Raw genomic sequence first — 288,358 nt, forward strand, 5'->3', positions numbered from 1 at the left:
GCACATACCCAGTCATTTGCTGACAAATTATACATTGAATAAACTTGTATGGGCTTGCCTGAAATCCTAATAACCACTTATAACACTGTGTATATACATATATATACTCATACATACCTCTATCTATTTACCTACATGTGTACACACACACACATATTCTTTTTGCAGGGGAATTTTGGACAACACTTTTATGTAATAAATCCAGTTTATTTTATAAATTTACTTTATTCTACTCATTTTTTATTTCCAAAGGTTGGCTGATAGAGCATTGTCAAGATTCAATATGGCCTTGAACAGCATGCTGAGGATTTTGCATTATATTCCCTGTATGATAAGGAGCTACCCATGGCTTCTGAGGAAGAGAATGCTCAGTCTAACCTGTGTTTTAGGGAGCTCAGCTTTGTAGCAGTGCAAAGCCTAGCCTGATGAAGAGATCTTAGTGTCAGGGAGAGATTGGTTAACAGGCTGTTAGAATAACTCAGACTGAAAGCCTCAATTAAGATGCTGGACAAGAGAGGATACATGTGAGAATAATTTGGGTGTAGAATTAAGAGGACTCAAGAATTGAGTGGTGAGAGAAATGGAAGAGATAACTCTAAAGCTTTTATTTTGGTTGGATGAGAAGACGGTGAAACCATTAAGAAAGACAGCTTTCTCTATTGTTTTTTAAGGACAGAAGAGATTCAAAATTTTCAAGGAGCAATAGAGATAGAGAGACTGTGAAAAGTCAGAATACAAAGCAAGCCTCTTCCTCAACTCAAAAAAGATCTATGTGCACCCACTACATTTGACATCTGAACCTAAAACTAAATAAAAATTGATTTTTTTTTTTAAAAAAAAGAACATCCAGGGTTGATAATGATTTTCACTGATGATCCATTTGACAGTGATAATCAAGCACATTAAATCTTATATTTCAGGCAGTGTTGGGCAGATACTAAATTTGTGAAGCAGCATGTTTTTTCATGCCTGCAAATGTGGAAGATTACCTCTTCCAATAGAGCAGCCAGAGCTCTGGAAAGAACCAAACAAGGCCAAAGCGCCCCAACTACATCTTTTCCAAGATGCTAATGATTTCCACTTTTATCCGGGACTCTCAAAGCCTGTATGTTCAGTGGGCAGAGAACAAGACGGAGAAGCTGCCCTGAGCTGGGCAGCCAACCATGCAGCAGCGGGTGGCTGAGGCCTCCAGCCCAGAAATGGTCTGCTCTCACTAAACCACACTTCTTTCCCATCTTGCTCCCAAACACTCCAGCTGGCATAGGAAGAGGTTTTGAAAGAGGCTTTTCTATGTTGTGTGTGGGTTCTAATACCATATTTTCTAAGTCAGAAATCCAGATGCATGACAAATACAGTTGCACGAATGGCAACTAAGGGACAGACTATTTTAAAGACACTGTAAAAAACTTAGAGTGTGTAGTTGCCATGGTAAAAATACATCTTTTAAAAGACTAGTTCCACAAATATGTATTCAGCACCTACTAGGTGTCAGGCATTGTTCTAGGCACTGCTAATAGAGTGGTAAAGAAAACAGACAACATGTATGTAATGGGAATGGGCACCCTGCTGGGCAGAGTGTTGGGATCTAGGATCAGATCTACAAGTTAAAGAGGACATGTCTGAGCAGGTAATTATATGTCAGATCTCAAACTTCTAATAGAATTTCAACAGTGAAAAAGGACCAATTCAAACCCTGCTTCACTTACCAGTGATATGATCCCTAAACCCCAATGAGACATCTCTCTCCCTTCTCTGAGCTCCCCTGCACTTCCTTTGATTCTCTGAAAAGCACTGGATCATTCCATCACGTGTTATAGTTATTTCTGTGTATGTCTTATCAGCCTTTGTAGACTCCTTCACATCAGGCTGCTTTTGCTTCTCTTTCCAGATCCTTCTCCTGACCTTGCCCTCTCTCCCCTTTCTTCCCCTCCCCCATTCACCACACACCTGAAGCTGCTTCCACACAGAACTCTTTGCTAGTCCCTATATATGCCAGGCTCTCTCCGAGCCCTGTGCCTTTGTATACACAATTCCCTGTGATGAACACCCTTTCTCTTCTTCATTGCCTGGGAGAACTATGACTCTTCTTGGAAGAATCAGCTCAGAAGATACTTCCTCAGCTAAGCCTTCTGACTTCTCTGGGCAATGAGTGGTCATGCCCTCTTGCCCTTGCAGGGCTCTAAGCATACCTCTGTTAGTTCACTTATCATACTATGTTTATTCATTGTTTATTGGTCTATGAGCCCTGGGGCAGAGCACTCATTGTATCCATTTCAGGGGTCTTGTATCTCTTCCTTGAAGAGGCCTTCAGTGAAAGTGGGTTGAGTAACTGACTTGCCTTCTGCATTAGCAGCAAGACAGCCACCTGACTCTACAGTCCTCTTGTCTACAAAAACAAAACAACAACCACAAAAACCCTCATTTGTCCTTGCTGGAAATGTCCCCCACTACTCACTCCCTGGTCTGAAGGCTCTGAGACTTCTGTTAGAATTCAAATGTTGAGAAGTGGTTAGAGCACTCGATGAAGAGCTTGGAGACCCATATTCTATTTCCAACTCACCCTGCAGTTAGTTCTGTGACCTTGGCCAAATCATATTCTCTCTCTAGGTCTGGGCTGCTTCATTTGTAAAGTGCATGTTACACACCATATAGAACAGTACTTAGCTTTTGTTCTCCAGTGATAACTTCAGTCCAATGGTAGTGGCCTTCTAGAGAACTCTGTTGAAGACTGTGAAGCTCAGATTAGGAAAGAAACTCAGCTGGAAGAATACAGTGACTAGCCATTTCCGTTCATTTAGCACAGAAGTGGAGAGTAGGCCGCATCTGCCTCATGTTTGACAACTCTGAACTGGATAGGTCTTTTAGTTTCAGCTCAAAGACTCCACATTTCATTATCCATGCAAGATTATATTTAAAATCAGTTCAATTTCACTTGGGAGGCATGCATCAAGCATTTGCTGCATGCTATGTACAGAGCAGTGCAAGATTTAAAAAAATAAATAAAGCATGGTCTTTGCTGGTAAGAGACTCAGAGGTGATTAGTAGAGGCAGGTGATAAGTATTACCTCCATTTAGCAGGTAATAGAAACAGGCTCCACTGGTGAGCAGAGGAGCTGGGTCTCTAACTTAATTCTAAGTGCTTTACCCTTTTCCATTACCCCTCACTACACCTTATTTGAAGAGGGAACGGAAGGGAGATACCAAACTAAAAGACTGGGTATTTCCCACACTGGGTGCGTCATAGCAGAGGCCCGGGATAATCAGTGGACAGCGTTAGAAACTCTGGGGGAAGTGGTAGAAAAATTAACAGAAGGGTCCAGAAAATAAATTTCACCTGTTACATGAGGGCTGATCTTGGCTTCAGCACTGGAAGACTTCACGGGGCCATATACACAGGCAAGCTCATTTCTTTATGTCACATATGCCTCAGTTCTAAGATTCTGTTCAGGTCTTAACAATGATGGGGTTGGAGAGGGGCAATTACACTTCTGGGAGTAAACAGTGCAAGGTAATGACTTAAATCACATCACCCTGATATCATGTCAGGCCCTGACGTTGCACGATAAAGGTGTCCATCAAACACCACCTGAGGGCATGGCCCTGTTCACTTGTGAAATTGGACAATGACTTATTTCTATTTGGTTTGAAAATGCCATCATTTTCCAACTAGTAAATTTTCTAAGTAGTGAGGTTTTCTACGTAAGGGCAAATGGCTGTTTTCAGGGGCTATACGTAGATGCGTGAAGGTGAGGTAGAGGCGATAAATCCAGAGTGGTCTCTGGACTTCACCTGTTCAGATTCTTAATAGTGACCAGGCTCTGAGAAAATGGTTCATGTCACTAGACCCATACAAGATAGGCAGACATGAAGAAACAAAGTTATTGATTTATAATGACTCTGCATACTACTGCAATGCACACACCACACACACTAACGTCATATGCCCCAGTGAAGTTAACTAGTTAGGGCATCCCCTTCATGATACTGAAAGACCTGGAAAACCAACCAATATTCAGAAGGCCACTAAGGGAGAACCCAAAGCTGGAGTTCAATGAAACAAACATAATATTTATTTTTAGCTACAGTAACCTTAATATAAAATATAGAATGTTGGAGCTAGACAGCACCAAGTTTACCTTAGCCAGCTCTCTCATTTCACAAAAGAGAAAACTGAGGCCCAGAAAGGGGAATTGACTTTTCCAAGCCCACACCATTCATTTACTTTCTCTCTCATTCCAGAAACATTTAATGAGGAGTTCCAACCAGGAGTAAAGCCTCATTCTAAGCAAAGTGGAGCCTTCCATAAGCTCAAAAGTCTAGCTGCGGAGATGGATATAGATAGAATCAATTCTCATACAGTATGATTAGTGCTCTAAGATGGGTGTTGGCAAAGATTTTCTGTAAAGGGCTGGATAGTAAATCTTTTTAGGCTCTGGGGGCCATACAGTCTGTTGCAACTACTTAACTGCATTGTTGTAGCACAAAAGCATAAACAAGATGTAAATAAGAATGGCTGCATTCCAATAAAGCTTTATTTATTATCATTAAAATTCTAATTTAATGTTATACTCATGTCATAAAATGTTATTCTTTTTTTATTACTATTATTTTCGACGATTTAAAAATATAAAAGCTATTCTTACTTCATGAGCCTAAAAAACAGGCAGCAGGTCAGATTTGGCTCCCAGGCAGTGGTTTGCTGACCCTTTTCTTAGATGAACAAAAGTTTCACATGATTTTTTACCATCCATGAAGGTATGATGTAGTTATTAATCAGATCCTTTTACCAAGAATAAAAGTTTTTAAAAAAAAGAGTAAATGCTTGTCAGTGTCATTCTGAAAAAATAGGGCCACAGAGGTGGGTACTGTTCACAAAGACGAATAAAAGACAGGACAAGAAGAGGTCTGAAAGCCCCTAGTTTATCTCCACCCCACCTCCCTTTTGAATTAAACCCCAAATGCCTCTATAATCTGGAGCCAACTTTAATTTATTCACTTTTCACATTACAGAGACTCTCAACTTGGTGCAGTTTAAAATGTGGCTTCCTCTGCAGAAGAGCTTGCCCTTTCCATGGTTTCCACATAGCCATGTTCAGAGGGAGTCAAATGGCTACAAGGAACTCAGTCCCTCTAGAGCTCAGGTAATTTTTTGGCAGCAATAGGGTGCTCTGTGTGGTCCTGGAGAAGACTGATAAGTTCCTAATAGGTATGAGCACACGAGCAGTGTCTTATTAATCTTTGTATACCTATCCCTTCACAACAAGGTTTGACACTTGAGAGTTACAAGGATTTGCCCTGGGTAGTATCCTCTGGTAGAAGAATTCTCTAGGTGTCAGTTTCCTCACCTATAAAATGGACATGATCATATCACCTATATCACAGGCTTTTATGAGATCATATGAGATCACAAATGTGATAGCATTCTGTAAACCATAAAACACTACATAAATGATCTGATAACCTCCCACTACTCACTTCCATCCCTACCACCCCTACAGGCAGCAAGACTATTCTATCTCTCTGGGGCTCATTTTCCTTATCTCAAAGGTCAGAAGGATGAATTCAATGACCTCTAAGTTCCCTTCTGGTTCTACCACTCTGACCCAGTTTTTCACTAAGTGGAGAGCAGTTTTGCATTATGGTTGAAAGTGAAGGGCAGGAACAAAGAAGCCAGATATGGAAAAACAGCAACGAGACAAAACTTGAAGGGAACCTAGGCTCTGGACAGGGAGAAACACCAAATGATTCCTCATTAGGCATCCTGGATGAAATGTCTGCTGCTTTAGAAAGCAAAAATTCCATGTTCCTTGGCATAGTCAAAATTTGCTTTAATGTTGGTTCCTGTCTTCCATAAAATAAAATAAAATAAAATAAAATAAAATAAAATAAAATAAAATAAAATAAAATAAAATAAAAATTTGCTCTACATGTAGAAAGTCAAGTTTGAGGATCTCATCAACTTTCTCTCTTTATCAAAATCAATGTTTAGAAATGTTCCGGAGAATATCTATCCAGCAATTTTTAACATGGGTCTCACTGCCCAGATACTTCAATGTGGAATGCACATTGCTGTGTTTTGTCTTTTTTCCTCTGCTGGGAGCATTGGCTTCAGTAAAACAGACACAGCCATGTCCCATAGCACCAGAGTCCTGCACAGATTGTCCCTCCTTTCTCTCATTTTCCGCTTTCATAAAGAGGGAGTGTGTAGGTCCATTGACCATCAGGCGAAATGCTGTCTTCCCTTCTGAGGAAAGTGACCTTGTTTTTAAGGAGTCAGTGTGGGATGGGAATGGGCTCAAGGCTGAATGGGCAGATGAGGGGCAGATGAGGCAAGTGGAGAGGAGATTAGAGAAACCTGTTCGTCTCCCTCCTCCACACTTCTGGCTTGAGATGTTTAAGGAGAAGCAATGGGTTTCCAAATCTAGGGCCTATTCCCATGGCTATAAAGGTTTTCTAGAAAAGAGAATGGATCTTGGTAGGGCTGTCTGGTAGTAGTCATCTCTGATGTATAGTAGATAGGGCTAGGTCTCTAACCACAGGCAAATTGGAAGCCCTATGATTTCCCTTGAGACCTATGTTATTATCAGCCCACAGAGAGAAACTAATTTACAGAAGAATGCACAGCAGATCAAAGTTTCCTCTAATTACAGAGGCCTATGAAATACTCTTCAAGACATCTGGATATTCAGTACATATTATCAAAAACTAGGAATGTGCTAAATAAATACAAGAAAACTTCAAAAAGTTCATGGAAAAATGGAATTAAAAGATAATATGAATCTTTCCATGAACTTTTTGAACACTCCTCGTATCATATGTTAGCCTTCATTATCTCTGAAATGAATAATTTATAGTGCCTTGGATATACCTCAAGCATTCCCATCCCTATGCATTTATTTAAAGTATTCCCTCTGCTTTAAAGATCCTTCCACATCAAACATTCCTCCCACCGCCGAGAACAGCTGGTCCAAATCCTACAGTGGTTCAAGTCGCATTTCAAGTACCGACTTCTTTATAACGTCTTCTCTCACTTTTTTTTTTTTTTTTGGCTCTTACTTTTAAAAGTTTTTATGTTTTACAAGTTTATGTTTTGCCGCACCAATGAGAGTATATGGTCCTTAAGGCCTCGAACTAATCTCTGTATTTCCTCACATCCAAAATGGTGCCTGGTTCAGGACCTTCAACAAAGTAGGCATATAAAAAAAAAAAAAAGTCGTTGATCATTTGCTTAACCAGAATACAAAATCCAAGATCCTCAGCTACAGTGGAATGTTTGTGCTACTTAGAAGTCTGAACCACAAAGAAATTGTTAACCAGAATTTCAATTCAAAACAAACAACAAACTGCTCAAAGATTTCCTGAGTTCAACACATTCCAACTAAGTTTTGTACCTTCTACATGTTTTTCCAAGCAGTTGAATAATTTGAATTCAAGTTCAGAATAATAAGCCTGAGGCATGGCAAGGTCTTCAGTCATCAAGAAAGATTCAATTACATTCAGAGTGTGTGCTTTCCAAAGGAAAGCATGGATGAATATTTTGAAAAGGTTTTCAACAAGAAAGAGTGGACTAAAATGTTTTCCTGAATAAATATGACTTACAGGGAAAATGAAGCCATCACACACCTCACCATCCTTGTTCATGAATGATTTGCTGTAATTCCTTATCTCCCCAAATAATTCAGAGGCAGGGAGGTGTGAAATGTGAGATGGAATGTTTGTACCTACTATGTCCATGATGCTTTATCGACACAATCTCACTCTGATCGGCAACCTACAAGGCAGGTATTATATTCACTTCTCGTACAGATGACAAAACTGCGACTGAGAAGGGGTTAAGTAACTGCTGCAAGATGACAGAACCGAAAGTAGACCTAGCTCCAAACCCGGGTCTCTCTGGTTTCAAAGCCTGTACTTTTTTCACTGCACCATGCTGTCTTATTGCAGTGTTTTCACAGCAATCCAAATAGGTGAAAAGAAATGGGTGGGATTAAAAAAACATTTTAAACCAGAAATGCAGCATGGTGTAATAACACAAAACAAAACACCGGACCAGGTGAGAGAAGAAGTGATTCCCACTCTACCATGATCCACCCAGCTGTATGACCACAGCCAAGTCATACCATGAGATGCATCTTGAAGATCACCTACCCTGTCCAATCTCTTCCCTTTGCAGAAGAGGAATTTGAGGCCAGGTGAGGCCACCTGCATACCGTCACACAAGAGCAGAATTCTGCTTTACCAAACCCATCTAGGATTCCTTTCACTGGGTCATGTCTGTCCTCCCTGGGTCTTGGTCTCCTTGTTTATAAAGCAAACCTCCAAGACTTACTGTATGGTCCACTTAGATTGTGGTATGCAAATACAGAGGATTTTATTATGATTTCTTAGTGCATAACTGTAAAATGTGAAAGGTCTTAGAGATACTATGAGAAAAAGACCATACAGCCTCTGAGTCTGTGTGTGTGTGAGAGAGAGAGAGAGAGAAAGAGAGGGAGGAAGGAAAAAGTGTTTTAGAGAGAAACCTATCTCTAGGGCTTCCTCAGATCCTGATAACTGCCTAGCACCAAATGAGTGCTCTTTCAGTAATTCTCGCATACATTTTTATTTATTTTTTTATTTATTTAGGCAGCTAGCCAGTACAAGGGTCTCATACATGTTTTTACTTACGGACCTCTGAAAGAGTTTCTGTTCCTTATAACCAAAACTAAAACCAAACCAAACAAAACAAGACAAAAGAACTATTGACTAGAAAATAGAGAAAAATACCTTTATCTAAATGAACTCTTTCTAGACTATCAATGGCACTCTGGTGTAGTGCAGAAACACCCAAATGCGAATATCCTGAACAAAGTTACATACTTCACCAAAAAAAGAGAGAAAAAGAAAAAAAAAAAAAAAGCGTTTACTTCCCGGGCCTCTCTCCAGACTTTCAGTCTTACTCCTGCACCAAAGTAACTATTATGAATGTAAAAAAAAAAAAAAAAAAAAAAGGCTAAGACCTGCAAACCCGCGGCATTTGAGGTTGGGCTCTACGTGGCTCATTTTCCTCATTTTCACTGCATTTGGCATCTGTGCCCTTCCTGCAGGTATTTTTTTGGCCTAGATCATTAGGGCAGTGTTTTGTTTAGCAATGGATGGGCTTTGATTGAAATCTCTCTCTGCCTAGAGAGAAAAGACTTGCCTATGTCACCTTAGAAGTTAATATATCATGCCACCAGTTGAGTATAGCTAGACAGGTATGAGCACTATTTCCCAAAAACATTTTCCTTGGAATCCTAGCCATGTGAGATGCTATGTGACAAAAGGTTCCAAGGTCAAATAAGTTTGGAAAATGCTGCCTTGTGTATCAGCCTCTTATAGAGTCACAATGCCAATGAACATGTTAGAAGTTTCCTCTGCTGGCTCCTCATCTGTACCAGATTTCTAAATTTGAAGTGCCTCAGGGCTTGGTTTGGGGCCTTAGCTCCTTTCTATATTCTCCCTAGGTAATCTCATGCAGTTCCATGACTTTACGTGCCATCTGTATGCTAATGACTTTCCAGTTTATATCTCAATCCATCCTCCTAGGCTCCAGACTCAAATACATATAGGTAAGATCTGTTTACTTGATAACGCCTCTTACATGTGTAGGTATCTTTGCTTCCCTAGTCTGTTGCAGCTTAGTCAATACTATCACCATGTATTTAATTGCTCAAGCCCCAAAGCTAGACATCATCACTGTCTTCTCTCCAGTCTGTTTCCCACATTAACCCATCAGGAAGTCCTGTAGTCCCTACTCCTCAAAACCGTTCTGAAGCCATCCATGTCTCTACCTGTAGTGGCACTCCCATCACCTCTCAGAGGAACTACTGCAAGAGCCTCCTAACAGATTTCCACTTGCAGTCTTGGCCCCTAAATTTCATTCTCCACACAACAGCCAAAGAGATTTTTCCTTTTCACATGGTAAATCAGTTCACGCCAAGGCTTAAAACCCTTCACATCACTTTCCATTGGACCAACAATAACATCCTACTTCTTCCCGTGGCTTATAAGATCATACCTCATCAAATACAATTTCCCCCTAAGTTACTCAGCTCCAGCCACAGAGGCTCCTTTCTCTTCCTGCAACATCCTAAGCTTTTTCCTGCCAGGTCTTTGGACTCACTATTCATTCTGCCTGCTGGGCTTGCCCACTTCCAGTTACTTCCTATAACATCATCCTTTAAATTCTTCACAGTCCATACCATTATTTGAAATGATCTTGTTTGTTCTTTTTTGGTGAACTCCACCTAGAAAGTGAGTTCCATGAGTGCAGGGCAAGGATCTTCACTGTCCTGTTCACTCTTCAGCAAGGTTTCCTTAGTACCTAGAGCAGTGGCTGACATGTTATAAGTGCTCAATAAATATCTGTTGACTTGCATGAAAAGGTTTGAGAAATTAGGCAGTGGAGGAAATTATGAAACTTAGTTTAATCCAACATTTCTCAAATTTATTTAAGAACAGAATCCTATTGCCATTGGAAAGAATATTTGTTATCCCAGGAATCATTTCCTAGAATATACTTTGGATTATGCCAGTTTAATAGCAGTATTGAGAAGGGCTAATGTTGGAAACCCAATGAATCCTAAACATCAAAACTTGAAGATCTCATATAAGCCAGAATATTGGCAGCTCTTCCAGGATATTTTTATTAGGAGAATGCTAGTTTTGAAAGTAAGTGCTGGGATGTTTTTTTTTCTTTGAGATATGGGTTTAAAAAATCAAGAAAGTGGCTCAAAATTGTAGGGCTCAGGGATGGTTGAGGTGTTCATGGTAGGGGAGAAGGAGTCCAGACAGGATATAGCAAAATTAAGGGATGTGGTTGACTAAAGGTAAATGAGATTGAGGCCCAGTAAAGCTTTCCTGCTTCAAATGGAATTTTTAGAAACAGAAACCTGCAGTTGGAAACTTGGCTATTTTTATACTGTGTATGTTTTCTGTAATTATTTCTTTTCTGTTTTCCCTCATGTTTAGTAAAGCTGTTCTTGAAAATACCAGCCTGACTCAGTTATGCCAAGGGAAAACATTTTCATCCACAGTGAAATATTTAAAGGAGAACCACACAGTCTCGAGGGAGGGGCAAATAGGTGACGTGGTGACATAGAGAATCTGGAAAACAGAAACCCAAAGTAGAGATGAAAGTCAGGTCATGGAGTCGGGGGAGTGGTTTAGTCTCTTCTAACCTGGAGACACTCTTTCAAGATGGATTTGGTTCAGTTTTGATCTGTTAAAACATTGGAGGGTTTTGTGTTGAGTTTTAATTAGACAAGGTTAACTCTTCACAAAATTACAAATATACAATATTACGCTATACAAATAGTTAGTAAAGGGATTGTCTAGTCACATGAAAAGTCCTAAATGAAGTTAGATGAGGAGAATTTGAGAAAGTCCTCAATGACTTGAAATATAGGCAAAGAATACGTGAGACATTTTGTGCATGTAGCAGAGGGTGCTGAGTCTGGACCTCAGTGTTTTTCAATCATGATTGCATTAAGATTGGCAGCTGGAATTGACTTTGGGGAAGACTCTTGCTTTATTCTTAGAGAGATCAGGGTGGGGTTGGGGGGAACATTTTTAGTCATAAAAATGACTAAAACCCAGATGTAGGGGCTTCAGGTTCGGGTAGCTGAATATTATGTTTAGTAAGATAAAGGGCTGACTCTGAGGCTGATAGATTGCAATCCTGAAAGGATATTTATGTCACTGGTAATTTTCCTCATCAGGTGGGACCTTTTCTTAGGAAGTGTATTAGTCATGGTTCTCCAGAAAAGCAGAGAGAAAGAGATTTATTATAAGGATTTGTCTCAGGTGATTATGAAAGCTGGCAAGTCCAAAATCTGCAGAGCTGATAGACCAGTTGGAGTCCTTAACCTGGAAGCTGCTGTAGAACCAGGAAGAACTGTTATCCCAGTTCAAACAAAAGCAGAAGAATTCTCTCTTACTGAAGGGAGAGTCACCCTTTTGTTCTATTCGGGCCTTCAATTGATTGGGGGAGGCCAACCTACATAATAAAAGACAATCTGCTTTACTCAGTCTACTGATTTAAATATTAATCTCATCCAAAAACACCCTCACAGAAACACTCAGAATAATGTTTGACCAAATATCTGGGCACCCCATGGACCAGTCAAGTTAACAGATAAAATTAATCATCACAGGGAGAAAGGGATGTGCATTATCAGATTGCCATCCAGGGAGATGAGCTGGCCCGGGAAACACGGTAGCAGGTTGAACAGGGAGATAATCAGGAGGGAGACAATCAGGCCCTGTACCAAGCAAAGCCAATGGATTCCATGACAATGACATTTGAGGTTCTATTTAAATTCTTCTTTTCTATCTTGTGTTTTCTGTCTGTTATCTTTAAGCCGTAGTGTTTGGGGTTGAATTGTATCCCTCTAAAAAAGATATGTTGTAGTCCTAACCCTTAGTACCTCAGAATGGGACCTTATTTGGAGATAAGGTGTATTAGTCCATTTTCTGTTGCTTATAACAGAATACCTGAAACTGGGTAATTTATAAAGAAATAGAATTTATTTCTTAGAGTTTTAGAAGCTGGGAAGTCCATGGTTCAGGGATACATTTGGTGAAGGCCTTTCTCTGGGTGGGAACTCTCTACAGAGTCCCATGGTGACTCAGGGTGTCACATGGTGAGAATGGCCTCAGCAAGAGATAATTAATACCCATTACTCCATGAATGGATCAATCCATTTATGAGGGCATGGTCCTCATGGTCTAATCACCTCTTAAAGGCCCCACCTTTCAAACCATAATCAGATTTCCCACCCTCCTAGCACTGTTACAATGGGGGTCAAGCTTCAATGAGTCTGGGGAGACATTCAGTCCACAGCATAGTGTCTTTACAGAGGTAATCAAGTTAAAATGAGATCATTCGGGTGGGCCCTAATCTAAACTCATAGACTCCAGAACTTAGGGACTCCAGAACTTCTTGTTGTTGTTTAAGCTAGTCAGTTTATGGTACTTTATGACAGCCCTAGGAAACTAATACACTTAGTAAAGTCTCCCTATATAATAGCCTGTGTTATCTATACTTGGAAGAATGAAGGAAGGAGTTGATGCACAGCTAGGGAATAAAACCCTGGGGAGAGGGAGCAGCAGTACAGAGGAGAGGTCATGACATGACAGAGGCAATCGGGAAAGAAGTCTGGAGTGGTGAGTGGCAAAGAGAGTTTTAAATGAGGTATCGAGGGTGATGTTACTTTGTATATTAAAAAAATGCTATAGCTAAGAGTAGTTATCACTATGACTGCTGACAATGTCATACAGAAAAATGTACTGGTTACCAACTACAAATACTACTGATACAACTAGTTCATAGTGATCATTCCTGTGTTTGATCAGCTGAGAAGCATTAATAGGGTTTATATTAACTTTTAAAATGTCAAAAATTAAAAGGATTATATTAACATAGACAATGTTGGAAAGCAAAGAGTATGTATTAACTTAGATATTGTTAATAATTGAAAGGCATAAGCTAAGACTACATCTGCATCAACAGTTGAGGCACAAACATGTTGATAGAGAATGTGTGGGAGCGGAAGAAACTACAGCATTTTGCTTTGCAAATACGTCTGTCTGTCTGAATGCCAGCACACAAGCATGTCAGCACATTGTTTTCTGAGTACCTTCACTGAAATATTGCCCTAATACAAATAAGGAGCCCCAAAAGTCCATAAGAGTAGAAAGGAAAAATGAGTAGCAGGAAGGAAAGAAGAAAGAGAGGGAGGGAAGGACTTTTTCTTACCTCTGATCAGAGTTCTAATCCATTTGAAAGAACTATAATATTTGGTTTCAGATAATACTAGATATTTCTAAAGTAGCCAGATCTTTAGAATATTTAACAAATGTTATGGTTAAATTATTAATTTGAGATAAAGTTGTTATTTAATAGTAATCTTCAAAAATTAATGCTTCTTTGGTGTCTTCATTTTATGGTTTACTTTAAAAATTTTTGAAGCGGCATTCTATTTCACAAAATAGAATAAAGATTCCCTGGAACTGTATGAACTAAGTAGAAGGGAAAGAAATCCAATGACACTATCCTGACATCTTTAATACTGAGTAATACTAATATAATAATAACAGCTGTTCCTTTATTTTAAGGATTTCCATTTTAAAGGTTTGCTGTTATTCATTTTCTTTGCCTAGCACCTTTTAATTATCATTTTCTAAGGCTATGTGCATGACTTGAATTCTATTAAAAACCGAAAGATTTCCCACATATCTAAGTTTGGAATCTATCTCTTTCAGTTGACAGAAATTACTCTCCCCCAGAAGAGTGCTACAGTAACAATGTCCAGAATGAACAAAATGTCAAAATGGAAGTCATTGTCCTTCTTTCTTATTGATAAATAACTGCTGATGCTTCTAGTCCTAGGTAAAGCTACCTAGGAAAGAAAATGATAATGCATAACTGGCAATAGCTTTCTTGGGGCAGGAGGTGGGGAATAGATTGAATGTGCTTCTACATTAGGGATTTGTTAGTATATGTACAAGTAAAGTATTTGGTGTTGTTTCCAAGGAAATGTTTGATGGTTTATATGTGATATGTACTCATACTGTCTTTATGTACCCAAACATTCTGCAAAACAGACTGAGATCCACTATACTCTGTGAAGTCATTTTCTGTAAAGAAGTTCCTAAGTGAATGAATGGCTGGGACAAAGATTTTAGGAATGTTTGAACCAGTTCTGATGTAATGCCTCTTTCAGGAAAATCCCAGGACTTTGGGGGTTGCTTGTTTCTGGTTCCACTGCAAAACATGACAGTCTTGGGTAGACTTAATACAAGTCGACATAATTATGCAGCCCTGTTCCACATCATTAGTGAGAGTAAATGCCTCTGCCAGGATTCTGCCAACACTATTTCTAGCCAGACATTCATTAGTAAACACTGCAGTCTTAAAATACTGGTTGGCTTCTGTGACTGGACTGTCTGCATAATGGAAACTAGGTCCAGATTTTTTAAAGTATCAACATGGGTAAGCATAGAAATGCTGTTCTCCAAGGGATATAGCTAGAAATTTGGGGTACCCAGAGTAAAATTTTGGTAAAGACATTTTTAATTTCTTATTTTTTTAATTTAAAATCAAAAATGTAAATTTAAGTTCCTAATTAAAAATATAAAAGTATTTCTTCTTTCATGGTAATGCCAAGTAAGGAGTTAACTGGCTCCTAAGTTCTAACTCTGCCTTGATCATATTGCCATTTTACTTTCTTTTTCTTTCTTTTTTTTTTTTTTTGTCTTTTTCATGTCCGGTACTCAGCCAGTGAGCGCACCAGCCATTCCTATATAGGATCCGAACCCGCGGCGGGAGCGTCGCTGCACTCCCAGCGCCGCACTCTCCCGAGTGCGCCATGGGGTCGGCCCTGCCATTTTACTTTCTTCATAGAAACCAGCATAAATTCAAACATTCTCTCTTCACCCTGAGTATTTGATCTTCCCAAGTGGGTATTTCTAACAAATTGAAAGGATTCAGACAAAAATGCACATTGTAAATAATTGTAGCATTTTATACATTCTTAAAAATAACGAACCCTTTAGTAGTAGACACTTCACAATTTTAAAAACACGTCACCCTGCGTTCTCTCTTTTGATCTTTGACAGCCCTATACGGTGGGAAGGGAAGGCAATACAAGTGAGATCACTGAAGCTGAGAGAGATTAAGAACTTGGCCAATGTCACAAGCAAATTAGGCTGCTTGCAAGATCAGCCAGAAGGTCTGTGATAATATTTTCTTAAAATCTCTTGTTGAAGGAAGTGAAAATGCCAGTTAGGTGGGAGAGTTCCAAACTCTGTAACCAGCACACAAGTTCTGTGATCTCATCTGGCTGTGAGTCCCCCAGGCTTGCTAGAACACTCTGAGTGATAGCTCCTTCTATATCTTGTCTAGAATGAAACATGTTTAACCTAAAAAAGATTTACTTTCCACATGTAAGTAGTAAGAAATCATAAAGTCTTATCAGAAAGCCAATGTGATAAGAAGTTTTTGAGACTATTTCATAAACCAGTAGTACTTGACATGATTGCAGACCTCATGCCCTCCCAAAAGAGGACTGACAATGAATGAGGATGGTAAATTACATAGATTAGCTTGGGAGCAGAGACATTCTTGGTAGGCATTGGTAAGTAATAAGATATTGAACTTGCTGAGTCTCCCTTCTGGGAAGAACCCCGTGAACCTCCACATGTTCTTTTCTTTTACATTCAACACAACGGTCCCACTGAGAGTTGCCTAGACAGGAATTACCATCTCCATTTTACCTATGGAAAAGCTGAGGGTTCAGAGATTGATTGACTGATCCAAAGTCATGTAGTGAACCATCAGGACAGACTAATACCAGAGCTTATTTCTCCTTGATGATTTGATTGTCATAAGTGACTCGCTTGAAGTAATCAAAGGAAAATATGTGAAGAAGGAGGACATTTACAACATGCTTATCAAATATGCAGGTGACTGAGGACTGAGTGCTAGTCTTAGCTTTGCCTCTAACTAGTAATGAGATTTGGACAAGTTACTTAACCTCTCTGGGCCTCAATATCCTTCTTGCAGAAGTGAAACAGTTAAGCTACATCAGGCTTTTCAAACTTCTTTTTAGTTTTTAAGAAAAGTCTTTTTGTTTTAAACATTTATTCAAAGGACATTTTAACGTTATAAATGTAATTGATGAAAGCTGAGCTGCATGCCATCCCACCTCCTGCTCAGCCCCCTCCATCTGCTACTGGACTTCCTAGACACAGTCTAAAAACCACAGTATTAGGTAATATGGAAGTTCCTTCTTCTTCCGAAATTCACTGTCTTAATGATTGGAAGCAACTAGCTCTCTAATCTACTATTTGTTTATGTCCCTTACCACATCTTGTGGTACAAAAGAGCCCCAGGCTTGGAGTCAGAGGAGCTGGGGGTGAATCCCTGCTCCACCAACCAATTATCTATGTCAACTTAATCGAGTTGCTTCACCTCTCTAAGCCTCTGTTTCCTCACCTTTAAAATGAAGATAGTGACCCTTCTCAGGTAAGAGTGCTTTGTAAACTGTAAAAGACTAAACAAATGTACAGTGTTAATAGTATTGTCTCCTGCACTCAACACCCTTCTTCATGGGGAGACAGCTCTATCTTCAGAATGATTCAAAGTACCAATGTGGGTTGAGCTGCTCTTTGACAGTCTTGCCTAAGAGTAGAGGTGATCTCTATCATATTAGGGCTTCATCTTCCCTGGGAGCTGAAAGCCAAGTCAATAGAGAGGGTGTGAGCTAACAACACACATAATTAAACCAAGGCAACACCGTCATTAAGTTTAAAGAATTGGCCCCCAATATGACCTTGATAATAATGACCCAGCTATATTTCCTCCTCCAAACAAAGCCATGCCCCAGTAATAATCACTGTCATTTATTGAGTGTTTACTACATACTAGACACTTTTTACATGAGTTATCTCACTTAATCTTCACAAGAACTGTTTGCAATGATGTTGTCCCTATTTTATGGTGAGAAAGCTATAAAACAGTATTAGTCCTGTTTTGTAGCTTAGAAAGGCTAAGCAATTTGCTCAGGTTCATACAGTTGGTAAGTGGCCAAGCCTGAACTCTAAACTCAAAACTCTGAATTGATGAGCTCTGCATCTCCCAGTTGGAAGAAATTATTTTCCTCACTAAATATGATATTATTTAGTGAGGAAAAGCCTCGTTCCTCCCTATCTTTGGAGGGCCTTAACTAGCGCCATCTCTCCATTTTTATCATTGTTTTTATTGCTGCCTCCATTCAAAAATGCTTCATTCATCTTCATAACTCTCAGAGGTGAAGAACACCTATTAGTCATTGATGTCCTAGAAAGCAGAACTCAGGTATTAGCTTTCAAATCGAAATCAACATTAGTTTTGCTTCTCAGTTTTCACTTTGATATGAACTTCAACCCTGACATGCTGAAACGGATATAGATACTGACCTATTTACCAATTTTTTAACAGGCTCTATATGAATGTCGACAATTTCTCATTTGTATCAAGGACCCATTCCATGTGCACGGGTATTGGCAATAGAATCTTAATGTGCAAACAAAACCCAACTTGGACAAAATATTTAATTAAAACACTCTTTTCAAGTAAATGTATGTGACTATTCTCAGCCAAAAGGACACTGCTTTTCTCTTAGAGGACTGAAATATATTAATTTAACAAATATTTATTGAGAGTTGACAATGTACAAAAGACCTCTGGTATTGGGATGTACTGGTTAGCATGAAACAAATTCTCTCTCTCACATTGCTTATATTGTAATGAAAAACATGTAATAAACAAGCAAACACATAAAGAAAGTAATTTGAGATAATAACTTCAATTAAGAAAACAAAAAGTGATATAATAGGGACTAGAGAGGCTATTTTATTTATTTACATATTTATTTTTACTTAATTTTTAAAATCAAAGTAATAGATACACAAAATTTTTAAAAATATACTTAATTTCAAAAAATGTCTAATGAATGAGAGAAGAGGCAGGAAGTCTCCTCTGAGGAGTTGATAACTGAGCTGAGACCTGAATTGTGAGGAGACAGCTATGAGAAGGCCTGAGGAAAGACATATCAGGTAGAGGGAACAGCAATCCAAAGGTTCTGAGTGTAAAGGAGCTTGGTGTGCAGGTTCATGGGACAGGAGAAAAGTACAGTGTAGTTGGGGTTCATTGAAAAAAGAAGAGAGAGGAAGTAAGATTGTAGAGGTAGGCAGAGGCCAGATCATACATGGTCTTATAGGGTGTGATAAAACTGTTGGTTATGTTCTAGTTATAGTGGGAGATCATGGACAGGGTTGGATTAAGCAAGGGAGAGATATGGACTGATTTATGTTTTTAGAGCATGGTGCTGATAACACCAGGGTCAAGGATTCAGATCTCTGTACTGGCCAGCTGCCAAAATAAATAAATAAATTTAACTTTTGAAAGATGACTATCTACTGGATAGAGGATGGAGTTTGGAGAGGCAACAGTGCAGACAGTTAGGGGTCTTTTTGCAGAAGTCCAGGTAAATAGTGATGGTGGCTTAGAGTACGATGACGACAGTGAAAATATGGAAATTTAGGATTTATTTTGAAGGAATAGTCTCTAGCATGTGTTGATGAATTGGATTTTGGGAGCAAGGTAAAGAGGAAACCAGAATGAGTCCTAGGTTTTGACTTGAACTCCTGGGGGTATGGTAGTACTATTTACTGATAAGAAAGACTGGGTGTAGAACGTGTTTTGGGATTGAGTTTTGATTTGGATATATTAAGTGTGATAGATCTATGAGACTCATGAGGATGTCTTTAAGGTCAACTTGCTCAGCTATTATAGGATACTTCTATTCTCCTCTCTCACATTATACATGCAACTGATTGGCTAGGTTAAGGACCTATAAGAAAAAGGAGCAGAAACTCATGCCAGTCCAGGTGACTTTGTAATTAATTCTCAATTTTTTCCTTAAGAGTTCATTCTTCAGCTCAGAGGGATATGGTAGGCATTCCCTGGACACCTATACTACATTCTAAAATGTGTCTATATACCTGTGGTTGATAAAGAAAGGTTTCCAAGGGCCGAGCCCGTGGCGCACTGGGTAGAGTGCTGCGCTGGGAGCGCGGCGACGCTCCCGCCGCGGGTTCGGATCCTATATAGGAATGACCGGTGCACTCACTGGCTGAGTGCCGGTCACGAAAAAATGACAAAAAAAATAAAATAAATAAACTTTAAAAAAAAAGAAAGGTTTCCAAGAATGGAGTTACATTTGACCAAAAAAATAATTCCAACTACATTTTCCACTTCTCATGCAGATAGAATATGGATGGCATGGTGTGAAGAGCTAATACAATCTAACAGGGAAGTGTTCCTTAGACTTAGACCCTTCCACTTCAGATTCTGGTTCATAGATTTATAGCTCTTAGAGGGGTAGTATCTTAAAGAATAATTGCTTTAGCCCCTGATCTCATGCAAGCAAGGTATTAAGGCAGCAAGACAGCAAATGCCTAGAAAAATCATACCACTTTTTGTAGTAAGGTTTTCCATCTTGGAGAATGGAGGCTTTTCTTCCATATTTTTATGTTAAGGCTTCGGGTTTCTCAAAACCTATTTTCAGCCAAAAAACTAAAAGTAAACAAAATAAATTCAATATAAATAAAACTCATTGAAACAATTTATGTTAATATAACCAGTATATTTATACAACAAAACATCACTAAATAGCAGGATTAAGAAAGTCTGTCTGTAAAGGAATTATTAAATATTTATTTTTAAATTAAGACTAAAAACCTTAAATTCATGGAGCATCAAATATCAATATATTGTTAGGGAACATTTTGTCTATTAAGGCCCACGGACTTACAGAAAAAAATATAAATCCTGTCAGAAGTAAAAGTAATTTAACTTGTTTGGTTGTGCAAACTTCCTTTTAAGAAAGATATATACAAACTTATATGCCTTTAAAATTAAGAACTGCAAATTATTTTCTATAAATAGAATATCTAAAATGCTTTATTTCAATTCCATAATATGGTTGATTTCAAGAACAGGGATGAGAGTGCAGGGGGGTAAAAAGGAGAAGAGACAAAAGAAAGTTGAAGAAAGAAACAAAGAAGGAGGGGAAAAGAAATATTGATAAAGGAGAGAGAGAGAGACAGGAGAAAAAGAGAAGAGACAGGCGTATGCATACAAAGAAACAGAAAAATAGGCAGTAAATGAGTGGAAGAAAAAGCAAAAGCAAAGAACAAGAGAGGGGGCTGGCCAGATAGTTTGGTTGTTTAGAGCACAGCCTTTTAACACCAAGGTCAAGGGTTTGGTTCCCTTACCTGCCAGCTGCCCCCAAAAAAGAACAGGAGAGAGATCTGGTGGGGATCAGGTGAATTATTTGACTTATACCTTGCAGATCACTGTGGGCTCGAAGTGCTGTTTCCTCTCACCATTATCCTTAGAAATATGAAGTAGTTGTTTAACCAATGCCCATAGCCCAAATTTCAGCCTTCTTTCCAAGGCACTGATAGTCAAATCAACCCACCAAAGGAAACAATTTCTTTGGGCTACTGTTGTGGTGACCAGAGCAATATTATCTTGGAGCCAAAAGAATCAAGCTGGTGGCCAGACTGTCCACAGACCAGAAATCATCCAGCACTGTCAAGGCTAACAAAACAGTGGAATATCTTAGTGCTTTAAGACCTAGACTGATTTATAATCATCAGGATGATTCTTCATATGCAAATTGTGCTTCAAAAGTGATTGAAAACCATTTTTCTTCAAGCATTTAAATATCTCTGGGATATTATTTAGCTTTTCTAACACAAAGTTCTTAGATTAATTTCATGTGTATCCCATCTACATAAGAAGGATTGGAATACCATTGTTTTTGATGTTGCTCTATAGCCAGGCTCTTTCAGCCTATTAGCCTCTTGTATAATGGCCTTCTCATTATACAGGCTCATTCCTGTAACAGTCCTCTTACTGGTTGATGGGTCATTTACCTTTCTGGAAGCTCCCCTGAGCTAAGTTCGTTACCAAATTGTGGTCTCCCCCAAGCTATAAATCCCACTCCACCCCACCCCATACACACTCTAGACTATTTCCAAGATAACCTCCCCTCATTGTTGTAAAGCAAAAATATTATGACGCATTGATACAAAAAAAAAAAGGAAAAAAACCCCTGAGGAAGTAGAATTTTTTGAAAGCCAAGGAAGTGGCCACATCCTGTAATAAAACTGAGAAATAATCACCATTGTTTACATTCAGACCAATACCACAAATTATAAGAGTGGAGGGTGTTAATTTCAATAGCAACTTGCTGACATCTTCCCCCCCTTTCTTGTCATGGACTGTCTGTCACATTTCCGCATCTTCGGGTTTTTGTTGGGTCTTTCAAGGTAACATTAGGTAAGCAGCTTCTGTTCTGCACAAAAACTAGCTCAGCTCAGCTTGCATTCTCTGAAATAGTTAGCTCAACTCAGGTGAATCATTTCTTACATTTGTATAAGACAACCTGATTATTACAACTAGGCTTGCTTATCAAGAGACTTTGAAGATTCTCCGTTCTCAACATTAAGGTAGAACAAGAGGTTGGATGTACATACTGTGTATAACTTTTGTCTTATATCCTTTGGTCAAGAGTGGACACCCACCAGGAAAAAAAAAATCACATTCTTATAGTTTGAATTGACAACATCAGAGAAACAATACACCAGATCCCCTCAAGTATCATGACCTATTTCCTCTTTCCTCTATTTCCTCAAACAAAAGGGGCTCTTTCTAATAAAATAATATCCACCTCAACACTAATATAGAAATTAACTATAATCTTCAATCTATTTTATGACCATGTACTCTCTTTGGTCTTCCCGCTAAGACTTTTACATGATTCTTCTTAACCATTTTACATCTCAACTGGAGAATTTTAAGGTGGATTTAACTTTTAACCTACTATTTATATTCAAAAATCTCTTGAAAAGCTGGAGTGCACTTACTGGAAGTCTGCTCCCTTCTTTCCTTTCTCTCTTTCTTTTCTGAGATGAAAGATTTGGCAAAGTGCAGAAGAAAATACAGGCAGTATACCGATTGGGCATTAGGAGCTGAGGAGACCTGGCTTTGTGATCTTGGTCTAGTTATTCGACTTTTCTATTGGTCTGCTTATTTAACCTTTCAGAGTTTGATTCCTGAAAATGATAACTGTGATTCTTATGGAATGTTATAAAGATCAAAAGAGCTGTGAAAACTCTTGAGCCCAGTAGTGACGGATTGGATTATACAAGTAAAATTTATGTATTCCAACTCCTATGGGGTCCGGGAGTTGGGTACTAGTTCACAAAAACTACTGTTTCCCAAACTTCTCTGTTAATAAGAATTTCTTATGGTATTGGTTAAAAATACAATTTCTCTGGTCTCATCCCAGACCTGATGAATCAGAAACTCCAAGGCTTGGGAGCTAAGGAATTATATTTTTAACAAACACTCCTGTGACTCATACCATCAGAAAAGTTGTGGAAACACTGAAATAGACTATCACTGTCTGTTATATTCTATAATTATAACCAAAATTCAAAATAAAATTAACATTATTTTAATAATTTAATTTTTTAATGTGTACAGCTTCATTTTTCTCCTAAATTATCCAGTTGAATATTTTCACTGAAAATTGACACCAAATATTTAAACTTTCAGTCCATCTGTCTTTTTCTCTGTATGTTCTACAAAATAGTCAAACTTCATTCTTATTAGCAAACAAAAATGAACTGCTTTGGCTTTAACTGATTCAGTATCAGCAGAATAAGAGCCAAGAATATTGTAAAGCACTTTGGTATATACAGTACTACATAAATGTTTATTATAATAATTATTAACTGTAATAATTATAATAATAATGATCTACGCCTACAAGACTTGACTTGTCAGTTAACTAGCTAGCTGCATTTTAATATGCTGTTACCAAATCTCTCCAAGCTTCATAGAGACAAAGCTTCAAGTATTATGCATAAAAACAGCACAAAAATTCCTTCTTGCTTGAACCCAAATTGGTCTTTATTCTTTCTTTTTTTTAAAATGGATTTCTAGCTACATGCACATTTTAGGTTATGTTTTGCAATGTGTTTAGATACTTTTGTATTTTTAAGTGTTTGGCATCCAGATGTACATTTTGTATTTTATTCAAAGATGACACTGTGGATGGTGATTATTCTCTTTGTGTGTTGTATGTGGCAGGGACCCAGAGGAGTGAGAAAATGAGGAGGAAATGGTATTAGAGTTGGATAGATCAGTATAACACCAGCAGCTGTTTCCAAATGAATGACTATTCAACAAGGAACATTTTTACTGAGCTCCTGCTAGGTTTCTAATAGCCTGAGCAGAGCCACTAACTGCTCTGTTGGTTCACTATTTTCAGTTTTACCTCTGAGCCCTGTGATCAGCTAGAGCTATGGCAATTATTGGTGACTGGTAGATACTTTTCTGTTAAAAACAGCCAGGCTTTTCTTGGTGGACCTACATTTTTAACAAGTTCTCCAGGTGATTCTGATGCAGGTGGGTCCTCACACTATATTTTTAGAAATCCTATTCTGTCTTTAGTACTCTACATAGCTCCTGGTATCTTGGTATTCATGTAGAAGGTGCTCAATCAACACTTACTAGATAAATGGATAAATGAATGCATAAATGATAGATTCCTTGTAAAGTAGACTCACCTCAGGTCTAGTAATGCTGGACTTTTGTCAAATAAATGTAGGGATGCTGATGTCATTCCCCAGAGTTTTCTTGTTAGGTATATGTGCTGGTTTTACTTCATAGTTGTTGGAAACCACAATGCAGTTTAGAAGGGACACAATAGGCAGGAATTAATAAGAAAGAATTCACGCTAATATCTTGCCAGTAATAAAGAAATGAGATTTTATAGGTGTGGCCATGGGTTTTTGCTTGGGCTTTGTGTTTATTTTCTCTTTCTACATGATGGTACAGATCTTTGAAATATTTGTATATTTCTTCAGTATTTTATATTCTAAAGAAAAATAAATCTATGTAGAAAGCTAATTAAAATCTCCTTTTCTTGCTTAAGTAGGTTGAAAAGTATGCCAGTAGGTAATGGAATTTTTCATGACTTTGGCTTTGGTGGTGACTTCTTCAAAAATTAGAGCAAAGGCCATCCTATGATTACTGTTCTTTGTAAGACTTTTCCATATGTGATTTCCTCAGTGTTCTCTAAGAAGTCTTTATAAGTATTGGTGAAAAATCTGCACAAATTTTCTTTCATATAAGAATAGAGTCCTCTTTATTATTCACAGGTCTAAAAAAATGTGGATAGGTACCTGTGCACCCCAAAGACCTAGGCTTAGTTAAAATCAATATATCTCTGGCTATGTTGACTATGGCTCCCCACTACTAATTTCTCAAGCTTTTTAATTTGAAAGGCAGTATGAAGTGGTGGGACAGATATTGGCTTAAGAATCTGGACACAGGGTTTGAGTCCAGGTTCACCAACAATCTAGACACAATTATTGACTTATTTGTCTGTCTTCTCCCACTACTTAGGCAGGGATCATGTTTTGTTTTCCTTCGTATGCCTACCATCTGGCACATAGTTAGCACTCAGCTAATGTTTATCTAATGAAGCTTGAATGAATCACTAACCTTGGGCAGTTTACAGTCTTTCTGGTCTTCCCATTTTTCATTTGTATAATAGACTGGTTATTCTCTAACATCATTTCCAGCTCTGACACTCTGTGATTATATGATCTATGTATCCTGAAGCCAGCTTCCCTAAGCAATCCCTCTTGCTTGGGCCATTGAGAAATGGCATTGCATTGCTTGCTTTGTTATAAGTGGCTTCTCCATCTCTGAGTCATTCTTACTGAAAACAGTTTCAAAGAGCCTGCAGTATTGCTGTATATTTAGTGGAGAACAACTTGGAGAATTGCCCATTCAGTGTTTACTTTTATAGTTTCATGGAGAGTTCTCTACTCCATGAGGACTGCTGAGATATTTCATGTAGCTTCTTAAAGACATCTTTCATCTCAAGGAATTTGATACCTATCTGGCTAGATTAACTTGGATCTATTTATATAAATTTGTTGGTAGGCTAACAAGAGTTTGGAATGACTCAGATGATGGAATGAGGAACTATCTGGTATTTAAAGTCATTGGGGATGCCAGGACATCTGTCCATCTGTGACATACTCCCTTTTGTCTTTACCCCTTTACAGGAGAGAGAGTTTGCTTGAAGAATGATAGAAACATAAGGGCTGGAATCATAACATCAACACTGTAGAAGTTTACACTGGAAAGGTCTGTTGTAGGTTTGTTTTGAGGGGCCTCAGAGGCTCCTTGAAAAGGGTGTAGTGAGGGAAGAAGTCTAATTAGGTAGGACTCTGAGTTCTCCTCTTCCCAGCTTTCAACCATCTCAACCAAAAGCAAACCTGTTTTTGTCCATTTATGTTGATCTTCTGAAAAGTTTATTAAAAAACCTTCTGCTTCTAAATAAAACTTTAGTCTGTCAATCTAGTCCAACTCATTTACAAATAAAGAGGATAAAGAGGTTAAATGATTTGCTCTTAAGAGAAGTCACTGAAAGATCTCCTAGACTAGTTCCTAATTTTCAAAAAAGATTTTCAGGAAAAAAAATGTCACAAGTAGAGCCAAAAGTATAGATGGAAAAACCTGCAGTAATAGAATGCTTAACTTTTTAAAATTTAATACATACATATTTGATCTTCACAACAGACTTGTGAAGAAAACAGTGCCAATATTGTTAACCCTAATTTACAGATGAGGAAACCGACACTGGGCAAGGTCAACTAGCACGTATGAGGCCAGGAGTGTGAGAGCATGGACTAGAGCTCAAGTCTTCTGTCCTGGAACACAGTGCTTTTTGTATTACACCACACCACAGACTAAAGACACATGACAAATAAAACGTGTCAACATGTCTTACGGACATGAGTCGGTAGTGGGTAGAAGATTCACTCACATTCTGGTGCCTGAGGATATGATTTGGCAATTGTGTGCATTTTCCCAGTCACCCTATGCTGTTATTGCTCACAGTCTGAATCATGCTCATTGTTCCCAGTGGGGGAACATTTGAGCATAGCCATCCATGTGCTATTTTAGCAACATCAATTTGCTAATTATGAAGACAAAGTTATCTTATTAGATCATAAGGAAACCTGCCTTTTGGTTTTGTAAGGCTATTGTTCCTGCTGGTTAAAAATCTTTCAGTATTCCTTATAAGAATTTACTTAGCCAAAATGTTTAATGTGTAAGAAAACTTAAAGATGAGTTTTCTTTTGTGTTAAAGCCTAATTTTTTTCTTTCATTTTCTTTTCTCCTCCTACCCTCTACTCTTATCTACCTCCCTAATAATTATTATTGAAAATGTAAGAAATCTTTTCGAGGGTAAAAATCAAACTTAAGAAGTATTAATTTATAACCTTACAACATAGGACTCAATATATAACAGATTGAAATATTTTAGAAATTAATTGTAAAAATGAGGGAACGTTTGAAAAGAAAAACTAGGCTTTCCATGGGAATGGCTATGTGGTACTTTTCAATGTAATATATAAAGTAGTTTGAAATTTGAGGTTAAAATTCACATTTAACTAGTTTGCCTTTCTCAGTACTCTAAGAAAAGGTTTTAGGGTCCTTAAAGGTATATAATTAATGAACTGTGTAAAGTAAAGAGAAATCATTGAAACTAATTTCATAGAACAAAACCCTAATATATAATTAGGCAATCCCGGGAGAATATAAGCATATTATTTAAAAAAGTGTTACTGTATTCATAAGCTAGGGTTAATTGACGTCTCCTCTCCTTGAAGAAGCCATCTGGGGGCTGGATAGTTAGCTCCGTTGGTTAGAGTGAGATGCTGATAACACCAATGTCAAGGTTTCAGATCCCCTCACTGGCCAGACTCAAAAAAAAAAAAAAGAAAAGAAAAAAGAAGAAACTGTCTAGGTATCCTTGGCTTTTATAAGCCAGATGAAAATAGGATAATATTTGGGGTGAAGAGTAGAAAAAGATGATCATGGATATAGGTCAAATCCTTCTCTTTACTTTGCCTGAGAACATTATGTGAAGATCCTAATGCACCCTCTGTCTCTTGGGTGCATTGGATGAGAAAGACAAAAAAAACCCCAAATAATAGTGCCTTAAACAAAATATAAATTCATTTCTCTCTGACATAAATACATTCTGGTAGTTAGCACCCCAGGGTTGGTATGATACTTCTACAATTATTAAGGACATAGACTCTTTCTACCCTGTCGCTCTGCCACCATCAGTACATGGCTTCTCCCTAATGGCCCAGAATCATTGCTCAAGCTTCACCCATTGTGTTTTATTTCCAAACAAAATGAAGGAGACAGAGATGAAGAAGACTGCATGATCTCCTTTTAAGGAGTCACCCTAGAAATCCCAAGTGACAATTTTGCTAACATCTCATTGATTAGAATTTGTCACATACCTACATACCCACAGACCTAACTGTAAGGGAAGCTTTTTTTTTTTTTCTTCTTTTTTGAGTGGCTATAAGCCCAGCTAAAGTCAAGATTCCATAACCAAGTGTAAAGGTTAACTCTAGGTGTCAACTTGGCTAGATGAAGGAATGCTGAGAAACCTGGTAAAGCTATCTTTTTAGGTGTGTCTGTGAGGGTGTTTCCAGCAGAGATTAGTATGAAAATCTGAGTGGCCTGGGTGGGAAAGACCCACCCTTAATGTGGGTGGGAAGCATCCAATCCACTGGGGTCCAGAGAGAACAAAAGACAGAGGAAAGAAGTGAAGCTCTGTCTTGGTCCGCTGGAGCTGGGATACACTCTTCTCTCCTGTCCATAGACATCAGAGCTCAAGACTCTTCAGCTTTTGGGTTCCAGAACTTATACCAAGGACACCATCAGCTTCCCTGGTTTTGAGGCCTTTGGACTTGGACTGAGCCACACTACCGGCATCCAGTTTACAGACAGCCTATGGTGGGACTTTTCTTCACAGTCATATGAGCTAATTCCCCTAATACATCCCTCTCATATAATTATAAAGTATCCTATTGATTCGGTCCCTCTGGAGAACCCTGACTAATACATTAAGGAAGGATGGGGGAGTGATATTTGAGATTGTGTCTGACCCAAACCTTTTCCATCACCATTTTGCTTTTTTTTTTTTTTTTTTTTTTGGTGGCTGGCTGGTATGGGGATCCGAACCATTGACCTTGGTGTTATCAGCACCATGCTCTAACCAAGTGAGATCAATGGCTTGCCCTATTTTGCTTTTTTGTATGTACGTATGTATGTATTTATTTGTTTTGGCAGCCAGCCTGTATGGGGATTTGAACCCTTGACCTTGGTGTTACAACACTGTCTACCACTGTTTTGGTTAGCAGTTGCCAACCCCTCAGGCTTAGGCTGCATGATTTCGCTTGAAATCCACACCTCCTTTTTTTGGTGCCAATATAGATCCAAGTTTAAATAAATAGCTGCTGCTTCTGGTCTAATGAAAGAGAGGTAAACATGAAGGGTTTAATTTTTTCCCCTACAACTTGCTGGGAAATGCATCTTAAGATACTGTTCAGTTCTACGCGCAGATTGCTCCTTGTGGAACTTCCTTAAAGAACTGAAACTCTCAGAATAAAACTTTATGGCATCACCACTATATCCCTAAATTTATAAATCTAAATTTAATGTTATTTAAAATGGCAGATGAGCCAAATAACCATATTCCAGTATGAATATGAACTGGTATGAACCCATGCATACTATGAGATTTTTCTGAGAAAAAAAATAGCCCAGGCAGTTTAAATCTAAATACGGAAACATCTCCAAACATCCTGTAATTTGTTTTCTAGCAAGGATCATGGGAATAACAGTCCAAACCAGAAGAAATTTGAATAAACCCAGTCTTCATTGCAAAAAGATTCATGTGAGTGTCAAGGTCTATATGCCATGGTTAAAAATGTCAAAGCAACAACAAAGGGTTCAGATATGACTGAACTTAAATAATTATTATTTATCATATAAAAATTTGTTAGATGAAGCAAAGGAAGTACTGCAGCTGTCTCAATGAACCTACTTTAGATCTTCAGTTCACAAAATACTATGTTTGTTCATTTCCCTAGCATGTTGTTTGCTCCAGATTAATCACCATTGGTTGGACAAATATTTATTGATTATCTACTGTGTTCCAGGCATTGTGCTAACAGCAGAATGAAACAATTTTTGCCCTCGGGAAATTCAGTTTGGTGATTACAAATTACTTATAATTTTTATCCTTACAAATAACAGAAACATTGTACTCTGTGATCTCAAAACTAGGAATCTGGAATAAAGAGACATAGTTGGTTCAACAAGAACAAAGTGAGAAGCACATAGGCTTAGGACTCAGAAAATATTCATTGAAAGCTCAGTGCCTTTGAGCAGAATACTTAAACTTTCTTAGTTTCAGTTTCTTCCTCTGAGAATTCAGAATAATGCCTACATCTCAGGGTTGTTCTGAGGATTAAATGAGATAATATAAATGCTGTGCTTGGCACATAGAAGGTATTTAAAAGATGGTTGTAATTATTATAATTATTATTAATTATTGTGCTATTTCCAAGACTGGATTAGGTTTTACACAATGCTTTGGAGAGTGCACGTAAAATAAGAGCAATACGTATATAGCGCTTGCTATGATCCATGCACTGTTCTCAGTAGTTTACTCAGTACAATGGTTTTTTTTTTTTAAGAATTATAACCATCCTTTAAGATAGTTATCATTATGGGATCCTAAGATGGCGGTGGTTGCGGCAGTTGGCGCGGAGTAGCTGAGGTGGAAAAGGCGGCCACTGGGCCTTAGGCAGCCGGGAAACTTGTGGACCTTCCTCTTGCCATCTCTTAAGGGAGGATCGCTGCTGGTGGCCAGTCGCGGGGGCTGACTGCCACTTTGCCCTTGGCAGGAGAGGCTACCTCATTTACAGGCAACAGCTTTGAAGTATGGAGCAGGAAAAGAACTGTTTCTTAGCTGCAAAAGCGAGTCTCTAAACAGGGAACATGGCACCAGGCCGCTGTTGACGCTGCCAGGATCCCGGAGGCCAGCTGCCCTATTCAGGATTTGAGGTTTCAGGCCAGCATAAAAGAAGATTCCTGGGAGCGCCCAAGCTGTGCCGTGGGACCAAGTGAACAGCTCGAGGCGGCCGAGAACGGGGACAGTGATGACGCAGAGGCAGAGAGGGAGCCGCCTGACTCGGCACAGCCCTGTGAGTGACCCCCGGCCCGGCCCGGCCCGGCCCTGCTCGGGGGGCAGACGCCCACCTGGCTTCCGCCTGCCCAACCGGGCCACTCACCGGCCCTGGGGCTGCCTCCATTTTCTCAGGTGGTGGCGGCTCCGACCCGGCTCGGCCAAGCCTGTCCTCCTCGCCCAGCTCAGCTCCTCACTGAGCCTTCCCACTTGCTTGCCCCGGCGCGGGGCTTCCCAGGGCCTGCGGGCCGGCCTCCCCTCCCAATTCCTCCACGGTTCTCTGGCGGGGCTGGTGGCATGGGGCGTCCCCAGCCAGCATTGGGAGGGCAAGGAGGTACGGGCTGGGCCGACTGTCACTCCACCGCACCCTGGGCTCTGGCCCCCAGTAAACTTCCTGTTACTGGGAGGCAGATACCATCTCTGCGGCCACCAGTTCGGAAAAACGCCTAACGGATTTCTGGTTAGGAATAGTGTGGTTGGACAGTTCCCAAGTTCGCTTGAACCTGCCGGAGAGCTGACTGCAGGCGGGCACCGGACTCGGTCCGCGCTGGGGGGATTCAAAGGTGAACCGTGTGCTGTGGGCTCCTCCCCCGAGGAGCTCACGCTCTGGTGTGGGAGATAAGACAAGTACACAAATAACCGCGATACCAGGAAGAAGGTGTTAAGTCCCAAAAAAGATCTACACAGTGCTACAAAGGCACCCAGAGCAACGGGTCGTCTGCGCCTAGCAGAAACCTGGTAGACTTCCTGGGCGAGGCAGTGCTGAGCAGGGTCTTGAAGGCCTAGCTGATAGAAGAGGGTTGCAGAAGACACGTCCCAGCCCAGCCCAGTGCGCACAGAGCAGGGAGACGTCCGGCTAGGGAGGCGGAGACTTGACAGAAACCACACACCCTGTGGGGTCACCACTGCACGATCCAAACAGCCCGGGCCAGAGCGCACAGAACAGGGAGAAATCCTGCACAGGAAGTGGAAGCTCAGCAGAGACCACACACCCTGCGTTACCACCCCGTGATCCAGCAGCCCAGCAGAGTCCAAGCTGACCAGAGAGGTGGCTCCCCGGAGAGGCCCAAGACCCGAGGCAACCACACACACAAGGCACTAGAGGCCAACTGAGCAGTCACGGAGGTAGCCATACCAAATTGGCAACCACAGCAACATCTTAGTCTATAGTCTCAAACCAGTGGACTGTGAAACCCCTGCCACAATGAAAAAACATCAAAAAAAAGATACCAGAAATACAAAAAATCAAGAAGGTACACCACCAAAAGTTAATAAATCTCAAACTCTAGATCCTACAGAACAAGAAGCCCTTGAAATGACTGACAAGGAATTTCAAGTGATAATTCTAAGGAAACTGAATGAGATACAAGAAAACTCAGCTAGACATCATGATGAAATGAGGAAAAGTATACAGGACCTGAAAGAGGAAATGTACAAGGAAATCAATGTCCTGAAAAAAAATGTAGCAGAACTTGCTGAACTGAAGAAGTTATTCAGCGAAATAAAAAACACAATGGAGAGTTTAACCAGCAGGCTTGTTGAAGTTGAAGAGAGAACCTGTGAATTTGAAGATGGGCTGTTTGAAATAACACAAGCAGACAAAAAAAAGAAAAAAGAATCAAAGGCATTGAAGAAAATCTGAGAGAGATATCAGACAACCTTAAGCACTCAAATATCCGAGTCATGGGTATCCCAGAAGGGGAGGAAAACGGAGATTCCATTGAAAACATATTCAACAAAATAGTGGCAGAAAACTTCCCAGGTATAGGAAAAATCACAGATCTTCAGATCCAGGAAGCTCAACAATCTCCAAACGTATTCAACCCAAAAAGGCCGTCTCCAAGACATGTTATAGTCAAATTGGCAAAACTCAGACACAAAGAGAGAATCTTAAAAGCTGCAAGAGAAAAGCGTCAAATCACCTATAAGGCAGCCCCAATCAGAATAACATCAGACTTTTCATCACACACCCTAAAAGCTAGAAAGGAATGGGATGATATATTCAAAATACTAAAAGACAAAGATTGCCAGCCAAGAATACTCTACCCTGCAAGGCTATCCTTCCAAAATGAAGGGCAAATAGTATATTTCTCAGACAAACAAAAACTGCAGGAGTTCACTACCACACAACCACACTTACAAGAAATCCTCAAGGGAGTACTGGGTTTGGTTCCTGAAAAATAGCTACCACTGCCATAAAAACCCAAGAAAAATCAAAACCCATAAGTATAATAAAAATGGCATTGATGAAGAGAAAACAAACAAACAAAAAAACGCTATCTACCATCTAAGGAACCAACAAACACAGAAACCAAACAGTAAATCAGAAAGCAAGGAACAAAAGACACCTAAGACAACCAAACAACCGATAAAATGCTAGGAATAAATCAACACCTTTCAATAACAACTCTTAATGTAAAAGGCTTAAATTCCCCAATCAAAAGACACAGACTGGCTGACTGGATCCAAAAGGAGAACCCAAATATATGCTGCCTACAAGAGACCCACCTCACCCATAAAGATTCACATAGACTAAGAGTGAAAGGATGGAAAAAGATTTACCATGCAAACAGAAAAGAAAAACGAGCTGGAGTAGCTATTCTTATATCTGACAAAATAGACTTTAAACTAAAAACCATAAGAAGAGACAATGAGGGACCCTACTTAATGATAAAAGGACTGATCCATCAAGAAGACATAACAATCATAAATATGTACGCACCGAATGTTGGAGCAGCCAGATTTATGAAACAAACTCTGTTAGACCTAAAGAAGGAAATAGACACTAATACCATAATAGCAGGGGACCTGAACACCCCACTGTCAATATTAGACAGATCATCTAGGCAAAGAATCAGTAGAGAAACACAAGATCTAAACAATACTCTAGACCAATTGGAATTGGCAGATATCTACCGAACATTCCATCCAACAACCTCAGAATATTCATTCTTCTCATCAGCACATGGATCATTCTCCAGGATAGATCACATATTAGGTCAGAAATCAAGTCTCAATAAATTTTAAAAAATTGGAATTATACCATGTATTTTCTCAGACCACAATGGATTAAAAGTAGAAATTAATAACAAACGAAACTCTGGAAACTATACAAACACATGGAAATTAAACAGCATTCTACTTAATGACATATGGGTCCACGAAGAAATCAAGCAGGAAATCAAAAATGTATTGAAACTAATGAAAATAATGATACATCATACCAAAACCTGTGGGATACGGCAAAAGCAGTATTAAGAGGGAAATTTATTGCATTAAATGTTCACCTCAGAAGAATGGAAAGATGGCAAGTGAACAATGTAACACTTCACCTTAAAGAACTAGGAAAACAAGAACAATCCAAACCTAAAGTTAGCAGACGGAAAGAAATCATTAAGATCAGAGCAGAACTTAATGAAATTGAAAACCAGAAAACAATTCAAAAGATCAACGAATCAAAAAGTTGGTTTTTTGAAAAGATAAATAAAATTGACAAACCATTAGCATGGCTAATTAAAAAAAAGAATAGAGAAGATTCAAATAACAAAAATTAGAAACGAAAAAGGAGATATTACAACTGATTCATCTGAAATACAAGGAATCATTCGAGACTACTATAAACAACTATACGCCAACAAATTTGAAAATCTGGAGGAAATGGATAAATTTCTGGACCCACACAAGCTCCCAAAACTAAACCATGAAGACGTAGAAAATTTGAACAGACCAGTAACAATAAAGGAGATTGAAGCTGTTATCAGAAGGCTCCCAACAAAGAAAAGCCCAGGACCAGATGGATTCACAGCATTATTTTACCAAACATTCGGAGAGGAATTGACACTGATTCTTTATAAACTATTCCAAAAGATTGAAACAGACGCAAATCTCCCAAACTCATTCTATGAAGCAAACATCATCCTGATACCAAAACCAGGTAAAGATAGAACCAAAAAAGAAAACTACAGGCCGATATCCTTGATGAATATAGATGCAAAAATCCTCACTAAAATACTAGCAAACAGAATACAGCAACACATACATAAAATTATTCACCACGATCAAGTGGGATTCATCCCAGGGATGCCAGGTTGGTTCAACATACGCAAATCAATAAATGTGATACACCATATTAATAAACTCAAACACAAGGACCATATGATCATCTCTATAGATGCTGAAAAAGCATTTGATAAAGTTCAGCACTCATTCATGACAAGACCCTCTATAAGTTAGGTATAGAGGGAAAGTATCTCAACATAATTAAAGGCATGTATAATAAAGCCACTGCCAATATCATCCTGAATGGGGAAAAGCTGAAAGCTTTTCCTTTAAGAACAGGAACTAGACAAGAATGCCCACTCTCACCACTCCTATTCAACATAGTGGTGGAAGTACTAGCCAGAGCAATCAGAGAAGAGAAGGAAATAAAGGGCATCCAGATTGGAAAAGATGAAGTCAAACTGTCCCTGTTTGCAGATGACATGATCCTATATATTGAACAGCCTAAAACCTCTACAAAAAAACTGCTGGAATTGATAAATGATTTCAGCACAGTAGCAGGATACAAAATCAACACAGAAAAATCAGTAGCATTTCTTTTCTCCAATAGTGAACATGCAGAATGAGAAATCAAGAACGCCGGCCCATTTACAATAGCCACCAAAAAAATAAAATACTTAGGAATTGAGTTAACCAAGGAGGTGAAAAATCTCTATAATGAGAACTACAAGCCACTGCTGAGAGAAATTAGAGAGGATACAAGAAGATGGAAAGATATCCCATGCTCTTGGATTGGAAGAATCAACATAGTGAAAATGTCCATAGTACCCAAAGTGACATACAAATTCAATGCAATCCCCATCAAAATTCCAAAGACATTTTTCTCAGAAATGGAAAAAACTATCCAGACATTTATATGGAATAATAAAAGACCATGCATAGCCAAAGCAATGCTGAGCAAAAAAAAAATAAAGCTGGAGGCATAACACTACCCGACATTAAGCTATACTACAAAGCTATAATAACCAAAACAGTATGGTACTGGCATAAAAACAGACACACTGATGAATGGAATAGAATAGAGAATACAGAAATCAACCCACACCCTTACTGCCATCTGATCTTTGACAAAGGCACCAAGCCTATACAGTGGGGAAGGGACTGCCTCTTCAGCAAATGGTGCTGGGATAACTGGATATCCATATGCAGGAGAATGAAACTAGACCCATACCTCTCACTGTATACTAAAATCACCTCAAAATGAATTAAGGATTTAAATATACACCCTGAAACAATAAAACAATAAAACATAGGAGAAACACTTCAGGAAATAAGACTGGACACAGACTTCATGAATACAACCCCAAAAGCACAGGCAACCAAAGGAAAAATAAACAAATGGGATTATATCAAACTAAAAAGCTTCTGCACAGCAAAAGAAACAATTAACAGAGTTAAAAGACAACCAACAGAGTGGGAGAAAATATTTGCAAAATATACATCTGACAAAGGATTACTATCCAGAATATATAAGGAACTCAAACAACTCTACAAGAAAAAAACAAGCAACCCAATTAAAAAATGGGCAAAAGAGCTAAGTAGGCATTTCTCTAAGGAAGATATACAAATGGCCAACAGACATATGAAAAAATGCTCAACATCACTCAGTATCCGGGAAATGCAAATCAAAACCACACTGAGATACCATCTAACCCCAGTTAGGATGGCTAAAATCCAAAAGACTCTGAACGATAAATGCTGGCGAGGTTGCGGAGAAAAAGGAACTCTCATACATTGTTGGTGGGACTGTAAAATGGTGCAGCATCTATGGAAAATGGTATGGAGGTTCCTCAAACAATTGCAGATAGATCTACCATATGACCCAGCTATCCCACTGCTGGGAATGGAAATCATCAAGTCGAAGGTGTACCTGTTCCCCAATGTTCATCGCAGCACTCTTCACAATAGCCAAGAGTTGGAACCAGCCCAAATGTCCATCATTGGATGAGTGGATACGGAAAACGTGGTACATCTACACAATAGAATACTACTCAGGTATAAAAACGAATGAAATACTGCCATTTGCAACAACATGGATGGACCTTAAGAGAATTATATTAAGTGAAACGAGTCAGGCACAGAAAGAGAAATACCACATGTTCTCACTTATTGGTGGGAGCTAAAAATTAATATATAAATTCACACACACACACATACACAGAAAAGACTGGGGGCGGGGGAGAAGAAGATATAACAACCACAATTACTTGAAGTTGATACGACAAGCAAACAGAAAGGACATTGTTGGAGGGGAGGGAGGAGAGGGAGGAGGGAGGGAGGTTTTGGTAAGGGGCAACAATAATCAACCACAATGTATATCAACAAAATAAAATTAAAAAAAATAAAAAGATAGTTATCATTATTATCATCCCCATTTTGCAGATGAGGAAACTGAGGCACACAAAGGTTGAGTAACACGCCCAAGATTACACAAGTAAGTGGCAAAGTTGAGATGTGAACCCAAGCACCATTTCTCCAGAGTCTGTGTACTCTTGCTGTTATACTATCTCACTACAAATAACTTAACTATTTAATCCACGAATCATACATGAGACTAGAAGGAACTTTCTTTCAGTGATTAACTTGATGCAGTAGTACAATGCTGCTACCTGGGCAAGATGGCCCTTGCCTTAGGCCCTCTGCTCTAGAAGGCCCCACATACCACAACACAAAAAATAAATGTATTAAATAACACGTGGGCACCTCTGGCACTTGAGATCTGGCTGGAGTATTGACCCAGTGTGTTCTTAAGCATCCACTCTCATGCTTAACAGCATTCAAGCCCCGGAGAAATACTTCATTACAGCTCTTGTTTTATGTCAGTAAATGAAAAGGGAATTGTGCCTAAATGCTGTGAAGTCTTGAGGATTGCACCACCTCCAAATCTGGAGATGAACAACAGTAATTTGGGAGGATCTGAATAACAGAAGCACCTAGGTAAGAGAAAAGACTAACTTTTCATATCCTTCCTCTCAGATAGCATGAGTGCAAGAAATTTTTGCATAATGTAGTATCATTTTCCAGTGCACAAAGCATCTATTCTCTTGCTTTTCTTAGTGTTTTAATTTGTGTTTCCAGAGAACTCATGAACTAGTATTTTATTTGCAGTAATTGAACATGGCTGAGGAACATATTGTAATATAATACAATTCATATTACTTTTTTTTTTTTTAAGTTAAGGATTTTTTTCTTCTCCTTTTTTTTTTGGTGCCTGGCCATTATGGGGATCCAAACCCTTTGACCGTGTTATAACACCACACTCTAACCAACTGAGCTAACCAGCTAGCTCTCATATTACTTTTTAAATGTGTGTATATACAACATGCACTAAGTATGTTATCAATTCTTCACTGAATAGACATTGAATGTGAGAACTGAAAAATTTTATTTTTATTAAAATATTTAAACAGATGCAAATAAATTTTTAAAAATTTATTTCAATAACTTTGATTTCAAATTTTGTAGTCAATAATTATAATGTTTTCCCTTTTTAATTTTAAGAGAGATATTTTGAATACTTTAGAAAAAAACATTTTCAAACAAAATAATTGTAATTTTTCCATTTTCTACATTTACTTTACATTTTTTAATGGAAAATATATTTGGATACTTTGAATAGAATTACATTTTGTTTTTTAATCTTTTAGGGCCTTGAGAATAAGGCCAAGATAGAAATAGGAAGTATGAAAGTGAAATTCAGAAAAGAAAAACCTAAAAAGAAAATTTGTCAAGGTAGAAGAATAGGACATACATTTTTTTTCTATAAGTTTGACAGCTTGATATATAAATTTTAACTATTTAAATGTATGATATGTGGGCCTCTGTGTATCATCTGGTCCCACCACCACAAATGTTAGGGGTGGGCCTTTCAGCCAGTCATACATACTTGGCAAAGCAAGCTCTGCTTGGCCTAACTTGTATTTTAGCATCCTAAAATAATATAATTAGATCAGCAGCCTCATGAATGGAGAAAAGCCACAAACTAACAGCAAAAAACTCAGCACATTTCTGAAATATAAATAACTTGAAGGGGTTTACATGATAGAATTAGGCGTTTTAAATACTGTACTGTTTTCTCGGGGAAAAGAGTTTATCTGGAAAATCTTTAAATTATTTTCTGAAATAAAGAATGATTTCCAAGACAAAATGATCTTCAAGAAGGAAAAGGTAAGACGGTTTCTGTTAATTCGGTCATCAATAAATGCGTAATGATACTTGTGTAATATAGCACACAATGTTGCAGGGAGGAGATCCAAAACAGGTAAAAGATGAAGTCCTACCAGCAGGGGTTTTATAATCTAACTGATCTAATTGAAGAGATAAGCAATGCACACTGGAAACAATTAGAGAATAGACTCCAAACAGGCATTATGGTGGATCAAAGTAGAGAAAGATCAGTGTGATCTTGAAACATCCCACAGGGAGGGCTTCATAGAGGGACACTGGAGCGAAAACCATAATAATCATCCCTCGAATGGAGTTAGGAAGGGCCTTATAGGTCCTGGGAAATCATATGACTTATAAATTATATTTTAAAACAAACAAAATATCATCCCTCTGTCTCCTTCCTTCCCCATAGTAGTGCTGTAAATGTTCTTATTATTAATTAGTCCTATTTATTTTTTATCAATGCAGAAACTGTGACTTGGGAGAGGGGGTGAATGTCATTAAATAGCATTAAATAGCACCCTTTTTCCTCTTCCTGACTTTGGAATCAGCTGAGAAACAGACATCAGAGTCAGATAAATAGAGATTAAAATAGCAGCTTTGGGCTGGCTGGTTAACTCAGATGGTTAGACCATGGTGTTGCAACACCAAGATCAAGGGTTCGGATTCCTATACTGGCCAGCCACCAAATAAATACACAAAAATAAAATAGCAGCTTTATTAGTGGTAAAAAGCTAAATTGGAATATACGGCTTTGATAGGTGTTCACATTTCACGCCAAAGTTGGATAGACTAACTCATCTAGCCATAGGTCACCTGGACACCACCAGGCCTCCCTTGGTAGGCACAGGCTCCTTATCACTCAGCAGAGAGCAGAATGGACACAAGGTCTCTGCAGGCAGATCCAACCAGGTGAAGGCGGTGCATGGGGCTGGAGCTAGAGTAAGGTACCCAGGGTGCAAAATTTAAGGAGATTGCTATTCTTAGGGCTGTGATCATGCCTACCTCATAACTCTGAGAGTCAGGGTTTCCTTAAATTTTGTGCCCCAGGAACCTCACTGGCCTCATGCTAGGACTGTCCCTGCCCAAGCATGTTCATTTCTTTTTCCTGAACCCACCAATCAGGTAAATCCCTCTTTCTCCCCTGGAGAGAGTATAGAGGCAAAGACAGGCCAAGGGTGTTATTGTAGTGGATGTCTCTGCATGTGGAAAGAGGCTACAGGAAAGGGCCTTTCCCCTAAAAGCAGTCATAGAAGTGAAGTTTCTTGCCAAGGCCATACAGCCAGTGGAGACAGGACTCCTGATTCCTATTCATAAAAAAGATATGGTGCAGCTTGTAGTAATTAAATTCGCTAGAGTACTCTTAACCAGATCTTTATTATTATTATTATTATTATTATTGTTATTTTGCTTTCATGATGCTTTTAGGTGACTTAGGTAAATATATACGTTCATGTAGGATGTAGTGGGTTGAATGGTGGCCCCAAAAGAGATATGTCCACATCCTAGAAGCTGTGAATGTGACCTTATTTAGAATAAAGGTCTTTGAAGATGTAATTAAATTAATGATCTGGATATGAGATCATTCTGGATTATCCAGGCTGAAAAGGCCATGTGAAAAAGGAGAAAAGAGAATGTTAAGCAGCCACAAGCCAAGGAATACCTGGAACCACCAGAGAAGGGAGTGCAGCCCTGGCAATAGTTTGATTTTGGACATTTGGACTCTAGAACTGTGATGGAATATATTTCTAATGTTTTAAACCACCAAATTTGCGGTAATTTGTTACAGAAGCCATAGGAAACTAACACATAGGGTGGTGATGTATATATATTTTTAAAGCTCTGTATTAGTTATCTGTTATCACAAAATTTAGTAGCTTAAAATAACAGTATATCACATAGTTTCTGTAGGACAAGAATTTGGGAACAGCTTAGCTGGGTGGTTCTGGCTCAGGGTCTCTCATGAGGTTGCAATCAAGATGATGGTTAGGGCTCCTGGAAGCTTAACTGTGGGGTTGGAGGATCTGCCTCCAAGATAGCTCATTCACGAGGCTGACAAGTTAGTACAGGCTGTTGGCAGGAAGCTGGAGTTCTTTGCCAGGTGGACCTTTCCACTGGACTCTTTGAATGTTCTCATAACATGGTGGCTGATTTCTGCTACAGTGAGGAAGCCAAGAAAGAACAAAGTGGAAGCTGCAATATCTTTTATGACCCTAGCCTTAGAAGTCACATACCACCAATTCGTCAATATTCTATTTGTTCCACAGGTCATTCATATTCATTGTGGGGAGGTGCTATACAAGGTCATGAATACCAGGAGGTTAAGATCCATCTTAGAGGCTAGCTAACACAAGTCCCAAAATTTTCAGGGTATTTCTGGAGCCAGAATATTTTCTACACAGTCACCTGAAATATCTGTATCTGGAGCCACAATGTGGGAGTGATGAACTTGAATTACAACAAGTTATTCAAGTATTCAGTTCTGTTTATTTTCATACTTTAGGTTGAACCATATAAAACTTGCTATTTTTGTAGGTAAAAAAATTATCTAATATCAGCAATTTCATGTTTTCAACCTACTACTTACAAAAGTGGGAGCTAAGACGACTTAGATGAATTTTTAAGAAGTTATAAATATAAAAATACTTTTCTTTCAAAATATTAGTGAATCAGAATTTTAATTGAACTAGAATAAACCACTCTTCAAGCACTCTGGTTATTTGAAATGTTACTATAGCTTTGATGTTCCCATAAAGTTTTTAGTCCATGTGTGGCAGAAGTTTTGAGAGGACAATGTATCAGTGCGACTTGATGAAAGTAAAATAACGTCCCTGGGACCAGTTTTCCACAGATGTAAATGAAGGAATTGGACTAGATGACATCTAAGTCGTCTTTCCATGCTAAAAATTTTTACCATGTTTTTATATCATGTGTATGAGACATTATCAGTTCCTTTCTTAAATTCATGGTAAGAACAATTGCATATTTAAACATGTTCTAGCAAAATTTGTTCAACTAAATATGTTTATTTATTAACATATAGTGTTAATAGTTCAACTCAGGGTCCCTAACGTTTATTAGTAGTCCAGAGAATCGTCCTTCCTGTTTTGTTCTCTCGAAAGTGTAAACTGCCCTTCAGTAAATTTATTTACTTCATTTGACTTGTTATATTTGACAACATTTTTTGGGTTCACATATTTTTTCTTGTGCCAAGTACTGCATTTTTCATTTCCCACAGAATCAGGACAAACTGTACATCTCCTGCTGTGTCCAGGGCAGATCTGGCTAAATGTCAACTATGTTAATTGGTATAGAGAAAACAGCAGCCCTATTTTTATCTGATTAAAAATCCCCACAAACATTCTCTTCTAAACTAAAGCTATGTCAGTACAAAGCGATTTAATTATAACATAAAGTTTGGCACATGTGTCCCTCCTGCCTTTATTTTACTCTAGCATGCAGAAACATTGCTTTTTCCTGGAATCCTCCAGCATCTAGTATTTTAATCCTACTTTTTGAGGTTTAGAATTTGGCACTCAAAACTTTCTCTGGACTGCCAACTGGAATAAATATTTTGCTTCGATATATTATTATTATTATATGTTTAAACAAAAGATTTACTGAACAATCTATAGAACCTTATTTAACATGTAGTTTGAAATATTTTATTCTACTGTTAAAAAGTCTACATCTTAAAAATTCCCTAGGATGAGCAGATTATGTAATATAATTGCTTTAGTTAATTAGGGTGTGGGAGGTGTGGGTGTAAAAGAGTAAAAGGTAATGAACTTTGATAAATTTATGTGAGCAGTAATAAGATACCAGGGAAAACTTAATTTTATTATGCCTATATCTTCAGTGCTTGTTCAAAATTGCATGCTGCCTCTTTAATGTTGGAATTCCCCAGGACTCTGTCTTTAGCTCACTTCCAGGTTAACTTCATACATTCCATGATTTCAACAGCCACTTATACACTCATATTGTTTGGGTCTGTATCTCCAGCTTACTGAAAGCCACATTAATATCCTTTGGTATACTGGACAGCTCCATTTGGGTGTCTCATGAACAACTTAAAATCAATATGTTCAGGACTTCCAGTTTCCATTCCAGCATGTAAGTAGCTTAAACGTCGCCACTCTATCCTAACTCTAGTAAAAAGCTAAACGAACAGAAAAACAACACTTCTTAGATCAGTCAAAAAAGTGAAGTCAGAGGGCAAACTGCTGCCCCCAAATTGAAGCGACAGGCATATAACGGAGAATCATAAGTTACAAGAGCAGAAACCGACAATCAGAAACCTCTGCAAGAATCAGTGCCAGGATAGGAAAACCTAAACGATAATTGACAAATTGCTGGATGTTCAATGTGGACAAGTTTAAGAGTTAAAAACTCCAGGGAACACAATCACAGTGGGGCCGCAACAATTTTGTGATTTTTACCTCCTGGAGCTCTACCAGGTTCTCACAGTGAATACTGTAGAAAAATCCTCTAGTGCTTCTTGCAGGGGTAGGGGGGAAAAAAACCATTTTTAAATATGCTAGAGTATTCTGTTCTTTTGAGTGTGTGTATGTGTGTGTGCATGTGGTGGCCGGCTGGTACAGGGATCGAATCCTAGACCTTGGTGTTATCAGCACCACACTCTAACCAACTGAGCTAACCAGTCAGTCCAGCGTGTGTGTGTGTGTGTGTGTGTGTGTGTGTGTCTACCCTCCAAATAAACCATTTTATCAGAGTGGGTGTTTTCCTAGACCAACAACCAATTCTCCAGTTCTCTAGAGAACAACTGCGTGTCCAAAAATTCAATTCAATTTTAACACTAACTAACTGGAATTAGTGCCAGACTCCACAGGTATAAGGGCTTAGTCCCACACTATTGCCTCTACTTAAGATGCCAATCTCATGTTCCAGGCCACCCATACTTCTCACTGAATGGCTGTAAATCTTGGGTTCCCATAATACCCTCCTCAGTTTTAATAATTTGCTAGAATTGCTCACAGAACTCAGGAAGTCACTTTACTTACATTTACTGGTTTATTATAAACTATACAAATGAAAATAAAATAAAATAAAGGATACAAAGGAAAAACCAGATGAAGAAATACATAGGGTGGGGTTTAGAAGGATCCTGAGCTCAGAAGCTTCCGTGCCTGTGGAGTTGGGGTGTACCACCCTCCCAATACATGAGTGTATTCTTCAGAAGCTCTCTGAATTTCATTGTTCAAGAATTTTTATAGAGCTAAATCTCCAGGACACCTATACCCTTCCCAGAGGTTGTTGGGTGGGGGTAAAATTTCCAGCTCTCTAATAATTTGGTCTTCCTGGTGACCAGCCCCCCATCCTGAGTCCATCTAGGCCCCATCCTAAGTCACTTCATTAGCATAAACTCAGGTGTGATTGAAAGGGACTCATGCATAACAAAAGATAATCCTATCACTCAGGAAATTTCAAAGGTTTTAAGACCTCTGTACCAGGAGACAAAAACAAAGACCAAATATATTTTTATATCATACAAGAGCCTAGCCTGCTAGGGTTTTATCAGAGCCTAACATATCTGGAGAAAGGGTAATATCTCATTTCAGCTGCCTCTAGCCATAGTGTCACACTTAAGGGGGTTGGACTGTGACACTTTGTGATCATAGTGTCACATCTAAGGTGGGGGGGACTGTGAAGCACTAGTGAAGTTCACAGTCTGGGGGCACAGGCCTACAAAAAACTGAGATCTAGTCATAGGAGTATAGAACACTTTACATCCTCCTAAACCTTACCACCATATCACTAAAGGCCAACTTACTGGAATTTCTTTCACTGAGTTCATCATGTCCAGATTTCAAGAAAATAGTAGTATATAAAGCATATTAAAAGGCAAAAAACAGAGTTTGAAGAAGCTGAACATGCATCAGAACCAGAGTCAGGTATGGCAGAGATTTTGAAATTGTCAGACTGGGAATTAAAACAACTATGATTAATATGCTAAGGCTCCAATGTAAAAAGTAGACAATATTCAAGAACAGATGAAAAATGTAAGCAGAGAGATGAAAATTCTAAGAAAGGATCAGGAAGAAATGCTAGAGATCGAGAACACTGTAACAGAAGTGAAGAATGCCTTTGAGGGGCTTGTTAATAGACTGGACTCTACTGAGGAAATAATCTCTGAGGATATGATAAGGAAACTTCCAAAAATAAAAGGCAAAGAGAAAAAATACGTTCTAAAAAAAAAAACCCACAAGATTTCTAAGAACTATGAGACCACTACAAAAGTGTAACATACATGTAATGGGAATATCAGAAGGAGAGGAAAGAGAGAAACAAAGTAAAGCAATATTTGAAGCAATAATGACTGAGAATTTCTTCTCCAAATTAATGTCAGACACCAAACCACAGAACCAGGAAGCTCAGAGAACACCAGGAGGATAAACGTCAAAAAAAAAAAAAAAAAAATACACCTAGACATATTATATTTAACTTCAGAAGACCAAAAATAAGAAAAAAATCTTGAAAACAGCCAGAGGAAAAAAACGCCTTACATACAGAGGAATAAAAATAAGAATTACATCTGACTTCAACTCAGACATCATGCAAGCAAGGAGTACAGTGAAACATTTAAACTGTTGAAAGAAAAAAACCACCAACCTACAATTCTGTACTCTCTGAAATTATCCTCCAAAAATGAAAGAAGTAAAGACTTTCTCAGTTAAGCAAAAATTGAGAGAATTTGTTGCCAGTAGACCTGACTTGCAAGAAATGCTAAAAGAAATTCTTCAGAAAGAAGAAAAATTATATAGGTCAGAAACTTGGATCTACATACAGAAAGGAAAAGCTTTGAGGAATAATTAAGTTAAGGTAAAATTTTTTAAATATTTATTTTTCTTATTCTTAATTTATCTAACATAGCATTTTGTTCAAAATAATAATAGCAACAGTATATTTCATTATGTTTGTATATGTGTATATATTTATGTTTATATAAGCTTATGTATAAATGAAATGAATGACAGCAATAATACAAGTGACAAGAGGGAAGAATTAGAAATATCTTGTTATCATAAGGTACGTGTACTACCTGTGAAGTGGTATAGTGTTATTTGAGAGTGTATTTGGATTAGTTGTAAATGTATATTGCAAACTCTAGAGCAACCACTAAAAAAATTAATAAACAAAACAAGTATAATTGGTATACTAAGAAAGGAGAGAAAATGGACTGAGAGAAAATGGACTCATAAAAAAGGCTCGATTAAAAGCACAAAGTATGAAAAAGTGTGGAAGACAAAAATAGAAACAAAGAATATGGGCAACAAATGGAACACAGAAACAAATATGGTAGTAATTAATCCATCTGTATCATTAATCACTTTAAACATCAATAGTCTAAATACACCAATTAAAAGACAGATGTCAGAGTGGATCAAAAAAACTGATCCAACTATATGTTGTCTATAAAAAACCCACTTTAAATATAAAGACAAATATATTAAAAATAAAGAGATGGAGAAAGATATACCATGCTAACACCAATCAAAAGAAAGCAGGCAGAGCAGAACCCAGAGCAAGGAAATTATCAGGAATAAAGAGAGGCATTACATAATGATAAAGGGGTCAATACTCCAAGAAATAAAAATGCTTAATGTGCATATGCCTAACAATAGAGCATCAAAGTATGTGAGGCAAAAACTTACAGAACTGCAAGAAGAAATAGATGAATCCACTATTATAGATGGAGACTGTAACACCCATCCATTCGGAATGGATTTATCAACAGGCGGAAATTTAGTAAGGATATAGTTGAACTTAGCAGCACCATCAATCAACCGGGACATAATTGACATCTACAGACTACTTTATCCAACAACAGCAGATTACATATCCTTCTCAATCTCATATAAAACATTCACAAAGATAGACCACATTCTAGGCCATAAAATACACCTTAACAGAACAGAAATCATACAATATCTGCCCTGAGACCACATGGAACTAAACTAGAAATCAATCACAGAAAGATAGCTCAAAAATCTCAAAATATTTGAGTATTGAACAACACACTTCTAAATAACCATGGGTCAGAGAAATTTTAAGAGAATTTAAAAATTTTGAACTACATGAAAATAAAAATGTATCACCAAAATTTGTGGGATGCAGCAAATGCAGTACTTCAAGGGAAATTTATAACACTGCATATATTTGCTAGAAAAGAAGGTTCCAGCCAAGAAATATTGAGGAAAAAAGATGTTTATAGCAGCTGTATTCATAATTGCCAAATCTTAGAGGTGACCAAGATGCTATTCAGTAGGCGAATGAATAAACAAACTGTGGTACATCTAGACGATGGAATATTCTTCAGTGCTGAAAAGAAACGAACCACCAAGCCATGAAAAGACATAGAGGAGTCTTAAATGCATATTACTAAGTGAAAGTAGCCAATCTGAAAAGACTATGTACTGTATGATTCCAACTATATGATATTCTGGAAAAGGGAAAACTATGGAAACCAGTAAAAAATCAGTGGTTGCCGGGGTGAGGGGAAGAAAGGGATTAATAAACAGAGAACAGAGGATTTTTAGGTCAGTGACACTATTCTGTATGATACTATAATGGTGGATACCTGTCATCATACATTTGTCAAAACCCATACAATGTGCAACACCAAGTGTGAACCTTAACATGAACTATGGACTTTGGGTGATAATGACATGTCAATATAGGTTCATTGATTGTAACAAATGTTTGTCATGGCACACAATGTCAAGAGTGGGGTAGATTATACACATGTGACAGGAGCTTTATGGAAACTGCCTGTATTTTCTACTCAATTTTGCTGTGAATCTAAAGCTGCTTTAAAAAAAATGAAGTTTATTAATTAAAAAATCAGTAGGTTCAAACTGAATAGATCATTCTCTCCCTGACACCTTCCCAACTTTCTCTCCCTCCAGGATTCTTCTCAGTGAATAGCATCATGATACATCAGGCAGGTCAGAAACCTAGGGATCGACCTAAACTTTGCAATCTCCCTTATCTGTTTCTTGCAGTCTCTTTATCAATTCCTATGCATTTTACCTCCTATCTCTAGAAGCTGTATCCCTCTTCACATTTCTACTAACACTGTCGTACCCTCTACCCACAAGCTAGTTTTCTTTGATCTTGCCCTCGGACTAAGGGTTATGAACAAGTACAATTATTTTCATGAGCTTTTTATTTTCTAATCTTCTATCAACCTTCTGTGAATCAGGACTAATGCAGACCATCAAATGTAAAACTTAGGTGTCCAGAAATTTCTTGATATCTTATTGCATAACAAGGATTTTATTAAACTCAAAACTAAAGCACACAGGTAGAGGAATGAGGAAAGAGATGAAATAAGGTTTTTGACTGAGGTCATCATTTAATAGATTAATTGAATTTCAAAAATGAAAGGTACCACAAAGATCAGTTAATCCTCCGTGCTATTTCTGTCCTTAGGATCATTCAGTGTTTTCTCATTGCCTTTGGGACAATATCCAGACTCCTTTACATGGCATATAAGGTCCTTCATGATCTGGCTGCTCTCTTCCTTCCAACTTCATCTGCCCCTATTCTCCGTTCACCCAGTTATTCAGTCCAAATTCCTAGGAGTCATCCTTGCATAGTCTCTTTACTTCAGCCACTGTCTTCAGATTCTACTCTCCATCATTCAATCCACCAGCAAATTCTGTCAACGCTATATTCAAAATACGTCCAAGTGTATCTACTGTACTTCTTTTTATTTCCATGCTTCCCACTCTAATTCAATTCACTGTCACTGATCTTTGGGTCTACAGCAATCCCTTCCTAACTGGTTTCTCTGCCTTTGCTCTTGCTTTAAACTTCTCTCTCTCTCTCTCTCTCTTTGGTGGTTGGCAGGTGCAGGGATCCAACCCTGTACCTTGGTGTTAGCAGCACCATGCTCTAACCAAATGAGCTAACTGGCCAGTCCTTACATTCCATTCTCCACACAGCAACAAGAATGTACTTAAAAATTTTTTTCAGATCATGTCATTCCCCTGTTCAGAGCATCCAGTGACTTCTCATTTCACTCAGAATAAAATCCAAATTCCTGCTAAACCTCCTTGTATTAGTTTCCTATTGCTGCTGTAACAAAATGACCACAAACTTAATGACAACACAGTGGAAATGTATTCTGTTGTCTGATTTTAGACTTCTAACCTCCAGAAGTTACCTTCTTTTAGGTTAGAAGTCTAATGGGGCTAAAAACAAAGTGTCAACAGGACTGATTCCTTCTAGGGACTCCAGGGGAATCGATTCCTTTATTTGTCCAGCTTCTAGATGTGGCTGGCATTCCTTGGCTTGTGGCCACATCACTCCTATCTCTGCTTGTTTTCACACAGCCTTCTCCCTCTGACCTCCTTTCTTCCTCTTATAAAGTCCCTGTTATTACATTGGTCCCATCCAGATAAACCAGGATAATCTTCCCATCCTTAATAATCTCTGCAACATCCTTTTATCAAGATAACAAATTCATAGATTCTGGAAATTAGGACAAGGACATCTTTAGAGGAGGGGGGCATGCTTTAGCCTGCCACACCCTATACAAAAATCATGAGAAAACCTGTTGATGGTAAAAATCTAGATTTGTTAAAGTTGCTGATAAGTGAAAACATCACCGTAACAGTTTTAAGAATGTCTCAAAAGGGAGGAGTTAAGGAAAAATGCTTAAAAGATTTGGGAGGGAGCTGGTGTTAGTCATAAGGTAGCTTTATGATGCAGGGTGTTAGTAGCCTAGGCAGGGATTGGTTAGAAATTGTAAACTAGGTAAATTGCTAGAACATATGAATCTGTGCAAAATTATAATTAAATCGGTTTATCTCTAGTTTATGTTGTAACCTATGGGTCTAAACAAGTTGGTTGTAAGACAATAAAAGCTTTGATAGTTTGTATTGCATATCATGAAAAGTTACAGCTGATCCATTTTGAAAATCAGTATGGTTCTTACTTAATTTCTCAGTCCCCTTCTTTTTGTCGATCTTCAGCCCAGTTTAGAAGAAATAACATTATTTTCTGGGGCATAATCAATCCAGACTGGCATCGCACCAATGCACTCAGTTTTTCATGGTAGTCATTTTGACCTTTGTAAATGTCAGGTTTTCTTGTTCTTTTTGTTGAATGATCTTTTGTAAGTCATCTAGTGTTAACAGTAGCTGTGCCACAGCATTTAAGACTCTGAAGATCATATATCTGGTAACTGCAATGCAGACAGATATTAAGACAAAAATTATTAGAGTTTGCTAGGCATTTCAAAGCCACATTCCTAGATTTTCAAAACTGGACAATGAAAGTATGTGCCATAATCTATTTGGATCTTCCTTATATAATCAAATGTCTTTTTCACTTTAGTTTGGGTAGTGTTTGTTCAATTTCACCAGTGTAGGAAGAATTAGTGCCATATTTTGCAATTGGTAAAGATACAGGTCTTGGGTATACCATGTGTAAAGGACAAGGGTATCCATTAACAATCAAAGGTCTTAATCCAGAGGAAGGGGGATAAAATAGCCAAGAAGATAAAGATGTAAAGCCACAGGATAAACATAAGAATGTGGTAATCAGTGGGGTCTTGTTCCAATGGTCTTGGGTAGAAACAGCCTACTTTATGCAGTCATTGGCTTGTTGCAAGGATCTAGGACTAGCTGTCTATTCTCATGGGACACCTATATCTGGATATTATCTAGACTCCTCAACATGCCTGATAAACCCTTCATTACCTGGCTATATCTTTGAGGTCATTTCCTAAGCCTCTTTCTCTTCACTCTTTTCTCTGGCCACATCAGCCTTCCTGCTGTTCTGCAAACAAGTTGATCTTGTTCCTGCCTAAGAGCCACTATACTCAATGTTCCCTTTATGTGAAATGATCTTCCCCCAATAGTTGCATTGCCGACTCCCACAATCCACTCAAGTCAAATGTCACCTCCTTAGAAAGACTTTCTCTTATCACTCAGTGTAAAGTTCTCTTCCCCTATTATTCTTGATTCTTTACCCTGCTTAATTTTTCTTCATAGCATTCGTCACTACCTGTATTTGTTTCGTATTTATTTCTTGTTATATGTCCCACTTGAAAATAAGCACCACAAAGGCAAGAAACTTCTGTTTTGTTCACTGATACGCCTTCAGAACCTAAAACACCAACCAGCATATATAGGTGCTGGTAACACTTGCTGATTGAATGAATAAATAACTATTCATGCCCCCCAACCCACCTCCGCCACACACACTATGCTCTAGCCATATACAACTATTTGCAGTTCTCACATGGCTTGTTCTTTTGCATATGTGGTTTACTCTGCTTAGAATAACTTCTTTCTGATTCCCTCATAACTCCTAATCATCCTTCAAGACTCAGCTTAAGCGTCTATGCCCCTGAGAAACCTTCATTGATCCCTCCCAGAAGAATTAGGCGTCCCTTTTTTTCTGTTCTTATAATACTCTACGCAATACCTCTATCATTGTACTTAACATATTATGTTAATATTTTGCCTAATTCACCTCTATATCCTGAGAATCAGCACAGTGCTTTGCCCATAGTAAATTCTGAGTAAATGTTTATTGACTGATCTTATTTATTGAGTGACAACCTCGTGCCAAGAACTATAGTAGTGTTTTATGTACATTAATTTAATTCTGATAGGACAACTGCAAGATATGTGCTATTTCCCCCTATTATATATGGGAACACTGAATAACTTGCCTAGAGTTTCGAACCAAAGTTCAGACCTAAATGTGTCTCACTTGAAGTGCTTCTTCCATTGCCTCAAATGGATTAATACATCTCCTTCATTTTACTGATATCTAATGGTCAAAATTCATTAATTTTAACATTAGCATTAAATCTCTGATCTTATTTTAATTCAATGTTACATGTTCTTATATATTTTTACTTGATTCAGCCTCTTAGGTTACAGAGAAAAATGGAGCCCAGATTTTTTAACATCACATGTATCCTATTTTTATTTTGCTTCATAATTAGAGATTTTTTGATGATGATTCAGGGTCAAGGTTTGATTAATCTTCCCTTCTAAGAGAAGGACTGTATTTAACAAGTCTATACCTCTGAACAGCTATAAAATGTCTAAATACATTGTAAGTCACATTGAAACTGTAAAATTAATATACCTGAAAGAAAGTGTGGCAGGAGTAAGTTAAAGATAGTAAGAGAGCCTCAGGTATATGAGAGAAGCTGGAGATAGCCCTGATTATTGTCTTTGCAGCCATGCTAGATGAAGCAGTGTGTATTAAAGGGCCATATGGGACTTTTTTTTTTTTTAAAGATGACCGGTAAGGGGATCTTAACCCTTGACTTGGTGTTGTTAGCACCACGCTCTCCCAAGTGAGCTAACTGGCCACCCCTATATAGGGATCTGAACCCATGTCCTTGGCGTTATCAGCACCACACTCTCCCAACTGAGCCAATGGCTGGCTCCCATATGGGACTTTTAGGAAAACTTCAGAAATACATGAAATAGTGTCATGAGGAACTCAAGCAGTGAGAGCCTAGGCTCTAAAGTAGGAGAGACCTGAGACCTAATTCTCCCCCTTTTGTTTTTGGTCTGTTTGTTATTAAAGCAAATAGCGCTTTAAGTTGATGATCAAAGTTGAGAACAGATTAGTTTCCAAAGGACCGACAGGTTCACTGTTAGAACAGTATTCAGCACCTAGAATGATGCCTGATACACAGTAGATGTTCAATACATAAATTATGAAAGAGCAAATTAATTAACAAAGTACTGAATAAAATGATGCTCCAGACAGATAATTATGGGATGGACATGCTATATGTGTGAAAAAGTGGGCAGATTTTATCAAAGGAGAGGCTTGGAGTGACGGTATGTCCAAATGGTGATTTCAAAGTGTTTTCATTCATTCACTCAACCAGCATTCTACTGTGTCTCCTATGCATCAGCCATGATAGTGTGGAGATATCTCTGACCCCCATGTTAGTGTAATAAAACAATGACAATAATAATTAGATAACAGAAGAACATACAAGATACTATATGAACAACAAAAGGAAAGTACTGACTGCCTGTTGGGGTATGAAACAGTATGGCACATCCAGTTATGGCAAGTAGTATATTGATAGGCGTGCACATTGTGGGGGTCAGATCGTGAAGATCCTTGTATACCAGGCTGAGAGTCCTGAATTTTATCCTCCAGGGTAGTGATGTGGGAGCTACTGGAAAATTTTAATACAAAGTAAAGATAATCACATTTTAGATTCAGAAAGATCTGGTTTGGAAGGTTGAAGTATGAGAGAAAGAGAAATCAGCTAAGAAGTTACTAGAATAGTCTAGGTAAGAAAGAGATCATAAAGGCTGGAACTAAGACCATAGAAGTGAAGTGGTGTTACAGAGAGGATGGCTTTGAGAGATCTAAGTAGATTAGGCCAGATACGGAAAATAAGAGAGAAGAACTCAGAATGAATCACAGGTTTCTGGCCTGGGTTTCTAAGCAGGTGGTGAGGCCATTAACAGAAACAGGGAGCAAAGTAGAGGATCAGTATGGATTAAGAATATGGAACAAGGGAAGATCCATTTGGCCATAGTGAGTTTGAGACATCTATGGGATGTCAGGTAAAGATATTTCTCGAATAGACCAAGGAAACTGGAACACAGAAAAAACTTAAGTATATTAAGATAAGGTAGGTCGGAATTCCTATCCTTAGAACAATTACCTATCTTCTAAATTTCTCTTTATCTTTCAGTTCACAACTGTACATAAACCTCTACAATGATCATTGATTGTTTATATATTTAGAAACTTCTAAAATGTATCTTTGAAAAAAATACAGGGATATTTCTAGCAGAAGCTAGTTTGTTAATAAGGTAAACATGTCCACAATTATTTGCATAAAGGTGCTTTGAAAGAACCTCTTTGGTAAAAGTAACAATGAAATAATTTCCTAGAATGTCATTCATAGTAGTGCATAAAAGTGTTTCCTCCTATGTGTTTAGGAATTTTACGTTTTTCATAAGGATAAAATATTTAGCTATAGATAGCTAGACCATGCTCCTCTTGACCTCAGATTGGGTGCTCTTTACCAGTGCAGAGGCTCAGGCCAGCCAGGGACCCATAAGAGAATAGCAATGATGGCTGACAACATATCTTGAGAATTGGGTAATTCCACTGCCCAATGGACATGGGGCAGCAAACTGGGTACCAAACCACAGATGGATTGCAGATGCACTGAAGGAAGTCATTACAATTTTGTGAAATTTGAGGCTGGCTTGACAAAAGTGAAGCCTGCTGGTTTAAGAACTGTATGTTCTTGGCAAAAGGATGGTGCTGCAGAATTTCACCAGCCATAGTGAAAAAAAGAAAGGAGTGAGGGGGTGTGGGGGAAAGGGAATTGGAGGAGACCACAAAATTCCTGATATGATACATAAAATGTTAAATATCTATTAGCTTTGCATCTTTTGAGAGTCACCAGATTGAAGCACAGTATTTTGGATTTGGCTGGCAGATGGCGTGCACAGACTTTCTGAGCATATTAGCATTTCATTTGAAACTAGCAAGATTACATATGACTATCATGGTAACAACGTTCATAGAGATTTTTAAACTTCCCCTAACCCTAGTTTAAATGTAGGGCCATAATAACATTTTAAAAGGCTTTGTTAATAGATCTTCGGATGGCAAAGAACAGATTCTCAGGATGTAACAGTTTCTTTAAACTGCCCACAAGGCAGCGTCAATGTCTTTCCATGGAAATCTGGCTCACCCAATAAGAGAAGAGGCCAAATGTAAGAAAGACTAAACCAAGAGAGATGGCAGGTAGTGATGTCTGACTCTTTGAATGGGACTTCTCCATTTACCACTCCTCTCACTTCCTTCTATGGTCTGGATCTTTAATTACCACAGCAAGTCAGCCTTGTAGGGTCAAGCTAATCGCTGTTGACATCATCCTACTACTTCCCTTTTCAAATTCCAGTGAAGCTATGTGTTTCCTGTCCTATTTGACACCCTCGATAATGAGTACTGGCCGGTTAGTGTCTAAATTTAGACGGGCAGCAACGTGTCAAGGTTCGGAGTAGAGATAAACAAAACCAGGTGACATTTCCAAGCCTCTCAAAGAAAGGGGGAGAAACCTTTCTGGGGTGAGCAAACAGAGACCTTCAGCAGATCCACACTACAGAGAAGTCGGCTGGCAGGTTCAGAAAATAAGCCGACTGGAGCCTTTTCCTTTAAGCCAGGAGGACAGCTTTGGGGGCGTTTCCAAACACATTCTTGACTCTGCTAGGAAAGCCCGGGGAGCCAGAGCTCTGACACCCCCTTCTTCAGCGGAAGCTGTGCAGGCGTCTGCACCTCCTCTTTGTCAAACTGTTGGTTTCAACCACAGACACGAGGACACCCCTGGGGTAGGTGGGGGTGGAAAGCCAGCCTCGCCGACCCCCGCGCGCCGGCCTCGCCGCCCCTCCCCCGCCCCCCTCTGTGACCCTCGCGGTCCCGGCCTCAAGCGACCTGTTGGCAGGGAGAGTCACGTGACGCGGCCGGCCGCACACTCCCCCGGGGCGGGCCTCCTGTTGCGCCCGCCGGGCGGGTCCCACCACGTAAAGCGCGGGCGCCGCCCCGCTCTTCCCTCGCGGAGCGAGGGAGGGCGGGCGTCGAAGAGGAAAAGGAAGGGAAAAGGGGCGGGAGAAGGGAGGAGGGGCGGCGCCCGAGCCACGTGACCGGGGGTAGCCCGGAAAGCTCCGAGGAGGAGCCTGGCGCCGCCATTTTCCTGCAGCTGCCTGTCCCTTTTACACTGCCCGGCTCCAGCTGACCAGGGAAGGGGTGGGCTGAACTTGAGGCGGGGGCAAGGGAGTGCCCGACATCGTGTCCGACCTCGCGGGTGACACGAGCCGGTTCTCTCCGGGCTGGGTGGCAGCGCGCGGCCCTGAGCCCCGCCCCAGGCCGGCAGGCGGGGAAGAAGCCGGTGGGGGTAGGGGGTGCGGTGGGGGGTGGGGACCCTCCGACGCTTGGGGGTCCCAGTCCCCGCCGGCTGCCGAGCGGGAGGGGTGGTGGAGGAGCCGCAGAGATGTCCGGCCAGAGCCTGACGGACCGGATCACCGCCGCCCAGCACAGTGTCACCGGCTCCGCCGTATCGAAGACAGTATGCAAGGCCACGACCCACGAGATCATGGGGCCCAAGAAAAAGCACCTGGACTGTGAGTGAAGCCGCCCGCGGCCCCCTCCCCGCGACCCGCCTGTTTCTCCCCATCTCTTCTCTTTCCCCCTTCAGCTGCCTCTTCCCTCCCTGCGTCTTATCTGGCACTGCGAGTCCTGTCCCTGTCGAGCTGTGTTCTTTTGCTTCCATCACTCCTGCCTTCACGGCCTCCATTCCCCCTGTTCCCTATCTAAAAATCTCTGACAAGCCACTCCTCTCCCGGTTCCTAGGGGACCCTCACCTACCTCTCTGCCCGGTGCGCCACCAGACCTCATCACACCCGGCCAACTTGCCTCCCCATCGAGCTTCTCACCCCCTACCTCTCTCTCCCGTCTACTGCAGCCTTCTGCTCTTCCATCCCACCCGTCCCGGGCCGCCTAGTCTCCCCGCTTGCTCCACATCTCACTGCCCCATTGTTTCCTTATTAGCCTTCTTCTGGTTTCCGTAAACGCCTGGTTCGGTGGACCCAGATCTCAGTTACTCCGCAGCCCTCAGGGCTGCCTCCTTTGAAGTGATTCCCACTTCCTTTGCTCCACTAGGCTTCTCCCTTCCCTTCCCGGCTCCCCCCATCCCCCACCCCATTTGGTTTACCTTTCTTTGCCTCTGTAGCTTAAGTTCCTTCGACTCATTTTAAATATCATACCCAGTACCCGACTTTTATCCCAGATTACCTTCTTAGCGGGAGTGAAAATAAAGGGATTCAGTTTGGTGTAGGGAAAGATTTGTGGAAAGTTGGGATTTTTTATTTGCCTCTGGTGGATGGAGTTCAATCATTGTATCGTCGATACTTTTAACTAGGGTGAGTTGTGAATGTCGGCCACCCCCTCCCCCCGCCCTTTTTTTTCCCCAAATGGGGATGTGTGAAAAGGCTTTGCTGATATTGGTATCAGTTCCTGGAACTCTTACCCTGGCGGTTTGAATTTAGAAGCTTGAGCGTGAAGCACAGACTGTTGGAATTCAAAATGAATTAATAAGTTTACTTACAAATAACATACATCTCTTTAAAAACATTGGTAAAGAGGTGTTTGATGATGCTTGAGTTTGGATGTTTTAATTGATGCTGATTATCGTTTGAGGAACTAATTTTATTATACGGCATAGTATTACTCCATTCACTACTTTCGATACAATTAATAGAGCTAACTCCTCCCAACTTTTTTCAAACCTGGAAGCCACCTGTAATGTCTTCCTTTTTCTTTGCGCCTCTTTACCTCAGGGTACAAAGCTCAAGCTTTGTAGGCACTCTCTCAAGCTTTGAGTCGGTGGAGCTTTGACCTGAAACTTTTCAGGAAAAAATAGGGAAATAGTCACAATAGTAAGTTCTCTTTTTATGATTTCTGGCCGTATTATCCTGACTCACTTTCATCATACGTGCAAGTTACTTTCCTTTACCGTTTGAAGCAAGAGTGAGCATGTTCTGAAAGGGAATTCACTGTCAGGAGTCCTGTTTTTGATTTCTCGTTTGGACTTTGGCTGTAAGATTTGCACTTTTAAAAACATGTATAAAACGTGAATTCTTCCAAGACACTTTGCTCGTGAAGTACTGTTAGAACAAGTTATTGCTACAGACAAACCCATTATTCATCGTGATTTGTTCATCCGCTTTGGAAGAGTTTTTAAAAAATCATTATTGCTTGATTTTCTGTGATACTCATGCAGGCTGCTTCTTAACTGTCAGCCCTTGCCTGCTTACATGGTGACACTGTTATAAACAAAAGTTTTTTAAATACACCATGAGGCCATAAGTGACTTTTCTGATTTATCTGATATTTGGAGTAGATATTTCTATTGTTTAATTCCTTTCAAATGACTACTTGGTTTGCCCTATTATATCTTACAGTTTGCCCTAACACTGTGTTAATTCTTTTGTTAGGTTTTCATGTTTTTTTGTGTTTGGTGTGTGTGGGGGTGGTGGTGAAGAAACTACGTGTGACCTTGTGAACTGTTGTCTTCCCTCACTCAAAATGATAAATTATAACAAAAATAGATGTAGCTCTTAAAAGTCTTTATAAAGGTTTGTTTATTTCAAATGTAGCAGTTGTTCTTTTAACACTTTTCTAAAGAGGGTAGAAAATAGAAGAGTGGTATTTGCTTGTGGTTTTATATATGTTAGCCTTTTCTCTTGTAATAACCCCTACTGCAGATGCTAACTGGGATTAGGTTTGGAATATAATCTCACATTTGTAATTCTTTTTCTCTACCACTGCTGTGTTTACAAGCTCCCACTTTTTAAGAGCTTGAATATACCTGGTAATGTTTGACTTTTTTTTTAAAGTATGAATAAGGTTGCCACTATTTCTTTTAGTGAGGTTTTAAAATACAGTCATGCTATTTTCCCTGTATTGTTTAAAATGCCTGTGTAACCAGTTCTCACTAATGAAATAAATTTAAGTAAAGTCTGACTAGTGAGTGGTTTACTAAACACCTTCCTCCCACACACTTCAACATGCTTTGAGAAAATTGAAAAGGCTTCTACAGACAGTTCTTAGTGTTGACATTCATGAACTTTCAGCCTTCAATATTGAGATCTATGATTTCAGGTATTATTTCCTCTTTTAGGAATTTTTCTTTATAGTGAAAGGTTAGTTCTCTTGCACCTTTTAATGCCTGCAACAACTAATGCCTACTTATTTGAACCTAATGAAAACAATTTCATTTTAAAAATGGCAGCACTTAACAAAAATATGCTTAGGACTGTTGTCTTATCTGTAGGCCCTTAGATTGTAGAGGTGGTTTCTGTGTACTTCCTCACCAAGATCTTTCCATATTAGGAAGTGATTATTACAATCCATGAAATATGGCTTAATCCATACTCTATTATGTACTTGTTGAAGAAAGATCTTTTTGCTTTGCTTATACTGTAGGTATTAGTGGATAATTAATTTTGTTAACTAGTGGCCCTAGTGAGAAAAGAGTTGTCATGCTTGAAGCATTTGTAAGAATAAACATGATTTCCATTTAATTTCAGGCCTTCAGTGGTCAAAAGGAAGGATAGTAGCCCTTATAAATTGGAAGGACTTCAATTTTCCAGGCATTTATTAACCATTATCTCATTTAATTCTCACAGCTGGTGATGGAGGGCAATCTATATGCATAGAAGGTGGAATTTGTATTTGGATTAGTGGTTATATATAGCAATCAAAAATGTATATAAAATACCAAAATGTACCTGAATTAATTCCCTTTTTAAGCAGATCTAACTCCATTTAAAGAGGGCATAGAATGCTTGAAACATCCATTGAAGCATAGACAAAACATTGTTTTTAGTTTATAACTTATTAATTAAATATTCTTATCTGATTTCACAACCTTTAGTCTTACCCTATTTTTTGATATGAATTCTTAATTTTCTTTTTTCTCTCATCCAAGTACTAACCAGACTCAACCCTGCTTAGCTTTCTAGATCAGACAAGGTGGGGTGCATTCAGTGTGGTATGGATAGACTTAATTTTCTTTTTTCTATACTTGTTTAATTTATTATACTTGGGCATTTACATTTTGACATTTTTCACTGAAATGTAGTATTTATGATAGTGGCTATAATGTCTTCATTTTTTTATCCATATTTTTCCCAGTTATTTTCCAGGGACACACTATTTCAACCACAGTCTGGTTTTCTTGTTGTAAAACAAAATCAAGATCCAGTTCTTGTTAAGTGTCCATTATAAACATCTCTCTGTGGTAGATACAACATGGGTATTTGTGTGTGGTGAACTGAATCTAGACCCTGCCTAATTTTAACTGGAAACAATTTTTTAAAAAGTAAGAATCTGTGAATGCTTTGAATATGTAGAAGGTGGAATTTGTATTTGTGTTAGTGGTTTGTATAAACATTGAAAATGTGTATAAAATATAAAATGAATTAATTCCCTTTTTAGACAGATGTATGTATTGGGTTTCAATGTCTTAATGACATCTTTATCGGTGCTTAGTTTGAGTATTGTCAAGAAGGTAACTGGGATCTGATTTCCAAGAAGTTCCATGTAAGGAAGGCATAAAGTGGAAGATGTGTCCCAAGATATCTCTCATTTAGAAATAAAGTAACTGGTGCTTTTCAAAAGAATCTTGTTTTAAAAAGGAAGTTATTTTGTTGTTAATGCATGGGGTTTACTGTTGTTCTTTTCCATAAGAATTAACCATATGATTTATATTTTCATTTTTATTATTTGGCTTGTTCTGTTCCTTAATACTTAGTCTTTAACAGTTCTGAAATACAGAAAATAATAACTGAGTGATCAAAGTGGTAATAACAGTAAGATTTGACTTCATATGTCAAACACCTGAGTTATATAGTAGAACTCCACAAGTGTACATTTTTCCTCCTAGATATATCTAGTTATGTTTCTAAATAATATGTATTTTAAAAGAGAAGGTCTAAAGAGAACTTGACATTCGCCTATTTTTGTAGCCACCTTATTTGTAATTAGCAAATAAATCCTAAAATATCTTTGTAAAGTAATTACACTTTACTGGTGGACTTATTTGTTAAAGAATACTTAATATTAGACTTTGGGCATTTATGCTTTTTATGTTTATTATGTATTTTATATATCTGGATAATTTTTAAAGGCATCTGAATTTAGAGTGTCAGGTCAGAAGTGAAACACTTCATATGAAGGGACTTGGCTTTTTTCTTACATATGATTTGTGAAGCATTTGTATAAATCAACTTTGATGTTTTAAAAATACACTGATGGTTAATCCATTTTAATCAATCATCAGAATAGCTTTAATTTAAATAAAATTGTTTATTTTGACCTTGATCATCATTTAGAATATTTAATGAGAAAGTTCACCATAATGTATATAAAGGTTTTTCTGTTCTGTTTTCTTCAGTTCCAAAGTGCTTAATTTTAAGATTTCTCTCTTAACAATCAAAGAAGTAAAAAAAATAAACTTAAAGGCTTCTTGGCAAGAGGTTAGAGCCCTACCAGGAAGAATAGTGTTAGACTTTCAAAGTAAAGGCTTAGTATTTGCTCTTCCTGTTCTTTTGGTGGCTAAAGTGGCATTTCTGTTACTTTGTGTTCTGTCTCAGTATGTTCCCAGTTAAACTGCTTTATATATTTCTCTAGAGAATTGAAATACTGGATTTGACCTTTTAGAATTTTGTATGTTCATTGGGTATGTAGTTCTTTTTGTGCAGAATCATTCTGGACAGATTTGACTAATGATATTCCTTTAAAAATAAATCTTTGAGTTAAAAGTTTGCATTATAATTTGCAGATTATCAGAATATTAAGGGTTTCTCAAATTACATTAGTATACAGGTAGCAAGAGACCTGTTCTTTTGTGCTTATGGCTAGATTGACTTTATATTGAACAAATATTTGTTTATGCTTATTTTGTGCTGGGTACCACACTGAACACTTCATATTTATTAACTTATTTATTTCCTTTAACAGCTTTATGAGAGAGGTTCTGTTATTGTCCCCATTTTACTGAAGTGGAAACTAAAGCAGTGTGAAGTTTAGTAATTTGCCCAAGGTAACAGGAAGAGAGGGGAACCGGAATTTGAATCCAAGCATGCAGTCTAACGTCAGAGTTTGTGCTGTCCTCTCAGCGTGACTTTTAACATAATGGTTTTCTATGTCAGAAAGTGAATAAACTATATTCATTTATTCATGGCAGTGTTTTTATTTTATTTTATTTTTAATAGACTTTATTTTTTAGAGCAGTTTTAGGTTGATAGCAAAATTAAGTGGAAAGTAGAGATTTCCCATGTACTCTCTACTCCCACACATGCATAGCCTCTCCCATTATCATCATCCCCCAATAAAGTGGTACATTTGTTGCAATTGATGAACCTACATTGACACAACATTAGCACCCAAAGTCTGTAGTTTACCTTAGGGATCACTCTGGGTGTTTTACATTCTGTGGGTTTGGACAAATGTATGACACATATCCACCATTGTTGTATTACGCAGTGTAGTTTAACTGCCCTAAAAAATCCTCTGTGCTCCACCTTCTCCTCTCCTGTCCCCAACCGCTGGCAACGACTAATCTTTTTACTGTCTATAGTTTTGCTTGTTCTAGAATGTCATATATGTGGAATCATATAGTATGTATCCTTTTCAGGTTGGCTTCTTTCACTTAGTGATATGCATTTCAGTTTCTTTTTTGTGTTTTCATGGCTTGATAGCTCATTTCCTTTTAGCTCTGAATAGTCCACTGTCAGGATGTACCACAGTTTTCCACTTACTGAATGAAAAACATCTTGGTTGTTCTCAAGTTTGGGCAATTATGAATAAAGATGCTGTAAACATCCATGTATGTGGTTTTTGTGTGGATGTAAGTTTTCAGTTCATTTGGGTAAATACCAAGGAGCACAATGCTGGATTGTATGCTAAGAGTATGTTTAGTTTTGTGAGAAACTGCCAAACTCTTCCAAAGTGACTGTACCATTTTACATTCCCACCAGTAAGGAATGAGAATTCCTTTTGTGAAAATCTTCACCAGCATTTGATGTCACTTTTCTCGATTTTGGCCTTTCTAATAGGTGTGTAGTAGTATCTCATTATTGTTTTAATTTGCATTTCCTTGATGATGTGTGGAACATCTTTTCATATGCTTACTTGCTCTCTGAGTATCTTTTTTGGTGAGGTGTCTGTTAAGATCTTTTGCTGGTTCTAAAAGTTTCTTTGTTTTCTTGTTGAGTTTTAAGAGTTCTTTGTGTATTTGAGACAACAGTCCTTTATCAGATAAATCTTTTGCAAATATTTTCTCCCAGTCTGTGGCTTGTCTTTTCATTTTCTTGACAGTGTCTTTTGCAGAGCAGAATTTTTATTTTTTAATGCTTTGATTTTTTTGGCAGCTGGCCAGTATGGGGATCAAACCCTGGACTGGTGGTGTCAGCACCAGCTCTACCCAACTGAGCTAACCAGTTAGCTTTCTTAATTTTAACAAATCCCAGTTTATCAATTCTTTCTTTCATGGATCATGCCTACAGTGTTGTATCTAAAATGTCATCACCAAACAGAAGGTCATCTAAATTTTCTCCTATGTTACCTTTTAGGAGCTTTGTAGTTTTGCATTTTACATTTAAGTCTGTGATCCATTTTGTTAATTTTTGTGAAGGGTATAAGATCTGTGTAGATTTATTTTTTTGCATGTGGCTAACCAGCTGTTCCAGTACCATTTACTAAGAAGATTATCTTTGCACCATTGTATATTGCCTTTGCTCTTTTGTTGGCAGTGGTTTGTTAAGTGTGGTCCAAAGACTCCTGGGTGTCCCTAAGACCGTTTCAGCAAGTTTGTGAGGTCAAAACTATATTCAGAGCTGTCTGGTTAGTTGGGTAGAGAGCGGTATTATATCAACAGTGTCAAGGGTTCAGATCTCCTCACCAGCCAGCTGCCAAAAAAAGCACAAACAAACAAAAAACTGTGTTCATATACTAAGACATTGCCTTTTCCATTTTCATTCTCTCACCAGTGTACAGCAGCGTTTTCCAGATGCTATGTGATATGTGATATTGCAACAGATCAAAATTAGTAGCACATAATGAGAATTCAACTGTATTTTACTAAGCTAGATAGTAAAGAGCTCTGCAAACTGTAAAACAATGTCAGTCTTTTAAATTTTTGTTTTGGGAAATAGTTGTTTTTCATGAAATATTATATAATGGGTTTATTATTTTAAAATGAATTAATATTTAAAAATTTCTCAGCTTTAAATTCTAACTCAGTAAATATCAATAGAGAAAATCTACATAAAAGCTCTTAGGGTTCCTTAATTTTTAAGAGTAAATAAAGGTTTCTGAGATTATAAAAATGCACCTTCTAGGGAAGAGTATATATTAGAGGGGAGAAGAGAGGGTGAGTACTTGCAGAGGAACCAGATTTAAGAGATCTTTGAACTCTTCGACTAATTTTGAATTTGATTTTGTAGGTAACAGTGACCCAACCATTGGAAGACTTTGAGCAAGAGATATGGCATAATTCTTTGATTATGTCATGTTGTTAAGTAGATTGGAAGGAATGCACAATGTGACTTGGAAAGGAATCCACTGGGGGCAAAAAATTTTGACAGTAATATCTAAAATTTTTTTCCCATAGGCTTTAGTAAATAATCTGCCATTAATTGGAACTCTTGATCTATTTGTCCTCCTTTTTTTTTTTAAACATTAAAGTCATCCGTTTTCATGAAAGCCAAGCAGATTGTGCCAAAATGAGTTCTTGACTACCAAACTGTTAACCTTTGCACATAGCATTCCTTGGGTACAAAATATCTTCCTTGTCCCTGTGTCAAAACAGATCCCTTCTTTCTTTTAAACCTTCTTTAAACTAACTTGCTTTCATTAATACTCAAATTTAAAGTGACCTGTTTCATAAAAACATTACTGAATAACTCCCCATGTCTTGTCAGTCCAACATTGTTATCACCATTTATAAAGTTTCTAATTTTGTTAAACTGTAGTTACTATCATGTTTTTATATGTAATTTGGGTTTATGTGTGTTTTCTCGGTAGAATATGAATTGTTCTGTTCTATACTGTTTTGTATCTTTTCTCAAAGTTCCTGTATCTCTTCTCCCAGTATCTAGTCAGTAACCCTGTGGTGCTCAGTAAATAACTGAATAGTTATACAGTCTCTCTTTATAACTCACACTATTCCATGAACAATTTATGGACACAACATAGAGATCTATTCCAATGGATGTTTAAAAAATATTTTTTATGGCAGCTATCGAAATTACCTGGTTAAGAATTTATTTATAAAGTCAGTCAGTAGCATTGATAAAAATAACAAATTGCTATGTGTTTTATGGAACTCTTGAGGCATTAAGAACTTTGTTTTATTTAGAAACTAGGTGGTATTTTCCAAAACATTGTTATAGCAAAATTTTTGATTGTAGCTGCTCAATTTGAACACTATATTAAAATGCACATTTTTTGAGGACATATTCTTGAAAGTAAAGATGTAATTTTAAGAATTAAACGGGACCAGAAATAGATCTGAAATGCTTATTAAAGCTGCTTCCTTGCACAACTCCAGGAGGTGCCAGTCACATTGGAGTCTGTGTGAAGAATGTCTCCTAGAGTATAACTGTAGGGCAGACTCATTTTTGATGTAAGATGAGATAAAGTGTACTTAATAGATAATGTAAAAAATGTGGGGAAAAAAACTATGACTGTTTTAGAAGGAAGCCTTATGAGGTATGAGGCAAGGGTTGGGGTGGTAATAGTAGTGATGGTGGTAAAAGTAGGATCTCTAAATCTAGACCATCAGTTGATTTGAGAGGCCAATGGAAATTTCTGAAAGTTTTCTCTGAACACTTGGAATTCCAGCAGTGATTTCTGGAATGGTGCTGGTTTTGATAGCCATAAACTTATTACTTGAAAGCATCCTAGGGGTCCAAATTTTATTCAAGGGGCATTTCTTCCATGATGTGGTCAAGGAAGCTAGGCATACTTTCCAAACTTTTCCCTCACTCAGGATTGCAGGGATATTCCATAGGTGACTTCACAGGATATAGTCAGTTGCTGTATTTCAGTGTACATGTTTCTGCTGATTATAGGTCTTATATGACTATAAACTCTGAGAACATGGGTCATGGGGTATGTGTGTGTGTGTGTGTATGTTTAAATTTTTATGTGCTGGTCATAGTGATCTTATGGATGCTTAAGAAACACAAATGTTCTATATTTTAAATGTATCTAATATGCACTAAAATATTATGTTAGTTTAATTAGTTAATTAAACATATAGAAACTTTAAGTATATACCAAAAGGTAAATAGCAGGTGGTATTCATTGGACAGGGTTGGTAAGCCTTTTTAATGTATTTCAACTCTGCAGAAATTTGATTCATGCATTGTATTGATTAATTTGAAATATTAGTAGTTAACTAATCCAAAAAAAGCTAATTAGATGAAAAGGGATTGTGAAGCAAGGTGTGATATATGTGTGTTTATATATATTTTTTGCAATATTTAAATTGAGATAATTTACATAACAAAATTAACTTTTATTTTTATATTAAAAAATATAACAAAATTAACTTTTATTTTTATATTAAAAAAATATTTTGGGGGGCTCGGTAAATAGCTTTAATGTGTAATAGTAGGCCAGCTGAGGAAGACAAGACCCCCAAGACCCCATCCCTTCTCCCATGATACCCTGGGACCTGCGTGCCTGAGCCGGTTCCATGCCTGCCTTAGCCCTGAGGCCCCCAAGTCCCAGGAAAGGGTGGGAAAGGAAGTTGTGTGGCTGGAGGCTCAGCTCCAAACGTTCAGGGAGGCAAACACAGGCTAGTTGAATTTGGCTTTGGACATATCCATCTCCAGGTGCTGATGTGTAAATTTCTAGTACATTTTCCATCACCCAAAAAAGAAATCCGTATCTGTTAGCAGTATGACTGCTAACAATCTGTCCCCAACCCCTACAGCCATTAATCTACTTTTTGTCTATGGTTTTTCCTATTGTGGACATTTCATGTGAATGGAATCATACAATATATGGCCTTTTCTGTCTGGCTTTTTTCACTTAGCATAATTTTTTCAATGTTCATCCTTGTAGCACCTAACAGTACTTTATTCCTTTTTTAAAGCTGAATAATATTCACTTGTATGGCTATACCACATTTTGTTTATACATTCATCAGTTGATGGACCGGTATAGTTCACCCTTGGCTATTAAGAATAATACTGTTACGAACATTCGAACATTCACATATAAGTTTTTGTGTGAATGTATGTTTTCAGTTCTCTTATGTATATAGCTAGAAGTAAAATTGGGTCATATGGTAGCTTTAACTTTTTAGAAACTACCAGACTGGTCTACAGCAGCTGTACCATTTTACCATTTCACCAATGTATGAAGTTTCCAATTTCTCCATATTCTTGCCAGCCCTTGTTATTTTCAGATTTTTTTTTTTTTTAATTTTTTTATTAAATAGCCATCCTATTAAGGGGACTTTAGAGGGTTTTTGGCAGTTGGTTGGTACAGGGATCAAACCCTGGAACCTTTGTGCTATCTGTACCACGCTCTAATCAAGTGAGCTTATCTGTCAGACCCCCCCCCCCCCCCCCCGCCCCCATGGGGTGTTACTGTGTTATCAAACAGTGTTTTAGGATTTTTTACATAAAAGAAGAGGAAGATTGCTGTAGGAGTAATAGTCTTTGCTATGGTTGGGTAGTGGTTTAAATTTTCTGTTTCCATGATCAAGTCAATTTTTTTTCTCTTTTGGTTGAAAATATGAGGCATTATGGAAGTTGATAAATGAACTTCCAGAGTTAGGTTATGGAATATTAGGGCAGTTTGACACACTAAAATTATTCCCAAGGCCTACCTATTGTTGGTATATTTGAATTCACAAATGAGTTTTTAGTCAAATCTTGGCTTTTTATTCTGCTTTTCTTCTCATTATTTTGGTTATGTGTGATTGTTAAAAGTGAATTCCTGATAGTCTCTGATTTTAGAGTTTGTGTAATTTGCAGTAGTCTACATCTATCATATAAAGATAGTGAGAAATAAAGTATATACCTTTAATGAGCTATATTGAATGAGGGGAAGGGGACTTCTTCCTGTTACCTATACAGCAGCTATGCATTTTTGTTTCCTGGTCTCTGCTGTTTTTAGGAGGTGTTGGGAAAATAGAATAATTTAATCAGGGCCCCTTGCCTTAGGTCCAGTTGGGCATGGTGCGGCTCGTTCTTTGTAAACAAATTGTGTGTGGGGGTGTGGAGTTAGTGCACATGCATCGCGCTGCTGACTTGGCTGGTGTTGACTGCCTCTGGTGTCCACCCTGCACAGCCATGCTTTCCAACCTATGGCTCCAAGGATCTTTTTGCTGGTTACCTAGCTCATAGACCTGCGTGTGAGAGGTCTGGTGACCCAGCCTAGGATATGAGGGGTCTGGGGACCCAGCCTAGCATGTGAGGGGTCTGGGGACCCAGCCTGGCGTGTGAAGGGTTTGTGACCCAGTCTGACAACGGGCTTGAGGGGTCTGTGAGCTCCAGACCCAGCCCTAGCTCGACAGTTGGTCCAGTTGGCAGGATTATGGGCAGGTAAAAAGAGCTTGACAGGAGACCTACAAAGACCGATGAGTTTATCATTTTGTGAGATGTTATTTTTCTTGGAAAAGACCTGAGTGGAAAAATGGGAATCTTTTTTTATTTCATGGTGTTATTTTAGAAGAATTCCTTGGAAAACTTTGTTAAAAATCTTTTGCTTGCTATGTGATTAAGGATGTAGGGCAAAAATTCTGAGATTGAGTTCTGTTTAATATTGAGTAGGCACGATGCAAACCCTGGTCAGAAGCAATAAAGGGTACTAAGGGAAAATGATCAAGGTCGAGAAAAGAATATAAAGATGAGTGACACTTGATCCTTATGTTAAAGGAGCATGAAGTTTAATATGTAAAATGTATAAACATACAAGTGTAATATGTTGAGATAAATGCCTAATACTGATAAATGCCTGATACTTTTTACATCAAGTATCAAAGTAGGAGAGGAAGTAATTAACTTTGAAGGAATTTCGTGAATGCTTCACAGAAATGGTAACAGGACATTTAAAGATGAATAGTGATTTGCACTTGGACAAAGAGGTTCCTTCTGAATTAGCATTTGCAAGTGCCCTGGAGGCAAGAAAGAGCTTTATGGGTATGTTTGTAGTTCTGTATGTAGGAATGCAAAGTAAGTGTTAATGGGATTTAAGGGGAGATGAGGCTGGAGAGGGAGCCCTTAAAAGTCTTATAGGAGCAGTAGTTAACTTGATAGACTCTGGTGTTTTCAACCCCCCTCCCCAAATCTTCATTTTAGAGTCCATTTTCTCCTGTTTATTAGCTGCTTTCTTAGCTTTAGATGCCATTGCCATGAAACTGGGGAAATAACTTTTTCCTTTTCCCAAGTAGTTTTGAGGTAGGGTTGTCGAGAGGAATAGGAATAGAAAGGAAGGAATGCATGATCCCATTGCTGGTACAGGGTGCTAAATGTGCTTTAGCTTTTAAGACCTGAAGTTGGACCTCCGAATATTGTTATACATAGTGGTTTGTGTCTCTAAATAACTAAAATCAGATATACAGTGATCTCATGGCTTTTGTGGGCTTCCGTGGAAATTTAGTTTTTTTTGAGTTCCATATTTATAACTGAACTTAGTATGACTGAAAAAGGTTTGATAAACCAATTTAAAGTCAACAAGATTTTTGAGGTCTGTTTGATTTATTTAAGTATTGACATGTATTTATTTGCATATGATATGTTAATTATCAGTCATTCTCACATTTTTTAAAGCTGAATCTCTACCAAACAATACTTTATTAGTCTTATGGAAATTAACATACTCATTAGCAATTACATATTGAGTGTTGTTAAAAGAAAAATTTTAGACAAATTAAATATAGCAGAGTTTAGTTGAGCAAAGAAGGGATTCATGAATTGGGCAGCACCCTAACCCAGTAAAAGTTCAGAGTTTCATCCAGCAACTTGGGCAAGCAGTGTTTATAGACAGAAGAAGGAAATGATTACAGAAATAGCCTGATTTATTACAGCTCCCATTTTCCTAACTTTGGCATGGCTGAACAGTTTGCAGCCTGTGATTGCCTGAAAGCTTGGCTGCTACAATTGGCCAAGAATTGCTTAGGCTACAAGAATAAACTCAAGTTAGGTTCCACTTGGATATACAGAGGCAGCTTAGGCCAAATTTAATTAATAGTATTTACTATATATTCAGGTTACTGTGTTGAGGTAACTGAGAAATCTAAAAGTGAAATTGCTGATCATGTCATCAGTCTAGTAGGGAAGATGACATATACAAGTAGCTGTTTTACCAGGCATTGTGAGATAAGTACAGATCAAATGACATTAAAAATCAGAGGAGAGAGATAATGCTCTTAGTGAGGGGGAGAATTGGACCTTAAATGATAAGCAGTTAAGAGTTGTAGGCATTTCAGGTGGAGGAGGAAAGAGCATGAGCAAACATATTTATAGGCAGGAAAGCTGGAATTGTGCTTGAGGAACAAAGGTACCTGTCTGTAAATGGGGTGCTTTGGGGGGCTATGAGAGGGACGGACAGTTTGGGGTAATGAGAAATACAGGTGGAGATACTGACTCTAGATTATGGAGGGAGTATGAATTTTAATCATATGGCCTGTAGATATAGCTTATGCCATGTACCTTTTTACCACTGTAGCTAAAGTTGGACCAAAGTGAGAGCCAGTTTTTCAAAAGTACACTATATATTTTCTGCTGCCAGTGTGAAAATAGGGAAGGTAAGGAGTTTTGCTGAGGATGAGATTTTGCAGCTTTAAACTTTTTATGTTAACTTGACTATTATAGACTGAATCAGTAGTGGCAATTTACTGAAGTTTGGGGGATTTCTGAATCTCTAGATTGCACAGGAATTCTTGAAAAAGTCTTCTAAACACAAATAATGTGTACCTTACTTTGATCTAACTTTTTAGTCTTTAGTGTTACACAAAATCTGATAAAATCAGTTGTTAGGATATAACATACAAAATGGGGAGAATAGCTAAGTTTTAAGGAATCTTTTCTATGTCTTGAGCAATTGATATTCATTAACGTAATTAATACTTATAAAAACCTATTCGGTACTTAAACTGAGACAACCAGTAAGAGAAAATAGAGAATAAATCTAACATTTACATGGCAGTGAAGAACCTTGACTGCTTGCTAGGCAATCTAGGGGGAGCCTCTTAGTTCACAGAGAACTTTTAAGGAATGGGATATAGTTAGGAGAGAGCTTTTTTTTGAGAAATATAATTTCTCCAAATATGTAAGATTACATTTGGAAATAGCAACTTTCTATATTTCTTAGGGTAAATTGATATGCTTCAAGAGGAACAAGCCCTGAACTGTGGAATATGGGTGTTGGCTCTAGCTCCATATGACCTTAGGAAAGTTTCTCACTTAAATTGCTTATTTTCTGGTTTACCTCCTCCTTTTGCTGTTCTGTGATGCTCCATTTGTGTCCCTTCAGCTTTTCTGTTCTTGGCGTGGTGCTTTGTAAAACTAAGATTAGGAATCATTTCTCTATGAGCTTTTGCTTCATCAGAGTGTTTTGTCCCACCTACTAGTATATAATCATTACTTGAAAAACAATTTCAGCTTGCATATCTTATTAGTGTTGGTGGAGATGTGTGGCACTGTTTTATGTGATTTTTGTTTTAGGTTGAAATGGCCAACAAAAATGTGGATTTTCTTTTACCACTATTAAAAATATGTGAATAATGTAAAATATGAAAAGATTTCCTACCAGCCTTTTCAACCATTTGTCATATGTTTGCTTTTAAAATTTTTTCACTTCTGTCATCCAGGTTGACTAAAGGATAGTCATCTTCCTTTCAAGTTTCCCCCATTTAGGCATGTATGTTTGGATTGGATGCCCTTACTTTGTGACGGAGGAAAGGACCCTTTCCTCCACTCAGGTGGCCAAATGAGCCATGCCTGAGAAGCCATTGGTAGCAATTTTAATCAAATTGCTTTCCCCCATCCCTCTGCAGAGGTGTTTTCTTTTCTCTTTTTTTACTCTCATAGTATCCTGTGCATGTTTATCTCTCCTGAAAACAGAGACTCTGTTTTATTATTCCTCTTGGTATTCCCAATACTCGGAATATAATGCCTGGAGTATAAAAGTATCTGTAATGGGTTGACTTATGTCCCCCCAAAACTCATTGAAGTTTGAATTGTGTCCCCCAAGTTTTATGTATTAGAAACTTAGCCCCCACTGTCACTGTTAAGAAGGTGGGAAATCCTATTATGGTGATTGAAAGGTGGAGCCTTGAAGAGGTGATTGGATTGTAGGACCGTGCAGTAGTGAATAGATTAAGAATGGTGGTCAGGGGTGTGGTTCTGAGGGCTTTAGAAGAAGAGGGGAGTCTGTCTCTCTGCTCTCTCTGCTTCCACTGTTTTGCAGTGTGAGACCCCTGGGTCACTGTTGCCACCACCAGATGGACTTTGGACTTGCCAGCCTCAGAAGCTGTAAGCAATAAATTTCATTTTCTTTATAAATTACACAGTTCCAAGTATTTTGTTATAAGCAATGGAAACGGACAAAGACAGTATCTTAGTAAATATTTAATAAGTTTTTGATGAAGATGAGAGATTTATTATATTGGGCTAGTAACTAGTCAATAATTTTTTGTTTTGTTTTTGAATCTAAGGTTGTTTTTGAATAGAATTATATTGAAAATACTCATGTATGATCATGGTCTTTAACAGTTGGCTCACTTCATCAGTTCAGAGTGTTCATGCCAGAATTATGAATTTGTTACCTGTAAAAGGGTGTTACTGGCAGTCCTTTTAACTATTGCCACAGACCAAGTGGTCTACACTGGCTAATTGTCATTTGTTTGTTGGCTGTTGGTCATAATGGGAGCATTAGTTGAGAGTATTTAAGGAGCATCACTAATCCATCACCATATTCTATACCATAGTAACATCGTCTTAATATTATTTGGTTAAGTGATGAATTTATAGATGATTGCCTCAAATCTTATTTTTATCCCTTATTTTAATTTCATAGAACCATAAGAATGTAAGCATTATTATAGTTTCAAGGATCCTTGATTTAGTTTGCTTGTTGGAAGGGCTTTATGTGTCTTGAATTTTATGTATACTGTGTCTGTGTACTGTGGGATGGGGAATTGCATATATCTATTTAGTTAATACTAGAACTCCGTAATAGGTTGCATCAGTTTTTCTTGCTGTAATTGCTTATACGTTGCTGGCATGCAACCTTTTGTGTACCTTTGACAACCATTAAGAGAAGAGATTTTTAAAAAGTTTGCTTTTGCTTGCAGAATATGTAGAACTAGTTTTGAATTGACAGTTGAATTGTCAAATAAAGTGTGAGCTGTCTTTTTCGCCTTTTTTTTTTTTTTTAACCATTTGTGCCTTTAAATAAGCAACTTACTGGTATAGTTTAGAATAATCTTTTGTATTCAGTATACAGTTATACCTAGGAAACTGGTTTTCATAGTTGTTGGTACCTTTTTAGCTTCTAAGTTTGTGTGTCTTCAGATTGCATCTTTGAAAAGAGATGGGCAGAAGTTTGGAAAGGTAGCATTTCTCTTAGGTGAGTAGAAAAGAAAACAGATTTCACAAATTGCAGTTACTAGCTTTATTTCAGGTGAGCTGTCTTGGGGAATTTGTCTAGTTTTGATTTATAAGGCCAGTGTAAAGATTTGTTGATAAATACAAAATGGAGTGGGTTGCTCTGAAATGAACTTGTTTTTTAAAACTGCGTATCCAGGAAGAAATAAGTTATAGGATAGTTACATTTTATTTTTTGGTACGGAACTGTAGAAAAGTTTTGGTTGGTTTGTTACATGATCACTTTGTCTTCTATTTTCAGAATTGGAGGACATAACTACATTATCCTTATTTCCATTTGTACATTTCCTTTTAGAAGTAAAAGAAGCTGTTTAATGACAGAAATTAAGGTTTAGCAGGTGGTACTTCCTTGTTTTTTTTTCTTCTCAATATTAGTTTTTGTAACTTTTCTTCACAGAACTATGTAATTGTGTATTATCAGGTTTGGAATTTGTGTTGGGTATTAATTTAATGTAAAGTTTTAGACTTTATAGAGTATAAACCCTCATTTATTTTTGTTCTTTATATTTTTGCAAAATATTGTTTGGACTTGGTGACCTAGAGTAGACCCAGGCATTATCTTCAGGTGGTTTCTGGAGCCCATCACAGGAACACTGCATAATGAACAACCATAGGACTAACTTAATTAGTTATAGAGTTACATCTGGCAGCTAAATTAGAAAAGTATTTATAGAGTAGCTCATGAGGCTGAGATTACTCTTTGATTGCCTAAAGGTCCTGTTCAGGGAGAGAACCATTTCTTCCTATCAGGAGATTGGAAACTTTCATAGAATTGCTTTTTCTTTGACTTCTTCATCAGAGTTATGTTTTCCTAACTTAGTGACTAACCAAGAATGTGTTACAACTTTCGAGATGCCTTTTAACGTAGTTTACCTCTTCTGCTATTACTTAGAATTGGGAATGATTAGATGTCTAGGACAAAAGATTACTGGAAAACTGCTCTATATGTTTCTCTGATGTGAAATCACTTAAGGCCTATTCACCTAAAAATCTGGTGAGTGGACTTAGTTTATTCTGTGACGTTCTTGGTTTCTTTAAACTTGCTTATAAATTAGGACTTGCAGTTTCTGAGTCATTTGGAGACAAGGAATGTCCAAAACTTTTAAAACCTGTTTGTGTGAACTTGGGTTGAATAGTATGCTGCCTTCCTTATATTCTGTCAACTTTAGTTCACTGTAGCCAGGATGAAGGTGATAATGCCAATGAGAAGGATATACTAAACCAGACAGGAGGTGGTTACTGTCTGTACTAGTAATTAGATTTATGAGAACTAAACAAAGAGAATGTGTGAATTTTAGAATAATGAGAGAAGGTGATAACAAGACTCTGACCACTTGGAACAGAGAGAGAGAGAGAGAGAGAGAGAGAGAGAGAGAGAGAGACTATGAATGAATGTACATGTATGTATCTCCATCCATCCCTCTAGTGAAAGATTACTGTTTGAAGACTCTAGTTCCAGCACGGCCACTAGTTTGTATTACTTTAGTTAGGTAAGTATTTAAATCTTTCCGATGGAGATAACAGAGCATTCCTTGCCTTGTCACAAGGCTGTTGTAATAATCAGAAGACTAAGGATATGAAGGAATTATGTAATGTATAAAGAAATGTATATGTATAAAGATTTTGCCACTCTTGAAATTGAGTGCAACTGTGGTTAACATTTCTGAGTTGATGAAGAATTTGGGCTTTAGAGAAAGTTTTGGAGAAGTCATTGAGTTTGAGGTGTTTTCATAATACTTTATTGGAAGACTGGTGGAGGAATGGTTTACTAAGATGAGGGAAAACTCATCTATAAAATATGATGCTAAGTGAAAATAAAAATGTATTTGTAATGGTGCTTTAAAGCTTAGAAAGTACCCTAAATATATCATACTCAAACGAGAGTGCTGTGAAAATTAAGTATTAATATTCCTATTTTTAAAATGTGGGAGTTGAAACTGAGTGGCTAATTAACATGCCTAAAGTCGTATTGATGAATAGTGAATCTGGAATTTGATCTAGATTCTTTGCTCATTCTGATATGTCACTTAGTGCTGGTATAGTACAGTCATAGCACATGGAAATGGATGAGACTGAATGGAAGCAGAAGGAGAGCCTAGAGTACTTCAGTGATGGTGCAATTAACATCCTTATCATTACTATTTGAAGCAGAGATTGGAAATGAATAGCACTTAGGACAGACTCTCAAATAAGTGTGAGCCTGAAGATTTCTAATAGCGAGAAATGAACTTTAAAGGAATATCTCATAGAAATTGCTAGAAATAGACACTCCTTGTCCCCACCTGCCAATCCCAGTCATTCTGGAAGGTATCCAATACTGCAGTGAAAGAAAGCTAGTTACTGTTCTTCAGTGTTTGTGAAGTTTAGAGAGGGATTAACTTGAAAGGTATTAGTATTCAGAGTAGTAGCATTTTAGTTGGGTAGAAGATTTATTTGGGGATCCTTTGGCACCATAGCAAAAAGGGAAGTTGGTGAAAGATTGGTATTATAGAATGATGGGAGAAAGGTGGTTAAATTTTCCTTGCTATTTGTCTATACCGCTTAAGATTTATTTTACATATAACAAGCCAAGAAAAAGATATGTTCTTTCAGAAATTTAAGGATTCTTCAGTTATCCATCCGTAGAATGTGGTTTTTGAAAATAAATACATATATAATATTATCTATCCAAATAAAGAGCGATACTTCTATGAAAGAATCTACTGCTTTTATTCTTAAGATCTTTTATTATTAGCATTACTGCAGTTGTTACTGTTGTTGGTACATAGAAGCAGAGGACTGAGTAAAAACCCACTGAAAGTATTATGTATGATATATGTTATGAGTTAAATTTATTATTTCTAAATTCTTTAGCAGCAGAGGTCTGTTTATCAAAATGCCATGTACTGAGAGATACTTAAGGCCTATATTTAGGGAAAGTAAGTCCATAGTTAACATGACAATATGCAAAATAAGTTGTGATCATGTCTTTTAATAGAAGAAGAAATCTACTGTTTTTAAAATATTTTCCAAAATACCAAGTTTTTTGTTGTAATATACTTATGTTGGTAGTTTTTACACTTAGAGTGAATAAAATAACACTTAATTTTCAATGTTGGAATTGAAATAAAACATACAGATTTTCCATATTTGTGTATAGTCTGGAAAAGTTTTTTTCAGATTAACAAATATCTTTGGTGGCCAAACCTTGGATTTTTAGATTCACATGGATGGAGTTTTTCCTTTAACATTATTGAGGTAAAATTACATAGAATTTTTAAGTTAAAATACCATGTTGACTTTAATTTTGGCACTTTTTAAGGAAGATTTTTATCTCAAAAGATATTTTATAATGCCTTTTGAAAAAGACATTTTTCAGTGAATGAAATTATCATTTTTTAAAATGTGGTAAAATAGGCAAATATATGTTAGATGGAATCTCATAAGAACAGTTTTATGAACTATGTGAGGATAGAGATATTTTTTCTCGTAGTGATTATTCCTTCTTGTGGCATAATTCCAGTCATTATTCCTTCTTGTGGAAACTTAAAGGCTTAAGTTTAAACTTATTAGGAAAAATACTTTGGCTTTATTTTACAGTGATTTATTAATAATGCAATAACACTGCTCATATTTTCCATTTATAGAGCATTATTTCAAAACTTAAAGCCATGTAGATAGGTTATTATTTGGTGCATACTGTTTCTAGCTGTTATCTGTCTTTACTTCCAGCAGTTTAAAAACAGATTTTTCAAGTGGCTTTTACTTCTTACTCAGTGGCTTCAAGGGATCTCTCTCTCTTTTTTTTTTAAGCTGAAAAAAGAATTTTGTTAGTGATTAAATATCTTTTTAAAAATTGGTTATGAATATTCATGACATACAAAGCTGACTGTCACCATTCGTGCCCAAGATGTGATGGCCAAATCCATACTGGCAGCATGCCCGTTACACAAATGGCAATTATATCCCATGTCCCCCACAGAATTATACCCAACTACCCTCCCTATCTCCCTTCCCCCACTCCTCTTTGTATCCCTAGGTATGCTTTCTCCCTCTAGAAGTCCAACACACCACTGTGATCTGTCTTTCCTTCCTTCTTTCAAGGTATCTCTTGATGCCTACTTGCCACAGTTATAGCATTTAATCAAGTGTAATAAATGGCTGCTATAATTTTGATTCACTTAAGATGAACAGATGGTTTTAGTTGTGAAATATGTGAATGAATAATAAGATTTCCAGTCTCTGACTTACAGTCTACTTAAAACTAGAGGTTTTGCAAAACCAGCAATCAAAGAAGATCCTGTTCATTGTGACTTTAGTTTCAAGGGTGAAGCGGACGTGTGAGATGTATAGAATGAATAGGGTGCTTCCAGCTTCCCCACTATCTGGAAGGTGGTGGTTGATGATAGTGGTCAGTTCCATGTGTCCCAAGGCCAATGGTGACTTACTATCACTGTTGTTACAATTCTCCTTCTCCAATTACCATAGCAACATCCTTCAAACAGATATCCACATCCCTTCTAAGTGCTAAGAAATCCTTAGCACTTACCACCATCTGACATATTTGTTTACTGATTGTCTCCCTCCAGTAGTATGTAAGTTCCATGACAGCAAGAGCTTTGTCCACTATTGTGTATTCCTAATTCCTAAGACACTATTCGGCATATTATGTATGCAATGAATAATTGTAGAATGAATGGGATTTCTGATTAGTCTTAGTGAGGCTTGCAAAGTTTCCGGAAGGTGGAATATGAAAATTATAATTGTTCTAATTGCATTGGGGACATGGAATGGAACTTGTGTTTTCTGGGTGAGGGTGACTCCGGCAGAGAGAGGCCAACGGCAATCCATTATTATTCCCTCTGATAGGTAGAATTTAAGAGAAGACATGAAAATTCTTTTAGATTCCTACTTTTTTAGACACAGGTTTGGCTGTTACAGAATAACATTAATCTAGCTACACTGAAGACTTTCTAATTTTTTTTTTAAAAGATGACCAGTAAGGGGATCTTAACCCTTGACTTGGTGTTGTCAGCACCATGCTCTGCGAAGTGAGTGAACCGGCCATCCCTATATAGAGATCCAAACCCCCTTGGCCTTGGTGTTATGAGCACCACAGTTTACCAAGTGAGCCACGGGCCGGCCTTTACTCTGAAGACTTTTTGCCTGTTATTCTCTCTTCTCTCCCCTGGATTTTAGGAGTGGAGAGATGGGCTTTTGTTTCACTTATAAATCCACAGACATCATATGAACACATGTACAAGGCACTCTGTCACCCATTGTGGAAAATATGAGACAGAAGATTCCTGAGAATTTATATTAAGAAAGTAAAGAATGAATCATTGATTAAAACAAAAACGGTACAGTCAGGTTACAGTTGAGACACTGTTCTTGTTTTTTAAGTGTCAGATATTTTTGGACATAGAAGTGAAAAATACCAATATCTCAAACTCCCCAGAAGACCTTTGGTTGGTTTTCTGAGGAGAAAAACTTAGAGGTTTTTTTTCTGTTTTTTTTTTTTTTTTTCTTTTTTGAAGTTAGGAGATTAGATGACTTTCCTAGGTTGAAAAAAAACAAGACCAGAGATTAATGTTAAAAAATGCTAAAGTTTGTGCTTTAGGAAGGCTGGGGAAGAACCAGAATATAGCACTTCATACAAAGAAAAATGCAAATACACCAGGAGTAGATGGTGGTACTGTATTAATTCCTTAGCTGCATGTAAACTTTTATTAGGTCACTTATAATTAGGGTTACATATATAATTGTCCCTTTTAAGAGTGAAAGGGTATGCTATCTGAATGGGACTCTGGGACAACAGGTGTGAACCAGGATTGTTCCAGGAAAACCAGGACACTTGGTCATTCCCAACTAATAACATACTGTTCTTCAGACTTAGTCCCAATTTCTTTAACCTCTCCAGACATTTTTTTTCCTTTGTAGTACTCTGATCAGCACTTCAGAGCCTCTCAAGCTTTCCTTTTTCCTGGTCTTGTTGGAATGAATGGAAAATTCTTTCAATTTTTTTCTGCCCCCTCCCTCACCGGACTGTTCTGGTTTATAGCACTGGTGGAGGTAAGTACAGTACTAACGATGTATTGTTAGTTGACCATTTATTTTGCTTAAGAAGTCAGATTTTGTGTATTTTTGGTCCAGTACTAGATTGTTTTTGAGAATCCTGCTTATATCTCTTTAACTGGTCTAATGAACTATTAGTGAGTTCTTAGAATGTAATACAAAAGAGTTTGTAATTTTGGCATTTGCTCTTAAATTACTTGATACTTAATATGTTCTCTTTCCCATAGGTGGGATTGTAATCCTAAAACTTCAGATTTTAGAAGAAGAGAACACCACCTTGTGTTTATACTATAGACGTGTTATTGTTTGATGTTGGAGCACTGTAATGCTTTCATTTTTTTTTTCCTATTCTGTTTAAATAAATATTTTTAAATTCTTGTATTAAGTGATGACTTTTTATTCATTAAGTAACTTTTTTTCTTTTTCTTTTCTTTTTTTTTTTGGCAGCTGGCTGATAAGGGGACCCAAACCCTTGACCTTGGTGTTATAATATCATGCTCTAACCAACTGAGCTAACTGGCCAACCTCCATTAAGTAACTTTTTATTGTGCATTTTTCTGGTAAATTAAAAATTAACGTAGACGTAATATGTCTTTGAGATAGTGTCTACCAAAATTTGGTTTTCCTCTTCCCTGAGATCCTTATTTGGAATCTGGGATGGGACTGGGGTGTTTTAAGTTTGGAACGCATCACTTTGGAGTACTAGAATGGAAACCTAAACAATCTCAAAATTAAGGAGTTTGTTTGTAGATGAACCTGAACCCATTTCTGTTCTTGCCAGGGTCCTATTCTTTCTCTGTACAGTCTGCCGTCTAGTGGTAGGAATGCAGAATACACCAGAACACCAAAGAAGCTGTACCGCCGTATGTCCCTCATAAAAATCTTTGACTCACACTCTGTTCATATGCATTTTGGATAATAGTGTTTTGGTCATCGAGTCCCTTTTTTAGTTATATAACATCTTTCCTTCCGTGTAAATTATTTCAGATGAAGTACATTCTAATTTATATCGGAAATTTTTTCCCAGGCCATAACCATCCATTCTTGTAACATTAAAACAGTTTGTTTCTTTCATTCCTCATGTTATGTTCCTGATTTCCGTAACATTACTTTTTATTTTGTTGCTTTTTAAAGTGTTCTGAAGATACTTGACACTGGCAATTGTGTGGTATATCCCTGATATATGTTAAATTTTCTATTCCTTTTTAAAAATTTTTCTTCAGGTGGCCTTCTAAGCACCTGAATCTAGCATTGGTGGAGGTCTTTTCAGGTTAATGTACTCCTTCAAAAAGAACTTTGTTTAAAATATAGAGAGAGATAATGAAAGAATTTGTGATGACTCACAGCAGTTTTTCTGTTGAATAGTTTTTAGGGGGAAAAGCCTCCTTTTACATGGTGATTAAAAAATTAATTAGTTGAAAGAAAAGCTTTTTAATTAATACCAGGTTAAATGTAAGATATCCAATTACCAAATTTTAGAATTATCTTTAGATTTCTTAATTTTTACATATGGAGTCTTAGTCCATTCATTTTGCAGAGAACACAGTGACAGAAATAGCATATCTAGTTGTGCTTAACAGACTGATTTTTTCCTACAGCTGCAACTTGGTTTTTTAGTAAGATGGGACTTTGCTTTACTTTCACTGTGAGGTCTGGAGATTCCTTAAGGCTCATCTACCATGGTGAGAGATTGAACTTATGTTCAAAATATTGACCTACTTCTGGAATAGAGGCCACCAAATTCTCAGCTGTTATACTGTGCAGCTCTTGTTCTTGTACCGCCTTCTTCCTCATGGCCTTGAGGAAGTAAAGGAATGTGTCATGGCTGTCCTTTTTGCTATTGATTGTGATATGCTCCAAAGGGTCTGGGATGAATTACAGTACAGGATTAGTGTGTACTGTGTGACTAGGGGTGCTTACTGAGATTCACAAGATTACAGAAATAACAGCAATTTAAAGTTCCTTTACAAATTAGTTCATATACAACTTAGTTGCTGAGTAATTTTGGAAGTGTTCAGTTCTTTTTATATCACCTTGTATTTGGGCAAATACAGTGTATATCAAAATACACATGTCCAATTTTATAAAAAGGAATCTTACTGTGTATATATATACTTTTTTCTTTTGCCATGCATTTCTTGGCCTCATAGTATTTTATTGTCAGACTCTACTGTCATTTAATTAACTAATTCTCCATTATTGGACATGTCCACTTATATTGTGAATTAGGTCCCTTGGCTTCATAGTACTTTTATCAAAGGTATCTTGGTATTTTTACTTGTCATTTCTTTTTAATACTCTGAAATCCCCCTTCTTTCCTCTTTTCAAATTAACTCAGTCCCTGTCACTTTACTGAGCGTTCCATATTCTGTCACTGAGTTTTTCTCCAGTTATTTCCTTAAAGTTCATTATTGTGTTGGTTAGATTATTAATAAGAAATAGAACATATTAATCATTTTATAAGTTGAAATAAGTTGAGGATTGACTGTTATCATATTTCATGATTTGATAAAAAATATGTTGGTTAGACTTATTAAGGTGTAAATCATCTGTGAAGAGCATATTTTTGAGTTAATTCTAATGGTAATCTTATAAATATATAACATGGTGTTTCTCAGAGGACCCACAAACTTTGTAAGATAGTATTTTAACATTTCCATCGTAATTTGGACCATACTTTGTGATCCCTTACACAGAAAACTTGGATGGAGTAAGAAATAAGAATGTTTATTATGTTTTCCAGACATTTGACATTTATGACTAGGGCAGATGTCCTGTGCATGTGTAATTTCTTTTGGATTAAGTCTGATTTCAGCATGCATATTTTCTAAATACACAGTTTCACATTTTTGCTAACTGACAAAAATGTTGCTGATACTTTATATCAAAAATTCAGAAACTATTTTCTTATCCTCTAGTTACTATTTCTCAGTGAATATTTGTTCTTTTTTTTTTGTACTCAGGAAAAATTTCAAAGATTTGATCAATGAAGCAACATTTGATTAACCACTTAATTTGCCTTCCAAATTGTATTTTCAATTTTCTAGATGATTAAAGAAATCAGTCTTAGTAAAATTGATTGTGAAGGCAGTTGCAAAAAGTATGTCTTTCAAAATGACCCTTTTGAAAGGAATAGTAACATTTGGCTAAATGATTATGATATATTGTGGGGGTTTTTTTTGTTTTTTCAACTGTTTTTTAGCCAAGCTAACTTATTAGCTTGAGTATCAGCATAGTTTTGATATAGGTAGCCCAGTGGGTGCCTGTTTAGATGTGAGTTTCAGACTTCTGCATTCTAATGGTCCATGCCACTGGCTAGATTGCCTGACTTGCCATAGAAGTCAATTCAAAGTGTCCTAACTTAAGTTTCTTAAGTTGGTGAACTCTGCCTCGGGAGGTCTATATAGACAATTCCCACTGGGAATATGTCTATAAGATTAATGAAATCATCTGGTAACTGGTTACTTCTAAGTTTTTTGTATCTTTCTAAAAAAATTTCCCCTGAGTACAGAAGTACTGTTTTGCACCTCACTGTTTTTCTTCTTCTTCTTCTTTTTTTTTTTTTTTTTTTTTGTTTTTAATTAGTTTAAAAGTTAGGACTTGCATTAAATTGGCTGTTTGGGCATTTCGTATATGTTTTAAAGTATCCTTATCCTTTATGAAAACTTAATTCTGGTCATAAATGTCATTTAGTAATGAGCTCCTGTGACCTAACCTAACAGGCAAGAACCTTACCTATTTAAATACAATAAATAAATACAATTAACATGTGCTTTATCTACCTCAAAAGTTTGTTGGAAGAGCACATTAAATAGGAAAAGTAAGGGCATTTTGTTTGTGTGGTAGGTATTGGTTCTTTCCACTTTCTCTGTCTGGAAAAGTGCTTTTCATTTCTGTGGTAGGCCTATTTTCTTCCTGCCCTTAAATACTAGAAATTCTTGTAAATTTTCAACCATACCTACAGCAAAGAATCTGCATGCCATTTGGTACTTATGTTTGGAGTGTGGGGGGTTAGGAATTGTTAATAATGAAATATTCAAGAAGGTACTTCGGTTTTAGTATTCTCAAGGTAAATAATTAAAAGAATGTGTAAGATTTGTGTTCATTTTGGAAACTTTTTGATTGGTACGGGAAATTTAGAGTTTTTGTTTTTTATGAAATGGTATCTCCCAGCTTGAGAGTGGGAAAAACAGTAGCTTTTGAGATTGCTCTGATATGTGTGACTTTTGTTTGGAGCAATCTGACTAATCCTAGCAGTTTAGTTATCTTTGTGATGAAGAACATGGAAATTGCTAACAAAAATGTCTATAGGTTCCTTTTAAGGTCTCCCTAGTGGAAGAGAATGATTTGCAAGTAAATAATTACAATGTAGAAGAATAATTTTATAGAATAGAATTATGTGGTAGTTTTAGTGACTATGGAGGGTGCCTCAGTCTGTGGAGGGGGAAGACTTCATTGAGGAAGTAACTTTTTGAAGAATGGGCAGGAATGGAAAGATTTCAGGTATGAAACAGCAAGATGTATCACAGAAACTAGAAAGTGATTCCTGTATTGGAGGCTAAGATGTAAGAAGAGGATATTAATGATGGTATGTATTGTTCCCATCCTCTAAGCAGTGGGGATATCATTGAGGTTAGGTAGTGACAGACAGTGTTGTGTTGTAGGTTATTCTATTTTAGAGAATAGTTGGCGGTATGGGGTAGGTGGGACCGCAGGCCAGTCAGATCAGTGTTTCTCATTAGGGGCAGTCTTAATTGTGGAGTACTGATTGTTCATTGCAGGACAGTGAATCTCCCACTTTTGATACCAAATGCCAGTAAAACCCTTTAGACAGCATAATAATCCCCCTTCCCAATTTCCGAAAGCCTCCAGGATAGGTGGTATTCCCCACTTAAATAAATAAGATCTGAACTTTGGCTTTGGCACTGGTAGTGGGATGGAGCGGTTAAGGTGGATTTGCTAGAGGTTTAGGAGGTAGAATCAAAAGGACTTGGGTACTGATGGGATCTAGTATATATATGTATTAACATACACAGAGGTAGGCATGTATTGGGCAGTATTGTGACATGTTTGTGACAGGTTCCATTTTGAAAAATAAAAAATAAGATTCTGGAGTAAAATTATTTTTGAAACTTGTATAATATTTTAAAACTGAGTAGTTAATCAAGATAGTTTCTGGAAGGATATAGAAAAAAATATAGGTATATGAAGATAATATAGGGGAAAAAGGATTCTAGGAATATAGCTTCTTAAAATTAAGTTCAAAACTTGATTGCTATGCTTGAAGTTTTAAAGGATTAAAAAAATGGGAGGACATAGATAAACCTTGCCCTCAGTAGATTATATTTGGAATAAGGCAAGTAAAATATGTACAGTACCATAGGACAGGTATAAAGTACTAGGAAGATTCAGACAAGGCAGAGATCAAATTCTTTTTTTTTTTTTTTTTTTCTTTACTGTCAGGAGCTGAACCATGTGTACCAAAGTTGAATTTACTATTTAATTTTTGTTGCAAGTAATCTGAATTGTGGAAGCCTTGTGTCATTCTGCTGTTCCATGGGCACTCTGTTTGACTGTTTTGTGCTTTGTTCTTTAAGCAGTATTGGCCAGGGTTGCTGCTTATCTAAAATGCATTTGTTTATCAGATGTTACTTTGTATAATAATTGGACTTACTAAAGCAAACATTTTGAATGATTATAAGCAGATAAATGTTCATAGTTGCATTGCCGTTTCTTATAAGCAGTCAAGGCCACGTTAGGTCATTTGAATTCGTATTTGATCATTATGTGCTGAAGATTAAAAGTGGACAAATTACTAATAAGTCGTGGATAACTTTAATTTTTTTCCCTTTATGGTAGTTACGGCTGGATATTTATACAAGTAAAACACCTCATTTCTTGATCTTCCCCTCTATTATTTCTCTAAAGTGGATTATATTTTGTGTTTTCTTCATTGAATTTGCCAGTGATATCTCTTAAGCAGATTGTAGGTAAAACTCTGAGGTCTATTAAGAACTTTTTTTTTTTTTAGTTTTGGTGCTGAAATAGTTGTATATTAGATTATTTTATAGTGATGGTTTTCAGTTTGGAATGTCATATGGGAACTTATATTGCTTAACTGTTCAGAGTAATACTGAATAATAGAGGTTCTGGGTCATTTCTGATTTGGAAATTAATGCACTAAGAAACTTCAGTCCATTTTCAGTTTTGTTCATCAGTATTAGCTAGCTGATGTCAACTGATATCTGGACTAACTTAGTAGAACTGAAGGGGAGAGAAGAATGAGAAATATTTTATGTAAATAAACTGTGATCCTACCTAATTACAGACCATATCTTTCTCTGTTATCTTCCTATTAGTGCAAACTCAGCACTCTAGGGTTGATATAAATAAAGGTAGTTTGACCTTCAGCTTGTTCATGCTTCCATATGGATGATTTCTTTAAAAAAATTTTTTTTAAAGAAAAATTTTATTTTTAATTTTAAAGGGATGAATAATACCAGTATTGTAATTCTGAAGGTTTTATGCATAGTAAGAGAACTGAAAGTTCCTCAAGGTCTTGAAACAATTTTTGTGTGTGTGATGAATTAAGCAGTTGAGGGTGAATTACACTCAAAGGGAGTCTGATGTACTTTCTGGTATTATTGATCATTTATGTGATACTAATCAGTACCCTACTTCTCAGGTATATGGTGGTCTCAGTTGCTCTCCTGAGAGATTTTTATCAACTTCTTCAAACTATCTATTGGTGCTCCACTTTGTTAGATCTTTTACTTGCTAGTATGCAAATCTGGCATTAACAATAAATTAAAACCAGAGAGTAAATTAATCTTTTAAAAAATTTCTATTGCAGACTTAATTCAATGCACAAACGAGATGAATGTGAACATCCCACAGTTGGCAGACAGTTTATTTGAAAGAACTACTAACAGTAGTTGGGTGGTAGTCTTCAAATCTCTCATTACAACTCATCATTTGATGGTGTATGGAAATGAGGTAAGCAGAATTTTTGGTTAACAAGTGTACTGGTGTGATGACTGATTCCAGCTTGCTTCTCTCACTGAAACCTCAGCAATAAACTTCAGCAGCTGAGTGATAAAGGTTAAGAGGGCAAGATGGCATAGCCAGAATTGTAAACCCTGCAATTTGAGGAAAGATAAGCCAGAAAGCAGAAAGTAGGTTAGAGCACAGAGGACTTCAATCATGGTATCAAGAGGCAAAGATTAATGCCTAGAGGTGGGTTCTATAAGTCTCACTGGTCTTTGCAGACCTCGTTTATAGACAGCATATTTTGTCTATATCCATTTGCTTTTTTATTATAACTCAATCACATTTCTTTCTGATATTATATAGTTGTCTGTGGAAGTATTTTGCCCAGTTCAAGACTGCTATATTGAGGACTAAGATGGCATTTTGCTGAGAGGGACTGATCGAGGAGTACCTTCTTTAGAGAGGAGTATGAAGCCTTTGTTGCCCCCAGTGGTAACAGATATATATAAGCTTTTGCAGTTTTCTATTTGGAGAGAATCATCTTGCTTTCCATGATAGCCTAGCAGCGAATTTATTGGTTCTTAACTTTGAATGGTTTTCTCAGCCCAGTATGCTTACTTGTAAAATTGTGTTGAAAGGAGCTATCCGAGAACATTTCAGTGGAACTAGATAAATCTACATTGGTATGTGCCATAGAAAAATACAGCACAGGAAGATTAACTCTCAGAGATGAGGAGGGACTGCAGTCGTTGGTATTGGACTTCTGAGCATAGACTTACTCATTATTTTGGGATTTTTACTCATGAGACTCTATTCTCTTATTTGAGAAGTACCAATACAGCATCGTTCAGAATTAAAGCAGGTATTTACCCACAACTTTATTGTTCCAATGAATCTCAATGTCACATTTTGGTATTCCCTTCTGGTCCTCCGAAAGCATTCGTATTTTTTTAATAGCCATAATCATAATTTAGATAGAATAGTACATTTAGCTTTTTATATAATATTATACCATAAGCATTTTATGTTCTGTATTCTTTATATTTATCATCTTTAATAGCTACGTAATTGATTATATATTCCGCAATTTATTCTCCTTGCTGGAAATTTAGTTTTCTGATTTTTCATTGTTACACCACCACACTGAGTGATTTTATTTGTAGTCTTAGTTTTTAAAAACGATTTCCAAAAGTCTTACCTGAAATGTGATTACTAAATCAAGAGACATGACCATTTTTAGGACTTATATGTTACTTAGTTGCTTTCTAATTCATTATAACCAGTTTACAGAGCCAACAGAAATGTTGGGATGTACTAGCTTAAACTTGAAATACTTCAATCTTAACTAAGATAATGGTTTCTATTTTTATCAAATATGTGTTTATTTAAGGTCATAGTCATTTATTCTGAAGAATTCCAGGCTTTTATGTATTTTTCAACTTTTTTTTTTTTTAATGTAGTTTATTCTTTAAAAAGAAAAAGGCATACATATAACCAACTATGATGCCAGATAAAGAGGCAAAGTATCAGTGATGGCTTTCAGAGGTTGTAAATAAGGTAATAGAGCTAGAGGCAAAATGTTTATAAAGGCAAAACAAAGTTGATGTCATTTCATAGAATTGAATAACAGGAGGAAAAAAGCATTTCAGTGTGGGTTTTAAAAAGAGAAACTCATGTTTAGTTTCTGTTAAGCAGCTAAGGCAAATTCATTCTCTGCTTCTTTTTTATGATAGTTTGTACAACTCTCAGGTTTTCCAGTTGGCAGGTGTGATTAGTCTTTGAAGAGAGTATGCATAGGATTTCACTATATTGTGGTTATGGGAATACCATAGAACAGTGGTTTTCAAACTGGGTGGGGAAGGGGTATTTTTTTTTGTCTCAGAGGATATTTGTCACAACTGGAGGGGGATACTATTAGTATCTAGTAGGTTGAGGTCGGGGTTGCTTCTGAACATCTTGCAATGCACAGGACAGTCCCCAGCAACAGAGAATTATCTGGTCTAAAGTGTCAGTAGTGCTAAGGTTGAGAAGCCTGGCCACAGAAGAAAATTGCAAAAGGTTAAGGCTGAATGGGCATTGTGTCATAGGGCCTTGATGTCAGGCGGCTATGTACTCCTGTCCCATTCCCCACTTATTGACTCACTGACTTGGGCAAGTCACTTCTGTGAGCTTTAGTTTTCTCATCAATACTGTGATGAAACTTTAATGAGTAAATAGGATTTCCCAAGGCACTTATTATAGCATGACAAGTTGTAGGTGATAAATAAATGAAAATGTAGAGTTAAAAATTTGTACATGAAATTCAAAAAAGAACCATGTATGGATTTAGTATGAAGTATTTGGAGAAAATAATCTAAACTATAATATTTAAACATTTTATTATGAAAATTTTTAAACATACACACAATAGTGGAGAGAATAATATAGTAAATGCAATCAACATTTATCAATATCTTGCCATTCTTTAAATGATAGTTTTAGGGTGATGCATTCCAAGTTACCTCTTATGACCCAAAATGGGAACCTGTGAAGCATTATTGCTTGCCAGATTTGGTGGCATGGCACTTAATACAATTTTGAATATCATTAGGGTGCTGTTGGAAACAAAATCAATCAAAACTTGATTAAAGCCATATGTCTTTGTAGCTAAATATTGTTATAAAGATAGAAAAGAATAATAAAATGAAAAGAAAAATTTAGATTTATTGTCTCTAAAGTAATGGATGAAATGGCCTTATAGACTAAAATATTTACATTTCTAGAATGCAGAGATTAAGAAGAATATTTTCAAACCCTACAAACATCATAGAGTCTAATATTGTCTTATGATATTTTAATACCTTTTTTGAGACAGATTGTTTTAGAATAAAGGCAAAACATGAATCTCCAATTTACAAATTGGTTTTCAAAATTCTGGTTTATTAATTTGGAGTGATTAACAAACCAGGTGAACAATGTGAACAAGATTAAGTGTTGGGGGTTGATGGCGTAAATTCTAGTTGAGATTAATCCTCTGCATGCATCTAAAAAATAATAAAGAAAGGGCATCCTAAGGAGAAATGAAGAAATAAAGAAAGGTGTTTCTTTAGCTGTTTTAGAGGTTTTTTGTAAAGGAAAGTTAAAGTAAATTATAAGCACTTTGGAAAGCATCTTGACATTATTTTGAGAAGGGGAACTTTTACGTACATTTGACCTAGTAATTCAACCATAAGTATATAATCCTAGGAAACTCTTATATACTTGCACATGGAGACCAATCCAAGGATGTCAATGCAGCATTGTTAATAATAGTGAAAATTGCAAGGAACTTTAATATCCATAAATAAATAATGGATACATAATGATATATTAGTTCATTAGAACTAGAACATCACTTAAAATGAACTAGATCTACATATATTGAACAGATAATTCTTGGGAAAAGTTGAGTTAAAAAGCACATTGTAAAACAATAAGTATAGTATGATATTTCTGTAAATTAAAATAGAAAAAAATATTTATGGTTTATAGCTTCTTATACATGTAGTAAAATTGTGAAAACGTGAGGAAGTGATATATACCAGCTTCACGGAAGTCATCACCTCTGAAGAGGGAGGGGGATGAGATTGAAGGTATGTGTGTGTCTTCATTGGCGTCTAATGTTTTGATTCTGTAACAAGATCTGAAGTGAATATGTTCATGTGTTCAGTGGGTAAGAGAATCTCTGTAATACTGTTCTTTTGTATGGTCGCAAGTATTTTGTTTTTTTTTTTTTTTAAAGTCATAAAAATTTGGGACACCAGGTAGCTGTTTAAAATACAGATGCCATCAGAACATGATTAGCCATAGTCCTAAAGTGCTACAACACACCAAAATTACTGGTTTCAGTTTTAAAGTGCCTGTTACCTTTTATTATTTTGACTTTAATACTTTTAACTGTGAGCATTAGGTTCTAATAAATTCCCATATACTAGTGAAAAATATGTATTATGTCTTTAGGTCTAGTAACTGGTTAATGGGAGGAGTGAGGAAGAGAAATTTAAACAAGATAAGTTTAATGGAATGTGTTAACCATAACTTTTCCTCCTAATTTTCAAATTAGGGTTTGTGATATGGAAGTACCAGGTTGATGTAATTATTTGTTTGTTTTTTTCAGCGTTTTATTCAGTATTTGGCTTCAAGAAACACGTTGTTTAACTTAAGCAATTTTTTGGATAAAAGTGGATTGCAAGGTAAAGACAACTTATTCATGATAGAAAATCAAGAGTGACCCAACGTGATGATTACTGTACAGTTGAACTTTGTCTTTTAGAACATGTACTGTTTTAAACCTCATATTTTAGTGAAGGTTGTAGTAAAGAAAAACTGTCTTTTAATATGAAGATTAAGACTGATTTCACTACCTGACACTCAAAGCTCTTTGAGAGGCACTGCAAAGCAGTACAGGGTGGTTGAGAACATGGAATCTGGAGCTGGACTGGCTGGGTTTGAATTTTATTTTTATCTCTTACCAGCTATGTGAACTCGAGCAAGTTACTTCTCTCTGCATCTGTAAAATTGGGAATAATAATAGTACGTATCCAATAGGGTTGTCGTGAGGCTTAACCTAGTTAGTAATTATAGAGTATTTAGAACAATGTCTGGCACACAGGAAACAATGTGTAAGTATCTGCTTTTGTTGTTATTGTTATATTATTATTTTATGCTTCATTTCAAGAAATGTAGTTGGAGTATTATACGTTTTAGTAGTTAAGATGAATATACTGCTAATCAGATGAATTACTCATTGATACCCACGCCTGTTTATTAAAAAAAATTTTTTTTTATTCAGTAACTTGAGATTGCCATAATCTGGTTGTAGCCGTCCATGCTAGAACTAGACTGTTGCATTATAGAATGTTAACTCTAGGAAGAAACTCATAAAGGATGTACCAGACAACTTGGTGATATTCAACATGATCAATCTGGGAAATGTCTTTAGAGAAGGTGAGATTTGTGCTGGGCTTTGAGAGGTGGATGAGTAGGCTTAAGCACAGGCACACATGTGCATGGATGTCAAAGTACATGGAGTATTTTAAGACTTACAGAGCAAATGAGTGTGAATAAAATGTATGGATGGTAAATTAGAGAACTTGTAGTGGCAGAGAGCCCTCAAGAAGCTGTTCAGAGCCAAAATCAGGCACAGAAGATATTCATATAATTGAGATTTTTTAATGCAAATTGAAGCTATTCAAATTTTTTAAGTAGAGTAGAGGAGAGAGGTAATATGGTAAAGAAAGTATCATAGTTCTGTCAAGTTTGATCAGAGGGACCAAGTCTTAAAGATATTGAGACTGTTCAGTCATTATTCTGGTCATCTCATAGAAAGTTAATGAGGGCCTGAGCTGTGGTTCTTGTGGAGATAAAATCAATGAAATTTAGTGACTGGCTATGTTTGGGTTAGGAGCTGTCCAGTTTTATAACTGTCTCTTTTTGGTAGATAGAAGTATTACTTAGAATGAATTGAATACTTTTATCTTCTGGAGATTCTGGAAGACTAGTAATCTGTACATAGGACCCAGTGTTACAAAATATATTTTATCTTAATGGGAGTTATAGTGCTCTAACTTAAAAAAAATTTAAGCAGTAGGCCCCCTTTTTGAAATAAAATCTGAAACAGAAGTCACATATATAAAATAGGTAAAAATGGGGCTTGAAATGGAAGAAATGGAAGGGAAATGGAAGAAATGCTGCCGCTCATCCTTTCATTTCTGCTTCCCCTGTTCTTATTTAATTCATTTGAACTTTAAAAGTCTGTGGAAAACAATATGCAAACCACTGCTCTAGACTCTAGAGCAGAGTTTACGCATATGTCCAAGTGGGAACTTGTGTCGTAGTAGCTACAATTTCCCATTTGTTTAAGTTTGAAATTAAGGAGCTCAAATTATAAGGTTTTAAGAATTTTACTCCTTTTATGAGGGCAGTTTTGGGGCTTATTTTCTTAAAGCTCATATTCTAAAAAGATTATAAAGATAAGACTGAACAATAGGTAAAAGCATGTAATTCAGTGATGTTTTTGAAAACTAATTTTGATTGCTGGTGTATTTTGTTGGGTGGAGTCTAGTATATTTTATTAAATAGGTACTGGATGTTATACTGGGTGTATACAAATATAAATACACTTCTGGTCTAGTAAGTGGGATAGACATTGTGTACAACTAATTAGTTATGAGTTGTACTTGGGGTAAGATTTATATCAGAGCACAAAGGATTCAGGTAATGTTTCAAAGAGGTTGAGCCTTGAAGGATGAGAGGTATTTTCTCTATCAGAGAGGTTGGGGTAGAGAATATTAGGGGGAGCAATATGAGCCAAAGAGCTGAGGAATGTGAGCATGTAACACCTTGTAAAGTACACTACACTAATATGTATGAGGCTGTATGTAGGCAATAATTTTTTTTTTCTATTTTGTTCACTCATTTTTTTCCAGTGGCACTAAGTAGGCATTCAATAAATATTTGTTGAATAAATGAATTGGTTGATGATGTTAAACCTAGTCTATGTGTTTTGGTTGTTTTGGTATTTTTAAAGTAGCAGAGATATAAAATTAAATTTGTTAGAGGAAGATGAGTTAAAATAAAATGGACCTACTTTTCAATGAGGAGTGAAAATTTATAGACTTCCTTGAACCAGACAATAACAAAAATACAAAGTTTTTGGTGTTCTTAAAAATCATAATATTAAGTTTTATGTTTCTGAAGTTTTCACATCTTATGACTGTGATGAAACAGTCTTAAGATGATTTATGTATTCACTGAGAAAGTTTTGAAAGTATTCATGTAGTTTTTTTTTTGTTATGCCTTAAACTTGCATATTGCCATTTTCTTCATTAAACTAGGCAATAATATTCTGTACTTTTTATAAGATTGGCACATATTAAGTTATAGTTATTCTAAATAATGTACAACTAAAGATTTCATGAGTATAAAAATTATAAAGTTATTTGATTTCAGGAATGGGATTGTAGTTCCATAGGATGTTAACTTTGAGTTGTGAGGTTATCAAGTTGTGTAAGAGAATATGTTTTTTCCAATTCCTGATAAAGAATGAAAGTGTTGATCAGAAGCAAAACAGACTTTTTATTTCAGTGAAATTCTCAGGGAAAGGTTTTTTAAAGCCATATGTGACATACCCGACTTTAAAAATGTGAAGTCATAGAGAGTTTAATGTGACACTATTCATTAGTTACTTAATTTACATCACTAAATTGAGTTGGGATATCCAGACATATAGCTATTGAATAAAATGAATTATTTTTCTAGACAAGTCTGGCTATTAATTATTTATGAAAACTTCTATTTGTTTTTTTTTTTGTTTTTTTTTACAGGATATGACATGTCTACATTTATTAGGCGGTATAGTAGGTATTTAAATGAAAAAGCAGTTTCATACAGACAAGTTGCATTTGATTTCACAAAAGTGAAGAGAGGGTGAGTTACACTTTCTTTTTTTTCCTGGCGTCTAATTGATTTGAATATTTAAAAATGTAAAACATAGGAATTATTAGATAATGAATTACAGAATTTCAGCCAGTTTTGAAAGATGAATCTCATTTTTCTTTGTAGAGGTATGTCAAATACTTTTTGTACTAGGATTTTTTTTAAGTTCTTTTTATTTTTATAACAGCTTTATTGAGATACAATTTACATAACATAAAGTTGATCCTTTTAAAGCGTACAATTCAATGGTTTTTAGTGTACTTACAAAGTTGTACAACATCACTACTATCTAATTCTAGAATATTTTCATCATGCCAAAAAGAAATTCCACACCTATTAGCATTTTCCATTCCTCACTTTCTCTAGACCCTGGCAACCACAAATCCACTTTCTACCTTTATGGGTTTGCCAGTTCTGGGCATTTCATAAAAATAAAATTATATAATACATAGCTTTTTGTGTCTGGCTTCTTTCACTTAACATAATGGATTCAAGTTATAGCATCTTTGTATTATATCAGTACTTCCTTCCTTTTCATGGCCAAATAATATGTTATTGTATAGATATATACCACACTTTATTCATCGGCTGATGGACATTCAACTGGTTTCTACTTTTTAGCTATTAGGAATAATACTGCTATGAATGTTAATGTACAAGATTTTGTGTGTATTATCTTTTCAGTTCTCTTGGTTATATGTACCTAAGAGTGGAATTTCTGGGTCATGTGGTAACTCATGTTTAGCATTTTGAGGAACTGCCAAACTGTTTTTTAATGCTGTTCAACCATTTTACATTCCCACTAGCAATGTATGAGGATTTTAATTTCTCCATATTTTTCTGTGGGTTTTTTGGGTTTCTTTTTTTTCTTTTTCCTTTTTTTTTTTTTTATTGTAGCCATCCTAGTGTGAAGTAGTATCAATACCCATGCTTTTTGGTTTGCATTTCCATGACGGCTAATGGTATTAAGCATCTTTTTCTGTGCTTATTGGTCATTTGTATGTATCGTTGAAAAAGTGTCTCTCCAGATCTTTTACCCATTTTTATTTATTTATTTTTTTGGTTTTGGTGGCTGGCCAGTAAGGGGATCCGAACCCTAGACCTTGTTGTTATCAGCACCGTGCTCTAACTAAGGAAGCTGTCCAGGCAACCCCTATTTACCCATTCTTAAATTGGATTGCCTTTTCATTGTTGAGTTGCAAGAGGTTTTTTTTAAATGTATATTCTGGACACCAATTTCTTGTCACATATGTGATTTGCAAATATTTTCTCTCCTCCTGTGGCTTATCTTTTCACTTTCTTGATGGTGTCCTTCGAAGAATGAAAGTTTTTACTTTTTATGTCCAGTGTATCTATTTTTTCTATTGGTTGCTTGTACTTTTGGCATTAAGTCTAGGAAATCATCATTTAATCCAGGCTCACAATTTACTCCTATGTTAGTCTAAGAATTTTCTGCTTTTAACCCTTATGCTTAGGTTTTTGATATATTTTAAATTAGTTTTTGTGTATGGTGTGAGTATTTGAGTCAGAATTCATTCTTTTTTATGTAGATATCCAGTTGTCTCAGCACCATTTTATAAAGACTCTTCTTTTTCCATTGTATGATCTTACCATCATTGTTGAAAACGAATTGACCATAAATAAGTATAAGGGTTAATTTCTGGACTCTCAGTTCTGTTCTGTTGATCTTTAGTTCTGTGAATCTGTATGTTTATCCTTATGCCAGTACCATACTGTCTTGATTAGTGTTGTTTTGTTGTAAGTTTTAAAATTGGGAATCTTATCTTCTTTTTGAAAAATTGTTTTGGCTATTATTGGCTCTTGCATTCCCATATAAATTTAGGATTAGCTTGTCAATTTCTGTAGAAAAGGCAGCTGGGATTTTGATAGGGATTGCATCGAATCTATAGATCTATTTGGGAAGTATTGCCATCTTAACTCGTTAAGTTTCTAATCCATAAACATGGGATGTCTTTCTGTTTATTTGGATCTTCTTTCATTTCTTCAAGTACTGTTTTGTATTTAAGGTTTCTTTTAATCTTGAACGCAGAAGATGAATTTAGTTTTTATGCGCCCTTAAATAATAGTCATTTTAGCATATGAACTAATCACACGAATGATAAAATCAATGCTTCTATACCTGATAATTCCTGATAGGCAGATTTTTTCCTGGGCTATCACCAAAGACATCCTTAAGGGACAGTAATGACCCTTGCAGCTATGAAAGCCTGCCCTGAGAAGAACCTGGTATCTGTAGAAATATTCTGGTGAATGCCATTCTGAGTGGCCCTGCTACTCAAAGAGCCCAGAGATCTAAGCAATTGATATGTTCTTTTAAATTGTTCTCTTGAAATTTTAAATTATTAGATGAAAGTCGAAAATTTAATAAAAATGTAGATGTAACCTCTTAGTTGTGCAAGAAATTTTAAAGCCAAACCTAAGTGTTCTATCAGGAGGTAATTATTTTGGAATTTACCAAAACTAAGTGCTACAGATTTTGTTTCATATATTTAGGCACTTTGTTGAAGATTATGATGGAGAGGTTCATACTAGAATTCTGATTCTTAACCCCCGTGTCCTGTCTAATAAAGTTTTCCAGTTGGCTTATGTTAATACTTCACCTGTAAATTGTTTTTAGTAAGTATGTGTAGATTTCAGAATAATAGATTTTTAAAATAGTAGGGTTCCCCCCACCCCCAATTTGAGGGGCCAGTCTTGAGATTGAGGATAGTTGATGAATTCTTATATCTAATTGAGCAAACTTTTTTTATTGGATGAGAATAACCCTTGATTATGCATAATAAAATTAGTATTGATTTGGGTAAATCAAGGAAGACTATAATTGCGTGAGAACCAAGAAAAAGCACAGAAGTACCATTATACTCACACATGTACCATACATAAATATATATGTATCTGATTGTAAAAAGGAAAAGGATATAGTGTACAAGTTGAGGGTGTGACAGCAATTAAAATTTATTATATCATGGTAAAAACCTCATAGACTGTAAGTTTTAGAGATGACTCATAAATCGTCAAGTTTTACTTATGAAGATAATTTTTTTTATATTTAGAAAACTAATAAACTTTCAAAAAATTCAGGCAGTGTAGCAGCCTAACTTGTAAAAAATGTTAATATTTTGGCATATCTAATCATTTCTGTGTATATAAGCAGAAATAAGTATGTGTATAAAGAAAATTACATAAAAATTGGACCACATTCTTCAAAGGCTGTTTTCTTCCCCCTTACTATATATTTTGGACGTTTTCAATGTCTGTACGTGTTGATCCATCTCATTCTTATGAATGGCTGTAGAATTATGTTATAGATGTACATTTGATTTATTCCCTTTTTTTAAATCTTACAGAAGCAGTGGATTGACCATTCCTTTTACATATGTTGTATTCTTAAGTGAATTTTCCTGTTGAATAAATTCTTAGAATTGGTGGGTCATAAGATATATATACATTTAGCATTTTAACAGAAAATGCTAACTTACCCATTATAAAAGTTGTACCTAATTATTAAGTTAAATAAGAGTGATAAATACCTCTTTCTCTGTATTCTTCCATTGTCATAAAAAATGTATCTCATTAGGTATTAATTTTATTTTGGTTGATTGAATAATTGAATAAGTGGTGATATTGAGCCCCTTTCTCTCCCTTTTTAAAAATACCATTCGTGCTTTGTTAATTGTCTTCTGATGGCCTTTACCCATTTCTCTATTGGGTTTTTAATTCTTTTTCATTGTGTTGAATAGTGGTAAGTACTCACAGGCATTTTTAGTTAGATGAATCTAGGTTTGAATTCTAGCTTTACTCCAGTGAAATGAAGAATTTTAGTAAGATACTTCAGCCAGAGTACTGACTTTAAAAAAAAATGTATTTTGAAATAATTTCACATCCAGCAATGTTGCAAGATTATTACAGAGAACTTTTATACACTTTACTCAGAATCACATTTTGCTACATTTGCTTAATCATATCCTCCCCCCTCCCCCCGTACACATTCACTCACACTTTTTTGTCTGAATCATTTGAGAGCAGGTTACATACTTCATGCCCTTTTATGGTTTATATCCCTTAATACTTTGGTGCATTTTCTAAAGAACAAGGATCTTTTATTACATATCCATCAGCTTCTTAACTTTTTTCATATTCTGGTACACAAACTGATACTTTTTATACAGAACACTGGGATAAATGAAGAAGACTGCTGAGGCTGAAGGGTTAAAGGATCAATATCTTGGCACACGTATAACCTTTTTCTATCATACTAGTATTGTGTGGCACAATAGGGAAGCCTTGACTTTAGCTCTGAGTTATTTCATCTGTAAAATAGTGATGAGGTTAATGGTACTTATCTATTAGGATTGTTATGAGAATTAAGATATTGTATGTAATGTTTAGCACATGACAATAAGCTTTTTGCATATTAGGAAAATGAAAATAAGTTGTCATGGGTTACAAATAGTTTCCCCCATTTTTTAACATTATTAAAACCTTTAAAATCTTAACATGATCAAAATTATAATTATTTTTATGGCTTTTATCTTTCAAACAAGCTGATAGTTAGCTTTTCTGTTCCCAAATGGTCAATTAACTATTCATGTATTCATTGGCTGTATTTATGGATTCAGTATTTTATACCTAAATGTTTGATTCATTTGGAATATATCTTTGTTTTTTAAAAAAAGTGAGGTGGAAGCCAATTATAATTTTTTAATAGAAATATAGGCTATTCAAAAATCAAAATGCATCACTACCCAGATAATGGTTAAACGGCTTTTTGCTCACATATACTTACTTCTTTCTGTAAAGCCCTTTTTTTGTTTTTCTGGTGAATTCTTAGTCATTCTTCAAGAATTCATTCAAACACTATTTCTTTGAGAAAGCCTTATTTCTGTTGTTAAATTGTATATGACATTGTTCCCTCCATGAGGACAGTATAGTCTTACTTGTGTTTTTACCTTCAGGACTTGCCAGTGTCTAAACATAGTAGATGTTTAATAGTTTTTGAAAAGGTGATTAGATGAATTTGTAAGCAGCACATTAAATGGTTCTTTGAAAAATGGATCCAATAAATTGCCTACAGGTTTATCTTTTCACTGTTAAACAATGGTCCCTTTATTTTCTTTTTGTTTAGCATTCCATTTTTTGGTAGCATTAACTCATCATGTTGAATTATCTTGTAATCTAAATTGGTACAGTCTGGAGTGACAAGACATTGTTGTTTAACAAGCGAAAAAGAACAATCCAGGTATTGTATGTGAATAAGGACATGGAATGCAAGCCTTTAATCCGTTTCTCTCTTATATTTGGGAAGCAAGTATCTGAATTTAATTATAATGCATTTAAGAAATCGTAAAATCTTGTGTTGTGCATGGAGTATGAATTGTGGTGTATTTGGTCTGAATCATATTCAAGCGTTTGGTTTTGTAAATTATTTGAGTTTCTTTGAATTCTGATATATAGTAACAACTTTAAATTGCTCAAAATTAATCCTTTTAGGGAAGAAATGATGCAGAGGCTAGTGAGAGAGGCAGGAATCAAAAATGTCCCCTAAATTTCTGGTGTAAGTCACTGGGAAGGTGGCTTCTACTGGGAAGATTTTGGAGGGAAGTGATAGAGAATTAAGGATTTAGTTTGGGAAGAGTAGTTTTGAGATGACTGTGATTCGTACAGGTTGAGATATCAAGTAGGTAATTGGACATACTAACTTGGAACTGGAAAGTTCTAGGCTAGTGATATAAATATGTCAGTGGCATTTTGGTAATTTTGGCCTTGGGAATGACAAATAACCTGGACAGTAAGTATAAAATGAGAAAAAAAGGCCCAGAAATACCTTGAGATACATCAACATCTATTTTAGAGGATAGGTAGAAGATGAGGAGCCAACAAAAACGACTGAACAAGTGATATGTGGGAAGAAAACAAGGAGAGAGAGGTGTAGTGAATGGTAAGAGAGTATTTCATAAATGAAGGAAACTTTTGAATGATGCTGAGAAGTCTAGTCAGATGAAAGTAGAAAAGTACCCATTGGAGAAGCAACATGGTATTTCTAGGTGACCTAGAGAAATTTAACTGGGGTGGTATGAGTGAGGCTCATATTAGAATGAACTGAAAAATGAAAGTGAGGAAGTGTCAGCTCTTTTAATAAGTATGCATGACTCTGCAGGGGAAGTGGTAGCTGGATGGGAGTAGGGGATTAATGGAGTGAGTGTGTATGTTTTTAAAGGATAATGATTCTAGAGCCTTTGCTTGCAATCATGGGAATGATTGAGTTTAAAAGAACAGATAAATGGACTACACTGGTCAATGTGGTAGCTACTTGCCTCGTATGGCTATTTAAATTTAAATTGATTAAAGTGAAGTAAAAAGTTTATTTCCTCAGTTGCATCAGTCACATTTCAGATGCTAAGTAGCCACATGTAGTCTGGCTATCAGTTATAATGGGCAGATAAAGAACATTTTCATCATTGCAGATAGTTCTTGGACAGTGCAGTGTTAGAGAAAGGGAGAACAACCATAGGACTGTGACAGAGTGGGATCCAGAATACCTGTGTGAGTAATATTTACATTTGATAGAAAGAGATAGGCTTACTCCATAGTAATAGGAGCAGACCAGAAAGATGTAGTTTGAGTGGCAAGAAGACCAGACGATCTGTTTTTGTTGTTTTCTATTTCTGAATGAAATATTTCGGAGCTGAGAGTTTTGTTTATTGGGTGTGGGGAAGCAAGGGAAGTAGAAAGAGGTCTGAAGATTCTTAGGAGAGGAGTTTACTGGAGAAGGCAAAGAGGACTGCTGGCAGTGTTGAATATGCATTTGAAATTGATGATCATTAATTTATAGTATTGCCAGTTTGTTCTGTTGCATGGTTTTCTTTACCAGCACTCAGCTGTGTGTGTACAGGCGTGGATGAGTTAAGTTTTTGCTCAGCTAGGGTTGTGAATTTGGACTACAAGGGAAGAAAAGAGGCACAAGAAAGTTAAGGGTTTTTGCAAGGGAATGATCATAATAATGATCTGTGGAATTTATTTATTTATTTTGGGGGCAGCTAGCTGTTACAGGGGTCTGAACCATTGACCTTTGTGTTGTCAGCACCATGCTCTCCCAAGTGAGCTAACTGGCCAGCCTCCATCTGTGGAATTACTAGCTAGATGAAGAAAGTGAAAATGAGAAGGGATAGTGGTGAAGTTGATACTTTAAAGTTTTTGATGAGGTCAAATAATTTTTACCTTGAGGATACTTGACCAAAGCAGCTGTAAGGTTAAAAGATTGTTGTCATAGAATAAGGGGTCTGAATTTAGTCTTTTTTTCAAAATCTTTGGGGGCATTAAGATTAAGATCTGACCATAGGAATAGGGGCTGCTGTAAAGGGACTGTAAAATCAAGATGTCGGTTTGGTTGTCCACATAGATGTTGAAGTTAACCGAGAAAGGCTGACCTAATGTTTAGGTCTTATGTTATGGAGAAGTGACCAGAAAGTCAAAAAGTGATTTGAGTAAGAAGAGAGGAAGAATTAAAAGGGAACTAATGGTGACTGATAAAATTAGTGTGTGACGTGCGTGAGAACAAAGAAAGGCTTGCAAAGAGGAGATGGTGTCTTCGTCCCATATTCCAGTATCTGGTACCAACCCATGTAATTTAGTACTTGAACAGGCATTTGTGGATTAACATAGGGAGAGTTAGGCTAAAACTAGTCAACAGTTGCCTACCTAAGGCAATCCATTGTTTTTTGTTCATTAAACTCTGTTGTGTCCTGCATAGCAGTACTGTTGCTTTACATAGCTTGTTTTCCTGGTTGATGGTGTATCTCAGGGTAGAGCAGCTATTTATAAGTATGGGTCATTTGTAAATTAGGGAAAGCCTACATATTTTTTTGGAAATGCCTTACTGTTCTGCCAAAAGGTTATGAAAAGCATTCACTATTTTGGAGTCTGATACACGTGGATTTATATAATGGTCCTACCACTGACTAGTTAGTTCTCTTACCTTGACAAATCATATAACCTCACTGAACCTAAAATTTTATCATCTGTAAAATGAGACAAGAATATCTGTAGGATTTTTGTGAAGATTTGAAAAGCAAGTATTAAGCCCTTAATACCAACCCTGATATATAATGAACACTTAGTGTTAGTTGTGTGTCTTAGCCCCAGTACCTTTAGTGGATTTTTTTTTTTTTTTTTTTTTTTTTTTTTACCAATTTTGTAAAATTCTAGCTTATTTGGTATTGATAATATATCTCTATCTTGAGAAATATCTAACCTGTTTGGAAATATTTAACATAATTTTTTTTTATTGAAACATAATTGATTATATGTATTTGTGGGGTTCGGAGTTGAATAACACTACCTTTTAATAGAATACTTTAATAAAACAAGCCTCTTAAATATCTCTTTAACAGCCAGATTAGAATGACCTGGTAAAATTATTCTTTATTTTGTAATAAAGTGGTTTAAGTTATAATTGTCTGTATTACAAGCCATTGCTGATCAAGTTATGAATTAAATTCTTCAACTACAGCGCTCTTAAGACTTGAGTTCAGTTCCTGACTTCATAATATTTAACTGTTTAGTGACTTGAGGCAAGTGATCTATTTCTATTTGAACCTTTTTAGGAAAAAAAATCTTTAAAACTACCCTTTATACACAAGTGGTTGTGAGGATCAGATGACTGACTCATGTGAAAAGTGCACTGTAGACCTGGCTATGTAATATAAACTTTTGTTTTTGTCTTCTGCTTTTTTAAAAAGAACCTTCTTGTTCTTTTTAGTTTTAAATGAGCACCTTAATATTGGATATATAGTGTTGCCTGGTTTTGTTTTTTCTATGCGTTCTTTGAGCTTTCAGGTTCAATAATGACCTAAAAATATGTGACGTTTCATAGCAACTTTGTTCTCTGTGTAAGTAGAGAACCAGATGGGATTTCTAAATGTAAATTTAATAACAAATTCAATTTTTTTTATATAACAGGGCTGATGGAGTTATGAGAACAATGAACACAGAAAAACTCCTAAAAACTGTACCAATTATTCAAAATCAAATGGATGCACTTCTTGATTTTAATGTAAGTTGATTATGCTTTTATAATTTACGATTTTAAAAAATTAGATAATTATGATCAGAGTTTTTATTCTTAAGTTTTCATAGACTATAGTTTTTCACACTAATATCGTGTTTGGCTAAGGATTTTCTGTAGATGTTATGCCACGTCAAATTATTTTTTATTTTTACAATTGTTTTAGATTTACTCTAATTACTTAGGTGCTTTCCTACTTCTAGAATTTTAGGATATACAAGCTAAAGAAAGTGATGGAGGGGTAAAAGGATAGATCTGAAAATCTACTTTCTTTTGATAATGGTTTTTAGATTTTAAAAATGTGTAAGGATTTTCTTTAAGAATAGCCAACTTAATTTTTCACTTTTGTCTGTTTTGTAAGACTTGAAGCATGACAGTTATTCAGAAATAAAGGGAAGTTCAAATAGCACTTATAGCCTGTTATGTAGCAGTTACCCAAAGGCATTGTATTCCCTGGAATTTTTGTTTTAATGACCATTTTTTGAACCATGTTGCCTGCTTTGTCATTTGTTTGTAATATATTAGAAGCTAGCATTTTCAACTCTGTTCTTTTTTTTTTTTTTTTTTTGGCATCTAAAGATACTTTATTGTAGAGATTGCAAGTGCAAGTTAGTGAACGAAACTGTGACAATTTCATGCTGAAATTGATTTTTCCTTTAACTTGTGCTGTTAATTGCTGGTCTTTAAGTGTCTTCAAGGCAGAAACCAGGTCTAGAATGTTTTGTTCCCTGCTGTATCCCTATTGCCTAGTAATGTGTGGCACATTCAACAGTAAGTGTTCCACATTCAATAGATGAATCATGTAGGTGTTTCATAGACTAGAACAGGGGTTATCAAACTACTGCCTGTTTTTGTATGGCTTGCGAGCTAAGAGTGGTTTTTACATTTTTAAATGGTTGAAAAGAATTGAGAAAGAATACTTTGTGACAGGTGAAAATTATATGAAATTCAAATTTCAATGTCTGCAATGGCATTATTGGAACACAGTCAGGCTTGTTGGTTTATATATTGTCTGTGGCTGCTTTTGTTGTTATAATAGCAGAGTTGAGTAGTTGGGACAGATACCATATGGCCCACAAAGTCTAAAATATTTACTATATGGCCCTTTACAAAAAAAAGTTTTGCTGGCATGTTGTAAAGATACAGGGAATTGGTGTAATTTGAGAGCATTAGTTTGTTTTGTTTCGAGGCTCCAAAGGATCCAACCATGAATTTTTTTCTCTTAACATATTGTGTGTACCTTTATAAAATTAGCTATTGTTTTCAATGTCTGTATTATACTTCAGTGTATGTAACAATTTACCTGATCATCACATTGATAGATATTTAGAGTTTTCCTGGTTTTTTGATCTAAACAGTGTGGAGGGGGTATGTGTATCTATTCAATTGTAAACCTATTTCTATAGGGTTAATGCCTAGAAAAAGAATTTGGTAGTCCAAAGAATGTAAATATTTAAATTTTTAATAAATATTGCCAACTTGCACTTTAAAAGAGTTGAGCCAGACACTGAAAACAGGCACCTGTTTTTCTTTATTCTAATCAGCACTGAGTAATATCTATTATTTTGATATCTACTAGTCAAGAAAGGATATTTCAGTAATTTAATTTGTTCATTATATTTTAATTTACCTGATAAGTGAAGTTGAACTTCTTTTCACAAGTTGTTAGCCATATGTATTTTTTATTTTGTAAGTTGTCTTTCATTTACTTTATTATTAGGATTCTCCCTGTATAGTGGAAATCAACCCTGTTACATGTTCTGCAGACATTTTTCACCAGCTTGTTGTTTACCGTTCAGTGTTGCACTTAACGTTTTTCTGTACCTAACGTCTGTTAATTTTCATGTACTAGATATTTGTATTATCTAAAAAAGGAACTTAGAGTTAATTTAATCTATCCTTTTGATTCATTTCTTGAGATAAAATGAAAGATATTTATTTCCAGTATTCTTGATAGACAAATGAGAGCTATTTTTTGTTACAGCAAAATTCAAGAATAATAATAGTAAATATTGATCATTTATGTGCTAGCTACTGCTCCTGGCTCTTTACAATCATTGTATCATTTAACTTTCCTAGTCACCATATAAGTAGAAGTGCTATTATCATTACCATTTTAAAGGTGAGTTCGTTTCTAATATTGGGAAAAGGTGTATTTTTTAAAAATACATACCTTCTACCTACCTTAGCTCAGTGCCTTAGTAATTGTAGTAGTCATTTAATAAATACTGATTTTAGAATATTTAGTAAACATTTCATGAATAAAAGTGAACCACCTAGAAATGGGCTTCATTTTGCAATTAGAAGTATTTAATGTTGAGATGAACTTATAATTAAAAGACTTTTGAGATATAGCCTAGGGATTTCAATAGTTAAATCCTAAATGACATCAGTTTGTCCTCAATGACATATTTCTGAACTAAATGGAATGTTATAGGATTTTTGTTTGCCTGTGGCTTTTACACAAACCTGAACTCTTTACTAAGGTTTCTGTACTATTTGGCTATAACTCTCATTGCAGGAAATCAGAGAAAATGTATGTATTTATGTATTAGAGAAAATGTCTTTTTTCTCTAATATGCCTAAATGTTATAATTTACTATATTTTAATTTGAAGGAAGTCTGTTTGTCAGTGTCATTTAAAACACAAAGTTAGCTAATCTCATTTTCCAATTTTTCCCCAGGTTAATAGCAATGAACTTACAAATGGGGTAATAAATGCTGCCTTCATGCTCCTGTTCAAAGATGCGATTAGACTGTTTGCAGCATACAATGAAGGAATTATTAACCTGTTGGGTAAATACTGCTGTATCCTAATAACATTTTATTTCTTATCTTGTGTCATATTAAATACTATTGATTGAGTTATTATTACTTAAAGCTGCCTAAAAATTCATTGAGGTATATTCATTCATTCATTGTAACAATTTATTTGGGAGAAAAGAATTTTACACCTGATATATGCAAGTGATTAAATACTTATTGTAAAAATCAGAATGTTCAGCTAGCTGAACTTTATATTTTTTATTTTATTTTATTTTTTTATTTTTTTGTCTTTTTCGTGACCAGCACTCAGCCAGTGAGTGCACTGGCCAGTCCTATATGGGATCCGAACCCGCGGCGGGAGCGTCGCTGCGCTCCCAAGCGCTGCACTCTCCTGAGTGCGCCACGGGGCCGGCCCATATATTTTTTAGATATGTATGTTTTTCCTATCCATTTTATTAGTTTTTAGAAATATAAAAATGCCTTAAAAATTAAATTGGATTAAGATAGTAAATTTTATGTTATGTGTATTTTACCACAACAAAAAAAAAAAGGAAAAAAATCAAAATTAGTTGTCCCAGAAAAATCTTATTTCCTCATAATTTACTTTGTAATGAACTTTGTAAAATTAAGAGCGCCTTTTACTTTTGAGGAATTTTAGGAATTTATGGTGGTTTATTGTGTATTCAGTATATGTGAGTACAGTTAATTTTGCTTAGAAATACTCATTTATTTGTGTGGGATTTGGATGAAGTAGACAAGGAAGTGTCTGTAAACAGTGCCAAAGTACCAAGTGTCAGATATTAAGTATGTTTACCTCTAGTGTGCTCATTCTCTCTCCATCATCACAACGCCCTTTTTAAAAAGTATTTATTTAAATCTGGCTTTCATATATTTAGGGATGCTTTAATTCATGTGGATAGGGAAATTGGGCTTATTTTTTTTACAATTGTAAAATGAAGGGTTTTCTTTTCTATAAAGCTTAGGAAGGCATTATCTTCGATCCAATGATTAGTATAAATAAGCTCTTTAATGTTGTTTATATATTAAATTTAAATGAGCTTTCCCAAGTGACATTTGGACATAGTGAAGTTGCCATCTTAATGTACTGTTAGTAAGAATATTCAGAAATAGATGCTAGTGCTGCTTTAAATGGAGTAAAGTGTGATGTATTTACATGCAAATATATATTTAGGGAATTATAGGGAAGAATAATTGTGGAACAAACTAATAATATGAATAAAGTCAAGTAATTTTTCTATTCTTGATGTAATAACACCTCTATTCTAATTTGCTTTAAACATCTACACTAATTTAACACTGATTTTTTTTGTAGGATTTCTGTGTTCTCTGAGAGACCTATATGATCTCTTTGTAGCTATTACTTAATCTTTTTCTTTTTTGAGTATTTTTATGTGAATAAAGGTATGTTTAAACTTACTTTTGGCAGAAAAATATTTCGACATGAAAAAGAACCAGTGCAAAGAAGGTCTTGACATTTATAAGAAGTTCCTGACTAGGATGACGAGAATCTCAGAGTTTCTCAAAGTTGCAGAGGTAAAGAGTCTTTTTTTTTTTTTTTTTTTTTTGTCTTTTTGTGACCGGTAAGGGGATCGCAACCCTTGGTTTGGTGTTGCCCGCACCATGCTCAGCCAGTGAGCGCACCGGCCATTCCTATATAGGATCGAACTATATAGGATCAAACCCGTGGCTGGGGCGCCGCTGCGCTCCCAAGCGCTGCACTCTCCCGAGTGCGCCACGGGGCCGGCCCATAAAGTGTCTTTAAGTGACTTTGCCTCCTAACTTGCTTTTTGGATTTTGAAGAAATCATCCATTATCCAAATGAAAGAAATGTCTTAAAGGTAGTGAGGTATATGCAAGGGTACTTCAGAAAGTTCATGGAAAGATTCATATTATCTTTTAATTCTGATTTACCACAAACTTTTTAAAAAAAATTTTATTTTGTCAATATACAATGTAGTTGATTATCGTGGTCCTCCCTCCTCCTGCTCCCCCCTCCTTCCCAACAACCTCATATCTGTTCACTTGTCATATCAACTTCAAGGAATTGTAATTGTTTCCACAAACTTTTTGAAGTACCATCATATTCAATCATATTAATATACTATACTGAATTCTGTGCTATGATATCAATATACTATTGAATAAAATTTATGTGCGTACATAATTCAGTATTGAATATTGAAAGGTAATCTAAGTTTTACATTATTTGCTTCCCTAGAAAATTAGGTAGGTGGCATACAGTGGTGGCAGTGATTTTATTTTATTTTTTTCTTTTTCTTGTTTTTTTTTTTGGTGGCTGGCCAGTATGGGGATCCGAACCCTTGACCTTGATGTTATCAATAACATGCTGTAACCAAGTGAGCTAAGCCAGCTCTGTGGCAGTGATTTTTATGTTTGGAATTAACCATTTATTTGAGTAGGCTTATTTTGTTAAATGTGGTAGAGAATATTCAGTGTCAGTGCAAGCCCCTTTTCTCCAGTGACATTTGCAAATGGAGACACATAGTTTAAAATGTTTTTGTTCCCCTATAGAAGTGAATTTTGTATATTTATTGTTTATTGTTGATTAAGAAAACCATGAATGTAGGTTTATAGGATAATCTAATATTGCAAATTTGTTTTAAAAATAACTTTCTGAAATCGTCACAGAAGGAAGTGGTGGTAATGCTTGCAGGCATTATCTTGTTAAGGTTTTTTGTTTGTTTGTTTTCCCTTTCTTCACTGTCTATGAGTGATGTCTTCCTAGGATAATTTGATTGATTACTCCAAAGTAGTTCCTCTGGAACTAGCAAGTTAGTAATTCTAGGCTCTATTACTGTAGTGATATTTTATTCTGCAACAGATGGAATAAGATAGAACACAATGGTGAGAACTTTGAAGAAAATAGCTTTTTTGTTAATCAGCTCTTTTATGAAATCTACTGAAGTTTATTATGTATTTAAAGATCTTTCAAGGAAAAATCAGTGGTTTTTTTCTATTTCTTTAAGGTCAGTCACATACTAACACCAGAAGAAGGTAGTGTTTATGCTGAAATTCCAGTAAATTCTTTAAATAAGTTTTAATCTGTTCACTTTCCTCTTTGGCCTCTTATGATCTTTACATTCAATAGTTATAGTTACTGATTAAGGCCTCCATTACCTCTAGATCTGCTTATCTTACTCTGAGGTGTGATAGACCATCTGCTCCGCATGATCTAAGAAATATGACGACTCTCCTGCCCCAAAATATTCTGTCACGAGACTGTCTTTGGGCTTACACCTTCATTAAGAGACTTTAGTTCTTGCAAGACTAACCTCTTCAGATGTGTTTGAAGGGGACAAATGTATCAGGCAGTGATTAGCTGTTAACATCTGATTATAAATTAATTTCTTTTTTTCTGGAGATTACCTAGTGCATTATGAGAGTGTATTGAGATTGCTTTGTGGAGACAGTTATATCCTGGTTAGATATCACTTGATGTTTGTATAAAACCCAGCCTACCTAACTGAACATAAGTTTTTAAAAGTTTTATCTATGGTAGTTGCCAGGGAAGGTATATTTTATGGAGAAAAACAAAGTTGATGTCATCAGGTTAATTTCTCAACTTCTTTTTATGCCCCCAAGGAACTTGTTCATGGTTAGCTATTCTTGTTCTTGCTCTGTAGTGTTTTTATCATATGACACATGGAAGAAACGGATTTTTCAGATTGTAAAAAGGTATTCTATTTAGGTGGTCAGAAGACTTGTGATGGTAACTAAATAGACTTGATGAATTTCTAATTCTAGTTCTCCTTATCTTAAAACTTTTAGAGCCATCAAGTAATATCTAAGCCATTAGAAATACAGAATGATGTCTTTGGAGATGAAATATTTTTCTGATTTTTAAGAAGTCTGTCTGAAATATTAACTGAACTAGCAATAAATGTTAATTCCCAATTTTTATTTATAAAACATCTTTATTATAGTTTTATCTGTTAAATACAATGCTGTTTCTTCTTACAGCAAGTTGGAATTGACAGAGGTGATATACCAGATCTTTCACAGGTAAGTGTATTGTTAAAATATCAATCTACTGTCTGTTGTATATTGCTGGGTGTGGAGTACTAAGGTGAGTAATATATAGCTCCTACTGTCAAGGAGATTAGTGTAATTTTTTCTGACAGATTTTAACATTTGGATATATTGCTGAAGATTGTTCTGACATTATTACCACATAAAATGATCTGCTCACCTCTTATATTTGTGGCCCTTCCCACTACAGTACCAGTTCTTTATTTATTCCCTTTAATCTCTTTTTCTTTCCCATCATCATCATAAAAAAAAGAAAAAAGAAACCTTTGGGAACTAAACTTAGAGAATGGTATTTAAGAAGAAATTTTCACTTATTTTTTGCAGGATTTATTTTTCCTGTTTTAAACTTTCAACTTTGACTGTTTGACTCAGGAAGGAGTATTAAATAGGGGTAAAACTCAAGACATAATATTGGGTAAAGAAAGCAGTCTTTGTGGTGAGACTGTTGAAATTTGAGTCATGGCTGTGCCATTAGCTGACTCTGTGACTGTGGGGAAGTTACTCTCTGCTTCAGTTTCATATTTGTAAAATGGAGATATTATAGTACCTATCTTATGCAGTATTTCGGGATATTAAATGAGTTAATACCTAATACCTTAAAAAATATTACGAGCACTTAGCTATTATTAAATTGATTTTATCATCTCCAGAAAATTTCTAGGAAAGAAACTATACCTACAGGTTTTTCTGGCTTATTCTCAGGGTTTTGTTTACTGAGTATTAAGAATGAAAGTACCTGGCATAAACTGTCCTTCTAATACTTGTATCAACTCTGTCCTTAATGGTTGACATCTTTTCTACCTTGTTCTGAATTGTTCTGGGACATCTTTTAAACACCTTTTTGTTAATGGGTCTTATTGTGTTTCTCTGTATTCAGTTGTTCTGATTCATGCCTCTGACCTCAAGGCTAAGACTATGCAATAAATCTAGTTACGGGTCATATGTAAATAAAGCACTGCTGCATAAATTAGCTTCATTACAATCGAGTACATTATTCTGGGCTAAATATGAGAAGAATCATTGCTTGAATAATTGTAGTATTTAAATGATTTGGCAACTTTAGATTCCCCCATTGACCACCCCATTTGTCATTCCAGTTTCTCCTATATTTTGTTTAAAAGTTATCAGCCTCAGGCCAGATGTAAAAGTTAAAGGCTGTCTTCATGTGTCTGTACTTTAATATTCATGGTATTGTAATTGATAGGGTTGGCCAGCCTCTGTCTTTCCCTCCCCTCTTTATTGGTTATCTCTGAGTAAAGGCGACTTGCCAGGCATTCTTTTGGTGATTCAGAAATTTTTCAAAAGTAAGCTAAAGCAAAGCTGTGGTGGTAATGCAGAAGAGTGGAAATTTGAGATTATTTATTATTTTTTTGTTATAAATTGCTCTTTTTAAGATGCAAAGCATCACATTTCCTTCACTCTTTGAAATGTGGGTTTGACTTCTAAAAAATAGGCAGATATATTTAGAAGCTACTTTAGAAATGTTTGTCATTACTTGGTAGTTCAGTATTTCTAAGCCAACAGCTTAGACCCTTCACAAAAAAGTAAACTACAATTTAAATGACCACAGTTTTAATCTAGGATTACATAGCATAGTAGTTAAATATCTAGTCTTTAAGGTCAGGTATATCTTAAGCCCTATTTTGTATGCTGCTGTGTATCAGATATGTGATCTCGGACAAATCACTTAATTTTCACTGTTTTAGGTTGTTTATCTGTAAAATGGATATACTAGTAGTGTCTGCCTCATAGATTCAGTGATTACATACAAGGTAGCTAGCTAGCAAAGTGCCAGTTGTATTAGAAGAGCTTTTTAAATGTTAATCACTGTCATCACCATCCTCATCATTATCTCCCCTAGAAGCTCTTGAGACTACTCTTTGCCTGCTAATTAGCAGATATTTTGCTGGAGCTCTGGGAAGGGCATATGTGTTCTCAGTTCAACCAAGAAGTTAAATCTTACAATCTACTATTTGGTCTTAAATTATTTTCCACTGTATTTCCCTTGTGCTAAGGTCTTGGTATATACAGGGTATATACAGAGAAAATACTGGATGATAGCAATTGTTAAGGTCATAATTGGTAAAGAAATTAAATAGGTATTGCTTCTTCTAACTTTTTAGATTCTGTAACCCAAAAACCGTATCTCAAATCCTAAAGAATGTATGTAAATAAATGCATTTGCTGATGCATTTATTCACTTAAAGACAGTGAGCAGTTCTTCCTTTGCTTGCTGAAAAGATTTCCTTTTGAAAATAATTAGCTCTTTCCTATATTAAGTTGAGATTTGACCTGTAGCCTGAGATATTTTTAAACCAGTCTTTCATTAAAAAAAATTGTAAATAACCATTTCAGTGAGGTTTGGTAAACATGAACATCTGTGCAACCAACACAGCATTTAAGATGTAGATCAATTCCATCAGCACAATCCTCATGCCCCCCTTCCAGTCACCCCTTACCCTCCTCCATACACAATCACTGTTTTGATTTCTTTCTTTTTTTTTTTTTTTTGCGGGGGGACCGGTAAGGGATCGCAACCCTTGGCTTGGTGTTGTCTGCACCGCGCTCAGCCAATGTGCATACTGGCCATCCCTATATAGGATCTGAACCCACGGTGGGAGCGCCACTGTGCTCCCAGTGCCATACTCCCCCGAGTGAGCCACAGGGTCGGCCCACTGTTTTTATTTCTAATAGCATAATTGTACTGGTTTTTGAACTTAATATGAATAGAGTGATGCAAGTACTGTTACAAGTACTGTATTTACTCTTTGTTTGGCTTCTTTTGCTCACCAGTGTTTTGAGATCTGTCAATGTAGTTGAATGTACCATTAATTCATTCTTCTTTATCGCTGAATAGTATTCCATTATGTGAATTTACCACAATTTGTCTATGTATTTTCCAAATGACTTTTGGATATATTTGCAGTTTTTGACCATTATAAATAAAGCTACCTAAAATATTCTTTTTTTTCCCTAAGTAATACACTTTATCTTTAGAACACTTTTAGGTTTATAGAGAAATTGAGCAGAAACTACAAGATGATTTCCATACCCTCTCCCACCACCAATATTGATATATTATTATTAGCTCGGTTTTACATTAGGGACCCTTCTTTGTGTTGTATTTTTATAGGTTTATGTATTCTCCATTACAGTATCATACAGAATAGTTTTGCTGCCCTAAAAATCCTGCATGCTCCACCTGTTCATTCCTCCCCCATCTCTCCTCCCCTGAAACCCTAGCATCCACTGATTTTTTTTTTTCCCCATTACCTCAAACATTTATCATTTCTTTGTGTTGGGAACATTCAGATCTTCTCTTCTAACTAATTGAAAGTATACAATAAATTGTTAATTATAGTCACCCTACAGTGCTATAGAACACTAGAAATTATTCCTCCTCTCTTGTTGTAATTTTGTGTCCCTTAATACATTAACCAATCTCTCACTATCCCCTCTCCCCCCTCCCCTTTTCAGGCTCTGGTAACTGTCATTCTCCTCTCTAGTTCTATGTGGTCAACTTTCTTGGCTTCCACATATGAGTGAGAACATGGGGTGTTTCTCCTGCTGTTCTGGCTTACTTTGCTTAACATAATGTTCTCCAAGCTCATCCAGGTTGTCGCGAATGACAGGATTTCATTCTTTGTTTATGGGTGAATAGTATTCTATTATGTATATATGTAAGTTTCTTTATTCATTCATCCATTGATGGACACTGGTGTTGATTCTGTATCTTGACTGTTGTGAATGGTGCTGCAGTAAACATGGGAGTGCAAATATCTCTTTGATATACTGATTTCCTTTTCTTTATGTATATATCCAGTAGTGGAATTGCCAGATCATCCGGTCATTTTATTTGTCATTTTTAAAGGAACCTCCCAACTATTTTCCATAATGGCTATACTAATTTACATTCCCCTCAACAGTTCCCGTTTCTCCACATCTCCATCAGCATTTGTTATTTTCTTTTTTTATAATAGCCATTCTAACTGGAGTGAGATGATACTGTGGTTTTGATTGAGTGATGTTGAGCACTTTTTAATATACTTCTTGGCCATGTGTATGTCTTCTTTTGAGAAATATCTATTCAGCTCATTTGCCCATTTTTTGATCAGTTTATTTGGGATTTTTTTGCTGTTGAGTTGTTTACGTTTCTTGTATATCCCTTGTTGGATGCACAGTTTGCTAACATTTTCTCCCCTTCTGCAGGTTGTCTCTTCACTCTTTTTTTCCTCTGCTGTACGTAAGTTTTTTAGTTTGACATAATCCCATTTGACTATTTCTGCTTTTCACCTTTTCTTTTGAGGTCCCCTTCATAAAGTCTTTGCCCAACCCAATGTCCTGAAGTATTGCTGTATGTTTTCTTTTAGTAGTTTTCATGATTTCAGGTCTTACATTTAAGTCTTTAATCCATTTTGAGTTGATTTTTGTATGTGGTAAGAGACAGGAGTCTAGTTTCATTCTTCTGTATGTAGATATTCATTCAGTTTTCCCAGCACCATTTATTGAAGAGACTATCCTTTCCCCAGTGTATGTATATTCTTGGCACCTTTGTCAAAAATCAGTTGACTGTAAATACACGACTTTATTTCTGGGTTCTCTAAATTTCTGTTTTATTGGTCTGCGTGTCTGTTTTTATGCCAGTACAATGCTCTTTGGGTTACTATACCTTTGTAGGGTATTTTGAAGTCAGGTAGTATGATGCCTCCAACCTTGTTCTTTCTGATCAGGATTGCTTTACCTATTCAGGGTCTTTTGTAGTTTCAGATGAATTTTAGAATTGCCTTTCTCTTTCTGTGAAGAATGTCATTGGTATTTTGATAGGGATTGCATTGAATCTACAGATTGCTTTTGGTAGTGGTATTATATTAGTCCATTTCTGTTGGTCATAACAAAATTCAAGAAACTGGGTAATTTATAAAGAAAATGAAACTTATTGCTTACAGTTTCAAAGGCTAGGATTTCTTCTGTATCTAAGTCCAAAGTTCAGGGAACATATCTGGTGAAGGCTTTCTTTAGTGGTGACTTCAGTGATAGCAAGGCATCACATTGTGAAAAAGGCAAAGCAGAAACAGAGAGAGCATGCTCCTCCTGCACTCTCTTTTTAAAGCCCTCAGAACCATTCCCATGACCACCATTTTTAATCCATTCACTAGGCGTGGTCCTCAGAATCTAATCACCTCTTCAAGGCCCCACCTTACGATTAGTGTAGTAGATTACCCACCCTCCTAACAGTTACAGTGGAGATTAAGTTTTGAGGGGACATTCAACCCAAGGCAATGGTCATTTTCACCATATTAATTTTCTTTCTTTTTTTTTTTTTTTAAAAGATGACCGGTAAGGGGATCTTAACCCTTGTCTTAGTGTTGTCAGCACCACAGTCAGCCAGTGAGTGAACCGGTCATCCCTATATAGGATCCGAACCTGTGGCCTTGGTGTTATCAGCACCACACTCTCCCGAGTGAGCCACAGGCCGGCCCCACCATATTAATTTTCTAATCCATGAACATGGGACATCTTTCCCTTTGTTTGTGTCCTCTTCAGTTTTTTCCATCAATGTTTTATAGTTTTCCTTGTAAAGGTCTTTATCCTCTTTGTTTAAATTAATTTCTAGTGTTTTTTTAGGGGTTTTTTGTAGCTATTATAAATGGGATTGCTTTCTTAAAGATTTCTTTCTCTTCTTGCTAGTTACTGGTATGTAGAAACACTGCTGATCTTTTTTCTTACACTACTGATTTTTGTATGCTGATTTTGTATTCTGCAACTTTACCAAATTTTTCAGTTGGAAGGTTTTTTTGGGGGTTTTTTTTTTGTGACCGGTAAGGGGATCGTAACCCTTGGCTTGGTGGCGCCCACACTGCGCTCAGCCAGTGAGCGCACCGGCCATCCCTATATAGGATCCGAACCCGCGGCAGGAGGGCCATACTCTCCCGAGTGAGCCACGGGGTCGGCCCAGTTGTAAGAGTTTTTTGGTGAGCTTGTAGGGTTTTCTGTATACGATAAGGTTTTCCGCAAACAGGGACAGTTTGACTTCCTCCTTTCCCATTTGCGTGCCCTTTATTTTTTCTCTTGCCTAATTACTCTGGCTAGGACTTCCAGTTGAATGAGTGGAGAGAGTGGGCATCCTTGGTTTGTTCCTGTTCACTGTGATACTAGCTGTGTGTTTGTCATATATAGTCTTTATTGTGTTGAGGTACGTTTCTTCTATACCTAATTTGTTGAAAGTTTTTATCCTGAAGAGATGTTGAATTTTATCAAATGTTTTTTATGCATCAATTGAGATTACCATATGGTTTTTACTCTTCATTCTGTTGATGTGATGTATCATGTTCATTGATTTGCATATGTTGAACCAACCTTGCATTCATGGGATAAATTTCACTTGATCAGAGTGTGTGATCTTTTTAATATACTGCTGGAATCAGTTTGCTACTATTTTGTTGGGGATTTTTGCATCTGTGTTCATCAGGGATATTGGCCTGTTGTTTTCTCTTTTTTGGTTGTGTCCTTGTCTGAATTTGGTACTGGGATAATGCTGGCCTTACAGAATGAGTTTGGAAGAATTTTCTCATCAGTTTTTTGGAAGACTTTGAGAAGAATTATTATTAATTCTTTAAATGTTTGGTAGAATTTAGCAGTGAAGCCATTTGTTCCTGGTCATTTAATGGGAGACTTCTTACTACTGATTTAATCTTGTTACTTAGAATTGGTCTCTTCAGGTTTTCTATTTCTTCTTGGTTCAGTCGTGGTCGAATGTATAAGTCCAGGAATTTATCCGTTTCCTCTAGGTTTTTCAATTTATTGGTGTGTAGTTGTACATAATAGTCTGTAATGATCTTTTGTATGTTGGAGGTATCAATTGTAATGTCTCCTTTTGCATTTCTGATTTTATTTATTTGGTCTTTTCTCTTTTTTTCTTGGTTAGTCTAGCTAATGGATTGTTGATTTTGTTTATCTTTTTCAAAAAACAAACTTTTCATTTGATCTTTTGTATTTTTAGTCTCAATTTTGTTTATTTTTGTTCTGATCTTTATTATTCTGTCCTTCTAATTTATATTTGGTTTGTTCTTGCTTTTCTAGTTCCTCGAGATGCATTGTTAGGTTGTTTTTTTGTTGGGTTTTTTTTTTTTTCTTCCAGTTTTTGACTTACAGTCTGTTTTATCTGATATAAATATAGCTGCTGCTGCTTGCTTTTGGTTTTTGTTTGTATAGAGTATTTTTTTCCATCCCTTCACTTTCAGTCTACATGTGTCTTTACAGGTGAAGTGAGTTTCTTGAAGGCAGAGTATTGTTGAACCTTGGTTTTCAATTTCTTCAGCCAGTCTGTGTCTTTTAGTTGGGGAATTTAGTCCATTTAAATTCACAGTTGTTATTGATAGGATTTAACTCCTGTGATTTTGTTGATTGTTTTCTGGTTGTTTTGTAAATATTTTGTTCCTTTTTTCCTGTCATTATTTATCATTGTAGTTTGGTAGTGTTCTGTAGTGACAGGTTCGATTCCTTTCTCTTTCCATTTGTGTGGCTGCTTGACCAGAGAGTTTTATCTTTTGCATATTTTCTTGATGGTAGTTATCATCCTTTTGCTTCCAGATGGTAGGACTCCTTTGAACATTTCTCCTCAGTTTCGATTCCTTTCTCTTTTCCATTTGTCTGACTACTTGACCAGTGAGTTTTATCTTTTGCATGATTTCTTGATGGTAGATATTGTCCTTTTGCTTCCAGATGTAGGACTCCCTTGAACATTTCTCATGAGACCAAAACATTCTTAAACCAGTCTTTTTTCATGGAGATAAATTTTCATTTCAGTTGGGTAAGTAATTAGAGTGGAATTAGGTCACTGAGGTAGATGTGTATTTAACTTAATAAAAAATAACACGATCCTTTTTCACAGTGATATACTACCACGGGCAGTGTATGAGAGTTTCAGTTGTTTCATATCCTCACCAACATTTGATGTTGCTAGTCTATTTAACTTTAGCCATTCTGGTGGGTGAAAAGGTGTGTCTTGTGATTTTAATTTGCGTTTCCTTGATGCTAGTCTTTGGTATCACTTATCAATAACTATTCAAAAGTAATATTTGGACACTTTGAATTATTCAGAAAGTACTTATTAAGTACCTGCTTGCATGTATGTGTTGTTTGGGGGAGTATATTTTTAATTAAAATTCAGATAAATTAAATGGAAAAAAATTTAAGTACTCCTAAGATCCTTTTAATGTTTCATGTTTACATTGTCTCCTGTTCATTTTTGATAACGTTTAATGCCTCCAATTAGGTCATGTTTATGTAATAAAAATAAGATTGTTATTAAGTAGCTAAAGCTCCATTGTTAATTAATGCATAAGGAATATACCTATTAATTTTTGTTGCTTGCATATATTAAATGATACTTGATTTATTTTGACCAGTGATTTGATTATCATAAAATTCTTATTATTTATACAATTTCAGGCCCCCAGCAGTCTTCTTGATGCTTTGGAACAACATTTAGCTTCTTTGGAAGGAAAGAAAATTAAAGATTCTACAGCTGCAAGCAGGTACATTATTCTTTGTAGGACAAAGAGTGGGAGTGATTTTTCTCACTTCAGTTCAAATTCCAAGTTATTTAATTTCTTTTTAACTTATGTTAATTATGTATAAAATGGGTTTAATTATAGTATCAACCTCATAGAATGGTATCAGGATTACATAGGTTAATACGTCTAAATTGTTGGAATAGGTTTCTGACCCTAAATAAATGTCAGTATCTGTTAAGATGATTGCAGTGACTGCTTGGTTTAAAATTGTGTTTGTAGAACCAGAATTTCTCTTAAAGATGATAGTGCATTGATTTGTATGGTGCTTTATAATTGTTAGATGTTTTTGTATTAATTTGCTCAGTTCTCACATTAGCCCTGTGAAATATGTAGTATTAATGTTAGGATTCAAACCTAGGATGTCTGACATCAAGTTTTATCTTCTTTCGCTAATGTCAGCTCAGGGGTTAATTATTGACGTTATATTTTAGTCAGTTTATTCAGTTTTTAGCAGTTAACTTAGCAAATTTAAAATAACACAAATCATCTCATATTGATCTTGTAATATGATTTTTGTGTTGGAATGAGTAATTACTTGAGTAATTCTTACGTTTTCTTATGAAGTGAAGAAAGAATTTGTATAAAGTATAATGAGAACCTTCTTTTGATTCTTTTTTAGACTTTGATTATTGTTTCAAAACTTTTTTTGAGTATTAAGAAAATTTTATAATTTCTGAAGGGAAATGCTGTTACTGGATTTTAATATTTATTTTTAATCCAGATTTATGCTTTGAATTTTTTAGTAGGTTTTTAGGAGTACTGGCCAAAATTGTAAGGCCCAGTTGTTTTGAGAAAGTAATGATAAATATAGCTATGTAGGTCACACGTACCAACTTACCTCAAATTTTATATAAAATTTCTTGGGTTCTTTTCATTTCTATCACAGCTGTTTTATTCTTCCTTTGTCTTCTGAGTTGTGTCTTTCATTGGCTCATTTATAGTATAGATTTTATATGAAATTTAAATAGCTTTTCTACTTTACGTGCTTAGAGCAGAAATTAATTATGTTTAGTATGTGGCAAAAGGAAAATTATTAAACATCAGGGTAGTTCTTTAGTTCAGAATTCTTTACCACATGTTTTTATTTAGCCTAGAATTTACATTTGGGAATTAAATGTTGGGGTTTGTGGTATGGATATAAGTCTCTGATAAAAGGGAAACGAGTTGCCTTGCTGTGAATCTGCCAGTGAGATGATGCATTGTGCATCTATAACACATTTGGAAAGGAAATTCTAGTTTGGCATAAGTGTAGCACATAGAAATGAGGTGCCAGAGGGACTGGTGACTGGATTGAAACTGATCTTCTTTCAAAGGAACCTGGAAGTCCCTTGGGGATGACATCTTTGCATATTGTTATAGGGGAAACATACCTAGACACACATAACTTATTGCTGTACTCGTGTTTTGTTCCTTTTGTAGCACTGCCAAACCCCAGGCTGTATGTTAGCAGAGGGTCTTTCCCATGAGAAACTCAATACTTTTTCCCGTCAGGGCTTTCTGGGAATATTTGGGCTCTTTTTCAGTTGCATTAGTTTCCTCTCATGGGGCTTGGAAAAGACGATGTTCCACACTCACTGTGAACCCTTCCCAAAATCTAGCACTTATTTCAAAAGCAGTGAATATATGTCAGCAATGTTCTAATCGCTATAATCCTCTAGGTCACTGGGTGGAATATTTCATCTCAAGTATTGGTTTTGAGTTTATAAATTAAGTTTATCAATACTTATTGCACCTTTCTATGGCAAAATTGCCAGACCATTTTAAGGCCTCAAGTATTGGTTTTGAGTTTATAAATTAAGTTTATCAATACTTATTGCACCTTTCTGTGGCAAAATTGCCAGACCATTTTAAGGCCTCGTTGTAATGTGAAGTGTTTGGCAAAAAGCCAAATTACCTTCGTCCATTATTCTAGGGCGACAACACTTTCCAATGCAGTCTCTTCCCTGGCAAGCACTGGCCTATCTCTGACCAAAGTGGATGAAAGGGAAAAACAGGCAGCATTAGAAGAAGAACAGGCTCGTTTAAAAGCTTTAAAGGTAAGTGTGTGTATTCCTTTTATTTGGAAAAACAAGTACAAGTGCTCTTAAAGTAAATGGGCCTCTACACAGACTTATAGTATTTAATGTATACATACCTAATGGGCTGAAGCTTAGACTAATTCTTCTTTTTAAAATATTTATTTATTTATTTATTTTTGGCAGCTGGCTGGTATGGGGATCTAAACCTTTGACCTTGGTGGTACAAGGCAGCAGTGTAACCAACTGAGCTTAACCAGCCAGCCCTAATTTTTCATCCTGACATAGAATGACTGGCTAAAACAGTCAGAGAATACCTTTCTGCTATCAAAACAAAATTAGAAAATGTTTCTTTTCAGAGGCTGCACAAACAAATCTGGTTTCTGGATTCTAATGGTAGTTCCCTTTCTCAACAGGAACAGCGCCTAAAAGAACTTGCAAAGAAACCTCATACCTCTTTAACAACTGCAGCCTCTCCTGTGTCCATCTCAGCAGGAGGGATAGTGACTGCACCAGCCATCGACATATTTTCTACCCCTAGTTCTTCTAACAGGTAGGTAGGGGTAGAGGTTAAGGCTACCTTTGAATCTTTAGATTTAAAGACTTTTAATAGAAAATTTGCAGACTTTTTCAGGTTTACTTTGATATATGATTTTGTAATCATAAATTCACATGAGAGGAGGTAATAAATGGTGGTATTGGTATAACACCTAAATATAAAGTGATAAGAGCTTATATTTTGCATATTTAGGAAATGGAAGATGGCTAATTTACTAATTTATACTAATTGTAATATTATGGTTATCTCTGGACAAACTTTTCATTGCATAAAAGTTATGATTAAACACATTTATGAAGTGTCTAATATTTCAAGACCTTTTGTAGCTCTTGGATATATAGGTATGATATATATGTCAAAATATCATTTCAATGGATATTAAATGTCTTTGAACAATAAAAGTAGGGAAAAAGTTTCCGTAACAAAATTAAAATTGCATTGATGTTTCATATTTAAAATTGTGTTTAGATTCATTTCAATAATGAAATCAGCGTTTTCCTGGGAAAATAATTGATCTTTTCTAGACGAGCTGTTGTTATTTGAATCCTATATAAACTTAAGATGTGGTATTTGAATATTTTTCTAGGCCTCCTTAAAAGTATGCTGTTATATGAGGGGCACGCAACTATTATCTTGCTGAAACTGTTGCACATTTTGAGGTTTACTTTATTGGGCATTTTTAAATTTTTTAATGTTTTTGTTTGCAATGAGGGTGGGGTGGCTACTGTAGCAAAATTTATCTAGTAAATAAAACATCTTTCCAAAATATCTTCCTAGTACATCAAAGCTGCCAAATGATCTGCTTGATTTGCAACAGCCAACTTTTCACCCATCTGTCCATCCTATGTCATCTGCTTCTCAGGTAGCAAGTACATGGGGAGGTAAGCATTAATGAATTCTATTTTAGATATCATATAGGCATCTCCCCCTTTCTGTAGTGTTTTACTTATTTGTATAGGTTTTGGTTACACTTCTTGATACATGAGAACTTGAGAGAGATTAAAATGTCAGTGAAGTAATATTATCCCTTGAAGACACTTTTATTTATTATAAATGTAATTTTAGAATTTGTGTTTAATTAAATTATGAAGTGAGGTTTAATGGAGATGAAATTAAATATAAAAGGAAGGACCAAATGTATGTTTAAATATGAAATCATTCTTTCAATGCTGAATTATGTTCCATAGTCAGAAAATACATAGTGGTTATTTTACTTTTGATATAGAAAAAAAATTTACTTGGGGGGGGGCTCATTTTTGTGTAAGTATATGGTATGATAGGGTTCTGGTAAAACTCAGGTGGTGTTATCAGTCGATGAACTATGTTGCGACCAGGAATCCCATGCAAGTATTATTTTACAAACACTCAGTTTGCTGGGAAGGGAAAGTAGATATTCTGAGAAAGAAATACAGTGTCTAAACAGGATGGTAAGATACCTTAAACTTTATATTGGTTCACATGTAAAATCTGAATTGATAGGCTTATCTTTCATAACAAAGATAAATTAATTTTTCTGTTAGTTTTTACAATATATGAACAAGGATTTTTTTTTTTCATTTTTATTTTAATGATTTGAACTTCAAGAACATTTTTAGTTTGTTTTACATACTTATTTCTTAAGGCACTATTTTGTATAGTAGGATGTAAGCTCTGTGAAGGCAGGAGTTTTAAAATATTTTGTTCATTCTTATATCTCTAATGCCTAGAACACTTCTTCGTATGCAATGGTACTTCAGAAAGTTCGTGGAAAAATAGAATTAAAAGGTAATACAAATCTTTCCATGAACCTTTTGAAGTACCCTCATATAATAGGTGCTTTGTTAATGTTTATTGAATTTTCTCTTCTTCTGGACAGATTATTTCTATTTCAAGGTGGGACAGGGAACAGAGATAGTGAAACACTTAAAGACTAGACTTTAGACTTTTTTTGTGTGCCTTAACTTGATTTAAAAAATGAATTGACTCTGAAGGCTAGTTTAATTTAGCTAAATCTTAAGATCTGGGAATAATTTCTAAAAATTATAAGATGGTTTAAAGTCAGTAAATATTTTAGGGTTATTTTAGAATGAAGTGTAGGCCGCAAATTAGGGTTAAGAAAGAAGTTTTTTAAATATCCTAATGATAAGTCCTGATTTTAGGATTTTTAATCTGCCAAACTTGTATGCTTATTTTCTTCCTTATTGTGAATTGCTTAAGAAAAGTGTAGTAGAATTAACATGACCATTTAAGCAGTTTTAGCTTATTTCCTGTGGTTTTTTTTTTTAAATGAGTCTGTCTAAAACTGAGGCTGAGAAGTTGTGTTTATAAATACACTAAAAATTTTACAGAAGGCTTAATGAAATTAATATATTTAACATTCCCAAAATGCAGAACTGTGAAATTCTTATTTGTTCTGGATACCATGTACAATTAATTCTAACACTGACAAGTTAAAGTTTCTGCTTGGCATTGTTGAATTCATGTATGAAAGCACTTAGACTATTAGTTTGGGAGAATAGTTGTAAGTAATTTCAGTCTGTAAGAATTGTTCATGTCTCATTAGAAGAAAATTATTCCATAGAAGTCTATATGTGATACAATATTTTGGAATACATTTAATCATGTTTTATTTTTCTAAGTTATTTAGCTTTGTGTGCTATTTCCATAAAGATTTCCCCCATATTTTAACCCTCAGCTTGCTGTATATGAGAAATTAAAAGTACAAATCAAGTGCAATGAGAAGAAAAGCAATAGAAATTGTGCTGTTATTTTTCCAAAAGCTTATTGTTTCATACGAGGAAAGGAATGTGATCTTTACTATGAGCCCTTAAGCAGAATGAAATCCTGTCTTGACTTTCATTAAAAAGATATTTGGCTTCCAAGTAGGTGATAATTTAAGGGTTGTGACTTCTGCATGATTGAATATAACTGAACAGTATTTTAAGCCAAAAACTCTCAATACTTCCTAATTCAGTCAGCATTCATATCTATGATGTTCAGATTAAGATTTAAAAATTTTTTTTAATTAAATTCAAACTAAGATAAAGAAATAAATATATATGAAAAGTTTTGATAACAGTAAGTTCTTAAGGTATTTAAAAATTAACCACTTACCTGAACACTTTAACTGTGTAACATTTTATATCATGCTGCTTTCTTTGTATAGCATGTGACAAAGCAAAGGTATTTTTTTATAATCCCCAAGTCTTGTTCTGTGCTTCACTTGCTTTCATTAGCTAAAAATGGATGCTAATTACAGACCTAGTATTTAATTGAGATATAAGCACCACAGAAATATGTATATTTCTAGTCACAGATAGGTTGATGACAAAGTAGAGTTAAGGAGAGGAAAGGTTTGTATGTTTCTGAGAGATGTTTAAAATTCCACCTAAAAAATGAGTATGAGAGAGAGAACACAAGCTCTCCATTTTATTCACTGTACTATGAATGAGCCTTTGATTTTTCAACAAATGGTCTGGAGTCTAAACAAGTACTTGGTGCTGAACTGTAATAACTGACAATACTTAGGTTTTCATCATCCTGAAAACTTTGAGTTCCAGCAGATCTGAAATTATACAATATTATCAGCTCAGTGCACTGTTGAGTACTTGAGGCAAGATTTCAAAATTTAATTTAGGTGTAAAAGAATTACCCATTCTGAAGTTTAATTTGCTTTACTCTTAGCTGGCATGAAAAACACAATACCTTATGAAAAAATTCAGTTTTCTGTATGTATATGTAGCTATCAATTGTTTAGGACCTCAAGACTGTGATGCTATTTTAGTCCTTGCTTAAACTTTTTTTGATTATTTTTTCATGACTCTAGTGTAGAATAAAATTAAACTTTCAAATGAGTGATGATAAAAATAATGGGTAAAACTGTTTTTAAAATGTTTAAGGAATATAAAATAGAGTTGCCAGTCTAGTAGGTAAAGCTTAAGTTGGAATAGCTGGAACATTATTATTATCGCATCTTAACAAATTTGTTTTTATTATTAATAGTATAATATCCATAAATAGATTAACTTCATCTAGATTACCAATAGCATTTTATCAAGCAGATTTGGAACTAGTTTTCCTTTTTGTCTGATTGATATAATTATAAATGCACTTGCACATGTTTCTGTATATTCTTCTCTAGAATATTTCACATAATAGGAAATGATTGAAATTAGGTACTTGAATAAAACACTACCATCAATAGAACAGCAGGTAACTAGTAATCTTTTCTGAACTTGTCTTTTCTCATAAGCCAATGGATCTATTACAGAAATGTATGTCCTCTTTTTTTAAATGACTTCTGTCATGGCTTTTTTTGCCTGAAGGACTAGAGAGATGTTTTTTGTTAGTTACTTGTCCAACCAAGTATAATGTACCTGTGCTTTAAAAACTCCATGCCACTATAAAATAATTAGAAACAGGACTTTCACCCTAACTGGTCTTAGTGCAACTCCTTTTCTATGCAAGAAGGAGAGTGGCCATCCGTACATTTGTCTTAAAGTACAAAAACCAACTTCTTATATCTGACTGTTTCCTACTTTTTAGTTCTGAATTATTTTTTCTTTTTCTTTTTTCCCTTTTGTTCCATTTATTGGGGATGTTAAAACATGGTCCATGAGTTTGAATAGTAAAATTGCATATTTTGTTATATTGTTTGACTTTTGGGTGTGAATTGATGTTTCATAGGAATGTTTGATTCCCAGAAAAGTTCTCATGTGATAGAAAAATTAATTATTAATTATTAAAAAGATGTTTAAACCAATGACGTCAGTATTTCCTTGGTGTAGTTTTCTTTTTCAAGCAGTTCTGTTTGCATTTGTGAAGTACTTGCCTTGAATTTATTGACATTAGGAGAAGTGTACCTATATCATAGTAAATGAACTGGTCCTTAGGTCATTGTTTCCTTCTTGTTGTTCCATCATATAGTCTTAAGAATAAAATACAGTACCTAATATTGTGAAGATACTACAGTATACTTCAGTGAATTTCAAAAACTAGACTAGAGTAGACGAGAAGAGGCTGCTGGTTGGAAGTACAGGAGTGCCTTTTCATTTTTAATTGTGTTACAAAGAAAAAGACACTGTATTTTTGCTGGTCTTAATTTTTTTCTCCCCATTTAGTTGACTCTAAATCTTAAGAAGGTAGGATAAATGACTTTCAGTCATTAGAATGATGATTGTCTTGAATGAGGTATAGGTACAGTAAATATCTCATTCTGGAATAACTTTTGATATAGGATTTGATGAGTGTGCATTTGGTATCCTTGTAGTAGGGAACAACAGTTTTGTTATTCCTTTAGCAAATCATGTAAAATTTCTAAAGCTCTTAGCTAGACCTTCAAAGCTGTTCCTAGTCTCCTAAGTGGGCAGTCTTTCATCTGTTCTTAATTGTCTAAAATCTCTTTTCCCATCCGTAGATCCTCGTCTTTATTTTTTTATTTCCTACTTTTGATCCTATATAGAAGTTATCTGCACATGGTAGGAACAGCTCCTAATTTGTCATTACACCCCACACATACTTTTTTGTGCAAGTTTATTTATATCATACACATTCTAATTTTTTATATCAATTTTTGAGTAAACACAGCTATGTCACCAAAGGCAATACACTCCCACCTAGGGTAGGGAAGGTGGGTTACAGGGTGAGTAGCTCTTTTATAGGAACATCTTGGTTATTCTCTTTAATTATGTATCAGCTTTCCGATGTTGGAGAGCAAATCTACCGTTAGTGTGTTACTGTTGTTAATGGACACATAAATGCTTTTTTCTGAGGATTTTTTTTTTTTTTTTTTGAGGATTTATTTTAAGATATGTTAAATGCATTTCTTTCATCTTGGTGATTAGATATTTTTGCACTTAAAATTAATAAAAATAATATATTTACTACTTTTCACTTTGCATCTTTTGACTAATTACAATACTAATTTATTTACTTCCTTTCTTCATTTTGCTCTAATACACTTGGACTGCACAGATCCTTTCTCTGCTACTGTAGATGCTGTTGACGATGCCATTCCAAGCTTAAATCCTTTCCTCACAAAAAGTAGTGGTGATGTTCACCTTCCCATTTCTTCAGATGTATCCACTTTTACTACTAGGACACCTACTCATGAAATGTTTGTTGGTAAAGTACCATTTAACCTTCTTTTCAATTAATGTTTATACTGCCTAAGTATATTTTACGTATTCATTAATTTCTTTTAAAGCACTGCAATAGTTAACCTTTGGATTTTAACAAATTTTAAAATAAACAGCAATAATGTGGTGAGGTTTTTTAAATGGACACTAATATCCCTCGTTTAATACAAATTTTCAAGAAAAAATTTCTTTTGATGTTGAACTTTTTTTAGTATTTTATTCTGTATTATATTATAGTGCAATACTGTAGATGTATAACATCACATGCAGCATCCTGTTTCTTAGTTTGGAGAGCTGATTGAAAAGTAAACATCTCTTAAACTTATGTATTTAAATGTACTTATATTTTTCCCTTGTGCTTTGGAGAGAGGGTGGTTCTCACTTTTTGTAGTGATCTTAATCTTTTTTTAATTTTTAACTGTTGCACATTACAATTTTATATAGTCTGAAATCCATACATACTTTTTATCTCATTATTAAGAATTTTACTTTATTGTTAGCTTGGGGATAAATGAAAAGTGGGAAGTATGTGTTCTGTTTGAACTAGTAAAGCAGAAAAGCATCTTGACTGGAATATCCGGTAATTACAGTATAAAAATCCATAAAAAGGCAAAAATTCACACCAAAGTTATACAGGAAAGAGTATGTGTTTTTTTAACTGTATACTAAAGCTGAAGTAAATGTTTTTGAATCCTGCTAAAAAAGATGTTAAGCACACCTTTATAAAGATGATGAAATTGCTTTTATTTAGTTCAGAGAAACAGCTTAAGGTGATGTAAATTTAAATATTTGATTCAAGCAGCATGTTGAAATTCATCTATTTACTACCCTAAACAGATCATGTGGCCACATTCTGAACATTGTTACATATATATATGAGAGAGAAGAAGGGAGGGAGGGAGGAAAGCACCTAGAAAGCAAGTTAATAGTGGGGATTAGAGAAAGTTTCAAGTTAGGTGTTCTAGTTGTGTATAACTAGACTAATAGCTCAAACCATGTATATATCCAAAGTGTAATAATAGATTACAATTCCTTTGTGTCATTGTAATACAAAATTGCCAACCCCTGCTCTGTAGGATTAAGAACAGACCCCCAAAATTAGAGCATTAGCTGTGTATCTAGCTTCCCTCCAACCCTGCCATAGGAAAGTATTTATCTTATGATACTCAGTGTAATAGCTAGCTTGTTGTCATTGAAGCTACAAAACATTGAATTGTGAGTCAAGAATAGTGGGTTGTGGTCCTCACTGTGGCGTATATGTGATTGTCTGTGAACTTGTCTAGGCCTGCTTTCACATCTGTAAAACCAGACATTAGAAAACAGGTTAGTATTGGTTAAAAAGCCAGCTGCCTCATATTTCTTTTTCTAGTGAGATACAGTGTTGTTTTTTTTTTTTTTTTAAATGTGTTGCAAACATAATAGGTTTTTTAAAAATGTTTTTATTGGTTATGAATATTCATGGAGTACAAAGCAGATTTTCACCACTCGTGCCTAAGATGTGATGGCCAGATTCATGCTGGCAGCATGTCCATTACCTCAGATTGAGATTATGCCCTGTGCCTCCCACCCAATTATCCCCAACTTCCCTTCCCATCCCCCTTTCCCAATTTTTTTTTTTTAATAGAATAGTCATAATGGAGCCTTAAGTTCTTTTTTTAGTAAATTGTAATTTGAAGGATGCCAGGTGCTTGGACTCCCCCTGATTTTTCTTTTGTTTTGTTTTTCTCAATCCATCCCACTCTTAACTGTTTTTCCTCTTCTTTGTCTTTTTTCTACTTTCTCTCCTTCCTCCCTTTTCTTCTTCTTGTTTTTCCTCCCTCCCCTTTCTCCCTTCCTTCCTGCCTTGCATGCCTTGTCAGAATTTTTTGTGGCACTCAAGTTTGTCCTAATACTGCCTTTAAATGCCATGAGTCTTCTACTGTGGCTGTCTTATTTGGAAGTAGATAACATTATCTCTAAAATTTGTCAACTTATTTATGCAAGAGGGATTTTTTTTTTCTCAAAATATCTTTTTTATGAACTTGGTAAGAAAAAATATGCTTATTTGCTTTTGAAGAACATACCATTTTTTGCCTAATTTTGTTTGCCTTAATTAAGCACATGGTAGTTTTGTGAATAGATGCCTATCTTTTTAAATACCTACTCAGGATTTGTGAATTTTTAGAAGAGTACATGACATTTTAATATTACAGACTTACGGAATTTAGAGCTCTTTGTATATTCATCTGTGTCTTTCCAAACGTGTTCTAGGCTAGTGCGGTAGCAACAAAACCTCAAAGTCCAGCTGATTTTGTTTGTGCACACGCACGCACGCGCACGTGTGTGTGTGTGTGTGTGTGTGTGTGGTGGTGGTGGTGGTGGTGGTGGTGGTGGTGGTGGTGGTGGTGGTGGTGGTGGTAGTAGTAGTAGATTACCATAGTTAAGTTGGCATTAGAAAACAGATTTTAGGAGCTGACCAGTTAGTTCACTTGGTTTAGAATGTGGTGCTGATAACACCAAGGTCAAGGATTTGGATCTGCTAGCCAGCCAGCTGCCAGAAACCAAAAAATACACACACACACACACACACACACGTTTGACACGACTAAGGAGTTGAGATTCTTGACTGGCAGTAAGAATTGGGCATGCTGAATGTATTTAAAAATGGAATTTGTGAGGGCAGTTGATGGAAAAAAGATGTTTGGAGTCTAGCGAACATGGCTTCGAATTCCAGTTCTACTGTATTAACTTTGTGACAAACGTGTCTTGCAGGATTTTCATGACGTTTACATATGTGACTATTTAACTTCTAGTACTATACCTGGCATGAAAATTACCATTAAAACTAACACTATTAAGAAACATCTTGTATCTGTGGACCACTTCATACTTTACATATACTTTTTATCTAAATTATTATTTAATCATCAGGTACAATCTCGAACATTGATTACTTTTACATTGCTTTTAAATTTTAAAATTGCCAAGGGGTATTCATTTTTTTTGGCCCAGGATTAGCAGTGCTCAAGAAGTTCATAAAACCTGAATCATTTTTAATTAATAATAATTAATCAGTTATAATAAAATTTATTTTTCTACATAGTAGTTTATGTATGGTGAAATACTTGGTATAAACTAAAACCCATAGTAGATGCTGGAATCAAATTGGGGTTCAGGTCTTGCTTCTGTCACTTACTAAATCTTTGACCTTGGTTAAATTGTTTAATCTGTTAGTTTTCTCATTTGTAAAATGGGGATAATAATTATTTCATAGGGTTGTTGGGAGGTTTAAATAATATCCTGTTTATAAAGCCCTTGTAAAGTGTTTAATAGGGTTTAATAAGTGGTATGAGGCCTGATTTATTATGGAACTACCACCAAAATCCTCTAACAACCCAATTTTTCTTTTGTTTGTTTGTTTGTTTTGTCATTTTTTCGTGACCGGCATTCAGCCAGTGAGTGCACAGGTCATTCCTATATAGGATCCGAACCCGCGGCGGGAGTGTCCCCGCGCTCCCAGCGCAGCACTCTACCAAGTGCGCCACGGGCTCGGCCCCCAATTTTTCTTAAAGGTGTTTGTAATGCCCTTCTGTTCCCAAAGCTTGTCGATCTTGTACCTTTCAGTTAATGTTTTTTTGTCCACATGAGATTGCCCCTGCATGGAGTTGGTTTCTAAAGTTTTTTTCACTGGGCCTTGGTGAAATGAAAGAGTAGGTGGGACAATGTAATGATCATTTTATAAAATTAACCTTAACTTAGTCTATTTTTTTTGTTTATTTTTCTCTAAAATCCCCCTTTTGAAATAGTTATAGTTTCATTTTAAGTAACTTTTAAAAATTAAAAGTTGGCAATCCTGACAGTTTCCCAAAAAGTGACTAGGGACAAAAGGCTATTAAGTTGATGATGTGCATTAGAATGATAATGCAAAACTCTTACCTTAAATGTGTGTGTATTACAGGTATTGGTTAATTACTTAAAGTATTGTTACTTTGGAAATACACTGCTTGTTTCTTTCCCTGTTAGCTAATCAGCTATTGCAATTTATTAAATATTGCCTTTTAACTTTTTTCCTCTCTCTACATACAAGCTTTTTAACCTTGAGATATGGGCTATATATTGCTTTATATCCTTTCTAACCTTTTGTTCTTTTAGGTAATAATATTGTAATTTCACAGATTGGCGACCCTAGGGACCTCAGGAGATAGCTCCTCTCTTTATAGAAAATAACGAAGTTGTTTTTATATCACTGTAAAGGATAGGCTTTTCTCTGTGACATCAACCAAATTCCAAAAAAGTGGGACAAAATAACAGGAGAAAATAGTGATTTGATTTATTGGCCTAGTTTAAAATTCTGTTCCATGTACTGTCTGCCCTCTATAACTGCAGGTTCCACATCAATGAATTCAACCAACTGTGGATCAAAAATGTTTCAGGGATCGGGGGAGACAAAAACAATACAGTGCAACAACTATTTACATAGCATTTACATTGCATTGAAGTATATGGGAGAATGTGTGTAGGTTATATGCAAATACTATGCCATTCTGTATAAGGGACTTGAGCATCTTTGGATTTTGATATCCTTGCAAGGGGCAGTTGGGGATGGTGACCCTGGAACCAATCCCCTGAGTATACTGAAAAAATGACTGTATGCTCTAAAGGTTAGTGATATAGCCAAAATTGCTACCATAATGATTTCAAAAACATGTATATTTCTCACACTGTGATGGCAGCATGGGCACATAATTAAGCATGATAGATTTTTATCTTTCTTGAGTTAGATATATTGGCTCATGTGAGGAGTTATGAGAACCAGTAAGCCCATGGTATAATTTTTAAACAGCTTGCACACTTTAAAATGTTATTGAATACGTAAGTCTAGAATTCTAGAAACCTTTTGATGAATGGTCAGGAGATTTGTATACTAATTATTTTGTATTCTGATAGCGTTTGTGCTTTTACTGTATGACCAGTATCTTTGTATTAAGGGTAGTTTAAGGGTTAAGTAACTATGGAACGTGATCAAACTTAAACATTCTCAAAAAATTTACACCCTACAGAATATTCATTACAGAATGTAAAATGTCACTTTTAATGTAGTATCATTGATGTGTACCAGCTTGTATGGGTCGTTGTTGGAATAAGCCGTTGTTTTCCAGCTTTTCCTGGCTTTGAGGACCTTGTTGGACTTATCACCAAATCTTGTCCTACATTTTAGTTTTCACTTTTTCTAGTACAACATAACATCATTATACTTTTTTATATACTAGTGATGTACATTAAAAGTTCAGGGTGAGGTTCTGACTGAATGTCCTTTAGCAGAAATTTAGGAGAGGAAGAAAGAGAGAAACTATTTTTAGGACTTCTTTACTTTTCCAATGGTTCAGTTGTTAACCTTCTAATATCAGGTGATTTTTTGTTTGTTTACCTTCTGACTTGATAGAATTTAGAGATGGAAGAGACCTGTGGAGTTATTCAGAGACCTTAGGAGCCTCCTACAAGATAAAGAATTCCTTCCTTGTGATTCTTTCTAGATAGCTCTTTACTTGGATATACTCAGTGATTAAGTTTCTTAAGTCATATGACAGCCCTTACATTTTTAGATTATTTTAATTCTTCTTTTTAGCCTCTAGAAATTCTGAACCTCACTTCACAAAAATACAACCTCATGCAGTTGAAAATCGTACATTTGTTACCTCAGCATAGGCTGATGTCAAAGACCTAAGTTTGGTGTCCACTCAATACCACTAGCATCAGTTGTAACACAGGCAGTAAAGAATAAATTTGATTTCCTGTTTACAGTTTGGTGTTTCAGGCTAGAATTAGGTTAATTAGCATGTTTGCCTGTACACTTGTTAGCCTCACTGTTGGAAGTAGTAAATTGAAGTTAGATGGGTTTGGAAGTTGACAGTGGTATATCTTTCTTCTTCGATGTTTTGAAAGCACTTGGACGTGGGTGGACGTAGGATTAGTGGGTTGCAACTTTCAGGATCCTGCCACTTCTCAGATGAACTTAAATCATGAAGCTTTTAATGAACTGTTTAAGGAAGGAAGAGAGAAAGGAAGAAGAGAGAATTATGGAAGATGGGTAGGTGGAGGGAGAAAGATTTTTATCTTAGGGATACTAAGAAGAAGATTCATGTATTTTTAAGTACCAGAGATTACTTGTTTTATTCCCGAATTATCCTTTATATTCTGTATGTTTTGCTTCAAGCAAAATCCTGGAATTTTAGATGTGTTTTGTTTTTTAAAGATTGTCAGCATACCAAATTAAGGTAAAAGATAAGCAAAGATTTTATTTCTGTAATGAAGCAAACTAGTAGTTCAACATCAGTTGCTCCTTTGTTAGTTTTGTCAGTGAGATGATTTTGTTGTGGAAAATGTAATCACTACAAAAAAATGTGGTGTAGAAAACACTTTGCTTAAAGGGTTGGCTTTATTTTTTGTTGGGGGAATTTATTGTTTTTTCCATTCTGTTGTCATTGTTATTGAAGAGCTATAAACGAAGAGTTATTAAAGAATTAAGCATTTTTCCATTTTGGTTTTTTCAGGATTTACTCCTTCTCCAGTTGCACAGCCACATCCTTCAGCTGGCCTTAATGTTGACTTTGAATCTGTATTTGGAAATAAATCTACAAACGTTATTGTAGATTCTGGGGGTAAGAAAAAATTTTTTTATTAAAAGAACTGTAATGTTCTAAATTAGATTCTGTGTAAGGAAAGATAATGCTGCTTTTAACATATATAAGTAGATTAAACTGGGGTAGCCAAAGAAATTGACCACCCTTCCCTTTCCATTCCCCCAACCACTAGATGAGAATGTTAAGGAACTATTAATCACTACCCTTTTCTTGGTGGCAGTTTAGACTCTGTGAAGATTGTTTGTCCCAGAGCAAAATAAGAGAGAGAAAAAGAGATTTAGCTTAGTAGAATGCTGAGTTGCTCGTAACTGTGTGTAGAATGTTTTGCCTTTTTAGTCATTATACTTTTTACTTTTACTGAAGTGATAATAACTTTATTATATTTTAATGTATGAAATTGGCTGTTTTTGAACACTAGGAAAATATACTTTTTGTCTTCTTTATGTAGTGTTTAAACAACTAGAATACTAAATTTATCAGGCCTGTGGGTGCAGGGGCTTTTTATTATTTTAAGGATGATTCTTATACTGTGCTTGTTCATTTGTCTTAAAAGAATTTTATAAATCTATAGAGTCAGGTTTCCATTCTTTGTTTCCATTAATACCTTGTTAATTTGAAGTTTATGAAGTTCTTATAAAACTTTGACACTCAGTAATTCTATTCTTGTCATGGCGTGGCCTTTGACTTTGATTACTAATTAAATTTAGTCATTTAAAGAGAATTTATTGAAGTGTTTTTCGTTTTATAATATATAATTAGTTACTATCCAGAAAGAAGCAATTATTTAAAAATTATTATAAGCAATTATTTTAAAAATAAAGCAATTATTGCATAAGAAGCAATCTTATAAAGAATATATATAGACTAAGAATTTGTTTTTTTTCTGTGTACTAATAGATTTATAATTACATTTTTTTTAATGCATTTGACTTTTTACTTTTGAGTTTGTCTTGCCTGAGAAAAAGGAAATATAGTCAGTTGTTCATACATTGTAAACCACCATCTTTGGTGACTTTCTTTTTCAAACTTTTTAATATTTCTAGATCATGCTATTGAGTTCCTTAAAGTTGGTTTGGTTGGATTTGCTTTTACCTTAAGTCCTTTGTTGGAGAACCTTAAGAGTTTTGTTTTGATTTTCCAGAAATATCCTAGTTTACTAGATGAGTTTATGCAATTAGAGTAGGTTAGCACTTTCTCAGATATAATTTAGGTTAGCTCTTATGTTCTGCACTTTGAAGAGTATAAAAAGGTCTATAAGATATTGTTTCTTAAAGTAAAAGGAACTTTTTTCAAAGTTGCAGAGATATATTTTCTGTCTATATTGCTTTAGGTATAAGTGAGTCAGAAAATCTTGCCAGGTGAGGGGGAGAATTGTATTCCATTTCCTTCCCTTTCACAATGCTGGTGTTTTCATCCCTTGTAACATTAATGTAATTTGTCATGAGGTAAGACATGATTTCTGTCAAGGCAGATATAGCCTTCTCAGTTCATTTTGAAATGATAAATGTCTTTTTCCATTTAAAGGCATTTACTAATGCCCATTTTTTTGGAGAACTTTTCCAGTGAGGTAAACAAAGAAAAGTCAAAGCTGTCCTTCAGAAAGCTGTAGCACTGTAAAGTTCCTTACAAATTCTGTTTCATCTGTTTGTAACTTTAAGGCTTTGATGAACTAGGTGGACTTCTCAAACCAACAGTGGCCTCTCAGAACCAGAGTCTTCCTGTTGCCAAACTTCCACCTAATAAATTAGTATCTGATGACTTGGATTCATCTTTAGCCAACCTTGTGGGCAGTAAGTAGTCTTTGGATTCTTCAGTCATTTTAAAAATAAGTTGTTTTATTTAAATGAGTCTAGTTTTAAAATGCTTTTTTTCTCCTGTTTTAGATCTTGGCATTGGAAATGGAACCACTAAGAAGTGAGTGTTTTATTTGTAGCCTTTCCCCATATGTCATTTAAAGTCTGATTTGGCTTCCATCTCGAAAGTATGTGTACAGATGTTAAGTCTGCATCTTAAATGCTCTGTTAAATCTGAGTATATAGTAAAGAAACTTTATAATTAGAGACTTTTAATATTCCCACTTATGTTTATTTAAAGTGATGTAAATTGGAGTCAGCCAGGTGAAAAGAAGTTAACTGGAGGATCTAACTGGCAACCAAAGGTTGCACCAACAACTGCTTGGAATGCTGCAACAATGGTGAGTTGGAAAAGCTCCTGATATGATAATACGTGAATAAATTTAGTTAAATGTAACATGAAAATGTTTTTAAAGTGATAGACATAAATTGAAAGATCGTTCCTGAGTTTTAGGAGTAATTTGTATTTCTTTTAAAGGAAGCTGGTTAACTATATTTGCCATTTTAATAACTAACATGTATTTAAGGGTTGCTTTGTATCAGGCATTATTCTAATAAATAATATGTGGTTTTATTTTATATAATTCTCATATTAACCCTATGTAGGAGTAACTATGATTATCCCCATTTCACAGATGAGGCACAGAGTTAGTTATTAAGTAATATACCCAGGGTCACAGAGTTCTTTAAGTAATGGGGTAGATTTTTAGAACCCAATTACTTAAGAATTTTAGAACTCCGCAGCCTAACTGCAGAGCATATGTTCTTAATCACTGCTCTATACTGCTGCTCTCAAATTTAGTGTTTGTCTAGAATATAAAATCTTTAATTTTCTTCTGATCTCACCATACTTGCTTGGCTTTTGTTAATATTTTCATTTAATATGTACAGTTAATTCTTGTTATTTTGGCAGTTAAGAACTTAAAAGTCACCCTGAACACTGAATTAGTGAACACAGAGCCATTGCTAGGGGAAATATGTACATATATATGCATATGTCACATAGATAATAATCTTAAATCCTAAAAACCCCCAAAAACCTCATTCTAGTAGATTCCATTTTATTTTACAAAAGCGAAAATGAAGTTCAGAAGTGTTAGGTGACTTGCCTGAGGCTGCCCCCCACTAAGTGCCAAAGTAGGAATTCTAGCAATACCAACTAGCTCCAGGGCCAGAGCTTTTTTAGTACACCGGACTGCCCCCTGCTTTCTCCATCCTCTGGTTGTCTTTATATGAGAGCTGAAACAAGGCAGAGCGTTGCCTTTTCACACGTCAGCTAGGAATGAGCTGTATCAGGCAACTCAAATTTTTTGCCATTCTGCACATGTCCATGAATGACCTTGAAAGCACCATGAGTATTGATTTGGGGGTTACAAATTTTAGTGTATAGGCAAATTTGCAAATACAGAATCCATGAATAAGAGGATAAACTATATTTGTGAGTTAGATAGCATCTAGTACTGAAGAGGTTCTAGTAATGTTTTTAGTTAATGTAAGGCACAGTTAAGCCCAAAGTAGCTTTGTGGATATTCACCTATCCTTGGCCAGCTGTTATTTTACCAATTCAAGAAGTCTCCCTTGGGCAGAAAAAACATACTCCTCCTTGTGGGAAAGTTTGAAACATGCATTGTTCTAATGATGTGTTTGCAGAAGCATTTCAATTACAAAGACTACACATTATAGTCTTCCAATTGTTATTAGAGAACACCAGTGTCCTTGTTATAGCCACTTTCCTGTTATTAAATCCTTTCCAGAGCATTACTGTGTTTTAGGAGTTTTATTAGCTTCCAACTTTGTAAATGGAAAATAATATTGAAATTTAGCTAAATTTTTCACAGACAGTGGTCACTACTATCATTAAGGGTAAAACCTTGTATTTAAATAATTTAGGCTTTACACAAATACACACAAATGTACACACACATTCATACTATCTTAAAGCTGTAAACAGTGCTCTCTTGGGAGTTTGAGCTTGTAGGAAGGTACTTCAAAAAGTTCATGAAAAGATTCATATTGTCTTTTAATTCTATTTTTCCGTAAACTTTTTGAAAGTAGTCTTGTATCATCCCAATTTTAAGGATTAAGCTATGTGATTTTTTCCCCAAGTGTGAAGCAGCTGGAAAGCAGATTTAAATTGAAATCCATCCTTTCCAACTCTGAATTCAGTGTTGTTTTTTTCACTATAACACACCTCACTGACTAGAGGATGGCAGGAGTTTAGGTTTGTGGGTTTTCTGGTCTCAGATGTGTATTATACATTGACAATCTATGTGGAATGATATACAAATGCTGACATTAAAATACAATGAATATTTTATTTTTTATTAAGTTAGTATTAATCTGTATGAAATATTAGAAGTTTGTAGATATGAGGGTACTTCAAAAAGTTCATGGAAAGATTCATATTATCTTCTTATTCTATTTTTCTACAAACGTTCTGATGTACTGTTGTAGCACTTAAGATTGACTACTAAAATGTAATAGTTCTATCTAACCATCTAGAATCTATATGTAAGTTGATAAGATAGCAGTGCTCGTAGTCCTGTGTAGTACATGTTAATGTGTATCATATCTTAAGGATTTTGTTAAAATATTTATATGCATTTTATAGAGTTTCTTTTTAATGGCTCACATTTGGGGCTGATGATGTAGTTCACTACTTAAGATAAACTGCTGCTTATGACATTTCTTTACATTCCTAACTATTTATTAATCCTTAAACACTGTCAAGGTTTTTAAATGTTTTTTTTACTTAAAACAAATTTATTAGAATTTTATTAAAATGTATGTTATACTACTAATTTTTTTAATTAGTGCTTGCTTTTTTCTTCTGTGGTAGATGTTACCTGATGTGACCCTGTTTGTGGGACACACTGGATTTTGCACTGTTGATATTACTGATTTTTATGTTTTAATGACATTTATAATCATTAAACAATTGTGTATGTGAAAGGAAGAGGCAAGACTAAATTTCTCTTGTCAACCTTGATAGTGTTTTAGTATAGATGTTCTTTCATTAGATACCGGAAATACAAGGGATTTTAGGTAGTCAGTGAATGTACATGTGAACTAAAATGCTCTCTGTGTATTTTCTGTTGTGTAAGTACTTGTTCTAATCCAGTGTTATTGCATTATGTAATTGTTCTCCCTGGGAAAAACAGAATGGCATGCATTTTCCACAATACGTAAGTGACCAAAAACTAGCCTTTTTGCAATAAATTGGCATGCTATTAACCACTGCTATAGCAGAATCTCATAACCTTCCAGCTATTACTTGTTTTCACATTCAGATTTTTCAATGTGCCAGAAATTCTTCCTAGCATCTACTGATTTCATGGGTGTGTTGCAGAATTGATTCTGATGGTGGCATGGGAAATACCCATTTTTTTTCTTGCTTAATATTCTGCCATTTGCTGCCAGATGGCTGGTTGTCTGTGTGTGTATCTGTGCTGCCACTATGCACTTGATGATTTCTGAATGAAGGGAAATGTTGATTGTGGTAATGTTTAAAATAACAATTGCATGAAATCTTACAGGCTTCTGCTATATTTGGCAGTTTGTCTACTGCTCTTGCAGACCTTGGTTTTAAGTAGGGAGAGACCAATAAGCCCTACATACTCACCCAAATACTAAACTTTTAGCTGTTCACTTTAGTATTATTTTTTTAAAGTTATGCTTCATTTAACTTTTCAATGCATATGTTCAAATTGCCATATAATTTCAGTATTTTTTAAATGTATCAGCAGTGTTATTGGTCTTTCACTTGTGTTCAGTTTCAGTTTTCATTATGAGAAGCACACAGGGAATGTTGTTAAGACAGCAACTATATCTAAAACGATTCTGTTCTCAGATTGTATATTTACAGATTATCAGTTAAAGTAGTAGGAGTCCCAGTTCTCTTTATGTGGTTTAAAAAAAAGAAAAGCAGGAGGAGGAGGGGAACTTAAACCGTAGTGCTAGATGGTTCAATTATGCATTAAAGCATAAACCGACTTATAAATTGATTGTTACTGTTAAATAACTTTTGGAATAAATTAGAGAGAAAGCTTAACATACGTACTCTTTAAATAAGAGCTGTAATTCATAGAAATAGTTCTACTCAATAGCAGTTTGAAACTTTTGGGCTTCTTTGAAAAGAATGAATGAGATCCTTAGAAACAATTTTTTGGAAGATTAGGTTATTACCTGATTTAGGATCTTTAAATTTTTTCTTTGAGTGCTAAAGAAATGAAGTACCTAGGAAAAGCATTCAATAATATTACTTAGGGGCTGGCCAGTTAGCTGAGTTGGTTAGAGTGCGGTGTTAACACCAAGGTCAAGGGTTTGGATCCCCATACTGGCCAGCTACCAAAAATAATAATAGTAATAATAATAATAATAATACTATTTTTCTGGATAAACGTTTTTTATGATAGTGATAGGCTTTATATTTTTGAACTTTAGAATATTTTTTTAAATGGAAATATTTTTAGAGCTATAAAAGCATGTTGAAATCTTAGATCACTTGTATCTAAGTTTAAGTGGTTGTTTTTCCTTCTGATAATTCTGCTTTTCCTCTAATTTCAAGACACTTTTTTTCATTGCACATTAATTGACACAGTTGTTAATGATCACAGTGTCACTTAATCATAGCTGTCTTAGCAATTCTTTTTAGTGGAACTACAGTTATTATTTCCTTAAACTCAGTTGGCACACATGAGTTATACTTCCTTGTTTATTTTTTCTTTCACCATGTCAGGCACCCCCTGTAATGGCCTATCCTGCTACTACACCAACAGGCATGATAGGATATGGAATTGTAAGTATTTTTTCCAGATACAACTTTTGGACATAAGATTGATTTATATTTAATGTGCTTTTATTACAAACTGAACGGAAAAAAGAATTTAGTGCTTCACATACCCCTAGCCTTAGTGTCTAACACAATGGAACCATCATAGCGATGGTTTCGTAAGTATTTCTAGAATAATCATTATACAACAGATATTATTTATTAAGTTTTACAGTATTACCTTGCTTATTTTTCCACTCATAACTTTGGTAGACATGTTATATTTTATGGCAAACTCATTTAAACATTAATGTTAACTTTCAAGCCTTTGTTGCTGTGACCTTACATTAAATAGCAGCGAGGCCTTCTGACCTAATACTGTAGGGGAAGGGAAAGATTAACATTTCTTGAATTGTATGGGTGTAAATTTAGTTTGGTAAAGGGCAGAGAAATTTTCCTATGACAATGATTGTTACAGTACAAAAATAGTCTTTTAATGTTTCAGCTGTCCACAATTCACATTCTAGACTGCTCTAACTCTCCCAATTCTCTCAAATATACCGACTCACTTAGATAAGAAATGGAGATAGTATATAACCACTGGTATATATTTGAGGAACTGTTGCTGATAGAAGGCAGCACTATATTCCTTTGTACTGCTACTGTGGCTGCTGTGCTATACTTCTTTATGCACATGATATGGAAGTAAATCTTTCATAACATATGGAAAAGTTTCACATGTGGAGAAGCTTTTAGATTGGTGGTCATTGCATTAAAAACTCTGCACAAAAACTCAGGGCGTGTAAACTTAAGTGAAGCTCAATATAAATAGTAGCCTACTCGAAAGTAAAAAGTAGAATTTCTTGAAAGATAAGATTTTAGAATGTTGCATTTTAACCAAAATAATACAGTGGTCTGTATCTGCATTATTTTCACACCGGTTATTATCACTTATTATGTTAATTTTATACCCTGGAGTGGTAATTTTTAAAGAAATAGATGGTTGGTTGAGATTCTATTTTTCATTACTCAAGGATGAATTAACTTCTTTATGTTTAATTTTAAGCCTCTTTTTGATTCTTACCCCAAATATCTGAAATTAAATGGAAGAACCATAGAGAGTAAACCTCTTCAAAGAATCAGGTGTCTTCACTTGTGATCACTTAAATAGTGGCACAAGAACTTGATTTGATATACAAAGGCAATTTACTTTGTTTTGTTTTTTATTTTAACTTCTCAGTATACATTGTAGTTGATTTTCTTATCCCTTTACCCATTCCTCTTTCCCTCTCTCCCCTCTCCCCCCACTACATCATATCTCTTCACTTGTCTTAACAAGTTCAAGGAATTGTGATTGTTTTGTCTTCTTCCCCACCCCACCCTTTATTTGTTTATATATTTATTTATTTTTAGCTCCCAAAGATAAGTGAGAACATGTGGTATTTCTCTTTCTGTGCCTGACTTATTTCACTTAATATAATTTTCTCTAAGTCCATCCATGTTGTTGCGAATAGTAGTATTTCATTCTTTTTTATAGAAGAGTAGTATTACATTGTGTAGATATACCACAGTTTCCTTATCCCTCATCTGATGATGGACATTTGGGCTGGTTCCAACTCTTGTATATTGTAAATAGTGCTATAATAAACATGGGAGTACAGGTATCCCTTCGGCATGATGATTTCCATTCCTCTGGGTATATTCCCAGCAGTGGAATAGCTGGGTCATATGGTAGGTCTATCTGTAATTGTTTGAGGAACCTCCAAACCATTTCCAAAATAAAGGCTGTACCATTTTGCAGTCCCACCGACAGTGTATGAGAGTTCCTTTTTCTCCATAACCTTGCCAGCATTTATCACTCAGTCTTTTGGATATTAGCCATCCTAACTGGAATGAGATGGTATCTCAGAGTGGTTTTGATTTGCATTTCCTGAATGCTGAGTGATGTTGAGCATTTTTTCATGTGTCTGTTGGCCTTTCGTATATCTTCCTTTCAGAAATGCCTATTCAGCTCCTTTACCCATTTTTAATTGGGTTATTAGTTTTTTGGCTGTAAAGTTGTTTAAGTTCCTTGTATATTCTGGATATTAATCCTTTGTCAGATGTATGTTTTGCAAATATTTTCTCTCACTCTGTTGGTTGTCTTTTCACTGTGATGATTGTTTCTTTTGCTGTGCAGTTTGATATAATCCCATTTTTTTATTTTTCCTTTGGTTGAAAGGCAACTTACTTTGAAATGTGTTAGTAGTTAAGACATAGTGTCTTAAGTTTTTTCTCTGTCTAAACCTGGCAGGTTTGGAAATTTTGGAAGTTTTTGGTCTAAATCGTTTTGTCTGTTATACTACAATAATGTTAGCAATTCACTGAAAAGAAAAAGTTAGGCTTTATTACCATTATTACCACTTTAAAAATGAGCATATTAAAGACTTTCCATACAAAAAAATACTCTTAAAAGTTTTTAGCTATTAATTTTATTTGCATTCAGAGGAGTTTTCCTTTTGAGTCAGAGTGAAGGTACTGGTGCCTTTCATCCCTGTTATTATTCTTTTTTACTTAGTCATAATAAGGAAGATGTGAGTCAACATCCTTTAACTTGATATTCTTCTATTTTTCAGCCACCTCAAATGGGAAGTGTACCTGTAATGACACAACCAACCTTAATATACAGCCAGCCTGTCATGAGACCACCAAACCCCTTTGGCCCTGTATCAGGAGCACAGGTATTACATGCTACATGTAACCGTTGTGCTTGATTTGGAAGGGATATAATACTAACAAATCCTTTTAATACAATTTGAGAAACAAGTTAATAGCATTTTCCCCCTTAATCTTGGACGTTACCTGCTTCACATCTTTCTCATAAAAGAACTTTTAGGAATATTGATTATTTTGAGGGAAAGGATTACTTACAAATATTAAAGATGGAAAAATTTTGATAACTTATAGTTGACGGATCCAGAGGATGGTTTCTCTGAGGTTAAGGAACATGGCATGCTGCCCTCAAAACCATTAACTCAGAGCTTCAGTTTCTTGACTAATAGCTTGAATAATACTACAACAAGGGTGTTTACCCTTGAGATATTTGTAAAACTCTTGACAAGTTTTCAAAAAGTTTTGGATGTTATTTTTTCATTAGATGATTTTCTGCCATTGAGGATTATATTCAAAACCAAAAAAAGGCAAAAAACCTTTAAATGCCATGCTGACCTAAATTCTTTAAAGGAGAGACGTTTCTATTCAGATGTTTCTAAGGCTCCCTCTTCCAGTTCCTGGAAATTCATCATAAATATTCACTCTTTGTTTTTCCATTACTGTTTTCATTAGAGGAATCTGGATTTTTTTTAAAAAGCTTTTACCCCCTTTAAAGTTAGGAGAAGAGATAGAAAATTCCTTTGTTTTAAATTTTCTGGTGGCATACCATGTGATGAGAACCTTGTGAAGTGATTGGATGGATTATACTTCTGTGTCTGTTACTCTGCTCACAGAATTTAACAGTTAGAAATAGTTAATTATATGCAATTGTTAAAGCATCCTTTCTTTTTAAAAATGGTTTCCAGTGCCAGCTGATTGGTATTGTATGTGTTTAGTGCTTACTTGAAAACATTTGAGGAGCCTTTGGTAATGGACTTTTTTATTCCTTTTCCACTCGAATGCATATATATTAACATTTGCCAAAGCATATAATGTTAAATTGCCAAAGTTAATTTATACCGATTCAATTTATGTCTAGTCTCTGTGTATTTCATAGACTAGTGAACACAGGAGATTCTTTAATTTTTCAGCCTTTTTGAGTATTGAAATTCTTCAATAAATTGACATCTCTGTTGGCTGGGAGCAGATAGTGAATTTAGTTCTGATTAAGAGGTAAAATCCATGTTGGTATCAATTCATACATTTGTCCACATGCCTCTTTTTTACCCTTCATCCGTGTTAAAGTAACTTTTCTTCCTGTTTCTTAATCTGTGAAGATAGTGTGGGGTCAGGGTAATCAACATAATCATTACTTTTATGTCAGTTACTATTATGATTTGTTTTTATAAAATGGATTATGGGTATTTACAGTTCTCTTCTCCGTCTTTTACCAGCAGTAGTCTGACTACTGGTGTAACTTGATAAGGAAACGTATTAGATTTTGATAAACTTTTAAGTATGTTAATGATTTCCCTGTTGATTATGTAGATGTTTTCTTGAGATTATAGTTATAAGTTTCCTCGTGTCCTTTAGTTTTTTTCTTTGTTATTCATACTTTAAACTTCAGATATATATATATATATATATATATATATATATATATTAAAGATGAATTTGGTTTTATGCTGTAAGGGACTAAGTGATAAGAATCTAAAAGTATTTAAAAAAAAAAAAAAAAAAAAAAAGCCATAGTCCAGAGCTATATAAACTTACTAGGAACCACTGACTACAGAAATTTTTTTCCTGATAATGTAGTTAAACCCTGCACCCAGTCTGCATCTTGTCTTGCAGGGTTCTGTCAGAATATATTGCTGCTTTAAGCTTGGATACTGCTGGACAGTTTCCAAGCACTTTTTGCATACATTATTTTACCTAATTCTCAAAATAATTTTTAAGATAGATAGGTCTATTATCACCATCACATTTTATAGGTGAAGAAGACTGAGACTTGGAAAGGTTCTTCAACTAAGTAAGTAGTGAAATGCAGCTTATCCCCAGGTGTCCTCAATGCATGGTCCAGAGCTCATTTGTACTACAGTCTTTCTGATGGTGGGATTGAGCCCTTAATGCAGTGAGCCATTCTGCTAATCTCTTAGGGGCTTTACTGTTGGATTGTAAACCACATTTACACATTCAGGCTGTAACTACTATACTTGTCAAGAACATCCTCTGCAGTTTTAGATAATACCTTCAACCTTGAAACATTGTATGAATTTTGTTTTTTTTAAAAAAATGGTTTTAAAAAATCTTAGTAAAATCTACCTTTAAAAAATTGTCCCCTCCCCCCGCAGCATCTTCCCTTAACCCAGGTTTTATAACCTTTTGCCTTCTAAAATCCACATAACCTTTTCATTGAAACACCAAAAATGTACTAGAATTTTCATGTGCATGAAAAGAAACTGACAGAAATGCCTTTTCCTAATAACTTCATGCCAGAAGAAAAGTGAATGAGATCATTAGGGTAATACGTTTCTAGTTGAGAGATCAAATTTGAAGTGAGTACTTAACTCTAAGTATTATTGATTGAAAAAGCAAATAAATGAAGGAAGCAAATTGATAACTAGAAAAAGAGAAAATCAGGCAGCAATGAAATGGCTCAAAGAAACTTTGGTCTCTTCACACAGTCATTTGAATCATTTGGAAGTCAGAATCTTAAGTCTTTTAATGTTACTTCTAATTCCTTTCCCCCCTTTGTTCTCCATGTATCTAATCATAAAGTCCCACTAATTGTTCCTCTGCTGTAATTAGATCCACCCTTCTTGCATTCTACAGCCTTCACCCACATTGGAACCTCTTTATTCACACTTGTCTTACAACAATTTCCCATGTTCTTTGCACCTCAGATTTAATTCTTTATGTAGATACTGGAACAATCTTCTATAGGCAGTGTTTGTAGCATCTTATCTCCATACTCAAAAATCTAAGGAGGCAAATTTAAAGCCTCTCCTCAGCTTTCCTTCTGTCTTAAACTACTTCACAAAGTCTCCTTATTTGTAAGAGTAATAATGAGTTAACAGAATATTTGGGTTCTTCAATCACCATGCCTTTTACAATTCTTAATAAGTATCCAGTGTTCTGCTCTGCTGCCATTTGTCTTTTCCAAAAGTTCTTCATCTGCCATAAAGTGGATTTATTTTTTACCCATTCTTCGGTCATCTCGTCTGTTTCCAGTCCTTGTGAGATCTAAAATTCTTTTCCTTATCCTGCATTATTTTCCTTTATAAACCTATGACTACCTGACATCCATCCATCCATCCATCCAGTCTAGTGAGAGACTTCTCTACTAGACTGTAAACTTCACTATTTGGCATGTTTACTTCTATGTCCCTGATTTGTAGAACAGTGTCTGAAATATAATGGTTTTTGAACATTATTTATCAAATGAGTGAATCTCATTGAAAACTTACCTTTTTTATTGTGTAACATACTCGGCTCCTTTTAAAATCTCTCGTTTCACTTATAACTATTGTAATAATTTATAGCAGTGTTCAAAATTGGTTTGGTTTGTTGGCCAATAGTTACTGTAAACTAAAATATTAGATGACTTACCTCAGGAATAAAGACACCTTTGATTTCATGATTTAATTTTTTAATAATTAAATGTTTATTTTTTAACTAGATGAGATTTTCTAATGCTTTGATCCTTTGGATTAATTTTCTGTATTCATGCAAAGTGTAACCAAAATAATTTTTCTTAATGAATTACCTTTTAATTGTTCTTTCATTGTTTTGTTCTCTTTCAATTGGATTCAAAACCCTTGAGGACAGAGACCATCTCTTTGTACATTGTAAAGCAAATGGTAGTTAAAATGAAAAATGATATCCCATCAAAATAGAATCTTTTAACCAAATGCCAGTTCTACAGCTATAGTCAAAAAACCTTCCTTGCTCCTTGAAATGTTTTGGGGGAAGCCATTATTCGCCTAGGGCATAACGTGTAGCTCCTGGTCTCTTGCCTGATTACTGTTAAATCAAGTTAATATTTTTGAGACTACCCCATCTCTCCCTTGTCGCTATTTAGTGAGATGTTCCAAACTGTATTGTGTGTTCTAAGATGTGTCTAGGTTATTACAAGTGCTGCAATAGTGCTTGCTAGTGAGAAAGCAGCTAATGCCTTCCAAATGGCTGTTAGCTCAAACTTTGTTCTGTTCTTTAGGAAATTATCTTCATTATAACTTAATTTAGTAGACTACACTGTAGCTTTGAAATTATGCCTTCCTGTACACATACCTTGTTCTTGCCCCATTTTTTGTGCTGACTTATTGTTACGTATTTTTCAGGTATTTTCGTTAATTATTAGTTGTTTAAAGGTGCGTTTGTGTTCTTCTGTTTCATGCCTAACATTGCATCTGTTTTTTAGTATGTTCTGCATTAGTGCATCTTCCTAGATGTTTGATTACATGGAAAATGCTTAGGTCTCTGTAGGTTTTTTTTTTTTTTTCCCCCCTCTTCTGCGCTTCCTCACAGTCACTATTTGATTGCTTGTTACAGGTTGCTAGTGTATCTGTTTCTTCTTAACTTTGGAAGAATGGGGACTCTTTTGCCTTCTCTTACTTGTGCTTCATATAAATTTTACTGATGATTTTTATAAATTGGAATGCCCTTTGCTGACCAGTAGTTTGTAAACTCATTACACATTTGCAATGTGTAGCTATTATGTTACTAAGCATGGAGACATCTTCTCGGGGGTGGGGAGTGTTGTTGTGCTTGTTATGTTCTTAAGACTTCCTTAAATGAGAAACTCACACTGATCCTATGTCAATCTGCCTATTTTTCCCAAAAGCAATAGGAAAACTACGGAGTGTTACATTTGGGCATCTAATTTGAAAATAAGCATGTTAATGTTTTGTTGGTTTCTTGATTGGTGGTAGGTGTTTTTCTATGGAGGATTGCGTTTTATTTATGGAGGATATGGCCAAAGGTGCAATATGGCTGCTAGTTTTTTTGTTTGTTTGTTTACAATGGCCAATTTTAAGTAAGTCTGACATCAGTTAAATGTCTGAAGAGAAACGGTGGCTTGTTGTGCATGTTTTTTACCCTTCTAAATGGGGGCACTGTAGGCTTTACATGTTGGAATAATTCAAATCTTATAAAAAATGGCCTTTTTAATGACTTTCCTCTATGTAAGAACTAATGGGTCTTTGCTTTTAGGCTTAGTTTGTGTTCATTTTTGTTTTTTGTTTTTTGTTTTTTCTTTTTTTTTTTTTTTTTTACTTTCTGGGTGTGTCAATTGTGGGTGTTGGCAGTTCCTGTTCTGCCAGCTGGTCTGCCCGGCTGGATTTTTGTGAAGTCCTTTTGCCTTGTCAGCAGTGTGTTTGTGCTCATTCATCCCTCCCTACTACAGGATATCCTGAGGGAATTTACTTTGAGAATTAGGATTTAGTATCATAGGTGAAAACTGGTTCTGTAGCCACCAGGTGCACACATGAATCAGTCACAACAAAATGGTTGGAGTCCATCTGCTGACCTCTTTTGTTAATATGACAACCTGTAGAATGAGACCTTGCTTATAAGGTCTTTGTTGAGGACATTTTTTTCTCAAAGGGTGGGAATCTAATTTCTTATCATAATAAACAAAACCAGAAAGTGTTCTTAAAGTTTTGGGTAACTGTGAAGTTCTGCAAAATCTTCCTGATAAGCATCAGTGACCATATACAGTGAAAGGGATGGCCCGGAGTCGCAAAGAATTACACCAAGAGACAGATACTCAGCCAGAATGTATATTGGAGGGCTTCAGGGGCAAGCGGGTGGGCTGCCCTCTCGAAGCGGGCGATGCTGAACTAGGGAGTGCCTTATATATCCGAATAGGTTGAGCTGTCTCATTGTCATTGGATGAGAGGACCAAGCAAGAGTTTAAGCTGAGCTGGGACTTTCCTACAGGTGGGGAAAATCGCACACACGGGAAGGTGATGGGGCCGTGAGGGAGAAGGGGGCAGGGGGGTCTTTTGTGGTTCTCAGAAAATGTGAAACTCTGCAGCCACTTTGGGTGTTCTTCCTGTCCACCTGCCGCCATTTTAGACAGACATTGGTCATAACATAATTGGCCGACATACAGCACTGAATATATAGGAAGCACAGAAATGTATTGACTGTCTAATGATTATTAGAATAAAGCTCCTTCTTAAAAATTATTATTCTGACATAAAATTCTCCAATTTCATAAAAATTTTGGGAAAAAAACTCAACTCTCACTTAACTTTTTCCTGTAAGTTAGATGTAGCCATACATTCTAGCTGAGTTGAAATTATTTGTGATAGCAGATTTTAGAGAGAAAAAACAAAAAACCCAATAGCCTTGGAGTCAGCAGATCTACATTCGACTCTATATTAGTTTTTCTAGGGCTGCCATAACAAAGTACTATAAACTTGATGGCTTAAAACAACAGAAATTTATTCTCTCAGTTCTGGAGCCTGGAAGTCCAAAATCAAGGTCTTGGCAGGGCTATGCTACCTCTGAATCCTCTAGAGGAGGATCCTTCCTTACCTCTTTCAGCTTTTGGTAGCTGCAGGCATTCCATGATTTGTAGCTGCAGCTCTTCAATCTCTGCCTCTAACACATGAGGTTTTCTCTGTGTGTCTCTGCCTTCACATAGCCTCTTATAAGGACACCAGTCATTGGATTAGGGCCGACACTAATGACCTCATTTTAACTTGATTACATCTACAAAGACCCTATTTTCAAGTGAGGTCACATTTATAGGTATGGGGTAGGGAGTGGGGCATAGGACTTTAACCTGTCTTTCTGGGGGACACAGTTCAACATGCTCTCAACTGGACTACTCACTAAACATGTGGTTTAGGGCAAATTGTAATATGTAACTTTGATGAGCCTCAGTTTCTTTATCTGTGAAATTGTGATATTGCTTTGTGTACTTTATAGTTTGCTGTAAGGATCAAGTGAAAATATTTGAAATAAGGAACATTTTTTATTTTTAAAAGAAAATTTAACAAGGTTGTCCTATTTATGGAAATTGTTCCTATTCCCTCAATTGTCCTCGTTCCCCAATTCTAATTTGTTATCATGCAGTATATATTTCTTTCCATCCATTACAGATTTTCTTGATTATAAATAATTCATAGTTTATTATTTTGAAACATTACTTATTTGACAGTGTCTTTTAAAATCATGGAATTCTTCCCTTAGAAATTTTTAGAGGAAGCCCAATGTATAAATCAGGCAAAAGCAGGTAGCCACAAGCTCCACACTTGGAACACAGTTTGGAATTTTTTTTTTTAAACCAAGCAAAAGTGTCATATTTCCAACAAATAGCAAATAAGTGGTACATTTGATTTCTGTTTTGTGTCTTTGTAGTACCAGTCGACATAAACCTTAGCTTTTCATTTTCTTTTGGTTTTGAGGAATCACAAATTAAAATTTAAATGAATTGGCAATGTACACTTTATTCAGACAAGTTAAGCCAGTTTTCATGATTCTCCTCCATCAAATGGAACTTTGAAAAGAGCTCTCTTTACCTTGGAAGCATTTCTGATATATGGAAGATGTTGTTTATTTTTAGCCCAGATCAGTTTATAATAGTCATATTTCCTCCCATGAGTTTAGGAAATCTTGTGATCTATTTTCCTCTCTCCAACTTTGATTCTCTTAAATGCTTTGTCAATTTAGGTTGCCATGATTCTAATAAGATGACTTAAGATGCCATCTTTGAGGAATGGATGTATTGCTTCTATGTTAACATTTTTCAGTTATTGTAGACTCTAGCAGTAGTCTTCAGTTTTAGAAAGGTTTAGATACAACATACCTTCAAGGAGGAATGCTCCAACGTCACTGTGTGGCATCCTCGAAAACAAGATAGGTAGTGCTTTGAAAGTGACAGTGTTAATGTTGCATAACTTTGTGATGTTAGTCCTGGGCAGAAGCCCAAGGTGGGGTTATGCTGAGCACAAACCCAAGAAGTAGGTATCAGTGACAGAAGACCCAACCTAAAGGGCAGACCATCTACATGTATACAATAGAGAAATCCTCTTTGCCACATCTCACAGAGACAGATGAGGAATAGCATTATCTTCAGTATAAAATAAATGGAATGCAGCACTATATATTTATAGCCCTATGCAACTGGATTCAGATATATCACTAGTGGACTAGCCATGTTCTAAACATTATCCAAAAACAACTTCTTTTTCTGTGACTCAGTTTTATGGTGATGCCTGTGGAATCCTATTAAGTAGCATGGTAGTCTCTAAATGCTTTGATTACATAGCAGTATTAGAATATGTCTTAAGCATTGTCTTTTTTCATTTGTACTGCTATAACAGAATACCACAGACTGGATAATTTATAATGAACAGAAATTTATTTGCTCACAGTTCTAGAGTCTGTGAAGTCCAATATCAAGGTGCTGGCATCTGGCAAGGTCCTTCTTGCTGCATTATAACGTGGCAGAAGGGCGAAGAGAAAGTGCAAGAGGGGGTGAACCCACTCCCTCAGTAAGGACCTAAACATTCTTAAAGGTCCGACCTCTTAGTACTGTTACAATGGGAACTAAATTTCAACATGAGTTTTGGAGGGGTAAACATTCAAACCATAGCAAGCGTTGACCCTCAGTGTATGTATATTTATAGATTATATTTGTATATTCCTATGATAATATATTAGGTACGTGAAAAAACATGTAAAAAAAAATAGAAAATTTTAAAGGGTTAAATATTAGAATCAAGAGAAAAGTTCTAATAATTTCTTCTTACATCCCACTTTGAAGACCATTTTTATTCAGAGCTTGTTTTATCAACACAAAGCATTTTAAAATAGAATGCTTACAATGTGTAAGTCACTGCCAATTGCTGAACAAGAGATAGGTGTAGTTTGTTTTCCACCTGAGGAACCTAAAAATGAGTGTGATATGGAAGCACAAGTGACTGGTTGATGGTAGAACGAGAGCCCTTAGAAGAGAGACATAGAGAGCAGATAGCACAGCAGAAGAGCAAGACCAGCACAGATTCAGTGACATTTGAGCTGGGTCTCTTAGAAGGATAAATGAACATTTGATTGTAGGTGTGGTAGGGAAGGTTGAATTAATATGTGAGCTACTGGGCCGAGCCCGTGGCGCACTTGGTAGAGTGCTGCGCTGGCAGCGCAGCGACGCTCCCGCCGCGGGTTCGGATCCTATATAGGACTGACGGGTGCACTCACTGGCTGAGTGCCGGTCACGAAAAAAAAAAAACGACCAAAAAAAAAAAAAAAAAAAAAATGTGAGCTACTAATACATGCCAGGCAGCATGCTGGGTGCTTATTTTCGTTTAATCCTCAAGACAGCCGTGAAAAGACATACAGATATTGGGCCTAGGTACTCTAAACCCCCTTTTATAAGAGAGCCAGGATTAGATTCAGTTCCATCTTTCTGCAGAAACCCTGCTCTGTCATTCCAGGCAAAGGACGTACACCCGTTTTTCTCTATTAGATGTTGACTTTGCTTCTCCAATGAAGACAAAAGTCTGTGCAGTATTGTTTGCTGTCCAGGATTTTAGGTAAAAGCGTGGCAAGGTTGCTTCTTTAAATTTTAAATACAGCCAGTGATATGTCAAAAATTTTTCCTTAAATACCCAATCCTTTATTCTCATAAGCTTTTAATTGCAGTAACCTCACTTTCTGAGATTGCTCTATCTTTCTTGTTCTAACCTGAAATTTTCTTTCTTTGGTGTTAAACAAATATCATGGAGGAGTAGTCATTTTTGTTTTATGATGTTTAATCTATCAATAGAATTCTTTTTTTTAAATTTCTATACCCTAGGTATGTTTGCCTTATATTAAAGTTAATTTATGATTCCTGTTCTCTGTTTTTACTATGTTAAACATATTCTACAACCAAAAATTCTTTGCTCTGGAGGTAAAAGCAAAGATTTTTGGTAATATTAGATTTTTTTTCATTTCAACGTACTTTTTAAAGGTTGATTAGAGTAGTGGAGGAAAGGTGGAGGAATATCAGCTAAAAGTTACCATCATCAATTACTTGTACATTTTAGTATTTTTATTTATATGCTGCTCTTGCTTCTCAGCATTTCATTTTTCTATGAATGAGAAAAAAAGACTAAGTATATCTATATTGGACTCTAAGACTGACCACATTGTTTAAAGACATCTTCAGTTGTGATATAAGTCACTTTGATTTGAACAAATGATAAATGTACTAATTTTTTTTTTTTTTTTTTTAGCTCTGTGGGAATTTGGGGATAGAGAATAGTATTTGAAATAAATGGGTAGGGCCGGCCTGTTCACTTGGGAGAGCGTGGTGCTGACAACACCAAGTCAAGGGTTAGGATCCCCTTACCAGTCATCTTTTTTAAAAAAAAGAAAGAAATGGGTAAAGGGTGTGTTTTGGTTTTGTTTTAATTTTACTTGTTACCATTTTCTGGTGATGGCATGTTTGTAGTAGGATTTGACTGGAGTAGTTAATTGTGATTTGTCTTATACTGGTTTGTAAAATTTGGTGATTTTGTGATGAATGTTGATAGTTTTTTGTTTTTGTTTTTTATTCCTTATCCTTGGGTATTTTAATCTTGCCTTTTTTATGTTTCTTAGCAATTCTAGACCATGTTCTTTAGTTTACTCCTAAGAATGATAAGTAAGGAGCTGGCCAGTTAGCTCAGTTGTTTAGAGTTCAGCATTATAACCCCAAGGTCACAGGTTCAGGTCCCTGTACCTGCCAGCTGCCCAAAAAAAAAAAAAAAAAAGTAAGGGAGGGTCAGATCTTGTAGTTTCAAGTGACTTTCTTAGACTTCTTAAATCCTGCTACTTCTCACGCACCAGGACCATATTGCCTCTTCATGCTCTTTTGGATTTTTGCAGCATATTTCCTTTCCTTCTCTTTGCTTATTTATTTACTCTCCGAGCTGACTACTTTCTCACCAATGCATGGAGCATCTATGCTTTGGTACAGGTGCTGGGAAGGTGTGCGACCAGGTGGTCAGGGGCTGGTGGGTATCCCAGTCCTTGAAGCTGTGCAGCCAGCCAAACCAGTCTGGTACACAGTTTCATCTACTTGAGATGGATATTGATGATAAGAAACTTATTACAGGGATATTAAGTCTTGTTTTCTCATTGGTGGTATCTATTATGTTTTGATTTGGCTACATATTCATAGATAAAAGACATACGTATGTATGTATTTTACCTATTTAAGAGACTAGTGGAAGTTTTAGTTAAAAACTAGCACTTTTTCCTCAAGGAAAATTGATCCTCTTCAACGTTGTTTGTAAGACCTCTCTCTAGCAGTATGCTCACTCATTGAGAAGAATAGAAGTATCTCCTTTGTCTGTATTCTTCAGGGTCTTTTTCCTTGGGCTGTCAGGTCTTCAGATTGCTGCCCTCATGAAAACATGTGATTTAAGGAAACATTTTAATGTAGCGCTGTCATAGGAGACTTGTGATTTTGGCTGTAGTCTATCTGTGTAATAAGCAGGGTTCGTTGTTTTAACTTCAAGTGAAAGAAAAATCTGCTTTGGAGAAAAACCCTGTTAATCTTGGAGATAAGTGTGGATGTTGGACTGCCTCCAGCTGAGCAACTGATGCTTACTTTACTTGAAATCATTCTTCTTCTAAGTGGTCATCCATGGTTGGGCTGAAGGGAGAGAAGGGGGCATCTTTCCAGTATAGTTACACCTTAATCTGATTCTGGATGTATGATATTTGAAACCTCAAGTCCAGACATGCTTCCCTCTCTTCCCTTCTGTATCTGCCTGTGTGATTTCATCATCCTTTCATTGTCTTTGAACATTTATCTCTGAGAACAAGATATGGATTAGGGAAATGATTCAACCACTGGTGAAACTGATGGTGACTTCTGAACCTGTGAATTGATCTTGGCATCCAGAACAACAGATTACATATACTGGTGATGTAATATTTGCTGAAGCTCATTGGCTACTCATTCTCTATAGCACATTTCTTAAAAAAATGAAAAAGTAGAAAGAAGTGAGATCACTTTGGACCAGCATATGTTTGCATGCCCTGCAATCATATGCAGAGGAGAAAAAAAGAATTGAGGCTCATGTTGGGTTTGAAATACTCCTAAGTTAGCTTGGTAAAGGAGATAACATACATGAAAATTGACATCACGGAACTGTCTTTCTTTGGGAGAATACTAAAGATATATTACTGCATTCAGTTGTCCACCTGCCTTACAGTATATTCAAATTAAGTGATAAGAGCAGATTCTAAGAATCACTGTATATTGAAACAGGGAACAGAATAAAGATCTTAAGTGTTCCACTTATTTGGAGCACTATGTGGACAAATGGTGACCCGAAAGGTCCCTGTCTCCTCCTGTAGTACAAGAGGTCTTTAAAAAGTTCACGGAGAGATTTGTATTATCTTTTAATTTCATTTTTCCATGAAGTTTTTGAAGTACCCTTATATATGCATCAGCTGTAGCGTGTCCGGATAGGCAGGAGACAACTCCATGTGAGAAAAGGTGTGAGAACTGAGGACAGGACTTTCCACCCCTTATGAAGAAGGAAGGAAAGAAAGAATATTGCAGCTAGATGTGTTGGGTCTGGACTGAGGTCAGAGTTTACACAGCTTTGGACAGATAGCCCGCACATAGGAAGTCATCTTCCCTCAACTAAAAAATCAGTTATGCATCCCTTGCCCCATGCTGCCACCTACCCACAAAGTCTTAACCATGGGTTAGCTTACACTGACCTTTTTGGGTAAAAGACTTTATTCCTTTGGAATTTCAGAAGCAAGAATTTGTTTTCTGAAAAACACATGCCATTGGATACCCTTTAACTTGACACGTGACTAAAACTTTTAACAATCCTATTTTCTACAAAAGCTGCCTTTATATTTATTGAAGATAACAAAACAAAAGCCACTTCTTCTTTCATTACATTTTCTGCTTTCATGTTCTGTCATTCTGAGATCTTTTTTTCTTTCCCTCTCTCTGTCTTCTTTTCCCCCAGCTGTCGGCAGCATCCAGCCCCTCCAGTCACAGTCCTCACAGAGCTTCAGGAAAGGACCCTTTTGCAGAGCTCTCTTTGGAGGATTTCTTATAAATCACTTTAGGTATTGCTACTTTTGGGGGACATGGGGACTTAAAGTACTTTAAAAAAATTACCAAACACTAAGCACAATTCACTCTTCTCCTTCTTTGTTTCTTTAAAGAACTCTAGGTTCCCTTTCCTCCTCCACCTCCTCCTCTTTTATTTAGATAAAGAGTAAAAATAGGTCAAGATAGGCCATAAGGAAAAACAACTATAGCTAATATGTTTAACATAAATTAGAAGGTATGAAATCAAAACCATCTTACCAGCATAAGCATCCACTGCTCACAGCAGATGGATAAGATCAAATACCACCCTTAAAAACTAGATGTTTTAGTCATTCTTCAAAGAATTGTGCAGAACAGCACAATTCTGTACATTGCATTAGAGCTTCATTAGGAGCATTTTTAGTTTTAGTGTAATGGCAAGGATTAGTTGTGAATAAGTCATTTCAACAATTTCTTTAAAGGGTTGTGTTTTCATGTACGACTTTTCATTTAAAAATTGCAGAATTTTTAAAAATTTTTTTATTTTTTATTTTTTATTAAGGGCAAATGAATACCTCGGCCCTTTCTGATTTAGAAGCATTCTGCATATGATCCACACTGCCTCTGTTTCCTGGAAGATAGTGTAATTTGTTCTTCTTGGTGCTCTAACACCAAGTTTAGCTATACCTTCTAGATCTTTGGGAGTTGGTATTCTTCTGATTTAGCAAGTTTATTAGCACATCTACTTCAGTAATATATCTTTGGATGGGCAGTTTAAGGGAAATCATGAGTGAAGTATCTTTGAGTGAACAGTGAAACCCTGTTGAAAAGTATTCTTTTAAGTATCTTTCAGGTTTTCATTTACATTAGTGAAGAAATGGCTTAATCAGCATATTACCATTCCGTTTATTATCTCTAACTTTATATCAATTGGAAATAATAGTTTAAATTTTGCTTTCTCAAATGAGATTTTATGTGGAATATTTGTGCTTATGGAAAGATTTTCTGAACTTGTCACAGAAAATAGCTCATTGGTCTTCATTCTTCCCCTCCCACACGTGCTACCCCTCGGTTTTTAGTAATTAGAAAGGTGTTTGGAAATCCCTGTAATTATGCTTCAAATATTGAGTTCTGGTACATGATAAGCTGATCATACTGACTTCATTTTGTAATCAGAGTTTGTGATAAGCATTTTGTGAACACTTCTAGACCAGTTGAATGGTAAAGTCCACAAAGCGTTTTTATTTGTGAGACATCCTACAGTGCAGAGAATTAACTTACACACTTATTTTTTTTTTCCAGATACAGTTTATGTAACTAGATGGAAGAGAATGGAATTACTCCAGAAAGACAAGTGCTCAAGCAGCAAATCCTTACTTCCAGCAAAATCCAAACTGCTGTCTCTTAAACTCTCCTCTTCCATTAGAATGCTACAGTAACCCAGTGAAGGCCCATGAAGGAAATTGGGACTAGTTTGTAGGAGAATGTATCAGTACAGTTTATAAAACCAAGAATTGCCATGATTTAAGACTTAAGGTCTGTCTTTTTGGTGACTAACCCTTCAGTTTTTTCAACTCCTGTTAATACCCATAATACCCAAGAAAAGCCCTTATTTGGAAAGTGTGAATTTGTATTTGGAAATGCTGCCTGGAGAGAAGAGCTGTGTCCTTTACTGTAATTCAACAGGACTCTTTTTGGGGGGATAAAGATCAAAATTCTTAATTATGTATTATCTTTCTTTTCTCCAGTCCTCACAGATACAGAAACAGTAACTGAAATTAACTTTTCTTTTTTAAAAAATATATTCAGTTTGCAGTAGACATTCCTTAAGTATTTGTATTTATTTATGATTATCAATTTTACGTAACATTAATATTGTATCAAACCTCCTTAAGAAAATGAGTATGGATGTACACAGTATGTTTGATTTTTATCCACAAGAATGAATCTGATTTAGAATGCTTTTCAGCTGACATACAGAGCACTAAATATTTTAAGGCAAGTCCATAGGTCTGAGTCTCTTAAGAATTCTCTGTCTCTATGGGATTTAGGGAAGCATTATAAATGCATTAATCCTTATAGTCAATTCCGTGCCTAGGATTTTGCAAGGGAACAGTTCACTGACTAGGAAAAGCACTACATTTTAAATTCAGCATTAGTGCATTGGGAAGGATCTTTACCGCTTTGTGCTTGGCATGTCATTATTTTCCATTTGACATTAGGGCCTTTCCAAAATGAATGTGAGGAATTGCTTTCACTTCAAGACTTTCCTTCTTTTCAGTAAAACTCTAGGAGGTGTTACCAGGGGAGGGAAGGGAGACAAAATCCTTGAACCTTTTATTTGGCTCATGCCATATTATGATCATGTACCTTTTAAATAAGGGGAAATAGTATCTTTAAAGTTAATGTCTAGCCAAGAGTTTAGTAACAAAGAATTAAATTGCACTGTTGATCGGTGCTTTGTGTAAATACATCTTAACATTTGGGTAGAGAGGGGCCTTAAGAAGGACAGTTTGTTGTAGGAAAGCAATTCTGTACATGAGTTTCAGCATACTTGTTGCATTGTCTCTGCAGATTCTATTTTTGTTTACAATATTAAAATGTATGTTAGCAAAATGGGTGGATTTTCAAATAAAATGCAGCTTCCACAAAACTTTTGTTATTGTATTCTGGTCTGAGGTACATTTTTTTTCTTTTTTATTATCATCACTATCATCATTTTTTGCTAACAAAAATATAACCAAGTGATTATATTTGCTGATTTAATAAAATGTAAAATTTATTTTAGTTTTATCTAAATTTCCAGAAAGATTTATCTTTGCACTTTTTGTTACCTTCTGGATTCTTATTGTTAAACTGAACTACTTACCAAAATTGTTCACTTTTGTCTTTTGGTCAGCTGCCTTCATTCAGGTAAGTTTAAGGGAGAAAATACTTTTGTGTTTGACACATTGGTGCATATGATTATGTCTGCCAAAGAAACCATTGATTGTATCTTGTTGCATATTGAATGGTAATTAGTATTCACAGTACATGATAGAGGGATTAAAAGCTTTGCATTGATAAATGTCTGCATAATATTTGCCATGATTGGAAAAAATATATAGTCTTTAGCCAATATGCTTTGTTAATTTTATCAGTTTTTAAGTTTCACTATTATTAAACATTTTTATATAAATTGGGACATCGTACTTTTATAAGTTAGCTTCTTTAACATGACAAAATTTTGACTTGTCTCTTCTGGTGTTTGAGTGGGTGTTACATTTAAGATCTGTGGCTTGTTTCTTTCCCATGTTTTTTTTAGTATTTTTCAGTGTGTGAAGTGCTTCATAACCATTTCCGTTTTATTATTTTAAAAACTTTTGGGCTATGTTGGACGGCCGTTATCCACATTTTATGCATTTACAGATAGGAATTAGGAATCAGAAAAGAAAGTTGCCCGGGTTAATATCTGCCAAGTGGAGGAGACAGGTCTTTGGTTGGTTTCATGGTCCATTGTTCTTTCCGTGATGTGCTGACATTATTTCAGATATATAAACTGAAATGAGGATTGTGTCCCTCTGCAGTCTAGATTCGTGGCCCCTTTTTATTCCCAGGTAGTCTTCACATATCCTGCCTCCTCCTTTTCTGATGCCCAGGCATCATTGACAAGGAAGAATGCCAATACGTGATAATAGTAACTTTAATCTTAAATGAGTGAAGTAAATCAGCTGTTGAATGCATATAACTACATTAGGTTATAAACCCATGCTTACCCAAACCATTTTACTGCCCAGTTAGTAAGTTGGTAGTGGCTCAAGAGAGAAGATTAGCAGAGTGCAGCCATATCTGTCTGAAATCATTTTCAGATTAATTTTTTGCTTTTGATTTAGCCTTTTTAAAATGACATCCCTTTCTTCACCAGTAACTTTGAGTTCATATTTAAGAAGAGGTCTTATGTTAGACTCAGAATCTTTTGCTTCTCCACAAGCCAACAAAATGTGATCCCTAGAAAATAGGACTTTATAGGATGATTTTCCTTGAACTAGAAATAATTTTAAGGCTCTTCTTTTCTTGGTCATCATGATCCACAAACACATTTCCAAACTCTGAGAATTCAGAGCACTGGTCCAAATGCTTATTCTTCAAAATTCCATGGAGAAAACCAAAAATCTATCTGTTTAGGGTGAGTGTGGCTCCTGCGTGCTAGGTGACTGGGTCAGAGTGTATGGAGAGACAACAGCACTCATCCAAATAAGCTTCTCTTGCCTTCTAGAAAAGACCCTCCAGAGCTTCCATCAGTGGCCTCTGCAACCAGCTTACTGTTGTTTTGCCACACTTGCTACCTTCCGTGGGTCTGACCTGGCCCTCTGGAGTTCTGCTGTCTGAATAGCATCTGAAAAAGGCTGCAGTATTGTCTTCCATGCAGTCTCAGAAAATCTCAGGCTGACTCCTTGCTATTACTAAGAAGTGATGTTCTATTTGGAGTATCACTAATTCGATATGTTTTCTAAGTCTCTGCTATTTCTAGACTAATTTTAGATAAGCACTTAGTAAATGTCCCATTTGTTGTTGGTGTAATGTGCAGGTGAAGTTTTTATGTTGTATGAAACTGCCCACATTGTTAAAAGTTTTGTAAAGTTTTTTCTGTGGTATTTCTTTTGGGGCAGATGTGACTATCTTGAGGCCAAAGGTTAAACTGATTACAGGCAGACAACTAAGGAAGGCAAGATTAGAATAAGATTTATGGAAACTTTGTTTTCTAATAAGCTTTCATTCAAAATAGCTATTTTATCTGCTACAAATGCTAATTTTAAAGTTAATTTTGAAATAAAAATTGATGGGTGAGATTTACTATGGGAGCCAACCCTTTCCCTTTTTGAGCCTTCCCGAGTCAGGCACCTGGCCTGTCTGTCTTGAACCTGGGGCGCTTAGCAGGTATCATGTGATGTGGATAAATAAGCACTGAGTTATCATGCCCTTGACTGGGACTATAGGAAAGGAAATTGCAGAAGTAATGAGACCCTCAACTCCCTACCACTCATCTGGACTCCAGGCTGTCCAAAAAGTTTGGTTTCTTTAACCTTCCAAGAACTCTTTACATGGAAGCATCAGCACATCACACTGGCACTGCCAGCTAGCTTAGTGGGTGTCTCAAAAGACACAAAATGAAATCTCCATCACTCTGGTCATTTTTGTCCACAAGTAGTGTAGGAATGGAAAAGCTCTTCACTTCTATTTAATTTCTTATTGAAGGGAGGCTTCAAAGGCCTAAAGGAGGCAGAGGCGGTGCAGTAGTAGGGAAAAGACTCAATGGGAGATGCTAAGCTTATCGCTGAGGTTGCAAGGATAGCTGCAAGGATAGGTGCAAGGATAGCTATACTTATTGCTTGGTGTTCATAACAATTATCGTCCGGAGTTCATCTTTTACTGCTGTACTTATGTGCAGAACTCACAGTTCATCATGGACAAAATTTACATTGTGGGTCAAAAATAGAAATGAATTCATCTTATAAAGGTATAATTAAGCTAGTGTGATAATGGCCTAAAAGCAACACAAGCAGAATAGGACAGAAAGGCTAATAAATGACAGGCATTTAAATATATGATAGAGTAGCATTTCAAAACAGTAAAGAAAAGCTATGTAATAAGCCAATTTTACCAGCACCAAATATCTATTTGGGGAAGGGGTGAAGAGAGGGGGGATTCCCTCCAACATGTACCAAAATAAATTCCAAATGGGTTAAAGAGTCAATGTAAGGAATTATAAGATTAAGAAAGTATAGATGACTAAATATATGACTGTAAGTATAATATAAATAGGAATAAATATAAATTAATAAATATAAGTAGGAAAAGGGAAAATATGGTAAAAACAGTTCAATGAAGAAATACTAATGACCAATGAGAAAAGTTTATCTTTCATAGTAACTAAAAAATTCAAATGAAAACAACAATGGTGCTCTCCAAGCTTAAGGCCATTTTGAGTGCTTTTATATGCATGTGTTAATTTAATCAAGTCTGTGAGGTCTGGCTGGTTAGCTCATTTGATTAGAGTATGCTGCCGTTAACACCAAGGTCTATGGTTTGAACCCTGTACTGGCCAGCTGCCAAAATACGAGGTTTCTGAAGGAGGTACCTTTTTATGCCTATGTTTTAGATGAGGAAACAGGCCCAGAGAGATTGTTACTGTGTGATCTTTATCAACTCACTGGTTGAGTTGCAATCCTGAATGCCTGTGGTCTGGCTCTGGGTCTACTCATAAACACTCTGCTGTATATACTGGCATATAGGACGCCATTTGCTTATTAAATAGCATCTCTGTGTGTATGAGTATGAGCAAGAGTGCAACAGACTTTGATTGCTTTTCTAAGGCTGAAGTGAGTTAAGCCAGTACAGACTTTTTTAATGGAAATTGACCATAGAAGCCTTGAGAGTTACATACCTTTAATCCAGTAATTTCACTTTTAGAAAATTAACTAGGGAAATAATCTGGGGATGGAAGTTTGGATAGGAAATTTGTCTTGAATTGTGTTGCATAGCACATAAGTAAAAACAAGAATCTGTATCAAGGTATCTAAGGTCAGATTAATGGAACATGTCTCTCCCTAAAGCCAACCCTTGAGACCATCCCTGCATCATAAAACAACCTTGGCCTCACAGGTCAGTTTGCATCAGTAGATAGTAGATAATTACAGAGATTCAGTGCAGATCTTTATTTCTATCATCCCATATTAGAGATGAGTCTACATTAACAGGCTCTGCTGATTCTCAGGCCATCCAAAAGGAAGAAGGTATGTTTTCCCCCTCAGGGAGGGCTGGTCTTCACTACAGACAGGAGGAATACTGTTCCAACATGATTGGGAGAACAAGATTCTTCATTAGTCACCCAGTAGAGAAGAGCGTCTTTCATCCATTAGCATTTATTTTGATGTCTTATAGGAGATTATGGAGATAAATTGGACTTCCCAGGTCCCTTGTCCTGTCTTATGGGAAACCACAGGACCTACAAGGCATTTCGTTTCACATTTCTCAGGCATAGTTTCTTGATTGCGAGATTTAGCATACATGTTGCACAAAGTTCCTGCATTTGATAATTTTGTGCCCAAACGTAGCTTCCTGAGAAGGGAAGGAGTGACCCTTCACATGGAGGGTTCATGTGTCTGGTTGGCTCCAGCCGCTCCCCTCCAGTCCTGCCCTGTATTAGTTCATTTATGTTGCTTTTAACAGAATACCTGAAACTGGGTAATTTATAAAGAAATGAAATTTATTTCTTAACAGTTTGGGAGGCTGAGAAGTTCAAAGTCCAGGAAACACATCTAGTGATGGCCACCTTCTATAGCGTCACAGGGTATCACATGGCAAATAGCCTGAGCAAGAGAGAGCTAATCTGTTCACTGGCCTCTCCTAAAGCCATCAGACCACGCCCATTACTCCCATGAATGAATCAGTCCATTCACAAGGGTACAGGTCCTCACAATCTAATGCGAATCATAATCTAAAGTCCCCGCCTTTCAATTACCATAATAGGATTTCCCACCCTCTTAACACTGTTATGGTGGGAATTGTTTCCAACACATGAACCTTTGGCCCATAGCTGGCTAGAATCCTCAGTGTGTCTGTGTGGCTGGCTGCTTATCGAATATTCAAGGCCTACAATAACTGCAACCTTGCTCGTACCTCTATTGAAGCTTCCGCTCAGGCCAACTTTTTCTTTTCCCTGCCTCTTAACAGAACTCTGGAATTCTCTGCCCCTTTGTAGCTGTATTTCTTTACTTATTTTGCTCATTCGAATCCTATCATTCCAGGGAGGTAAAACTGGCAACTGATCATTTTTAGGGACACTAAACTGGGTAGCCCTTTCAGAAAGTCATAAAAATGTTCATATCTTTTGCCCTGTCATCCCACTTCTGTAAGTCTAAAGAAGTCCCAAATACAGAATAGTCTGTGTAGAAGAATACCCATCACAGTGGTTGGCATTACTAACGAAACATCTCTACACCAGAGTAAGAAAAGGTCAACGATGAGACCCAGAGAACACACCCCGTTTTTGACAGGTGGAGACCAGGAAAGAACAAGAACTGGAAGAGGAGAACCAGGAAAGAGATATCAAGGACATAATTGAAGTAGGGAATGGTCAACACAAGTGAAAGACTGACACCTGCTCAAAACATCCAGCGATTAGTAACTTGAACCTTGTCCGTACCTATACCCAAGTATTGGCAGGAGCAGAAGCCAGATTACATGCAATTGATGAGATGGGAAGTGGAGAGTTATCAAGAAGCTTAGCTGTGAACTAAGAGAAAAAGTACAATAAGCGAAGGGCATACAGACTGGCCAAGGAAGAGTTTAAGATGAAAGCAGTTTCACTTTTTATCCATTCAAACATTGAGTGCCCTCAATGTGCCAGCAGTTATAGATGTGAGAATCAATAAACAGGACTTTGGTTCTGCTTTCAGGGAGCTTATTTTCTTGTGAGAGTAGATGAGTGCTATGAGAAAAACATGGTGAAGGGATAGAGGTGAGCAGAGTGTGGTGCTGTTTTGGATGGGGGTCAAGGGAGACCTCCTGATGAGGTGACAAAGAAGTGAGGAAGCAAAATGGTAAGATGTGGAGTGTCTCCCCTCCCCACGTGTACAGGCAGAGGGAAGAGCAAAGGTCCTCCTTGGCTCCTCTGAAGCAGCGAGGTAGCCAGCGAGACGAGCAAAGTGAGCTGGTGCAAGCTGAGCTCAGCCGTGGCAGTGGGCTAGGGCTGTCCAGGCCACACTGAGGCTTGGATTTCTTTCTGAGCTGGGAAGACACTGGAATTGTTTTGCAGAGAAGTTTTCAGAAATTGTTGTTAAAAGGATCACTGTGGCTCCTGTATTGAGACACAAACAGACGAATTAGTCAGGAGTCTATTGTAATAGTCCTCCAGTATGAGCAAAACTTAGGCCCTGTGAGCTGTAGCTAGAGGAACTGGCCAAAGGTAAGAGACAGTCAGATACTCTGCAAAACCCACGGGAGAAAGGGAGCTGCTGAGTGGTTAGGACTGGAGATTGCAGAAAGGCAGATGGAGAGCCTGGAATATGGACTTATGTAGAGGACAATTTCCGGAAAGTCTGAGAGCATCTTCATCACTGGGAAGCAACTGCTACTTGGGGACTCTGCAGCCAATTTGGGCAAGTTACCTACTCTCTGTGCCTCAGTTTCTTCCATGAAATGAGCATGATAATAGTGACTACTTTGCAGGACAGTTGTATTTAATGAATTAATAAAGGAAGCATTCAGAACAGCCTGGCATATAATAAAGTTTCAATATATAATTACCATTATACTTAATGGGATGCAGAATAGCTTGTGGTCAAGACTCTAGATTCTGGAGACAACCATCTGTGTTCAAATCCTGGCTCTCCCTTACTAGCTGGGGGACTTTGGGAGAGTTGCTAAATTTCCCTGTGCCTGTTTCTTCATACGTACGATGGGAATAATTATAGACCCTACTTCATAGGATTATAATAGGATCAATATATATAAAGTGCATATGATAAGCACATCTAAGTGTCTGCTATTGTAATACTAAAGGGTGTTTTTTGTTGTTTTTTTTTTTTTTTTTTTTTTTTGAGGTATCAGTCTTTGGAATTGTCCATTCTGCTCAGGTGCATAATTGACATCAGCCCAGTGCTGGTGGAGGTCACATGAGTTGCTTCCAAAGCAGAACCCTGAACCCTGAGTCCACATGTCTTGCATATGCAAGAGTCCTTGGTACTGAGGCAGCTGTGGTAATACTATGGTTTGGTGTGACATAGCATTTTTTTTGGAAACAGCCAGCCACACATGTATAAGTATACTTAGGGCAGCAGTTTTAGATGCCCACAGATACTCTCTAAAGCAGAATATTCTAATGTAGTTTGAGCCTTTTTTCCCCCCTCCTTTTTAAGAGAGAATAAGTTACTTACTCAGGCCTTATTTAATGTCTCACAGACTCCATTTTACTATTGAAAACATTATCTTCTCATAAGGTAAACACTCATTTTAATCTGTAATTAGGATTAGTTTTGGTGTGTATAACAGAAAACTTACACTAACAATGATTCAAACAAGATGGAAGTTTATTTTCTCTCACACATGAAAGTCTGAACTTGCACAGCAGCTTTGCCCCACATGATTGTTAAGTGTTAGGTGTCTTGGTGTTCCACAACCCTCAGGTTGTCTCCTCTGCACAATCCAATATGGCTGAACAGCATAACCACAGTCCAAGCGGCAGGATGGTGGAAGGAGGAGGGGGAAGGTGATCCAGAAATTGTGCATAACTTCTGTTCACATTCCACTGGACAGAACTTTGTCACATGGCTACAAAGAAGCCAGGAAATACTCAGAGTCTTTAATTTTGGTATCCATGTACTCAGCTGAAATAATGAATATGTTATTTTGGAAGGGGGAGAATAGATTTGAAAGTAAATTAGCAGCCATTGCCACAGTCATATATTTTTTATTAGAAGAATTGTTCATTTCATGAAGCTTTTCTGTTCAAGACTTCAAAGCCCTACCATGTCACAAAAGAGCAAGAGTTTTAGAATTAAAATATTTCAGTGAAAACAAATACAAAAAAATGTCAAAATCTTAAAATATGAAAAGTAAGCAAATTCAAACGGTTAGTGCTGAGTAAATGTTACAAGACAAGTTAAAAATACTGGTATGTACCTTCTCACCAGATTTTAGGTCCAGCTGTATCCCACATTGACATTTTTACATAAGTAATATAAAAGTCACAGAAGGCACTTTTTAAGTGGGTAGGAAAAATGACTGATGTACAAATGAAATGTAACAGTCAAAGAACATCAAAGCTAAGATTACTTACAAATTTGCGCTAGAACCTCAAGTGAGGCCAGATTATGCCATCCCTCTGACTAGGCAAAAAAAAATTTTAAGGTAAAAATTCCTCACTGATCTCATTTAGAGTAGTCACACAGAGGGGAACCCAACATAGTTAACTTCCATTCCTCTTAGGAGGGAAATGTTCCAAAGCCTAGCATATTTTTATAGCTGAGACTATACAAAAAGGCGGCACCAATCCAAGACGGCAAGAGGTCAGCAAGTTGACCACAGGACTAGAGGAAGAAAATGCTGACAAAACCTTATACTAAGAATCTGTGAGGATATCTGAATCTGCAGTTACTTAAAATTTTATTTGCTGTGCTGGAAATCTGCACACATTTCTATTTAAAGAATCTTTAGAAGTATCTTGAATGTTTTTAGCACTTACTCAGATCTTAAGGACAGAATGACCTAAAACATAACCAACCTAAAGAGTCAAGGTCAAAAAAAGTAGCCTTTCTGGGAACTTCAGCCTCACAAAGTCATAGGAATAGGAAATGGAAATTCTTAATCGAGTTAAAGTCACTAATATTTAGAAAGCTTCAGTTGCTTGAGGGCACATTTCCTTGCATCTACCACAAAAGCCCGTTTATTCCAAGAAAAATACAGAGAACTGTTGTGTTGAGGTCCAGTAAAACAAGCAAGGACCAAGCAGGCCTTTAACAAACAGCCCTTTATTGCCACAAAAATACCCTAGCCTCTGTTCCCTGAATTGCTCTACTGTCTGATTACAGGGCTCAAAAGGAAACAAAAGTGCCTCATGAGTCGCCCTCCCCCACACACATGAGAATTTTGGAACTGGGTTTACTGCTTGCCCTTACAGCCTGATGTAGATCAGCAGGTGCAGGGTGGAGCCTCTCGGATCCTGTTGGGGCCTGAGCACGCCCTCACACCAGACAGTGGCTCGTTCACTCTCACCAGAGGATGGAGCAAGCCCCTTGATAAATGTGTAGAGCCCAGCTGTCATCAGAGACTGGTTTGCACCTCACAGCATGCAATGGGTTGCACACAGGCACTGCTCTGTGTGCCGTCATATAAGTGCACTGTAAAGACAACCAGACATCTTTGGCTTTATGTCCTGACCCGCGGGATATTCAACGCAGACCCTGGAGGGAGGAGTGGGAATTGGATGGGACAAGAGACGCGAGAAATGGAGACAAGACAGTATTCTGATCAAGTCTCGTTTATTAGCCAGAAGGTCACAGCTTATATAGACAGCAGGAGGGAATCAGCAGATAAGGAAGTATGCAGATGTTTTCTGGGAAAAATCACAGGGCAAATCTTCCCAGGAAATGGAACATTTCTCAGCTATCTAAAGCAAAGCAGCGGTGATCTACGCCTAGGGCTGTGCAAGCAGTAAGAAGGAGAAAAGGGCGGAAAGGTCACAGCATTTATATCTTTAGTGTCAGAGGGCTATTGGCAGGGCTTCATGACCCTGGGCAGGCTATGACTGGGCTCTTTGGCCCCGGACAGCTTTATCCAAAGAGTCTTTAGAGATTACTGTTAAATGTCAATAATGTGAGAAATGCCCTCACCTGTCCAGTGCCAAAGGATGGACATGGAGACATGGTACAGCAAATCGAGACTTTAATTATAGCCTTGCAAGTTTCGGGGGTCTGAAGGGCAGGCACACACGAAACGGTTACATCGAGCAATTTATTCCCTAGTGCACAAGACCCTCCCTCCTCTTCCTCATTGGCTGAGTACTATGGGATGCACGAACTTCCCAAACGACGCCTAAAATTTATTATCACCTTGCAAGGAATTCCTTTGTCTGGGGGCTCAGGAAAAGCCTGCAAAAAAGGCCCACTAAAACCCTGTGAAGAGAGAAATACTGGGGAATGAAGAACACAAAAGGAGCTAGCAACTAATTACCATCACAAGGAGAGCCTTATCTGTTCAGCAACCCTCTGGGAAAAGAAAAGGGATTAGTAACTAATTACCATCTCAATAAAACACCCTCAGATAAGTCATTTCTGAAAATGAATCACTGAGATTATTTTCTTACAAGTATTTCAACTGCCATATATTGCATGTCTACTATGTGCAGTTTACATGCTCTCTTTGTAATCTGTAAAATAATTCTGCAATAGGGAAATTAGATCCAAGTATAGATGAGGAAACCAGGGCTTAAAGGGGTTGACTGCCCAAGATTCAAAGGCAGCTAGCTTCACCACAGAATGTGTTTTTCTTTTTATTTATTTATTTATTATTATTATTTTTTTTTTTTTTTTTTTTTTGCCTTTTTCATGACCGGCACTCAGCCAGTGAGTGCACCGGCCATTCCTATATAGGATCCGAACCCGCGCCGAGAGCATCGCTGCGCTCCCAGCGCCACACTCTCCCGAGTGCGCCACGGCGTCGGCCCCAGAATGTGTTTTTCAATACTCTCTCTTTACACTTCGATTTCTTAAGCCTATCTAATTTCTGGGGCCAAAATAAGCAATTTACCAGCCTGAGGCTAAAACTGCCACCATCCAGTTCCCATCCCCCCAAATCTTGATTAAAAACATGCAAAACTCACATGCTTATTCTGAGAATTAAAATCTACTTAAAATCCTCCTAAACTATTTTTGATTTAAATTTCTTTTTCCAAAAGTATTACTAAAGGTGCTAATAATAGAACAGTGAGAGTTAAACACATGGTACCCCCACCCACCCCACCCAGAATAAATAGCTAGTCCTGTCTTCTCCCATTTTCCTGCTTCCTTCTATGCTTGTTATTGCTGGAGACTGAAAGCAGCAATGATGTCTTAGGCTCTCTGACTGGACTGTGAGCTCCTTGAGGAATGGGGCTATCGGGCTCTTTTACCTGCCCATAATCCTGCAGACTTGGCCAATTGTTGAGCTAGGGCTGGGTCTGGAGCTCACAGGCCCCTCACACTTGTTGTCCAGACTGGGTCACAAACCCTTTACAAGCCAAGCTGGGTCACCAGACCCCTCACATGCAGATCTGTGAGCTAGGTAACCAGCAAACAGGTCCTTGGAAGCCGTAGGTTGGAGAGCATGGCCACGTGGGCAGATGCCTGAGGCAGACACCAGCCACAGTGGTGGTGCCATCCATATGCACTAACTCCACCCACACACAACTTGCTTACAAAGAATGTGCTGAGCCACCCCCAACCAGGCCTAAGGTGAGGGGCTTGATTAAATTATTCTATTTTCCCAACAGGAGCAATTTGGCTTTGCATCTCTAAAGCCTTACACACAGTGGCTAACTGGAAGGACTTGCTTCATAAATGCTTTGTTGAACACATAGGAAATGACACCTATAGGAAGTTCACAGTGGTTCCTCAATTTTGAGATCTGCTTTGTAATGTAGTCACCTAACAAAGCTACCACTATAAGCTGTTTAGAATTTGGGTTGTTAAGAAAACCCTGCAGATTTGTTTTAGAGATACTGCTATTCTGCAAATCCTAAACACAAGAATTGATATTAACAGAAAGAAAGGACATTCTTTCATCTTCCTTTTCCAAATGATGCTTTTTCAACTCTGACATTTTCTTGGCAGCAAACAAGGCTTTTAGTCATTTGATATTTTCTTCTGATTTGATTTAAATTCATATTGTTGTTGCTTTGCCCCCCATGGATTTGTCACCCCACATCCCCTGGGTGATGGAGCTGCAAAGAATTACTCAAAGCCCATCTCTTCTGAGCAGTGAGAACCCCCAAAGTGGTTAACTTCCCCAGAACCCTCAAGCGAGAGGCATCACTTCCTTGGGAAATTAACCTTGAATTGGGGTTCTCTTCCTGCATTTATTTTCCAGACCAGGAAGTTACAGGAAGAGAACATGGGTGGGGTTATAGTTTAGCAATATAGGCTGGTAACTTTGAATGAAACAAGCCAGATGACATTCCAGTAAGGCAATTAAGTGGTGCTATCAACAAAAGCTTGATCTTAGCAAACATTCCTTCTCCTTCCACAATTTTCCAGTATCTACACATATCAATCAGTAACCTGTCCTTGAGCCAGCAACCTTGCTGTGCCACAAATCTTTATCTTACACCAGAGACTTTATATCCTGAGGAAAATTTCCAGTCCTCTGCAAAGTCAATATTTGAAACTGCAAGGCTTTGGAAAACCAGGCCCTGTGAAGTACATTTGCTTTAAGAATCCTCTACATCTCCCCCCATTTTATTTATTTAAAAGAAAAAGAAAAAGCTATAGATCAGGTTGGCACAGTTAAGACAAAAAGCATTTTGTTAAAGCAAAGTTAGTATCATTTAGCATGGCAAATCCTTTTAATTTACTTCAGGTGAGGACTGATGATGTCATCATTGCAGGGCGGCTGCAAAAGCATCATTCCAGGTGCTGTGAATTGGGTGTAATTACCAATTGTTGAAACTCTGGAATGGGCTTCTGCTCCATAAAATAGTTGATTCTGAGTCCAGAGAGTTTGTTAATGTTAAAGCTGTCCAGGACATTACTGCTTTCAGAGCGTCTAGTCTTTTGTAAAATTTTTGATCAATTACAAGTATTTTGCTTAAGAATAGGAGGTCTCATCCAATTTGCAAACACCCTCTTGAAGGCCAGGAAATTTTAGAGAACTGCTTTTGTAGAGAAGACATTATTTCCCCCTTTATGATCAAGGCATTCCTCATGAAAGCATTGATGATGAATATCTTGATTGAAAAGGTCTTACTTTTCATTGCATAAATCTCTCAGTGTTGGGAAGGCTCTTTCCCAGGTGGTGATTGAAAGAAGCATCTTGGCTCACTTTCTTTCAGTGAACTGTCTCACATCGGGGGTGGGGGGGGAGATGAACAGCAGGATGAAGCAGCAGTTTAGGCCAAATTACAGCAAACGTGAAAGAGAGATCAGCAACTTGGAAGTGAGACATGCTATCTTATACCCAAAGTTCTAAATTATATCCTGTTGTAAAGAGAGAAAGAGTTAATTTTCACTGAACTTATAAAAATAGCCACATTGCCATAATGATCATAAGATACTTAAAGTTATTAAATTTGGGGGTATCAAATAGGGAGAAAACAAATGCTTTTATCTCTGTTTTAAATGACATTTTACCAAACTGTTGTTAGCTATAGATAGTTTAAGAGAGAGAGTTTTCTTACAACTGGAAAACATTAGGAGAATCAGCAGTGTTTTAAAAATAAGGAAATGGTCTAAACCCATAATTCTTTTAAATTAATTTACCAATTAACTTTTGTTGTTTTGACTTTTGTGAACAATTTCACAAACCCATCAGTTTCTTCATTAGAATTTTGGAACTTTAGTTTAAAACTATGAACTCAAAGTTTGCTGGAAAACTGTACCTATCAGAGTTTTTTCATGAAATATTTGAAGACATAACATTTTAAAATTATAATTAAACCAAGATTATGACCAAGACACAGATATCTAAGAACCTTCCAAGATTTTGGAACACATATCCATAACACCTTCAGTACTGACAATGCTTTCCCATATAGTCTAATTTATTAAATAAGCCAATTAGTTTTGATACATTTTTATATATCCTTTGAGAAATTCCAGGGTCCTTGGAATTCCTCAAAGTTAAAGTCAAAATGTTGAGCTTTCAGAATTTGGTTTTGGAAAGTTTTGTTAAATAACAAAAGGCTTAAAACATTTAGTTGAATAAGATCACAAATTACTACAAAAAATAAAACCAAAGTGACAAAGGGTTTTAAAGGCAGAGAGCACAAGAACTTATCATGATAAAACATTAAATAAGCTCCCTAGGCCAGTTATCTAAAAGACAAAGGAAACCTTTTACAATTTTTTAATAAGAGCAGTTAAGTGTTTTTTTAGAAAATCTGGTTGTTCCATCGCAGGAGAGCAAATTCTAACCCTGTATTAGAATACTTTTGACATTAATTTTTAGAAAAACTCACACATAATTTGTTTTTAAATCTAGTTATTTTTTTTTACTGTAAAACCCTTTTAACAAACTTATCTACATAAAACTTTATCAAGATTTACTCAGACATTCTGTTCTTGTCCTACTTTCTAAATAGCCAGTCATTTTACTCCAGGACAAAAATACACTGTACCAGATGCTTTCTTAAATAAAAATTATTTTTCTTTCTCTCTAGCCCCTCCAACCATAACCATATCCCCACATCCATAGTCTTCTTTAAATTACCTCCTTTTTACATACTTGTTTCTTTTTTATCAATGTTATATTGGCCTAATTTGTCTAAAAATTATATATAAAAAGCGGGGTTTTTTTTGTTGTTGTTGTTTTGTTTTGACAGGGTTTGCAACCTAAAAGCCTCTAGCAAAGACAAATGTAGTCCTGTTTGATTAGTAAACCCAGGCAACATGGTGTGTTGATAAGAACATTTTTATACATTCAGTTTAGTAAATAGGCGTCCATTTATCAGAGCAAATTATACAAAGCCCAGTTTGAGTTTTAGCTATATTTACCAAATACATATTTATGGTTTCCCAGCCAAAAACTTGGTGTATTAGATTTATACCCTTATTAGTTAATGCTATCTAGGGCCTATGCGATATTTGGCATAGGTTTCTTTTCAATAGCCATTTCAGGTCCTGGGTTTTCACGTGGCATTTGGAGCCATGTGGAGCTTAAGACAGAGGGTGGTATATACATAAAAGATATTGTTTCTCCCAGCATGGTCAGGAGGCAGAGCTGAGATAACAAGGAGACATATTGAACTAGAGACAAATTCAGGTAAAAGGTTTGAATCAAATTTTGAAAATATTTTTATCAAAACTTTACAAGATTTAAGTCATGTGAACTTGAAAAGTATACTTATTTATTTAATGAATGTGCATTAATTATAAGCCAATTTGGTACCTTGCACATAACAAAATTTACACAAATAAACATGAACATATAGACATACAGCTTACACACGCATATATGCAGACAACAACAAGAACAAATGAGGATTTTATAGGTTTTGTTTAAAATGTAACAGAAAAGCTCACTAGTGAAAAGGACAGTCAGGTTTAGATTGTGCTATTTTCAAAAGACTTATTGGTGAGGCCTCACCTTACCTAAAAGAAAGCAAGATAACAAATTACATTGTAAAGCAAAGTATGCAAAACTTTTCAAGAATGCAGAGAAGATTTTCTTCCTTTTAAGAAAATAGCATAGAATTCTACCATAGGATTTTGTGAAGAAATACATAGATGAGACTAGGAGAGAAATTAGAAGGCTGTTTAAGATGCCAGAAAATTTGAGACCATCTAGTTAAACAGGTAGATTTTACTTTAGTTTTTGTTTCTAAAATGAGTTACTGAGCTCAAGAGCTGAGCCACCAATCAGAGATGAAACCATTTGACTCTTGAGGTTTTTGGGAGAAGAGCAGTAGACGAAAAGGGGTCTGGTTGGTGCCGTGGCTGCTTTTCTTCATAAAACCTGAGTCTTCAGTGAAAAAGAGTAGCACATGCAGTTTAGAAAAGAACTACTGCTTTTAAGAGAGAAGAGAAGCATTGTGCAGATGAAAACATGCTCAAATAATACCAACTCTGTAAAGAAATAGTAACTTCTTTTACTTTAGGTTGTCCAATTTAAAGTTTTCTTAGTCACTGGCAAAGATTAAGTTTTATCTTTTTTTGATGACATAAACATGTCTTAGTTTTTTGTTAAGGTCTTGGATAGGTTTCAGAGAGATTTGACATAGATTCCTAGTTGTTAGGTGGGAAGCCTTAATGAGACCCATTGCATAATTAACTAGTGACCAGTTTGTTCCCTAATTTTTATGTTAAGTCTCCCTTCCTTGAGGTATGGTTGTTTAACATCCACTAACAGTTTTACAAGCTGCCATTCAGCTACCTACAGCCTGCTGATTTAAGGAGACGTTGGAGGTGTAATGTATGTTCAGTTTTCCCTTTTGTTAACGAATTATCCATATTTTAAAAGTAAAGAGAAGGAAAAAATACTTCCTGGGTTGAAAAGACCTAACTTTGACCTGCCACAGGCGTGCAATCGCTAATCGAAGCCACCTGTGATTCCCTTACCGGGATGCATCTCCCTTATTAGGGACTCCATTGCCAGGATGAATCGGACATCCTATTCCTCTCCAATGCTTGGCAGGTCAGTCTCCGATCCATGGAGAATGTCCTCACATGGGGCACCATTTTGTTGCTTTTCCCCCCATGGATTTGTCACCCCACTTCCCCTGGGTGATGGAGCTTCAAAGGATTACTCAAAACCCATCTCTTCTGAGCAGTGAGAACCCCCAAAGTGGTTAACTTCCCCAGAACCCTCAAGCGAGAGGCATCACTTCCTTGGGAAATTAACCTTGAATTGGGGTTCTCTTCCTGCATTTATTTTCCAGACCAGGAAGTTACAGGAAGAGAACATGGGTGGGGTTATAGTTTAACAATATAGGCTGGTAACTTTGAATGAAACAAGCCAGATGACATTCCAGTAAGGCAATTAAGTGGTCCTATCAACAAGAGCTCGATCTTAGCAAACATTCCCTTCTTACAGCAATTTCCCAGTATCTTTACATATCAATCAGTAACCTGTCTGTCTTTGAGCCAGCAACCTTGCTGTGCCACAAATCTTTATCTTACACCAGAGACTTTATAGCCTGAGGAAAATTTCCAGTCCTCTGCAAGGTCAATATTTGAAACAGCAAGGCTTTGGAAAACCAGGCCCTGTGAAGTACATTTGCTTTAAGAATCTGGTACACATTGTGAAGGAGAAACTGCCACAACTAACTAATTATGCTGGAATCCCACCATGTTATACCTGGCTTGTTTTAATAATCGCATGATCTGAACTTTCCAAGTGTGAAAGAAAAATAATGTCAATTTCTGCTGACCTACTAAAATCAGTAAGCTGTCACATAGGCTTTGTTCATTACTGGAAGCTCTTTGATTTGTCCCAGTGGAAAGTCAGTAAGTTTCTTCCTATCTGAGAAAAATAAAGATAAATCTTATCTATAAAAAGTTTTCCTTTCTTAAAAAGAAAATTGGCAAATCCACTCCATGTTGTATTACCTTTTCCAAAAATATTCCTGTGTCTGTTGACCTTCCAAAGACTGCCGTAACAAAGTGTTTGCTTTTCCGTCGGGAAACATTTTTGCTGCCCTTCACACTGCAGGACATAAGCATGGCCTGTACACACTGTCACTTTATAGAATGGATTAGAATATGGGTATTTTGGGGACAATTTTTTTGGAAGTCTTTCTGAAGTAGAAAATACATCAGTCAAGTACACACATCTTAAATGTTCTGCTTGATGAATGTTTACAAAGTAAGCACACCCATGTTAAATACTACTCACATCAACATCACCAGGAATCTCCGTCATGTCTTATCCTAGTCATTACTCACCACAAAGACAACCGCTATTCTGAGTTCTATCATCATAGATTAGTATACCTGTCCAGTTTTTGAGCTTTATGTAAATGGAATCATATTGTATGTATGCCCATTGGTGTCTGCCTTCTTTCACTCAACATTATGTCTATAAGATTCATCTTATATAACTACATGTGTCAATAGTTTATTCTTTTTCATTGCAGTGTAATATTCCATGGTGCGACTATAGCACTTTATTTACATATTCTGCTGACAATCATTTGGGTTTTTCCAGTTTTTAGCTATTATCCTTACAGCTGCTAGAAACATTCTTGCAAATGTCTTCTGGGAAACATAAGCACTCATTTCAGTTGGATGTAAAGCCAAAAGTGGAAATGCTGTACCATGGGGATATACATGTTCAGGTTAATAAATATGGTCAAAACATATTCCAAAGTGTTTGCTCCAATTTACAGTCCCACCAACAATTATATGAGAGTTTAAGGTGTTCTGTATCCTTGTCAATACTTAGTATCTTCAACTTTTTAGTTTTAGCCATTCTGGTGATTATCTTGTAGTTTTAATTTGCTTTTCCTTGACAAGTAATAATATTGACCTCCTTTTTGTACTTATTGGTCATTTGGAGACACTGTTTTGTGAAGTGCTTATTCAAGTCTTCTGCCCTTTTTTTTCTCTCTAAAATTGGTTGTCTTTTTTCCTACAGGTTTGTAGAAGTTCTGTATATATTTGGGGTATGATTTTTTTATTAGATACATATATAGGAAATATATTCACCCAGTATGTTGCTTGCCCTTTGACTCTTAATGGTACCTTTTAATAAAAAGAGATCTTAATTTGAATAAAGTCCAATTTAGGAATCCTTTTATGATTAATAATTTTTATGGCATGTTTAAGAAAGTTTTGCCTACCTCAAGGTCGTGAAGATATTCTCCTATATTTTCTGCTAGAAGCTTTATTGTTTTACTTTCCATATTTAGATCTCTGATCCATTTTGAATTGATATTTGTATATGGTATGAAACAGCAGTTAAGGTCTTTTGGTTTTTTTTTCATGCTTATATCCAGTTTTCTCCTCATCATTTATTATTAAAAAATATCACTTTTCCCCCACTGAATTATATGACATCGTTGTTACAAATCAAGTGATTGTATATGTTCAGACTGTATTTGTTTCTGGGTTCTCTATTCTGTTCCATTGGACTTTTTCTTTATCCTTGGGCCAATACTACATTGTCTTAATTACTGAAATCTTGTAGTCAGTTTTGAAATCTGGTAGCATTAAGTCCCCTAATTCTTTTGTTTTCCTTTAAGAGTGTCTTGGCTGTAGTAGACCTTTTGCCTACAATATAAATTTCCATATTCGTATTAGGAATAGATTGTCAATTTCTATGAAAAATGCTGCTGGAATTTTGATTAGGATTGCTTTAAGTATATAGATCAATTTGGAAAGAACTGACATCTTAACACTATTGAGTCTTCCAAATCATAATGATGGTATATTTCTCCATTTTTTCCATTTATTTAAATCTCTTTAATTTCTCTTTGCAATGTTTTGCAGTCATCAGCAAAGTCTTCCCTATATTCCATTAGATGCATTCCTTGATATTTGATATATAATATAAATTATCAAATATAAAGAAACACAATGGATCTTCATTTATTGACCTTGTATCCTGTGATACACTTAAATTCACTTTTAAGTTCTAGTAGTTTGTTGATCACTCTGGATTATCTACGTACAAATCCTTGGCTTCTGTAAGTAAGACAGTTTGCTTCTTCTTTTCTAATTTCTATGCTTTTAATTTCTTTTTCTTGCCTTTATTAAAATGGCTAGAACCTCCAGTTCTATTCAACAATGTTGAAGTATTATAGTAAATATATGGGTCTTGTTTCTGACCTCAAAGGGAAAATGTTTAATAGTTCACTATTAAGTACAATGTTGGCTATAGGGTTTGAATGTTTTGGGGGGGGGGGGGTTGGTAGATATTCCTTGTTTGCTAAGAGTTTTATTGTACTATTGTAAATTTTTATCATACTATTGGATTTTATCAAGTGCTGCATCTATTGAGATGATCATATGTGTTACCTCCTTTTATTAATTATACCCTTGAAGGCTGGCCAGTTAGCTCTGTTGGTTAGAGTGTGGTGCTGCTAACACCAGCATCAAGGGTTTGATTCCTGTATTGGCCAGCTGCAAAAAAAAATATATATATATATATATATATATATATATAGTATATATATTTATATATATACGTATATATATACACACCCTTGATTTTTTCAGTTAGAGGCAATTATTGAGTCACATAAAGTTGTACAAAATAATACAGAGAGATCCCTTGTACTCTTTACCAATTTCCTCCAATAATAGCATTTGGCAAAATTGTAGTACAATATCACAGCTAAGATATTGACATTGATACAATCCACTGAACTTGTTCAGGTTTCCACTCTGATCTTTGAATGTTAAACCAAACTTGCATTCTTTATTCATGAAATATTATATATAAGAGTACTTCAAAAAGTTTGTGGAAAAATAGAATTAAAAGATAATCAAATATTTTCATAAATTTTTTGGAGACTATTCATATGTATATTGCTAGATTATAAGCTACTATTTTGTGAAGGATTTTGCATCTCTGTTCATGAGAGATACTGGCCTGTAATTTTCTTTTCTTGTAATGACTTTGCCACATTTGGGGATTAGAATTATTGGCCTGGTAAAATGATTTGCAAGTGTTTATTTTTCCCTATTCTCTGAAAGAGTTTGCATATGTTTGGTATGCTTTCTTTTTGAAATGTGTAGAGATTTACTAGTGAAGACAACTGGTTTTGAAATTTTCTTTGTGTGAAAATTTTAAATTACGGATTTGATTTCTTTAAACAGATCTAAGACTATTTGGAATTTTTATTTTCTGCTGTTTCTCAGAAATGTTTTTCAAGAAATTTTTCCATTTCATTGAAGTTGTCAAAATTATTGGGAAAGTTTTTTTTTTTTTCTTAATTCCATAGTATTATCTTTTTAATATCTTAATAATATCTGTAAAATCTGCAGCAGTGCTTCATTTTTATGTTTTCTTTTCCTCTTTTTTGATTAGTCTTACTAGGGTTTACCAATTTTATTTTATTTATTTATTTTTTTAAAAAGAGGACTAGGAAGGGGATCTTAACCCTTGGCTTGGTGTTGTCAGCACCAAACTCAGCCAGTGAATGAACCGGCCACCCCTATACAGGATCCGAACCCATGGCCTTGGTGTTATCAGCACCACACTCTCCCGAGTGAGCCACGGCCCTGGGTTTACCAATTTTAATTAACCTTTCCAAGAACCAACTTTTTGGCTTTGTTGATTTTTCTCTTTTGTATGTCAGTTTCCTTTTATTTATTTATTTATTTGTTTGTTTGCAACTGGCTGATTCGGGTATCCAAACATTTGATCCCGGTGTTTGTCATCTTCCTATTTAATTGGTTTCTGCTCTTATCTTTATTTCCTTCTTTCTACTTTCTTTGGGTTTATTTTTGCTTTTTTTCCCTCTTAGATCCTTAAGGTAAAAGCTTAGATGAATGATTTTTCAAACTTTCTTCTTTTTTACTACATGAATTTAAAGTTATACATTTCTCTTTAAATACTACTTTAACTGGATCCCACGTTTTGATATGTTGCATTTTCATTATTGTTCAATTCAAAATGTCTTTCCATGGGTTTTTTAAAAAGTGTCTTGCTTACTTTCAAATTATATGGAGTTTTTTGTTTTTATTTAATTCCACTGTGGACAGAGAACATATTTTATGTGATTTCAATTTTTAAAATACTTGTTGTGACTTATTTTATGGCCTGCATATGGTCTATTTTAGTAAATGTTTCATGTGCACATGAAAAGAATGTATGTTCTGCAGTTTTTTAACGTTTTATATCCTAAATGATTTTTTTTGTTTGATTTGTCTATCATTTATTGAGAGAGGTGTGGTAAGATCCTCAAATCTCGTGTGTGTGTGCGTGTGCGTGTGCGTGTGCGTGTGTGTGTCTGTGTGTGCGTGTGCGTGTGCGTGTGCGTGTGCGTGTGCGTGTGTGTGTGTGTGGTAAAATATACATAATATAAAATTTACATCTTTTTTAGTTTGGTAAATTTTGCTTTCTATATTTTGAGATCATGTTTATTATGTGCATACAAACCTAGGATTGTTATATCATCCTAATTGACTGGCCCTTTTCTTATAATGACATATTTTTCTTCATTTTCTCTTCATTTCTCTTAATGCTTCTTACCTTGAAATCTATTTAGTCTGATGTTAGTTTAGTCACACCACCTTCCTTTTGGCTGAGGTTTGCCTGGTGTATCTTTTTGTAGCCTTTTACGTTCAATCTGTCTATGACCTTATATTTAAAGTATGTCTCTTGTAAAAGCTTTATAAGTAGATCTAGTTTTAAAAATGTACTCAGAAATCTTTGTCTTTTAATTGGATTGTTTATTCCATTTACACATATAATGTAATTACTGATATTACTGAGTTCAAATATATCATCTTGCTATTAGTTTTCTATATGTGCTCTCTTGTTCTTTGTCTCTTTACTTCAACTTTCTGGCCTTCTTTTTTTAAATAAACCAGTACTTTTATTATTATATTTAATCTCACCATCTTATATGTTCTATTGTTGTCATACGTTTTACTTCCTTGTATAGCAGTCCCCCCCTTTTTAAAAAAAAAAAAGATGACAAATAAGGGGATCTTGACCCTTAACTTAGTGTTGTCAACACCATGCTCTCCCAAGTGAGCCACGGGCCGGCCCTAGCAGTGCCCTTTTATTCACAATTTCACTTTCCATGGTTTCAGTTACCTGCTGTCAACCATGGTCTGAAATATTAAATGAAAAATTCCAGAAATAAATACTTAATAAGTTTTAAATTGTGCACTGTTCTGCGTAGAATGATGAACTCTCCCACCATCCTGCTCCATCCTGGCCAGGATGTGAATCGTCCCTTTGTCTAGCATATCCATGTGTACACAATACCAGCCCATTAGTCACTTAGCAGCCATCTTGGTTATCAGATCAACTGTCACATGTAGTGTATGTAGGGTTCGATACCATCCATGGTTTCAGGCATCAAATGGGGGTCTTGGAACATATTGCCTGCAGATAAGGGGGAACTACTGTATTAAACTCCACAGACATAGATATTGTTGTAGTTTTAAACATTCTATACTTTATTTTGTTACTATTATTACTTTGGGGGCTGGACAGTGTGGGGATCTGAACCCTTAACCTTGGTGTTATCAGCACCATGTTCTAACTGGCCAGCTCAATATTCTGTACTTTAAAAGATTTTTTTTTTTAAAAGATGACCGGTAAGGGGGTCTTAACCCTTGACTTGGTGTTGTCAGCACCACGCTCACCCGTGAGCAACCGGCCATCCCTATATGAGATCTAAACCCGTGGCCTTGGTGCTATCAGCACCACACTCTCCAGGGTGAGCCACGGGCCAGCCCTGTACTTTAAAAGATTTAATCAGATAATTACCCTTTCTGCTGCTCTTCATTCCTCCTGAACTTTCATGCCTCAATCTGGGATCCTTTCTCTTCAGCCTAAAGAACTTTCTTCAGTATTTTTTGCAGTGTGATGTGCCAATGACAAATTATTACAGCTATTGTTTGGCTAAAAATTTCCTTATTTCTTCTTCAGTTTTGAAGAAATTTTTAAGGGTATAGAATTCTAGGTTAATAAAGTTGTTATTGTTGTTGTTTTTAATCTTCTGTTTTCCACACTTTCAGCTGAATAGTCAGCTCTAAGTCTTACTGTTGCTCTTTTGAAAGTTATATATGTCTTTTCTGAGGCTACTTTAAAGATTTCCTTTTGACTTTAGGTTTCAACAGCCTAATTATGGTGTGCCTATGTGAGGTAGTGGCTGTTGTGACTGCTGTTGTTTTGTTTAGTTTGGGTTTTGATGTTCTGGTTGGGGTTTGTTGAGTATCTGGAATCTGTAGGTTAATGTTTTTCATCAGTTTTGGAAAACTCTCAGCCATTATTTCTTCAGTATTTCTTCTCCTTTATTCCCACTACCTCTTCCCTGGTATGCCAGATATATCTATGTTGTATTGCTTAATCCCAGATGTTCATTACTACTTTGTTCTGCTCTTTCTATTCTTTTTTCTGTCTGGAATTGTGTTGGACTATTTTGCAATATTGGATATTGACTTGTCCCAAAGTTCACCAATCTTGGCTTATATCCAGTCTGCCATTAAACCTATTCAATTTGTTATTAATTGCAGATTTTGTGTATTTCCATTCCTAGAATGTTCATTTGATTCTTTTTTATAATCTCATTCTGTGTTGAAATTCTCTATATTTTCATGTATTTTGTTCATCTTTTTCTTAATTTTCTTTAACATATTTATAACGATGTTCTTACAGTCCTAATCTACTGACTTGAATATCTGGATCATTTGTAGGTCTGCTTTGTTTGTTTTTCCTCCTGATTCTTAATTTTCCTGGTTCTTTGCATATTTATATATGCATATGTGTTTTGTATGCTGCACATCGTATATAAAAAGGAATATTGTGTCTGAAGTTGATGTTCTTTTTTCCAAAGAGAAAAAGAATCTGTATCCTCTGCTAGTTATATTGAGTGAGGATCAAGTCACCTGAAACCAATCAGGAACTGATCTGAGTCAGAGCTAGTTTGCACTTTTACTTAGATTCCATCCACCTCTGTTTTCCAGTCTCTTGAAGGAGATACCTTTTTGTTTCAGGCCCTACCTCTATAGGATCCAGATGTACCCAATGGCTCTTTATTGACACTCAGACCCTCAGTAATGTCATCCAGGCTTTCACGGCTTTAAGTTCAGTCCTTTGCTCTTGATTCCCAGATCTTTATCTCCAGTCTTGACCTTTCCTAGCAGGAAAAAAAAGCCATGTTCAAACAGGATACTTAAGAAAAAAGTTTAACAAAGGGAATCTATGCAAAGGTGTGAGCAGGATTAAGAAAAACTAAAAGGGATGGTGAAACTCCCTGGGGCTAGCAACAGATGGAACTGTTACCACTCCTGGGCCTGAAGGGGTAGAGGGAAGGAGTATTTACCAGACCTAGAGAGTAGCTGTATTTGGCGAGCCTTTGGTAAAGGAGCTGTGGCCTTAGGTAGAGGGACCCACCCTGCTAATCCACATTACCTGGTAGGTAAGGATCTGGGAGAATAAATCTCACCCTTCTCCCTTTCTTTGATCTCCTGCCAGAACCTTCCATTGAACAAACCCAACTGGCAATTAGAAGACAAGGGACATCACTGATACAATCCATAAAGGTCACCCTTTGAGACACAGAGAGAAAGGTAGTGAGTGCATCTGGAATGGTCAAATGGAAGCACTCATATATCCAACAAATTGCTATTCATGAATGACTATTAGGCATCTCAATAGATGGATATGGTAGGGCATGAAGTAGATTGGAAAGAAAACCTGTGAACCGGGTACAAAATTAAAGATCACGGAGAAGAGTGACAGGGAGGGTTAGCAAATTATAGCAAAGAATAGTGGTAGAGTGACATATATACCGAACCTCAAAAGAAGTGTTTTTAAGTGAGAATGGTGGAATAATGATCTGGAAGAGGCATTGGGTTGCTGAAAGCATGTGGGCCCTACAGAATGTGGGAGCATAAAAGAATAAGTACCATACACTTGAGATGGCTACAGGGAAAGTAGGGTCTTTGTGGGAAGAACCAGGTGCCGGTCAAGACCAGAGAGTAAAGGGAACTTTCAACAATGGCATTTGCTTACTGTTGTTTCAGAGGGCATGGTTGGAAGGCTTGGGCAGAGGAGGAAAGGGCTAGGAAGCACTGAACACATTGGGTTTTAAAGTATAGAAAAAACTTAAAGGTGTTCAACTGGTGGTGACACTATCCCCCAAAGGGTGTGGGGAAACATAACCAGTGTTTTTGACTTCTACAGTGACTGAAGAATGTTAGGTTAGCAGCATTTGAGATCGAGGGAACAGGAATGCCAACATGCTGCAGGGCTCAAGACAATGCAGCACAAATGTTCCTACCCAAAATGCGAATAATGTCCCCCATCAATGATGAAAGAAGCTTACATCTTACATCACCAGGAAATACAGAAACGTGACACATGGTGGTATTAACAGGACTCGAGGATCCAAATGGAATGCTGAGGTCACATTCAGGCAGTCACAGTGTCCTTGGCTTGTGGTATCCTTAAGAGGGAAGTGGTAATTGCTTTCAACAGGGACGTAGTAGTTTAGACCTGATATAGTTGGTGCAAGGGAGATCTGCCTATCAGTGGAATATTTTTATATAACAAATTAATACCCTCAAATTTATTTTTTAAATCTTTTGATATTCATTATAAATAATGTGATGTTACAGAAGAATAGGCTTGAATTGTAAACTGGCTGCCTATCATTCGGCACCCTCAGAGGGTAAGATGTGTAGCCAGTGGTATGCAAACCTCTAAATTTTTCTTAGAAACATTTCTAATTGAACTACTTCATTTGGGAAGAAACTGACAGGGACCAGCTTGAGCCCACTGTCATGATTCTGAATACTTCAATATAGAAATACAAAATGTACTTTCATTTCTGTCACTAATGCCACGCAAGTAAATGAATAGATTCTTGAAATTTTGATTTTAAATGTAATTGTGACCTTTAGAAATAACAACTGGTTTAAAAGTGGTTATAAAGTGTAAGTAAAATGGACAGCTGATATACTTCAGTTCCTAAAGAACATTTATAAGGAAAGTGGTTTTATTTTGCAGCTTTCAATCATAGTGAAAAGACTTCATCATCTTATATGTGATGAGGCTTTCTGGGCTCCTGACATCTTCATCAAATTTTACTGGCATTTCCTTCTCTTGAGAATGAATGGGCATTTTCTTGCTCTGCACACTCATTAGCTTCACTTCCAGGGGCCCCAATTTTACATAATCCTATGGTGAACAGACAGAGAAGAGAAAAGGAGAGGTTATTCAGCAAGTTACCAGCATTTATAGATGAGGTTTTCTTTATTGGTAGTTAACTTTTACCTGACAGGTATCATTACCTTCCTAATTGCCTGAATGCTGGATAACACATGAAATATTTGAGAGTGACCATAAATACAAAAACAACAATGCGGTAAACTTATATACCCAGTGGGAAGGCAAGATCTCCCAAAGAACAGGCAGCAAGACTGGCCAGCTTGTCTTACAAGGGTGATGAGGAGGGGCACTGGCTAGACTGGGGAGAGAGATTCTCTGCAAGCTCTTTAATTGGTGAAAGGGTATTGGTTATATATACATAGCCTTCTGGTGGCCAGGATATAACCACAGCAGAGTTTTCTATGTTATTCAAGAACAGAGGGGAATATTCTGCAGAAGCTGCTTGACTCTAAATATTCTAATATTGAGGGCCGAGCCCGTGGCGCACTCGGGAGAGTGTGGCACTGGGAGCGCGGTGACGCTCCAGCTGCGGGCTCGGATTCTATATAGGAATGGCCGGTGCACTCACTGGCTGAGCGCCGGTCACGAATAAGACAAAAAAATAAAAATAAAATAAATAAATAAATAAATATTCTAATATTGAGCAAATTCTCCAAGAATTTCACACTTTTCACAGGATCTTTGGTTATTATATAGTTTGGTACATTTTGCCAAACTAACTATAGTCTAAAATATCAACAAACAGAATTAGAAGTCAAATTTAAATGAAACCCCATGATCAACCTCAAACTGGATTGACATGGCTCAGGCCCTATCTGACATCCCTTCCTTTGGGAAACCTCCTGCTGTGAATGATTGAATCATGTTCCCAAAGTTCATATATTAGAAGCTTAATTCCCACTGTAACTGCTGAGGGTGGGAAATCCTACTATGGTAATTGAAAGGTAGAGCCTTGAAGAGGTGATTGGGTTGTAACTCTGTGCCACAGAGAATGGATTAATAACAGTGGTCAAGGGCATGGTTCTGAGGGCTTTAAAAGGAGAGCACATGAGAGTCTCTCTCTCTGTGCTCCACAATTTTCTGCCATGTGAAACCACTGCATTGCTGTAAAGCTGCCGCCAAAGAAGAACCTTGCCAGATGTGTTCCCTGGACTTTGGACTTCTCAGCCTCCAAAACTGTAAGCAATAAATTTTGTTTTCTGTGAAATCACCCAGTTCCAGGTATTTAGTTATAAGCAACAGAAATGGACTAATATAGTATGTGTAGCAGTTTGTACTTTCCAAAGATGGCCTAATATATGATGCCGACACTCCTCCCTCAAGATATAGCAGCTATGTTCCTTCCCCTTGGGTGAAACTTTGTAACGACATCAACCTTAGAATATGATGGAGGTGATGGTGTATGATTTTTAATGCTAAATCATACAAAGCAATGCAGCTTTCATCTTGGTCTTTGGGATTGCTTTCTCTGGAAGAAGCCAGACACCATAACACAGGGACACTTAGGTCACCCTGTGGAGAGGCCCATGTGAAGAAGAACTCAGGCCCTCAGCTTAGCCAGCACCAACTTGCAGCCATCTCAGTAAGCCCCCTTGGAAATGGATCCTCCTGCCCCAATTAAGCCTGCAGATGAGTGCAGCCCCAGCCAACACATGACTGCAATTGCCTGAGACCCAAGTAAGAACTGTTCAGTGGAGCCCTTCCTGAATTCCTAACCAACAGCAGCCCTGAAAGAGAATAAATGATTATTGTTGTGAGCCACTAGGTGTGGGGATGATTTGTATGCAGCATTAGATAACTTACACTGCATGCTAGTAATGGAGGTTTATAAATGAACATATGTAGCAAATTCGGCAAGGGCAGGAGTGAAAATAGTATCTACAGAGTGACGTAAATGGTGGGCCAACTTTACTAATAATTGCAAATAGAATTTTTCAGTATCCATATCTTAGGTTAATTTTCTCCATTAATTAATGAAACAGCATTCTCAGTAGTCAAGTTATGTTTTCATGAATACTACCTTGAAATCCTGCTCATCCTCATATAGTAAGTATTTCGTATCAGGGCCCCCGAACTCTGTGCTTGAGCTCTCTGCATCTATCTTCACATATCGAACATCTCTGACGCTATCTTCGGTACTAAGATGAAAGGCACTGCTAAGTGGTGAGCTTCCCATTTCTAGGGGTGGCAATTTTGACTTCTCTCCTGGGATGAATACAAAGAAATTAATTATGTATACATTTTGAACAGATAAAAATGCAGTACATACTTCGTCACGTTTTTAATTTGAAAGCATTTTGAGAATTAGAAACGTAGAATTTATGTATTAAAGAGGGAGTCTCACTTTTAGAAACTCTTAAGTTGTATTTCCTGCTGTGAGCTGATAAGTTACAGCAATTATACGAGAACCTACATGTGTGCTGGCATTTCGGATGGCTCAGGTGGGCCCCAAGCCCCAGTGAAGACAACACTCCATCCCTCTCCCCTCTCCACCAGTAACTATTTAATTCACTGTGAAACACAGTGACTTCAATTTGAAAATGGAACTAGAGAGAGAGATAGGTTAGGATAAGCACTGAAAGGAAAAAGAGAAATCTAGCAGAGCTGGCATGTAACTATTCCCTGAATAGCTCTTGTATGTGGGGTGCTTGCCCATAACAGATGCTCAATAAGTGTTTGTTAAATTGAAAAAAATAATCACCAATATTACAGTAAAATAATACCTAATACCTGTATATGTCTCTGACAACTCCAAAGGCATTTCTTTAGGTGGCTCTTCCAGTCCAGCAGCTTGGGTAAGATATAGTCGCCTAAAAGAACAAACATGAAAACCAGTCTGTCAGTCAATAAATATTGTATTACGTGTTCAGTAGTGTCTATCTCTCTGCTAGGTGCTGGAGACACATAGATGAAAAATGACACATAGTTTTCATGCTTGAGGGGCATAAGGCCCACTGGTGTGCAATACAGTCTTACAATGTTTTAAGGTGATGACTTGCACCATGCTGAGTAATGCTGGGGGCAGAAAGAAGCAGCACTTGTGTTTGCCTCAGGAGTAAGGGAGGGTTTCCTGGAGGAGATGAAACCTGAGCTGAGTCTTGAAGAACCAGGAGATGTTTGCCAGGGGAGAGCTGGTGGTGAGGGAAGGGCATTCCAAGATAAGAGAATAACACTTACAGTCCTAGAAATGAAAGTGAGCATGATACCAGACAGGTTGCTGTTGTAGTAATTCAGGTGACGAATGCTAGTGGCCTGAATGGGATGAATTTGAGAAGAAGAGAAAAAGAGAAAGAAAGTGGCAGTAGGAATACAAGATGCCATGTAGGTCCTGGCTTTCACTAACTGGCATGTTTTAGCTACTGGCCTGATGAATTGATATGTGTATGCTGTTGTAGCTCTCTGAGCATGTATTAAATTCCGTGCTCTCCATTTCAGAATGCCCACTGAATTTTCAATTAGAAAATATGATGCCTTGAACCCTCTGTATGGCATTTCCATGAGGTTTGCCTGAAAACAGCATGAAGCAATTGGACCCTCACAGATGTGCAAACAACCCTTCATGCTTAGTAGCTCAGCAACCAGAGTGAATCCCCTGAATTAGGGGCTGTTAGTTATTTAAGGAACATGAATAAAATGTTATCCACATGCTTATGGCTCCAGCAGATACTGTAACTACATACAACATTTACATCTGTAAAATCTTCTAAAGACTTAGCTTAATAAAGTTTCACATGTAGCTCTTGTCTGCAGGTAGACATGTCTGAGGCCATGGAATTCTTTTCTTTCCTGGTTTTACCATTTTGAATAATCAAGATCTTTCTAAATACCATAACCTTCATAAATCTAGCATTCTCTCTTAATCATTAGTTTATTGTCACTTGCGTACCACTGCAGGCCAGCAACACTTGATATTTAATGATATAGAAAATATTTTAAAAGATGTTATATCAAGTTAGTGTTAGATAGAGTTGTAGGGACTGGCCCACTTAGCCTCAGCCCTGTGGCACTGGAGTCCTGGGACAGTCATTTCTGGCCGACGGTAGCCTTTTCTGCTTACCCCAATGTGTCAAACAAATCCTTTGACATTCCATGTGAGTCATGATGGAAAAAAAAATTGGGGGAGCTCTGCATGGGAAATGTAGTAACTCTGTTAACCAGATTACCCCATTCCTTGTCCAAATAGGAAAGTAGGACTTTTTATATATCCACTGAGCACATTTCATGTCTGGTTCTTATCACCCCACTAGTATTATACAAGACTGAATTCTCAACAAAGAGGTGGAAATGGCAGTTACTCTAAAATATACAATGAATGTTTTATTTCTTTGACTTGGATATGGGTACAGTAAAAGTGCCTGAATACTTCAGGTTATTCTTCTGATAAGAAGTCTAATCCATAATTGAGGGTTTACACATTTCCCCATTTCTTTATGGAAATCTTTCTAAAATGTCCTAAACAGCTTCCTCGAGGAGTTAACAACCTGAGAAGGGAGCAGATGTTAAATAAGTAATCACAAGTATGACAAAGGTTGGTTACAAAGGAAAAGTTCAGGGTGCTATGGAAGTGTGTTCCAGGGGTATCTAACCCGTTCCGACAAATGCCACCCATGCTGTTTCATTTCCCTTAGAAAGATTTTGATTTCATCAACTCTGAAGCACTCCACACTTCTCACTAAAAAAAAAACCATTAAAGCATTGATGAACAACGTGGATTTTACTGAAGATTTCTGTGGGAAAGACAGAGGGTAGGGTTAAATTGCATACTATCCAACAAACGACTTAATGAATATCCCCATTAAAAGTTTCTCATCTCCCTTCCTGTCCTTACCAACTTCTCTCTGGCCAATGAAAGAATTCCTTTTGTTATAGTCATTAGCACTTCACATCCAAGTCAGCACCAAATCACATATGCCAGCCTGAGCAGACGGAAGCAGAGGAGCGGGGCTGGCAGTTTAGAGAGAAGCACTTCCCTAAGGTTTAGCTGGTTCAGAAAAGAGGACGGGGACAGTGGACAGCACAGGGATAGCAGCGCTTAGAAGCCACAACCAGCAACAGCTGGCAGAGATTAGACATGATCACAGAGAAGGCAGGCGGCAGCCACAGATGACAAGGGTTAGAGGCAGACAGGAATGTGGAGCTGGAGACCTGACCACAGAAAGGAGGGCTGGCAGGAGAGAGCACTGCCTACCCGGGCACAATGAGGCACCTACCCTTTGGGGACCCTCCAGGGCATCAGCTCAAGAAACTAGAAGTACGGGAGTCCAGTAATCAATCAGTTCATTCAGCTTCACTTCCTACATCATCTATACTGATATCTGCTTTCCCTGGGGCCCACCCAGCTTTTAGCCTGTAAAGGAATTACACTATGTCTCAGTTTCTCTACTCTTATATCCTGACAACCATCACTTAGCCTGGCAAACAAAGAACCCACAGCTTACAAAGAATCCACTCTTTTTTCCTAACTCATTAGGAAGTATGTAAACAACAAGTACTTTACCGTGTCTCAAATAGTATTTTTCCATGTTACACAAGCAACAGGAGCTACTTGGGTAGAAATTTTTTCTGGCTCTTCCACCATATTCAACTTTAACTCCTAGACCTAGATATTTCTCTCCCATACTTACACATATACACCCTACATCCGTGTAATTTCCCCTCTCTTCCCCAACATGCTACTATGTAGCTATCTTATTTTTGACTACTTGTCCAAATTATAAATGCCACTCCACATTTAATTCCATATTCCAGGGCCCTAGTTTTCCATTAAGATTGGTACATTAAGACTCTTTGTCAGGTAAAAAAAAAAAAATCTATCAAAAAATACAAAGCCATATATACATTTGGTTTCACTTGTGCAGAAACAAATGTGACTTGGAATGCCAGGCTATTTTCCCTGTCTACAAAGTAGTTTGACTCTTTCATTAAAGGAAATAATTCTATAATCCACAAGGTAACCAGAAGTCCAGTACTCCTCCAAGAAGCTTCCAGAAAGTTGATCTTCCCTCCCTTTGTGCTAACTCTGCACTTCATACATCTTCTGCTGCACTGTTAATATGTTTATTTCATGATCCTTTCCCCTACTGGCCTGGAGGCTTCTGAAGACTGGCGGTTGTGATGTTCAGGTTGTATTAGCTATTTTGACTATAGCATATTGCTAGAAAGAAACAAGTCAAAGTTTACACTGTATCATTGGTCAATAGTAATAATTTTATACCTTCATTGTGGCCATTTTGTGAATTTCTTTTTGACTATAGCAATCTGCCTGGAGCACTGAAGAATTAATCAATCTTTAAAAAAAAAAACACACAACTTTTTACAGATACAAATGTTTACAAAATACTTTCTAAATATGTTAATGATTTTCACCTGGGTATTTTGAGATCCACAAGTCTACAGCTGAATAGTTGATCAATAAGCACCAAATTTTCTTCTTCAAGTTCATGAATAGCATTTTCTAATTCTTCAACTTCCTTCCTGTGAATTGCAATCTGTTCTCAGAAGAAGAGAATGGATGTTGGTACTTACTGATTTAGTTTTATTAATAATAGTCTTCTATAACAAATTCAACTCCTAAAAGTGTGTTTGCCTGAGGGAATGATCTATCGGGTATTATTTATTACTGGGTTTGCTTTGTCCTTCCTCTCTAACAAGGAACGGTAGGAACTCTTTTCTAGGTCCTCAGTAGAACTTGTTTGCATGATTAGGCAGTTATTACAGAATGGCAGGTGTTGTCTTTTATTACCCTTCAAAAACACTGCTGACATATATGAGCTAGAGGCAGATATATATAAAAAAAAGGCTAATGAATTTAGCAGTATGGTTAACTTAGCTAAATGAGGATCTTTCTAAGGGTAATTATATATAATAAAATGAAAACTAATAACACTGGAAAAATGTTATAGAATCGTATTTTTAAAAAGAGAAGCACAGGCCTCGTAGCCTGTTCTGTCAGCCTCTATAATACTTTATGTTCTCTCTAAGTGCTGGGGTAGTTCTGAGAAATGTCAGGTAGGTGAACTATTGTTTGTTCATTCATTCGTTCAATTGTATTGTATGCCTACTATATGCCAGAAACTATATTATATTTTGGGAACAAATGATCAACAAGATACAAGGACCCTCTAGGATCTCTTAGCCTAGTGGGAAAGATGGTGATGAAAACAGAAAACAGTGTGATAAAAACCACAGTGGAAGCTGTGCAGGTGCTGTGGGAGGAGAGAGGGGTTTCCCCAATTTGTCAGGTGTCAGGGGATAAGGGAAAATTAATAGAAAAGGTGACATCTAATCTAGATCTTGAAAGCCAAGTAGGGATTCCCCAGGCAGACACGGGTGCATTCTAGGCAGAAGAAACCACATGTGCCAAGGCACAATTATTTTAATGTGGATAGATACAAAGTGGGAGTGAGAAGTAGGAGAGGAAATGCACATTTAGAGAAGAGCCAAAGAATGCTAGAGTCTGGATTTTATCTTGTAGGTGACGGAAGGTCTTTGCTAGACATAGCAGGCTTAGTTAATGTCTACTGAAGAGATATGGCTAAATCAAATATGAACAAAATTTGATGGTTCTGTTGAAAGAGTTCTCGTCAGTCTTTAAGAAGTGTATTCTTTAAGAAGTGAAGTCTTTTTGTCTAAAGAAGGCTTAAAAGAATATATAGAAGAATGTTGCTAGATAGAATCCTGGACTCACCTCTCTGCTACCCAAAGCAGCATGAGCTATACAGGTGCTGAATCAGGAGGTGCTCATGGGGAGAGATCAGGACAACAGAAGAATTAGAAGTAAGAATATAGGGCTGGCTGGTTAACTCAGTTGGTTAGAGCGTAGCCTTATAGCACCAAGGTCATGGGTTCAGATCCCTGTACAGGCCAGCCACAAAAAAAGAAAAAAAGTAGGAGTATAAAATAGAAAGTTGGTTGGTTGGTGAGAACAATAGAAAGATAAACTGGATGAAGTAATAAGAGTCTTGAGGGAACATGATGAAATAAAGAAGGTACAGGGATTTTTATATTCAGTATCTCTTGGCAACCTCTGACTGAGATGGGTACATAGAAGGAAATGACTAACACTTTCTGCTGTGTCACTGAGATTTAATTGTATTTTAGAATCTTGAAGCATTCAGTATGTTACCATGTGCATATCTCTGTCACATAAGTCATCCATTAAATGTGTGAATTCTTATTATGGGCAAGGTTCTGAGCTAGATGTAGAAGGACATTCAAAGGTGAATAAGGCATGGCTCCTTCCCTCAAGAAGCTTATGATCCAGTGAACAAAAGTACAAATAATTATAGCATAAAGCAATACCAGTATCATAAAAAAGGCTTAAATATTGCTGGTGGCAGTACTGGAGTTAGAAAGAAAAGCATGAATCATTTATCTGCCTCAAAAAATTTAGCAAAACCATTTAAGTCCATAATACTAAATTACAAAGTGAGTTGGTGTTTGAGGATCTCATATGCTGAGAGATAATTAACTTGATTACAAGCTTGAATGCCTTAAGGAAAAGTTTATGATTTTCAAATGTCAAAGGATGAGAAAGAAATTATAGTTAGAGGCTGTAAACAGAAGGAATTAATAGAACATTTGGAAATGTTTGACCTAAGGGCTTGGCATGCTTGGGAGGCAGCACACACAGTTCTTGGTCTCTTTCCAAAGCTGGGATTAAGGATCCTTTTGGGAAGTTAACATACAGTCTTTCAGGATGTCTAAGGATATCCTATGACATCACCTACTCCCTTAGGTACTAAGTAATATGCTCATCAATTGCTATCGCCCTCCCAGCCTTTTGAAATGATAGGGAAATGAAAACGAGTTTTGTAACCATAAATACCTTTGGATTTGCTACTCCCCTCAAACACACTAGAAATGTACACAGAAATTGGGAAAGATAATTTAGTTAAAATTATTATAAGTCAGAGACCTAGGATCCTGAATAAAATATATGTTCCTGAAATTTTCTCCTGAAAGATCCAAGTTAGCCTTATTCCTCCTAATTGACACTCTGACTGCTGACTTCTTTGAATCTCTGGTTGTCTAGTTTCTTTGGCTTTCCATTTGTGAAGTTGGTCTAAGTCATTTGGAAATTTCAATTTTCTTCATTTTCCTAGGGAGCATACTAAATAAAACTTGATAATGAAAATCATGCAATAGGACATTTCTGTATCCTTCCCAGAGATCTAAGTTTTTGGTATTGTTGAGAGATAGTTAAATGAAGAAATATTTTCAGGAGATCCATTATTAAATATCCTTTGTTACCCATTCTAAACCTTCCCAAAGAAGTTAACTGGCATACATTGTTCTGTTTCCAGGCAATTTTCATTTCTTGTGGTAGTCCTTATAAAAATAAATAGTTTTAATGATTTTTGTGAGTAAATTTAATACTGCTAAAATGAATATTTTGGGGGTTTGTTTTGTTTTATTTTATTTAAACAATATAGAAATGTATTATGATGAACTCTTGAAAACAAAAATGTTCTTAACTACCTGATTTAGAAAATTCAAAACTGTCAGAAGAAATGCAGAAAAGAAAGTAAGGAAAAAAAGCTTAGATCATAATGAGAAATGAGTTTTGAGCTTGATTTCAATCTCCATAACAAAGTCTGTCAAAGAAAATGAATTATAATTACATATTTAACAAGTTACACGATATATATAAAAAGATTATTATTCCCTAAAAGAATCAGGTAAAGTTAATGTTTGATTAAAATATTCACATCAATGGTGCTTTGCAGACTGTTTAATAGTCTTTTTTTTTTTTTTTTTGATTCTTTAAAAAGATCAGTAAAATTCGCAAACCTTTACCTAGACTGACCAGGAAAAAGAGAGATGACAGAAATTACTAAAATCAGAAAGCAGGGCATGGTAGAGCAGTTGCTTCTTCTGTTAGGCTGGAGTGGGCTTTGAAGAAAAAGATGTCCTCTTCTTTATCTAGTGTCCCCTGGTGACTCTCCTGTGTCACTGCAGTTGAGTGTCTGGTAGTCCACCTGAGCAGTAGCTGTGGCTACTGCTGTGGCATTGAGCAACTTTTGCAGCAGCCATGGCTATGGTGGCGGCTGTGGTAGGACACTCATGAGAAGGTGATGTTTTGGGTGTACTCCTTGTCTGTTTCCTGGTGGGGGATACCGCCCTTGGCTCCTACCTAGGACCCGGGGCATGCTCTGTTTCATGCCTGCTTCCAGGCAGAGGGGGTTGTCCTCGGCTCCTGCCTAAGGACCTAAATTGAAAATTTATGAACTAAGGAGAAATTAAGTTTCCATCAAATTATTTGTCCTTTATTACAAAGCTCTTTTTGCTCATGATTCAGTAAAACTTGACATTTTTCTGTCTTTTATTTCCACTGAATTATGAGAAGTAAAAAAATAAAACATAATTTGTGACTTTAGCAGGAAGAGTCAAGGCACCAAAACAGCCCTTCTTATCAAATATAAATTTTTGTAGTTGTTTTCCTTAAATCTAAGATCTATGACATAAAATTAAGAGTTGAATAGTTAAATTATTATGATTAGGATCACACTATTATACTAATAAAAGTATAAGAACTAAAATTCTCCTTAATATTCTTTAACTATTGAGCTCACCTTGAGTTTATTTGGTTTTTGGTTTGGGGCACCTGGCCAGTAAGGGGGTCGGAACCTTGACCTTGGTGTTGTTATACCACACTGTAACCAACTGAGCTAACCAGCCAACCCTTCACCTTGAGTTTTAAAATTGTTGATACCTTTTTTATTTTTTATTTTTACAATGCAAAAGAGCCATAACCTTTACTAAAGTCTCTCATCCTTCCTGTAGCAGCTGCAGGCAACCCCACACTTGGGCCACAGAAAGCCATGAAAAGTTGGTCTCCCTTCACATAGGATATGGTCTGAGTTGCCATTTTATAAAACTTGCCAGTTCCTTTTAGCTTTCTTTCATTATTATTATTTTAGTGAATCAAGCACTAAAGGGACATGAGCCATTTAGGACATGTTTCAGACTCTGAATGATTTTTTCTTTTTAGTTTATTTAATATTATTATTATTTTACATTCTATGATGTTGTTGTGGAGCAGTTGGGGGGGATGGGGAGAGGGGAAGGGGGAAGAAAATAGGGTGGGAGAAGGAGGAAGGAGGAGGGGCGGGTTGAGGCCTGTGGCACGCCCCTCATTCCTGCAGGGGAGACCAGGGGGCGTTCCAACAGTGGCTCTGTCATCGCTGGGCTGGGTTCAGGTGTCGGGGGCATAGCTGAGGCCCCCAGCCCTCTCCCCTCCTGACTTGGTAGCCCGGGGGGCTTCTGGTCCTTCTAGGTTTTATAGGACTAGTTAATATCAAACTTTGTCTCTGGTCTGTGGGTATTTTGTTTTTTCTTTCACTTCTGTGTTGGATTATTTGCTGTTCTTACCACTTAAACTCTGCACTAGAACTAATTTGTCATCCTTTGCTTACTTCTAAAATGGGGGGACTTCCTGTGGGGACCAGTACTTGAGCTCTGTGGTTGACTTAAATTGCTGCTTTGCTGCTAATTCCCTGGGGAAGACTTTTTGTGCAGCTCAGGTTTTAATGGTTGGCTTTGTAGGTACTTCTGGATCTCCTGAGATCTGGTACACCTGGATTGTGTAGAAACTCTGGTCTGGACCTGAGTCTTTTCAGCAAACTGCACCTCCTGCAGTTCTATATTCCTGACCAGTCTCCATTGAGTGGTCCTGCACTGATTGGGGGGCAGATCAGCTGTCCTTGCTGTGCCCCAGTGTTCTCCCAGTGGCCCATCTCCCCCACTGCACATGCTTCAAACACTTCCAATGGGGTAGGATACAGAGGCTGCAGTAGGCAAATGGCTGTAACCATGGGTCGGTGCTGGCTGCAACACAATGTCCAAAAGGCCAGAGCAGTCTGCTTCAGAAGTCACCATTGCAGGGAGCAGACCAGTACACTTCCTCCATAGCAGAAAGGCATAGGGAACAAGGGTCCAAAGGAAAACCCGTGGATCTGAGCCTTCTGACATCCACAAATGGTCATGTAAACCCTCTTCCTTATACATTGTGTCCCTCTTGGAAAAGAGCAGAGGGAGGAAAGGAAATCTAAAAGACTGATCACTTACCCAAAGGTGATCATGCCATCCAAAAGAGGTGATTTAAGCCAGCAGAGAATGATTTGAGAATGATACTTTAGCCTTGCCCCTATCACCCAGGAGGAAGTCGGCTCACGAGGAAGACCAGATCAGTTTTAGACATGAAGAAACTTTGCACATACTCAAAGAAAATTTGAATGTATTGTGTGAATTGTAAACCAAATTATTTCTGGTTATTACTGAGATTATTTATGGTATTTGTTGAGTAACAGCTTATAATAATATTAGGACTCCACTTCAATTTCATTTTATCTCAGTCAGTCACAGTTCCATGCTTTCCCATGTCTTCAGTTCATAAATAAGTCATTTTCAGTGCAAAAAAATGAGAAGAAATTGTTTTGATAAATTACGCTCACCTCTCTTTTCAGCCAGTCATTCTCCCAGATCTCTCGATAACTGCCCTTGTCAATGAACCTTACAGCATTCTAAAACAAAGTTTCTGTATTAAGGAAGAGTTGCCACATGGGGATTCACAGTTGAAGCAATGGTGATGTACAATTAATTTAACTGATAATTCATTTCAAATTATGTTTTGCAATCACTTTGGTAACATATGTAAGAACTTTTGGTCCAGTTCCTCTCTCTTTACTATCCTATTGTATTATTTTTGCTGATTTATACTGTATAATACGGGTGATTTGGAGAACTGAACAATGTATGGCTGTCCATTCATTTGGCCACCATTGTGACTGAATCTGACTGCCATGGTGAAGTCAGTCATTAAATGACCTGCTCCACAATTAAGATGGCTAAACTGCAGTGATCAAACATTCTTCAGTTTTATAGTTGCCGATGTAATCCAACATATAGCAGAAGCATGAGTAGATTACATTACTCTCTTTTTAACTGGAAAAATTTCTGCCTGTCAGTAATAACAGTACACATATTTGCAAACCTAATAGTGAGTAGTTTCAGGGAAGCAGGCTGTAGCTAGATAATCTCGTGGAGAAAGGCATTTTAGAAAAAGAAAACAGGAAAAGCCTTATTTTGTCAGTAAGTAAGGTCCACAGAGGCCCACTTAGGTGCACAAAATGTAAATTCATTTTCAATTATTTGGATATTTATAGTTTTGCCCAAAAGAATTTTATAGTGGATGACAGATTATATTTCCCTGTGAGATGCTTTTCTATAGATGCCATGTTACAAATTTAATATTCAGTAATTGAAAGGCACAACTAAAAGAAGAAAAATTGAGAAAATATTCTAGATCATAAAAATGGACAAAGATTTTTTTAAAAATGTTAAGGGTAAATGTGTCTCTTAAGTCTTTAGAGTTGGAAGATTTGCAATAAAAATTTTCTTTGAATCGTGTCTATTAAATTAAGAGCGGTCCTATATTTCCTAGGAACCAGGAACTTTTATGCTCCTGCTACAACTAATAATCCTAGATTCCTCCAACATAGAATTTCATTTGAACAAAAGAAGTATCTCCTAACTGTAGGTAGTTGGCAAATGGCTTAATTCACTAACAATGGAGCAGTGGTTTCAACCTTGACTACACATTAGAATCTCCTGGAAGCTTTGAAAAATCCAGAAGCCCATCCCCGGGCAACATCCCAGGGTAATTACATTAGCATCTCTATGGGTGGGACACAGGCACCACCTGGGTTAAAAAAATTTCTCAGGTTACTCCAATGTGCAGCTAAGGTTGCACTGCACTGGACTATAGGAAGTTGAACTACATGCTAAAGTAGCCAGGTAAAATGAGGAAAATTCATTTAAAGATGTGAGAGTTTGACACTATGTAGAAAAAAGAAAATGTATAGTGTAGTGATTATGAGCAATGATCTTAAGGAGACTTCCTGAATTGAATCTCGATTCTCCCACTTGCTGTGGGCAAGTCACAAAATTTCTCTGTGCCTCAATCTCCTCATTAGCAAGTCCCTACAGCTTATTGGATTGCTGAGAAATTTAAATGTAAAATGCTTGGAAGAGTATTTGGAAATCCTCATGATAGATGCTTGAGTACATACTTAATTGATCTATATGCATGTTTAATCATCTTAACTATGGTCAGTCAGATCACTTACTGGTTGATTTCACCATTTGTTTAGATTCAGACAAAAGTGGCCAAATTGCATGGCAGACAAACCATTCATCACTTCTCCATAATCCTCTGTATTTGTGTAAATTAGTAAAAATCATGCAATAAGAGAGTAACGCTGAAAGAGCAACTGAACCAACAGGGATGCAACAAACAATAGTAACTGAAATTCAGAAAAGAAATTTTAAAAAGACCAGATGTTTATGATTCTGAAGAAAGGATGTTCCAGATGAAGAGATAATCCCAGAGGAGACCTCACTGATTTAGGAGATTGAGTTAGAAGAACTGTGAAAAAAAAAAGTCAGGTATTTTGTGTAAAACCAAGGAATCACAGAACATAGAAGATTGGAAATTATACCTCAAAAAATGTTCTATATCCCAAATTTTTAAAGCACCAGCTACATAGAATGTACTCTCTTAGGTTTGGATATGTAAGAGAGTACTTTTTAGATAAATTATACTTCATTCTATAATTAATCCAAAACTTTAATTTTAATATTTTATTATAGCCATTATTATTTACTTTAAAAAAAAACCTGAATAATAGTTTACTGAGCTCTTGCTCCTTGTGAGACACTTTGCTTCTTAAATCATCCCATTCAATCCCCATACTGACTCTTTAAGGTAAATACTATTATTGTCCCCATTTTATAGACTAGGGAACAGAAAAGTTAAGTAAAAAACTCAGTTACACAGCCAGTAAGTGGTAGAACTGTGATTTAAACTCAAACTACTTAACTTCAGAACCCAAGTTAATGTAATATACCACAAGAAAAAATAGGGGGGAAAGTATTGTTTTGTTTTTAAGAAAATTGAATAATAACCTGTGTGGCCCATTCCTTCTTTTGGTCCAGTTGCAACAAAGTTTCTCTGGTTATTCTCTTTCTAGTATCTTCCAGAGTGATTTTGTACTGTTCTTTAAAAAAAATAAAATAAAATTTAAAAAAATTAGAAGGCTCAACAAGGCTCATCCTAGATATGAAACTATATTAATCTTCCATGCATCTCACCCCTCTTTTCTACACATTTTATTTTCTGAATTTTCAGGGTAGATTTTTATTGAAGCATCTAGTTCCTGCAATGAGAAGAAATACTCTAATAATTTACTAACACCTTACTGTGAATTAGTTTAAGATCCCGCTCTTTGTGAAAATACAAAGAACGTTTGTATTTTCAAAGGATCGTATCTCCGAAGGGAGAGTTTCAAACACTTCAGGATTTGTGCGACAGTCGATCCTTCATATCACACAACTTACGATTCCACAACAGAAATATAAAGATTTTATTATCTGCTTCAGTAGCATCCTGTACATCTGATTATCTAACTAGATTTCCATTATTTTTCTTATGCGTTTCCTGGGGCAGGAAAGACAATGGGAGGAGAGTGTTAGACCTGGCTCTAAGTTAGGCTCAGAGCAAGAATGAAGGCCAGAGATGAACTGCAGGATTCTCTATCCTCTCCAGATTTTCTTATGCTCATTGATGGAGTTTGGATATATTGTCCTCCCAGAACTCATGTGGAAATTTGATCTCCAACGTGGCAGTGTTGGAAACTGATTGATTCATGAGGGCGGATCCCTCACGAATGGATTAATGCGCTCCCTGAGGGAGGGGGGATTAATGAGTGAGTCCTCGCTCTATTAGTTCCCACGAGAGCTGTTGTTTAAAAGACTCTGGCATCTTCTCTCTCTCTCTCTTGCTTCCTCTCGCCATGTGATCTGCTTGTACCCGCTGGCTGCCTGCGACTTTCCACCATGAGTAAGCAGCCTGAGGCCCGTGCCATATGCAACTGTCCCAGAATTGTAAGCCAAATAAACCTCTTTCCTTTATAAATTACCCAGTCTCAGGTATTCTGTCATAGCAACACGAAACGGACTAATACACTCATAAATGTCATTATTGAGAGAGCAAAGAATCATAAAATTTTAGGCCTTGAAAGATGCTTAGAGATCATTTACTCAACACCCCTTTTTAAGGAAAATGAGGCACAATGACATTAAAGCTGCTTTAGAGAATAAAGAGAAATAAAGCTGGATAAATAAGATCTAGTTTGTCCATTTTTTTTTTTTTTTTTTACCAGTAAGGGGATTGCAACACTCGGCACGGTGTGGTCTGCACCACGCTCAGCCAGTGAGCGCACCGGCCACTCCTATATAGGATCTGAACCTGTGGTCTCGGACCTACCAGCGCTGCACTCTCCTGAGGGAGCCACAGGGCCGGCCCTGTCCATTCTTTTTTTCAACAAATAATTATTAAGCCATTTCTATATGCCAGACACTATTGAAGACAATGGGCATACTGTTGATAAGACAGGCAAAACCCCCTGTCCTTGTGACATGTATATTCTAATGGGGAGGCCGGACCATAATTAAAAAGTAAATAATATTTCCGGGGGAGATGTGTGTGATGAAGCAAAATGAAATTTCTCTATTTTAGATAGGGTGATCAGTGAAAGTTTTTTTGAGGAAGTAACATTCAAGCAGAGACTGAATAAAGGAAAGCAGTCAGCAATGTGAAACACGAGGGAACTGTACTACTACAAATGAGTCAATCTGAGAATACTCAAAGTTAGTTGTGTTTTATTATAACATCTATGTTATATACCCCCATTAATTGTGTTTTATTTATAACATGCAGAATAATTATTTGAAAATCAGAAGGTATTTTCTCATACAAATGATGTTGAAAATCATGGTTGCTGTATCTCTGGACAAGTCTACAGAGGCCCGTTTTACTTGCTCTGTAACAAACAATAGTATTGTACTAACAGTGTTCTAGAACCTAACTGCCATTTAGAACCTTTTTGCAAAGGGACAATTTTCTTCATAGACCAAGGTAGTCAAAGCAGAATTCTCAGGGATCTTGTGCTATACAGAAGGAGATCTGCAGTTCTAGTCTTTTGATGAACCAGGAGCCAAACTAAGGCATCTACTGCAGGAACTAGGGGGCCAGGGAGCTGGGCAAGAGTCAAGCCCTCATCTATACTTTGTACAGACTTAACTGTTTCCCCTATTAGTTGAGAACTCTGAGAGCAGAAAGTAAAAACTTCTCTTCCACATTTTCCTATTACTGTGTCCCTAGGACACAATAGATATTGAAAAATATTTTGAAGAAAATTAAATTTGGCAATCTGCAAGTCTTTGGTGGCCAGTGATCTGAGGCTTCAGCACCAGGATAGCAGCAGCAAATGATGGTTTGTCATTGGCGGCTTTGATGGAGAGGGGAAGGGGAAGTAAAAAGAGGAGGAGAGCTCTCCCAAGCTGCAGAGTAGTTAGAAAAGGGGTCGGGAAAGATCAGTTTCTGCCTCTAATTGACTTGACTGAGGCAGTGGCTCATAAAACAGAGTTCATTAGGTTTGGGGAACTAATCTAACTTGACAACTGGAGAATAAGATATGGAAGTCTTTAGTATTCCAACCTGCATATGCTTATCTATATAACCTGCACTTTTCTTACTCTCATTCGAAGTAATCACTTGAATATTTTAATCCTTCCAATGTCATTTCTGATGGAATTTCTTTTCCAATTCAGGACATAGCCCATCAGGTTAATGCTAGTTATTTACTTGCAACTTCTACCCAAACAAAACACAACAGTCAATCTAAAAGTTGCAATGAATCAGGAGTTTAACTATAATGGATTTTACATTCTTGACACCTGAAAGAAACCATTAAAGCTGGAGCTTGATAACACTAAACATTAATTCTTTGCTGTTTTTAAGTCATAAAAAAAGATTACCAAATATCTTCTGACTGAAGTTGTAGCTCTTTCTATTGCCATATTAATACCAAAAAGGCTTTATTAACATTTGGCTCTGTTCCAAATTTCATATAAAATTCTGTGGACTATTTTTCTTAAAAGCAGAGTAACCACCACAAGGGTGAATGTGAAAGTCTCATTGTTATCCTTTGTGAATCATATGATGCTTCGGGTAGCAATTATTAACCATTCATTTGTGAATGTAGCCCAAGAGAGTGGGGGTGTGTAAAAGTCTCCTTCTCATAAAAGTTCGAGACACTGCAAGTATGGGAGCTTGGGAAATTATGACTTTGTGCCATTAAGACTCCTCGCTGCTCAGGTGCCCGGTCTAATGTCAGTTCTCAGAAACTGACCCCAAACCACACTGGCTGAAGCTTGCTTTGCATTGTTCTGCCTTGTTGTGTCTGGCTCTGTTTTGGTTTACTCCTCCCCAGATTGCTGGGAGTCTTGTTGTGCAATCTTCTCTCACTTCTGGGTGTCACACAGCTTCATTGTGCTGGTCCTCTCTTGTGGTGGTGGCCTCCTTTCAGCCCCCTCTGCAGAAAATTGAGCAGAGGCAGGTGGAAATACTGGCCAGGTCGCAATTTCTTTAGGCACAGTCTGTGTTAAACAGCCATCCCTACCTCACTGAATCACAGAGCTGGGAGGTTTATTTGCAGCATATGAATTTAGGGGTCTGACACACCTGGTTCAAATCCTGTTAGTAACTTTGTGAGTTTGGTTAAGGCAATTAACTTCTCATCTCTAAACTGGGCATAATTATATCTAACCCAAAGGAACTTGAAAGGATTAGATAAGACTTGGAAAAGCAGATGCTGGAAATGTGAGTCCTCTTGGAGATCAACCAGGGACTCTCATTTTATAATGAGAAAATTAACATTCAAATTAACATTCAAATAAATAATGTCATTTTTTGTAAGTGGACTTTAACCCAAGTCTTTTAATTTGCTTTTGTGTACAGAGAAATTTTAAGGATCCCTGTCTTGTGCCCCTGATGAAGGACAAAAATAAAAATACTCTGTGACTGTAATTATCTAATGACTTGTAATAATCTTGTACTTTCTCTAATCCTGGACCTAACCTAAGGTTCCCTTTCCTTTTATTGAGAAGAAATAGCCTTGGCTTGGGCATATCAGTGTCTGTGTTTTCTATACCCAATATCCCAACATCTCCTTCTAGCTAAAGTTCAGGAAAGCAGCTCTAGGTGCTTTCTCCTCTTGCCCGCCAGGGATCAGGGGTGGCTAGTGAATAAAGCTGACCAATGAACAGTTTGTGCTGGGACTGAAGAGTGACCCATGAGGAGGCATGGACAAAGGTCTTTGGTTATCTCTGATTAGGTAGGTGATGATACTAGCTCTCTTCAGAATCTGGGCTGGAGAATACTACAAGAATTGGTCTGTGGGAAGCAAGAAGAGAATGGGGATGGGCACACAGAGCAAAGCAGAGATGCCATGAGAGGGACAGTCACAGACCATGAGAGGTAAATGTAAGGAGAAGCCTTACCCTTGAGCCATGATGGGTCCCATGGCCTTCTGATTCTGTCTTCAGTCCTCCCATTCCTCGCTATATTTTACAACCAACAAGCATGAGCCTTGGGAGGTCAAGCAACTCTATTTTTGTCTCTTCCATTTAAAATTCATACTGTGAGGCTAGTGACTTCCTCTCAATAAGATACGTGGCAGAGCCTATGACTTTTCTGGTTCTTTTGTGGCAATAAATGTCCTCCAATAAGTAGTTAGTATGTCTAGTCTGTTACAATAATTAAAACTTTAAACTTAATTCAAAGTTATGGCTATTCTCCTTTCCTAGCTTGGGCCTACTGCTATTTCCTCTGCAGTGATCTTCCATGCCTCCTCTCTCAGTGCTGAAGGGAAGAGGGGAGCACGGGAAAGGGCCAGAAACCTCCCACTTGACTGACACTGTCTCAAGCATGTCATGTCCACTCTCTGGTCTTAGCCTGTATTTAATTTAAGGCTGACTCCTTTTCTCATAGGAGTGTTTTTATAGGTCCTTCAGAGAACTACTTTCTCCTTTTCAAGTGATATTTTGCCTGCATTTGCTTGATGCAGGGGACATTCTGTCCTTGGAGGACAGTAACAACTTCTACTTTGGCCCCTGGCTCTCAGTATCCCCCATCCACACACACATATACAGGCTCCCTGTTTCTCTGTTGGGGCACTATCATCCTCCCTCCAGTCAGCCCTCTCAGGCAAGATTTAACACAACTGATCCCCAGTTCTCTCTCACAACAGGTCCACAGGAAACACTCTTCCACTCTTTGCCCTGACAACCTCTGGAGTGCAGGCCTAGCCCAGGGGAGCAGCCACCTTTTCTGTGTTCTGCTATCAAAATGGTTACTCATGATTGCTTAGATTACTCAGGGATGAGTCATGAAGTAGACTTCAATGTCCCCCAAACTGTAGGGGACACATATTGAACAATTTGAGGAGTTTTCTTTTTTCTTTTGCAATTTAAAGAAAATGTTTATTGAAAATCCGAAAAACAATCCAAAAAAATGGACTTTTCCAGAAAACTGCAGCTATACAATGCACTGCATCTCTCATGTTAAAATGTGCATTGGACACAAATACAAAAGCCATGAAACAAGCCACCATTCTTCAACAATTTGAGCAAAGATAAAATGCCTAAGGAACAACATGGATGGCTTACAAAGGATGGGCTCTTTACTTTGAGTACCATTTAAAAAAAGAAAAAGAAAAAGAAAAAAAGGAGCACAAATGGATGAGTATGTTCGGTTATATACATTAAATTGAACCTTCGGCGCTAGGAATCAGAGCATTTTGTCATACAGCATTAACACATTATTAAAGTACATAGTGTCAAAGGAACAGAACCACCAGCATTTAAAAGCAACATTGTCAGCTAGGCAATAAAACATTCTACAGTATGGCTTTCTGTTGTCCATCATTGAATATACTGGTAGCAACTTTGAAATGAAAAAAAAAAAAATTAGGAAAAGAAAAAAGGAGCTGTAATCCCTTTTATTTTCTCTGTTTAAAACTAAACAGAAAACCACAATTCTGCTATACAGTAACATCTTCAAAATACATCATTTGCATCAGAGAAGGACTAAGAACAAAAATGTGTTTACAGAGATCTAAACATAAGTGAGTGAGAGTGCTTCCCACACAGCTTACCAATGGTACTCAGGAGGGGCCACTTCACTGGCACTAAACATAGTTGCAGAATTCTTTGCCAGGTACTTTAGGAAATTGTGAAGATAATTCAGTAATAAAGCAAGGCTCTTCTCATCCATAGGTGTATAGGCCAACATCGCTCCAATTTGTACAAATCTCAGTAGATGTGGTGCTCCATACACCTGGAACATGGGTGCATCAGGGTGATCTGCAAGGATTTCAGCATACTGAAGTCTCTCAAACTTGCAGAGTAGCTGAGTGCCCAACATTACATTGAAGTATTCTTTCATCTCTGCCACAACTTCATTAAAAGCATACTCCTTATTATCTGTGTTTCCTTGAGATTTCTTGTAGTTTGCATAATCCTCTAGAATGTAGTCCACATTCTTCTTGGCAGGAAGATAAAAGAGCTGTTTTTGCTTGGTAAATAAGTCCCAGTTATCAACAATCCATGGTTTTAGCTCTTCAGGAATCTTTTCTTTAACTTCAACTCTGTTCATAAATGTTTCCTCATTTTCAACAGTAGGATCGACCACGGCCATTTTCTACCAAGGAGGCTGAGGTGTCTCACTGGTACTGCTACCATCTTCATTTCTAGGTGACTTCAACATTTTTCTTTTGCAGACCAGATGTCGTCTTTCCTGGGGCAGACTCTCTCATCTTCCCCTCTGCATATTGCTCCTGAGTGGCTTTTTGAAGTTCTTGCTGTTTCTGCAGAGTGGCGTCCATGTATTTGAGTACTCTGCTCTCTGGAACCCATTCATCCCGATTTTTATTCCAACCACTGTAATGTATCAAGCATTTCACTTGTTTGTCCTTTATGACAACTGTTGGGAAAGTGGAACAATTTGGTCAGGCTCCCTGTGCCTCGGAGCCGGTTCAGGGTGGTTCAGCAACATTGTGTGTGTGGATGGAGTGAGTGCACCTGCATGGCAGCACTGCTTTGGCTGGTGTTTTACTGCCTCGGGTGCCCACCCTGCATGGCCATGTTTTTCCAGACCTGCAGCTTCCAAGGACCGTGTGGCTGGTTGCCTAGCTTATAGACCTGCGTGAAGGGGTCCGGTGACCCAGCCTAGCGTGGAGGGGTCTGGTGACCCAGCCTGGCGTGTGAAGGGTTTGTGACCCAGTCTGTGAGTGGGCTTGAGGGGTCTGGGAGCTCCAGACCCAGCCCTAGCTCAACCATCGGCCCATTCAGTGCAGGATTATTGGCAGGTAAAAGAGCCACGACAACTAGCGTGCTCGTCTATATTTACAATTGGCGTCATGAACAGGATTAAGAGCTAGACAATTGGTGCTGTGAGTAGGATTTGCGACATCACCTTAGCATTAGCCTTGCAATAGCCCTTGTCATAGCCAGACAGCAACCGGTATACTCTTTGCTTCATAAAGAAGAGGCCCATGAAAGCACAGAACTCACTCACTCTCCTGGAATTTAGGCTTTGGGTCCTGCTTCAGCACAATTTATAAGTGATTTGCCATCTCCTCCTTCTCCCATCAACTCCAACTCTTTGAGGAGTTTTGCTAAAGACCTTCCATCTTTTTTTGGGTGGCTGGCTGGTATGGGGATTCAAATGCTGGACTTTGATGTTATCAGTACCATGCTCTCCCAAGAAAGCTAACTGGCCAGCCCAAGACCTTTCATCTTGATTCAAGGCGAAGGAGAAATTACCTTTGCCTGTTACTTTAGGGGAAAGTGCAGGACTTACAGCACACCAATAGATTTTTCCAAAAATTGTCCCCTAATTTCTAACAATCTTCTCTTGGTCTCTCCAACTTCTTTTATAATCTGGAAATTGGGGGTCAAATAGGTGAAACTGGTTTTCTGATTTGCCATATTGCAAGTCTACATGGTGGTTTCTCATCTCACTACGATACATGACATCCATTTTATTGCCACCTCAGTTTAAATTGAGATTGAAAAAAGTTTTATTTTAATATCCTGTTCATTTACTATATAGAACCCCACTTCCCTAAAACAGCCTGAGTTAATCTCTGTTCCTTGCAAGTAAAGCAGCCTAACACAAACCCCATGATCATGGTGTTGGAGGAGGATTCCAGAAAAATCTTGGAAGAAAGAATGCCTGGGTAGAAGGGAGAGAGGTAGGAGAAAAAGAAGGGATAATGGTAGTAAGGCTTCAGATAGATTTAGGAGTCCTGTTCATAGTCTGTGTGTCCAATTAGTGGCCCCCAAAGTGTTATATTAGTTCCGGGACAGAGTGGCTGCTGCTACCTGGATGGTTAGAAGTGTCTAAAACTAATGGCAAATAAGACAATCCCATAGCAACCATTTTCTCATGGCACCTAAATTCTGCTATACCTCATGACTTGACCAGCAAATAATTCAATATATAAATGTTATTACCACCCCAAAGTTGGATACAACAGCATAAAAATTTTCAACTCAAATAAATCATCCAAATTTCTGATAAATATAATGGGTTAAGTTTATATGAGAAGATCACTCTTCCTACTTTAAAAATGTAAAATGAAGAATGCTAGCAAAAATACTAAAAATTTTAAAAACATACCAGAACAAAAACTTTTTAAAAAGTATAATATCGATGCACAAATACATAGATCAATGGAACAGAATAGAAAGTACAGAAAGAGACACAGATACGTATGGGAAATTAAAGTATGATAAACTTAGCACTGAATCAGTAGGGTAAAAATGGATTATTTGATAAATGATGTTGAAGGATATTAAAATAAAACTTAAATCTCAACATCTGGTGAAAAAATAAAGTTAGACTCTTACCTCACACAAAAACAAAGACTTAAATATGAAAACAAAGCCATAAAAATTCTAGAAGAAAATACTATAGAATTTATTCATATTCTTATAAATCATAAAATCAAAGACTGATAAATTGGGCATTGTAAAAGTACAAAGTTTCCTCATTAAAAAACCCATAAACAAAATGCTAATGACAAATGGGAAAAATACTTGCAATTTATATCATAAAGAGCTAATCTCCTGAAAGTATAAAGAGTACCACAACACAAATGAAAAATGGATGAAGGATGTGAACAAATGGTTCACAGAAAAGGAAACTCATATGGCTCTTGAACTTACGAAAAGACACAGTTATCATCACTTTTAATAAAAGAAACATAAATTAGAGCTACAACAAGATACCATTTTCTACCTATAAGACTGGCAAAGAACAAAAAGTTGGATTACATCCACTGTTGTTGAAGATGTGGGAAAATAGGCAGCCTTATGGACACCGGTAGGAGTACAACTTGGTATACAACCTTTACAAAGGACCACATTTACCAAAATAAAAATAAACAGATTATGTGTCCCAGCTATTCCTCTTCAGAAATACACGTAAGTGTAATGACATAAATACAAGGATATTCATCACAGTACAATATATGTAAGGATATTCATTGCAGCATTCTTGTAATAGTAAGACTGGAAACAACCTAAATGCTTATGAATAGGGACTGTTTTAAAAAATTATGGTACAACAAAACAACATAGCCCCTAGAAGAATGAGGCAGTTTTAATACGTACTAATATCTAAGGATGTTGATATTGTTACATGAAAAGGCAAGTGAAAAAATCATATCTGTAGCATACTATTTGTGATATATATGTATATATCGATAAATGCATAGAATATTTCTGCTGGCTACACAAGAAACTGTTAATACTGATTTTCTCTAGGGAGAGGATCTGAGTGGCTGGGGGATAGAGAGGAGTAGGAGACTGACACTTTCACTCTCCTTTTGAGGAGGAAACCTTTTGAGAAATTGGAACTCCAAGCTTAGACTGATGTGAGGCCAAATTTATACTACTACCGTGGTGCAGAGGCCCTGAGCTGAGAAACTTACATAAAAATTGGTCTAGAAGTAGGGCTCCCTGGCAGACGATAATGGGAACCTCTCCACAGGAACCCCTCTGCAATGCAGGGCACCATCACCAGCTGAGTTCTGGACTGTCATCCACCACAGTGCTCTTTTGGGCCAGATTTCCCGCATTTATTTTATTCTATGGCTTTCCTGTCTCTGTATCTCTGATGTTCTTTTAAGCCACTATCCTCGCCTCAGTGACAGACAGATAGGTGTCCAGGTCTACTGCTGGGCTGCTTCATTACACCTGCTGCCATCCTGCTCCATACCCTCTCTACTTCCCATCTCATGTTTGATCTCTCTCTCTCTCTCTTTTTTTTTTTTTAATTTACCTGGGCATTTCTCTATAATGATTCTGGTTGTCCAATTTGGCTAAGTTGCCTTAGCTTGCCTCAGGTGAATTATTTCTAATATAACCTGGCCCCAGGACCCTCATACCCCAGTGGGATTGCTACAGGCCCAGGCATAGAGGCATGCAACAGACACCACCCACTGAATGAAGTTTCTTTCTTGAAGTCAGCTGGTTACAAGGTTTCTCCACCAGCCGCTGTCCCTTTACTTCCCCTTCTCAGTTTCATAGGGGGTCCTGGGATCACTTTTCTACTGCCTCCTTCCACCTTTACCCTTAGTCTCACAGCTTCTTTTTCTGACAGCTGAGAATCATGAATGATTCATGGAGTACTCACGTTTTTTTTCCACTAAATGCATGTCTTCTAAAGATTCTTTTACAGAACTTGAGCTAGCTTTGTTGTAACTGACCTGACATTTTCTCTGCATTGTCTTTAACTGTACTGATGTCATTTTGTAAAGAAGTGATGAGTTTAGCATGTTGTTTGCTTCCTACATTCTTGTACTCTTCCCAATATTCCTTTTCACTGAGTTTCTCAAGAAATACTTTCTCAGCATTACTTATTTGTGTGCGCATATCTGTTGAAAAGAAAATCAAGACACCATGTCATTTCTATTGTCCTTACAACCATGATATGTTGCAATCTGTTTTTATGAAGTTTGATATTAAAATGCTGTTAGTTCACAAACAGTATTTTATATCCATAATTTAGGTAAATCTAAATTATTCAAATTATTGTTAATCTATCCCTCATGAGTCAAAATCGAAGTAAAATTAAACTTCCAATTTTAAAGCAGATGTGTGGTTTGGGGCTTGATTGAAAGATATAATAGACAACCCATTTGCCTAGGAACCCAGAAGTTTAAGTTAGTCCTGTGATAGCTTAATAAGAGTTGTAATTCATACAATGTATTATATCATATATACTCTTTATTAGTAAATTGTCATTTTTCTGGCCATTACGACTTTGAGCAAAAGTGATTTCAACTTGTGTCCTTCTCAGGTTATTGGCAACCTTTTTTGTAAGTAAACTGTTTGATTCAGTCATCTAAAGTTTATTTGTTTGGACTTCTCTTGTATAGCATAACATGTCTTTTTCTACCCCTCACTTTGTAAGACTTCAGAGTGAAAGATAAGTTCCACAGTTAAATATGAGTATGTACAAGTATTGAGCTATCTCAAACATATAAACTTTCAGTTTTCCCCAGCATACCGGTCCAACTTGATTCAATCTTTAGGCCTGCATATCACGTTACTGAAAAGGAAGCACTATAAGGACCCAAGTACAATGAACTTGATGGCTGCCTGGCTCACCATCATACACCACGATGTCCAAAAGCTCCTTGAAGGCCAAGCCACATCTTATGCATCTTGGTAAATCCAGCACTTAGCACAGAGCCTGGCGATTTGTTGGTGCTCAATAAATATTTTTGAATGACTGAATCATTCCAATCAGGCCAGAGGGATGTTCTTCAGTCCAGAAGTCCAGAAGGACTCTGGACATGTTAAGAGATTTAAACGTGATTTTGAAATCTCTTAACAAATGATGCTTGTTACTGTCATTAAACAATTATTAATAATACAGTAACCCAGATGGGCAGCTGTCCTATCCTCTAAGCAGACTGCTACTGTTGCAGTCCTGTGTCACATTGGGCCTTTGAGGAGGGGGGATGGTAGATGTCACTGAAATTTTTGAAAGAGAAATGGATATAGCGTCTGTTCTACTTTCTTAGAGCTCCTTTTCCCTCCCTTTTAGTAACACACACACACACACACACACACACACACACACACACACACACTCACACACAGGTTAAAAAAAATAAAAGCTGACATCTGACAGCATGTGAGGCCCTGGATCCAGGTCAGGAGCACGCTGCCCTTTCTGAGGTTTGGTTATATGAAAAAATTAACATCCCCTTTGTGCTTAGGCAAATTTGAGTTGGATTTTTATCCTTGCAACTGAAAGAACCCTAACTAAAAGTTGGAAGAAAAGTGTTACAGCAGTACTTCTCAAAACTTACTGTACATAGAAATCCTCTGGGGTCTTGTCAAAATGCAGATTCTGCATTTTCAGTAGGTCTGGCTGAGGCCTGAGATTCTGCATTATACCAAGCTGCTGCACACCAAAACGAGTTGCAAAGGACTACCTGGTACATAACATAACTGCCTCAGAAATTCTTTCCAGACACTTCTGTTCTCTGACATTCCCTCTCTTTCTCAGTGTCTGTGAACTTCTTTTTTCCTTGGACCACCACACATGCCTAGCCATCCTCTGCTGTGCTCAGTCACCCAACTCCGCCCCAGTCTTGTATGACACACACATCCCCATGCTCAGCCCAAACCGTAAACAGGCACTTCTCAACTAACTGGGCTCATTCCCCTCAGAAGGCAGTGTAGCAAGCATACCTGAGCATCCTTTGGGGTCTCACTCCCATCTCAAGGCACTTATTAAAGTATTCCTTCCAAACATAATCAGAAGTCTCTCAGAGAGGCATCCTGCAAAATGCACTATCTACCACCTTATGACATAACTATTGCCAATAAAGAGTCATGGGTAGGAGGAGGTTTATAGGAACAGTTTTGGAGACCTCTAAAAATGAAGCTTACCTACTGATGTTTGGTGTTGGAAATTACTTCACTCAAAACAATAAACATCTACCGAGTGGAGTGCCTGCTTTGTGCAAAGTGTTTGGGTAAGTAGGCACTCTGAAATACTTGGAGAAATCCAGGAAAACCTAGTCCCTTGTTTAGCCTTTCAGCTTCTGGTACTGCTTCTTGACAGCACTTACGTCTCTTTCCCATGTTTTCCAGCCTCCCAACAGAGATGGTATTTATAGAGGTTCTGGAAAAAGTGGTTTTAGAAATCTTAGCAAGTTTAGGATGAAGGAATATGAATTTTAAAAATGCGTGTGTTAAAACTGTGTATGACTTACCCCAGGACCATGGTATGTGCTAAGCCTACAGCAAGAGTTTGTCCTGGGTCTTTCATTTCTATCCATGTCCTCCAAACTCCCCCTTTCCCAACCCTCTTTCTCTCATGTAAATGGGGAGCTTAGTTCCCTTAGAGATATTGAAGTGAGGAGGGAATGCTTCATGGTTGTATTCACCTTGTTCCCAAATTCAAACCAAGGCTGAAACCAATGAAGCCACCGAAAAATAGAATTTCATAGAGAAAGAACAAATCCCCACTGTGTTGAGAAGCTAATAGGCTACTGTCTGGTGTTAAGATTCAGGTGGATTTCCTCTGTCTTTGGTTTGATCACTGCTCTTATTTCTGCTCCTCGGTTGGCTTCGGTACCTCTACCCACTTTATTTCCCTCTCCTGTTCATTTACCTACTGTGTGTGTGGTAGTGGTGGTAATGATGTCACTTGAGATACGTTTACAGCATTTTGAACATATTGGAAGACAAAGGCACTAATACATTCAAGAAATAACTTTATACAACTTTCATAATAATTTTCTAAGTTCTTAATCACCTCTCAAGTTTTTTTCCTGGTCTCTTTCAAACTTCCATTTTTCCTTCATTGCTTCTTCAACATCCTCTCTTGCTACAACTGGTAATCCCTCTGACTTCTCTTCACTCAGTTCCTTCAGTAGGTGCTGTATGTGCCAAACCTGTTCTGCCTTTAAGCGGCTATTCTGTCATGAAAATCCGCAGTAGTTAACAATATCTGCTGAACTATTTGCATTGCTTTTCCTCAAAAGAGAGTCACACACTGAAGCTTGCAAAGTGTGAAAGAAACATTTAATAAAATAAATTATACAATAATATCTCTAATATCATGGAAGAGATAAAATAAACCCATCAACATGGTAACCACTAGATAGAATGCTACATTTAAAAAATTGTGTTATTAATCTACTAGTCTATCCCTATCACAGGATCAATGAACATTACAGTTAAACCCTGGAGGTCAATTTTTTCAATATCCCACTGACACTTTTTCTTTAGCATTCATTACCCATTTAGTCATCTACCATGTGCCAAGTAGTGTTCTGGGCAGCAGGACTATATCGGTGAACAAAACAGAAAAAAAAGTACTGCTTTTGTGGAACTTACATTATTCTTTGCTTCTTTCACAAATGATTCTAATTCTCTTTTTTTAGGGTCACGGTTACTCACAATTCCAAAACTTCACACTTGAAATATGGACTAAGTTCTCCTTGTGGATATCCCATTCATGTTTCTAAGCTCTTTCTTTGATCAACTTAAAGTTTATTCTTGCCCTTGCCATCTTATTATGTATGTGTGGGCAAATAACTGAGAGAATTCACCACAAGCAAACCTGCTCTATAATAATTACTAAAGAGAGTCTTTCATGATGAAATGAAGGATAGTAGCCAGTAACTTGAATCCATGAGAAAAAAATATGAACATCAAGGCAAATGCATAGGCAAATATAAACGACAGAATAAATTTTTTTTTTATAATTCCTTTCCCCCCATGTGATTTAAAAGACAATGGCATAAAGCAATAATTACCAATTATGTTTATAGGCACACAATGTATAAAGACATATTTTGTATAACAATAACAACACAAATGAGAAGAGAGGGGATGGAGTAAAATTTCTGTATGCTATTGAAATTATGTTGGCATTAATCTGAATTTTTATAAATTAAGATGTTAACTGGAATCTCAAGTGCAATTGCTAAGAAAATAACTCAAAAATATAATAAAAGAAACAACAGAGAATTAAAATGATACACTAGAAAATATTTAACACAAAAGAAGACAATAATGGAAGAAAAGAGGAACAAAAATAAAATGAGACATAGAAAACAAATAGCAAAATGTCATTTGTAAATCTTCCTTATTTATAATTTTACATTAAATAAAAATAGATTAAACACAACAATTAAAAGGCACAGATAGGCAGAATGGATTGAACAAAAAAAGACCCAACTGTATGCTTCCTATAAGAGAGATACTTTAGATTCCAAGAAATAAATAGGCTAAAAGTAAAAAGATGGAAAAAAAATAAAAATATACCATGTGAACAATAACCCAAAGAGAGCTGGAGTGACTATAATAAGACAAAATAGACTTTAAAAAAGTTATTACTGAGACAAAAAGGACATCATATAATAACAAAAGGGTGAAACTATCAAGAAGATATAACAGTTATAAAAATATGTGCTCTGCGTTAGGTATTATTGTCCTTTCAAAATTCATGTCAACTCACAACTTTCCTATTTGGAAACAGTATTTGCAGATGTAATTAGTTAAGTAAGGTCATACTGAATTAATCTGGGTCCTAAGCCCAATAACTGGTATCTTTATTAAAAGGCAATATAAGGGCTGGCTGGTTAGCTCAGTTGGTTAGAGCAGTGTTATAACACCAAGGTTAAGGGTTCAGATCCCTAGACCGGCTGGCTACCAAAAAATAAAAATAAATAAAAGGCAATACAGAACACAAAAACACACAGGGACAGAAAAGTAATGTGAAGATGGGGGCAGAGATTGTAGTGATGTGTGTATAAGGCCAGTAATGCCGAAGATTGCTGAAAACATCAGAGACTAGGAGGTAGGATGGTTTCTGCTTCAAGCCTTCAGAAGGAACCAACGTTGCCAACTCATTGATTTTAGAGTTCTGGCCTCCTGAGAATAAATTTCTGTTGTTTTAAACCACACAGTTTGTGATAATCGGTTATGGCAGCCCAAGAGAACTAATACATACCCTAACAACAGAACCCCAAAATACATGAAGCCAACTTCCCACCACCCCCAACACACACACACCTAGTGGTGATGAGAAGCTTCCCCACTTCAGGTGTCAACACAGGCCAAGTGAAGAACTTGGACTTCTACTTCTACCAGGCAATAATGAAGTAGCACCCCCACTTTCCTTGCTAGAACAAGGTTAATAAAAGCCAGGTAAGATAGGTTGCACGTAAGATCCAGAGTCTCATAAAATAATACAAAAATTCCCAGGTTTCAATAAATCACTCATCATATAAGAATATGGAAGATTCCATACTGAATTTAAAAAGACAATCAACAGATGTCAACATCAAGGTGGCTGACATGTTAGAATTATTTTGCAAAGATTTTAAAGCAGCTATGGTAAAAATGCTTCCATGAACAATGATGAACATGCTTGAAACAAATAAAAAATAGAAAGTCTCAGTAAAATAATAGAATATACAAAGAACAACCAGATGGAAATTTTAGAACCGAAAAATGCAATAACAAATAAAAAGCTCAATGGATGGGCTCAATAGCAGAATGGAAGGGACAAAGGAAAGAATCAATGGAATGGAAGACAGAACATTAGAAATTGTCTAAGATGAAAAACAGAGAGAAAATAGAGTGAAAAAAAGAAAAGAAAAAAAATCAAACAAACAAAAAACAGAGCCTCAGGGACCTGTAGGACTATAACAAAAATATCTAACATTCATGTTATTAGAGTACTGAAAGTAGAAGGGAAAGAGGACAGGGCTGAAAAAGTACAGTAGTCCACACTTATCCATGGGAGATATGTTCCACGACCCCAGTGGATGCCTAAAACTGTGAATAGTACTGAGCCCTATATATACTGCTTTTTTCTGTACATACAAACCTATGATGAAGTTTAATTTTATAAATTAGGCACAGTAAGGGCCGAGCCCGTGGCACACTCGGGAGTGTGCGGCACTGGGAGCGTGGCGATGCTCCCGCCGCGGGTTCGGATCCTATGTGGGTAATGGCCGGTGCACGCTGAGTGCTGGTCACGAAAAAGATAAATTAGGCACAGTAAGAGATTAATACTGGCAACTATTAATAAAATAGAACAATTATAATGTACTGTAATAAAATTTATGTGAATATCATCTCTCTCTCTTTCTCCTTCTCTTTCAAAATATCTTATTGTACTGTATTCACCCTTCTTCTTGTGATCTGCAGGTCTGATAACTGAGACATCTACTAAGTGACTGATAGGTGGGTAGTATATACAGTATGAATAAGCTGGACAAAGGGATGATTCATATTCCAGATGGGACAGAGTGGAATGGTGCAAGATTTCATCGTGCTACTCTGAATGGCATGCAACTTAAAACTTATGAATTGTTTACTTCCAGAATTTTCCATTTAATATTTTTGGACTGCTGTTAACCGTATGTAACTGAGACCACAAAAAGTCACATTGCAGATAAGCGAGGGACTACTGTACTCAAAGAAATAATGGCTGGAAACTTCCCAGATTTCCAAGAGAGATACACCTATGGATTCAAGAAACTGAGCATACCTCAAACAAGATAAATACAAAGAAATCCATGCTAAGACACATCGTAATTAAACTTCTGAAAACTAAATACAAGGGAAAAGATTAAAAAGCTGTTAGAGAAAAACTATACTTTACCTACAGGGGAAAAACAATTAGAATATCAGCATATTTTTCATCAGAAACCATGGAAGCTAGAAGAAAGTGGCATATTATTTCCAAGTGCTGAAAGAAAAGAACTCTCAATCCAGAGTCCTTATATGCAGCAAAAATATCTAACAAAAGATGCACAGGACTTATATACTGAGAAGTACAAAATACTGATGAAAAAAAAATCAAGATCTAAATAATGGAGAAACATTTTGTGTTCATGGATTGGAAAACTCAACATAATAAAGATGTCAATTTCCCAAAATTGATATATAGCTTTCATACAATCCCTATGAAATACCCATTAAGACTTTTTTGGAAATATAGACAAGATAACTCTAAAATCTACATGGGAAAACAAAAGAACTACTATAGCTAAAACAATTTTGAATAACAAGAATAAAGTGGTAGGAATCAATCTGCCTAACTTCAAGACTCATTATATAGCTACAGTAATCAAGACTGTGTGGTGTTGGCAGACGTGGAGACATATGGATAAATGAAAAGGAACAGAGAACCCAGAAATAGACCCCCACAAATATCCCCAACTGATTATTTATTATTCTACTCAAATTTAAATAATTATTTTAAAGTGAACAATTCAGTGGCATTTAGTGTATTTACAGTGTTATATAACAACCACCTCAATCCAGTTCCAAAACATTTCTATCATTCCAAAGTAACACCCCTTAGCCATCAGGCAGTTTCTCCTCATCCTCTCTTCTTCCCAGACCCTGATAACCACCATTTTGTAGTCTGTCTCTATGGATTTGTCTATTCTGGATATTTCAAAAAAATGGACTCATAGAACATGTTGACCTTTTGTGTCTGGCATATTTCACTCAGCATATTTTGGAGGCTCTTCTACGTTGTAGCATGTATCAGTACTTCATTCCTTTTTATGACTGAATGATATTCCATTGTATATATACCACAGTTTGCTTATTCATTCATCTGTTTATAGACATTTGGGCTGTTTCTACCTTTCGGCTATTGTGAATAGTGTTGCTATAAACATGTGTAACAAGTATTTGTTTGAGCACCTGTTTTCAATTCTTTTGGGTATATACCTAGGAGGGGAATTACAGTGACATATGGCAATTCTATGTTTAACTTTTTGAGAAACTGTCAAATTGTTTTCCTCAGTGGCTGAATAATTTTACATTCCTACCAGCAATAGATGAGGGTTCCAAATTTTCCACATCCTCCTCAACACTTGATTATAGCCCTCCTGGCAGCTGTGAAGTGGTACCTCAATGTAGTTTTGCTTTGCATTTCTCTGATAAGTAATTATGTTGACCATCTTTTCACATGCTTGTTGGCCAGTTGTATATCTTCTTTGGAGAAATATCTATTCAATGCCAAACTGATTTTTGACAAAGGTGTAAAAGCAAGCCAAAGGAGGAAAGCTTCATCAACCAACAGTGCCAGAACAACTGGGCATCTATAGGCAAAAAAAAAAAAAAAAAAAAAGTGAACCTCAGTCTAAGTCTCACTCTTATACAAAAACTAACTCAAAATGAACCATGATTTAAATGTAAAAGGTGAAACTACAAACATTTTAGAATAAAACAGAGGAGAAAATCTTTGGGATTTAAGACACGGCAAACTGTTTTAAAACTTGACACAAAAAGCATGATCCATAAAAGGAAAAACTGTTAAACTGGACTTCACTAAAATTAAAAACTTTTACTCTGTAAAAGGCCCTTTGATAAGGATGAAAGACAAACTACAGACCGGAAGAAAATATTTGCAATAACATATCGAACAAAGTATTTAAAAGATTATATATGTAGAAGATCACATATATATGTACACATTCTCAAAACTAAACAGTTAAAAAAATCCAGTTAAAAAATGGGCAAAAGACATGAAGATAAATTTTACCAAAGAGAATATATAGATGGCAAATAAGCACATGAAAAGATGTTTAACATCATTATCCATTACGGAAATACAAATTAAAACCACAATGACATATCTCACTACTCATCTGTCTGAATGGCTAACATAAAACAGTGACATCACCAAATTCTGGCAAGGATGAGGAGAAACTGGATCATTTATATATTGCTGGTGGGAATGCAAAATGGTGCAGACAGTCTGGAACACAGTTTAGCAGTTTCTTAAAAAACTCAAACGTCACTACCATACTACCCAGCAATTGAACATCTTGAACTCCTGGGCATTTACTCCAGAGAAATGAAGACTTATGTTCACACAAATACCTGTACATGAATGTTTATATTAGTGTTATATGTAATGGTCAAGAACTGGAAACAACCCAGCTGTCCTCCAGGTGAATGGTGAAACAAACTGTGGAATAGCCATACCATGGAATGCTGCTCAGCAATAAAAAGAAACCAACTCATGATACACACAATAACCTGGATCAATCTCCAGAGAATTATGCTGAATGAAATAAGCCAATCCCAAAAGGTTACTCATTGTATGACTCTATTTGTATAATATTCTTGCAATTACAAAATTATAAAAATGGAGAACAGAGTGATAATGGTTGCAAGTGGTTAATGAAGGGATTGAATTGAGAGGGGAGTCAGTGTCTATAAAAGGGCAACATGAGAGATGCCTGTGGTGATGGAAATGTTCTGTGTCTTGATGATCAATGTTAATATTGTCAATATCCTAGTTGTGATATTGTACTTTAGTTTTGTAGTATGTTACAGGAAACTAGTAATGGAGACACAGGACCTCTATCTGTATTGTTTCTTATAACTGCATGTTAATCTATAATTATCTCAAAATAAAAAAAATAATTTTTTAAAAATGAAGGATAATCAATATAGCAACTGAAAAATAAGCAATTACTTTTAACCAATTCTCAGATATCCCATTTTCTTGAATGGAATACATTCATGTTTTGTTTGCTTATAAATAAATTGAAATACTTTGGCTTGACATAAGTTATTTTAAGATGAAATATTTGTAGAAACTTGAAAAATAGCAATGAAAATATCACTTGCCAAAGCTATTGCTCTACTAATCCTTTTTCCAAATATGGACTTTTTTACTTATTTTTGCAGAAGTGGAAAATTCCTCTATCAAGTATGTTTTGAATACTAAACAAAAATATCTGATTTAACTTATGTTAGTTAATTTTGGTAAGGCAACAATGACCTCTAGATTTAATTCTAGCTCAAAAATGTTTACCATGATATACAGGCAAAAAATTTCAAAGATAGTGATAATTTAAAAACTACAACATAGAATTCATAAAGAAGTATACTCACATATAATATATAAATTTTCCTTTTACTTTCCATGCTTGGCACAAAGCTTCTCAAAGTGAATCCAGTCCTTCTACATCAAAATTTTAACTCTAGCAACCACTCAAACATGCGATATCTTTTATTTGTAAATTAAAACATCACATGCCCTAAAAATGTTATTGAATGTTGTACAAACATTATTAAATAATATTTGACATTACATATAAATGTAATGACATCTATATTAAACTTTTCAAATCCCATACAAGTTTCAAATGGAAGGAGAATGTGTCTGACAACATGTTACAGAATTCAATATGTCTGAAAAATTATTTTGAGCCATATACTGAAAGAAAATTTAATTAGGTATATCTACCAATGTGCTGAAAAAATATGATTACCTTATAAAGTGAAGTAAATAATTATTATTTGAGGTAAATATAATCATCACATTATAAAAAGGAAAAAAGGATACTTAGTAAGTAAGCTACGAAAAAGGAATTGATTTTGTCTTCTTGTAAGGTCATTTCATGAACTTTACCGTTTTAACATTTTAAGACTCACAAATACAAAAATAAGAAGTTGCCAAAATAGTACAGAGATTTCTAATGCACTGTTCACCCAACCCTTCCCGATGATAACATCTTACATAATAATAGTACATTATGAAACCCAGGAAACTGACATTGGAACGATGCTATTAACTAAATTACAGACTTTATTCATTTCAGTTTGTACACACACTCATTTTTTTTAGTGTATACTATTATAGAATTTTATCACATATAGATATGAAAATTATTACTAAATAGATGGTATTTGAACCCATGATGTTAAGTGAGATCATCCCAGAGAGTGTTTACAGTAAAAAGAGTTGAGATCAGAACCGTGGTAAGTACCTGGTAAATACCATAATTAAGTGATGGGCCCAGGAAAAAAAGCAATGAATGAAAAACAGGAGGGAATGGCAAGAGAGGTAGGAGGAAAATTAAGGGAGAATGAGGTCCTGGAACCAAAGGAGAAAAGAGCTTTAAGATGAATGGAGTGACAGCTGAAGGAATGAAGGGTATAGTAAGGACTAAAAAAAGTCCATTGGATCTGGCTAATTGGACATTAACAACTTCTGCTGGAGCAGTTGTGTTGGGATAGTAGGAGTGAAAGAATGAATTGGGTGGTAAGGAAGTAAACACAATGAACTATGGAAATGTCTGTTGAGGTGAGAGGAGGAATGAATGCAAATAGAGAGAAAGAAAGGTAATAGATAAGATGATGATTCAAAAAAAAAAAAAAAACCTAAATATACATAGGAGGATGAGTAGGAAAGAAGAGAAGCATTTTTGATTGTGACATATCTGAAGAGAAAAAAATGTATCTTTCTAATGAATCATGTTTAATTTAGCAGTTTAAATATCTGTGACCTCAAACATTTTTCCTTCCACTGGTGTTTGCGTGAGTCCCAACTCAACATTTACTGAACAGCTACTCATGCTGGGCTCTTATGGCGAAGCAAAGATAAGTAAGACTTGATTGCTGCTCCCTAAAGAGTTTTCAGTTTAATAATGGATATCTTTTGGGGAAATGAAAAGGAGCTAGCCAAGAGAAAGCATTCTAGGGAGAGGAAACAGCATGGGTAAAGGTACAATTAGAGTTTGATTTTCCAAGATTTAAAAGAAGTGGTGGTAAGCAAAGGGTAGAGCAGCTGGAGACAAGGTTGGAGAAGCAAGCAAGGGTCAGATTTTGCAGAACCCTGAAGACTTTGTAAGAACTATGGATTTTATATTCTGTAAAATAGGAAGCCACTGGGTGTCTTTAAGTACCAAAAGGTTTACAGTACTCAAAGGGTAATTGTGGCTGCACTGTGGAAATGTACCGGAAGGGGAAGGATGGGTAAGAGATAACGATGGCTTAAAGTGGGGGAGTAGCAGCATAAATGGAAAGAAATGGATGATGTTCAGATACATACAGTTGGAGCTAGAGTCTGCCTCTTCATGCTCCTACTGCTGGGTCCACTAATGTGCACACTTAGGTCTATCTCATTCTTGAGCTAATCCTAATGGAAACAAGAACTTAACTGTTTATGGCTCAAATGATGGGCTAATGGGGAAAGCGATTACCTAGTCCTGATTTGTTGCACACTTCCCACAACCAAGTGCTGACCGAAGAGTCTCGGTGCTGACCGCTGGAGAATGAGCACTGGTCCCTCGATAGCAGCTCATTCCCCTTTCATGCTCTGGATCTCATCATGTGGAACCTGCATTCAAGCACCTATGCCAAACTTGTCCTTTCCACCTTTATTCATAGACCTGAGTTTCTGTGACTGGCCCTTGAAATCATGATAGTATCAGAGTCACAGTTATATCACTGCCAGCGCTTGTCTTGTCCAATAAATATTTGCTGAATAAATGAACAAACGAACTCTGTGAGAAGACAGGAAATCCTATTTCACAAGAGAGAAATCAAGGCTTATACCAATTTTGGCCAACATGACATCAGCAGTAAGTTGTACAGTCAGGACACAAACTCAGGTTTCTGACTCCAAATTCCATTAAAATTTGTAGATTTAGTCTTTTTAGACAAATGCCAAATAAAACAATTAACTGTGGAAGTTTCAGCATTCATATAAAATAAAAGTATTAACAGGAGGCACCCTTAGTATTTCCTCATTCATGAGATACATTGAGGGATAAGTTATGTTAATTATCATTTACTGCTTTCAAACTTCATTTCTGTTGATCTTTAGTCCTGATAGTTATATACAGCATCCCTTTGATATTCATTTTAATCTGATTTTATAAAAATAATATATCATCTTAAATATCTAATTAGTCATTTTAACAACTGAGATTGTACTTTTCCAATGGTATTTACATATGTACACTCTGAAAATCTAGAAGAAAAAAGATACAGAGATTAAAAATAGAGAACCAATGTTTTATAGGTTGGTTAAGTAAGAAGTCAAAAGATAGATGAGGTTTGAAAGCTTTAAAATTTTGAACATAAGATTCACTGTCCTTATACAATCTAAATAATGTAATTCAAGCCGACTTCCATTGGCATTATAATTAATATAATGGGAACAGCAGAATTCTCTTGCCTCACATGTATAAAGAAACTTAAATGGGCTGTAAATCAATCAATTCCAAGCTTTGAAGAGGATAATTTCCTACTGTATATTTCATCTTAATTCACAATTGTTTAAGGCATGTGTGTAAATGTTTAATAACTATACATAGGCTCTAAATTTTATACTCACTCTTTCATGATACTTTTGGTTCTTTTCCCTAAGTTTCTTTATTTGAAATATGAATCGCTCCACTGCATTTTCCTTTATTTGACAGCTGAGAATAAACAACAATATGTTATAATTATTTCTTATGAAAAATTAATGAGACAAAATTTAAAAATTAAACTAAATTATTTGAATTGAAGTAAATTATTAAATATGAAGGTACTTTAAAAAGGTCATGAGAAGATTCATATTATCTTTTTTTTTTTGTCTTTTTCGTGTCCGGCACTCAGCCAGTGAGTACACCAGCCATTCCTATATAGGATCCGAACCAGCGGCGGGAGCGTCGCTGCGCTCCCAGCGCCACACTCTTCCGAGTGCGCCACGGGCTCGGCCCCATATTATCTTTTAATTACACCTTTCCATGAACTTTTTGAAGTACCTTCATATATTATAAAATCCTACTTAGGGATAAGATATTTCCCTAAATGATTCTGTGTTTCTGAATCTATTTTACTCACTAAAATATACATTGGAGAGATAACTTCAAGTTTTTTTTTTTTTTTAAATCAATCCCCATTCATTTTTCATAGTTGTAATATTTATACTTTCTAATAAATATTTCAAATATAAATAACTCAGCTTAAAGGAAACCTAGGAAAGGGCAAACAGAAAACATGCTTTCTAGATTCTAAAAATATTCAGACAAAAATGACAAAACAGATTTTATAAGGGCAATCACACGTTCTTGAAATACTAAGATAAACTAGGCGTGCCTATCGGTTCAAGTTCATCAGTATAATATCTCTTCTACATGTAATAAAAGCTTCTTTCCTGGCACAAGTACATTTCTTTAATACCCAACAAGTATTTGTTGAGCATCTGTTAGGTAGGAAAGAGAAAAGTGCAGGAAAATTTTGGTATACCATTTGACAGCTATTTAAAATGTTAAGTCTATTTCTATCCTTAAAAGACCAAAGTCTACCTAAAATATGAAAGTAAAGTTGGTAAATGCTATAACTTTAAATCTGAGACCAAAAGAAGGCAACAGAAATCGCTCCACTTAAACCCCTTGCCTCAATTAAAAACAAAACAACACAAAAATAAAAATATAGCACCTCTGTGTAGTAAACAGAGGAGTGGTTAAAGAACAGACTAGTCCTCAACACTTCTTATCTACGTGACCCCAGGCAAGTCAATTCTCTGGGCCTAAATTTCCAACAATACCCAGCTCTACATATTATTTTTAAAAAGGATTTTAAAAAAGAAATTATACGTGAATGTTTCTAATAGAGAGAAAAATAAGGCTCCTTTCTTCCAATGATGAGAAAACTCAAAATAAAAACAAAACAGGCAAATCCTTTAATGGAAAAAAAGCTCTGTTTGGATACTATGAAACTTGGATTTCAGTCCTGGTTTTCCACTCACTGCCTAAGGACACTTAACCTATTTAGGGCTTGGCTTACTCTGCTATAAATAAGATGATTAAAGGAGATGAACTCTATTGTTCCTTTTCAGTTCTAAAATTCTGCAATTTAAATTGACCAATGTGCTCTTTCATATAGTCGTACATGCAACATAGATTTAATGAGATGCTGCTAGATGCCCAGCATTGTTTTAGGCACTGTAGAGGTAGAGATAGTTTCAAACAAGACCTTCATGATCTTGGCCTCAAGAAGTAAATTTTACTAGACAATAAAGAATTAAACAAACATATTGTTTACACAGGGTGATAAATACTATGAGGGACAATCAGCTTTGTATCTCATGAATATTTGAAATAAATTAATTAATTAATTTTTAAAAAGAAAAAATAATACTATGAGGGAAATAGGATATTCGAAGGATAGTAAATGGAAAGGACTGCTAGAGATAATGGGCTCCACACAATAGTAAGAAGTAGGGTTCGGGCCAGCCCCGTGGCTCACTCGGGAGAGTGCGGGGCTGGGAGCACAGCGGCGCTCCAGCACCGAGGCCGCGGGTTCGGATCCTGTATAGGGATGGCCCGTGCGTGTGCTCACTGGCTGAGTGTGGTGTGGGTGACACCACGCCAAGGGTTACAATCCCCTTACCGGTCACACACAAAAAAAAAAAAAAAAAAAGTAGGACTCTAGGTAAGAAAAACCATCGAGATGTGCAAAGATTTTGAGGTAGTGCTTTCTCTACCTCCCATTTTTTAAGAAGAAAAATGGAAGTATTATAAACGAAAATTATCTGAAAGAAGCCTATGCAAATGTGCAAATTACTCACATAATTTATTCAATTATAAATATGGTAATACTATTTTGCTGCATGGGTGGAGCAGGCAAATGAATCAAGCATATGGTCTCTATTGGTTGAGACAGAGTCTTTGGATGGGCTGGTTAATAGACTGACTCTCCGGCTGCAGCTGAGAGTCTTTCTTAATGATAACAGAGCATGGAATGATCCTGCTGGAGACCACAGCCAGCTCTAACCTGAGACGTTGCCTGGGACATAATTATACTAAAAAATTGTTTATCTAAAACTCTACACTTAAGCATACCACCCCTCCCCTCAGAACATTTAGAAGCAAATGTCTTAGTGTTTTGTCTCATGTTCATTTTGCAGAGAACTGTATAGGACGATCTGAGTGGCACCAGCAGGCCTCAGGGGGAATTCTGACATGCCCTAAATATTTCGATGGTGTCATTAGCCCCCTTGCGGAGCTCAGGGTAATTGCAGGTCTAATAATGAAAGCCTCTCTTTGGAATCCACTTCAACCTTCTCAGGTCTCATGAGAAGGTGGATTTACCAGGACCCAGATGAAGCTTAACTTCAGAACTCCAAACTATTAACCACTATGGTGAATTCAAGCTTAACCGTTCTCTATATGCTTTTTCCTTTTCATATCTCCTCCATCTACTCAGTGCCCTAAAATCCCACGTTACACCAAATGTTGAAGCAAGTGGGATGATAAACCAATAGATACTAAAGTGGTTAGAATACAGCAGTATTCTAAAGTGCAGTGATATTATTAAATTGTTAGTAATATAATGTGTCACCTTTCCCCTTCTCTCCCTGTATTATTAAACTATTAGTAACGTGTTAACTTTCTCCTCCATGCAGTTTTATTGGCAATTCTGGGAAGAAAACAAACAAATTTGAATTCCAAAAAATCTGTATGAGGGTACTTCAAAGAGTTCATGGAAAAATAGAATTGAAAGATAATACAAATTTTTCCATGAACTTTTTGAAGTACCTTTGTACTTTTTCTTTTACCCAAAACCATATCCACACCTATTTCTACGTTTCTAACCATACCCACTAAAGAAAACTGGAGAAAAACAAGTATACAGGAGAAAAGAAAAACTACCATTACTTAGAGATGATCAGTTTATAGGCTTAGCATTGGCAGTATCTGCTCCTCACAAACAACCACAGCAGTTCATGACCTTATATTCTTGGGATAGAGTTCATATATACATGGAATTACCCGATCAAGGGCAGGATTGCTTTATAGTTATTGCTATTACTACCAATGACTTCAGAATATTTGAACAATTTACACTCACCAGGGGGTAAGAAAGTGCCCGTTTCATGGTAGACATTAATTTTATCACGGAGTATTAGCACTTAAAAAAATTTATTTCCTGTATTGATAGGCAAAAATAATATCTTTTTGTTTTCATAAGTGTGATTTTGCTCTCAGACAATATTTGCTCAACAAAAAATTCAGCTCATGCTATATACCAGGCTGTGCTAGATACTAGAAATACAAAGAAGGGTAAAATATAGTCTTCAAGGAAATTACGAGTTTTTAAGGGAGAGTTGAGCAGAAATGACCCTTCATATTTTTCCCTCACCTCAAGTATTCTAACTGCCTTATCCATATAAAGACACAAATCCCCAAACCACCTATCCAAATAAACTTGACTTTCAAAAAAAAATCTATATTTTTGATCTCTATAGTTTTTTACTCACAACCATATTCACACCTATTTCTACATCTATATCCTTACTCATTGTACAAAACTGGTGGAAAAACAAGTATAAAGTAGAAAATAAAAATCATCATTACTAAGAGTTGATCATTTTATAGGTTTAACATTGGTGGTATCAGCTCTTTACAAACAACCATATAAGTTAATGACCTTATGTTTTGGGACATATATTTTTAAAAGTTCAATTGCTCAGAAACCATTAATTGACTACCTACTATGTGCTCACTGCTTTGTTAGTGCTGAGATAGTGTAAGAGAAATATACAAGGGTTCAGAGCCTCATACCAGCCAGCTGCCAAAAAAAAAAAAATAAAAATAAAAATAAATAAGAGAGAGAGAGAGAGAAAGAGAAATATAAGATGCTGTCAGGAGACCTCTGGACAATCCTTCCCCAAATAATAAGAGGGGGCACCTTGGCTATTTGTCATGTGACAAAAGTTCTGTCAGCTAGGAACACATGGAATGAGTAAATTGTCACTAGCAGAGTATGGTACAGCAAAGGCTTGGTTGTTCCAGTCCACGAGATTATATATGTCTTAAATTAAAGAGAACAAAGGCACAGGATGCTCAGCTTATATCTTGCACTAGATCATGAGACTTTCTAAATGTTTGCTTTTTTGTAAGCCTTTGTTAAAGAGGAGAGAGACTGGCTTCTAGTTGACCCAAGAGACAGAAACAGCTGTAACTGGATACCATTGCTATAAACCATGGGAGCCAGTTAAAGACTAGGTTGTATTCACAGAGCCTGACTTTTTGTCCACCTCTTCTAAGATGAGATGAAGGAAGTTTTATGTTGAGAAATGAGTACGAATACTATCTGGTTGTTACTTAATGTTATCTCAAGTAGAGAATAAAAGGAAATTGTTAAAAGCCACTTCCGATAGATGTTTCTCTCTTAGTGTTCTGACCCTTTCACTTATGTAGAGTCTCTTAAGGAGAAGGTGAAGGATTTTCCCCGAATGCTGATAAAAAACACTTCTTGGGCTCCCCATTTTCAACCTTGTACCCTTCCAATAAACAGCTTCCTATTCCCAAATCCTAAATGTTCTGCTTGATCTGACCCTGGCCTAAATTACCAGTGTCTGCCCTTGCTCTCTCCCCCTCGCTCTGCCTTCTCTCAGTTTCCAGACTGTTATAAGCTCTTTCCCTCTCTAGTGTCTTCACCTCTCTGTGTCTCCATAACACTTCTTCCTCTTCCAGAGATCAGCTCAAACATTGCTTCCTCAAACAAGCTTTTCCTAACCCCTCAGACTAGGTCAAGTCCTTCAGTATTGCCATTAAACAGCACCCTACACTTGTCTTTCTTAGCACCTTCATTACAGCTATGTGATTTTTTTTCTAAAAAGCTCGAGTTAGTTATTTAATGTCTGTCTCCCATGCTTCATTGGGGCAGGGACCTCTGGTCCTGTTCTCCGCTATACTCCAGTACCCACCACTTGCCTTGCACTTGGTAAACACTGAAGTCCTTGTGGAATGAGTACATGACTGAAGCATATTTCAGTCTCATTTGGGAAAAGACTAATACTTGTCCATTCATTCCCTAAGAATTACACATTAAAACACCTACTCTGTGCCAAAAGTTGAGGTTTACAAGCTCTGTAGGGGACGACTATCTATTAGTTGGATTAAAACATAAACACAAAATAAGTATCACCTCTAGTTTTGACTCCAGCTCCTGGGAATGAGACATTATAAAATGTTATTATTAAAAATAATTCTCTCTAAATCACTTAGATATGATCTGTAGCCATTTAGAAATAATGCAAGTTATAATATCAAAGAAATGAAAATTAAATAAAAGGAAATTTCCTCTTCTCTTCTATAAATGTACACTAACCATTCTATGTTGTGTTTTAAGAGGTAGGCCAGCAAGCTGTTCTATACATAGAAGAGAGTGACCATTAATAATACAATGGGAGGAGCCAAAACCACATTGACGAATGCTGTTTCACAACTACTCTTGGGCTATGTTATATCCAAAGTTTCAGAAACCTGTAAAAAATATGCACATTATCACAAGACTGCAATTATGCCTCCAATCTAGCTCTATTATCTTGGTAGCTGTTGGGTGCATCATTTCCATTTGAAGTTAACAATGAGTCTTAACAAGGATTGCCATTTATATGTGGCAACTTTCAGATTTCAGAATATAAACTTACTGATAGCCTAGAAGTGCTTCACTGGTAGGTAATTTGACTTCTTTTGAGAGACCATCAGGTATATCCTTTTTATTTGCTTTCCCTGAGTTCTCCATCTTATTGGTTAGCTATTAAGACATGTACCTGTTTAGAAAAGAGACAGAGGAAAAGTAAATAAATTCCATCTTAGCTCCTCTACTTATGTTTACTCTCCATAAGGGACTTAATTTAAAACTGGTTTTTCTATCCTGACTGTTTCCATATCCCCAGATCTAGTATCAACCACAATACTGGAACATCATGAATCATTTGGATCCTTGAAACTGGTGAGTTCCATGTTTAGCCCAGGTATAGCCTCCCCCCCACCCAAACTTTCTAAGATATTCTCTTTTATCCGTTGACATCTGTTGCCCCTATCAAGCTCCTTTAAGGACAAAGGACTGAATTTTTTCCATCACTTTATTTCTCCACAGTGTTTGGCAGAGTCCACTGCACATGACAGCAGCTCAATAAATGTCCATTGATTTTTTAAAAATTCAGACAAAACAAAACCATAAATTTCTATAAACACCAAGAAGCTAGGATCCAAAAGAATTACAACTACGATCCAAAAAAATTAGGTTTGGCCAGGGTTGTTACAAACAGCAAATAAAAACATACATTGAAGTCTTTTTTAAATGGTTAATAATAATAATAATGTTGTATTAACAATAACTTTGTCAGCTATTAATTACTTTTATACCTAATAATAAAAAATTATCAAGAATCATATTTTTTAAAAGGGAAAATCAAGGCCCACTGTTCACAAATGTTTATAGTAAACAGAAATACTTCATGGATTTGGTTTGGTTACTAAAGTATGCTGCTCAGATTACAGTCTTCCTTAACAGATTTTTATCTTTTAATTTCCACTAATCTCAAAAGAATAAGTGCCTAGCCTTCAATCAATGTATCAGTAGTTTGGTGTGGTAGAAAGCACATAACCTTTGTAATTATTTGTTTAAATGGGTGGAAACTCCATGAGAGTTGGGATGATGTAATTCTTGTGCATTTCTGTATTTCTCCACCTAGCATAATCGACACACAATAAATCCTTGTCAAATGACTACACGAGAGGATGGATGAATAAATCAAGCAGATGTTTTAACCCTAGATCCACCATCTATTATCTGTGTGACTTTGAGTAGGTCAACTTAATCTTTTTGAAATTTATTTTCATCACCGGTAAGTAAGAATAATGACAATCTTACCCTAAGAGCTACTGTAAGGATTAAATAAACTAATATTTAAAACACCTAGCATAGTGTCTGACATACAGAAAGAGCTTAATAGTATTAAGTCCCTTCCTGCTTCTCTCCAGATATAGCTCCAGATCATGCTACTTCAAATTCTAGGTAACTATAAAGCAGAGGATGCCTGCCTGCTGCCAAGTATGATATGTGGAAAGACTAATCCATGAGATTTGCTATTGTCCACCTTCATCATTGATTTAGGTCACTAAATCATTAATCTACATAGACCTTCAGATCCACAGTGGAAAAACTGGCTGAAATGAAAACACACTGCTTGCACACCCAGACCTCCAGCAAGGCTGTCTTTGTGTCTGAGACTTTTCTTTTCTAGCCAAATGGTACATTTCTATATGCTAACAAATTCAAGTACACATGAATGCAAATATACTACAATACATTTCACCTGAAAAGCTCACAGGTGACACAACAAAAAGATTTTATACAGTAAGAGGGCAATATATTAAATAGTGTCTTCTCAAATATGAAAGTATTGAGAATAATTCAATAAGTTCCATACCAAAACATGTCATCATTATACCATCACAGTTCACAGAAAATTATTAGCTAAGAAAAAATTGTTATCTTTTGTTTCAGATGCAGAGGAATTTTTGTATTATTTTCTGTTTTACAATTAGAATTTCTAACTTGATTGTTGCACAAGATAACATGCTGACAAATGTTTCATTTTAAAACAATAACTTACTATTCAGTAATAATTTTTACTATACAATATTTTATTTAAAAGTTAAAACAAATGTCAACAGTAATCTTGCTCTAAGTCATATGAAAGAGATCAAGTGTTACGGTCTCCACCTGTGGTACCCATCTGGCGCTGTAGGAAAAATGACCTCATCTTGCTCAGTTACCTCAGTTACTTGGCTCTTAAGTTTTTAACCTTTGACTAATGTATAATTAGTTACCTAATTGCAGCTCACAGCAGAGGATTTTAATAAATGCAAGTGAAAATGTGGATCCATTAAGGCACAATGATTTATGCATAAACTATATTAAAATTCATTGTTTCACACTTTCAAGAAAATTAGTAAGCCAATTGGATTGCCTGCTTAACAGTTACATTTTTGCAATGAGCTAATGGCAGTACCTCAAAATGTACTTTTGCATTTGATAATGTTCTACAAACAATGTGGACTTTCATAAACTTTTACAAGGATTTATAGTTCCTGACCACCCAGAAGATTTCTATCTCAGTAAAGGGTAAGAATTCTAGAAAAATATTCACAAAGCAGATGCAGTTATCTTCCAGGAAGGTTACACTTAGAATAATTCCTAACAAATGGACACCTAATCTGTTTGTCAGTAACTGCAAACATCTATTCAGTGCCTGCTCTGTGCGCAGCACTGTACCTGGCCCTCAGTTATAAAATATAGAAGAGGCAAGATCTCTACTCAGACTAATGGGAAGAAAGAAGCATACTTCAGCAGAACTTCAAAAAAGTAACGAGCAACTTTAAAAGACTTAGCAAAATCGTCCAGGTAATGCTATGGAGATCTTCACCCAGAAGACCTCTTTTTTGTGCCCACATGAGTTTTTTTCTCCCAACTCTGGGCACTCTGTAACCTACACCATGGAGTGAGAGCAGGTGAGCAGCCTGGGTTTGAAAGAATCAGGTCTCCAGCCGTTCTAGAGTCTCCTCCATAATCACTTTCTGTCAGAAAATGTTTCAAAAAAATATTCCCCAAATGTTTCTCAGTGAAGTCTATTTAGTAAAAATGGACATATAACAATCACCTTCTTCAAATGTAGTTATCCCATAATGCTTATCCCATAACACAAATTACCCATACAACACAGAGCGCGTCCCTTCGTGCAGTCTCAAGATCCTGGATCCATATCTAGAAAGCTCCTACTGACTCCTTTTATGACTTTGCAAAGTCATGAATATCCGGAAGCCTCCTTATGACTCCTTTCATAATTCTATGGAAGCTGGGAGGGATGGCAGTTCTGCCCTAGCACTTTTTTGGAAATATTAAATAGATCTTGAGGTTTGTTGGCTAATATTTTACATAAATGTAGATTAAAATTGAAGATATTTACCTAATGGCATTAATAATGACAAAAACTCTGAATAAGATTCCGTCAGAGGATGACAGCATATGTAGTCAATATTTGGGTACCAGAAATCTTCAAGTCTAGTCCTGGCTAACTAGCTATAAATTCAGCCATGAACTGCACATAATTTGCAGTTCTCAAATTATATTGGATTCTTAGCTTTAAAATTGGTCTGGCTTTTGATCCAGAATTGCTAGTAAATAGTTTGAAATGTAGTATGTTACACTAACTTCTAGTAACCACAACCACATTTTTCCCCATTTCTGCTGTCCTTCAATTTTAGAAATGTAAAAAAAGAAAGAAAGAAAGAAAGAAAGAAAGAAACATAACCATGAAAACAATATTGTGAGGTTAATGGAGATACATGCAAAGCTGTTATACTCTGATGGTGGAGGAGAACAAAAAGGCTTCTCTCAACCTTCAAAGAGCAGTAGTGAGTATAATGAGGATCTACTGGAGGTGGCCGAAAGGAAATCCATGACCAATGATCACATACACTGATAAATATCCACCCTTATTATTTTCCATCTCTACCTTCACAGAAATCTTTCTCTTCTGTTTTCTTTTCTTTTGGTTTTGTTTTCTCATCTCCTAACCACTTCTTTAACTCTCTCTCTGCCCAAGAGAGAATAATGGGGTAAAAAGGGAATCAGGAAATAAATAAGGTACAATACAAATCTAACAAATTTATAAAAGAAAGAAACCAAGTGTTCTCTTTATAAGGATGTTGTAGCATCCAGGCCAAGGAGTTGAAACCAATCTATGAATTGGGAGTGTGAGGACGAAAGGCCATCAACCACCCACTGAGAACGTATGAAGTTCCTACGGTGGGAAGAACATCGCCCTGGCAGTGAGAAGAGGTCCTCACTGAAAAAGCATTCACTAAACTGGGAATTCGGTGAGAAAGGCACTCAGAGAAGCAAGACAGTCTAGTCCTCGCTCCGCTGCTGAGTTTTATAAGCTCGGACAAGTCTCTGAACATTTCTGACCCTCAGTTTCCATCTTCCCTACCTCCTGTCAGGATTATTAATAAGGCTCAAATGCTGTGAGGAAACTGTCAAGCGATAAACCCCATACAAACGGAAGGCATCAGTTTACTGAGCGTCTACTGTGTGCGAGGGACTGTGTGGGGCACCTTGAAGGTTACAAACCCGAATCAAATTCAGACCCTGCCCTCCGGGTGCACAAGATCTAGGAGGTCAAATAAGAAACATAACATATGCAGAGGTTCGACTGCAAGGTGGAACGAGAGATAGGTTACAATGCTGGTCAGATCAAATAGGCCTGCCGCCCTCTCTGTCTCCTGGGTGGAGAAGTGGGGTGGGCCTTCCCAGCAGCTCCTAATGGCCCAGGAGCGGCGCCTCGTGGGCGAGACCAGGAGGGCGCGACTCCAGGTCCACCCTGGAGTGGAACAAGTCCCAGGCCCGTGGAGATGGCCAGGTGGTGAGTGGGAAAGATGCTCATAAACTCTTCCGTGTCAGACCGGAAGGAGTCAGGGGCCCAGCAAGGAGGCCAGCCGGTCTCCAGACACCCCGCCTCGACAGCTACCAGGTGCGGACACACGGCCGTGAGCCGGTAGCTTGCACTCTTGTCCTGCCCGCCCACCAGCTCCACAGCCTCGGCCGCCGCCGCGGAAGCCCTCTGGGTTTCCATGGCGACCGGCGTCCTTCCACCCCCGCACTCCCCGCCGCGAGCGGCGGGCTGAGCGCGCCACCTGGCGGCTACTCGGGGAAGAGTCGGGCGGAGGGTCAGCGCCGCCGCTCTCGTAGCGGCGATCGCGCTGCCCGCCTTCCTCTCACTGGGCTAATCCCATAGAGCGCACATGCGCTCCTTGCCTCCCGCTAGTCGCAAACCTGGAAGTGGGGCGTGGACATGCGCTGAATACGCAGGCTCTGTGCTGTGGCCGTAAGCAGTGTCTTCTGCTGTCAGATGCGATGCAGGGACTCGTCGGTGGTTTCCGAACAACTCGGAAGATGGGGACGTGGGATGTGTGCGCGAGATGGGGGCTCTGCGCGCCCCCGCCACGCTCTGCCCCTTCCACCAGGCAGCTTCTCTTCTGTCTAAATTGTGCGAGTTCATAGAGCTTTAGCTCCAGGTAAAATGGCAGGCCCCTAGGCTAAATGCTCATGGAGAAACTTAAGGATATAAGGTCCTTGATACACTTCCTATTTTCCTTCTCGCGTTGCTGGTTGGTTCCTGGACCTCAAGAAAAGTAATATAGATCCCGTTTTCCCCCTCTCATTTCACTTTTTACAGCTCTCTACCCACTGAAGGGGAAAAGTCTCACACCTGCAACCTCTCAAGTTCCCCCTTTCCTCTGCTGCGTTCTTTCTCATTCTCTGCTCCAAGACCATGTCTTACAGCTTGGGAGCTTCTACTTCCACTAGTTAAATCCGAGTCAATTATCTGTCCTTTTATTCCAGAAAGACAGGGTGAGGCTCCTTTCAGCCTCTACTCTCTTCAGAAGTCACCTGTTTGGCATTCTTGAATCTGTTTTTTAAAAAATAGATTGTCATATCTTTTTTGATTCATACTGTGTTATATTAAGAACTACAGGAAGGAAACTGAAGCAGTTAATAGAATATTAATTAGCTTTTGGTTAAGGGAGTTTTCCTCATCAGTAAAATATCATTTAAAAATAAGCCAGTTTGTGATAGTTTGTGTTCCACCTCGTTTAAACCTCCCTTTATTCTAAAAGTGTTATATATTTATTAAGTGCCACTGATTTGCTGTGATCTACACACTCGATAAACGTTTTTTAGTTACTTGGTCTTCCCTAGAATAATAACAGGTGGGATTATGGGTAAAATTATTAAATAGAATGAAAAGGCAGGAGAAAAAGAGCTACCACCAAAAAATTTTAAAGCACGGAGATTTTTTTAGTTAAATGGAAAAACAATTTGAGATTCTTCAGCATTTTGAATTCATTCCCACATCATTTCCTATAAATCTCAGTCCTGCTTCTTTTACAAGAGCCTGGGCCCATGGTCAAAAATTTACTTTTACCCTATCATTTATCTCCGGCACAGTTTTTCTTAGGGTGTTTGCCAGTTGGTGGTCAAACAGTGAAGCCAGATAAAAACCATTTGCTGAGTTTCCTCATTTGACCTTGATTTTCTGTTAGTCTTGCCATGTTGAATGATGCTGAAATAGAAGTAAGAAAGTGCCTATGATAGAAAAACCCAAATATGCTGTCTATTTTTGGCAAAACCACAAAGAACCTGTTTGGTATGAACAATTGCTAAGCATCTTATACTTTCTTTGAAAATTGCAGGGTCTTTTTTCGACGATATGATTTTTTAAAATCACGCACAACTTGGTTTTGTATTATTTTTACCTGTTTTCACTAAAGATTACTACCTCTGCAAACAGATCCTAAGGCAATCAAGTAAATACATTAATGTTAAATCTCACAATTTCTAGAGACCTGAACTAGAGATTAACCTATTAATTTTGCAAACCAGTTCAAACTTTAGTAAATCACATGTTTTACTGACAGCAAAGTTACTTTTGAGAGATAGAAAAGGTCTGCTTCAACTTTATATCCAAAAACCGTTCCTGACAAATTTGAAACAATTAAAGTGGTGCCTTTTTTTTTTCCAGTTTATCAGTATACAATGTAGTTGATTTTCCTGTTAAAGTGGTACTTTGCAAAAAAAAAAAAAAAGTCATGAAGCAAAATATTCTCTTAAGAGGAAAAAAGTTTATACTACCTTTAAAGAGGTATGGTGACAAACTCACAGAGGGGATTATGTTTTGACCCAACATCACTTATGTTGCAATATTATAATATAGGATGGTTTCCTGCTTTGTTTATAAGGGTCACAGTTTTTACCTTTAAATAGGACTCTACCTTGTTTTATATCTCTCTTCAAACCAAGTTTAACGTGATTAACCAGAACTCTGCAAAAAGATATCTCATTTCGTTTTTCCCTCTTACCTCCTCTGCCTAACTAATTTTTGAAATTACTTTTATGATCTCTTTGTTTTCTCTAAGGAAAGAGGAGCCCAGATGGTAAGCTGGAGCCAGAGTTTCACATCCTGGTAGTTGAGCCAGGTGATGCGGATTTTGCCTGAGGGCTTTAGCATATGATGTCATGAGAGCATTCAGCAATAATGAATTGCTACATTCTTGCAGCAGTTTAGAAATATTCACAAAAGGATAACATATAGATCAATAGAACATTTGAACAATCCAGAAACAGACTTACACGTATATGGTCAATTGCTCCAGATAAAAGTGCCAGGGTAACTCAAGGAAAGAATAATATTTTCAACAAATGCTCCTGTAAATATTGGATATCTATTTGGAAAAAAGGTGAACCTAGAACCTGACCCAAAACTGAGACAGGAGGTGCTCAGTTTCCCTGGGTTTGGGTTTCAGGACACAATTCTGGGTTTCAAGCTATTCCCCAAGTCTCAGTGCTGTACTCTATTCAGGCCCTCCCCTAGAGTCGCTGGCTGGGGTGTATGCCTTCCTTTGTCTCAAACTTACTTTCGGCAAGTAGCTGCTCATTCTCTTGAGCCAGCCTGAACTCTGTACTAGACTTTAAAGGGGTATTTCTTACTTTTGTCCCGGACCTGGTACGGGCCCTGCTGGGTCTCTGGAGCTTGGTGGCACTCTTTCTCTGTGGAATCTGTATCTCTTATTCGTTACATTATTAAACCAGTTTTCACTTTCTGTTGTGACTCTGCTCTTGAATTCTTTTCTGTGGCGGAGTCAAGAACCCGGTAAGAGGACGAGGTGGGTTGGCCGGGCCTTCCCAGTCCCCTTCTCCTCCAGCATCAAAACCATGCAAAAAATTAGCTCAAAATGAATCATAGACCTGAACAGAAAAACTAAAACTGTAAAACTTGTAGAGTAAAACAGGAGAAAATCTTTGTGATCTTGGGGTGGCAAAGATTTCTAACATAGGACACAAAAAGCATGATTTAAAAAAGGAAAAATTAATAATTTGGACTTCATTCAAATTAAAAACTTCTCTTTAGTTTTAAGAAGATAAAAAGGCAAGCCACAGACTGGTATACAGAATTTATAAACAACTCTAAAGCTCAATAATAAGAAAACAAAACAACCAATTACAAATTCCAAAAGAATTGAACAGGCACTCCATAAAAGAAGGTATGTGCAAAGCCAATTAGCACATGAGAACATGCTTGACATCATTAGTCATCAGGAAAGTGCAAATTAAAACCACAATGAGATATGACTACACACCCATTAGAATGGCTAAACTTAAGAAGACTGACAATACCATACGTTGTCAAAGATATGGAATAACCGGAACTTTCATATTTTGCTAGTAGAAAAGTAAAATGGTACAACCACTTTGGGTTTTTTGTTTTTTTTTTAACATAACCTTAAGATTTTATAGTCTTCACAATAAAACAAATGAGGAAGCTTAGAACTAGATCACTTGGCCCTTTCTCTTCTTATTTCCTCCCAGTTCAAAATGTTTGCATCTCTTAACGGCCAGCATTGTCTTAGATCTGCAGTTAGGCTCAACACACTCAAGCCGCAGCCCAATCCTGAAGGGCATACAGAGAATCCTTGCCCTTCTTGTACTGTGTCACTTTGTGGAGTTGCTGCTTGCCACACTTCTTACAGAAAGTCTGGCGAGATTTAGGAACATTCACCATGTTTGCGAGAGCGCTATGGGCACGGAAAGAAAGAGGACCTGTTTAATCATTTTGGAAAACAGTTTTAGTCTCTTACAAAGTTAGACATGTACTGTATGACCTAGCAGCCCCCATTCCTAGATATTTATTCAAGAGAAATGAAAACAGATGTTCATAGAAGCTTTGTTAATGATAATCTAAATCTGGAAACAACTCAGATATCCATCAACAGGTAACTACATAAACAAATAGTGCTATATTCATACAATAGAATACTACTTAGTAATCAAAAAAAAAAGAATGAACTATTGATACATACAAATTTCTTTTGTATGTATGCTTTTATGGTTGGGTCTCAAAAGAAGTTAGCTAAGTGGAGAAGCCAAGTGTGAAAAACTATTTACTGTATTATATGAAATTCTAGAAAAGCCTGAAAGCAGATTAGTGGTTGCCTAGTGCTGAGGGGCTGGGATGAAGGAATTGACTGCAGAGGGGCAGGAGAGAACTTCTTGACATAAAGGAAATGCTCTGTATCTTCGTTGTGGCAGTAGTTATAAGGCTGTATGCATTTGTTAAAACTCATTGAACTACATATTTTAAACAGGTGTATTTTATTGTATGTAATTTGTACCTCAATAAAGTTAATTTTTAAAAAGTAGCTTCAAATTATTTGAAACACCTCCCATTAAGAGGTGGAGTCTCTGTTCCCTCTCCTTGAATCTGGGTGGTATCATGATTGCTTCAATCAATAGATTACGGCAGAAATGATTCTATGTTACTTTTGAGGCTAGGACATAGAAAATCATACGGCTTCCTCCTGATTCTTTTGGGATACTTGCTCTGGAGGAAGCCAGCTATGACATAAAAAGTTCATCCTGCTAGAGAGGCCAAGTATAGAAACTGTGGTCAACCATTCTAGCTGAGCACCACCTACTAGCCCACAAAGTGCCAGTTAGTGTAAGTGAAGTCATTTTGGACCCTCCCTCCCAATCAGCCCATCCACGAGCTTAGTTTCGCCAAGTTGATCTGAGTTGATGCCACAAGGAACGTGGGATCACCAGTTACTAACCTACAGAGTCTGTGAGATATAATAATGTGGTAGTTGTTTTAAACCACTTAGTTTGGGTAGTGTATTAGTTATCCATTACTGCATAACAAATTACTCCAAGATTTAGTAATTCAAGACAATAATAATCATTTATTATCTCACAGTTTCTATGAATCAGGAATTTGAGAGCAACTTGATGGGGCAGTTCTAGCTTAGTGTATCTCATGAGGTCAGATGTTGGAACAGATGGAGGGAGAGAGAGGGACAGGCAATCAAGTTAATAGGCAATAACAACACAATTGTATAATGCCCAGAATCAGTGTAAAAGCAGGATGCTATGGAAAACCTAACCCAGTCTTGAGCATCAGAGAAGAATTCTTACAAAAAGCGAGGTCTACTGAGACTTGACAATGAACAGGGATTAGTTTGGGGTGTCAGTTGGGAGGGGCCGAGACAGAGGGCATAACGTCTACAAAGGCCTAGAGGGAAAAATGAAAATGATGAGTTTCCAGTGGAGCTACAGGAATTTACTATGGTTAGATAATATGGTCCCAGAGAAGCAATCAATCAGGGGCAGATCACGACAGGTCCTCTGAGCCATCCTGAGGATTACGGGCTCTCTTATGATGACAAAAGTTCACTCTGGCTAGTGTGGAGGAGGGTGGGAAGGGTCAGGACAGGGTCAGGTTCCAGCTCCAATATTTCTTTTGCCTAAGGGCCTCTCATTTGGGTCCAGTTTCTGGTCCAAGGAACATGTCTCAGGCTTTGCCCTTTGCAAGATTGCAGAGACTGGCAACAAAGGATGACCTCATCTCTCTGGCTCAAATTGTAAGCTTACCTAATCTCTGGAGGCTTCCATGACTCAGGTGAGATGCCCACTCCCACACCGGAAAGTAGTCTATGAAACTCTGCCATCACCACAACACCAGCAAACATATTAAAATAATTAGAACATCTGGAATAAGATTACCTCACATCTGGAGGGTGAGGCAGTATAAATTCTGACTTCCATCTTTTAAAAACAGTATTTGTTTGCAGAAGGGAAAATAAAAGGACATTTCCAGGAATATTTATCAATATTGGCCAACCTACATTAATGTGCTACATTTTTAAATAAAAGGAATAATGAAATTGTGGAATATTCCCCACACACTTCATATGGTTTTGAGGACATGCCAACTATTTTACCTTTTATACAGCACACTAGTTAAGAAAACCATTTCCAAAAGACCACATTACATTATTGCATTTAAATGAAATGTCCTGAAAAGGCAGATCTATGAGACAGAGGGAAGACTGCAACTAGGGCTACACACCAGAGGGTCACCAGCAGGGGGACCACTTGACGAAAGAGCCATCCAAGAGAAGCCACAAGCAGCTGAACAGGACATTGCAGAGAAAATGGTCTTTGGATCCTGTAACTGAAAGATCCTTCTTCTAGTGAATGCACCTGACTTTGGGAACTGCCCATTGTGGAATCTGGTGAGACTGAGAGATACACGTATAATTTACAGAACCACACTTTGTTGATGCTTCTTTTCTTTAAGAACATGAAATTTGGAGTAAGTCTAGGTTCTTCTGAAGCAGCTTGTTAGCTGTGTGCTTGGACAAGCTACTCTGCTTTCTGCACCTCAATTTCCTCATATGTGATATGGAGATAATATTGCATACCTCTAAGGGCTGTTCTGGAGATTAAATAAACACCTTATATGATTCCTGGCACATGGTAGGTTCTCAATAAGTGTTAGCTCTCTCTTGTACCCTTTCTAAAATATTAAGTGTGAGAATGCCAGAAAATAGGAGAATGTGGAGCTGTTCTGGGTCACATTTCCCATATAGCTGGAGAGGGCTTGCTCCACCCAGTTAGCATCTGTATTTGTTGAGATCCAGATAGGCATCTCTGACCCAGCTCCAAACTTGCACACCCAGCTACCTATTCAGCACCAACTCAATAGCTCAAAGGCACATCATGTCCCAAACTCATCCCCTCCAATTTTCCCCTCTTCCTCCAGGCTGTGTCCACATTTAGTAAATAGTACCAGCATTCACTTATCTATTCAAGCCTGAAGACTGGGAGTCATTCTAGACTCCTTACTTTTCCTCACCTCTGTATCTAATCGACCTTCAAGTTTTGTGATTCTACCCAGAATTTGTGTAGATTGAACCCATTCATTAATTTTTATCTAAAAACATATAGAGAGCAGCTACTATAAGCTAGGCACTAACCAGGCTCTGTCTTCACTGCCTCCTCCCTAGTACAGGTCCCAATCTTCTCCTGACTTTGCTGAAGAAATAGCTTCCCACCTAATTGTCCTGAATCCAATCCTTTCTCCACATTCTGCCAGAGACTCCTTCCCTTGTTGAACACCTTCAAAGGCTTCCCGCAGACCCCTTAGGGAAGAGCTCCTGACATGGCTGATAAGGCCCTCCAAACTCCAGTTCTATCCAGGTCCAGGTCAGGTCTCCCAGATACGTGATCTGGCCATTGGTTGGCTTCCCCCAGAAGCATACTCTGAGGTTGGGGTTTAAGTGAAAGTAGTTTATTTGGGAGATAGTGTCAGAAAACTCTGGTAGAAAAATGGGGAAATGAGGAAGGCAGAGAAAGAAGCCAATTCAGGGTACATCCCTGAACAAGTTGCTGGGAGATGGGCAAGGGGGCTTGGTTTCACTGGCAACTCTGGGAGACAGCACAGAACACCCTCAGAGCTGTCCCACCCAGAAGGGAGGAAGGGGGGAAGTTAACCCTCCTTCCTCATCGGCGGAGGACTGCTCCTGAGAGCACTGATTCCCCAGCACTTACAGTCTGCGGGGGCTGGACCATGCCTCTGCCCCATGCGGGCAAAAGAAGTCCTCATTCAGGGCCCAGCGTTTCAGGTGCTCGCAGGAAGAAGCCCTGGGCTTGCCTGGTGAATGCTGAGGGGTTATAGGAGGGCACTAGAGTGTCCACCACAGCTCCCAAAATGCACTTTACCTCTCCTATGCAGCTGTGGGAGATTAATATACCACACTAGAATATACTCGTTATTATTATTTATCATTTTAATTTAGGTATAGTTTAGATACAGTAAAATCCACTCATGTATAATATTTATAAGTAAAATACATTATGATGAGTTTTGATAAGTTTTTACATCTGTGCCACCACCACCACAATGAAGATAGAGCCCTTCCACCACTCCAGGAAGTTCCATTGCTGCATAACATTTTACTACGATCTCTGGAGAATCTGGCCTGCTATTCTGGTCATGGGTCTCAGAAGGATTTACAGAAAGTAGAGCCATGGGAGCTCTACTCTCATGACGAAAAGTTGCAACGTCTGATGTCCTGGCTTGTTGTTGACGTGAGGATAGACAACAAAACTCCCAGAATATACTCCCTTGGCATAGTTCAAGCTGGCTATTCAGAGAACTGCAGACACAGGATTAGCTCTGAAAAGCTGTTCTTTTGTGAAAGAAATTTCGTCTATAAAGGAAATCTATATTAGTAAACAGAGGAAGCTAACAGGCTATCTCTGAGGCCCCCTTATCTGCCTTATCTGTATCTAGGAAAGATCACATGGACATCCCCAGCCAGATATTGCCACAGGATGTCACATATTCTTCTGAAGGCTATTATCTGAGAGACTTTATCTGCATAATAAGATGACCATTGTTGGTGGTGCATTTCCTCTCCTCACCCTCCCATTGCTTGTTGCCTTCACCCTCTAGAAGCCTCAAGGCCCTACCCTTTCTGTATAGTATAAAAACTTTAGTTGTCTGGTCCTTCTTTGAGTCTCATATTTTGAGCTCTTTTTACCCTTGAAATGACTCATTCAGTGTCGCTCTTTCCAGCTAATCTGCTAGCTCTGTAAGGGTGTAGACAATGTCTCTGCTTCACCATTATACCACAGAGCCTAACATGTAAAAGGTGCTCAAGAGATATTTAGTGAATATTTGGATAAATGAATACAAGGCTGTCCTTTCCAGAAAGTAACCCAGGCTTGCCATGCTGTGTACCTGACAAATAAATTATACGTACATAATGAAACCTCTAAGTTGTTGTGATGTCTGAATTCACATAAATCAGATATATTTAAAGACAGCCAACTTTAACGAAAGCCTTGCTAGGCTTTCTGAGTAAAGCTTAGGATGTAAATTTTTATCCCTTTGCAACAAATTCATTCCTAATACCATTTTTCTAGACCCAGGCCACTCCACACATTGTGCCTGGGTTAGGATAAATGAAAGACCCACAGCCCAACCTGTGTAATCTAGAGATGGCTCCCACCTGCCCATCTGCACAAGCACAAACGGGTGGAGCACAGGAGGGTGACGTCCTGAAACTTGAGCTTTATTCTGTGTGCACTGGGGAGCCATGGGAAGTTTCCCAGCATGCCAGAAGCAAGACTTCAGAAAGATTAATGAAGCAGGAATGGAAAGAGGAGAGACTTGGGGCTGGTAGACAAGATGGGAGGGAAGAGGCCTGAGACAACCCAGCTTATAGAAACTTTCGGGTTCTCTTTAACTTTTGATGGTGGGTCAATGGTCTGGTTGGGGGACAGAGGAGTCACTACAGTGAATGAATCAAAGTATAAACAGTGTGCAAAGTAGTTTAGATTTTTATCTAACTCACTGTTGGGAAAATAGAATAGTTTGATCAGGCCCCCTTGCCACAGGTCCGGTTGGGTGTGGTGCAGCACATTCTTTGTAAACAAATTGTGTGTGGGGGGGTGGAGTTACTTCGCATGTGTGCCAATGTATCTTTTTAGTTTTGTTACTATTGTGTGTTCCAGTGTTGTGTGGAGGGGGCGGCCCTGAACTGCTGGCTGGCAAAGAGCTCGTGTCTAAAAATAGAGTCCAGCTACTGGACTTTGCTTGTAGCAGTTGAGTTTCAGAGTTTCTCTTTGGACTGCCTAGCTCCTAGACGTGTGTGTGCAGAAATAAAGACTACTCTTTCTTCAACCAAGGCTCCAATGACCTTTTTTCCAGTTACCTAGCTTGTAGACCTGCATGTGAAGGGTTTGTGACCCAGTCTGGACAACAGGCTTGAGGGGTCTGTGAGCTCTAGACCCAGCCCTAGCTCTACACTCACAGACTGTTTCCTGTTACTTTATCGTCAAAGTTATTTCCTAAAGCACTAATGGAGTGTTTGTAAGAAAAGTAATACATGATCACAATGGTTCCCTGTAAATAATCAAGAATGTAAATACACACAGCTGTTTAAATTTTATTTTTTATTAGCATATATATTATTACAAATCATACTTATTGTCTATGCCCCTTATCCAATCTCTTCCCATCCCCCTCCCTCCCCCTCCTACTTCCGAAAACCCTAGATTTCTTCTCTCCATCTGAAAGAGTAGTGGTTACTCTGTTGATTTGTTGCCTAGATGATCTGTCCAGTTCTGAGAGAGGTGTGTTCAGGTCCCCCACTATTATCACAGAGTAGGTGCTTCTTCTGTCACTCTGGAAGGGGCTTTGTGGAGAGAGACATCCTCTTCTTTTCTTTGGTCTCTGCTGATGTATCTCCTTGTGTCAATGCACTCGAGTGGCTGGCAGGCCATCTGCACAGTGGTTGTAGCATCTAGCAGCTTTTGTGGCAGCCGTGGCTATTGTGGTGGCTGTGGTCACATGGAAGTGGTGTTTTGGAAATGCTCCTTACCTGGTTGTGGGAGGAGGGGTAGGTCCCCAACTCCATACCTCAGGACCCCGGGTGGGCCCCATGGCAGTGGCAGTGTGCCTGGTTGCAGGAGGAAGGGTTGGTCCCTGGCTCCATCTGTGATTACATTCTAAGATGTTGTTGCAGAGCAGTTGGGTGGGAGGAAGAGAGGTGAACAGGGAAGGAAATAGGGTGGGAGAAGGAGGAAGGAGGGGAGGTGTGATTGAGGCCCATGGCACCCCCCTCATTCCTGCAGGGGAGACTAGGGGGCTTCCAGTGGTGGCTTGGTCATTGCTGGGCTGAATGCAGATGTCAGGGGGGTGTGGCCAAAGCCCTTGGCCCCCCACTGCCCCAGCTTGGGAGCTCAGGGTGTTTCCTGCAGTGTCTTGGCAGTCGTCACTGGGCTGATTTTTGGTGTTGGGAGGCACGGCTGAGGCCCCCAGCCCTTCCCCCTCCCTGGCTTGGGGGCCCAGGGGGTTTCCAGTCCCTCTAGGTTTTATAAGTGTTCTTTGGTGAAGTGAGACCTTTACTAGTTAATATCAAACTTTGTCTCTGGTCTGTGGGTATTTTGTGTTTTCTTTCAGTTCTGTGTTGGCTTATTGCTGTTCCCACCACTTAAACTCTGAAATGGAACTAATTTGTTGTCCTTTGCTTACTTCTGCAATGGGGGAACTTCCTGTGGGGACCAGCACTTGAACCCTGTAGTTGAGCTAAATTGATGCTTTGCTGCTGATTCCCTGGGAAGGCTTTATGCGCAGCTCAGGTTTTAATTGTTGGTCTGGGCCTGATACTTTTCAGCAAAATGCACCCCCTGCAGATCTATATTCCTGATCAGTATCTTCTGAGTGGTCCTACACTGATTGGGAGGCAGATCAGCTGTCCTTGCTGTGCCCGTGTTCCCCCAGTGGGTCCCTCTCCCCTACCTCCCATACTCCAAACACTACCCATGGGATGGGTTGTGCTTCAGTCCCTTGCAATGACTCACTGGTCTCTAAGTGATTCCTTTTTTCTGTTGTTGTGGCTCCTTGCTCCTAGGTGGGTCCACAGGAACCCTGTTAGTGGTCTTGCTAGCCTGAGGAGCCCTCTTCTCCCCTGCCACCTCCAAGCAACTTCATCCAAAAGGCACAGCTGCAGCTTTTGCCAGCTCTTGCTCCATGTGCTCAGCAGCTCCATGCTGGAAGCCACCAGGATTCAAAATGGTGGGAGTGATCCTTTCTGTCTCTCATTGTGGCTTCTCCTGCCTTCATGAACTCCGTAGGTCTCTCCTCCTCTTCCCCTGAGCTCGAGTGGCTCCAGCTTTGCTGTCGTTCTTTTTAATAGTTGTAAATTGTTGATTTGTGGGAGAGAGTGATGCTGGGGACCATCTATTCCACCATCTTGACCAGAAGCTTAAGTTATAAAAGGAGGTAAAGTGGCATTTATTTTTGTATGTTCATGGGACAATGCATGAATGTCCCCCACATTCATCACATGACTTTTTCTGAAACTAATAAACTTTGTGCTTCCCTTAAAACTTTGTTAAATTAAAAAAAAAAACTTTCTTTCAAATTTTCTATATCTTGATTGTGGTGTTGGTTTCATGGGTGTATACATATGTCAAAACTAATATAATTATTATATGTGTGGAGATATCTCTATCTGTATATTTACAGAGAAAATAGCTTTGTACAACATAAAAGATGAATACATAATACCTTCCCCCAAATAACATCCTTCCTCTTGGGATCACAAGTGTAGAGCTAGGGCAGGGTCTGGAGCTCACAGACCCCTCAAGCCCATTGTCCAGACTGGGTCACAAACCCTTCAAATGCAGGTCTACAAGCTAGGTAACTGGAAAAAGGTCCTTGGAGCCTTGGTTGAAGGAAAATAGTCTTTATTCAGCACACACACTTCTAAGAGTTAGGCAGTCCAAAGAGAAACTCAAAAACACATCTGATACAGGCAAAGTCCAAAGAAAAACTGAGCAGGTGCCAGGAAAGTAAACATGCTCTATTTTTAGACATGCTGCTTCACAAACTGCAGACCACACAAAAATAGCAATAAGCTAAAAGATACATTGGGGTGCATGTGCACTAACTCCACCCACACACGACTTGTTTACAAAGAATGTGCTGCACCACCCCCAACCAGACCTGAGATGAGGGGCCTGACTATTCTATTTTCCCCACAACAAGGTTTTCCTCTCTTCACAAGTTCCTGTCCTAATGCCTATATTTGAGGGGAAAATACGAAATTACTTTTCATCATCACTTGTTTACCCCAGAGAGTTGTCAGAGGTTAACAGCTTTAAAACTATAACCTCCAAAGACTTAAAACAGTGGTTCTCAATCAGGGTGATTTTGTGTCTTTAGGCACATTTGGCAATGTATGAAGACAATTTAAATGGTCATGTCTGGGGCAGGGGTGCTACTGGCATTTAGTGAGTAGAAGACATCCTACAATTCACAGGACTGTCTCTCACAACAACCGGCATGAATTTCAATAGTGCCGAGATTGAGAAATCTTGGTTTAGAAAAGATCATTTACCGAATGGGGAATACTGATATGGGCTAGCAGAAAGTAAAGAAAAAATGCCCCATCATTCACTCATTCTTCATCTGCTCTTATAAATCGTTGGAGGCTCCATTCTAAAGGACTGTTCCTCCACAGTAGAAATTAGGTTTGGAGCCATAGTAGTAGCCAGAGGCCCTGGTTCTGGGGTCACCAGGGTTTAATTTTGTCAGCAGAGTAACATAGCATGACATGCCTGGGTTACTTTCTGGAAAGGATAGCCATGTATTCATTTATCCAAACATTCACTAAATGTCTTTTGAGCACCTTTTTACATGTCAGGCTCTGTGCTAGGCACTGGTAGTTTAATAGTGAAGCAGAAAGATATTGTCTACACCTTTACAGAGCTAGCAGATGAACTGGAAAGATCGACATTAAATGAATCATTTAATGGTAAAGAGAGCTAAAATATGAGACTCAAAGATAAAGTCACTTTATCACTTCAGGGGCATAAAATATACTGTGTATAACTCAATTTGTAATAAAATATACTATGTAATGTGTCTCATTTATTAGCTAGAATTAAGTTTACTTTTCTTTGAATTGCTAAAGTAATTATTTTTTACTTCCTGTACAACTCATCTCTTTTTTATACCATATGTGTCAAGGGCATATGTACCCTTAGAACTTTGGGATGTTTGAAGCCTACTTGTAAGAGGGACCCTGAGAGAAATGGTAGCAGAGGGCATTTAGGGTTGATAACCATTATTCCTAACATATTATCATCATTATTACAATTTATATACCTCATAGTGTAATAGATACATACAAGTATAGTACTATGTTTCCGGTTAAACATGGCTGAGTTTATCACCTTTCCCTACTGAAACCTCACTAATGGGGGTGGTAGAGAGTTGGGCGGAAGGGGGGTAAAAATCCAGAAAGACAGAGAATTGGAAAGGAAACATCAGCAAATGGGAAATTTCAGAAAAAAATTTTTGGAAGGTAGAAATTAGTAGAGGAGAGAAACATGATTTGGGGCAGAGGAGGTTACTGTATGAAAAGAAGCCAGCATGATGGTTTCATGGGTGTATACCTATGCCAAAATGTATTAAGTTGTACATTTTAAATATGTGCAGTCTTATTTTACCTCAATAAAGCTGTTTTTTAGCCTCATTGAGGTATAATGGATATACAAAAAATTGTACACATTTAATGTATACATCTTTATGAGTTTGGACATATGTATGCACCACAACCAAGGTACTAAATGTATACATCACCTCCAAAAATTTTCCTGTGTTCTCTTGTGTATTTTTAAAGCTGCTTTTTAAACAAAGAAAAAAATTAAGCCACTAACAATGAGTGGAATGGAATATATGAATTAGTTTTACTATGTAGAATAAAGTTTGATTCATTTAGTTATTTTTTTAACCAAAAGTATCTGTTTTCATTATTGGGATTCAAATTTGAGGACAGTTTAATTGTTTCTCAGATAGTTCTTTTTTTCTTTTGAGATTTGCACTGCAGTTTGGCAAATGTTGAAGCCATCACTGTTGAAACTCCACTCCTCAAATGTAAATATTTGCTGCAGGTTACTCTTGCTTTGACAGTACAAGAAGAAACTTATTTACATGTCAAAACTGACAGATGCTTTTTATAGTGGTGTGTTGAAAAATATGCAATATTGTCAATATGCATAATGCCAATTTTTTTAGCTGGCATCTTTCACAGATCTGATGGTGGTGAACTTGGGCCTCTTTCTGAAGAGTGACTACTTTGGTACATAAATGATGAATCATGAGTATCCACACATGATTCAACAGTCTGTATTTCTGCCACTGTTAAGGCAGCAAAAATCTGTATTATTTGTTTATTAACACTCATCGAGTACACCTAACTCAGATTAGCCAGCCCAAAGACCTGTGAATAAAACTCTAGGGCATAGAACTGCAAGTTGAGCAAGAGCAGGTGTTGCTTATGTGAATCTGGTGAAGAACTTTGAGATATACTATCCTAGCTTTTGTTTCCCAAAAGCTGACCATGGGACAAAAATTTGGTATGTAGATAGTTTATTTAGAAAGTGATCCCAGGAAACACAAATGAGGAAGTAGGGGAATTGGAGAAGAAAGGGGAAAATGCCAGTAAAGTTTGCACGAATGAATGAGTTACTCCTGTGTGAAAGTGAGGCTCCATCTCACTAGGGATGCTCTAAGGACTCATTTGAACAAGCTTCAAAATTGTTCCACTGTGGGATAGGGAAGCTAGAGTATTTATCCACAGATTCCTGTCTTAATTGTTTGAAAGATGCCCCTGGGAGGTAGGGATGTTAATTTTGCCCACTCCCACTTCCCCACACAGTTGTGGGCTGAACAGGCTCCTGTGGGCTGAAGAAAGTTCTAGACAGAGACATAAAGAGATGCCAGCTGTTGAGATATAAAGTTGGCAGTGTGCATGGGAATTGCTTACTGCAGCTACAGGTAGATTCAGAGGTTGGAGAGGGGTATGTCTGGGGCATTGATATCATATGCTGCATGGCGGATTTAGGATCTTTGATATGATAACATATCAATGCTAGGTGTTGACAAATGTGTAGTGGCATGGTTAAAGCAATGGGTTTATAAATTCTGAAGGAGTAACTTCCCTTCTCCATTTTTCTCCCAGAATAAAATAAAATTGATGAAATGCACAATTAACTGGTCATTTTAGTTGTTTGGTATCCTGTAGACAACTGGTTCTCAAAGTGTGGTCCCAGTCCGGCAGCATCAGCATCACCTGAAATTAGTTAGGAATGAAAATGTTTGGGCCCCACCCCAGTCCTATTGAATCAGGAAGTCTAGAGGTAAGACTCAGAAATCTGTGACAAGCCCTCCAGGTAATCCTGTTAACACACTAAAGTTTGAGAACTGTGGATGTAGATAAAATACTGTACTGAGAGACTTAGCTTCAGTTTTGGAGAAAACCACCTGGTTTCTAGTCTTAGTTGTATGTGAACATGGACAAATTACTGGATGTTTATAAATCATTTCCAATCTGTAAAATGAGAAGTTTGGATGTTTCAAACTTTTTTTAAAGCAGTAAAATACTTTTTTCCAAAGAAATTTTATTTGGTACATCAGTATATAAGACGTACAAAAACAGAGCTCTTAGTCGGGGATAGCAGCCCAGAACCCTGCCTTCTTACCTTCTCTAGGGTGGCTTCCCATATACCACTACAGATCTTTAGGGTTCTAAGAAGTATGGTTTGAGAACCACTGCACTAGAAGACCAAGGTCCTTCTGCAATATGGTCTAAGACATTAGGAAGACTTAACCATGACTTACCTGATGATCATGACACTGAGGTAAACCTGGTATCACAAACCTTGGGTTTCAGGCCTTGGTTGTAGCCCTGCTAGCTGGGCTACCGTGAACAAATCCATAGCCTCAGCATCTTCATTTATAAAATAACATTGTCTCTAATTCTTGACATACCTGTCTTAAAGGGTTATTGAGAGGGTCAAATGAAATCATGTATGTGAACATACTTTATAAATTGCTAAGTCCTATTTAATTAAAAGGGATTATTGTCAGAGAAATTATCCTTCCAGTTTTTCTTTGTAATTGGTGCCAAAGATAGGTAGAGATAGGCAGAGAATGTAGATAGTCTGCAGTTTCTCCCTTATCTTAGAAGGATGCAAATATAATTTTCCCTTTTAATTAAAAACCTGTTTACCAAGATGATTCACTTTAAATAAAATGATGCTTAAGCTGAGACTTGAGTTAACTGGTTGAATCATTCTACAAAGCTTGTAAAAGTAATGTTTGGGTAATACTATCTAAAGAGATAATTTGTTTTTCTTAACAATTTACTGCCCACATACTAATAGGGAGAGCCAATTTTGGAATATGTTGACTTAGCATTTGTAGCTGCTTGCATATTCAGATAAACTTTAGTATAATATTAATTCATATTTATTTGGCTTTTTTTTTTTTTTTTGTCAGATGAATCTTCTGGGAGAGGTTCATTCATCCACCTCAGAGATGCCTGGGAAATACCAAACAGCATGTTTTATGGCTGTATTTTGTCATCAGGGCAGTTATGAATAATTGCTTTGAAACTTTTGGAAGACTATCAACTAGGAATGTCAAATATGGTTACTGGAATTAGAATATAGTCAGATTTAAGACCTATTTCTTCCCAAACCCTCAGGATGGTAGAAGATCAGGAGGATGTCTAAAAACTGTCATGCTAAAAAACATTATCTGACAGTAACTCTCAATGGCCACTTTGAAGGCAATCATCTGGACCTAACAACATTTTCCAAGTATGCCTCACTTTGTATTTCCTAAACACATTCTTCCCATTACCTGGATCTTCAACCCAATACTGCTGTACTCCAATCAGAACTTTCTGAGGAGCAACAAGGATCTGCTCATGACTATCCCATATTTGGGTGGAGGGGCTGTCAACATTCCTGAACCTTGGAGCCAGCCAGACAACCATGGAGCAAGCTTCCTGTAAGTTCACTCATTCACTCATTCACTCATTCAAAAAAGAGATAGATACCCAGAACTTACTAATTATCATGCACTGTGCTGGGTGGGCACAGTGAACAAAATAGACAGGACTCTGCTGAGATCCACAGGATATGAAGGAGTCAGGCAGGCAGGGTTGGGGATGGGAAGACAAAGATGCATGGAGAGGAGCAGAGAGCATTTCAGGCAGAGAGAATAGCACATAGAAACGTCCAGAAGAGAGAGCCTGGCATGTTCAGAGGACTGAAGTCCACATAGCTAAAGTGTAGGGAGTAACATGGGTAACAAGGTGAGCTGGTGGCAGCTCATGGAAGACCTTGTCAGAATGGGCCTCCTTTTCCTCATTTGAATAAAGATAGAACCAGTATAGAGCAGTCCTTCTCAAACTGCTCCACAGAATCGACGGGGGTCCACCACGGGGCCTCAGAGGACCTTGGGGAGGAGGGGGTGGAAGGGAATGGCTCTGGTTCCAACTTCTGCTTCCATATGAACAGCTTTGCTAATATCCATTTCACATGTTGGGAATCTGAGCAAGGTGGTATTGGAAGACACGTCTGCATGGATTAAAAAAATGGTTAAAAACCATCAAGTCCTCTTCAGCTCTAATATCCTCAGATAATAGGATTCCATGCTGCTCCCCTGAGACAGTGCTGTCTGTCTGGGTTATTGGGGCCATTGGCTCATTGTCTCCTGAGGAGCAGCCCATTCTGACTGCAAACATTCAGGGTTGTGGTGTGAACAAAGGTCCTTGGATTTTCTGTCCTGTTTTTTACAGAACTTTCAAAAATGGCTCCTAAAATTTCCATTTTCCCACCTTCACTGTTGTCTCTTTATGTCATCAGGAAAGAGGACCCTTCCAGCAAGCCTCCTACCTGCCTTCATGAGGAGCAAGCGTGCATAATGCTAAGTCTCCCAACTACAAACATACAGCTTTACAGTACATCCACCTACACACTGAAGGGAGCAAGACTGAGCATGAGGAGCAACCTCTCCTAAAATGATAACTCACTCGCTGTCTGACCCATAAGGGGCTCAGTAAGTATTGGTAATTGCCTGCTTTGTTTCTCCCCAGCCTCTTGTTCACTAGACTCTGGTTCTCTAGACCAGAATAGCCTGTTTTAGCTTCTCTCTCACCTGACTCCCTTAGACTTGACCTTTGCCTCCTTGACTTCTGAACATTGCCCAGACTGCTGCTCCGAAGCTCAACCTTTGCTCACACATCCTTGGAATTTGCAGACTGGTCCTGCCCAGCCAGGTTGAGGTCCCAGTTCCTCTGATGCAGAGCAGCCTGGCCATCTGCCCAACCCCGCCCCCCCGACAGTGGTCACAATGTAAGGAATTGGTGTGGACACTGCTTGACAGCTCCTGCCTTCCCCAGACCCTCCCAGCTGGAGCCATTAGACTCCCTCCAGCCCAGCAGGAGACTCAGGTCAATTGTGACATAATCAGTGCTTCTCAAAGTGTAACATGCAAAGACATCACCTGGGAATCTGGCTAAAATGAATAGGTCTGGGGGGTAGAGGACAAAAATTCTGCCTTTCAGAGCAGTTCCCAGGTGATGTCAATGTTTCATGAATTTCACTTCAAGTAATAACAGAATGGGTATAGACTAGCAACCTCAGCCCTACGTAGGAACAGGGTTTGGAATTTTTTTTTACTTATTAGTAAACATTTATTAAACACACTCTCTCTATGTGGCAATTGCTGTGCTAAAACCCATTCTTAGCTATTAAGGAGCTTACAATTTAATAGAATAAAAGTGTTTATTTTGAGCCTATATAAATAGCTTAATTCTTACAATGTCCCCATGAGATTATTATTATCCCTGTTTTATCTGTGAGGAACAAAGTAAGACACTTGTCAAAGTTTACACTAACAGGAAATGACAGTCTAGATTTCAGCTTACATCTGCTTTGCTTTGAGCCTTCATGCTTTCTAGGGTATCTCACCTTTTCCTTGATCTTCGTGTGTTGTCAAAATCCATACAGTTGGTTTCTGCCTCAGTTTCCTCACCTAACACTTTCATTTCTGGCTTAGGCTGAGCCCCACTCTAAACACCAGCCAACCTTGCTGGACATCAGGGACCCATCTCTTTCCAATCCCTCCTCACCTACTCATCTCCCACATGGGGTCCTGCTATAGATAGTCCAATTGCCTGAAACACAAAACATTACTCCATGTTGCAAAGTAGTTTCTAGGAACTAGCCAAAGGAGTGTTCCCTTTCCTCTATAACTCATCCTCATGGTTCTGCAGAGTTGCACATTCAGCCTCAGGTTCTTCAAAAACTAAATAAGCTTCGTATTAGGCATAGTAAACAAAGAAGGAAGAGGCAATAATTTATGCAGCACCCATCCTCCAACCTCTTAACCCAGGGCAGTATGTAATGATTCAGGCATTCTTTTCCCAGGGATGAATGTGACAGCTAGCAGAGCTACAGATGTTAATACTCCCAAACTCTCTCTGCCAAGGCTCTGGGGAGAGCAGAAAGTATGGATAGATTCTAGAGGAGTCATTGCACAGGATGACTGTTACACTGACTATAGCAGGTCCGCTCTGTGGTCATGGCTTTGACTTCTCCTGGTGCTCTCCCCTGTCTCCTGCCCCTCTAAGCAGGGCCTCCTTTTCAAATAAGCAAGGACCTTACTTCCTATTGTCTCACCTACTCCCACTTAATTAATCTACCTGGGGGTGGGGAAAAGGAGAAATATTTGCTATTGCCTCAATTGCTTTATTTTACTTGGAATGGCAGAATTTAGAAATAGTTAGGATTTTAAATGTTACTGCCAGTTCTCACCAACCATTGCAAGGTTTTCTCTGTCTGTTACTCAGTTCAAACCATTCTACTCCACGACATTCAGTATGACTTTTAGTGAGAAATCTTCAATAAAATTTTGTAAACCATTTCCCATACTCAGGCTGACACATTCTCTCACATTCTGATGTCTCAAGGAAGGTGATCATAAACCAGACTTTTAGGTGATCTTCCTAGGTCATTTTGAAAGACAGCTGCCTCTTGTGTAAGTGTTCCTTCTCTCCTGTCACACATCCAACAGATTGTAATACCTGCCCAGTCCAAGCCCAAGTTTGTCATGGACCTTCAGACCCTCTAGCTGAGTGTCACTCTGATCCCATTTCCTCCAATCCTCCTGCGCACCCCCATCTGCCCTGCTGAGGTCCCACCATGTTCTGCTCAGCAGCCCCCTGGAGGAATGACACATCATAAGCAATAGCTCTCTAAGTCTCTGAGACTCCTTTCGCACTCATCCCCACTCAGACAAAATGTAAACATGTTCATGGTCAGCAGTGTGGTGGTATGCGGTTTCCTTTAATTCAAAGTTAAAGTCCCCCTCAGGGTTTCCCATGGTTTCTTTGCAAATCCCAGAATTGTTATTTGTTTACTCTGAACATAAAGGTGGCTGATGGAGCTTCAACCTACTAACCACAGCATCCTGTAGACAGCATGCAGGTGATTGGGGACTTACAGAGTTTACACACATCTTGAAAACTTTCGAATGTTATTTGAGCTAGTGCCCTAAGAAACAACCCAGCATAAACATCTCAAAACTTTGCATGAATATTTTCTTTTTGGGACTCCACTCAAGTCTAAAAAATTTTGTTGTCAAACTCTATAATTTTGAACTACAAGGATGACTATACAACTTTGGCAATTTCCAGGTGTAGATTTTTTTATTGCAAGTTCTTATGTTGGTTCCCCTCCTTACCTTCATCCCTAGATACACCCCTTGGGATTCCTTCTCACATCTTTCTGCCTCCCACAGCTGCTGGCCAGCTCTATCCCAGTCTGAGCCCAGCTCTAGTTTCTAGGTTGGAGCCTCAGGTACTCCCTAACCTAACAGGGGAATCAGATGTCAGGGGCTGTGGCTTAGCAGCAGCAGTGTCTAGATAGTGGTGGTGCTCAGATCCAGGCAGGCAGCAAGTCTGAGGTTGCAGGAGTTTATCTAGTTTAGAGCAGAACCACAACTGGGAGGAGAATGGCAGGAGAAGGTCAAGGGTTCAGGGATTCAGGGTAGGCTCTCTGCCCTGGCAGAGTAACTAAAGTGCAAAGCAAAAAGTTAGGGTAAGATCCAATCTTATAGATGGGCAAGCATGGCAAGGGTTAGGGGCAAGGCTATAATTTGGCGGGCACATGGGTACACTCCAAATCGAGGCTTCATTAGCAGTACTTATTCCAGAGCCCATGACTGGGGGGTCTGAAATCATCTATCTGATGGTCTGCTTAGGCCTGACACAGAGAAGACTGGTTGAAAGCACAGACTTTGAGAGGGGAAAGACTAGCGTATTGTGATATTGTGAAAATATATATTTGTTCTTCATCCCCATCTCCTGACATACGACTCCTAGAATCTTTAGAACCTCCAAAGTGGTAAGAGTCTTTTCATATGCTAATAAAGGATGGCAGCCCCTAGGTAGCTTCAAGATGGTGGCTGGTCACAGGAAAGACTAAGGTGGGACTTTTTAGTCCCACCCCCAACCTCTGGGGAGGGGAGAGTGGCTGAAGGTTAAGTTGACCACCAGTGGCTAATAATTTAATCAATTGTGCCTATGTAATAAGGTCTTCATAAAAACACAAGAGACCTGGGTTCAGAGAGCTTCCGAACAGCGGGAAATTCCTGGAGGGTGGTGCACCCAGGGAGGGCATGGAATCTCTGCACCCCTTTCCCCATACCTCAGCTTGTGCATCTCTTCATCTGTGTCTTTTGTAATATCCTTTGTAATAAACCAGTAAACGTTAAGTATGTATTTCCCTGAGTTCTGTGAGCAGCTCAAGCCAGATAATCAAACCCAAGGAGGGGGTTGTGGGAGCCCTGATTTATAGCTGGTTGGTCAGAAGATCCAGAGGCCTGAGGTTTTGACTGGTGTCTGAAACGGGGGGAAGTCTTGGGACTGAGCCCTCAACCTGTGGGATCTGATGCTATCTCTGAGTAGTGTCAGAATTAAATTGGAGGACACCCCGCTGGTGTTCGCTGAGAGTTGCTGACTAGCTTGCCAGCGGGGAGAAGTCCTCACACATTGAGACGCAGAAGTTGGTCTTCTGTGTTGTTGATTGTTGTGCTGTGAGTGTAGAGGAAAGACTGTTTTTCCCACTCACACCAATACAGGTACGAATCCCAACTCTGCTACTTACTAGTTCTGTGACCTTGGTGAATCACTTCACCCCTCTGATCCTTAGTCTTTACCTGTAATATAGGGATGGTGATACCCATCTTACAGGGATGTGGTAAGGATTCAATGAATTTGGTATGACTATGAGACCTTTTCAAAAAGAAAGGCAGATAAATAAGTCCTTGAGCATCTAGAGCTCCCCATGAGGCCCACCTGAGGCAGGAGAGAGAGGAGGCCAGTAGCTCAACATTGGCATGGCTGGCTCTGGGGCCAACAGCAGGGTCTAGTGCAGTCATTCAGATACAGTTGCTCAAGAGCATTAACACTCAGTGGGAGAGTCCTGGGAGTGACTGGGTGTTGGCTCATTTATCACTGCCATGTGCTCATGTGTATACAATCCTCTTGTGTTTGCCATGGCTCTATTGTGAGTGCATAACCTCTCTGAGTATGGAGTCTGCTTTCTTTAATCTCAACAAATGTTGACCAAAAACTGAAAATAGACATATACATAGCTCCTGTCCCTGAGTCCATTCCACATACTAGAGTTGGACTTAACCTTTCATTCTTCTGCTCAGAAGTCTTCAGTTGCTCCTTATTTTTAACTGTACCACTGCTGCTTGACTTTCTGAGCCTTTTATAGTCTGATTTCAACATATCTAGTCACTCAGCTCCCTTTGCTTTCTAACACTCCCCTTCTCTGTCCCACTCCAACCTGTGTCTCTCAATCACAGCTCCTTCCTTCCCCCTTCGGTGTCTTTACCTCCAGTTGCTCTTGTTCTTCCTTATTTTAAAATTCCACTCTCTCTTCATCCTGGCTCAAGTCTCACCTTTCCCTTGAAGCCCTTTTTGACTCCTGGTATCCTTACTGATCCATATTTGTCTGAACTCCTGTGATACTTAATAGTTTAGAATTTGTAAGAGGCTATCAACTAAAGATGCACTATTATTTTATGTACCATTAGAAAAACCTTTTAATTAAACTGGCAATCATAGAATGTAAGACACATCCTTATTTCAGAAATGTTAAGCTGTAAAAAAAACCGGAAATCTTATAATCAATGAAATATGGTAATTATTTAGTGTGCACATTACTGATAATTATATAATGGACATTGTCACTGATCATAATTGTCTATTTATTTCTCCAACTCTCCCACCAGAATGTATACTTCATAAGGACAGACTCCATGCCTGGCTCCATTCACTGTTGTATTCCCCACCACCTAGTACCTTGCCTAATACTCAATAAATGATTGTTTAAATGGATTTCTAAAGTGAATGAAAAGTTCCTTGGAGGCAGGGATTATGTATTACACTCTTATATGTCTCCTACAGTATACTTATTTTTTAAATTGAGGTATAACATGGATGTAGTAAGCTGCAGAAATATGCAGTGTATATGGCATAAATTCTTTTCATACATGTACATATCTGCATGACCAATATTCTAAGATGTAGAACATTTTCCTATAGTACTTATCCCAGTGCTGAGGAAATAGGAGATACCTATGAATACCTGGTTCAATCTCTCTCAAACTCTTGTATACACCAGAATCACCTAGAAGTCCTGTAGAAACAGAGTGCTTGGCCACATCCCCAGAGTTTAGAATGGCTGTAGTAGAACCTGATATTTTCTAACAAGTGTCCAGGAGATGGTGATGCTGCTTCAGGGGCATGGGAGGTGGGAGGTGGGGTCTTTCCTCTAAAATTAAATGTTCCTCAAGTCAGGTGCTCACTCTAGGCAGGAGTTCTTTATCTTTATTTTGCCATGAAAGTCTGGGCAGTTTGATGAAACCCATGTACTCCTTCTCATAATAATGTTTCTAAATGAAATGAAATAAAATAAAATACTTAGGATTACAAAGAAAGCCAATTATATTAAATTGACTGTTAAAATTAAAAATTGTAATATTTATAATATCTGCAACAAGTCAACTGAAATGTGATATGAAAAATTTGGGATTTCTATTAGTGATAAGAGTCACATCTACTGTAGTTACTGGTTTGTTGCTTACATTTATAATGGAAGAAAATGCTAAATTTCAAATAGAAGTTAGTGAAAATAAAGAACCTAGGTTAAGAATCCTTGCCCTGCTGCAATCTAAAATAGAATGATCTACTCTTTGCATTTGGTGAAGTTACAAAGAATTCAATTCAGTGTGGTTCAATGTTAACCAAGTATCTTCTATGTGGAGACACCATGTTAGATACTGGATATTCAGAGAGGAATAAGACACTGTCCCTTTCCTTGCTTAAGAAACTTCCCTTTCGGTGAGTGAAGACCAAAATATAAACCAACGACTAAGTGGACTGTGACATATGCAGAAATAGAAGTATGCACAAAGACAGAAGTGAAGAATGGAATGATTTATGCTGGAGCATGATAGGAGTAAGATCTCAAGTTAAAAGGAAGTTGTTGTGGTAGACTATGAGTATTACATTGGACGTCCCTGATGAAACATTGCAGGTCCCTGATGAAACATTGCATTGCTAAGGGCTAAGCGACTACACCAACTGTATGGCTAGGCAAGTCATAACTAAAGCCAAAATGTTTCATTATTTTAGTTACACTAAGTTTTCCATTTGTGTTGTCCGGGCTGAGGGTTAGGGCCCACAGATCCTTCAAACCCATTGTACAGACTGGGTCACAAACCCCTCATATGCCAGCCTGGGTCACCAGACCCCTCCTATGGCTGGCTGGGTCACTAGACCCCTCACACACAGGTCCACGAGCTAGGTAGTTAGGAAAGATCCCGGGAGCCGTTGGCAGATGACATGAGCACAGTCCTCAGCTTCCTTAGCTGCAGCAGCAGTGGCAGCTTACAGCAGATCCAGCAGCAAGTAGCAGAGGCAGTGGCAGTCTCCCTGTGGCCCCCCCCCCAGGGGCATCCCCAGGGCAGGGGGGGTGGCCCTGTGGATCAGAGCCACTCATTCTTTATACTTAAGTCTGATCACCCAGGACACCTGGGTGAATCAGACAACCCAGGAACGCCTGGGCGCCCATATGCATCCACAGACAATACCCAAGGAACACCTAGGTGCACGTGCACAGTTACATACTTACATCAAATGCTCGGCAAGATTCTGAGCCCCCAAGGGACCCTGACCATTTATCTTCACTTTCCCTACAAACATATTTCCAGATTTTCAGGCGCTCCAATATTGATCCTGATCTTGGCCACAAAACCTACTTTGGCTTAATAAACAAGCATGACACAACGCTTGCACATTGGAGCTTGTTTCTTGTAATGCTTGGGATCCAGCTGCCATATAAAGAGCTTAGGCTAGGTTACTGAATGAGGAGAGGCCATGTACAGAGAGGCCCTGGAGGATGAGAAGCTATCATCTTGGGGGTTCCAGCCTTAGCTGAGCATGAGAAACCCCAAGTAGCAAGAGCAGCAGCAGAAACACCCAATCCACAGAATCATGAGGAATTATAAATCATTTTAAACACTGAGTTTTGGAGTGGTTTGCTACACACCAATAGATAATTTCAACAGTTTTTTTTTCTTTTTTTTTTCTTTTGACCGGTAAGGGGATCGTGACCCTCAGCACGGTGTGGTCCGCACCACGCTCAGCCAGTGAGCGCACCGGCCATCCCTATATAGGATCCGAACCTGCGGCCTCGGCGCTCCCAGCGCCACACTCTCCCGAGTGAGCCATGGGGCCGGCCCTGAACAGTTGTTTTTAATTTCTTTAATATTTTTCCTCTTCCATCAGCTTTCAAAGACGCAGAGGACAAAACACAGTAAAAGTTGAAGCAGAGATTTTTCTGCAAACAAGTAAGCATGATTTTTAGGGAAGCTTCTAGCATTTTGTACATTTAAATCCTATAAGATCTATGACTAGAGAATTGATATGATAATTATGATCCTGGTAAACTTAAATGCTGATCTTCAGAGAATAATTACCTTAAAAATCATAAACTTTTAAAACCTGAGATTTTGAGCTGGAAGAGATGTTGAATTGGTAATGGGCTGTGAAAAATGATTACATTGTATAATGTTGAATATACTAATTATCCTGATTTGAGCATCACATATTGTTTTTTTTTTTTTTAATTTTATTTTGTCGATATACAATGTGGTTGATTATTGTGGCCCATTACCGAAAACTCCCTCCCTCCTCTCCCTTCTCCCTCCCACCCAACAATGTTCTTTCTGTATGCTTGTCGTGTCAACTTCAAGGAATTGTAATTGTTGTGTCTTCTCCCCCCCGGTTTTTTTTTTTTTTTTTTTTTTTTTTTTGTGTGTGTGTGTGTGTGTGTGTGTGTGTGTGTGAATTTATTTATTTATTTTTATCTCCCACCAATAAGTGAGAACATGTTGTATTTCCCTTTCTGTGCCTGACTTGTTTCACTTAATATAATTCTCTCAAGGTCCATCCATGTTGTTGCAAATGGCAGTATTTCATTCTTTTTTATAGCTGAGTAGTATTCCACTGTGTAGATATACCACATTTTCCATATCCACTCATCCGATGATGGACATTTGGGCTGGTTCCAACTCTTGGCTATTGTAAAGAGTGCTGCGATGAACATTGGGGAACAGGTATACCTTTGACTTGATGATTTCCATTCCTCTGGGTATATTCCCAGCAGTGGGATAGCTGGGTCATATGGTAGATCTATCTGCAATTGTTTGAGGAACCTCCATACCATTTTCCATAGAGGCTGCACCATTTTGCGGTCCCACCAAAAATGTATGAGAGTTCCTTTTTCTCCACAACCTTGCCAGCATTTATCATTTATAGTCTTTTGGATATTAGCCATCCTAACTGGGGTGAGATGGTATCTCAGTGTGATTTTGATTTGCATTTCCCAAATGCTTAGTGATGTTGACCATTTTTTCATGTGTTTGTTGGCCATTCAAATATCTTCCTTTGAGAAATGCCTGTTTAGCTTTTTTGCTCATTTTTAAATTTGATTACTTGTTTTTTTGTTGTGAAGTTGTTTGAGTTCCTTGTATATTCTGGATATTAATCATTTGTCAGATGTATATTTTGCAAATATTTTCTCCCACTTTGTTGGTTGTCTTTTAACTCTGTTAATTGTTTCTTTTGCTGTGCAGAAGCTCATTAGTTTGATATAATCCCATTTGTTTATTTTTCCTTTGGTTGCCTGTGCTTTTGGGGTCGTATTCATGAAGTCTGTGTCCAGTCCTACTTCCTGAAGTATTTCTCCTATGTTTTCTTTAAGAAGTTTTATTGTTTCAGGGTGTATATTTAATTCTTTAATCCATTTTGAGTTGACTTTAGTGTACGGTGAAAGGTATGGGTCTAGTTTCATTCTCCTGCATATTGACATCCAGTTCTCTCAGCACCACTTGCTAAAGAGGCAGTCTTTTCCCCAGTGTATAGGCTTGGTGCCTTTGTCAAAGATCAGATGGCTGTAGGTGTGTGGGTTGATTTCTGGATTCTCTATTCTAGTCCATTGATCAGTGTGTCTGTTTTTATGCCAGTACCATACGGTTTTGGTTATTATAGCTTTGTAGTATAGTTTAAAGTAAGGTAGTGTTATGACTCCAGCTTTATTTTTTTTGCTCAGCATTGCTTTGGCTATGCGTGGTCTTTCGTTATTCCATATAAATGTCTGGATAGTTCTTTCCATTTCTGAGAAAAATGTCAGTGGAATTTTGATGGGGATTGCATTGAATTTGTATATCACTTTGGGTAGTATGGACATTTTCACTATGTTGATTCTTTCAATCCAAGAGCATGGGATATCTTTTAATCTTCTTGTATCCTCTCTAATTTCCCTCAGCAGTGGTTTGTAGTTCTCATTATAGAGATTTTTCACCTCCTTGGTTAACTCAATTCCTAAGTATTTTATTTTTTTGGTGGCTATTGTAAATGGGCAGGCTTTCTTGATTTCTCTTTCAGCATGTTCACTATTGGAGAATAGAAATGCTACTGATTTTTGTATGTTGATTTTGTATCCTGCTACTTTGCTGAAATCATTTATCAACTCCAAGAGTTTTTTTGTAGAGGCTTTAGGCTGTTCATAGGATCATGTCATCTGCAAACAGGGACAGTTTGACTTCATCTTTTCCAATCTGGATGCCCTTTATTTCCTTCTCTTCTTTGATTGCTCTGGCTAGTACTTCCAATACTATGTTGAATAGGAGTGGTGAGAGTGGGCCTCTTTGTCTAGTTCCTGTTCTTAAAGGAAAAGCTTTCAGCTTTTCCCCATTCAGGATGATATTGGCAGTGGGTTTATCATATATGGCTTTAATTATGTTGAGATACTTTCCATCTATACCTAACTTATAGAGGGTCTTTGTCATGAAAGAATGTTGAATTTTATCAAATGCTTTTGCAGCATCTATAGAGATGATCATATGGTCCTTGTGTTTGATTTTATTAATATGGTGTATCACATTTATTGATTTGCATATGTCGAACCAACCTTGCATCCCTGGGATGAATCCCACTTGATCATGGTGAATAATTTTATGTATGTGTTGCTGTATTCTGTTTGCTAGTATTTTATTGAGGATTTTTGCATCTATATTCATCAAGGATATCAGCTTGTAGTTTTCTTTTTTGTTTATATCTTTACCTGGTTTTGGTATCAGGATGATGTTTGCTTCATAGAATGAGTTTGGGAGATTTGCATCTGTTTCGATCTTTTGGAATAGTTTGTAAAGAATCGGTGTCAATTCCTCTTTGAATGTTTGGTAAAATTCTGCTGTGAATCCATCTGGTCCTGGGCTTTTCTTTGTTGGGAGCCTTCTGATAACAGCTTCAATCTCCTTTATTGTTATTAGTCTGTTCAGATTTTCTACATCTTCATGGCTCAGTTTTGGGAGCTTGTGTGTGTCCAGAAATTTATCCATTTCCTCCAGATTTTCAAATTTGTTGGCGTATAGTTGTTTATAGTAGTCTCAAATGATTCCTTGTATTTCAGATGAATCAGTTGTAATATCGCCTTTTTCATTTCTAATTTTTGTTATTTGAATCTTCTCTCTTCTTTTTTTTTTTTGTTAGCCATCTTAATGGCTTGTCAATTTTATTTATCTTTTAAAAAAACCAACTTTCTGATTCATTGATCTTTTGTATTGTTTTTTGGGTTTCAATTTCATAAAGTTCTGCTCTGATCTTAATGATTTCTTTCCATCTGCTAACTTTAGGTTTGGATTGTTCTTGTTTTTCTAGTTCTTTAAGGTGAAGTGTTAGGTTGTTCACTTGCCATCTTTCCATTCTTCTGAGGTGAGCATTTAATGCAATAAATTTCTCCCTTAGTACTGCTTTTGCAGTATCCCACAGGTTTTGGTATGATGTATCATTATTTTCATTAGTTTCAATAAATTTTTTGATTTCCTGCTTGATTTCTTTTTGGGCCCATATGTCATTAAGTAGAATGCTGTTTAATTTCCATGTGTTTGTATAGTTTCCAGAATTTCATTTGTTATTGATTTCTAATTTTAATCCATTGTGGTCTGAGAAGATACATGGGATAATTCCAATTGTTTTGAATTTGTTGAGACTTGATTTGTGACCTAACATGTGATCTATCATGGAGAATGATCCATGTGCTGATGAGAAGAATGAATATTCTGAGGTTGTTGGATGGAATGTTCTGCAGATATCTGCCAAGTCCAATTGGTATAGAATATTGTTTAGATCTTGTGTTTCTCTACTGATTCTTTGCCTAGATGATCTGTCCAATATTGACAGTGGGGTGTTCAGGTCCCCTGCTATTATGGTATTAGTGTCTATTTCCTTCTTTAGGTCTAACAGAGTTTGTTTTATAAATCTGGCTGCTCCAACATTCGGTGCATATATATTTATGATTGTTATGTCTTTTTGATGGATCAATCCTTTTACCATTATGTAGTGTCCCTCATTGTCTCTTTTTATGGTTTTTAGTTTAAAGTCTATTTTATCAGATATAAGAATAGCTACTCCAGCTCATTTTTCTTTTCTGTTTGCATGGTAAATCTTTTTCCATCCTTTCACTCTTAGTCTATGTGAGTCTTTACAGGTGAGGTGGGTCTCTTGAAGGCAGCATATAGTTGGGTCCTCCTTTTTAATCCAGTCAGCCAGTCTGTGTCTTTTGATTGGGGAATTTAAGCCTTTTACATTAAGAGTTGTTATTGAAAAGTGTTGATTTATTCCTAGAATTTTATTGATTATTGTTTGGTTGTCTTAGGTGTCTTTTGTTCCTTACTTTCTGACTTACTGTTTGTTTTCTGTGTTTGTTGGTTCCTTGGGTTGTAGATAGCCTTTTTGTTTGTTTGTTTTCTCTTCACGAATGCCATTTTTATTATACTATTGGGGTTTGATTTTTCTTGGGTTTTTATGGCAGTGGTTGTTATTTTTCAGGAACCAAACCCAGTACTCCCTTGAGAATTTCTTGTAAGGGTGGTCATGTGATGGTGAACTCCTGCAGTTTTTGTTTGTCTAAGAAATATACTATTTGCCCTTCATTTTGGAAGGATAGCCTTGCAGGGTAGAGTATTCTTGGCTGGCAATCTCTGTCTTTTTGTATTTTGAATATATCATCCCATTCCTTTCTGGTTTTTAGGGTTTGTGAGGAAAAGTCTGATGTTAGCCTGAATCGGGCTTCCTTATAGGTGATTTGATGCTTCTCTCTTGCAGCTTTTAATATTCTCTCTTTGTCTTTGAGTTTTGCCAATCTGACTATAACATGTCTTGGAGAAGACCTTTTTGGGTTGAATATGTTTGGAGATCGTTGAGCTTCCTGGATCTGAAGATCTGTGATTTTTCCTATACCTGGGAAGTTTTCTGCCACTATTTTGTTGAACATGTTTTCAATGCAATCTCCTTTTTCCTCTCCTTCTGGAATACCCATGACTCGGATATTTGAGTGCTTAAGGTTGTCTGATATCTCTCTCAGATTTTCTTCAATAGAGCATCACATATTGCACACAGGTATTGATATGCAACTCTTTATCCCACAGATATGTACAATCAACTATGTTTCAATAAAAAAGAAATAAGAAGTACTTATTTGTAGATTACCATATCTATCATCACATTTTATTTTCACAATAGGCAAACTGAATATTTTTATCCTTTCCAATTTTATAGATGAAACATCTGAGCTTTGAAGTTGAAGAGACCTGCTCATTTTCACCTAAAACCAGGATTAGATTCTGGGCCTTATGATCTCTAGTCCAGGACTTTTTCATTACATCATGTTGCTTGTGATGTTCAATATAAAAAGCAAGAAAAGAACCTAATATATTTTTGAAAGAGAATCAACACCAGACAGTAATCTGGTTCATCTTTGAGTTTTTCATAGTGATATACCATGTACATACTGATCACTCAATAGTCACTCAACAAATATTTATAATATGAAATGAACACATGAATTAGTGAATAACTGAATAAACAAGGGATGGAACAAAATTATGTTTCATCTGCACCAGGCACTCCATTCTTGAAGTGCGTGGTTAATAAAGATTCCTCTGTACTTGAAAAGGAACAGTGGATAAAAACTCCAGTCAGTAGCAATGACAACATTTTGTATTTATTGTGCTTTGAATTCTAAAGCAGAGTAACTTATACAGAGATGAGCTCTTTCAACATGTCTCTCCTATCCTGTATAACAACTCAAAGGCCCCCTCTGGACATGGCCGGACGATGGGAAGGAGGTGAAGGGAGAACTTGCCACTGAGACAGTGGGAAACAGAAGTTACTGCCCCTTCTCCCAAGGGGGAAAACTGAAGTAGAGAAAGTGACTCAGTCAGCCTCGAGCAGCCCTGTCCAATAGAAATATAATGTGAGCCACATATTTAATTTAAAATATTCCAATAGCCACAGTAAAAAGAAATAGATAAAATTAATTTTGATAATATATATTTAGTTCAATATGTCCAAAATATTACCATTTCAACACGTAATCAATACAAAAACTATTGATGAGATAGCGTGTGTATACATTTTACACTTATAGTACATCTTAATCCAGACTAGCCTAAAGCTCAATAGCCATATGGGGCTAATGGCTACCACTTTGAACAGCACAGACTTTGTAGACTTGGGAAAGTTACTTAATATTCATATAATTCAGTTTCTCATCTGTACTTAGAGCTGTTCAGATGGGTATACATGAAATAATGGGTATGTAAGCATTTAGTCAAGTCCCCAGCAGCTAGAAAGCACTCAGTAGTACCTGTAGCAACCTACCAGGATCTCACTTTGTCACACAAATCTCCACCTCATTTTGGATTTTTAAAAAAGGTTAGTAGAGTTCCCTGCAGACCACGATTTTGTCTTCTGCAGTAAGTATAGGGGGGCTCTTAGGTAAGAGGAATTTCAAAAAATAAAATAAATAAAACATAAAGGTCATGAGATATGATATAACTAGCCTTCTACCAGAGAGACACTTATATTAATAAAACAACATGCTTTTCTATTTATTTAATTGTAGTAAAATATACATAACATAAAATTTATCATTCTAATCATTTTTAAATGTACAGTTCTAGGGTATTAAGTACATGCACATTGTTCTGCAACTATCACCACCACCCATCTCTAGAACTTTTTCATCATTCCACACTGAATCTTTGTACCCCTTAAACAACAATTCTCCATTACACCATCCCCCCAGCCCTCGGTTACCACTCTTCTATTTCCTGACTCTTTGAATGTGACTATTCTAGGTACCTCATATAATTGGAGATCTTCTATTTTTGAAGTGATTCTTGTTTTTTCCTTAAACATTGAAATAACAAAATTTGGTCTAACACACTGGTAGAGTAAACCTAGAGATTATTTTAAAAGTATAATTAATGTTGGAATGCATGTTGATGGGCACAGATGAAAAGCACTGAAGGAATAATGATTATTATACATGCATTTCTGAGAGAGGTGATGACAAAGGTTTTTCTCTCCTTTTTAAACGAACTCTGAAAATATATACACATGAATATAAATTAAGACAGGTCTGCATGAGATTGTTGCTCACAAAGATTATAAATTACAAATGATGCCACAATCTTCATGAATATCAGAAAAGTCTCTGGTATACGAGGAATCTTCAAAAAGTTCAGGTAAAAATTCATACTATCTTTTAATTCTATTTTTCCACAAACTTTTTGAAGTACCCTTGTAGTAGATTCCTAGGTTGCAACCTTGACTTTATTGCTAGTTTGTCATTTGGCCTGGGCTTCAGGGTTGATTCCTCTCAAGTCCCTCCTATCTTCATCTGTAAAATGTAGACACTAATAGCTGCCCTTCCTACATCATAGGGTTGAGTGAAGATCAAACAAGATAATCAAAGTGAAAGGCCTTTGAAAAATACAAGGCCCTGTAGAAATGTAAGACATTATTAAAGACTGTGGAGAGATTGCTAACACAGTTTGATTCAAGGCCAAAGTTTTGTACTTCCAAAAGCTAAAAAAAACAACAACTCAATATTTACAAATTATTCAGAAAACCCAATTCTTGCTTTGGTGACCCAGTACCATGACTAAATTGTGTACTAAATGCTGTACATTTGATACTCACCACTATAAGTCATCTAACCACATTACCACAGCAGATGTAATTATACAGCATTTCAGCAATATCTACAATTTTTGGTGGGTAAGAAGTTATAAATCCACATAGCTTAATGACAAAGTCATGTTTTTAAAAGGAAGGTTCTTTTACTTTTCCATGGTGGCAAAAGTGCTGCTCTTTGTAACACGTCTGCTATGAGAGACCTGCCTGTCAATGAAATTTGAGAAACATTTATTGAGTGCCTATGGTTTACAAATCATCTGGGGTAGAGATGGGTTGGGGGAAGGACAGAGTTGGTAAGATGAAAAACATGAGAAAGAAGGGGTCCTTGAAGTTGGTGAGCTTTAAAACTAATGGGTAGTGGCAAATCTTGTTACAACTAACTATAAAGACAGAATAAAATCAATGCCAAGAAAATGCCTGAGGAATACATCATGGGAGTTGAAGAAGTTGCAAGGATTCATTCATTCAATCTAGGAAGGCAGAATTTGATATTTGTCCTGGGCCCCGACGTATAAGAAGAATTCCTTGGGTCGAAATGGAAGGGAGGCTATTTCAAGCCTGAAGGAACTGCACCTCACCCATGCCACCAGCAAATGTTTACCTATTAACTAGCTGATAAAACTAAACAACTTAGCAATGTGCGTATGACTCTACAAAGTCACAGCTGGATGGTGGTAGGGATTAAATCCTAGATTCTGATTTGAAAATCCCAACATGACAGCTCAGAGAGCAGTAATACACAATCCTGCAAACAACACTCCATCTTACTTCAGTTCCATACAGCTGTAAGAATTTTATCCTTGTTCAGACAGGTGTTCCAAATTTGAGTAACCCATACCCTACTAGAAAACTCCTCAAAGCGCATGCTCCACCTGTAGTTTTCTAAGCACACTTCTACTTCTGTCCCAGTTTTCACAGATCCAGCACCAACCTTTACAGTTAGGTTTAATTTTTTTCGAGAATTATACTCCCCCTCAGGCTGGCCAGTAACACCAAGGTCAAGGGTTTGGATCCCCTTACTGGCAAGCCACAAACAAAACAAAACAAAACAGAATTACACTCCCCTCTCCCAATAAATTACTGTTAGATTACTCTTTACTTTCCAAAAACTGTAAGAACTCTCTTCTAACCATCATCACATTAGCTAACATTTATTGAGATCTTACCTCGGGCTAGGCAATGTGCTGAGTGTGCTGTGCATTGTCTCCTTTACATAGAACAGGTGATACTATTTCTGTTTTATAGAAGAACAGTCACTAATGGGGTTAAGTGACTGTCCAACATCATCCAGCTAGTTCGGTGGTGGAACCAGGACATGCACCAAAATCTGTGCATTTAATCCTGCACTGCACTATCCCTACCCTGTCCTTTCAATATAAACATAGAATTCTGTGAAGTTTATGTGATGTTTATATGTAATCCATTTTGAAGTGTGGCAGTCTCCTACAAGTTAAGAGGAATGGGCCACCACTAACTTGATATGATCATGTTAACTAAGGCTTATTTAGCACTCTATGTGTGAGACACTATAATAAACACATGTATTTTCTCATCTGAACCTTCACAGTAGACCTAAGAGACGAGCGTAATTATTGTCTCTTTGACAAATGAGCAAACTGAGGCACAGAAAGATTGAGTAATTGACCTAAGATCCTATTAGAAACTGATGGAGCCAGTATTTGGACCTTGGCCATTTGACATCAGAGCTGTAGCTTTTAATCTCTGAGGCACACAAGATTTGGATGAGTTGATGGTCCCAGCAAGATCCTGCCTCAAAATCTGTCCCCTACCTGCCTGCCCCAGATCCTGAAGTGAGGATCCTGAGACCTTCCCTAGCAGTTCGACAATGCTGTTTGTTTCCGTCGGAGTGACACTGTGAGTAGCAAGCATTGAGTTCCTTCAAAGCCCTGTGCCAGCTGATGCAAGGTACCCACAGGTGAGCAAGACCCAGTGCCTACCCTCCAGGGCTGAAGAGGGGCAGGAAAAAGCTAACCAAGACAGGTGCAATCACAATGAAAGTGGGGTGCCAAAATCATCTGAGTTCATGCCACTCACCTACTTCAAAATCATGCACCAGTAGCCATCCCCAACAGCATACAGCCCTCTTCCCTCAGCAAGGCAGGCACTCCTCCTCCTCCAGTATTCGCCTACCTACCTCCTTAGCTGCATCTCTGCCTGATTGTCACACACTCTGGGCAACAGCCATGACACACGACAGGCATCTCCATGTCTTTGCCACCTCTCTGCACCCAGTGTTCTCTCACCCTTTCTATCTGACCTAACTTGTAGCTCTCCTTCAAGACCTATCTTGGTCACATTTGTATTTAAGCTTTTATTGTCCCCTTCCTCCAGTGTGTGTGAATCTACCACATTCGGTACACCTATTATAGCACTTATTATCCTAAATTCAAATTACTTACAAATTTGTCTTTCAAAGACAAGGCAAGTGGCTTATTCCTCTTTTGCATCCCAAGTGCTCACCCAGCACTGGGACACACCAGACTTTCAAAGGTTGAGTGAAAGCCAGAATACCCACCCTAACACAGTGCAAGGACTCGTAGGCCAGGTGGCAGCCCTGCACCCAGCACGGAATAAAGCTATTGGGGATGAGCATTTGTAAGTCTGGGAGAAGGAAGACCTTTGGAAGAACTAGCGGCAGACCTGGGCCACCCTCAGTTGGATTGACAACACTAATCTGGGAGATGATGAGGAAGAAGGTCTCAAGGTTCAAGTTTGCCTGGGCTGGCCCCATCACTGGTAACTTTTTCAAACTGGCATGATACGATATGGTATTTACAGGCGTGCCTGCCTCTCCACACAGCCAGTGCCTTTCAGGAACTTAGTGGTCCTCTTTGCACATCCATTGGGAGGCTCAGGCAGCATGCATCGCGCTCACCACTTATCCGGCTGTTACTGCATTAGACCCCTTTAAAGTATCACTTCACTTAATCCTCTCAACAACCTGTGAGGCATTTTTGTCTATTTCACCCGTGAGGAAACTGACATCCCGAGAGTTAAAGCAACTTGGCCCCATCCTTGGGCTCCATACCACGTGAGCCCCTGTCTCGGACAGCGGGGGCTGTCCCCACTCTCTGGGTGCAGCGGCTCCTCGCGCCCCACGTCTCGGGCTCCAGAACCCCTAAAGCACAGTGGTTTAAAAACAGCAGTGCTGCTTTCTTTATGTGCACAAAAAACAAGTTCTTTCGGGGCAAGGCACATTTGAGAAGGAAGCCAGGAGGGGGAGAGGAGGAGCGGGGTAGGGCGGAGGGCGAAAGAAGGGAACGGGAGAGGGCCGGGCCGGCGGGCGCTGGTGCAGGGCCGGGCAGCCGGGCGGGCGGGGCGCGCGGGCGCGGGCACGACGCCATTGGCCCGCGCACCCGGGAACGGCCCCTGCGCGCCCGGCCGCCGCCCGCCGGGGGAGCCCGCACTCGCCGCCCTGCGCTGGCCGGAGAGCGAGCCGGGCAGAGCCGCCCGCGTCCCGCCGGGGGAGGGAGGCTCGCAGCGCCCGGCCCGGAGGAAGGTAACGCGCCGCGCCGCGCCGCGCCGCGCCGCGCCCGGGGCTGCCGTGTTTGGACCACCAGGCCGGGGGCAGGGGCGAGGAGACGTGGCCGCTCGAAGGAGCGCACCCGGGTTCTGGTCACGACTTCTCCGCCCACTCGCGGTGTTACCTCGGGCAACTGTCTTTCCCTCTCTGGGTCTCTGTTTCCTCCTCTGTTAAGTGAGGGAGTTGGTGTAGAACGATGTTCTTTTAATCTTCTGAGTTCTAAAACGTGAACTGCGTTTTGGCACCCGACGAACTAACTGCCTTCCTCAGTTTCTCACCTCAAGAGCCACCTCCGCTGCTTAGGCGGCCGAGTGTCCCCTCAGAAAGCCGGGATGCCCGGGTAGGCGGGGGTTCTGCGGGGCTGTCGCGTTTCCTGGGGCTCTCGAGGACTGATCCTGGGCTTGGTGCTGGCTGCTGGCAGGACCTGGCTGCAGAGGTACTGTCCCCAGATCGCTCCGGTGAAGAGAGGTTGAGCGTTAGGACCTATTTACAGGTGGGGTGTTGGGAAGGGCGGGTAAGGGGCTGATGATTACTCCTTAGAAAAGAAGCAGATTTGTGCTGGAATTCTCTTCCTCCACCCAGACCTGCTCTCGCGGAGAGCTACAAATCACACGAGTGGAACCTATCTTTCAAAGTGGAAAACCGACTGCTTCAGCGACTAAGATGCAGGACTCCACCGGCATATAGGAAGTGAGCCTCATCCAGCCTCTTCCCTTTCCTTCCTCCTCCCTTTATAAAACCCTTTGACTTTGAGGGGCTCCACTTCCTGCCTTAAAGAAAAGTCTCTTTTTTTTCATTTAGTGCTGGTTGGTGACCAGCAGCCTCCAGCGCTTTGGGCTGTGGGTTGAGATGGTAACCTAGATAAGCTCAGACTGTGAATCATACTGTCAGCCTCCTGACCACACAGCATGGCAGGGTGTGCAGAGGAAGCCCAGTTACCTTCAGACAGACACTGGAAGGTGGGATGGATTCAAACTGCTGTCCAGCTTCCTGTCCCCTTCTTGGCAGTTGTTCCCCACTAGGATGGTGGCCCCTGCTGTTAGCTGCATGGAGCATGCAGACAGAGGAGGATGTCTGAAAGCAGCTGAGGACTTTGATGGGTTTCTCTGGAAGGTCTCCAGCAATGCCTCCCCCCACCCCCCACCCCTTCCCCTCCTCTGTAGTTCTTCTGCCTCATCTCACTCCTAGTGTGGTATCCAGGTGAAATCAGATTCCAGGACCCATCAAGAGCGACCAGGAAGGAGTAGGTAAGGGGGCAGGGCAATGTTGACTGTCTTTTATTGGGCACTTACTATGGGCCAGGTGCTCTTCTTTGTGTATAGTATGTCCTGAATTCTCACAAAGCCACATTAGGGGTGGAATGCTATACTCCATTTTACAGATGAAAAGCTGAAGCTCAGAAAGTTCACACTTCCCTTAGTCACATAGCTGGAAAGTAGCCTAGCTGAGACTCAAATCCAGTCTCTCTAATTCTAAAACCTGTGTTCTTTCGACTTCTTTTGTGCTCATTGAGTAAGGGCAAGCTGGAATAAGAATAGTAAAAATGACTAATGTTTTTGAGCTTGCACTAGGTGCCACACACTCTTCAAAGCGTTGTAGAGGTGTTATGTCATTTATGGTGCAGGAGTTTCAGTTACTCTGGAGGGGATCAGCGGCTGCATTAGCCCCTCTCAGCAGCAGTTCGGTTCCAGAAGGCTTGCCTGATCCTGCCCAGCTGCTACTGCGTGGTTGGGGCAGGGGCCCTGTTTGCCTTATCCTAGTGGTGGTTTGGGGTCTAATGAAAGATTGATTGTCTATGTCTGATCCGTTAGACCTGACCGTTGGCTTGTGAATGATCCCACTGTCCCCTAAGAGGACTTTTCCAAGCTTTACTCAATAAATATTTTGGAATGAATGAATTAGCACCTTGTGTAGAGTAGTCTGCTCCCCTATAGAAATGTGAGGTGGCCCAGGGACAGCCAGGGCTCCACCATTCTTAAAACCCAGCACTTCCAGTCCAGGAGGTTCTCTCCCTTTGGCAAGGGAGGGAGGGTGAATTGCACCCTTGTGGGCTTCCAGAGTTCCCAGGTAATAAGTTTGCTGCCACCTGTTTTATAAAGAATTTTTAAAGATACAGTAGATGAAGAAAAATTTGGCTTTTGTTTTCAGCTAACAGAAAAAGTGACTTGGTATTAATGAAGTTGTCTCTTTCTCTAAAGAGTGGGGAAATAAGATGGTACTGTTTGTTTTAGGGCTTCCCAAGGCTTCTTCATAGAAGAGTCCCCAATGGGAAAAAAGACTGACAAGTGGTCCTGGGATTTGGAGTATAGTTCAGATTGGCCCCAGCAAGCTTGAAAGTTGTTTTAAGGACTCATGCAATTTTTTCATTTGATTTTATCATAAGTGGACTTTGGTTTAAACACATATTTAAAAAAGGGGGTTGTTTTCCTCCCCCAGAATATATATGAGAAAAATTGGTGTCCTGGCAGTTTGTTTTATATTCTTGGGCGCTAGGAGTACCCAGATGGAGAAGCAGGGCAAAGATTCTGGTCTGAGGGCTTAGAGTACTGTTTGTGTTTTCCATTTTCTGGTTCACAGTAGCAGAGCTGCTCAACTCTCTGTGGAGACAACCTCTTTTCCCATTTTTCAGAATGAAGAATATGTTTTTAAAATATCCTTTATTTTTCATTTTCTTATTACCAAAACTATATATATTCATTGCAGAAAAAAGATAAAATACAGATTAGCAATAATAATAATAAATTAATACATCAGAAATAACTAGTGCAAAACTTGGGATATGGCATTCCAAATCTTTTTTTCTGCATCTATATGAGTAAATTTAACAAAAAAGAACAAATAAATATTGTGGCTACAAGGGCTCTTAATCCTGTTCGTGGTGCCAATTGTAAAGCTACTTGACCATGACTACGCCAGTTGTGGTGCTCTTTTACCTGCTGGTAATCCTGCACTGACTGCACCGAATGTCGAGCTAAGGCTGAGTCTGGAGCCCACAGACCCCTCAAGCCCATTCACAGACTGGGTCACAAATTCTTCACACGCCAGGCTGGATCCCCAGGCCCCTCACACGCCATGCTGGGTCACCAGACCCCTTCATGCAGGTCTATGAGCTAGGTGACCGGCCAAAAAGTCCTTGGAGCCATAAGTTGGAAAGCATGGCTGTGCAGGCCGACGCCTGAGGCTGACGCCCACCCACCTGCTTCACTAAAACTCTCTCTCTCTAAATAACGCAAGAATAGCAACAAAACTAAAAAGATACATTTGTGTGCATGTGCACTAACTACACACACACACACACACACACACACACACACACACACACACACACACACACACACACACACACACACACACACACACACACACACACACACACACACACACACACACACACACACACACACACACACACACACACACACACACACACACACACACACACACACATTTGCTGAACCTGAGGCGAGGGCCCTGACCAAACTATTCTATTTTCCCAACAAATATAATCCTTACTTTTGATTGAATTATTGTCAATGCTAAGAGCCATCTCAGGTTGTTTTTGAAAAAATGAAGATAATAAATTATGGATAATTAAAAGCATCATAATGGTCAATTCTGTTTGTAAGCCCCAAGTTTACCCCCCCTTCCCCAAATTCTCCTGTGTCATTTAGTTTCTAGCAGGGAGAAGTGCCTGGAAGGGTGCTGCTGCTGAAATTTGCAAAGATCAAGTTGTGCTCCTTGCTAAATGCTTCAAATGTAACAGAAAAGATAGCTCTTCAGTGATGTTGATGTGTAGAATTTGAGGAGAAAACTCAAAAGCTAATTTGCAGTGAGGAGAGGGCCCTAAACAAGGTTGTTTCTCCAGCATTGCATTTTATTACCTGTGTGACCTTGGGCAAAACAGGTAGGTACTCTAAGCCAGTTTCCTCTTCTGTAAATTGAGGAAAATGAACCTATTCTACTTTCCCCTACTAGAGTCACTACTAGGACCAAGTGTCAGGTGTTATTGTTTGTTGCTTGAATTGCATGCAAGTGCGTATGCTATTAAAAAAAAATGTTTAAATGTGGAAAGATCAAAAGCATTGTCAATCTTTATAAAATGCTATAATCCAACTCTCGGCTTAACATTAGTAAAATTTAATTATGATGTAAATGTTCTATTGGATCCCCACTCTAAGTTTTCTTCAAGTAATAAAGGATTCCTTGGTGGCCAGTATCTCATCACATTCCTGAACAGAAGAGAAGGCCAGAAGATAGTCCCATTTTACAGACTAAGAGCAGGCTTGCCATTCATTGGAGCTATTCATTTGCACGGGGGGTACTGTAGCTCCTGAGAGCTATTTCTAGTTGCATTAAGTAAGGCAGAGGCTTGCTAGGAGGAAGCAGTAAGAGCAACTGGAAAGGTAGTGTAGCCCTGGGGTTATTGTATCAGCAGCCATTGCCTCTAGGGCTGCTCCAGGCATGCACCCTGCTCCAGGAAGCCCTGTGGAAACAATGGGCCCTGCATTCGGAGGCAGGTGGCTTGCCTTCTGCTCCTGTATCTAACAAAGACAAGCTGCACAATCTGAATTTAGTTACATCCTCTCCCTGAGCCTTGGTTTCTTTATGTATACAGTTAGGAAGTTGGACCAGATAAGCTTCCTTCTAGTCTTAAAAATCTAATTCTGTGTTGTTTTCCATTTGTGTCTGTCTGCCCAAATAGAAGTCTGGTAGAGAATTACCACATCCAGATGAATCACGTGTCAGAAAACGTTCTCACTTTCTGTTGCTTTTCAAGCTTTTCGTGCCCCCTTATGATTTTCTAAAGGTCTCCCCAGCTGACTGCCCTCATGCAGAACTCATGATCCACAGATCATTGAGAGGAGAGTTGTTTCTGTTTGTTTATTAGTTGCTATTAATCTAGAACATCCTGAGATTTTGGGGAGAAGAGAACTGCTTTCAGGCAATTTGAGGGAAGGTAGGTTGACAGAGATATAATGAAAGTGGGTTTTTTATGGTAGCAAAGCTATGTGTTTCACTACGTCCTTTTGTTTCACTAAGTCTTTGCATCTTATGTCACTAAATTCAGAACTTTTCTTTAGTGCCATTGGGTACTTGGCTCAGTGCTAGGACTTTTGTAGAATGTGGGAGAAGCACATGACCCCACCCTTGAGTGGCTCAGAACTGGAGAGGGAAGAGAGAGGGAAGGAGGATATAGAAGAGAGGAGACAGAGTGCACAGTTGTGACTGGAATAGGATGGAGATGAAAAGACCAGTTTGGGAAAAGACTGTATCCCTGAGGGCTTGGACTGTGTGGTTTAATTCTGCATCTGTATTGCCTTGCACGGTTCCTAGCACTCAATGGGAACCCAGTAAAGAAATTTAAATTAATTAATAAATGAACAAATGAATAAATAAATCACTCTCCTGAAATGAAGTCTGCTAAAATGTGGTATGGTGTCTCTCAGATGGCTGCAGTGACTTCTTTACATATGTCAAGTACTTAACCTACAAAAACTCTTTTTTGTTTGTTTTTGGTGTCTGGCCGGTATGTAGAACTGACCCCTTGATCTTGGTGTTATAATACTGTGCTCTAACCAACTGAACTAATCAGCCAGCACCCCAAAACACTTTTCTATGCATTATCCCTCACATTGACAATTATGATAAAAGGAGGCCAAAATAAAAGCATTTCCTAACGCCATACTTTCTAGACACTTTGAAGCCACTGATAGAAATATATTTGGTTTACTATTGCTAGATAAGTCTTCTTTCTATAAATGCATCAAGAAATATTGGGGTGGGAGTGGGGGAATAAGACCTAGCAAACAATTCCACAAATTTGCATTCTGAGTTAGAGTGAGAAAGAAAGACATCATTTGCCTTTGGGTGAATAGACGTTTCTTTTTTCCCTTACAGAAGCATTGTTTTACTCTGAGTCTGGACAGAACTGAAGCCACCAGCTTCTGATTAGACAGATGTGTTTTGTGCCACCATTACTCATGGCCACAGGCGCCTAGGCTCTCCTGTCACTGGCTCAGTCACTTGATTAAAACACAGGGCTGTGAGGCTGAGGGCATGGGTTAGGTCCCAGCCCAAGCTAAGTTGTACCCTGACCATTTCTGCCTCCTTTGCCAGCAATCTGCATTGAGAGGAAGACTGAGCCGTGGCATGTTAGATTCTTTAGGGCAGATTCTTTGCCACTGTTGGTTTTAGACTAGTCATTTGAATTTTAGAAGTAAAAGGTCTGGGTTTTCAGTATGACATGTGATTCTTTTTAGAATGTATTCTAGGATTGTTTCAGTTCTACTATCTTGGGACATGTCTAGAGACATGTCCTGAGACCTTTGGTACCTCAAGTCTGCAACTATTATCATACAATTTCCTTGATATGTCTGTAAAATGGGAATGATCATACCTGCCTCATAAGGTTGTTTAGAGGATTAAATGAGTTCATATATTTAATGAAAACCAGCAAAACCAGATTGAGATGCTGTTGGTGGTAGTTGGCCAAAGACTCATCAGCAGGGCCTCATACCTATCTGGCCCCATTTCCAGTTTAACTACAGTTTCTATATGACACATATTCAAGGTAACTTATGAATAGTTGGAACCACAGGCATTTAGCCTGCAGATGCTGTGGATCTAGCGCGTTAATGGCACTTAGTTTGGTAGTAATTGGTTATGCACTACTCATCTTCCTCAGTTATTTTAAAAATCTTTTGCCTGATCTGGTTGCTATATTATCTTTGGTTGTTAAAGTAATATATGTGATTGCTTCACTCTGTTTTTTTCAACCCTGTGAGGCAAGTGAATGATGCTGCTGCTGATGATGTCTGACATTTATTGAGCACTTACTGTGGACCAGGCGCAATTCCAAATGCTGTACCTACATCAATCTATTTAATCTTCACAATAACCTATTATTGATACTATTTTTGGCACTATTATTTTTCCTATTTTATGATGAGGAAATTGAGCACAAATAAGTTAAATAAGTTGCTCAAGGTAAAACAGCTAATAAGAGGAGGAACAGGGATTTGAACCCAGGTAGGCTGACTCCATAGCACATGCTTTGCATCATCAGAAGATAATCTGATATACTTATACCCTACCAATACCCTAATTGCATTCTATTCTATTGATCATGAACTCAGGAAGCTACAAACTGAATTCGAAATGCAGAATGAGGATACTTAGCTTGTCCAATGTTTTGACCACTTGAAAATGGACTTGTTGCAAAAACTTAGGAAATTTTGTTAGAGATAGTAATAATTAAGTTTAAGCATTTCAGGAAATATCTGGAGGTGACACTGAACTACGGAGTGAAGAGTCAACAGCTTAGTAGCCTATTTAGGAATCAATACTGCCCTGGAATATAGTAACTGAAGTGTTGTGCTCAGGAAGTTGAGTGCTAGTTGTATTTACATTGGATAAATCACCTCATTTATCGTCCTTTACTTAGAAGAGCAAAAATGATATCTTTCTTTTCCATTCCTTTTAGGGATGCTACAAATAATAACAAGAACATGTTAATAAACAGAATGTCTACTATCTATTGAGTACGTATGAGGATACTTCAAAAAATTCGGGAAAAATGGAATTGAAAGGTAATTCAAATCTTTCCATGGACTTTTTGAAGTACCCTTGTATGTGTCAATCCTTTGTTAGGTCTTTGCTCATCTAATTGGCAGGACAACTCTCTGAAGTAGATGATAATTACTAATTTATTGATGAGTAAATGGAAGCACAGAGATATTAAGTACCTTGCCCAAGGACACACAATTTGTAGATGGCAAAACAAGCATTTGAACTCAGGTTACTTTGACTTAAAAGCCTGTGCTCTTTGCGTTACCCTGTGATGCCTTTGGAGTGGTGTGGGGAGCGGTTCTATAGAGGAAAGATGTTATATTCATACTTACTGAATCCTGTGCTGAGACATATTGTTTGGCATGAGTCTCATAACAGATTATATTTGAAACTGGGACTATTCCAGAAAACCTGGGATTTTTTTGTTACCATGGAGATGTAATGATGGACTTGACATAATCTTCCAGGAAAAAAATCAGGTTCTCTCAGCACATGACAGCCTGAGGAGTCCACCACTTACTGTTGTAGTTAAGAAGCAGCACTGCCTGGGGCTAGAGTAGCTGAAATATGACTCTGGAGGACTGGCAAGTCATCTTTTCCTTTTGCTTTATTTCTGGAAGACCCTGATTACATTTTATTTGGGGGCATCACAGCTTGATAAATGAAAGGGAATATGCTGAGGAATATAAGTAAAAATGAAGTTGATCTTCATGCTATACATGATATGGCGATTTTCTAAAATTAAAGGATTCCTTAAACCAGTTGCCCTAGTCAGACCCCTTAGATATGACACTTTTGTACTCTGTTTTATAATGTGCACTCTTGAGTCTTTTTGAAGTAGCATCATACCACATTTCTGCAAATTAATTACCGTGTTCTTGCTAGAGTCCTAGGGATGCTTTGGCAGGTGATAGTTAATAATAGGTGGTTTTGAGGTGCAGTCATAGGTGGAAGGTCAGAAGCCAGAATTATGAAGCACAATGGCTGGCAATGTGATGGGAGAGGGGCTATATAGTAAAGAGGGTGTTTCTGGCTAGTGTCCATGGGCAGATGTGAGTCTGGAAGCCCATGTACACCATTGAGGCCACTTTATAGTGGAATAAACCTGGCTTTGGAGTCAGATAAGCTTGAGTTTAAACCATGTATCCATTACTAGTTGTGTAATTGAGCAAGTAACTTAACTCGGGTCTCAGTTTTCTTTTCAGAAAAAAATTGCAGTCATTATCTCACAGGTGGCTCTAAGGAACCAATAAGATAAAAAAAAATATTAAAGTACCTAACATGTGCCTTGCACAGAGTCACTGTTCAGTAATGTCAGTTCTCTTCCTTTCTCTTCTTTTTCTTCCACCCTCCTCCTCCCCCTCTTGGCTTCTTCTCTTGGCTCTTGAAAGTGAAAATGGTAAAGTAATACTTACAGTACAGTAATACTTACAGTGGTAAATGTTCTAGTAGAAATACATATAGCTTACTATGAGATTTCAGAGAGCACCTGCCTGGGAAAGCTGGAAGGTGACAGATGAGCTTGACCCATGGCTGGGTAGGAGTTTGCTAGGTTGAGAAGGGGGTGAAGTGGAGAGGACAGGTTGAGGGACATTTCATGTGTAAAGGCGTGGAGGCAGGAAGGGTGTGGGACATTAAAGGAGCAGAGACCACTGAGTTGGCACATAGGACAGATTTATGGTTGGAGGTGCTGCTTATGTGGTGAGCTGAAGACCAATTTGAAATCAGGCTAAAACCTTGCCCCTTGGAGGCTGCAAGGAACTAATGGAAGTTCTTCAATACTGTGAGTGAGATAACTGAATTTCTCTTTGGGACAGTAACACTGCCCAAAGTATGGAAGATAGATTTGAGGTTGAATGTCACACTTGTTTAAGCTTGTGGGCACAGACGAGATAATATATTTTAAAGCTTTTTTTGTAAAAGTTAATGGTACATGTAGAAATGGTGCTGCTATTTAATTTGAGACTTCGACAGGAAGGCACATAATGTGTTGGAAAATGGTAACTCCATAGACTAATTTATGAACTGGATCATATTGGAAACAAATTATTTCAAAAAGATAAATATGTCCTGCTTTGGACTTCAGCATATTTACAACTTTTTAATAAAGGACCCAGGTGTGCTTTTGGCAAAATGATTGAGGCTCGAAACCAGAAAGAATGTTTAAGGGCCCCTTTTTGTATCTCCAGAATTGTGCTTAAGATTCTAGGAATAGTTGACACCCAATGCAAGCCGAATTTGGTTAGTGCTTTGTAGAATTTCTTGTGCTTAGTATGAAGTATTGTGGTTAGCAGTTTCTGAGTTTCCTGGGGGTGGGGAGGAGCAGGGAGGCTCTGGCTACAAAACTATCATCTATGGGAAATTGCCAGAAGCAATTGGCCCTTCTCCCCAAGCAGTAAAGATCAGACACAAGTACACACAAGTGTGTGTTTGTGTGTTTCTAGGCCTGTGTTTATGTTTTCCTGAGTGTTGTCTGCTTTCTCCAGACCAGAGGGAAAACCTGACATAGACCTGGAGTTCCTTGGGGAGAGCCACTGGGGAGATTAGCCTTGGTTACCAGAGTTCAATGTGAAGACAGTCACCTGCTTCTCCACATGAATCAATGTGTGGCCAGGAGTCAAGGGTGTGGAGATGTGGCTCTACCTGTCAGTTTCTGCTGGGGACAGATGAGAACCTACCATGGAACTGAGCACAGGTGTTTGCTCCATTTGTGAGGAAGTGTGTTTGGTTTTTTCCCTTCTCTGGCAGACTTTCCCCCAAATTATTCTCTGAGTAGCCAGAACTAAAAGCTAATCTCTGGCTGACACTCAGTACACAGAGAGCAAGATGTATGGTTTAAACTCCTGGAGGCATCCCACGTTGGGCTTTTGGAATACTAGACCTTTGAACTTGTCTTCCTTCATGTGCCCAGCCCATGTTCTTTCTCACTATGTTGATCGGTCTAGGATTCGTCCTTTTATAGATTCTGGTTTAGTCTCTTTCTTTTGAGACCAAAGTACCAAGGCTGATGAACTGTGGGTGGGAATGGTCTGGTCCTGGAGGTCGTGTTTGTTTGCTCTGTAACCTGTAGGTGCAGTGACCAAGTGTGTAAGTTTAGTTTAATCTTTAAGTATGGTATGATTGGTTGGTCTTTGCTGAAAATTTGTTGCTATCCTTTTAAAATTATTATTAAACAGTGAACATTTATTGATAAAAGGGGCATCATGCTCTAATGGGAAGAATATCTGATTTGGAGACACAAGTTAATTCATTCAACAAATACTCACTGAGTGTTTACTATATTTATCATGTGCCAGAAATTGTTTTAGGCTCAGAGTCCAGTGGGGAGGACAGATGTGTGTGATTACCATGCACTTTGATGTTAATAGTCAGATGTGAGCACAAAGGGAGGTGTGGTCATGAGAGAGAAGGGAGGTTCAAGTGCTAATGTAGAGCTTCCTGGAAGAGGTGGCACTTGAGAGAAGACTCGGATGAACAGGAATCAGCAAGTCAAGAAGGGTATGAAATAGTGTGGTGGGCATGTCCAAGACAAAGCTGGCAGGAGCTGAGGCCAGAGTGGTAGGCAGCTGGCTGATCATGGAGAGCTTTGTACATCTCGTTAAGCAGACTGGACTTTTTTTTTTTACAGACTTTTATTCCCCTTTTGTCAAGCACTTCCTGGCCCTGTCACTTACTCTTAAATCTGGCCTGTCCTTAAAACTGCTGCTCTGTGGTAGTTCTTCCCCAAATCTTCCTGGTTCGTTGCAGTAGGAAGTTTTCTTTCCCTTCTCTAAATAGTTTAGTGTTTGGCTTATACCTCTTTTATGGCCATTGTCATATACCACTGTGTGTTATCATTCTTTATGTACTCATCTTATCTTGCCTATTGGTCTGAAAGTTCTTAGAAGGTAGGGACTGAAGGACTTACTTCCTTAATGCCCAGAGTGCAGAAGGCTGACACAGTACAAGTGTGTTGAATGAACATGTTTTGAAGTGCTGAATTATGTTCACTATATTCTTAAGAATTTCAAAGCATTGATTGGCTATAAGAATTTAGTGGTCTTTAGTGGTCAATGGGCAGTTATTAATTAGGTGTTTGGGTTTTTGTTTCCATGTGTGCAGAAGAGAATTAGCATAGCAGTCCTGAAATTGCCTATCCTTAGAAAGGCCTGCTTGCAAGGTTGGCCTTTGGCCAGTGCCTGGGAACTTGGATTTCAAGAGGGTTCCTACCAACCTAAATGGTAAGAGTAGCTCACTGTTCCTAAACTGTTTGTGCAAACAGTATGGTTTATGCTTTCTTTCTGGGAGTCTGAAATTTGAGAACATAAAAGGCAGGGAGTGCCTACATGACCAGCTCCCAATAAAAACCCTGGGCACTGAAGCTCTAATGGATTCCCTGATTGGTACCATTTCACATGTTATTACAACTTATTGTGTGCCCCTTGTGACTCCACTGGGAGAGGATCTTTGGAAGCTCACACCTGGTTTTCCCCAGACTTCACCCCATCCTCTTTTTCCTTTGCTGATTTTGCTTTGTATCCTTTCACTGTGATAAGTCATAGCAGTGAATATGACTATATGCTGTCCTGTGAATCCTCCTAGTGAATTATCAAACCTGGGGTTGGAACTGGGGATCACTTCAAAACATCATGAGAAGCTACAAATGTAGAGCCAACCTTTTTTTTTTTTTTTTTTAAGCTAAGACTTTGGAGATATTAAAGACTCAGAGAGGTTATTACATAAGAGAGGAGCCCATTACTTAAGACTGTGTGTATATGGGCATGTGAAGGGGGTGCTTAAGAAAGTTCCATTTTTTTGGTAATTCCATAGTCAAATCAGATTTTAGCTTTTGGAAATAAATGTCAGGCTTTGAAATTCCAGACTTTAAGGGTATCAAGCTCTGATGATCCTTTTGCCTGAAGTGAACTATGAATGGGAGAGTTCACAAAAAACTGAACTTGGCACGAATGGGTGTAGATTAAGGTGTGGTGTGAGATAGATGAGTGGACAGTAGGGTATGTCCAGCTAGGGAGAGCTGTGTATAAACACAGTCTTCTTAAGATTTTGTTAGATCACTAGCTGACAAAAGGGACAATAATAAAAAAGACTAAAATCTTATTTATTTTTGGTGGCTGGCCAGTGTGGGGATCTGAACCCTCGACCTTGGTTTTATAACACTGTGCTCTGACCAACTTAGCTAACCAGCCAGCCCCACAAAAGGACTAAAATTTTCTAAATATAACATTAGTATAGAGCTTTACAGTTTTGAGAACTTTCAGATATATGACTTAATGCTAAAATGACTTATTCAGTAGGTGATGTTATCAGTTCATAGATGAGGAAACTATGATTCAGAAAAATTAAATAGCTTTCCCAGAGTAATATGGTCAGTTTGAGATAGAACCAGAGCTCAAATTCAACCCTTCTGCTTTTCAATCTAGATACAGTGAAACTTAAGACCTATACGGTCTCTCAGCTTCCTGATATATTCAGGTTTTAAATTTATTTTAAAGTGTATATTAGTCAAGCTTCAGACCTGACAGGTGCTACGGAGTGAATGAAAAGAAGTTAAGGCAAATTGCCTACTCTCACTCTGTGCCATTCTGTGTATGGATTACTTGTGGGGATAGCAACAGTTGACCTTTATCTTTAATAGCTGCATTTGGGATTTGGATAGAAACAGAAGGGGGCAGAGGAGCCAGGAGGATGTGGGCTCCAATATCAGATGTGGGCTCATGGTGCTCTACAGGATAAAGCTGAAGCCTTATGAATTGCCCATTATAAAATCTGGGTGAAAAAGAACTATTGGAGAAGGTTTGGTTACGTTTTTCATAACATCTCAGGTATTGTCAGAGTCCTAAAAATATCAGTTATCAGAACCAGAGCATTAGAAAAAGTAGGGGCATTATTTACCTTGCATTCACTCTCATTATTCCTCTAAATCAGGGGATGAGTTGTTTGGGACATTTTTCTTGCCTGAAAATGAGAGGTACACAGGGCATCTAACTTGATGAGTTTCTGCTGTCTGTCAGGCATCAGCTAGGTGTTTAACATGAGTCATTTCTTTAATTCTCACAAAGATCCTCAGAGATAGGAATTTTAAGCCATATGACATAGGTAAGGAAAATGAGACTTAGAGAAACTAAGTATTTGCACAGTGTCACACAGCTATTAAGTGGTAGCCCTGGAATTCAAGCTCAGGCTCAACTCCTGAGTCAGTGCTCCTTTTCTTCACTGCGATGCTTGAACACAATGGTGTGACTTCATAAAATAATATTATATCAGCTGTTTTACAAGTGGCTAAATCTTACCTGGGCCTCAGTAAATGTAAAGGCTGTTCTGTTGAGAAGATTAAGCTTCTGGTGCCAACCTGGAAGTTTTAGAAAATGGGATTTCCTTGGTGATTATAGCTTATGTGCATGCTGTGTGCTTGCGTGTTACCTCTCCTGGGTCCTATGGGACCCCGAGTGGCAGCCTTCCTAGCTCTATTCACAGGGTGGTAGATGAGAGGGAGGGGCGGTGGTAGTCAGCTTTACCAGTTTGTTGATTTCAGAGCCAGCTTGCCTGAAGTTGCCTGCTCTGGCAGATATTTGGCAAAAACTCATCATCTGGGAATAATCTGCCTTATCAAATTTAAAAAGTAGGCAAAGAATTTTATATTATAGAACTATAAGGAAGAAAATAAAAATGGATGGTTTGGTGCTATAAGGCTGTGCTCTACTCATCTGAGTTAGCTCAAACTGGCGAGCAAGAGGTGGATGGTTAGGGGTGCCCTCTGCTATTCTTGTTAGTTTCATCCTGGCAAATGTTTTTTTATATAATATTTCTTTTTGATAATCAGCATATTGCAGTAAGGAAACAAGGCCCTGGGCTCCAGAAAGTGCAGTGGAAAATGCTGACCATGAGCAGTAATTCAGCACCTGGTACAGTGCCTGGAACAGACTAGGGACACAATTAGCATTTGTTAACTGAATGCAACTGAGACCACTGGGCCTAGGTATTTGGCCTCTTCTGCTGCCCAAAGAGCAGAGCAGCTCAGGCCCCAGCTCCCATTAGTGTACCCTGGCTGAGGAGGGAAAGGTTCAATTTTTTTAGATCAGATAATGAACCTAGGGCCAGACTATCATTATTTTAGAGGATGAACTGCAAACATCTTTTCCTTTGTGGGATGTGATTTTATTTGGGATGCTGAGAATAGATTTGGTGGTGGTGGTAGTAATAACAATAGCTAATGCTTATATAGTATTCACTATGGACCTGTGCTAGACCAAGTCCTTCACACATACAAACTCGTCTAATCCTCATACCACAACTTAAAAGTAGATATTTTACCAGTGAGGAAGCTAAGTAACTTGCTTGAGGTCACATAGTAAGTGGTAATTCTGGGACGTAAATATGGAGACCAAAGTGTGGCCACTTAACCTCTCCTTGGTGACATTATAAGGAAATGGGAACCCCTAGGAGTTTTAAAAGGTCATTTATTTCTTGATTTTTCTTGGTTTGATTCATCAGAATAAAAGTGCAGATGAATGGCTCCACTTTCCATGAGTTCCTAGAGCAATTCCTAGAAATTCTGCTTTTCTTTTACTTCTATGTAAACCTCAAATAATTATTAATTTTTTTTTCAGAAAGGAATGAGAATTTGTGTTTGAGTCTTACTTCTTGTACTCCCACCGCCCCCCACCAATATAATAATTTTTTCTCCCCTCAAATACCAGGCAAATAGTAGAAATCAAATCCAAACAAGCAGGAAAGACTTTGTAAATGCAGGTTCCCTCATTGAGGAACCAGTCCATGGAGAAACATGATGCCCAGTTGAGAATTTGAATTTTTCTGAATTTTATGATATGGAAGTCTGTTCTATGATTTTGAGGAAGTGGGAAGTTCTATTACTTGTTCTATTGTCTTTTGGAATTCAAGTCTCCTCTTTTGAGTCATTGGAAGAGGATGGGGATTGAGAAATGGTGAGCTCTTTTCT

At 37.4% G+C, this 288,358-nt stretch overlaps 2 protein-coding genes and 2 pseudogenes across 10 annotated transcripts; 1 reads left to right on the plus strand and 3 right to left on the minus strand.

Moving 5' to 3' along the window:
• Nucleotides 1–55,653: 55,653 nt before the first annotated feature.
• Nucleotides 55,654–158,449, plus strand: PICALM (phosphatidylinositol binding clathrin assembly protein). 9 transcript variants are annotated; one of them, XM_063092768.1, is made up of 22 exons: nt 55,654–56,116; nt 86,097–86,239; nt 90,369–90,444; nt 93,577–93,679; nt 102,668–102,761; nt 105,458–105,569; nt 106,987–107,093; nt 109,542–109,583; nt 118,062–118,147; nt 120,099–120,222; nt 120,618–120,754; nt 121,538–121,641; nt 126,713–126,862; nt 133,407–133,514; nt 135,170–135,286; nt 135,380–135,410; nt 135,591–135,690; nt 138,511–138,534; nt 140,088–140,147; nt 142,736–142,840; nt 155,729–155,831; nt 157,099–158,449. In XM_063092768.1, exons 1-21 carry the CDS (start codon nt 55,987–55,989, stop codon nt 155,819–155,821), a joined length of 2,046 nt encoding a protein of 681 aa, XP_062948838.1. In that variant the 5' UTR covers nt 55,654–55,986; the 3' UTR covers nt 155,822–155,831; nt 157,099–158,449. The 9 variants fall into 9 exon arrangements, with proteins under 9 accessions (XP_062948838.1, XP_062948841.1, XP_062948837.1 ...); XM_063092767.1 differs by having other exon boundaries at nt 55,655–56,116; nt 135,155–135,286; XM_063092771.1 differs by lacking the exon at nt 138,511–138,534.
• A 26,216-nt stretch (nt 158,450–184,665) lies between these two features.
• On the minus strand, nt 184,666–230,124 carry CCDC83 (coiled-coil domain containing 83). Its single transcript, XM_063094870.1, has 10 exons — nt 230,030–230,124; nt 223,937–224,021; nt 213,575–213,737; nt 210,504–210,671; nt 199,792–199,883; nt 197,280–197,348; nt 191,191–191,312; nt 187,555–187,634; nt 186,845–187,029; nt 184,666–184,833 (listed from the first exon to the last, which is right to left on the minus strand). The coding sequence occupies exons 1-10, from the start codon at nt 230,122–230,124 to the stop codon at nt 184,666–184,668; spliced, it is 1,227 nt and encodes a 408-aa protein (XP_062950940.1).
• Nucleotides 205,880–206,643, minus strand: LOC134374994 (mortality factor 4-like protein 1; annotated as a pseudogene).
• An 8,655-nt stretch (nt 230,125–238,779) lies between the features above and the next one.
• LOC134374749 (large ribosomal subunit protein eL42-like) lies at nt 238,780–239,011 on the minus strand (annotated as a pseudogene).
• Nucleotides 239,012–288,358: the final 49,347 nt, after the last annotated feature.

Source organism: Cynocephalus volans, chromosome 4 (genome assembly GCF_027409185.1).
Source record: "Cynocephalus volans isolate mCynVol1 chromosome 4, mCynVol1.pri, whole genome shotgun sequence".
NCBI classification, from domain to species: Eukaryota; Metazoa; Chordata; class Mammalia; order Dermoptera; family Cynocephalidae; genus Cynocephalus; species Cynocephalus volans.

What these genes read in the sequence shown, in the direction of transcription:
- PICALM (XM_063092767.1), top strand. Translation starts at nt 55,987, where the DNA reads ATGTCCGGCCAGAGCCTGACGGACCGGATCACCGCCGCCCAGCACAGT. An exon ending in CAAGAAAAAGCACCTGGACT is followed by an intron (nt 56,117 to 86,096) that starts GTGAGTGAAGCC and finishes TTTCTATTGCAG; the next exon opens with ACTTAATTCAATGCACAAAC. An exon ending in ATGCACTTCTTGATTTTAAT is followed by an intron (nt 102,762 to 105,457) that starts GTAAGTTGATTA and finishes ATTTTTCCCCAG; the next exon opens with GTTAATAGCAATGAACTTAC.
- CCDC83 (XM_063094870.1), bottom strand. Translation starts at nt 230,124, where the DNA reads ATGGAGAACTCAGGGAAAGCAAATAAAAAGGATATACCTGATGGTCTC. An exon ending in ACCAAAAGTATCATGAAAGA is followed by an intron (nt 213,738 to 223,936) that starts GTGAGTATAAAA and finishes TTTTCATGACAG; the next exon opens with AATAGCCGCTTAAAGGCAGA. An exon ending in GTGGATCTCAAAATACCCAG is followed by an intron (nt 187,635 to 191,190) that starts GTGAAAATCATT and finishes TTGTTCTTTTAG; the next exon opens with GCGACTATATCTTACCCAAG.